The following is a 275,951-nucleotide window of genomic DNA, read 5'->3' as shown; positions in this document are numbered from 1 at the left end:
GTATGTAAAAAGAACACAAAGTAAAGACAAATGTAAGCTCCTTACAGTGTAGACAGGAGAATTGATCATTGAAAACAAAGAAGTAGCAGAGCAATAAAACACTTAGTTTTGTTCTGACTTCACAGAAGAAGATACAAAAATCTTTCCAGAAGTGAACTAGTTAGATAAAAATAATATACAAGGGTATGGGGAAGAGGAGATTGGCACTAAGTAGCGATGCTCACTTAACAAGCTGGTGCAGGCAAGAGGGGCTGAATGGCCTGCTTCTGCGGCGTAATACTGTCATTCTATGAAGTGCTAGGGAAGCAAGGGTCCTTTGGGAAGGAAATATTGAAGGAAAGTAGCAAAACAAAAGGACTGGTAAAATAACTGGGACTGCAAACTGATAATCCACATCCCACTGTACTAAAGGAAGTGGCATTGGAAATAATAGATGCATTGTTTGCCATTTTCCGAAATTCTGTAGATGTTGTAACATTCTGGGAGACTGAAGTGTCACAAATGTAACCCCATTGTTTAAAAGAGCAGCAAGAGAGAATACTGGGAATCACAGACTAGTTAGCCTAATATCAGGAGTAGAGAAATTGCTGGAGTCTATTATAAACAGGATACCTGTAATTACAAAAAACAATAAGATTACAAGTAAATAAGAATTTATGAATGGTAAATCATGTTTGACAAACCTGCTGGAGTTTTTGAGGACGTAACTGGTAGAATAAATGTCGAAGAACCAGTGGAGGTGGTGCGTTTGGATTCTCAGAAAGCTTTTGATTAACTCCCACATAAAAAGTCATTGTGTAAGATCGAAGGACATGGATTGGTGGTAATTCATTGGCACAGATTGAGAATCAATTAACCACAGTTGAGCCACTTTTCCTGTTGTGCTCTTTCACCTAAAAGGAATATGTAAGTGCTACAATGCATGCATTTATTCCTTAAATATTGAACATTGCCTGTCCATTGTCATAGCTTTTGATGAAGTAACCCAGTCTGTCACAGCTATTTCACCTCTTATACTATCGTAATTTCCTTTGTTCTGATTTAGCTTCTTAATTTTGTACTGGACTATTTTCACTTTCAATCCCAATGAAGAACCCTATCATCCTATGGTTACTTTTTCCTAAAGGACCTCTCAAAATAAGATTATTAATTAACAAAACTAACTCTAAGATAACTTTCTGCCAAGTTGGTTCCTCAATGTATTGGTCTAAATTCTACCTTATATGCATTCCAGGAATTCATTTGCTACAGTATTAATGCAAGTATGGTTTACCCAGTCTATATATAGATTAAAAATACCCATGATTACTGTAGATTCCTTGTTGTGTACATCTCTAATTTCCTGTTTAATGCTATCATCTACCTCACTATTACAGTTTGGAGACATTTAGACAACTCCCACTAATGTTTTCTGACCATTGTTGCTTCTTGGCCCCACTCAGACTGATTTGACATCTAAATTTCCTGCACCGGTGTCCTTTTTCACTATTGCACTGATTTTCTCTTTTACAAACTAATATCACTCCACCTCCTTTCCCATTTTGTTTGTCCTTACTAAAGATTGAATATCTGGAGATCCAAGATGGTGGTGATCCAGTAGGTCTGCCCAAAAACCCAGACAAAGTGGTGTATTCGCCCTCCCTTTCTACCCACTGTGGTGCAATTCGCTGGTTCTAGACTTCTAGAATTGCTATTTATTAATTTTAGTGTTTTTTTTCAGAGGAAAGGAAAAAAGAATGACTAAGGGAAAAGGACCACGAGGATCGCAACAAGTAGGGCACTCCCTTACAGCACTGGACATGACCACGGCTGTGGCATTGGCCTCCGCGAACGCTCTCGGGGAATTACCTGTGGAGCAGAGCCTGGTCTCGCAACTTGTAAAACTCTGAGAGAAGATCGATTCAGCAATGGAGGCAATCCGGAACAGGCTGGAACTGATCTCGGCCATGTTGCAGAAGCATAACCAGGAGATCCAGCGACTCAGGCGGTGCATCATGGAGGTGGAGCAATGGGCCACGGCTTCTGAAACCACAGTGGAATCTTCAGAGGGCCGGGTCCAGGCCCTGGAAAGGCAGGTACAGGCCTTAGTCGAGCAGGTCGACAACCTCAAAAAGGTAAAAACAATGACTGCAGATGCTGGAAAGCAAATACTGGATTAGTGGTGCTGGAAGAGGAAGGCCAGCTGGTCAGCTTCTTGGAGCAATGGCTCCCGCAGTCTTTGAGCTGGAAGTCGTGGCGGACCAGGTGCAGGTCAAGTGTGCCCACCAGTCACAGTGCACAGGTCTGGGTTGGACCAGTGGCCCTGCCCAGTCCTAGTGCGACTCCAGCACTATAGAGACAAGCAAATGGTGCTGGAAGCTTCTAGAGCACTGAGGAAGGATCCACAAGCTCTGATATATAAAGAATCAGGAATTATGTTCTTTCAAGACTTTTTTGCGGCCATGAACCATACGAGAAAGGCCTTTGATGAGGTAAAAAGGAGGCTGAGGGATTTGAATATTCAGTAATCTCTAAGATATCTGGCAATATTACATTTCAGCCACAGAGGGTCTGTGCTTAATTTTGATTAATCAGAAAAGACAAAAGACTTCCTGGACATCTTAAAATAGACTGGCTGGCTCAAATGATATGGACAATCATGTTTGCTTTGGTTTTTTTTCTGTAGTTTTCCTGGTTTACCTGGTTTTGTCTTTCTAATATGTGGGGAGACTCCTCTTTTCTTTTCCTTCTGTCTCTGTCTCTCTCCTCTCCCTTCCTTTTCCCCTCCCATTAGCCTTTGTTATTCTATCATTCCCTTTTCATTTCTCTTTCTTAGTAAGGGGAGGGGGGAGCAGGGGGTGGTCGTCTTCCTTTTTTTTTCACCAGGATTGTCTAGGGTCAAACAATGGCTGTGATGGGTTGACTGGCCACTTTTAACTTTCTTGTTGTAAGAACCGTGTAACTTTTTTGTACTTTGTTTTGTCTGCGTTTGGTGTGTGGCTCCAGCTACAAGGAGCCATGGAGGGGTTTGTGGGTCGTATGAGTGTCCCCTGTGAGCAAGGGGGAAAGTTTCCTCTGAGTTGTGTTGTATGTTGGCTCATTGTAGAAGTAGTTGTTAGAAGTTTTTGATTTGGCAGTTTATGTAGTTGTATTTTCAAGTTTATACGAACTATTTACTGTTTTCACTTGGGGTGCTATAAATGGGTTCTCCTCCTTGGGAGTCATGGCTTTGGATGGCTACGGCTACCCGGTCATTTAAATGGTGCACCTGGATTGTTAAGGGGAGTCATTCACAGATTAAGAGAAAAAAGATACATCCAAGCCTTGGAAAGGAAAGGGTTGATGTGGCCTTGCTGCAAGAAACACATTTAACTGACAAGGAGCACTTAGCGATGCAGCAGGACGGTCTGGCCAGGTGTTTTTTTTCATTCTTTAATTCAAAAAATAGAGGAGTAGCTATACTTTCCCAGAAGGATCTTCCATTTCAGTTGTTAGACTAAATTAAGGATGAATGTGGACAGTTTCTGATCCTTAAAGCTTTAATAGATGGAGAGGAATATGGGATCTTAAATGTATATTGCACCCTGGCACACCCCCTCAAATTTTTAACGGATGCACTCTCTAGGTTGATGGCCCTTGGGGCACATCATATAATTATACAGGGAATCTTTAACTGATTTATTGACCCTGAGGTGGATAGGATGCCAAGGGGTCTCACGGGTATATCCCCACAATTCAGGCAGCTGGTGGACCTGAACAGGGAGCTGGGGTTGGTGGATGTGTGGAGATGTCTTCACCCTGACAGTAGGGACTTCACCTTCTTCTCTAATCCACACAAGTGCGATATTAGGATTGGCATGCTTTTTTGCCAATCGGCATTTTTGGATTCGGTGCTGTCCTGCAGAATTGGGAACATAGCCATTTCTGATCATGCAGCAGTGTACCTGGAGATTAAGGTCGATGGTGATGGGACAGGCTGGCGGCAATGGTGAATTGATCCTTCCCTCCTGAAAGATAGCAAGTTTATTGAGTATTTTTCATGGGAATTTAAAATTTTTTGGGTCATTAATTCAGGTACGGCCAGTAATCCATCAGTGCTCTGGGACACTGCCAATGCCTATGCAAGGGATTTGATTATTTCTTACTTGGAAACTTGGAAGCAGCAGATGGGAGAGCAGCAGCGTATGCTTGAGGCTCAGCTGAAGGCAGCTGAGACAGCATATTTTGACAAACTATCTATAACTAAGTTGCAGAGGATTACAGCCCTCAGGGCTGCTTTGAATGCTGTGCTCACCCGGACAACAAAGAGGGAGATTTCCTTTGCGAAACAGAGGTTATTTGAGTATGGTGGTAAACCGGGTAGGTATCTGGTGTACTTGGCCAGAGAGTGCCCCCAATCTATCACATCCATTAGAGAGTGTGCTGGTACTATCACCTGCAATCCCAAAAAGATTAACGCAACATTCAGGAAGTTCTACACTGAGTTGTACCGGCCGGAGGACTGTGAGGACAGATTGGTGAAGATGCAGTCCTTTTTAAAGACCTTGGACCTTTCGGGTGTAACTTCGGAGCAGGCATCTCTTTTGAATGCTGCTCTGACAATCCAAGAGATACAAGAGGCGGTGAGGCTGCTCCAGAGTGGTAAAGCGCCCAGCCCAGATGAATTTCAGGGTGAGTTTTATAAGGAATTTATAGACATGCTGGCCGGGCCAATGTTTGATATGTACAATTACCCATACATTCAGGACTGCCTCCCATCTTCTCTGACAGAAGCAAATATTTCTCTTATTCTCAAGAGAAGGAAAGCCCAGAGGATTGCACTTCATAAAGGCCCATAGCATTATTAAACGTGGACTTTAAAATTTTGTCGAAAATGCTGGTGTTGAGGCTTGAGAAGGTTTTGTCCTCTATGGTAAAGAAAGGCCAAACTGGTTTTATTAGGGTTGCAGGTCCTTTAATAATATTAGGAGAGAGCTAAATATGGTCCAGATATGCCAGCAAAGGTCAATTCCGGGCTTGGTAGTTTTCCTGGATGCAGAGAAAGCATTTGACTGGGTGGAGTGGCCGTACCTCTTTTATGTCCTGGTACGGTTTGGCCTTGGAGGGGTTTTTGCCTGCTGGGTGGTAGTGTTAAATAGTGACCCGAAAGAAGCGGTTCTCACTAATGGTATAAGGTCAGACAATTTTAGTATTGGCAGAGGCAGCTGACAAGGGTGCCCCTTCTCACCGTTGCTATTTACATTGGGGATTGAGCCGTTGGCGGAGGCCATCCGGAGGGACCCAAATATAACTGCCCAGGAGGTGGGGTCAGGTAGGCATAAAATCACCCTTTACACAGATGATGGCCTTCTCTTTCTAACTAACCTGATGATATCTGTGCCCCATTTAATACAGTTGATTAATTTATTTGGCTCCTTCTCAGGGTACAAAATCAATTTTACAAAATCAGAGACCATGGCGGTCAGAGGTCTTACAGGAGTACCTGATCTTGGGAGTAGAATCCGAGGCCCTTTCAGATGGTCACAGGGAAGTTTCTTGTATTTTATCACCCTGGCCTTCGATCAATTATATAAAGCTAACTTTTTGCAGTTGCTAGAGAAGGTCAGACAGGAACTTTGGCGCTGGGAGGATCTTCTGATATCCTGGTTGAGTAGTATAGCTTTGGTTAAAATGAATGTTCTTCCTTGTTTATTATATCCCATGTGAATGCTCCCTTTGATGTTGCCCAGGCAGGCACTACGGAGGCTTAAAGTTGGCTCGGTTCTTTAATCTGGCATCACAGGCGGCCTCTTATTAAGCTTGCTAAAGTGCAGCTTTCGCAGGGGGTGGAGATTGTATATTTTCCAGACTTTAAGAAAGACCAGCTCAATTCCCTACTATCCTATGTGGCTGATTGGGCTTGCCAGGATTCAGGGACAATTTGGTTGGATATCAAGGCCGCCCAGGCAAAATGTCCCCTCATTAATCTGTTGTTCATGGACAAGTTGAGGACCATTGTTATGGACCATTGCAGAAATCCGATTGTCCTTAACACAGTTAAAGCATAGAGAACGGTGTGACAAAGTGAGGGCAATTTACAAAAAACTTCACCTTTTACTCCCATAGTCGGAATGCCAGGATTCCGGCCGGGGTGAATAGATTCCGGCTTTAGGCTCTGGGAGTCCAGAGGAATTTCCTGTTTGGGAAACTTATTTGAAGGGGAGGTCATGATGTCTTTCGAGCAGCTGAATCAGAAATATGAGTTATCTAGGAGGAACCTCTTTCATTACTTTCAGGTTAGCAGAGCCAGTTGGGAAGGTAAGTAATTGTTATTTAAGAGCTTACCTCGACGCCAATGGTCTTTTTGCAGCAGAGAACGGTGGGAGCTGGGTGGAAGTGAAGTCGGAGCGCAGAGCCAGTTGGGAAGGTAAGTGATTGTTATTTGAGTGGGTGTGTTCTAGACCCCAGGTCCTACAAAGGAGGGCCTCCTCTAGCCTAACTTTAAAGTCCACAGACTTGCCCCAAAAAGAGAGTCCAGGGAAGTTCCTGTTGAACGAAGAGAGAGTCTTTAGCTCAGGAGTCTTCGACAAGGAGGTTGAGTGAAGTGATTATGCCACAGTTGAAGAGGGTGAAGACATGACTGCCCAGCTGATTCAGTGTGCTACGTGCATGATGTGGGAGGTCAAAGACTCTGGTGTATCTGGCTCGTATATCTGTGGAAAGTGTGTTCACGTTCAGCTACTGACAGAGCATATCGCAGCACTAAAGAAAGAACTCGAGGATCTTAGGCTCGTCCGAAAGAACGAGATCTTTCTGGACAGGACCTTCAGCGAGGTTATTACACCAACCGTAGCAGAAGAGAGCAGAAGAGAGAAGACAATGAGGAAGGCAGAGAGGAGACAGATGCAAGAGACCACGGGGGAAGTATCTGTCAGGAACAAGTTGAATCTTTTGGAAACAGTAGAGACAGACGACACTACCAGTCCGCGAGGTGGCCAGGTCTGTCAATCAAAAGGTGGTGTGGAGGCAGAGCCGAGGAGTCAGACATCGCACAGAGCCGTGGTGATAGGGGACTCCATAGTGAGAGGAACTGAATGGGGTTTCTGTGGCAACAGGCAGGATTTAAGGATGGTGTGTTGTCTTCCTGGTGCCAGGATTAAGGACATCGCAGACAGAATGCAGGAAATCCTCAAGGACGAAGGTGAAGAGCCAGAGGTGGTTGTACATGTCGGCACAAATGATGTCGGGAAGAAGAGGAGGAACATTCTACAGCGGGACTTCGGAGAACTAGGAAGAAGGCTGAAAAGCAGGACGTCCAAGGTGGTTATCTCCGGTTTGCTTCCAGTTCCTCGGGCTGGAGAGGGCAGGAACAGGGAGATAATGGACTTGAATGTGTGGCTGGGGAACTGGTGCAGGAAGCAAGGATTTAAGTTCTTGGATCACTAGGGTATGTTTTGTGGTAAGCATAAATTATACAAAAGAGACGGTTTGCACCTTAATAGATTGGGGACCAGCATTCTGGCAGGCAGGTTTGCTTCTGCAACACAGCTGCGTTTAAAGTAAATAGCGGGGGAGGGGACAAACTGGAAGTTTAAGAAGGAAATTGAAGGGAAAGTTAGAACAAGGGAAGTCAAGAAAGACAACGGCATCAATGAAGCAGAAAACTCAAAAAGGGATCATGCTGTAAGGTTGAGTGAAATAGGAGTTGATGGGAAGGGTGAGGGCAGTAACAAATTAAAAATACTATATATGAATGCACCAAGTATTAGAAATAAGATGGTTGAGCTTGAGGCTTTTTTGGAAATTGGCAGCTACGATATTTTGGGGATAACTGAGACGTGGCTTCAAGTGGACAGGGCCTGGGAAATGAATATTCAAGGCTACACGTGCTATCATAAGGACAGACTGACTGGTAGAGGGGGTGGGGTGGCCCTGTTGGTAAGGGATGATATTCAGTCCCTTGCGTGGGGCAACCTAGAATCAGGGGATGTAGAGTCAGTGTGGATAGAGCTGAGAAATTCCAAGGGTAGAAAGACCCTATTGGGAGTTATCTACAGGCCCCCAAACAGTAGTATGGATGTAGGGTGTAAGTTGAATAAGGAGCTGAAATTGGCCTGTCGCAAAGACGTTACTACAGTTGTTATGGGGGATTTCAACATGCAGGTAGACTGGGAGAATCAGGATGGTATTGGACCTCAAGAAAGAGACTTTGTGGAGTGCCTCCGGGATGGATTCTTAGAACAGCTGGTGCTGAAGTCTACCAGGGAGAAGGCAATTCTAGATCTGGTATTGTGCAACGAACCAGAATTGATCAGGGTCCTTGAAGTGAACGAGCCATTAGGAGGTAGTGACCACAATACAATAAGCTTCAATCTTCAATTTGAAAGGGAGAGGGTACAATCGGTAGTGACAATATTTCAGTTGAATAAAGGGAACTATGGAGCTATGAGGGAGGAGCTGGCCAAAGTTCAATGGTGCAATACCTTAGCAGGGATGACAGTGGAGGAACAATGGCAGATATTTCTGGGTATAATGCAGAAGATGCAGGATCAGTTCATTCCAAAAAGGAAGAAAGATCCTATGAGGTAGGGGTGGCCGTGGCTGATGAGGGAAGTTAAGAAACATATAAAGTCAAAAGAGAAAAAGTATAACATAGCAAAGATGAGTGGGAAAACGGAGGACTGGGAAGCTTTTAAAGAACAACAGAGGATTACTAAGAAGGAAATACGCAGAGAAAAAATGAGGTACGAAGGTAAACTGGCCAAAAATATAAAGGAGGATAGTAAAAGCTTTTTTAGGTATGTGAAAGGCAAAAAAAATGCTTAAGACTGAAATTGGGCCCTTGAAGACAGAAACAGGGGAATATATTACGGGGAACAAAGAAACGGCAGAAGAGTTGAATTGGTACTTCAGATCTGTGTTCACTGGGGAAGACACAAGCAATCTCCCTGAGGTAACAGTGGCTGAAGGACCTGAACTGAAGGGAATTTATATTTGCCAGGAATTGGTGTTGGAGTGACTGTTAGGTCTGAAGGCTGATAAATCCCCGGGTTCTGATGGTCTACATCCCAGGGTACTGAAGGAGGTGGCTCTAGAAATCGTGGATGCGTTGGTGATTGTTTTCCAGAGTTCAATAGATTCAGGATCAGTTCCTGCAGATTGGAGGGTAGGCTAATGTTGCACCACTTTTTAAGAAAGGAGCGAGAGAGAAAGCAGGAAATTATAGACCAGTTAGTCTGACCTCAGTGGCGGGAAAGATGCTGGAGTCAATTATAAAGGATGAAATTACGACACATCTGGATAGCAGTAACAGGATAGGTCGGAGTCAGCATGGATTTATGAAGGGGAAATCATGCTTGACTAATCTTCTGGAATTTTTTCAGGATGTAACTCTGAAGATGGACAAGGGAGATCCAGTGGATGTAGTATCCCTGGACTTTCAGAAAGCCTTTGATAAAGTCCCACATAGGAGGTTAGTGAGCAAAATTAGGGCACATGGTATTGGGGCAAAGTATTGACTTGGATTGAAAATTGGTTGGCTGACAGGAAACAAAGAGTAGTGATAAACGGCTCCCTTTCGGAATGGCAAGCGGTGACCAGTGGGGTACCGCAGGGATCAGTGCTGGGACCGCAGCTTTTTACAATATATATTAATGGTATAGAAGATGGTATTAATAGTAACATTAGCAAATTCACTGATGATACAAAGCTGGGTGGCAGGATGAAATGTGAGGAGGATGTTAGGAGAATACAGGGCGACCTGGACAGGCTAGGTGAGTGGACGGATGCATGGCAGATGCAGTTTAATGTGGATAAATGTGTGGTTATCCACTTTGGTGGCAAGAACAGGAAGGCAGATTACTACCTAAATGAAGTCAAGTTAGGTAAAGGGGCAGTACATAGAGATCTAGGTGTTCTTGTACATCAGTCAATGAAGGCAAGCATGCAGGTACAGCAGGTAGTGAAGGAAGCTAATAGCAGCTGGCCTTCATAACAAGAGGAATTGAGTATAGAAGCAAAGAGGTTCTTCTGCAGCTGTACAGGGCCCTGGTGAGACCGGACGCAGAATATTGTGTGCAGTTCTGGTCTCCAAATTTGAGGAAAAGACATTCTGGCTATTGAGGGAGTGCAGCGTAGGTTCACAAGGTCAATTCCTGGAATGGCGGGGTTAGATAGGGTTGACAGTGAGAACCTTTTTCCGCGTATGGAGTCAGCTATTACAAGGGGGCATAGCTTTAAATTAAGGGGGGGTAGATATAGGACTGATGTTAGGGGTAGGTTCTTCACTCAGCGAGTCGTAAGATCATGGAATGCCCTGCCAGTAGCAGTAGTGGACTCTCCCTCTTTATGGGTATTTAAGCGGGCATTGGATAGGTATATGGAGGATAGTGGGTTAGTGTAGGTTAGGTGGGCTTTGATCGGCGCAACATCGAGGGCCGAAGGGCCTGTACTGCGCTGTATTGTTCTATGTTCTATGTTCTATGTTCTATGTTCTATCTTATGTTGAAAGATTGGAGCGACTGGACTTGTATACCCTTGAGCTTAGAAGACTGAGAGGGGATCTGATTGAGACGTATAAGATTATTAAAGGGTTGGACAGTCTGGAGGCAAGAAACATATTTCTGCTGATGGGTGAGTCCCGAACCAGAAGACACAGCTTAAAAATAAGGGGTAGGCCATTTAGGACAGAGATGAGGAGAAACTTCTTCACCCAGAGAGTGGTGGCTGTGTGGAATGCTCTGCCTCAGAGGGCAGTGGAGGCCCAGTCTCTGGATTCATTTAAGAAAGAGTTGGATAGAGCTCTCAAGGGTAGTGGAATCAAGGGTCATGGGGATAAGGCAGGAACAGGATACTGATTGAGGATGATCAGCTATGATCATAATGAATGGTGGTGCAGGCTTGAAGGGCAGAATGGCCTACTCCTGCACCTATTGTCTATTGTCTATTAGGGATTTTCTACAGAAAAAGACTACATTAATGATTATCTCTATATGCTGGATATGGTGAGGAGAGTGCTTTGGTCCATGGGCACTCTGTCAGTCAGCACCTCTGTCATTTATTGGGAGATAATGTCTCGAAGGACATTGAGCGGTTGTGTGGAATCTGGGCTCAGGATTTAGAGGTAGAGATCTCCTCAGGAGTGGGAGGATATTTGGGAGAACATAAGGAAAACTTTGACCTGCAATAGACAGGCTATGCGATTGAAGTACTCCACATGGTTTATTTGGCACCGCAACGGCTTGCAAAACCTAAGATGGGAGTGTCCCCAATGTGCCCCAAATGTAAAATAGATGTTGGTACTCTTACTCATTGTTTGTGGTCACACCACAAGCTTCGTAGGTATTGGGGTGCTATAGCGAGTGTGTTAGAAGGGGTCTTGGGAACCAAGGTCAAGGTAGATCCAATGTCCCTCCTCCTGGGTTTGCCGAATCTCCCCTCTTTAGATGCGCATGGAAAGAAATTGTTTAGTATTCTTTCATTTTGTGTGAGGGAGAACATTCTGATGAGCTGGGTGTTGGAAAATCCCTTAGGGTTCTCAGGATGGTGTAGGTTAGTTATGGAGTACATCCCCCTGGACTTCCTTACAACTATGGTGCACCAGAGAACGGAACTCTTTTATAGGGCGTGGCAGCCCTTTTGGAACCATATAGATGCGGACTTATTGGCTATATTAGTTAGGGCCTTTGTGCAGCTGTGAGAGTTGTGTCTGGTGGCCTGGGAGCCCCTGGGAGGAAGAATCCTGAACAAGTACGGGTATGCCAACTGATGCTCCCAGTGATGGGGAGCTTTGGTGGGATTGCACTGAGTGTTGTAACTTAACATAATTTAATTTAATTTGCCTTGGTTCAACTCGGTTTAATTTAATTTCATTTTGTTTTGATTTATTGAATTGTAGCTTGTGTAGAGTTTTGTTTTCTCCTAAATTCTCTGTGGAGCAGAATAGTAGTTTGTTTACTGTTATTGTTGTTATATTGCAAGATTGTTCTTTTATTTTGGAGTAATTTTATATTTTTTTGTAAAAAATTCAAAATCTTCTTCTCAATAAATATATTTATATTAAAAAAAATTGAATACCTTTGGACATTCAGTTCCCAGACATGTTCACCCCACAACTATGTCTCTATTATTTCAATTATATTGTACTCACATACAACTATGTGCTGTTCATTTGCCTGCCTTATGACAATTATTTTTAATTGTTCATGAGACATAAGTATTGCTTGCTAGGCCAGCATTTATTGCACATCTCTAATTGCCCAGAGGGCAGTAAAGAGTTGACTACTTTACAGTGGGTCTGGAGTCACACATAGGCCAGACCAAGTAAGGACTGTCATTTCCTTCCCTAAAGGATATTAGTGATCCAGCTGGGTTTTGCCAACAGACAACAATGGTTTTATTCTTAATTCCAGAACTTCTATTGAATTCAAATTCCACCATCTGCTGTGGCAGGTTTTAAACCTAGGGCCCAAAACATAATCTCCCCGATTAAAAGTCTTAAGATAATACCACTGGGCTATTGCCTCCTCTGTGGGAAATTGAATTGAATAATTGAATTGAATTTATTGTCACGTGTACGGAGGCACAGTGAAAAGCTTTGTCTTGTGAGCAATGCAGGCAGATCACAGAGTTAAGTAGCATAGATAAGAAAATAATAGGGTAAACAGTGGCAAATACAAAAACACAGGTACAGTTGAATGTTAAGAATTTGTGAGTCCATTCAGCATTCTAACAACAGTAGGATAGAAACGGTTTCAAAACAGGCTGGTGCATGTGTTCAGGCTTCTGTACCTTCTCCCTGATGGTAGAGGTTGTAGAAAAACATTGCCAGTGTGGGATGGATCTTTGAAAATGCTGACGGCCTTTCCTTGACAGTGGGCCTGGTAGATGGATTCTATAGATGAGAAGTTGGACTTTGTGATTGTCAGGGCCGAGTTTACCACTCTCTGTAACCATCTCCGATCTTGAATGGTACAGTTGTCATACTAGGTAGTGATACATCCAGACAGACTGCTCTCGATGGCGTACCTGTGAAAGTTGGCAAGGGTATTTGCCTTTATGCCAAATTTCCTCAGCTGCCTGAGGAAGAAGAGACATTGTTGGGCCCTTGTAACCAGTGCATCCACATGAAGAGTCCAAGAAAGCTTGTTGTGGATGACCACTTCCAGGAGCTTAATACTCTCCACTCGTTCCACCTCTGTGCTGTTAATGTGTAGGGGGGCAAGAGTAACATCCTGCTGTAAGTCAATAATGAGTTCCTTGGTTTTGCCAGCATTGACAGCTAGGGTGTTCTCAGTGCACCATTTTTCTCAGTCCACCTCCTAACTGTAGTCTGTTTTATCGCCATCTGAAATTCGACCGATTATTATGGTGGTGTCATCAGCGAACTTGTAAATAGCATTAGTTTGGTATTTAGCGATGCAGTTATGGGTATACAATGAGTACAGTAGGGGGCTGAGAATGCACCTCTGGGGGTTCCAGTGTTGAGTGTTAGTGAGGATGAAATATGTTTCCCAATCTTCACTGATTGTGGCCAGTGGGTCAGGAAACTGAGGATCCAGTTTGCAGAGAGTCGGGCTGAGCCCGAGATCACGACGTTTAGTAATCAGTCTTGAGGAGATAATAGCGTTGAAGGCTGAACTGTAGTCAATGAGTAGGATCCTTACCTAGCTGTTCTTAGTGTCAAGATAACTTTAGACATGTCTTTTTGATTTTTTTTAACTTTATTTGTACTACAGTTGTATTTGCTGCTTGCTCTTGTTTCCTCTGCCTTCCATTTGTGCAAAGTTCAAAATCACACAACACCAGGTTATAGTCCAACAGGTTTAATTGGAAGCACTAGCTTTCGGAGCGCTGCTCCTTCATCAGGTGGTTATCTTTTTGTACTTTCTACTTTTCTATCTTTTATTTCCGTCTTTGTTTCACTCACTTTTTTCTCCCCACTTGGGTTCCCATTCCATTGCCCTATCACTCTAGTTTAAACTCTCCCCTGCTGTACTCACAAACTGTGGAGGATGACTATGAGGCTATTGATTGCAGTGCTGCTGGGATGCAACCAGTCCAGCTTGTAAATGTCTCGTCTTTCTCAGAACAACACCCAATTCCTCAAGAATCCTAATTCCTCCCTCTTACATCATTCCTCCAGCCACATATTAATTCAGTCCATTCTCCTATTCTTGATTTCATTAGTAGAACACAGTAGCTTTTATTTGTATTTTCTAACATATATAGTAAAAATGAGACAGAGTTCCTCCAGTACTGAGGGTGCTACATTGACAGCGCAAACTATACAATAATACACGGCATAAAGTGCATAAGAAATGCAAAACATGCAAGTTACAGTGTTAGAGAAGAATGCAGCTGAAAATGTGTTGCTGGAAAAGCGAAGCACATCAGGCAGCATCCAAGGAGCAGGAGAATCAACGATCTTCAGGAATCCTGAAGAAGGGCTCATGCCCGAAACATCGATTCTCCTGCTCCTTGGATGCTGCCTGATGTGCTTCGCTTTTCCAGCAACACATTTTGAGCTCTGATCGCCAGCATCTGCAGTCCTCACTTTCTCCTAGAGAAGAATGCAAGCAGCAATACAAAAGAATTTCAGATGGGAAAGAGTTCAACTGTACTGTGTTAAAGAGCCTCGTGGCTTGGGAGAAGAAACTGTTGTGAAGACAGGCTGTGAGAGACTGTAAGCTCCCGTATCTTCTGCCAGATGACAGGTGGGAGAAGAGTTTGAGTGAGGGATGTGTGGGGTCTTCCACAATGCTGTTAGTCCTTTTGGTGCAGCGTGTGGTGTAAATGTCTGTAATGGAGGGAAGAGAGACCCCAGTGATCTTCTCACTGTCCTCACTATCCGTTGTAGGCTCTTACAATCTGAGATGGTGCAACTCCCCGACCAGGCAGTGACGCAGCAGCTCGGGGTGGTCTCAATGAATCCTCTGTAGAATGTGGTGAGGATGGGGGGATGGGAGGTGGGCTTTCCTCAGCCTGCACAGAAAGTAGAGATGCTGCTGGACTTTCTTGGCAATGGAGCTAGCGTTGAAGCTCCAGGTGAGATTCTCCACCAGGTGGATGCCAAGAAATTTGATGCTCTTCACAATCTCCAAGGGGGAGCTGTCGATGTCCAACAGCGAGTGGTTGCTCCGTGCCCTCCTGAAGTCAACAATCATCTCTTTAATCTTGTCCATGTTCAGAGACAGGTTGTTGGCTCTGCACCACTCTGTTAGCTGCTGCACCTCCTCTCTGTATGCTGACTCATCCTTCCTGATGATGAGACCCACTACAGTCATATCGTCAGCAAATTTGATGTGATTCAACCTATGCATTGCTGCACAGTTGTGTGTCAGCAGGGTGAACAGCAGTGGACTGAGCACACAGCCCTGGGAGCACCCATGCTCAGTGTGGTGGTGTTGGAGATGCTATTCCCAATCTGGACTGAGTGAGATCTCCCAGTCAGGAAGTCTAGGTAGTCAAGAATAGGTGAATGGAGGTGGAGATGAGGGTGATAGGTCAGAGAGGAGGGTGGACCGGGTAGGTGGTAAGGAAGATTGACAGTTAGGACAGGTCATGAGGATGGTGCTGAGCTGGAAGGTTGGAATTGGGGTAAGGTGGGGGAAGGGGAAATGAAGAAACTGGTGAAGTCTTCTCCAGGTGGGTGCAGGCTAGATGGAGGGTGGTGGAAATGGCAGCATCTGTTGAGTGGTTGTGTCACTACACAAACTACAGGGTGTCCAGTGAGAGGGGCAGCAGGGACTTAATATGCCTCATCAAGAGCCTCCCGAAGCACTTCATGATGATGGGTGTAAGCGCAACAGGGCGGTAGTTGTTGAGGCATGATGCTGAAGACTTCTTCGGCGCAGGGACAATGGGAGCGGCCTTGAAGCTTATTGGAACTATCGCGCTGCTCAGAGAGATGCTAAAGATGTCCGTTAGAATATCCGCCAGTATGTCAGAGCATCCTCTGAGCACTCTGCTAGGGGTGTTGTCTGGTTCAACAGGCCTTACGTGAGTTGGCTCTGCATAGGTTTTCCTCACGTCGGCTGTGGTAGGACACAGCACCTGGTCATTGGGAGGGGGCGTGAACTTTCTCGCTGCCACGTCATTTCGTGCCTCAAACCGTGCATAAAAGTTGTTCAACTCATCCAGGAAGGAGGCATCACCAGCACAAGCAAGCAATGCTGTTCTGTGGTTGGTAATGGCCTAGATGCCCTTCCACATGCTCCATGTAACTCCACTGTCCCAAAATTGGCTGTGTATTCTCTGTACATATACACACTTTGCCTGTTTGATGGTTCGGGTCAGGTTGGCCCTCCTGTTAAGGCCACCTTGTCATCTGTTTTGAAGGTGGAATCATGGGTCCTCAGCAGTGCTCACACATAGGCATATATCAATAGGAGTAATCCTGAGATTACTGCCATTAAGGTCCTGCTTTGTAATTTATTTCCCAGTTCCTTAAATTCTGCTTGCAAGACTTCATTCCCCTTTTCACTTTGTCATTGATACTGTCATGAACCACAACCTCTGGCTGTTCTCTCACTCCCCCTTCAGAATGCCTTACAGCTGTTCAATTACATCCTTAACCCTGGAGAGGTCAACAAAGGAGGAAGCACACCATCCTGGTGTCACCTCTGTAGCTGCAGAAACATCTGTCCATTCCCATTTTTGATGAAATCCTCTTACACTCTTTTATTCAACCCACACCTGGTGCAGGTGGGCCACTCCTGGCACCACAGACTTGACTCTTACTGCATTCCCCTCAGCAATATCCAAGGCAGAAAATCAGTTAGAGAGTCAGCCACAGTGGGCATTTTGCCTAATGGTAACCTATTCACTTTCTGCCTGTACACTCTTTACCTGCAGTGTCATCATTTTACTTACGTGCTTTCCATGAGGATGTCAGCCTTGCCAATACTCCACAGTGCGCCAGATCTTAAATGCAGATTTTCCATAATTGCGTCTGGAAGTACTTTGTGCAGATATGGTCATCCTGGACACTGACTTACCATGTTGCACAGGAGGAGAACTCCACCGAGCTGAACTGCCCTGCCATGTCTTAGCCATAAATTACTCTCCTTATGTTTACTTTCTCTAGTTAAAATAATATTAAATTTGCACCAGTGACGCAGAAGTTGCCACCTTCCTGGCAATGCAAAAAACCTTGTACAGAAACATGAGACGCTTTGCTGTCCTTGAGTGAAAAATGACTGAGAAGAAGCATGCAGGTCCTGGCTCCCTCTCAGTCTCACAGTAGATGGTTATAACCCTGAGTTTATCTAAGAGCAGGCATGAAAATGTTGAGAGGGTGGTGTCTGCAATGCCAGGTTGTGTGAAGGAGGATTATGGCCATGGACCATAAAGGGATCTTGTGGAGAAGAACCAGTTCCATACAAGGAGAAACTAGGTGGTTGGCTCAGCCATTTTGTGAGCTGCAATGGACACTGTCGAGATAAATTGCCAGGTACCTTCTCTATGTTACCTTTCAAGATTTTGCAGATTCTAGTTTCTCAATAGTGGAGAGGAGAATTGGAAGTGTGACATGAATAGGGTAAGTTGGCATATTAATGAAAAGTGTGGAAAAGCGTTTATCCCAGGTCATGATTCTAAATTTGCCACCTAAGCCTTGAGGACTAACTCGTGCGAGCTTCTCTCAATGTTAAGAATCTGATTTTTTTTAATCCTCAGCTGATTAAAGCATCTCACTCATTATTCTTGACTCATCAGGGAGGGGAGAATCCTCCTCTCACAGATGCTGTCTGACTTGCTGATTAATTTTAGCTACTTTCACCTTCAATTCCAATTTCCAGTAACTGCAGTATTTCCCTTTGAAGATGTAATATCATAGTCACACTCAATCTATTCCCCATCCATTCTCCAGCAACTTTGAGGAATCTCCCCCACTTAAAATTTCATCCCTGGATATTGCTGCAACCAATCCAGGACAATACCTTGGGAGTATTTTAAAAATAATGTACTCACTGACAATTTTATTGCAATGCTTTCATTTATTAATTACAGCAAGTCTAGAGACAGGGAGAAAAGACTGTTCCATTGGATGCAGATCAGGAATCAAATGACGAATCTTCCAAGTGTACATCCAAGCAAGTCACCAATTCTGGGCTCACTCAGTGTACAAGTATTTGTTTGGTTAATTGGGAAGAACAAGTTATATTTGTGTAGCACCTTTAACATAGCTAAACAGTCCAAAGTCATTGCTGCAGCACTCCCATGAGGTCCCATGAAGGTGGGACAGTGTTGGAGAGTTTTTTTGCGCTGGAACCTCCAATCACCCTGATAATGTGTTACTATGCAAGAAAGGCTCGTGGGGACTCCAGGCCATGAGTTTTTATGTTTTTGGCCTGAACACTGCTGTCCTGGAGGAAAGAGGCAGAACAGCCTTGTTTGCAATGGAGGTGATACCAGCAATGGGTCCAAGCCCTGCCATTTGTACTCAGGAGTGTACATCAATTATAGAGTCATAGAGTCATAAGAGATGTACAGCATGGAAACAGACCCTTCGGTGCAACTCAACTGTACCAGCCAAGTTTCCCAAACTAGTCCCATTTGCCTGCATTTGGTCCATATCCCATTAACCCTTTCCTGTATGTTCCTGTACAAATGTCTTTTAAATGAAGAAACTGTACTTGCATCTATCATTTCCACATGCGAACCACACTCTGTGTGAAAAAGTTGCCCCTCAGGTCCCTTTTAAGTCTTTCGTCTGTCACCTTAAAAATATGCCATCTAATTTTGAACTCGCCTACCCCGGGAAAAGACATTTATTATTCACCTCATGATTTTATAAACATCTATAAGGTTACCCCGCAACCTCCTACACTCCAGTGAGTAAAGTCTCAACCTTTCCAGCCTATCCTTATAACTCAAACCATCCATTCCCGGTAACATCTTTGTAAATCTTTCCTGAACCCTCTCCTATTTGATAATATCCTCCCTATAGAATGAAGAAGGGTCCTGCACGAAACATCGAATTTCTTGATCCTCGGATTGTACCTGACTTACTGTGTCATTTCCAGCGCCATGCCTCATCAACTCTGATTTCTCCAGCATCTGCAGTCCTCATTGTCTCCTAATATCCTTCCTATAACAGGACAACCAGAACTGTGCTCAGTACTCTTACCCTGTACAAATGACAGCCCAACTCCAATACTCAATGGTCTGAGCAATGAAGGCAAGCATTCTAAACACTTCCTAGCCACCTTGTGTACTCAAAGAACCATGTACCTGACCCCTAGGTCTCTCTTTTCGACAGTACTATCCAGGATCGAAAAGTGTGGTGCTGGAGGTCAGGCAGCATCCGAGAAGCAGGAGAATTGACATTTCAGGCATAATCATTCTTGGATGCTGCCAGACCTGCTGCGCTTTTCCAGTGCCACACTTTTCAACTCTGATCTCCAGTATCTGCAGTCCTCACTTTCTCATAACGACAGGCCAGGGTCCTACTATTAACTGCATAAGTCCTGCCTTTGCTCATTTTACCAGAATACAATACCCGGCAATTATCCAAATTAAACTTCATCTGCTACTCCTCAGCCTATTGGCCCGATTGATCAAGATCTCTCTGTAATCTGAAATAATCTTCTTCACTGTTGACTATACCAACAGTTTTGGGGTCATCTGCAAACTTACTAATCATGCCTCCTAAATTCGCATCCAAATCATTTATATAAATGACTAACAATAGTGGACCCAGAACTGCTCCCTACTGAACACTGCTGGTCACAGGCCTCTAGTTTGAAAAACAACCCTCTGTTTCCTACTGTCAAGCCATTTTTATATCCAGTTAGCAAGCTCTCCCTGAATCCCATGTGATCTAATTTAATTAATCAGTCTATCAAGTGGAGCCTTGTAAAAGGCTTTACTAAAGTCCATGTAGACAACATTCACTGTTTTGCCCTCATCTATCTTTTTGGTCACATCAAAAAAACTCAAACAAGTTTGTGAGACACGATTTCCCATGCATGAAGCCATGCTGATTATTCCTAATCAGACCTTACCTCTCCAAATGCATGAAAATCTTATCTTTCAGAATCCCCTGCAACAATGTACACCTCATTGATGTCAGACTCACTGGTCTATAATTCCCAGGCTTCTCCTTACAGTCTTTCTTAAATAAAGACACTACATTGGCCATCCTCCAGCCATCCAGCACCTCACCTGTGGCTATAGATGATACAAATATCTCTGTCAGGGGCCCCACAATTTCTTCCCTAACTTTCCACAATGCCCTGGGATACACTTGATCAGGTCCTGGAGATTTATCCACCTTTTTGTTTTCTAAGACTTCCATCACCTCCTCTTCTGTAATGTGAACTGTTTTCAAGACATCAATATTTATTTCCCTGAGTTCCCTAACCTCCTTGTCTTTCTCCATGGTAAATACTGATGGAAAATATTCATTTGGTATCTCTCTCATTTCCTGTGGTTCCACACATACATGTTGATTTTTACAGGGCCCTATTCTCTCTCCCTAGTGGCTATTTTGCTCTCAATATACTTGTAGAATCGCTTTAGATTATTCTTAACCTTATCTGCCAAAGCTATCTCATATCCACTTTATGCCCTCCTGATTTCCATCCCAAACATATGCCTCCTTCTTATTTTTGACCAGAGTCTCAATATCTTTATGCATTCAGTGTTCCCTACAAATACCAGCCTTACCCTCCACTCTAACAAGAACATAATGCCTCTGAACTCGTGTTATCTCACTTTTGAAAGCCTTCCACTTTCCAGTCATCCCTTTACCTCTGAACAGTCTTCCCCTATTAGCTTTTAAAAGTTCCTGTTTCATAACGTCAAAATTGACCTTACTCTAATTAAACCTATCCCTTTCTGTAACTATTATTGCGGCAGTGCAAGTTCAGAACAAAACATCATAACTTAAAATCAGCAAAGTGTGTGTCAGTAATGTCCAAGAACCATCAAAGATGGCCGAAACTGTCTGTGCAAGCACAAATAGTGTCAGTGATATCACACAGCTGCAACAAAGCCTTCACTGCTGGAATAAAACACTTTGGTCTATTTGCATATAGTTCACCCAGTCTTTAGGTACAGTGCAACCCAGGATTCACCTAGTCTGTGGGTACACTGTGGCCCAGAGTTGACTCAGTCTGTGAATACACTGCAGTGTGGAGTTCACCCAGCCTGGGCCTGAGGTTCACCCAGCTTATGGGTACACTGTGGCCCAGGGTTTACTCAGTCTGTGAATACACTGCAGTGTGGGGTTCACCCTGTGAGTACACAGAAGCCCTGGGTTTACCCAGTCTGTGGTGCACCAACCGATACTGTAGGTTTTAACTGAGTCCTGCAGCATGATGATATCGGATGTGTATCTTTTTTCTTCCTGAAGCTATCATTCTGTTGCTGTACAGTAGTACTGTGGTGCAAACCTGTGTTCTTACACATGAGCAGCTGCAGAACCACCAGCAGTGAAGTATAACAGTCTAAAATTTAAGTGAGGCCTCTGTGGGGTTATGTCAGGAGTCATGTACTTCTTCAGTTAAATATGGAATTTTTCTTCAAAATAGCTATTGCTACTGGGTGTAGGATCAAAGGAAATAAGAGTATGAGTGTTATGACTCATAGCTTTTAACACCCACTTTGAGTTAATTTTGATCAGGAATATATCCCTGATAACTTCTATCCAATGAATTCAAGCCAGTCCATCACATTAAAATGCCTGGTCTTGGGCCTGTAGGATTGACATAGCTGTCCCACATTGGAAGAAACTGACCCAGAATGTTTTACCTTCCCCAAATAACCTGCTTCATTTTAATAAACATTAGCTATCCTATAAACATCCCAAATATTTGAAGAATCTTGGATTTCTCTGTCCAGAATATGTATTTCCCAACTTAAGGAGTATATTTATGAGTGTTCACTTCAGTTGTAAGAGTAAAACTTATATGAGGTGATTGATTAATTTTGCTATTTTACTAATAAAACACGTCCAAGGACTCCTTAATAATTATCCTTAATAATGGACTCTACAATATTACCAAAAACTGAATTCAGGTTAACTGGCCTGTCTTCTGCCTCCCTCCCTTCTTAAACCGGGATGTTATATTAGCCATTTTCCAGTCCTGTGTGACCCTTCCTGAATGCACTAATTCCTGAAAAATCACCACCAATGTCCCTACAAACTCCTCAGCTATCTCTTTCAGAACCCTAATGTGTAGTCCATCTGGTCCAGGTGATTCATTCTCCTTCAGACCTTTCTGATTCCCCAGCACCTTTATCTTAATCAACCTCTGCTCCCCGACTCTTTTGAAGTTCTGGTATGTTGCTGGTGTTTTCCACTGTAAAAACTGATACAAAGTACCTATTCAGTTCCTCTGCGATTTTTTTTTTAGATTACTTACAGTGTGGAAACAGGCCCTTCAGCCCAACAAGTCCACACCGACCCACTGAAGCGCAACCCACCCATTACCCAACATTTACCCCTTTACCTAACACTATGGGCAATTTAGCATGACCAACTCACCTAACCTGCACATCTTTGGACTGTGGGAGGAAACCGGAGCACCCGGAGGAAACCCACGCAGACACAGGGAGAATGTGCAAACTCCACACAGTCAGTCGCCTGAGTCGGGAATTGAACCCAGGTCTCTGGCGCTGTGAGGCAGCAGTGCTAACCACTGTGCCACCGATCTGATTACTACTTCTGCAGCCTCATTTTCCAGAGGTCCAACGTCGACTCTTGCCTCTCTTTTATCTTTTATATATCCAAAATAACTCTTGTAAGAGTTGGGGAAGGCAATTGTCTAGTGGTATTATCACTCCACTGTTAATCCAGAGACCTAGGTGATGTTCTGGGGACCGAGGTTTGAATCCCACCACTGCAGATGGTGGAATTTGAATTAAAAATCTAATGAGAACCATGAATTGATTGTCAAAAAACCCATCTGATTCATAAATATCATTTAGGGAAGGATACTGCCACTATTACCTGGTCTGACCTACATGTGAATCCAGATCCACAGCAATGTGGTTGACTCTTAACTGTCCATTGGGGATGTGCAATAAATGCTGGCCCAGCCAGCAATACCCTCATCCCAGAAGGAATAAAAATAATCTTATTTTTTATTACTAGATATCATACTGTCATATTTAATCTTTCCCACACTTATCCTCTGCTGGTTTTTAAAGGCTTCCTTATCCTCTGGTTTCCCACTAATCTTCACTACATTTATATGCTTTTTCTTTTGCTTTTATGCTGTCTCTGACTTCCCTTTTTCGCCAGGAATGCCTCATCTCCCCTTTGCCTGTTTCTTCATCCGTGGGACAAATTTCTGCTGTACTTCCTGAATTATCCTGAAAAATCCCTGCCATGGCTGCTCCAGCATCTTTACTGTTTGGCTCCCCTTCCATTTAAGGATTAGTGGTGCTGGAAGAGCACAGCAGTTCAGGCAGCATCCAAGGAGCTTCGAAATCGACATTTCGGGCAAATGCCCTTCATCAGGAATAAAGGCAGTGAGCCTGAAGCCTGGAGAGATAAGCTAGAGGAGGGTGGGAGTGGGGAGAAAGTAGCATAGAGTACAATGGGTGAGTGGGGGAGGGGATGAAGGTGATAGGTCAGGGAGGAGAAGGTTGAGTGGATAGGTGGAAAAGGAGATAGGCAGGTAGGACAAGTCCGGACAAGTCATGGGGACAGTTACTGAGCTGGAAGTTTAGAACTAGGGTGAAGTGGGGGAAGGGGAAATGAGGAGCGAGTTTGTTTTACGACATGGTTGAAGAGCTTCAGGGCAGAGGAAATGACCTGGGAGTTGCAGTGGGAGAGGGACTCCCTGAGATTCTTGTAGAGAGAGGAGGAAAACTTCTTCAAGGCAGGCATCCTTGCAAGAGGATTCGCAGTAGGGGTAAAATCAACGAGGTAAAAACAATGACTGATTTCGAAGCTCCTTGGATGCTGCCTGAATTGCTGTGCTCTTCCAGCACCACTAATCCAGAATCTGGTTTCCAGCATCTGCAGTCATTGTTTTTACCTCCCCTTCCATTCAAGTCTGGCCATCTCCTCCCTCATGTCTTTGTAGTTACCTTTAATCAATTGTACTACCATTAAATCTGATTTCAGTTTCTCCCTCTCAAACTATAGGGTGAATTTTATTATATTATGGCTACTAGTCCCTAACAGTTACTTCACCTTCTGCTCCCTAATCAAGTCTGCCTCATTGCACATCAATAAATCCAGAATTGCCTGCTTCCTAGTGGGCTCAAACTGCTGCTAGAAACTATCTCACAGACATTCTACAAATGCCTTTTCTTGAGACCCACTCTCAGCTAATTTTCCCAGTCTATTTGTATATTGAATTCCCCCATGATTATTGTAATAGTGCCTTTTCTATCTCCTGATTTATTTTCTTCTCTACGTCCTGACTACCGCTAGAAGGTCTGTACACAGCTTCCATCAGGGCCTTTTTCCCTTTGCCGCTCCTTATCTTTACCCACACAGATTCTATGCCTTCCAACTCTATATCACTACTTACTATTGATTTAATTTCATTTCTTACTAACAAGGGAACCCCGCCCCTTCATCCACCTGACCGTCCTTTTGATAGAACATTATAACCTTAGATATTTAGTTCCCAACCCCTTTGATACCCGCAACACTGTACTTGTCAATTTCAATATGTGCTACAAGCTCATTTACCTTGTTTATACTGCGTGCATTTAAGTACAATACTCACAGTCTTGTGCTGACTACCTCCCTTATCACAGTTGTCCCCATATGTACTGTGCCTGAAGTTTAATTCCTTACCCTTTCCATACTCTTTATCCTATTACTTGTTCTGGAAACTTTAACCTCTGCTGAGACCTCCCTGCCTTTTAACATTTTCCATAATTTTCTATTCATCTGAACTCACCACACTCTTTAATTTAAAGCCCCAGTCTAGTTATACAATTTGCAAGGACTCTAGTCTCAGCATGATTCAGGTAGGGCCCATCGGAACAATCCCCTCATTCCCCAGTACTGATGCGAATGTCGACAAGACTGAATAGTTTATGATTATTTAATGATAGGATATTTTAATTTAAAAAATTTTCTTCCCTCCAACAAAACTGATAAGGAATAATTTCCTATAAGTTATTACCATCAACCCATGCTATAAATGTCTTACAGCAATCTGAAGGTAATAAAATCAATAAATACCTGTCTTCTCAGTTCTTCTGGGAGGCATTTTGAAATTTTCTGAGGCTGTAAAAATATGTTTATCATATTATAGATGAGTGTATAGCTGCTAAAATTTCAATACTGCTCATTTTCATCAGAGCTATTTAACGGAAAGTGTCTTTTGGAGCTAAACAGTAGAAATCTGAAGCATTAATAAATAGAGCAGTGGCTCCATACTGGACTAATAATCTGAGGTTATGAGTTGCAGTTCTACCATAGCACCTTTTAAGAATTTTGAATTCAGTTTAAAAATCTAGATATAAAATACTGGTGTTGGTAAAAGTGAGTGCGAAACTGTTGGATTGTTACAAACCCTCACCGACTCACAAATATCCCTTCACAGAAGGAAACAGGCTATCTACCAAGTCTGAGCCTGTGTATGACTATAGTCCTGCATCAATTTTCTACATTGAAATACTGACTACACTCTAAAATTGGCTGTAAAACAATTTGGAGATTTATGGAGTCTTGAAAGGTGCTATATAAATGTAAACTTCTTCCAAGTGGTCATGTTTTGCAAACAAGGAATGACCAGTAAATGCCAATCTTGGCAGCAGTGCATCTATCTCATGACTGACATTTTTGATCAGGTCTTCATGTATTCAACTTTCAACATCACACCTTCCAGTTTAATTATATCACCTGAAGTAGTTAAAACAGCTGAAAAAGAGTAAGTGAAATTGATACTCAATGAGGAAGCTGAATATTTTAGGGGGAAGAGAATAAAGGGAATTGCTCGCGGCACGGTGGCACAGTGGTTAGCACTGCTGCCTCACAGCGCCAGAGACCTGGGTTCAATTCCCACCTCAGGTGACTGACTGTATGGAGTTTGCACATTCTCCCTGTGTACCTGCGTGGGTTTCCTCCGGGTGCTCCGGTTTCCTCCCACAGTCCAAAAATGTGCAGGTCAGGTGAATTGGCCATGCTAAATTGCCCCTAGTGTTAGGTAAGGGGTAAATATAGGGGTATGGGTGGGTTGCGCTTCGGCGGGTCGGTGTGGACTTGTTGGGCCGAAGGGCCTGTTTCCACACTGTAAGTAATCTAAAAAAATAGATACAGACTGTGCACAGTAACAAATGAGTTTGATTCAAGTTTTCAAGAAATGAGGTCAATTTAAAAACGTTTGACAAACAAAGGCTTAAACTCATACTTATGAGCACCAAAATCACTGACCTCCCTTCCTGCCAGTTGCAGAACAGTTGCTCCCAGACACTGTCTCTGTCTTATACTTGCTCCTTTGTACTTTGTCACTAAAAAGTAGGAAAGCTGACAAATCGGAACAGGAGTAGGCCATTCATCCCTCTGGTGGCTTGCTGGATTTATCTACCATCAGTGGAGCACTGACACATTTTTCTAAAATTCATTGCTCATTATCTTAACTAATGTTGCCTCTTAACTGTGCAGCTCAAAGGTTCCTATACAGTGTGGTCAGGCCATCTGATTTAAGATATTACATAGTCACGGTCACAGAAACAAATGTAAAGAGCTTACACAATTACAAACAAATTGGCTTCACGCTTTGAAAAGGAAATTAGAGAAAATATTGATCCTAACTTGCATCAAATCTTGTTCACCCTTCATCCTTGTGCTTGCCAACCCACATTGGTTCCCAATTCTGGAGTGCGTTCAATTTAAAAGTCTCAACCTTGTGTTCAAATCCCTTCATACACTCAATGGTCAGTGAAATTTTCTCCAACCAAACAATTCTCCGAGATCTCTGCGTTCCCCAAATTTAACCTTGTGACCCTGCTATGAGGAGCCAGACTTACAGCTGGCCAGCACACGGAGATTTCCTCCTTAAACATACCCATCTTGTTACCCTCTCTCCTCCTTTATAATCCTTATTAAAATCTAGCTAATTACACCTAACTTTTGATCATCTGACCCAATGTCTCCACATGGATGGGGGGGGTTGGCAGGCAGACGAGTGACCACCAGGCAGTCCAGGAGATCCAGGAAACATCGAGAATCAGAACAGGAGTAGGCCATTCAGCCCTTTGAGCCTGTCCTGCCTTTCAATATGATCATGGCTGATCATTCAACTCAGCAACCTGTCCCTGCCTTCTCCCCATGCCTTTTGATCCCTTTAGCACTTAAAACTATAGATAGAAAGGTTGTTCAGGAGACCCTGAGGTCCCTTTCACTAGTCAGTTTTTCACACTGGGTATTAATGGAGGTAATAGTTCTCAGAGGAATGCAGCAAAAGCTGAGCCCATGGTATCACAGCTATAGAGGAAGGAAGGAAGGCGAGTGGATGGTCAGTAGTAATGTGGATTCATTATTTAGGATAATTAATTTAGACAATTCTGCAGCTGTAGATGTGATTCCCAGATGCTATATTGCCTTCCAGTACCAAGGGCAAAGATGTCACAGAGTGGCTACAGGAAATTCTGCAGGGGGAGGGTTAACAGCCAGAGGTCATGGTCTCCATTGGTACCAACAAGAAAGACTGGAAAAAGGACATGGTGAACTTTATGCCAGGAAGGGTATTATTGTTGGTCTTGAATGTTTTCTGTAATTTGTTTCATTTAGTGATGACAAAGGTGTCATCCACGTAGTGAACGCAAAGTTTGGGTGGGGTGGTTGGCAGAGCTGTTTGTTCAAGTCTCTGATTACTGCCTCTGCTAAGAACCCTGATATCGGAGATCCCATGGGTGTTCCATTGGTTTGTCTGTAGGTTTTGTTGTTGAAGGTAGTGTGCGGTAAGGCATAGGTCCACTAGCTTGATGATACTGTCCTGGTTGATGAAGTTAGTGGTGTTTGGTGTATATGTCTTCAGTGAAACATTCACTGAAGAGGATGAAAACAACAATAAATTGCCATTCCTAGATGTCACAGTAGAGCGAAAAGCCAATGGGGATCTTCAAACCGGCCTCTACAGCAAAACAACACATATAGACCAAATATTGAACTATAGAAGCAATCACCACAACACTCACAAACGAAGCTGCATCAGAACATTATTTCAATGAGCCAACACACACTGCAGCACAGAGGAACTATGCGGAGCAGAGGAAAATCACCTATACCGTGTATTCAAAAAGAATGGGTACCCAATGAACACAGTCCGCCAATTTCTCAGCAACAAACCCAAACAAGCAGACAAAACACGTCCAGAAACCCTAGCCACTCTCCCCTACATCAAAGACATCTTGGAAATGACTGCCAGACTACTCAGACCCCTTGGCATCATGGTAGCTCACAAACCCACCAACACACTAAAACAGCAGCTAATGAACTTGAAAGACAACAAGCAAAACTTTAGTAATTTACAAAATACCATGCAAGGACTGTAACAAACATTACATTGGACAAACAGGCAGAAAACTAGCCACCAGGATACATGAACAACAACTAGCCACAAAAAGACATGACCCTCTCTCATTAGTATCCTCACATACAGATGAGGAAGGACACCACTTCGACTAGGATAACACATCCATCCTAGGACAAGCCAAACAAAGATACGCATGAGAATTCCTAGAAACATGGCATTCCAACCGGAACTCTATCAACAAACACATCGAGTTAGACCCCATCTACCACCCCGTGAGAAAAGGAACAGGAAGTGACTTCACCACAGGAAATAACATCACCAACTCAAAGAAACCCAAACATATAAATAGAAAGCAGGAATTTTCAGCATTGTTGTGCCTGAGGCCCACTGAAAATGTTACCTAGTAGGGTAATGAAACATTTGGAAATGAACCTTCCAGCTCAGCAAGCAAACCTACATCCAAAACCTCAACCTGAGCTACAAATCTTCTCAAAATTCGCTATTATTGGCTCTCACCACCGAATTCATTGGTGCACTTGGCCTCAGAAACAGATTCTATCTTGACAACTGTTAGTTGTCTTTCAGCAGAGACATTAAACCAAAGCTTATTTTATCCTCTTGGTTAAATCTTAGACATTCCACAGTACCAATTTGAAGACTTAATCAATTTAAACCAGTCTTGACCTTGAACACCTCTGTCAAACATCATCTCAATCGTCACTGCTCCAAGTACAACAGCAGCTTTATCAATCTCTCCACATAACCAAAGTCATTCATTTCTGGTACTATTCCAGTAAATATTTACTGCATTCTGTCCAAGGATTTCTTTAAGCGTGATGAACAAAATTGAACTCAATACACCAGGTGAGGCTTAACTAGAGGTTTATAAAGGTTTGGCATAACCCTCTTATTTTTGTACTGTAGGCCATTATTCATGAAGTCAAAGTTCTGATACGGTTTTATTAACAACATTTTCTTACCATCTTGTAAGTATTGTTTATGGAACCCCTCAGGTCTCTCTGTTCCTGCATCTCTTTTAAACTACATAACTTATCGCATGTTGTCTCTCCTCACTTTCATCCCAAAATAAATTACTTTGTACCCAACTATGTTCAATTTCATCTGCAATATTCCTGCCCATTTCACTGGTCTATTTATCTATATACCTAAGTCTAAGTTATCAATATAAATCAAAGTGAATATTAGTGGCAATATTGGCTGATAGGGAATTCCATTCTAACTTCCCTCTTGTTTGTAAAGGAACTCTAGCTCTCTGCTTCCTATCCCTTATCCAATCTGATATCAACACTATCACTGTCACTGTAACCCCATGGGCTATAAATTTGTTAACAAATCAATCATATCAATTGGTTTGAATGTCCATGCACACAACATCAATGCAATTATGTTCACCAACCCTTTAAATGTCTCATCAAAGAACTCAAGCCAGTAATCCAATTCAATTTGCCAGTATAATAGTACTTCCTGCTGTATGTTGCTGAAGTTTTGCAAGTGTCAGTTTAAAGTGGATTCCCCTTCAAGGACATGTCACACTGCACAGGATTTGTGACTCATTCCACAAAACAGTGTCAGAATAATCCAGACCCAACCAGTTTCAAAACTCAATTTCAAGACTGTAATGCTGAAATCCAACCCTGTTTTTGATGTTTCTGGGATTCAAATTGCAAATGGCTGGCTACTCCTTTGTTATCTCATGGGACTAACGTAAGTTCACTTTTCGCAATAGCTTGCTCTGGAGAGAAAGGTACCATGATTTCATTTCTCTTGGCATGTATTTGGAAAGTCTGGTAGAGCTCACTACATTGTAACTTATGATAAAAAGGAAGAAATTTCTCAAGTTGGCTGAATATCTACTCATGCCCCTCCTCCAACGATTCAATCTTGTAAAACCGAAAGCATGAGCCTGGATATCCCTTTAATTTTGAGCATGCCGTTTGATTCACTTAATAAGAACAATAAATAAGAATTGCAGGGAGGCAATGGCCTAGCGGTATATTACTATACAATCAATCCATAGCTCCCAGTAACAATCTGGGAGATCCTGGTTTGAACCTCATCATGTTGGGTGGTGGAATTTGAATTCAATTAAAAAATCTGGAATTAAGAATCTATTGATGACCATGAAACTTCTGCTCTTTAGAGAAGGAAAAGAATTACCAGGTCTGGCCTACATGTGATTCCAGACCCACAGCAATGTGATTGACTCTCAACTGTCCTCTGAGTAATTAGGGATTGCCAATAAATGCTGTCCTAGCCAGCAACACCTACATCTCATAAATGAATAAAAAACACACACAGATATCACAAGTGATTTTAGCCATAATGGCCGAGTGGCAATGGCCAGTAAAGTCGTGCTCCAATCTTCTGGGCCTGCCTCGTGTAATCCAATCTGTGACTCTGCAGTGAAGTGTCAACAGCAGGAGTTAGAGCAGCAGAACACTCTTGCTAGGATTTCTAATGAAGTTGAAAAGTCAGCTTTGCTGAAATTTAGCAATGGAGGCAGTTCCATCCTGTCCCCTTGCCCTTTTCTAGCAATAAGTGAAGACCTGTGCCATGAAGGTGCCCATCGTCCAATTTAAATTCAACAACCACCTGATGAAGGAGCAGTGCTCTGAAAGCTAGTGCTTCCAAATAAACCTGTTGGACTATAACCTGGTGTTGTGTGATTTTTAACTTTTTACACCCCAGTTTAACACCGGCATCTCCAAATCATAGCATAATTCTCAACCTTTTGACTAAGCCTGATGGTAGTTTCTGTTTGGGATGAAATGCAAGTTAGTCTTTTTATTGTTTTTGGGTGGATCTCAATGCTGGCTTCAGCCTGACGCTCACAACATTGCAAGCTTTGCAATGATTGATGGAACTTTATGCTGCCTCAGGCCTGGTGACAATATGGTGAAGATCCAATAATATTCAACTGCTTGATGCCTATGCTCAAAACTGTGCAAGAAATACTTGATGAGGAAGATCTTATTTGACCTTTGTGGTTTTCAAGCCCATGAACATCTTCCAATATGATTTCCTCAGCATATGAAGCACTGCTGCTGAGTCTAACTGTGGAACCGTTGCTTACACTGCTATCACAAAGGAGCCATATTGAGACATTCACATACATAATCCTCATATTCCTGTCTTGGATGTTTTTATGCTGCTCTCCAGATTTGGGTGGCTAGCAACAACACTGAGATCAATGATCTGGTTGGGATTTGGAGCAGCATATGGCAAGAAAAGTGACTTTGTCAATGGATGCCAGTAGAGTCATCCTACCCTGTCCCCTCAGCTTTGCTATTGTGTGAAGTCAGGGCCATTTGGGATCAGCCCAGAATATGTCGCACCTTTGAAAGATCTGGATACATGGCAGCCAAATACAAACCAATCTCCAGCAAGAATTGCAAGGAGGAAGGCCACCAAATGAAGTACTGCTGGAGGAGGCCATTTGTATTGCCTTCCCAAAATGCAGCATTACCTATCAGCAGGCAGCAAGACCAAGATGTCGCGTGACAAATGGTTCACAAAAGATGGAGAAAGTGAGGACTGCAGATGTTGGAGATTAGCGTTAAGATTGTGGTGCTGAAAAAGTACAGCAGGTTAGGCAGCATCTGAGGAGCAGAGGAATTGACGTTTCGGGCATAAGCCCTTCATCAGGAATGAGGCTTGTGGGCTGGGGGGGCGGGGCTAAGAGATAAATGAGAGGGGGTGGGGTTGGGGGAAGGTAGCTGAGAAGGTGATAGGTATGAGAGGAGGGTGGAGCAGATAGATGGGAAAGTTGATGGACAGGTCAAGAGGGTGGCGCTGAGTTGGAGGCTTGGGACTAGGATAATATAGGGGAGGGAAAACGAGGAAACTGGTGAAATCCACATTGATCCGGTGTGGTTGCAGGGTCTTAAGGTGAAGTCTGACGTGTTCTTCCTCCAGGCATCGGGTGGTAAGGGTTTGGTGATGGAGGAGGCCCAGGATATGCATGTCCTTTACAGAGTGGGAGAGGGAGTTGAAGTGTGTCAGCTGCAAGGTGGTGGGGTTGGTTGGTGCGGGTATCCCAGGGGATACCACATCGGGGCAACGGATACAGTAGATGACATTGATGGATGTATAAGTAAATTTCTGTCAAATGTGGAAGGATCCTTTGGGGCCTTGGACAGAAGTGAGGTGGGAGGTATAGGCACAGCTTTTGCACTTCCTGCGGTGCTGGGAATGGGCTGTGGGCTTGGGGGGGGGGAGTGTGGATCTGACAAGGGAGTCGCGGAGGGAATGATCTCTCTGTAATGCTGACAGGGGTGGGGAGGGAAATATATCCCTGGTGGTGAGGTCCATGTTAGGTGACGGAAGTGGCGGAAGATGATGCGATGTATACGGAGGTTGGTGGGGTGGAAGGTAAGGACCACACCCTGGCCCACAAACCTCATTCCATAGAAAGGCTTATGCCCGAAACATCAATTCTCCTGCTCCTTGGATGCTGCCTGACCTGCTGTGCTTTTCCAGGTTTATAAAAGATACCATCTTCAAGAGGTCCAGCCAAGTGATTGGTTGGTAGGTAGGAGGACAACCATAAGAAGAAGGTCCAGGAAAATGACACAAACTCCCATTAAACAAATAGCAAGAAGCACTGTATGTCATAAATGGATAACAGCCGATAAGGAAGGGTCAGAAAAGTACGCTAACAAAAAAAGGCAACAAAACACTAAAGAGATAAAGGAGAAGAGCCTCCAACTCCAAGACTTGAATTAGCAAAGGGCCTACTGCACTGATCTCCTGGAAGCAGGGAGCAACAATGTCCTAGAAAAATAGAGAGGAGAGTCAGCATCAAAATAGTTGAGCCAAACTTTTCTGGTTATATAACCTCTACCCAGTGAAACAAAAGCCTTCCAATGAAACCTGGAGTCAAGCAAAGCTTTCTCCTCTAGTTTATTAGTGTGCTGTATTGAACATTTTGCCAAGTCCATCAGGAGGGTTGTGGGCATAAGCCTAGACAGGAGGAACCTTGGATGAACTGGGAAATCCATTTCTTACTGAAGACCAGGCATGTGGCATTCAAGTTGAATGACTCAGACCTTTACAGGAAATCCAGATATGACCTCTATCAGGCCATTAGAGATGCCAAGAGGCAGCACCGCACTAAGTTAGAGACACAAACTAACCATACAGACACCCGCCACCGGTGGCAAGGCCTACTCGGCATAACGAATTACAAAATGAAGCAGAATAGAACAGTGGACAAAAACACTTCTCTCCCTGATGTGCGCAATGCTCTTTATGCTTGGTTTGAGAAGAATGCCAGTGGCGCGGTGTCACCTGCCCTGACAGCCTCTGATGTATCCATTCCCACAGCCACTGCTGCAGACGTCAGATCAGCTTTCCAGAGAGTGAACCCCAGGAAGGCGATTGGCCCAGATGGAGTCCATGGCTGTGCACTTAGATCCTGCATGGACCAGTGGGCAGGAGCACTCACTGATATCTTTATCCTCTTCTTGCTACAATCTGAAGTCCTCACTTGCCTCCATCATCATTGAAGTATCAAAGAAAACACATGCAAAAAGCCCCAATGACTACCGCCTGGTGGCTTTGACTTCCATAACTATGAAGTGCCTCGAAAGGTTAATCATGGCTCACCGTCAACTCTAGCCTGCCAATGTCATTTGATCCCTTGCACGTTGCCAACTGGCAAGACAGATCCACAGCAGATACCATTTCCCTAGCCCTACACTCATCCTCAGAACATTTGGATAATAAGGATACCTACGTCAGGTATCTAATTATCAACTACAGCTCTGCCTTCAACCAATCCCAAACAAACCAAACTCCAAGCTCCAAGACCTAGGTCTTTGCTCCGTCCTCTGCAACTGGATCCTCAGCTTCCTGACCCACAGACCGCAATCAGTGAAGATAGACAACAGCACCTCCTCCACATTGGTGCCCCACAAGGATGTGTACCCAGCCCCATACTGTATTCCCTGTACAATCATGACTGTGTGGTCATATTTTGTCTGAACGCCATCCACAAGTTTGCTGCCAACGTCACCGTTGTCAGCCAGATATCAAACAATGATGAGTCAGAGTACAGGAAGGAAACAGAATGCTTGGTGTTGTGGGGCAACGATAACAATCTCTCTCAATGTCAGCAAAACTGAAGAACTGATCATCAACCTCAGGAAGAAAGGAGGAGGACTCACTTCTATCTACCTCCATGAAGCTGGGGTGGAGAGGGTTGAGGGTGTCAAGTTCCTAGGAGTGATGATAACCAAACAATCTGTCCTGGACCACCCATGTAGATGCAATGATCAGGCCTCTTTTTCCTCAAAAAGCTAAGGAAATTTGGCATGTCTAGAAGGATCCTTACCAACTTTTACAGATGGACCATACAAAGCATTCGATCTAGGTGCATCATAGCTTGGTATGACAACTGCTCTGCCCACAACTATAAGAAACTACAGAAAGTTGTGAACACAGCCCAGAGCGTCAGGCAAACCAACCTTCGATCCATTGACTCCATCTACACTTCTTGTTGCTGTGGAAAGGCAGCCAACATCATCAAAGACCCCTCCCATCCCAGTTATAATCTCTTCCAACATCTTCCATCAGGCAGAAGATAGAAAAGCTTAAATACACGTACCAAATGGTTAAAGAGCAGCTCCTTCCCACTATTATTAGATTGCTGAATGGACCTCCCAAATTTCAAATCTAATGTTGATCTCGCTTTTGTGCACCTCCTGTGCAGCCATAATCTTGTATGCCTCACTCTGTTCAAACACCCTATGATCTGTATGTCCTTGGATGTTATGATCTGCCTGTACTGCATGCAAAACAAAACTTTTCACTGTACTTAAGTACATGTGACAAAAAAATCAAATTAAATCAAAGGAAGACACTCAGGTTAAAGCTTCATTGTAAGTGGATAATGTCACCATTCCCTGCTCAGACTAATGAACATCTGTGATTCAAATCAATTCAAACTGGCCTTGGGACTCAAAGCAAACAGAGGAGAGGGGCAATTTTCCCTCTTTTTTGGTGTGTGGACCTCTAAGATCCATCATACTGCCTTTGAAAACCACAAGTCAACGGGTTGTCACACCACAGAACTTCAGCGAGGCATCTTATGTTGGAAAAAGGTGATTTCTTTAGAAACTGGGCTGACCAGTTTTTTTGTCCTTTTCACTGTCAGGTCAGATTACCTGAAGGTCTTAGAAAAAATATTCAGGGGGGTTAGGGAATGCACCAAGAACAGGGAGAAGTGTATAACTAAGATAAAACAGAAACTGGGCAAGTGGGAGTGATACTCTCATCCCCCCAATCCCCCAAACCCCCCAACATATATACACACACACACACATACCCCATCACCACCCCCATGACACAGATCTGGTCCACACCCAGTTCCCAGACCAGAGCAGTCACGATGAACTGTTGCCATTTCAGGAGATCAAAAATGGATTGTGTTTGCAATGATGGCAGATCCCCAGATTAAGAGGATGAAACATACCAAATATCATCCACATCTTATAAGAATAATGTACTGGATGCTGGAAATCTGAAATGCTATAAAAGCCTGTCAGATTGAGCAGCATCTAAGAAGAGAAAAACAGAGTTAATGTTTCAGGTCTGTGTTCTTTCATTAGAACTAAGGAAAGCTCATAAGGTTTTGAGAGACTGTAAGTGAGAAAGGGGGAGGAAGAGCACAAGGGAAGAATGGTCATAGGATGGAGGGCAGAGATAATTAATGACAAAAGGATTAATGGCTCAAAAGCCAAATATGATCATAAAGGCAAGAAACAAAAGATGTGTCAAGCTCAGTTGCTAAATATTTTGAGAATAATGTCTGAATTCATATTAAAGGAATAAGAGCAGGTTCCAAGGTATTCAGAATCATGAGGTGCCTGGAGAAGATAACTTGTATTGAGCTTTGCATATTATGACAAGCGAAAAGGTCAGCATGGGACATGGTACAAGAACAGAGTGTCAAGCATCAGGAAGGTTGGGATCGTGATTTTGGCCAAAATAGAGGTGTTCAGCAAAGTGGTCTCCAGTTTATATTTGGTTTCCCCAACTTAGCAGATGCCATCATGAACCATGTGTTCAATATCTTACATTGAAAGGTAAGTTATTGTTTTACTTGGAAAGAGTGTGTAGGGCCTTGGAAATTGAGATGGAAGGAAAGGTAGATGTTGCATCTCCCTGGCTTGCAGAGGAAGGTACAGTAGAAAGGAGAGGAGATGTTGGGGATGACTGAGAAGATGAGAATATAATGGATGAAGTGGAATTATAATGATACTATGATGTTAAGAGGTGTGATTTGTCCTGTTTTTTTTCAAAGAGAGGTTTTGAGCCATAGTTGCTGAACTGTCTACTCAAAAGCAATAAAGTAAACAGCTTGAGAGGCCTTGGGATTTTTTTTAAGTTGGGACAATAGAAACAGCCTGAACAAGGGTTTTAGTTTACCTTTCAGTAGTTGCTATACATCTCTCCCTGTTTCAGCCAAACGCTTGAGTTCCCTCTCTCTGCCATCCTGGAAACATTCCATGTGAGATAATCTATTTTATTGAATTTGCCTTTGCCATGGGTATGTTAATGGGCTGTTACTATATTGGAACAGTTGCTGTTTAGTAGCTAAATAATCTATTATTCTGTTAAGTTTTCCAATAGAGTTGAAGTTATATTAAGTCTTCTTTCTTTTGCTTAACTGTAGAGTATGAATAAAGTGCGTTTTGCTTAAAGCCAAGTAGTGTAACCAGTCAAACTATATTTGGACCACAGCACCTTATACTTTCCTTTAAATAAGATACAGTTAGGGTCTAGGCTTTCTCCTTGATATATTTCAGGAGTTTAACTGGTCCACAACAGACTCTACAGAATGTTGAAAGGGGCAGGTGGGGAAGATACATTTTGAGGTAGCATTACGCTGGTGAAAATAATGGAGGAATTTCACCAACATTTTCGTAGACAGTTTTGAGAATGTGAACAAGGTGTAGTTCTAAAATGCAAATTTCCTCTAGAGGGCAGTTTCCTGTGGCTGAGCCCTGGCCTGTAGTTTCATACAAATCCAGTAGAGGTTCTCAGCGCGACTCGGGAAGATGTGTGCCATTCCACAGAAATCCAGTCAATGGATATGTACAAATATGGATATTGTATTGTGTATAAGGTCATAAAAGTAACAACATAACTTTTCAAGTAATTTATTCACCAGACTGATAAATGGGCCCTTTGGTGTTATTCAAAACGCTGAAAGTGTTGTGATCAAACTTGCTATCCTTAGTAGCCACACACACAGATGACAAGCAACATGAATTCGGCTGGGACAACACTACCATTATAGGGCAAGCCAAACAGAGAACAGCCAGGGAATTCCTAGAGGCATGGCACTCATCCACAGACTCTATCAACAAACACATCGACCTGGACCCAATATACCGGCCACTACAGCGGACAGCTGGAACTGACAACCGGAAGCAGCAGAGACAGACCACTATAAATGCCGGAGGAAACAGCACAGAACCGCTTCACAGGAGGCTCCCACGCACTGAGGACAGGGGACGAAACGTTTGCAAGACAAATTCCCAGCTCGGCGAACAGAACCACAACAACGAGCACCCGAGCTACAAATCTTCTCCCAAACTTTGCTATAAGAGAATCACAAAGGAAGAGAAATTCCAAAACTGAGGATTGAAATTAACCCACAGCTGTTGTTTCCAATGCATATAGTAAATGCATTTAACAAGCACTGAGTGGCTGTGCCCTGAGCTTGAATGCTACATGCAGCCCTGCCTTAATTTTGGCTGGAGTAGGTAATTCTAAAAATTAGTTTATTGTGGGAAAAACACCAATATTACAAAGAACACCACCAGGACTCTCCAGTGCTGCACATAGGCCTTGATGTGGAGAGGAGGAGATTTGTGATCTATCCAATTCACATATGGTTCACTTTATACTTTTGCAGGTTAAAATTCAACTGCCTTATATTTGCTTATTTCATCTATCTATGTTCTGTTGAATTTGCTACTAACCTCCTCGCTGTTTATACAGAATTTCTAAGTTTTGTGTCACCAACAAACAAAAAGACTTGAATTTATTTAGCATCTTTCATGACCTCAGGAAGTCCCAAAATACTTTACAGCCAGTGAAACAACCTTGTGGTGTCACCTTTGCAGTGTCAGAATTATGTGACCCAATTTATACCCTGCATTATGCCATAAACAGCAACATGACAAAAGACCCAGAATATCTATTTTAGTCATGTAGAATGAGGAATAAGCATTGATCAGGGCACCAAGGATGATCTTATACACTTCTTTTAAATAATGCAATGGGATTGTTCATGTCTACCTGTTTAACATTTCATATTAACCTCTCATTTGAAAGACAGCCCCTCCACGTGCAGCAACACATACAAACATTCAGATTAGGAGCAGGAGGGGGCCATTTGGTTCCCATTTGGTTCCTCACGTCTGCTCCATTGTTCAATTAAATCATGATTGACTTAGTAGTGGCCTCAATCCACTTTTCTACATATCCCCTATATTCTTGACTCCCTTGGTTAGCCAGGTATCTATCTACCTCTGCCTTAAAAATATGCAATGACTTTGCCTCTACCCCATTCTGGAGAGGAGAGCTTCAAAGGCTCACAATCATCTGAGAGGAACAATTTCTCCTTCTCTCTATCAGAAATGGGAGATCCCCTATTTTTAAACTGGGGTCCCTCATTCTAGACTTTACAACAAAGGAAAACATCCTTTTAGCATTCACCCTGTCAAGTTCCCCAGGTGATATGTCTCAATAAGATCACCACTTATCCTTTTAAACTCCAATGGATAAAGGCCCAACTTATGAAACGTTTCCTCATAAGATAAGTGCCTCATTCGAGGAATTAGTTGTGAAATTTCTCTGAACTGCTCCTTGTGCAAATATGTCCTTTCTTAAATAAGGAGACCACATCTGTATGGCCTCACCAATGCCCTGTACAACAGTAGCAAAATATCCTTGTTTTTATTTTCCATCTTTCTTGAAATAAATGAGAAGATTTGAATGGTCTTCCTAACCACTTTGAGTACCCCTGTGTACTAACCTTTTGTGATTAATGTACCAGGACAGACAGATCCCTCTATCTTATTTGCAATCTCTCTCCAGTTAAATAATATGCTGTTTTTAAATTCTTTCTTCCAAAGTGGGTAAATTCACATTTTTCTATATTATTAACCATCTGTCAATAGTTTTCCCAGTCATAAAACCTAACTATAGCCCTTTGCAGACTCCTTCACAACTTACTTCTTTCTATAATAAAACAAAGAATTGCGGATGCTGTAAATCTGAAACAAAAACAGAAATTGCTGGAGAAACTCAACAGGTCTGGCAGAACTGTTCTGAAGAAGGGTCACTAGACTTGAAATATTAACTCTGTTTTCTCTCCACAGATGCTACCAGACCTGCTGAGTTTCTCCAGCAACTTTTGTTTTTGTTTACTCCTTTCTACCTTTGTATCCTGATGTCAGGATATGTCAAAATGCTTTACAACTAATAAAATATTTTGAATCATAATTGGTATTGTAAGAAAATAACATCCAGTTGAAACTCTCACAACTCCCACAAACTACAATGTGATAATGACCATACCGTCTGTTTTTAGTGATGTTGGTTAAAGGACAAATATTGGTCAAGATACTGGGAAAAATCACATTGCTTTTCTTCAAATAATATAAAGGGTCTTTTAACTCAATTTTAATGAATAGATGGGGCCTAATCCACTTAATGCGCACCATACATACTGAACTAGTCCTTGTCTAAATACAGCAAGATCTGGACAATATCCAGATTTGGGCTGACAAGTGGCAAGGAACACATGTGCTAAGCAATAAGCATCTCCCACAAGAGAGAATCTCACCATCACCCCTTGATATTCAATAGCATTACTATCACTGTATCATCCACTATCAACATCCAGGGGGTTATCATTGACCAGAAATTGAACTGAACAAACCATAAAAAGACAATTGCTACAAGAGTGGGTCAGAGTCTAGAAATCCCGCAGAAAGTAACTCATCTCCTAACTCCCTAAAGCCTATCCATCATTTACAAGGCACAAGTCAGGAGTGTGATGGAATACTCCCCACTTGCCTGGATGAGTGCAGCTCCAACAACACTTCAGAAGCATGACATCATCCAAGACAAAGCAGCCTGTTGATTGGCATCACGTCCACAAAACAAACCACTCTGTCCACCATCAATATTCAGCAGTAATAATGTGTACCATCTACAAGATGCACTGCAGAAATTCACTAAGGCTGCTTCAGCAACAATTTCTAAAACCATGACCACTTCCAACAAGAAAGACAAGAGCAGCGGATACATGAAACACCGCCAACTGTAAGTTCCCCTCTAAGCCACTCATCATCCTGACTTGGAAATATATCACTGTTCCTTCACTGTTGCTCGGTCAAAATCCTGGAACTCCCTCCCTAATGGCATTATGAGTCTACCTACTGCAAATGGACTGCAGCCGCTCTGGAATGTGGCACCTTCTCAAGGACAACAAAGGATTTGCAATAAATGCTGGTCAGCCAATGATGCCCACATCCCATGAAGAAATTTTAAAAAGTCTAACAAACTGTGTTGGGCTAACAGAGGTTTTCCGGGATTGTTTGTGGGCTGCTTAAAACTATTCCATGTAAAGCCGTAAGTAGTGCTGAACACTAATTGATTCTGATTAATATGTATTCAACAGTGTGAGAATCTATTGACTACTCTACCCCAAGATTGAGACCCAGGCTATGCGGAACAATGGCTTAGAGTCATAGATGTGTACAGCACGGAAACAGACCTTTCTGTCCAACTCATCCATGCCAACCAGATTTCCTAATCTAATCTAGTCCCATTTGCCGATGGTACAGACTGTAGCTACGGCGCATTGCTAAAGAAGGGGGGTAATATTTGTAGTAACACTATTATATTTGGAATTTCTTTCAGCCTCAAACAATATGGCCAGCCACCTGTACTGAGATTTGATCTGTTTCATTCAAATCCCAGGACAGGATAGACAGGTCTCCATCATTAATGCATGATTATACCTATTGTTATAATGAACTAATTCTACTGTGTTTTATGCTGTCTAATATCCTTGGCATACAGTCGCAGAGTCATAGAGATGTACAGCACGGAATTAGACCCTTCGGTCCAACCCATCCATGCTGACCAGATATCACAACCTAATCTAGTCCCACTTGCCAGCACCTGTCCCATACCCCTCCAAACCCTTCCTATTCATATACACATCCAGATGCCTTCTAAATGTTGTAATTGTACCAGCCTCCATCACTTCCTCTGGCAGCTTATTTCATACACACACCACCCTTTGCCTGAAAAAGTTGCTTCTTAGGTCCCTTTTACATCTTTCTCCAATCACCTTAAACCTATGCTTTCTAGTTCTGGACTCCCCCACCCCAGAGAAAAGACTTTGTCAATTTAGCATATCCATGCCTCTCATGATTTTATAAACCTCTATAAGGTCACCCCTCAGCCTCCAATGCTCCAGGGAAGACAGCTCTAGCCTATTCAACCTCTCCCCATACCTCAAATCCTCCAACCCTAGCAACGTCCTTGTAAATCTTTTCTGAACCCTTTCAAATTTCACAACATCCTTCCGATAGGAATGAGACCAGAATAGCATGCAATATTCCAAACGTGGCCTGACCAACATCCCGTACAGCTGCAACATGACCTCTCAACTCCTGTACTCAATGCTCTGACCAATAAAGGAGAGCATACCAAATGCCTTCTTCTCATATCTACCTGCGACTCTATTTTCAAGGAGCTATGAACCTGCACTCCAAGGTCTCTTTATTCAGCAACACTCCCTAGTACCTCACCATTAAATGGTTAAGACCTGCTAAGATTTGTTTTCCCAAAATGCAACACCTTACATTTATCTAAATTAAACTCCATCTGCCACTCCTCAGCCCATTGGCCCATCTGAGCAAGATCCTGTTGTAAGCTGAGGTAACCTTCTTCACTGTCCACTACATCTCCAATTTTGGTGTCATCTGCAAACTTACTAACTATACTTCCTATGTTCACATCCAAATCATTGGCACTGTTGCTATTTTATGAGCAAGCATTTAGATTGAACTTTGTTACAATTTGTTATCTGGAATATTTTATCAAATCTTCTGCTGTAGTTTCTACTTTCACTGTATATAACAGCCAATGTTTAGTCTGTGTTCGTATATCTAAGGCATTCAAATGAATCAACCCTACCTTCATTTGAAATATTATAATTTGCATTAAACTGGATGAATTCTGAGATGTAACAGGCTGTGAGTGATATGTCTGTGTAATTTATGTTGAATTTGGAGTACAGTGCTGGATGAATATTTTTCCTGATTATATATTAATATATTTTACTAATTATGCTTGGGCTGAGTATGAAACTGATCAAGTACAATTTATTATATAATACAACCAAAAATCATCATTATGAGATTAGACCAATTACACCAGAGATATCAGAAAAACAATATGAATTCATTGAAAGTAAAAAGAAATGCAGAATTTGTGTTAAGAACTATAACAAGAGTCCAAAAAGTTTTATACCTATACTTTCTGGATGACACAAAATCATTTGACAGAGTGAGACATAAATATGTTTTTGAATTGATACATAGAAGGGAAAAATTGAAGACTGCTTCAAAATTTAAACTGAGGCTGATAGAAATTTTAGTAAATAGATCGCTATAAAAAAGGAGTGCAAAGAGATTGTGTTTTATCTCTGGATTTTTTGCCATCCTTTCAGTGAAATGATCATTAGATATTTTAGAAGGTGGTTAGAATATAAATATTGTGAGCTATCAAGATGTGACAGTGAATGGACACTAAGAATCTTGGACATAATGGTAACAAATAGTTAAACCCCCTTGGAATTAAGAACATATTTACAGAAAGCAGAATAAGATTATTAAATGCTATATCTGATCAATGTTAGTATATTGATGCATTAGTTGAAATAAAAGCAATACAATGGAAGATAAATTAAAAGCACCAGCAATGTGGTCTCAGATGTATGAAGAGGGTTAGTTAGTTCATATGCACAACTAATGAGGAAATCTTATCGAAAATTGGTACAGAGAAAAACCTTTGCAAATGTTCACCAAGAGCCAATTACAATTCTTTACATACATACTTAGAGAGAGAAAACTAAGCATTTGGCAGCAACTGGTAAAATTGACAGTAGCAGAGAAAGAAGAAAAGAAATGAAATATATTTAATTTAAGAAGTGGAACAGGTACACGATTTCAGAACAACACCAGGATGTTGTCTGCTATCAAGGACCATGTTTTCATGAGACCTCTTTGCTCTCCGAATTTTTTTAAGCTACCCCCTGCCCTTTCTATACTCCTTCAGGGTATCCACTGTACTGAGACATTGGTATTGATCATAAGCTTCCTTTCCGTTCCTCATCTAACCATGTTCATCCTTTGATGTTCAGGTTTCTTTTAACTTATTGATTCCCCATACTTCTTTACAGAAACATATTGGTCTCACAATTATCCTTGTGAATGTTTCCCCTTACTTTCCTGTAAGTTGCTGCTTCCAGTCCACTTTGGCCAGATCCTGTCTTATCATTAAAACATCAGTCTTACCCCAAGTCAGAACCTTTATTTCTGGTCCATCTTTATCATTATCTATAATTACCTTTAACTGTACCAAATTATGGTTACTATCACCAATGCACCTGATTGGTTTTGTTCCCTGAAATTAGACCTGTTGCTTGTGTGTATGTGTGGGCTTTAAAAACTCTCCTGGACACATTTTAAGAAATCTGCCTCCTTTTAGTGTATTGTATTTTGTCTATCTCAGTTAATATTTGGGAAGTTAAAAACTGCAGTACAGTGGCTCAGTGGTTAGCACTACTACCTCATAGCGCCAGGGACCTGAGTTCAATTCCACCCTCGCGTGAGTGTCTGTGTGGAATTTGCACATTCTCCCTGTGTCTGTGTGGGTTTCTGCTGGGTGCTCCAGTTTCCTCCCACAGTCCAAAGATGTTCAAGTTAGGTGGATTGGCCATTCTACATGGCCCATAGTGTTCAGCAATGTGTAGGTTAGGTGTATTGGCCATGGGAAATGTCAGGTTATCGAGTAGGAGGTGGGGATGGGTCTGGGTGGGATGCTCTTCAGAGGATTGGACTTGTTGAGCTGAATGGCCTGTTTCCACATTCTGGGGATTCTATGATAATTACCCCATTATACTTTCTATCCCTCCTTGACTTTTGGGGTACACCCCCAGTAGAATAGTTGCCCTTTTTGTTTTCAGGTTTGACCAACACAGCCTCATTTGAGGAACATTCTGAAATAACATTCCTCTTTACTGGAGTGGTTGACTCCTTGATCAACATTACAACATCACCCCACCTGCTTTTACAAACCTCCTACCTCACTTAGAGATTCTGTACCATGGAATATTGAGTAGTCCTATTCCTCCTTCAACCATTATAGCAATGATATCACAGCTGATGCATAAATCAACACCCTCAACTCATCTGTTACTCTTAAGACTCTTTGTATTAAAATAAATGCCATCCAGCCATCCCATTGTCCCTGTGGCTTAACCTAATTATATTTGCTTTGCCTTATCGACAGACTCAGTTCTTCTATACTTGTACATCACCCCGTACTATATCTCCACTTTATAAGCCATCCTTCTGCCAATTCGTTGAAATCCTTACCAACCAAAAGTATATTGTTCCTGTTGCAGTTTAGGTGCAACCCATCAGATTTGCACAGGTCCCACCTTCCCCACAAATACACCCAGTGACCCTGGAAGCTAAAATCCTCTCTCTGCTCCAACTCTCCAGCTGCGCCTTCACCCACTCTATCTGCCTTTTCCTATATTCACTAGTGCATGGCACAGAAGTAATTCAGAGATTAAAACCTTTGAGGTCCTGTTTTTTAATCTGAAATTCTTGAAACAAGACCTTATCCGTTTTTCTGCCAAATCTTTGGTACCAATGTGAACAACTGTTCACCTTCGTCTCCAACATGCCCTGCAGCTGTTCAATGATATCTTTGACCCAACTCCAGGGAGGCAACATGCCAAACTGGAGTGACGCCTGCATCACAGCAACATCTGTCTGTCCCCCTCACTACTGAATTTCTCACTGCTATTGTTCACTATGTCTTTCTGCTACCTCCTTTGTGCAACTAGGCTCTGGTTATACTTCCCAAAGGAAGCAAAAATCGCACTGTTTACCAACACAAAAAAAATCAGTTCTTGAGTGAGGTGCAATCTGGGATTTTCTGGCTGACTGCCTGCCACCTTTATGACTGGTGGTTACTCATGCTGTCTCTGACTGAATTTCATTAAGCTGTGGGATGACTACATCTCAAAACACACTTATCATTACTGTGCCAAGCTTCAAATCATTGCACTCAAGCTGATTGATCAATGGAACTTCCTGCAGATGTGGTTATCCACATTGCCAGAAACGTCTAAGATTTCCCACATACTGCAGGCCATGCAATGCACAAGACTTAACTCCCCTACCATATCTTTCATACCATACCTAGAAGCATGGCATTCCAACCGGAACTCTATCAACAAACATACTGAGTTAGACCCCCATCTACCACCCCATGAGAAAAGGAACAGGAAGTGGCTTCTCCAGAAAAAATAACATCACCACAGGAAATGACATCATCAACCCAAAGGAACCCAAACATATAAATAGAAAGCAGGAATTTTCAGCATTGCTTTGCGTGAGGTCCACTGAAGATGTTACCTAGTAAGGTAATGAAATGCTTGGAAATGAACCTTTCAGCTCAGTGAGCAAACCTACATCCAAAACCTCAACCTGAGCTACAAATCTTCTCAAAACTTGCTAATACCTTTCATAAATATACTTCCATTATGTCAGCTTTACTCTCTTTACCTTCAATTGGCTTACTTATTTTATTATTTTAGTCCAGATTCCCACTCATTTCTGATGCTTAATGATACACTTTGCTAATTTATGGAAGTCATAGAGATTTTACAGCACAGAAAGAGGCTCTTCAGCCCATTATGTATGTGCCGGTCACCAAACATCCATAACAATTTGCACATTGTTTCTAACAGCTGTTTCTTAATAACTAATGAAGTTATAGAATTTCTGTGATGTCACTTTTATTGTTGCTTCAATAAGAACCAACTGCAGGATACTCTCTCCAGTCTGCTTCACCACCATGCTGACTGCAGGATACTCTCTCCAGTCTACTTCACCACCATGCTGACTGCAGGATACTCTCCCCGGTCTGCATCACCACGATGCTGACTGCAGGATACTCTCCCCGGTCTGCATCACCATGATGCTGACTGCAGGATACTCTCTCCAGTCTGCTTCACCACCATGCTGACTGCAGGATACTCTCCCCAGCCTGCAGCACCACAATGCTGACTGCAGGATACCCTCACCAGCCTACTTTTTTTTAATTTCAAAAATATACTACATTCATAAAATTATTTGGATCTCTATACAATTGGTCATGCCATTCTTGTGCACACATTACATTGCTTTTCATACAGACATCGAAATTTATTTTTCATATATACAAGTCTGTACATTTACTATGCAGCTCTTCTGCTGAGGCGTCAGCAGAGCCCAAATGACTGGGTGGCCCCCCTGTTCTTCTTAGGCAGGCTGATGTTACACGGTGGTCTTTCCCCACCGCGCCTTGGCTGCAGCTGCCCCAAACTTCAGCGTGTCCCTCAACACATAGTCCTGGACCTTCGATTGTGCCAGTCTGCAACACTCAGTCAGGGTCAACTCCTTCAGCTGGAAGATCAATAGGTTTTGGACTGCCCAAAGAGTGTCTTTCACTGAGTTGATGATCCTCCAGGCACAAGTTGATGTTCGTCTCAGTGTGCGTCCCAGGGAACAGACTGTAGAGCACGGAGTCCCGCGTCACAGACGAACCTCGACAAACACCATGGCATTCCTCTCCATACTTCTTCAACATAGGCACATTCCAGAAGGATGTGTGTGACAGTCTCGTTTCCCCCCCCCGCAGCCGCTTCGAGGGCAGCGTGTGGTGCGGCAGAGAGTCCAGGCGTGCGTAAGGGATCGCAAAGGCAGACCCCTTCTCACCACCAGCCAAGCCATGTCTTGGTGCTTGTTGGAAAGTTCTGGCAATGAGGCATTCTGCCAAATGACTTTGACAGTCTGCTCAGGGAACTGCTCGATAGGATCCACCCTCTCCTTTTCCCGAAGGGTCTCAAGGACACTACGTGCTGACCACTTCCTGATGGACTTATGGTCAAAGGTGTTTTTCTTCATAAACTTCTCCACGAAGGACAGGTGGTACGGAACGGTCCAACTACTTGGAGCGTTCCGCGGCAGCAAGGCCAGGCCCATCCTTCGCAACACCGGGGACAGGTAGAAACTCAGTACATAGTGACACTTGGTGTTTGCATACCAGGGATCCATGCACAGCTTGATGCAGCCACACACAAAGGTGGCCATCAGGGTGAGGGTGGCATTGGGTGTGTTTTTTTTCCCGTTGCCCAGATCTTTATACATCGAGCCCCTTCGGACCCAGTCCATCTTTGATCTCCATATAAAATGGAAGATGGCCCAGATGACTGTAATGGCACAGGTTCTGGGAATAGGCCAGACCTGTGCCACGTATAACAGCAATGATAGTGCCTCACACCTGGTAACCCGGTTTTTTCCCGCGATGGAGAGCGACCGTAGCTTCCATCTGCCCAGTTTCTGCCTCACTTTGCTGATACACTCCTCCCAAGACTTGGTGCACGCCCCAGCCCCCCTGAACCAAATACCCAGCACCTTCAGGTGGTCGGTCCTGACGGTGAAGGGGATCGAGGATCGGTCGGCCCAGTTCCCGAAGAGCATGGCCTCGCTCTTGCCTCGGTTTACCTTGGCCCCCGAGGCCCATTCGAACTGGTCACATATGCACATGAATCTGTGCATGGACAGCGGATCTGAGCAGAAAACGGCAACGTCATCCATGTACAGGGAGGCCTGAACTTGTGGGCCCCCACTGCCAGGAATAGTCACCCCTCTCAGGCTCACATCCTTCCTGATGGACTCGGCAAATGGCTCTATGCAGCACACAAACAAGGCAGGAGAGAGAGGGCATGAGAACCATGAAGCCCCAGCAGACTGGTGGGAAACAGTAAAAGGGAACATCAAGAGGGTCTTCATCCTCAAAGGTGTTCAGGAGGTGAGAGAGAGGCGGGGAAACTGTCCCAACTCCAGGAAAGTATGCAGAGACTGCAATGACAATGTTGGTGTAGAGCAGTCTGATCCAATTGCAGATTCCCTCCCCAAAACCCATTTTGGAGAGAACATCTCTCATGTACGTGTGTGATATCCTGTCAAAGGCTTTCTCCTGGTCCAGGCTGATGAGGCAGGTGTCCAACCCTCAATCCTGCACGTAGGCGATCATATCCCTGAGGAGCGCGAGACTCTCAGCGATCTTCCTGCCCGGTACAGCACAGGTTTGGTCAGGGTGAATCACCGACACCAAAGCAGACCTGACCCGGTTGGCGACAACCTTTGACAAAATGTTGTCACATTCAATAGGGAGATTGGTTTCCAATTTCTGATTGCCTCCCTCTCCCCCTTCCGCTTGTAGATGAGGGTGATGATGCCTTTCCTCATGGATTCGCTCATGGTACCTGCCAGAAGCATACTGACTTACACCTCCAGCAGGTCCTGGCCGATCAAGTCCCATAGAGCAGAATAGAGCTCGATCGGTAAGCTGTCGCTTCCAGGAGTTTTATTCTTTTCAAAGGACTGGAGAGCCTTGGTCAGTGCGTCCAGAGATAGCGGCTGGTCCAGCCTCTCCCGTGTTCTATTGTCCAAGACCTCCGTGATAGAGGACAAGAACGACTGGGAGGCCGCACTGTCGGTTGGCTTTAAGTCATACAGACTGGCATAGAAGGATTTACTGATCCTCATGATGTCAGCCTGAGATGACGTTATCCAGCCATCTTCTTCCTTCAGGCTGCTGAGCACGGAGCTCTCTTTGTGCACCTTCTGGAAGAAGAAATGTGAGCAAGTCTCGTCCTGCTCCACGGAGCGGACCCTGAACTTGAAGATTATCTTGGAGGACTCCGGGGCAAAGAGCGAGACTTGCTGGCCCTTCACCTCCTTGATGTCCTCCGTGACATCAACCCCCATCGTCTGCAGCAGGAGCAGGTTCTGCATACTTTCCTGGAGTTGGGACAGTTTCCCCGCCTCTCTCTCACCTCCTGAACACCTTTGAGGATGAAGACCCTCTTGATGTTCCCTTTTACTGTTTCCCACCAGTCTGCTGGGGCTTCATGGTTCTCCAATCTACGTAGTCCCTGTTGAGCTCCTCAATGTTTCCCAGGGTCAACAGCTTTGTGTTCATCTTCCACGTTCCCTTACCAGCCTGCTGCTCAACCTGTAGGTGACAGTCGGCCAGCAGAAGGCAGTGGTCAGAGAAGAACACCGGCTTGATGTTGGTGAATCTGACCGAGAACATTCGGGAAACAAATAGGTAATCTATCCTTGAGCGTATAGACCCGTCTGCCAGTGACCAGGTGTATCTACGCTGCACTCTGTCTGCAGGGGTGCCGATGATGTCATGCAGCTTGGCATTTTTACCGTTTCCATCAGGACTCTGGACGTGGCGTCCAGTTTACTGTCCCCCCCGCCGGATCGTCAATCTGCATTAATGACACAGTTGAGGTCTCCGGTCAGAATGACCGGCCTGGACGTAGTCAGCAACAGTGGAAGCTGCTGCAGGACGGCCAACCGTTCACTCTTACCCACTGGGGTGTACACGTTAATCAGTCTCAGGGGAGCATTCCTGTACATGACGTCGGTGACAAGGAGGCGCCCGCCCACCACCTCCTTCACCTTGGAGATGGTGAAGTTGCCGCCTTGCAACAGGATACCCAGGCCGGAGGTGCGGCTGTCGTTGCCCACTGACCAAACACGGCCCATGGGCCCTCATGCTTGACCATCTCCTGTAGTTGCTGAGGTTCAGTATCCCACACTAATGCAGAAACAGGACATCGACTTTAACATTGGCCAGGAAGGCCATCATAGAAACACATCGTGTAGCAGATTTGATGCTACGCACATTGATACTGGCAATTTTTATCACCATTTTAACAGTTTACGAGGTTACCAGTGTCCATTACTGCTGGTCTTGCCTCTCTGGGGTAGCTGTGTGCATCCCCGTGGTGACGGCAAACTGCTGGACCCTCCCAGGGCTGAGGTAGCTGTCCGGCTCCACACTGGGGCCATTTCCCCGCTCTAGTGTCTTCAGGTTGGGTCCAGGGTCCACACCATCCAGTTCTCTGTCTGACAGTGGGGCTGTCACAGGACCGCTGTTCCCAGTTACCTGGAGCTGTGGGCCGGTGGGTAACTCTTGGTTCTCACCGGGTGGGGGGTGGTCTTGACCCATCCCCTCAGAGGGATCGTCTTTTCCTGTTTGGGTGGTCCTGCCCTCCTTTCTCCCCCGCGGCGCTCTGTCTCTTCCTCTGATGACGACCCTCCTTGCGCCCGTCCTCACCATCCGAAGAGCTGCCTATATCCTTGTCATGTAGGTGTCGTTTCCCCCTTTGCTGGGTGGCTTTGGGGGCCTGGTGAGGTTTCCTCTTCCTGCTTTTGACAGTAATCCAATCCTCTGCCTTCCTTGTTCCCTTCTCTTCCATTTCCTTCCCCTGTCTTGAAGGAGCTTGGATTGGCTGCTGCACCTCCCTGCTGTCTGCCGTCTGCTCCGCTACAGCCTGCCCTTCCTTCTGGGTGCCACCAGACACCATTCCCCTGCTGGTTTGTGATATCTTGCTGGTTTTATGCGGTTCATGGCTCGCATTGCCACCTCCGGCCATCTGTGCATGTGTGGTGGCCCCTCGTCTTGGGCAGGCCTTGTACATGTGGCCCGCTTCTCCACACAGATTACAGTTCTTGACCTCTTTACATTCCTTGGTCAAGTGGCCTTCCTGCTTGTAGTTTTGACAGACGGTCACCTTACAATCCACCACCATGTGGCCTGACCTCCCGTAGGTTCGGCACACTTTCGGCTGCCCTGCATACGTCAGGTAACCTCTGCTTCCTCTGATTGCAAAGCTGGAGGATGGGTGGAGGATGTTCCTACTGGCATCGACCCTCAGGGTTACCCTGACCTGCCGCTTGCTGGTGCAGATCCCGAAAGGATGGACCACATCTGTGCTTTCTTCCTTGACCTGGACATATCTTCTCAGGAAGGTCAGGACATCAGCTGCTGGGATGTGGGGGTAACAACCCGACTCCTCTGCGCAGGAAGCGCACACAACTGGACGGCTGACAAGATGGAGAACAGAGGTTCCCCTTCCTTCTACTTGAAGACCTTCAGGAGCTGCTCGCAATTCTTCATGCTCCTGAAGGTCACATTGAAATAGCCTGCCCCAGGGAAATCCTGCTGGCAGTGCACGTCCACTGCATCGAACCCGCAGCACTCCAGCAGAGGATACTCTCTCCAGTCTGCATCACCACGATGCTGACTGCAGGATACTCTCCCCAGCCTGCATCACCACGATGCTGACTGCAGGATACTCTCCCCAGCCTGCATCACCACGATGCTGACTGCAGGATACTCTCCCCAGCCTGCATCACCACGATGCTGACTGCAGGATACTCTCCCCAGCCTGCATCACCACGATGCTGACTGCAGGATACTCTCCCCAGCCTGCATCACCACGATGCTGACTGCAGGATACTCTCCCCAGCCTGCATCACCACGATGCTGACTGCAGGATACTCTCCCCAACCTGCATCACCACGATGCTGACTGCAGGATACTCTCCCCAATCTGCATCACCACGATGCTGACTGCAGGATACTCTCCCCAGCCTGCATCACCACGATGCTGACTGCAGGATACTCTCCCCAGCCTGCATCACCACGATGCTGACTGCAGGATACTCTCCCCAGCCTGCATCACCACGATGCTGACTGCAGGATACTCTCCCCAACCTGCATCACCACGATGCTGACTGCAGGATACTCTCCCCAGCCTGCATCACCACGATGCTGACTGCAGGATACTCTCCCCAATCTGCTTACCATGATACTGATTGCAGGATAGTCACCACAGTCTGCTTCACTGCAATGCTGACTGCAGGATGTTCTGGCATTTTTTAAATTGCAAAATTTAAATTTATTCATTAAAGATTATCTGTAAGTACACACAAAAGGTCCTATTCTAATTCAATTATGTCTTTGCAGAGAGAGAAAAAAAATACTTTTGAATTTGACATTTTTGAAAGCTTCTTTGCAGCTGCAAAACAAATACATTTTCTACTCATGCAGACAACTATTTACATTTATTTTGAGACAATGTGGTGGATCTAAGAACTGAATGGACCTTTGTTATATTTCAGCAGAAAGACCTTACAATAATGGTCTTTCCCCACTGCGTCTTAGTTGCAGTTGCCACAATCCTTAGTGTTATAGAGTCATACAGCATGGAAAATGACCCTTTGGTCCATCTAGTCCATGCTGACCATGGTCCCAAACTGAGCAAGTCTCACTTGCATGCATTTGGTCTGTATCCCTCCAAATCTTTCTTATTCATGAACATATCCAAATGTCTTTTAATCTTTTTTAATTGTACCTGTATCCACCGCGTACTCTCCCAGTTCAATCTGCAAACAAACCACACTGTATAAAAAAGCTGCCCTTCACATCTTTTTAAAATTGTTTTCCTCTCACCTTAAACATAGTTTTAAACTCCCCCATCCTAGGGAAAAGACCCTTGCTATTCACCTTATCTCCGCCCCTCATGATTTTGTAAACTTCTATAAGGTCACCCCTCAACTACCTAAGCTTCAGTGAAAAAAGTCCCTATCGAGCCTATCTCTATAACTCAAACCCTCCAGTCCCAGTTACATCCTGTAAATTTTTTTCTAAACACTCAGCATGTAGTATGCCAGTCCTTTCAAATGTGCCACTCTGCAACACTTAGTTGAGGTCAACTGTTTATAGCAGAAGACTGACAAGTTTCACCAGGCTTTGTGCGTGGGAAATCATGTGTCACAAACTTGATTGAGTTTTTTGAAGAAGTAACAAAGAAGATTGATGAGGGCAGAATGGTAGCTGTGATCTATATGGACTTCAGTAAGGCATTCGACAAGGTTCCCCATGGGAGACTGATTAGCAAGGTTAGATCTCATGGAATACAGGGAGAACTAGCCATTTGGATACAGAACTGGCTCAAGGGTAGAAGACAGAGGGTGGTGATGGAGGGTTGTTTTTCAGACTGGAGGCCTGTGACCAGTGGAGTGCCACAAGGATCGGTGCTGGGTCCTCTACTTTTTGTCATTTACATAAATGATTTGGATGCGAGCATAAGAGGTACAGTTAGTAAGTTTGCAGATGACACCAAAATTGGAGGTGTAGTGGACAGCAAAGAGGATTACCTCAGATTATAACAGGATCTGGACCAGATGGGCCAATGGGCTGAGAAGTGGGAGATGGAGTTTAATTCAGATAAATGCGAGGTGCTGCATTTTAGGAAAGCAAATCTTAGCAAGACTTATACACTTAATGGTAAGGTCCTAGGGAGTGTTGCTGAACAAAGAGATCTTGGAGTGCAGGTTCATAGCTCCTTGAAAGTGGAGTCACAGGTAGATAAGATAGTGAAGAATGCATTTGGTATGCTTTCCTTTATTGGTCAGAGTATTGAGTACAGGAGTTGGGAGGACATGTTGCGGCTGTACAGGATATTGGTTAGGCCACTGTTGGAATATTGCGTGCAATTCTGGTCTCCTTCCTATCGGAAAGATGTTGTGAAACTTGAAAGGGTTCAGAAAAGATTTACAAGGATGTTGCCAGGGTTGGAGGATCTGAGCTACAGGGAGAGGCCGAACAGGCTGGGGCTGTTTTCCCTGGAGCGTCGGAGGCTGAGGGGTGACCTTATAGAGGTTTACAAAATTATGAGGGGCATGGATAGGATAAATAGACAAGTCTTTTCCCTTGGGTCGGGGAGTCCAGAACTAGAGGGCATAGGTTTAGGATGAGAGGGGAAAGATATAAAAGAGACCTAAGGGGCAATTTATTCACACATAGGGTGGTACGTGTTTGGAATGAGCTGCCAGGGGATGTGGTGGAAACTGGTACAATTGCAACATTTAAGAGGCATTTGGATGGGTTCTGAATAGGAAGGGTTTGGAGGGATATGGGCCAGGTGCTGGCAGGTGGGACTAGATTGGGTTGGAATATCTGGTCAGCATGGATGGGTTGGACTGAAGGGTCTGTTTCCATGCTGTACATCTCTATGACTCTATGACTCTATAACAGTCAATATTTTTCTCAGTTTGTGTCCCAGAGAACAGCCCATAGAGCATAGACTCCTGTGTCACAGAGCTGCTCGGGACAAACCTCGGCAAAAACCATTACATTGCTCTCCAGACCTTCCTTACAAAGGCGCTTTCCAGAAGAAGGTGAGTGACAGACTCCTCATTAGTGCAGTGCTTTGAAGATATTGTGCGATGGCACACAAAGACTGGGCATACAATGAAGGATCTGATGGGCAGTGCTCTTCTCACCAGCAGCTAAGCTATGTCTCGATGCTTGTTGGTATGGTCTGGTGATGAGGCAATCTCCCCAATGACTTTGACAGGATCAATCCTCTTCTTTTCCCACAGAGTCTCGAGGATGCTCCATACTGATCACTTCCTGATTGTCTTGTGGTCAAAGGTGCTTTTCTTTGTAAATTTTTCCATGAACAACAGGTGTTACAGATTGGTCTACCTACTGGAAGCACTCCACAGCAACACATCCAGACCCCTCCTTTGCAACACTTAGGGTAGTAAAACCTCAGTACATAGTGACTCTTGGTGCTTGTGTACTGATGGTCCATTCACAAAGGTGGTCATGAGGATGAGGGCAGCATTGGCACCTTCTTTCCCAATTATCTCGAACATTTTCTATGCTGTCCCTGTGGACACAGTCCATCTTTGATCGCCAGATGAAGTGGAAGGTGGGTCAGATGATTGGGGTGGTGCAGGCTTGGGGAATAGGTTAGATCTAAGGCATCTACAACTACACCGACAGTACCTCACACCTGATGACAAGGTTTTTCACCCACAATGGAGAGGGAGTGGTACTCTGGTCTGCCCAGTTTCTGCCTCACATTGATGATAAACTCCTCCCACGTTTGGTGCATGCCTTGGCCTCTCCTGACCATCAGATCATCTGCCCTGATGGTGAAGGGTATAAGATCAGTCAGTCAAAGTTCTAAAGAACATGGCCTTGTTCTTGCTTCAACTTACCTTGGCTCCCGAGACTAGTTTGAAATGGTTGCATATGTTTATGTGTCTGTGCACTGACAGCAGATCCAAGCAGAAAACAACCATGCATCTATATAGAGGATGACCTGCATGTCTCCCTGCCTGGAATAGTCACCCCTTCCTGATTGACTCAGTAAAAGGTTCAATGCAACACGCAAACAAGGCATCAGGAAATGGTCAGCCTTGCCAGATTTCAGATCTGATTGGGAAGATTTCTCATTGTCCATCATTGATTGAGACTGCAATAACAATGTTTGTGTGTGATTTACATCCTGTATGTGGATCACATTGCCATTTTCTGCTCAATTTCACTGTCAGCATGAGCATCTGCAACCAGTTTAAACTGGCCTCAGGAGCCAAGAAGGCAAGAGCAAAGCTATGTTCTTTGGGACTGGGCCAATCGATCCTTTGTACCCTTCACCATCAGGACAGATTATCTGAAGATGCTGGGAATATAGTTTGGACAGGCTGGGTGTGTGCAAAAATTTCGAAGGAGTGTGCCACCATGGTGAGGCAGAAACGTGGCTAATGGGAGCACTGCTCCCTCTACATTTTGGGTAAAAACCCTGGTCATCAGGTGTGAGATACTCTTGGTGTTATTGTATGGGGCGCAGGTCTGACTCATTCCTTGAACCTGTGCTTTTGCAGTCACCCAAGCCATCTTCCACTTCATCTAGAGGTCAAAGATGGACCGTGTTGGCAGGGACACCACATACAAAGCGCTCGATAAGGGGAATAAAGACATACCCAACATACTCCAGGTAATAGTTTCATGTCAGTTGAAACACATTAGCTACGTTACTGCCAATATACAAAGCTGAGTACCTTATAACTGCTGACTTTCCCTGGATTGGTTCACTGTGGTGGTGACTGCAGGACAATCGCCCTGCTTGAGAGAAAATAGTTAAAACCTAATCTAGTTGTTGTATGCTTCAACTGAATATTAGTTTATCTTTAAAACGGGAGGGCAGTGTCGAAGCGACATAAGATTATATTTGTGGACTTCTTAAGTTCTAATACTTTTATAAATCAGGTTAATACTATCGGAAGGATGTTGTGAAACTTGGAAGGGTTCAGAAAAGATTTACAATGATATTGCCAGGGTTGGAGGATTTGAGCTGTAGGTAGAGGCTGAACAGGCTGGGGCTGTTTTCCATGGAGCATCTGAGGCTGAAGGGTGACTTTACAGAGGTTTATTAAATCATGGGAGGCATGAATAGGATAAACACCCTGGGGTGGGGTAGTCCAGAACTAGAGGGCATAGATTTAGATTGAGAGGGGAAAGATATAAAAGGGACCTAAAGGGCAACTTTTTCACACAGAGGGTGGTGTATGTATGGAATGAGCTGCCAGAGGAAGTGGTGGAGGCTGGTGCAATTGCAACATTTAAAAGGCATCTGGATGGGTATATGAATAGGAACAGTTTAGAGGGATATGGGCCAAGTGTTGGCAAATGGGAGTAGATTAGCGTAGGATATCTGGCCGGCATGGACGAGTTGGACTGAAGGGTCTGTTTCCGTCCTGTACATCTCTATGACTCTAATATAATAAATGCACGTGTGTCTGACTGTTTTGAATGAATACGATGGCGTGCACCATAGAGTAAATGTGAGGTTGTATGTCCATGAAGCGGGAGTTTGAGAGTGACTGACCGTGTGGTCTTCAATGAGCCATAGGCGGTTCCGGAGAGGTTGAGGTTGTAACGGGCTGGGTTGAGCTGTCTTTCAGGCTGAGCTGGGCGGAGTGAGTGTTGGTGATTGGGCGCTGCAGTGTTTACTGGGGCTGGTCTGGCGCTGATTGCTGTGGGGAGTGGGCGCGGACAGTCACTTGGGCACAGTGAGTTGTGGAGCGGTCTGGATTGTGGGCATGACGCCGATGGGGAGAGTGTGGCTCCTGGCTGTCCTGCTACGGGCGGCTGTTGTGAGCGGTCTCTCCTCAGGAGAACTTTACCCTCATGGGGAGGACGCTGGGGACAAGTTGCTAGCTCCCGGGGACGATGTCACCTCGGAGCCGGTCAATTTGGGCCAAACGCTGCGTCTATTCGACAGGACTGTTAGAAACCTTTATGTAAGTACCTGGTAATTCCTCATCCGGAAAAAAAAGTTAACAAAAAAGTCTTCCCAAGTTTGCTGCTGGGGTGAAATCTTGTGATTTTTTTCTGGGTGGGCGGGGAGGGAGGATTTCATTCCTGTGAGAAACCATTGATCAAATATTTTATTATTTATTTTGTCGATGGTTCCAAGGCGAGGGGCAAAAAAACCTCTACTTGTGCCCACTATCTAATTATTAATAAATATGTTCGTTTAAATTGGAATTTCAACCGTTTAGACCAGCCTTTCAAAGACTTTTCAGTTAACGTCAACCGTAAACTGCATTGGTTCAGTTTTCGTGATAACATCAGATTAAACCGTTGCGTGAAGGCAGATATATATGTTACATATATCCGTGCAGTTGTGCACATGTTGAAATATCCACCTAGAAAATTAAGTGAAGGTGGAATGACCTACATCAGAAATTAGTCCATCCCTCATTTAAGGTGGTCGGGGTAGGAATTTGTTTATTTTCAACAATCTCTCTGTTTTTTCGATCATCAGCCTCCTGTGTGTTCTCTTTTTCAATTCAGTTTTTTGGACCTGGTTTAACTGCCCGTTGATCGAGTTTGTGTGGAAAGTTAGTTCTCGAGTCTAAAGGCAGGCAATTTGATTCCCGCGAGAAGCTGTTTCTGTTTTTTTTAGGGTGGTACAGCGCAAGAAGAATTATTTTCTGTTTTTTATATATATATATATAATTTTGAAAATCATACCTGTGATCTGTTGTGTGACTAAAGGTAAACACAAATGGAATCATTACCATCAGCAAACCTTCTGCAGAAGTAAATTATGTCGACACTTTTCCACCAAGATTTGGTGCGATTGCAGCATTTCTGGCTGATCTGGACACTTCTGATGAAGTGGGGAAGATCTACTACAGGCAGGAGTCCTCACCACAAATCCTCCATCGTGCTGCATTGATGATAAGCAAAGGCTTCCCTGACCTAAACTTCAATCCAGACAACATTTTCATTGCCACTTGGGCCAATGTGACCGCTCATGAGGAGCTCAGACGAGGAGACCAACCACAGAATAAGGTAATGAGGGTGGTACAATCCTAGAGTGAAATAAATGGGAAATCGGAAGGAGAAGTTATTTACTGGGTTTCATCTTGGAAGTAAATCCTGTCCTCTGCCGAGTTAGCTAATGATCCAGGAAAAGGGTCACATTTGCAATAAATGCCCTAGGCTAGGGAGGGGATGTTAAAACATTACGGCGCATTCCAAATGGATGTTCACTGGCTCCTGGTATAGGTACGTGCTGATATTTAGATGAGATCATGATATGTGCCTTAACAAAATCCCTTCTATTACTATATGAAATGCTTAATGTTCAGGATTTAGATTATGGTAAAACCAGAGATTGCTTGGAATACAGAACCAGTGCTTGAGTGACTATTAGTAAAATTGACTTCTTCAAATGAGTGGGAGTAAATTTTTAGTGCACAATCCTGAGACTTGCCTCAGACAGCTGTTCTCATCGGATCCTAAGATTCCCACACTGTGCATATGGTGACACCTGGCACTATTTTGACCTCCCGCTCCAACAACACTACATAGTGCTGACTCAGAGCTACTCTGCTTCCCCAGTTCCCCTTTATCCTCCAGCTCATTTGCTGTTCTGACAAGAAACTTTTTTTCTTTTGCAGCAACTTAGGGATTCCCATGCCCCTCCAAAACCTACCTTACTGCCTCTTCCCTTTGCTTTCATCCCCTCTCTCCCAACTCCACCTCTTGTCAAGTATTTATTATGATCTTCTATTCTCCGATGCTGAGTGTTATATACTTTGCAAAAGACTTGGTTTTGGGCACAACATGAACTCTTCTGTTGCCTTTGCCTCCATACCCATTTCTTTGGATAAGAGTCTTCTCCCTATGCCATAGACCCCTTTTCCCACTTCCAACACTTTTCCCCATTTGGATCCCACCCTCTGGCTGTTCATCTGCACATGACCCATTCATTGAGAACTATCTAGTGATATTGGTCACCTCAATTTCTTTGCCCCTGACCCCTTACCCATTTGACCCATATCTCCTTCTGAACTGACTGCAGTCTGTCCTTTCAGATACAACTCTGACTTTGTAATCAAGCCTGTCAATAAGGATGGTGCTGTTATTGTTTTGCGGACTGACCTCTACATTGCAGAGACTAAGCGCCAGCTCTCAAACAGCTCGTCCTTTCTCCCCCTGGACCATGACCCCACCATGGAACATTCTGACACTTCTCACAATCAGGTCGTGACAATTTTCAAGCTTTGAAATTGGGCCACTGTGGTGGGGGGGGGCGGGGGAGAAAAAAGTTGGGAAGCAGTGCTATAAACTGTCCCAACATAGTCATCCATAGAGTTTGTTCAAGAAGTGTGCTTGGAATGATCAATGACTCCTTCATCAATTGTCTTTCTCCAATTGTCTTCCTGGCTTGTAAAATTCAGTCTCCGATTGTGCAGATGTCACAGGCTAGGATAATGTTTATTTCCCATCCTCAATTGCCCTTGAGAAGGTGGAGCTGAGCACTGTTTTTGATTTGCTGCAGCCCATGTGATGTTGGTAATACCCACAGTGTTTCTGGAAATGAGTTCAAAGACTTTGACTCAGTGATAGTGAGGGAACAATGGTACAGTTCCTAGTCAACATGATGTGTGTGTTGGAGGGGAACTTGCAGCTGATGTCCCAGGTATCTGCTGCCCTTGTCCTTCTTGATGGTAGGGATATCAGGTTTGGAAGGTGCTATCCAAGGGGTCTTGGTGAGCTGTTGCAGTGCATCCTGCACATACTGCTGCCATTGTGCATTGGTCATGTAGGGAACGGCTGTAAAACAGTTTGGAAGCCCTTTGTGGAAGTTCCTGCAAAAAATCATGTTATAATGACTGGATCACTGATTTCAGTCTTCATTGTGGGAGTAATAACTCCCAGGTGTCTGAAATACTGCAGTGGGATCTGTTCTGTCCCTTTGATTTAATGTCTCACCCAAAGCTCAGCACATTCAGCAGTGCAATGGAATCTGGAGTTATCAGCCTAGAGTAAATATATCAAGTTGCTGGGGGGGGGGGTGTGGTGGGGGGGGGGGGGGGGTGTGAGGGTGTGGGGTGGGGGTGTGTGTGGGGTGGGGGTGTGTGGGGTGGGGGTGTGTGGGGGGTGTGGTGGGGGAGGGGTGTGGTGGGGGTGTGTGGGAGGGGGGGTGGGGGGGGTGGGGGGTGTGTGTTGGGGGGGGTGTGGTGGGGGGGTGGCTTTTGAACTCACAACTAAGTGATTCAGAGGTCAGAATATTCACACTGAGCCATAGCAGATTGATTTGTTATAACTTCCAACATTCTCATGGAATACAGGGAGAACTAGCCATTTGGATACAGAACTGGCTCAAAGGTAGAAGACAGAGGATGGTGGTGGAGGGTTGTTTTTCAGACTGGAGGCCTGTGACCAGTGGAGTGCCACAAGGATTGGTGCTGGGCCCTCTACCTTTTGTCATTTACATAAATGATTTGGATGCGAGCATAAGAGATACAGTTAGTAAGTTTGCAGATGACACCAAAATTGGAGGTATAGTGGACAGCAAAGAGGGTTACCTCAGATTACAACAGGATCTGGACCAGATGGGCCAATGGGCTGAGAAGTGGGAGATGGAGTTTAATTCAGATAAATGCGAGGTGCTGCATTTTAGGAAAGCAAATCTTAGCAGGACTTATATACTTAATGGTAAGGTCCTAGGGATGTTGCTGAACAAAGAGACCTTGGAGTGCAGGTTCATAGCTCCTTGAAAGTGGAGTCGCAGGTAGAATGTGAAGAAGGCGTTTGGTATGCTCTCCTTTATTGGTCAGAGTATTGAGTACAGGAGTTGGGTGATCATGTTGCGGCTGTACAGGACTTTGGTTAGGCCACTGTTGGAATATTGCATGCACATCTGGTCTCCTGGTCTCCTTCCTATCGGAAAGATGTTGTGAAACTTGAAAGGGTTCAGAAAAGATTTACAAGGATGTTGCCAGGGTTGGAGGAGCTGAGCTACAGGGAGAGGCTGAACAGGCTGGGGCTGTTTTCCCTGGAGCGTCGGAGGCTGAGGGGTGACCTTATAGAGGTTTACAAAATTATGAGGGGCATGGATAGGATAAATAGACACGTCTTTTCCCTGGGTTCGGGGAGTCCAGAACTAGAGGGCATAGGTTTAGGGTGAGAGGGGAAAGATATAAAAGAGACCTAAAGGGCAACATTTTCACGCAGAGGGTAGTACGTGTATGGAATGAGCTGCCAGAGGAAGTGGTGGAGGCTGGTACAATTGCAACATTTAAGAGGCATTTGGATGGGTATATGAATAGGAAGGGTTTGGAGGGATATGGGCTGGATGCTGGCAGGTGGGACTAGATTAGGTTGGGATATCTGGTCGGCCTAGACGGGTTGGACCGAAGGGTCTGTTTCAATGCTGTACATCTTTATGACTCTACGTGAAATGATATCTTGATGGCTTTTTGTGTTACCAGAGAAATACCTTCCAGGTGATATTGGCTTCTGATGAATCCAGCTCCTATGCTATTCTGCTGTACCCTGAAGATGGCTTGCAGTTTTATGGAACACGTTCCAAATCAGCAAATAACATTGACTTACCAGCTCGAGTGGGCTTCAGCAGAGGGGAAAGCAGTTTTGTGCTATTTACCCTCGAGGGACCGTCATATGCAGTTACATCTGGCAGCGAACAATCTGTTAAAAACCTTTACCAGTAAGCAAATTTAACATTTCTTCATCTGGAATGTCTCTTAATCTTTATTCCTTCTGTCAGACAGGAATTGGACAAATATTTGTCAAAGAGAAACTTACAGGGCTTTGGAGAAGGAATATTGGTGTGAATTAAATAGCTCAGTTGATAAAACACAATGATCTGAACGTCCTCTTTTGGTGCTGTAGAATTCTGTGATTCTATCCTGTTGTGATTTCCACCCTGAGTGAAAAAGGTTATTGCTGTTCTTTGTTGCCATGTAAAGTTTTTTGACATTTTTTTGAATATATAATGATCTCAAGAGAAAATGTGTCCTCATGTCCTTATGTTTATGGTGGTCAGGAAAGCTTATTGACTTTGGTTTTCTTTGTTTGACAGCTTCCGTTTTAAGACCATGTTGCATTGTTCCCTCCTGTTTATAAGATTAAGTGATTTAACTGAGACATTTTAAGATGTCTAAGAATTGGAATGGAAATATACAGATTATTTTCCCTGGCGGGGGGGGGCGAAAGCCTGGAACATGGGGATCAGAAAACTTCGCAATTGGGACTGGCATTTTCAACCCCTCAAAGGGTTATGATAGTCTGAACCTGTGTCTCCTAAAAAGCTGCTAAGGCTTTGGGTTTGGTTAAGAATTTCAAGGCTGTAATTTTGGATATATTTTAGTTAGGCAAGGGTGCTGAGGATTTTGCTACCAAGACTGGTAGTTAGAGTTGAGAAGTCATGATTTAATTGATTGGCAGAATAGGCATGAAAAGCTAAATGACTAAACTGTTCTTCAGAGTACCACTTACATTTGATGCCTAGTGGGAATGGAATCTTGTATATAAGCTTATTTTGTTAGTGACCTTTCATGTCTTGGCCAAGCTTGTATGTTGTGGTAAGTATACAGTATAGCATAAAATGGATGGTTTATGCAGCTGTGATGCATAGAAAGGACCATGCTGATCTTCACTTGCTTCAGTCCTTATTCAAGCAGGAACAGTATATAGTGTCAAAGATGAGGTTACCAGACAATCCTTTCATTTGATGATAAGACTCCTGCTGACAACCAGAAAGTTGTCAGGAACTGTTGTGTGTATTCAGCCTACAATGCAATCACTGGTATGCACACATCTGTTTCTGGTGTCATTCCTGTTGATGGGTGGCAAGTGGTGCAGTGATTTTTAAAATACCTAAGAGCTGCCACTTGTAGACCTTATGTAACCACAGCTACTTCATTAAAAGTTGCATTTCTTTGAACAAGAGAGCAATTTGGATAAAAGTGAAGTTTCCTACACAGCCTCACTTGGTGGTAATGGAACTCTTTTAATTCCAAGGTCAAGGTTTTGAGTTCCACATTGGTTCTTAATTTTTGTCCTAATTATTTTATGAATTTAAAAAAATTTTTTTTTGACAGGTATCACTTCTCAGGCTTTTTGAATTCACTACTGGAGTAACTGTTGAAAAAACAGCATTGCTTCATTAATTGCAAGCCTTCATCTTAAAACTTTCCATCATATAGCTCCAAAAATATGTTGAAATGGAAACTGTTACAGAGCACCAAGTGCAACAGGGAGCATTGTTTGGTTATAGAAAGCAGAGCTGCATTTAAAGCATCTCTCACTTTAAACAGTTACAGACTGACACTATCTGTGCATGCACAGGATGTGCATTCCATTGTTTGCTTCCAGTACCATTGCATTGAATTTAAAGATTAATATACTAATTAGGGTGGTAGCTGCACTTTTACATTTGTAGAAAACCAACCTAAAGATTTTCTGTTAATGTGTTAAGACTTTCGGTCCTCCTTCTTCTTCTCATGGATAAATGTGTTTGTTACTAAAATGCTATCTTTGTAACCTTCAATGTAACAATGTTACACGTAATTCAAGGCATTTCTCTGCCATGGCAGCATGTTTTCTTCAAGTTTGTTATCAAAACCATTTTCCTCCATTCTGACAATGATTGAAAATTCTTCTACTACGTTGAAAAAAACAGTAGGCTATCTTCAAGTTTGTAATTGTATGCCTTTTTTTTAGATCCCCAGAGATTTTCGATTAGCTGTAGTTTGTAATCTGACTATGTCTCATTTAGTAATCCAGGTCTTCAGCTACATATTATCATGCAGTTTTTATTCTACACTATCAGCACCCAATGAGATGTTGAAGAACAAAGAGTATGAATGAATTGCAACTTAGGGCATACACTGACTACATAAACATTAAAAGCGAGAGTGAAAAATGATAACTAACAAAGGCAGAAATGCCTAGAGGAAGTATTTATGATCATCACCTTTTCCCAGCTGCTGAAGTTCTGAAGAAGAGACAGTGGGGCCTGGAACTTGAACTGTATTTTCTATCCATAGATGCTGCCAGAGTAGCTGAGTTTCTTCAGCTATTTCTGCCTTTATTTCAGATCTCCAAAATCTGCAGTTTAGATTAGATTAGATTCCCTACAGTGTGGAAACAGGCCCTTCGGCCCAACCAGTCCACACCGACCCTCCAAAGAGTAACCCACCCAGACCCATTCTCTCTGACTAATGCGCCTAGCACTATGGGCAATTTAGGAGAAAATGAGGACTGCAGATGTTCTTGATCAGAGCTGAAAAATGTGTTGCTGGAAAAGCGCAGCAAAAGAAGGGCTTATGCCCGAAACGTCGATTCTCCTGCTCCTTGGATGCTGCCAGACCTCTGCGCTTTTCCAGCAACACATTTTTCAGCTATGGGCAATTCACCTGACCTGCACATCTTTGGACTGTGGAAGGAAACCGGAGCACCCGGAGAAAACCCACGCAGACACTGGGAGAATGTGCAAACTCCACACAGTCAGTCACCAGAGGCTGGAATCGAACCTGGGACCCTGGTGCTGTAAGGCAGCAGTGCTAACACTGAGTCACCGTGCCGACCTTAAAAGCCTACTGCACCTGGTATTCCCAGGCGGTCTCCCATCCAAGTACTAACCAGGTCTAAGTCTGCTTAGCTTCCGAGATCAGGTGTTTTCAGACTAGTATGGCCGCCAGTTCTTTTTCATTTTCCATTAATAAAATAATATCGGTAAAGGATGACATATTACAAATAATTTTATTTTTAAAAAATGGGAAGCAAGATGAAACAACAGTGTTTTATAATCTAACAATGTAAAGTCTTCAACAGATGCATAAATATCAAAAGAAAAATCAAGGTAAGATAGTGCTACTAATGAATGCGCACGTTAAACTCATACATGTGGTAAAATGTTGCATTGTTAATTAGTCTCAGTGTTTATAGTTGTCATTGTCTACAGGTTTAGTACAAGAGGACAGGAGGATTACAAATGTTGTGCCCTTGTTCAAGAAAGGAAGTAAAGATGACCCAGGTAGTTATAGATCAGTGAGCCTTGCGTCTGTTGTAGGAAAAGTCTTGAGATAGGATTTATAATCCTCTAGTAAGTAACAATTTGGTTAAATAGTCAACATGGATTCGCCATGGGCAGGTCGTGTCTCACAAACCTTTTTGAGATTTTTGAGAAGGTGACCAAGCATGTGGATGAGGGTGGGGCAGTTGATGTGGTGTACATGGACTTCAGTAAAGCCTTTGATAAGGTTCCACATGGTAGGCTATTGAACAAAATGTGGAGGCATGGGATTGGAGGTGATTTAGCAGTTTGGATTAGACACTGGCTTTCTGTCAGAAGGCAACAAGTGGTGGTTGATGGAACATGGTCAGCCTGGAGTCCGGTCACTAGTGGTGTGCCACAAGGAACCATTTGTTTTGGAACCATTACTGTTTGTCATTTTTATAAATGACTTGAATGCAGGCATAGGTGGATACTAAAGTCATGGAGTGGCGGATAGTGTGGAAGAATGTTGCAGGTTGTAGGGAGACTTGGGATTAACTGCAGAATTGGGCTGAAAGTTGGCAAATGAAGTTCAATGCAGATAAATGTGAGGTGATTCACTTTGGGAAGAATAACAGGAAGGCAGAATACTGGGTCAATGGAAAGATTCTTGGTAGTGTAGATGTGCAGAGGCATCTTGATGTCCATGTACATAGATCCCTGAAAGTTGCCACCCAGGTTGAGAGTGCTGTTGAGAAGGCATATGGTGTGTTCGGTTTTATTGATAGAGGGATTGAGTTCCAGAGTCGTGATGTCTTGTTGCAACTGTACAAAATGCTAGTGCTGCCACACTTGGAATATTGTGTGCAGTTCTGGTCGCCCCATAACAGGAAGGATGTGGAAGTATTGGAAAAGGTGCAGAGGAGATTTACCAGGATGTTGTTTGGTCTGGAATGAAAGTCTTATAAGGTAAGGCTGAGGGACTTGGGTCTGTTTTCATTGGAGAGAAGAAGGCTAAGAGGGGATTTAATAGAGACATAGAAGATGATCAGAGGATTAGATAGGGTGGACAGTGAGAGTCTTTTTCCAAGGATGATGACATCTGCTTGTATGAGGGGGCCTAGCTGCAAATTGAACAGGTGATAGATTTAAGATAGATGTCAAAGGTAGGTTCTTTACTCAAGAGAGTGGTAAGGGCATGGAATGCCTTGCCTGCCAATGTAGTTAACTCAGCCAAATAGGAACATTTAAACAGTCCTTGGATAAGCATATGGATGATGATGGGATAGGGTAGGGTGATGGGCTGAAATTAGTTCACAGGTCAGCGCATCATCAAGGGCCTGTTCTGCACTGTATTGTTCTATGTTCTATGTTTCCCAGAATTAAAAAGCAGACAAGTAATGCTAAACTTGTCTTGAACTTCGATTTGAAACTCTTGCATGGAACTGGAACCTTGTGATTCAGAGGCGTGTGCTACCAACAGAAGCATGGCTGACACACACAGCATGTAGAGGCAATGGAAAAAGTGCAAGATTAATAAGTATGATATCAGAACTAATTGATTATAAAGATTTATTATTAGGAAAAGGATGGCCAAAAGGAGGTTTTTAAAAGTGATAATCAGATTAGCTTAAAGATGTTTCCACTTTGTAGGAGATTTAAAAATAAGGTTGACCCTAATAAGTGGGAATTTAGTGGGGGAAAAAATGCATGCTTGAAGGAAAGTTTTATAACATGGCAATTTCAATGCATTCTGTAAAGGAAAAATAAAACTATTATTTTCACAGAGACAGTAATGCTGGAGAACAAGGAGTTTGGATCTTCCACCTGGGCAGTTCTTCTAACCAGACCATTTCTTCTGCCATTGTAAGCATGTTCCATACTGATTACGTGCAGAGTACTTTTAGTACTGTTCCAACCATTGACCACCAGAGGAGCTCCTATGTGGACATAACCGAGAATGGGTCAGACCCAGAATATAATCTTCCTGAAGAAGAAAAAGTTGGCATACCAGAGGATGCTGTAGTGTACAAGGTAGCTTCACAGCAGAATGTGGAAAACTCGGCTCCAGAAGAACCCCGCTATGTGGAGGAGTTTCCAGTTCGCACACACATCAAAGTAAAGCCAGTCCAGTTCCAGCATCCACAGTTTCCCCAGCGCAGAGTTGAACTGTTGGATACAGAGTTGGATGTGACTGGGAATGGTATGATGATTTGTTGATTATGTATACTTGTTACAAACTATCTATATATAAAATCCATAAATTGGGTGAGTGCATAAAATGATCTAGTAATTTGTGATGAACAAATTATATGCAGTTGTGAATGATCACAAATTGCTAAGTGTTTTCCATCATTCCTCTTTAACAAAACTGAGGAAAAATTCTGTCATGAACTTCCCAACTATGGTCTTGAAATTGCTGTATTTGTCCTGTTAGTGAGATACACTTTGTTCATGATGTGGTTTATGGGTCTGACATGAAAGTTAAGAAGCTTGGTCTGGAAAGGTAACAATAAAACTGTTGACTCACTCCTCCAGGCAGTAAATTAGTCCTAGAGAAATCTTAATCCAAAATTTTATCAAATAAGATCTTAATATTGCTTTGTCTCCTTCCAGTCCACCCTAACCCTGTATTTATTTTTCTGTATGCAGTTGACATTAATTTGTGCTCTTGCCTACTCTGTTATTTCTCTGTCCTTTAAATTTAGGTGGTTAATAAATATGTTGTTGGTCCTGGCATTCATGAGGTCTCAGTTGCCCTGCTTTCCTTGCCATAACATTATTATTTTGCACTTCAGCACAAGATAAAGCACAAGAATATTACAACATAAAGGGTGAGGAAAGGAAATGCAACTTGTGGCACAATGCACCCCTCCAACCAACTCTCTTTTCTTGAAATACTTGTGAATTTGCTCAATGAATGAGTTTGATCTAAGGGTAGTAATGTGTGCAGATATTGTGTTTCATGATTTTAGCCAAATTCAGTCCTGAAATTGAAAAAGCCACTGTATGATTTTAAAATCCTGAATGTATCCTGTATTTTCTTGAATTCCACTTTCTCCTTTCTTGATGTCTTGATTTTTATAGACAATAGGTGCAGGTGTAGGCTATTCTGCCCTTCGAGCCAGAACCATCATTCATTATGATCATGGCTGATCATCCTCAATCAGTATCCTGTTCCTGCCTTATCCCCATGACCCTTGATTCCACTATCCTTAAGAGCTCTATCCAACTCTTTCTTGAAAGTATCCAGAGACTTGGCCTCCACAGCCTTCTGGGGCAGAGCATTCCATACACCCACCACTCTCTGAGTGAAGTAGTTTCTCCTCAACTCTGTTCTCCGTGGCCTACCCCTTATTCTTAAACTGCGTCCTCTGGTTTGGGACTCACCCATCAGCGGAAACATGCTTCCTGCATCCAGAGTGTCCAATCCTTTAATAATGTTGTATGTCTCAATCAGATCCCCTCTCAGCCTTCTAAACTCAAGCATATACAAGCCCAGTCGCTCCAATCTTTCAGCGTAAGATAGTCCCGCCATTCCGGGAATTGACCTCGTGAACCTACGCTGCACTCCCTCAATAGCCAGAATGTCTTTCCCCAAATTTGGAGACCAAAACTGCGCACAATATTCCAGGTGCAGTCTCACCAGGGCCCTATACAGCTGCAGAAGGACCTCTTTGCTTCTATACTCAATTCCTCTTGTTATGGAGGCCAGCATGCTATTAGCTTTCTTCACTGCCTGCTGTACCTGCATGCTTGCTTTCATTGACTGATGTACAAGAACACCTAGATCTCATTGTACTGCCCCTTTACCTAACTTAACTCCATTTAGGTAGTAATCTGCCTTCATTTTCTTGCCACCAAAGTGGATAACCACACATTTATCCACATTAAACTGCATCTGCTATGCATCCGTCCACTCACCTAGCCTGTCCAGGTCACCCTGTATTCTCCTAAAATCCTCCTCACATTTCACCCTGCCACCCAGCTTTGTGTCTTTTTCTTTCTGAAATGTGGGTTCTCCATCCTAAATTGGTTTTCCATTTATTCCCCATTCCTGGAAAATCCCTTGGTGGGATGTAGTTTCAGCATGGGAGTGCGCTAGTAGAATTGCATCTATTGTGACTATTCAAAATGAATTTGAAATGCTCTCAAAGTCTAGGCATTGCTGGCAAGACTAACATTTATTCCTAATTACCTCTGAGAAGATGGCAGCAAGATAATTTGAACTTCTGCAGCCTAAGTGCTATAGATACTCTGACAATGTGGTTAAGGAAGGAATTCCAGGACTTTTCCCAGTAGTAGTGAAGAAATAGTAATGCAGTTGTTGTTGTTATTCCAAACCACTGCAGATATTCTACATGTTAGAATTTGCATGGAGAAGCAGTCAACGAAATCTTGACTAGTCTTAGTATTACATTTGTTGGATGGGACAAATTGCAGCCCACTAGAGGATCAAACTCCCAATGTGTAACTTGGTGGAGAGGCTGTGTGCAGTCATGATATGAGTCAATCAGTGAACCTCAGAATACCCAGTCTATGAGCCTCTCTCCAGTTGTCCAAAGATTTATGTAGCTTGTCCAGTTGAATCTCTGGTCACCTTGGGTGACTCCCCACCATCCTAGTCCTTCCACACCCCAACCCTGCAGAAGATTGAGAGTGATTTGGCAATGGAAATGCTATTGAATGTCATCAGGTTTTCTGCTTTCAATATCATCAATGATAACCATTGCCTGGAACTTGCGTGAAGATTACTTTTTATAGGTTGTGTTTGTGTTAGGCTCAGTCTGTTCTCAACCAGCCTTTTTTGCTGGGTAGTGATTAGGGACAGCAATCCAGGCCAGTTCTTTTCCCCACCCCAGCTGGGTACATGAAGAATAATATTTAGTACCCTTAACACTGCTGTAGTCGATTAGCTGACTCATGGATGCCAGTGATAGAAGACTTTGATACTTTCAATCTGACTCAGCTGCTCACTGCTTTAGAGTCGAGAGTGTGGCGCAGGAAAAACACAGCAGGTCAGGCAGCATCCAAGGAGCAGGAAAATCAATGTTTCAGAAAAAAGCCCTTCATCAGGAATTCCTGATGAAGGGCTTTTTTCTGAAACATTGATTTTCCTGCTCCTTGGATGCTGCCTGACCTGCTGTGCTTTTCCTGCACCACACTTTCGACTCTAATCTCCACCACCTGCAGTCCTCACTTTTGCCTTGCTCAATGATTTAATCAACTGAAAACAGAAATATTGTGCTAAGGAATTTGCCTTTCTCATGAATAAATGACATCAATAATGTTTTACAAGATAAACTGTTCTTAAGTTTTCGTACTGGCATTTCCTACAGTGCTGTTGGATTTGTAATTTTATCTTCTGACTTAAAATATGCTCAAACCGCTTTCTTTCTGGTCTGGTTAAAATCCTATTCTGCAGGAGAACTTGCCTGTCTGACAGTGGTTGGCTGAGTGCCCCTTTAAGTATATGGTTTTAATTTTGAATCGGAACCTTTTCCATCCTGTATCAGTATAACTGCTGATACCTTGACTTTAACATTCATATCCACATGTTCGAATCTCTCCATGGCTTCTCGAATCTATCGCTAAGCTCTATCATTCCTCCAAAGTTTCTGTGCTCCTCTGTTCTGGTCTTATGCATCCCAATTTTCTTCACTCAGCAAATGGCAACCATATCTTCAGCTGCCTAGACTTTAAGATCTGAAATTTCATCACCTTTCAACTGTTCTCTGTTGTTTTGAAATATTTCTTAGAATCAACCCCTTTAATTAATATTTTGATTACCTGTTCCCATGTATCTCCTTATGTATCTAAACTTCAAATTCTGACCAGTTATGATGCTGTGAAAGGCTTTGGGAAGTTCTAATACAGTAGATATGAAAATAATTTTCCTGTGACAGTCCTGTACTCTGCACTCCTCTGGAAATCGTAGCCCAGGTAATACTTTGGCAAAAACTTCATAACATGTTTCCTATTTGGTAAAACAGTTGGTGTTGCTTTTCCATGATGTGGAATGTGCCAGTGATATAGGTCTGTGTGGCCCTCTGGACCTGCTTGTCATGGGAATCCACTTGGCATGATATTTGCTGTAACAAACAGCTCCACACGTGTCTCTTCCCCCTGAAGTACACCTAGAATTTGGAGCAGGAGAAGACCATTTGGCCCTTTTGATGCTGCTCTGCTCTATGCAGTTTGTGGACTCACCTCTACTTTCCTGCATCCCCTCCCCACCCCACATCATAATTCCTGACTCATAATTCCCAACTCAACCTGATAATCAAAAATCAATCAGATTTAACCTTGAATAAATCCAATTACTGGGACTCCACTGCTTTCTGGGAAGAGAATTCCACAAACATAACTGTTCTCTGAGATAAAATTTATTTTATCTTCCCTGTCTTAAATTAGGCATTTCTCATTTATAAATTCTACCAAGACACACAACATTTATTTCTCCTTCCCCCACACCCTGCCTCCCTGCTGACATTCACTTTGTCAGGTCCCTTTACGATTGTTTTAAGTTTCAATAAGACCACCTCTCATTCTTCTAAATTCCAATTGGTGTAGCCCTAGCTTGCTCAACCTTTCATCATAACCTTGCTGTTTCATCACAGAACTCGGTTGAATGAACTCCGTCTGAATGCAATTGTATCTTTTCTTAAGGAGAACAACGCTGTGCTTAGCACTCTAGCTGTAGTCTAACTAAGGTCCTTTACAGCTGCAGGAACCCTTCACTACTTTGATACTCAATTTCCCTTGCAATAAACATCAATTTGCCTTCCTAATTGTCTGGTATACCCTGTGTGAAAACTTGATACATGATTCAGGTCCTTCTGTACCATTTGAGTTCTACAGTCTCACTCGATTTAAATAGTATACTGTTTTTCTATACTTTCCTGCTAAAGTGAACAAGTCCATGTGTACTCACAATATGTTCCATGTGACAAATTTGTTCTGCCTCACTTAACCTGTCTAAATTCCTTTTATCGAGTCTTCATGTCCTCTTAACACTTTCTGCCTATCTTTGTGCTATTAGCAATTTTAGCTATCACAGATTTGGTCCCATCATCCAAGTAATTGATATAGATTGTAATAGAGTAATAGAGTTTTACATCATGAAAAGAGGGCCTTTGGTCTATTATACCCTCACCGATCATCAAGTATCTATCTATTCTAATCCCATTTTCCAGCACTTAGCCTGTAGTCTTATAAGCCATACCATTTCAAGTGTTCATTGGTATAGTACTCTTGATATTAGGCCTTTATTAGATGCATCTACTTCTACTGTATCTGTCTTTTTCTTAACAGTTGAAAATGTAAATAAATGAGAGACCCATTTTATCTGCCCATCCCTACCTAACCTCTGTTAGTGCCACCCAAATGTAACCTAATTTAGTTAAGGTTGAAAATTTTTTTTTCTCTGTAAGTTTGTTCATGGTATTTTTTTTCCTCTTTCTCAGTTTTCTCATACAATACAGAAAGACAGCTCACCTGTGCCAACAGCCGTCATGTGTGTTCGATTCATGGCCAGTGCAGAGACTATGTGGCAGGTTTCTGCTGTCACTGTAATCCTGGTTATTATGGAAATGGCAAGCAGTGTGTTGCGGAAGGTAAGTCTGGTCTGCTTCCCATTCTTCGTTCCAAGATCAAAAAGCTTAGTTTAGTGAAAGAGAAAAAAATGTAGAAATGGAATGCAGTATTTGAATGCGTAATCTTTAGAAAGAGCAGTCTTTTGGGTCCTTTTTAGAGTGGTAGCTTCGCAAATGGGCACCTGGCAGAACACAAACACAGTCACAAGAATAAAGAGTGATGGAAATGTTCTTTATCGAGTAAGTTCATTTATTGACTGATCTTTAATTTAGAAAAGCTGCAAATCTGATTATTTCCCCCATTAAAAGCCCATCATGCCTGTTTCATGTTGCCCTGCACTGTTTGCACATCACATAAGGATTAGGGACTATGACAGTGTGAATGGGAGGGAGTTTGACCCATTGAGATTATTCTATGGGTGACCCGCAACACTTATCTGAGTGAGTCTTTTTTGTATAAGTCAAAAACAGTGAGCATCACAGTTCATGTAACCATAATGGAGCATTCAAAAAGAGTTGGTCACTCATTCCCTTAAAATCTATTTTGAGTTAATCGCAGCTGATCCATGGAAGGTTCACCGGATCCAAAATGTTAACTTTGATTTCTCTTTACAGATGCTGCCAGACCTGCTCAGCTTTTCCGTTTTAGTTTGTTTAGATTAGATTACCTACAGTGTGGAAACAGGCCCTTCGGCTTAACAAGTCCACACCGACCCTCCAAAGAGCAACCCAACCAGATACATTCCCCTAACTAATGCACCTAACACTACAGGCCAATTCACCTAACCTGCACATCTTTGGACTGTGGGAGGAAACTGGAGCACCCGGAGGAAACCTGCACAGACACAGGGAGAATGTGCAAACTCCACACAGACAATCGAACCTGGGACCTTGGTGCTGTGAGGCAGCAGTGCTAACCACTGAGCCACTGTGCCGCATGTACCTAATCTGTACCAAAGCTGCATTTATCCAATTATTCTCTTACCTCAAATACTACCTATTGATGCCATTACCTAATCAATAATAGTGAGTCATCAATCTTGAAGCTCTAATTGATCTCAGCATCCACAGCCTCTTGAATCGTAGAATTGTTTCAGCACCAATGTAGGATGATTGCTCTGTCATTTCTGAAACATCTCCCTCTAGGAACAACTTGTGTCACTTCCCTGCCCCTTTCTCCATAGCCTTGAAATATTTTTCTCTTCAGATGTTTATCTCATTTCATTTTGTAAGCTATGATTGCATTTGTCCCTATGATACTATCAGGCAGTGCAATCCATATCCTAACCACTCCTGCACAAATTTGACTTTTCTGTTATTACTTTTTCTTTTGGTACGTGATCCTTGTGTGGAATTTCTACCAGTGGGAAAAATTTCTTCCTATCTACTTTTGTCTACGTGAACTTCAAGATCTTTGTCAAGTCTCCTCTTGACTTCCCGTTCATAAAGGAAGACAGCCCTAGTTTCTCCAATCTATTCGTGTAACTGATATCCCTTGTCCCTGGAGCTATTCTTGTAAATCATTGCTACATCCTCTCTTCAAAAAAAATTCGCAACCTCCCTAAAGTGCATTACTGGATTTGGACACAATATTTCAGTTAAGGCAGAACCAATGCTTTATACATGTTTATCACAACATGGGCAGTGTGGTTGCTCAGTGGTTAGCACTGCAGCCTCACAGCACCAGGTGGGTTTGATTCCCACCTCAGGCGATTGTCTGTGTAGAGTTTGCACATTCTCCCTGAGTCTGTGTGGGTTTCCTCTGGGTGCTCCAGTATCCTCCCACAATCCCAAGATGTGCAGGTCGGGTGAATTGGCTATGCTCAATTGTCCATAATGGTACGTGCATTAATCAGAGGGAGATACAAGTTAGGGAAATGGGTCTGGGTGGGTTACTCTTTGGAGGGTTGGCGTGGAGTTGTTGGGCTGAAGGGCTATTTCCACACTGTAGGGAATTTAATCTAATCTAATGATAACTTTCTTGCTTTTGTAATTCAGTGCTCGACTGACGAACAGACTCTCTGGACTTCTGTATGCCTTTATTTTCAAACCACTCTCTCATCTTCCTCTACTTCAATCAACAATTTGAGCACGTCTACTGATCGATGTCTCCTTTCCTACATTACTCCTTTAGAATTCTACCTGTTTATTTTATATTGCTGTCCTTGTTCTTCTAGCCAAAATATATCACTTTAAATTCTGCTGCAATAAATTTTATTGCCACTTGTCTGTGCATTCCATCAGCCATCTATATCCTGTTGATATCTATTACCGTCCTTTTCAGTTTGCCATCTTCATATCTCTGCTGCCACTCTGCCTTTTACAAGCTGCAGTTCTATTACGTGGCAAGTTATCAAGCACCTTTTGGAAGCCTAGGTACACCATATAAACCACCTTTCTCTAATCAGCCTGCTGTTATTTCATCACAAAACACAGGTTAAACATGACTTGCCTGTGACCATCCACGTTGTTTTTCCTTTATTAATCTGATTTATTCAAATGACTGCTAATTTTGTCCCGGGTTATCATTTATAAATGGCGTTTCACCACGAATGCTACACTGGCTGGGTTGTAGTTGCTGGGTTTATCCTACCACCAGTTATTGTTCAATGCAGTAATATTTGCAGTTCTCTCTAATTTTGTGACATCACTCCCATATCTAAGGAGAATTGGAGGATTATGGTCAGTATATACACAATTTACTCTTGCTTTCCTTAGTATCCTCAGATGGATGCCATCAGTCTTAGTGACTTCATACCTTCAGGTATAGCCAGCCTTTCTAATATTTCTATAACAATTTTTAGCTTATTCAGTATCTAAACTACTGCTTCACTCACTTTGACTTTGCCAGTATCATTTTTATTTGTTAAAGAACGATGCAAAGTATTTATTTCGTACCTCAGTCTCTATTTTTAGATTTTATTTTTGATCCATCATTGACCTTCCCCTCCACTTGTACCCGTTACTATCCTTATGGCTGTAGAAGATTTCTTCGACACTCTTGTACTGTTAGTGGACAGTCTGTTCTCATACCTATGACAAGAAAATAAATATCATGTTTGCATCTTTATTCTTATTCATTTCACACTGACCTGAAAATCACTGGATAGCAATAGACGTAGAAAGCGCTAGCTGATCAATTATTCTGTTAAACAGATTAAATCCTGAAATAAAAATACACAGTATTAGAAAAAAAACTCAGCAAATCTGACAGCATCTGCAGAGAGGGAAGCAGAGTAATATTTTGAGTCCAATACAATCCTACTTCGGAGCTGCTGAGTTCATTCATTTAGTGACAAGATCCCAAATCATGAGGTGGGCCATTTTGAGGTTGGGATGAGGAAGGATTTCTTAATTCAGAAAGTGGTGAATCCTAGGAATTCTCTATGCCAGAGGTTTATGATACTTGAACATGTTCAAGACACAAATTGGTAGATTCTGAAGACTGTAATTATGGGGAGATAATCCATCTCAATACCACTTTACTGCATTATTAACTATGATCTAATTGAATAGGGGTAGCAGGCTGAATGGCCTACTCCTGTTTCTATGAGTTCCGAAAAAGTTATATTGGACTCAAAATATCAACTGTTTTTCTCTGCACAGGCGGTGCTAACTCTGCTGAGTTTCTCCAACATTTTGTTCTTTCACTGAGGCTTCAAACGTCTGCAATAACTTGCTTTTAAATTCCATCCAGAAGTGAGTTTAAAAATCTTCTGACATCTTTTTTAAACAGGATCTCCCCAGCGTGTCAATGGAAAGGTAAATGCAAAGATTTTTGTAGGAACCAATCCAGTACCTATTCAGTTTGAAAACATCGACCTGCATTCATATGTGGTGGTAAACGATGGGCGATCATATACAGCTATAAGCCGAATCCCTACAACCCTAGGCTGGTCTCTTCTGCCACTGTCATCTGTTGGAAGTATCATTGGTTGGATGTTTGCTCTGGAGCAACCTGGCTATGAAAATGGATTCAGTATTGTTGGTAAGTAGTCTCCACTCCAAAATACTGGGTTATGTACATACGAGATGGATTGCGACTGACTTTGATTGTTACTGACTTTGATTGTTACACCATTGGCAGCCATGCCTTCAGCTACTTCAGTTTGAAGCTCTGTTAAAGTCCCTTCTCAAAACACCTCTACTGCTTCAATGGCAAAAGTATGTTTGAAATTTTCCTTGCCTTGTTGAGTGGAAAGCAGTGAGGAAAAGAAAGCATTGTAAGAGGTGGTCATGAGGTGATCAAATTCACCTTTGTAGGTGGTCGACATGATGCAGTCACCCAGTTTAATACCTTGAAATTTGTATAGGAAACGATGGGAAGATAAAGGACTACAAAGGGTCTGGTGAAGACAAGAGTCTCTAAAGCAGAAATGAAACAACTGGTTAACATTTGACTAAGTTGATAGGTGGAGAGGGGAGAGAACTTTGATTAAATGCTGCAGAGCAAGCTGGGGTAATGTGTTTTCTGGGAACGATAAATTTGGAAGGTTTGGGTATTGACACGAAATATGAAGAATCAGGGAGATTGATCCAAATGTCAGTAATGGTGAGGTTTTTATCAATGACAATTTGAGAGAATAGTTTAAAAACCTTTTTGTAAAATTTAATAGAGACACATTTTGCTACAATCACTAATCATTGTTTTCTGGAGCCTGTGTTACAGTATTTCCCAGAAATATGACCAAATTCTGTTGTCGACAACAAACCACTGAATCTTTCTGTTTACAATGGTGTAACCAGGAGTACTGAAACAGTGCCAGATCTGTCATCCCACTAGAGAAAAGCAGCTCCTTGAGTAAGAGAAAAGTTGAACAGACAGATGGAAATGTTAATCTTTCAGTGACAGTCTGCAAATACATCTTTTACCATAAATTATTAGCTCCATTAAACTTGTGGAATGGAAGTGAAGGGCTGAAGAAAATCTAACTGCTGTAATGTTCTCTTTTCTCGAGCTAACCTTTCTCAGCATTTGTTTCCATGGACAAAGTTTTGTGTTGTCCATGATATGATCCCAGACCAGACTATCAAATATAAATTATGATCTGGTCAGAGACCAGTAATTTGTTTTCTTAAAGTTGACAATTGAACTTGAAACCTCCTGCTGCTCCATCATGGACTGTCTTAACTGCTCATGTTCTGCCTGATCATTCTCCTTCCCTGGGACGACATTCCCCGCGATTCTGGAAATTGCGCTCCAGGCACCACCTCAGCTTTTCACGGGCAGCTATGTTCACCAATCTGTTTTGAGTGTTCATACTGTTCATGTTTTGAGTGAAAATGTCCTTCTGCTTTCACTGCTGAGTGGCCTAGCTCAAATTTTAATATTAGGCCCATTGTTCTGAACTCCCTGCCAGCGAAAGTATGTCTACTTCAGTCATCTTAAACATCAGATGTCTCCTCCAGTTCCATCTGTGTGCTGTGAGCTAAACCTAATTCCTGTATTTCACATCTCTTACATAGAACTACATATAATTTACAGCACAGTAACTGGTCATTTTGGGTGGTGAGTTCTGCATTCTATTCACTCTGAGTTAAGATAGTCACTAATAAATCTAACAATCAGAAGAAACTATCTTGTATTTATGATCCTGAGTTTTGGGAGGCTCTTTGGCTGGAATTTGAACTTTATCATCTTCTTCAGTGTCAAAAAGATTAGTTGGGGTAACTGCTCCTTTTCAAGAATATCAACACTGTTTAGGTCATCAAGCCACATGAACAATTTGGCTTGGAGGAGCTATGAAGATAATTGCAGCAATCCATTTCAGGGTTTTGCAGATTGTTCTAACTTTTTGCATGTTTATAGAACTGTCATCTTTTTCATTGTAAGTTACCTAGAAAATTCTGTTGATAAACACTTTGAGAATAATTTGAGAACTAGGCCTAATGTTCGAGGAGAAAGTGAGGACTGCAGATGCTGGAGATCAGAGCTTAAAAATGTGTTGCTGGAAAAGCGCAGCAGGGTCAGGCAGCATCAAAAGGAGCAGGAGAATCGATGTTTCGGGCATAAGCCCTTCTTCAGGAATCTTCTAGGAACATGGATTTGAATCTCCCCATGCTAGATGGTATAATTTGAATTCAGTAAAATCTGCAATTTTAAATAAAACTAGTCTCATGGTAACCATGTAACCACTATCAATTGTCACTAAAAATAAATTGTCATCTTTCAGAGAAGGAAATCTGTCATCCTTGCCTGGTCTGGCTTACATGTGACTCCACAGCAATTTGAAATGGCTGAACAAACCTCTCAGCTCAAGGACAAATAGGAATGGGCAATAAATGATGTCCTTGCCAGTGGCACCCACGTCCCATATAGCAATAAAAAAGGCACTGTGTTTTCATGTTACATACACTGAGTTTGAACAAACTCTGTCTGAACACAGGAAATGCCCTTTTGTTACAATAGGGGCTCCAATATACAAAGTTTGGCCTTGTGATTAAATTTAAGAAATCCTTGTGGAAATCCTGTTGCCAGGGCCAAAGTGGAACATTTGCAAAATTGCAGATCATTGTATGTTCTACAATCATTTGGGAACTTATAACATCTGTCTTCATCCATATGGTTACCATATTAATTGAATCCAAACCTCTTGAGGGAACTTGCGGAATAGTGATATTCTGTCACTGCAAGACTGTATTGCACGTGTTGTGTTTCTGTGTCCATCTCCTGTTCTAATCATCAGTTCCCACTGCCTTGCCTGTAATATTTAGTACTGGTGTTCAAATTGCTTCAGTACTTCATCTCCCCCTTAAATAACAGAGGCCAGTATCCCGTCACCAAGTTTATTTACATATGAACAGTTTTGACTATAGTACTACCTCATATAGAGTCAGGCACCAGAGCCTTGGGTATGGGAAGATCAGACTTGGTGTGAAGTCTTCTACTGCTATCTGCTGCTGTGCTGCTGCTATCCTTGCAGTTGCATATCGGATGGACCTATAATCAAGCAAGAACTTGGTGTTTACCGAGGCAAAGTTTGGACCACTCTTTCTGCCAGGCCATTGGATGATGGTTGGTATGGAGCTACCCTTCTATGACAAATTCCATTCGACTTGTTAAGAAATAACCAGATTCCCTGTTAGTAAACAACAACCCGTTATCTGTAACCAACACCTGCAGGACTCTGTGTGTTGAAAAATGTTTTGCTGGAAAAGTGCAGCAGGTCAGGCAGCATCCAAGGAGCAGGAGAATCGACGTTTCGGTCATAAGCCGTTCTACATTGATTCTCCTGCTCCTTGGATGCTGCCTGACCTGCTGCGCTTTTCTAGTAACACATTTTTCAGCTCTGATCTCCAGCATCTGCAGTCCTCACTTTCTCCTAGTGGACTCCGTGTGTTGCAAAAGATATACGCAATTTTTCTATCACTGTCCCAGTATTTGACAAATGGACCCTATGCACATACGACCAGGAGTTGGCCATCTCCAATGACCAAGAACATTGATACCATGAAAGGTCCTGCATAATTGACATGTAATGGAGTCCAAGGTTTACCCAGCCATTGCTGTAGATCTGGGGGAGCTGCTGGTAGTAATTTTTGTCCTTGTTGATACACTGTGCCCTGCCCCACTAACACAGCTATTTCTGCATCCAATCCTGTGGCACCAGACAGAACATCTTGTCAACATCTTCATTTTGTAGACCCCTGGATGACCCTTGTGGAGTTCAGCCAGAGTTCAGGAGTTTGCTCAGGACAATCACTCTGACTCATCGTAACCATATCCAATCCTCAACTGTGAGCTGGTCTGTCCAGGTCCAAAAAGATTTTAATTCTAGTTTGCCAGTCCTATGGATTCCCCCCATTTAATATCAGGCCTTTCAGTTTGGATAGGACTGAATCTTTTTGTGTGCAAAATCTGATGATGTTAGCTATGACTGGGGGGGGAGGAGGAAGTGTGTCCAGAAAATGTATCATCATTACAGGCTCTTACATGGTGGCTACCGCCAATGCTATATCTATTAACGGGAGACAGCTCAATGCATCTGCATCCACTACTCTGCCTCCCAGACAGAGTTCCAACTTGTAATTATTGGCACTTAGTATTAGAGCCCAACACTGAATGCAGCCCAAATCTATGGGCAGCACTGCCTAGTCGTCTTTAGGCACACTGAGTAGGGGTTTGTGATTAACATGAATTTTTGTTCATAATGGTATTGATAGAACTTCCTGACTCCAAATATGACCAGCAATCCTCCTTTTTCTCTCTGGGCATATTTACGCACTACATTAGCCAAAGTCTTAGATGCATAAACTATTGGGCATTCCTCTCCATTAGGCCACCTATGAGCTAATACCACCCTGATGCCACATGGGGAGGCATTACATGTCGATACCAGATCCTTCCTGGAATCACAGTGTGCCAACACCTTAGAGGATGATAGCCGTTTCCTTTCCTTTATTGAAAACTAGGGTTTGTCTATGTGACCATTTTCAAGGCTGACCCTTTATTTAAGGAGTTGATGCCAGGTTATATATGAACTTTCCATCATATTTACCAGACCAAAACATATCCTAAGCTCCTGGACAGACATTTGATCACCCTCACATTATTGTCCAGTGGGTGTAACCTGCACTTATCAACTCTGTAACCCAAGTAGGTCACTTGTGGGCCCTGGAACACACATCTTTCCCTATTTAGGCATATACCTCTCTTAGAAATATGGTTTGGGACAACATCCAAGTTCTCGAATTGTTACTTTATTAGTTTTCAGAACATCACTAGGTAAATGGCAATCTGAGGTAGACCTTTCAAAATGTCCCCCATCATCCGCTGAAAAATTGAACAGGCTGATGATACCCCACATAGACAAGGAGGAGGCTGGAAGAACACAGCAAGTCAGGCAGCGTCAGGAGGTGGAGAAGTCAACGTTTCAGGTGTAACCTCGCTTCAGGACTGAAAGAAGGGTTACATGTGAAATGCTAACTTCTCCTTCTCCTGATGCTGCTTGGCTTGTTGTCTTCTTCCAGCCTCCTGCTTGTCTACCTTGGATTCCAGCATCTGCAGTTTTTTTGTCTCTAAGACGATACCCCAAATGGCAGTCTCATATATCGGTACAAGCCCTTACAGTTATTAATTATATCATACTTTTGGGAATCTTGGTCTAAGTGGAAATGCACATAATCAGTTTATGACCAGCTTCATGAAGGACAGCACCCTCCCCCGTCCCCCATCAGCTTTGTGTATAAATCCTCCATCTGAGGGATTGGATATTTATCCAGCTGTAAAAAAATGGTTTACTGTTTGTTTAAAATTCCCATCTATCGGGCTTCAAAATTGGTACGCCTGGTGCTGCCTGTTACCCAAATTAGACTGGTTTGATGAACCTTCATTTTCCAGCCTTCTGATTTCTCCTTCTACTTTTACCCGTAAGGCAAATGGCACTGAGTGGGCCTTGTGGAATCATGCAATTGTGACCTGGTCAACGTGCAAAGTTGCCTTGGCTCCTCTGATCATCCCTCACCCTTCCTGTATACTTCCAGGTATTTAGTTAGGACTTCATTCAGGCAGCCATTTTCTAATTGAAAAACTTTGAACCAATCTAGGTGAATCTGTTGCAAACAATTTCACCCCATCATACTTAGGCCTGAGCCTTTTATTACAATCACTGCTAACTGACCCAGTTGCTTCGCTGAAGTTTTACCCATAATCTGTAATGTTTCCCCGGTGTAAGAGCTCAGCCTAGCTTTGGGTCTTGTGCAAAGTTAAGGGTTGGTATTCAGAGCGAACTTTAGTTAAAAAACTGGTTCTGTGATCACTGATATGGCCCCACCAGTATCGACCTCCATTAGAACCGGATGCCTGTTTAACTAGACATTTATCTTGATTGCTTCTGATTTGGATGTTGCTAAGCAATTTAAACTGTTCCATACTAGATGCAGGGGGATTTTACAGGGTATGAACTCTCCAGGATACACTCCTGAATAAAGAACATCCTCAGTTATCCGAACATCAATTATCTGAATTTTGGATTATTTGAACATAATCTCAAGATCCTGTAAACACGTTACGTCAAAGAGGTGTTACCGACACTGACTCGACGATCGCGTCTTTTGTTTACAATTATTAAAAGTGAATTCGGATTACAGAAACGCTGCCGAGAACAGTCCTGGATTCTTGCTCTCTCTTTCTAAACGAAGACAGACAGAATGACACTATGGGCAAATTCAGAGCGCTGCATAGTGTGTTTCTCAATTGTGATTTCTAACCCTAGCTCAGTGGGGGTGGGGGAAGCTGTGTTAAAACTGTTTTCAGAGCATACGCACACACACACACACAGCAGCTTTGCAGCAATCCCCTAACTTTGCAACTGACAGATGTGAAAATTGTCAATTTTCTCTGAGGAAATAGGAAAATGGGTTTGACACAAATCTCCATCTGATTCACACCACCCCAATACCTGCCTCTGAGCAGCAAACAAATGGAAAATAAAAGATCAAAGACTGGAAATCCCTTACTTGGTTTGTACTTTTCACATTCTCGACAGCACGTTTGAAGTCTCCAAATCTGAAAGGAGGTGAGTTTTCAAACATGCTTTGTTTTAAAGATAACATAGTGGCTGTGTCTAACCAGGAGGTTGCAGTCCATTACTTCATTTTGTTCCGGAGTCTCATTGGGGAGAAGAGATAAGAGGCATTTGGCCAATTTAGTCCATCCGCTGGCTGGAAACGCGGAGAGTTGAAAGCATACTACATGGGGGGGAGGGGGTGGTGTTTACTGACCCACTGCACTGCTGCCTGGTCTCCTGAATGGGGAGCAGACTCAAAGTGCTCACTCTGTCAATCCCGTTGAAGTGAAGCAGATGATGAAGGAGCGATGCTCCGAAAGCTGGTGCTTCCAAATAAACCTGGTGTTGTGTGATTTTTAACTTTATACACCCCAGTCCAACACTGGCTCCTCCAAATCCTGAGACAGAGGGAGCGAGGCAGGCAGAGAGGGGGAAAAAGGAAACTTCAGAAAACTGTGTCAGAGGAGAGGCATTGGACTAGTTATCCAAACAATCAATTATCCGAACGAAATACTGCCCGCCCATCTCATTCATATAAGCGAGGTTGTTCTGTACTGGTCTGTCTTACAATCTTACTAAATTTAGGTCGAGCAGGACAGTTTGCTATCTTGAGTCCATATACCAGCAACAGCTATATGACTTGCCAGCCAGAATCCTAAGAAAATGTTAACCCTTTCAGCAAAGCTTGACTTTGTTTTAGAGGGTTTGCTGTGGCAGACCCAGAGTCACTCTGATCAGAATATTTCCTGAGTGAGGCTATGCAATTTTCTGCACTCAAATGGTGTTCCCAAGCTCAGTCAGAGTGGTGAGGGTGTCCACTTCCATCAAGATGAGAGTGATGCTGGAAAGGCACAGCACCACTCTAATCTTGGTGGAAGTGGACGCCCTCACCCTCATTCCTGATGAAGGGCTCCTGCCGGAAACGTTGATTTTCCTGCTCCTCGGATGCTGCCTGACCTGCTGTGCTTTTCCAGCACCACTCTAATCTTGACTCTGATCTTCAGTGTCTGCAGTCCTCAGTTTCCCCTGTCCACTTCTTATCAGAATACCTTGCAACTCGTGCTCCACTTACTGCATTTTCCAATGACAAAACTAGTTGTAATCCTGTTTGAAGTCAAGTTGAGCTTCAGCTAGCAGGTGTTACATCATTCATAGTTACATCATTCATTTTGCATACCAGATGGTCTCTAAGCAACTCGTTCAGGGTTAAACTCTATTCACAGGCTTCTGCCAGTCGTTTTAACCTAGTCAAAAACTCTGATATGGATATCCCACATTCTCGAATTGCCAAGTAAAAGTGATAGCATCTCAGAATTAAAGGAGGTTTGGGATCGTAATGTTCCTTAACTATGTCAGTCAAGTCTTGAAAGATTTTAGTATCTGGTACCTCAGGGAAAGTTAGACTCTTAATAGCAGAAAAAGCTGCAGCTCCACAAATCAATCTGGGGAATTACTTGTTTCTCGTCTGCCACAATGTCGGTTGCCTGAAAAAAAAGTACCCTTTCCACATACTGGGCCCAGTCATTGACAGCAAGAATGAATGAATCAAGCTATCCAAACAAAAGGCATGATCTACGAAATGCTTACCCCAATCTTAAGAGGACTGTTGCAAGTGAATTTCTTAAGGAGCAGGCTTTCCTCTTGTTGGCACTGAAATAACTTGACAGAGACTGGTATCCTGTCACCAAATCACTCTTTTATATGCACATGAACAGTCCTTAGCTACAGTACTGCCCCATCCAACATCAGGCACTGGATTCTTGGGTTTGGCATTGGAGTTCTTGATGTCATTTCATCCCCATTCCTGTAACCTCTTGTAACCCCTACAACCTTTCCTTTCTCTGTAACCTCCCTGAACCTCTCCCACCCTCCCTCACTCTATAACCTGCTCCAGTCCCACAATCCTCCTGGTCTCTATAACCACCTCCACTGCATACAACCTGCTGAGAGAGCACTGCATTCCTCTAATTCCTCTTGTGAATCGCTGATTTGCTTGAGGCTACTATCAGGTGCTGTATCTTCATTTGCCTGGGCCCTAAGCTCTTGAATTGCCTTTATAAACCTCTGGTGCCTTTTCACCCCCTCTTTTAGGACACACCTCCCCAAAAAACACACCTCTTTGACCAAACTTGACCTATTATTGTTTTATGTAGCTGAGTATCAGATGTGTGACTGCTTCCAGTTCTTTGCAGTGACTCCAGACATGAGGGATGCTATATAAGTTCGAATTGTTATATTACCATATGTTATTCCATGTTGTGATACTGGTTGTAACTGGCTGGTCTTGGTGTTTTATTTCCCACCAGGTGGTGAGTTCAGCCGTCGAGCGGAGGTGACTTTTACACCTGGTAATGAGAAGCTTACCATCAATCAACATTTCAGTGGTATTGATGAGCATAACCATCTCACCATCACAACCTCCCTGGAAGGACGAGTCCCTGAAATTCCACAGGAGTCAACTGTGCATATAGAACCATACAATGAATTGTACCACTATTCAAGCTCTGGTAAGCAAACAGAGGAAAGTTCTTTCTCATTTATAGTCAAACAATATTGATAAACATTGACCAAATCACTGACAAATTCAGGTCCATTGGAAATGAACTAAAAGATGGACGGGCGAAGAAAACTCAACATGTTGGGTAGAAACCTTTTATCACATCTTCTATTTAGCTCTACAGAAGAGTCACCTTTGGAGAAGAACTTATCTTTTTCCCTCCACTAGTTCTGTGTCAGCTGTCGGCTGCTGGAGAAATGGTGTGGAATTTTTTTTCTGTTTTATGTTCTGGTGGTTTGATGAATGCAGGAACACTGCCAGATACCACAGAGGATCCCCAGCTCAATCTGTCAGTTTTATTCTGTTAGCCTACCTCCTAGGACTCACTGGCAAGGCCCTAACCAAATGATTGACAGATATTGATAGTTTGCTTCCATTATTATAACCAGGCCTGATAACGACTTTGTTTAACATGCCAGTGCATGTCATGTAAGAATTTAATATTAGTTTCCAAGACACTGCTGCAAGCAAAATCCAATTGATAAATTTATAGTGGCAGTTCACTGAAAGAAATGCTTTGTGTGATTTTCTTTAAAAAATAATTTCCTTGGATATTTCCGTTGTAGACAGGATTTTAAAAATCTGTGTGTTGAGGATTATACAAACAAGCAATTACAATCCTGTTTGATTTCCACTGGGTGTGGGAAAGTGGCGTGTTGCAGACATGGGCATTATAATAGTAACATACATTGCATTGGTGCGAACTTGAAAAGGAGAAACGTCCAGGGCTTTGGGGAAAATGCAGGAAGTGGGATTAATTCAATGGCTCTTTCAGAAAAAAATCAGCAGTCAACAGACTGCTTCCTTCTGCCATATCAGGATTACAAACATTGATTGTTGCTTTTTAAACAGTGGTTGTAGTTCAGAAAATGCATGTCCTTTAACACTTCTGAGCATTTAACAATTTTTTTTTGTTCTGAAGTGTCATATCGGAATCAGAAGGTTAACTGTGTTTTTCTCTCCACAGATGTTGCCAGACCTGCTGAGTTTCTCCAGCATTCATTATTTTTATAGCAAATTTCTCAGTTTACTTTGCTTCATTGTATCTTCAAATGTTGTGTTCTTACATCTCCAAAGTGTTTTCTGACATTACTCTCTGAATTGCCAGTTCCAGTTTTATGATTATGCTCCTTTTGTTCTGAGGTCCTTCCACCACAGGAAATATTTTCCCTCTGATGTACTCTGTCAACTCCTTTTAATCATATTAAATGTAGACTTTTTATAACTGTAGATAATGTGGTGCACTATGTTTTGTGCTTCTGATGAGATTCATGGTGAAAGTCACAATGTTAGATCAGCTATCAGCTTGGAGGGATGGAATTCCTTGAAGTTTCTTTTCTTCTTCCAAATCCATTCTGGCATTTCATGACCACTCAGTGCGTTATTTCTGCCCAGTTAAGGGACGGTTAGCTTAGTTGCTTGTATTGCAGAGTGGTGTCAACAATCCAGGATCAATTCGTGCGTCAGCTGAGGTGACCGTGACTTCATCCCCCCAGTTAAACCCAGCCCCAGTTGTGCCTTTTTTTGTTTACTGAGTCTTTGAATCTGAATATTTTTATGACAGGTGTGGCTCAATCTTTACTGAGTGAGGAGATGAAAAGTTGTTGGTGCAGATATAGTGTACTCAGATCAGCCATGATGTTAATAAATGATGGCGCAGGCTTGAGATATCACAATGAGGTTGAGAAAGCCATGGTATGAAATCAAGTTATTTAAAAAAATATTTGTTTAACAGTGTAACTGATTCCTGAAATCTGAGAATGATTATCTTTATTTTCTTCTCCCTACAGCGATCACTTCCTCTTCAAACATACAGTACACAATAGAATTTCCTGGTGGAACGTCACGGAGTTATTCCTTCCAGTTGAAACAGACTATCACCTTCCAGGGGTGTATCTATGATGATGATGATGCACGACTTGTACCTGCCACTCAGCAGCTATCTGTTGACCGCACGTTTGTCCTATATGATAAAAATGAGCAGATACTCCGATATGCAATGAGCAACAAGATTGGGCCAGTTCAAGGTACTTGTCTGTACTATTTACCAAGTGAAGTACAATTTCAAAATACGTTGCAGAAGAGAGATGCACAATGAATGGTTGTTAGCTAATTACCAGTTTTACAGTACAACATTTTGCTTTTGAGTATAGAATGAAGAGAGGTTATTTTACATGCTCATGACAATGGGGTTGACTTGTTTCAATTCAGACTCTTTAAAAATGATCTTGATTGTCAGCCCTGTTGGAGATATTATGAAATATCTAATTAAGAAAAATGGTTGTTCATCCTGTTGCATAGAATTTACAGCATGAAGGCATACCATTCAAACCCACTTATAATGAAATGCAGTGGTCATAACTGCAGTTTTACAATGCAAAAGGAGGCCCTTTGGCCCATTGTGCTTGCACCTCTCCTGGTGACCTACCAGCATATTAAATAATTGGTTGAGCTTGGGGTGGATAAATCCATTTAGTAATTCTGATTTCCCGTGTTCATGAATCAATACAATACCTTTGGTACAGTTCCATTTAGAGACCAGTCAGTGTATTTAAGGCTTCACTGGTTTAATGGGAACAGGATCAAAGGAGCAGCACAAGGGTCTTGTGGGAAAGAAGACCTCTGGGAAGGATTGAGCAGAGATAGGTGAGACTAATGTAGGGCTCAAGTTCAGGCCTAGAGCAGGATTGACCATTAAAATATCAAAAACGGGGAATGTACATTGATTGATGTAGGAAAAGAGATTAGATCAGTTAGAGCTAAATTCACAGGAGTTTACAAGAATGAGGGGAGAATCTAATAGAAACCATAAAATTGTAATAGGAATTGGTGGTAAATTCAGAAAGGATCTCCCAAATGATCACTGAGTCCAGAATGATGGGTCACAGTCTAAGAATACAGAGTAGGCACTTTAAGGCTCAGATGAGGGCAAGTTTCTTAACCCAGAGAGTGGAGAGCCTGTGGAATTCTCTAGAATAGAAAATGGTTGAGTCTAAACATTGACTGTTTACAGGAAATATTTGTATATAGTTCTTGGGGCTAAAGGGATGAAAAGGTATGGGGAAAAAGCAGGAACAGGGCCATGAGTTGGATGATCGGCTGTGACCATCTTGGCTGGCAGACCAAGCTCAAAGGGCTGAATGGCCTACTCCTGTTCCTATTTTCTATGTTCCTTAACGTGGCAGAGACAGCCAATGAGATTATTTCAATCTTAATTTTAAACAGTCCATAAACTCTTTCCACTTGTTGGAGTTGAGGCTGTAGAGGACAGTGAACGGGGTTTAAGAACATGGTTTAAAGAAAAGAAAATGTGGGTTCTAGAATGATCCTGAAGCAGTGAGCTGTATTAAAGCACAAGGGCAGAACCTGAGACTATTTGATGTCATCTAACCAAATCTAACGGTGGATGAATTCTGATTTATCCTTTCAAGCTTGTGCCTCTTAGACCAAAAGGAGCATAGGTGACTGCCATAACAAGGCTTTATGGGCATGGCAAGAGAGCATGTAATAGTTTTGGTAGGGATTAGGACATCAAAAGTGGAGGTGAGAATGTATTTGAGCAGATCAGTAAATGCAGCAATGTGGGTAAGACCATAAGACATAGGAGTGGAAGTAAGGCCATTCGGCCCATCGAGTCCACTCCGCCATTCAATCATGGCTGATGCACATTTCAGCTCCACTTACCAGCGTTCTCCCCATAGCCCTTAATTCCTCTAGACAACAAGAATCTATCAATCTCGGCCTTGAAGACATTTAGCGTCCCGGCTTCCACTGCACTCCGTGGCAATGAATTCCACAGGCCCACCACTCTCTGGCTGAAGAAATGTCTCCGCATTTCTGTTCTGAAATGACCCCCTCTAATTCTAAGGCTGTGTCCACGGGTCCTAGTCTCCACGTCTAACGGAAACAATTTCCGTTAGACGTAGAGGCTATTCATTTGAGATTTTAAAGTGTAGTTGTAATTGAACTGTTTCCCCCCCCCTCCACAGGGCCTCCTACAGTCGAAGATAGGATGATAGGATTTGGGCTTGAAAGGTGAATGAGTAATTTGAAGATGTGTTTAGAGTTGGCCTTTATCTATAATTAATTCAGTGGGAATCACTGTGAATTGGCAAAGTTTCCAGTGTAGCCTAAATATAGGTTGGGACTTTATATTCCAAAAACTTCTTTTGCCCTTTAAGCTAAGATTTTTGATGATTTCTCCAAAAAACATTGAAGTACTTTATTGTGTCTTACAAAGAGCAGCCTAATGACTAATCGTCAAATCATGGAAATTGAGAAAATGAGAGTATTAACTTAGTTTGAGAAATTCCACAAGCATTCCATCATACTCTGAAGCTACTCAATGTGGTTTTTACATTATATGGTATAGAACATTGTGTGCACATCTAGTTTTTCCTTTCATTCTTCTTGAGTTCTTTTAAAAGCATTATTTTCCATTATCCTTGTCCATCACCAGCTAAGAGAGGAGGTTGTTATTCTCAAATCTTTGTCAGTGCAGATTTGAAGCCTGCTGTTCATGAGGCGTGATAATGATTTGACCTTTGCTTCCGTGAGATTAACTTGCTGCCTCTAATTGGTTACTTTGGGTCAGAAGAGCTGTAACATGCTTTTTGTTATACAGCATTTTCATTATCACAAAATAGGAGCACAGTCAGTCAGGCAAAAGTTTACACTGTGGTACATAGAGAGATATCAAGACACCAGCGGAAATTTGATTTAAGGGGCATCTTGAGGAGGAGAGAAAAACTGCAAGATTTAAGGAACTTCAAAGCATAGGCCCTTGGCAGTTTTTTGCATGGCTGAAGAAAAGCAAATTGAAGTGCACAAGAGGCCAGAATTGAATGAGCACAGAGTTCTTGGTGGTTGGCAGTGCAGGAGAAGATTGCAGAGCTGAGACATTTGGTAGGCCTTAGAGGGATTTGAAAATAAGGATGGTGACTTTAAATTGGGTTTAATGTCTGACGATGTTGCAAGGTAGACTAGCTAGTCTCTATGTGATGGCTGAATTAGTTAGGATACAGACTATAGAACTGTGGATGAGTTGAATCATTGGAAAGAGGTGGGATAAATAGACAGAGTAGATGGGGAGAAACTGTTTCCATTTAGGAACTGATTCAAGAAGAAAACTTTTATGTCCAGAGACAAAATAGCTCCACTTCACAGAACAAAAAACAGCCATAGACAGCTAAAGAGATAAGGAGCAGCGTAAAACTAAAGGCCTTATAAAAACCCAAGATCCTGCTGAATAGAAAAGGTGCATAGATCAGCAAAAGGCAACAGAGCAGCTGATTCCTGTTGAAGAGCTTATGCTTGAAGTGTTGACTCTACTGCTCCTTGGATGTACTTTTCCAGCACTACACTTTTTGATTTTGCTCTCCAGCATCAACAGCAATCTCACTTTCTCTACAGAGCAGCTTATAAGAGCTGTGATAAACGTCACGAAAGGAAACTTGCCAGGGACTTCAAAATCAATAGGAAGAAATGTTATTATTACATAAAGGGAAAGCAGCTGGTTAGTAAAGATGTTGGACAACTAAAGACTAAAAGTGGGGCTATTGACAATGGCCATGGGAAAAGGGCAGATGTTGAATAATTAGGAACAATAACAGAAATTGCTGAAGAAACTTGGCAGATCTAGCAGCATCTGTGGAGAGAAAGGAGAGTTAATGTTTTGAGTCAAGTGACTCTTCTTCAGATCTAGTTCTGACATTAACTCTGCTTTCTCTCCATAGTTGCTGCCAGACCTGCTGAGCTTTTACAACTATTTTTGTTTTTGTTTCTGATTTACAGCATCCATAGTTTTTAGTCTTTTATGTTGAATAATTACTTTGCCTCAATACTTAGAGTAGAAAAGAAGTATAGCTTGCTGGAAGTCCCAGGAAAGTTAACAGTGGATTGATGACAGGTACGGAATAAAATTAACCTAAGTAAGACTTCGGTAGGGTGGAAATTAATGGAATTAAAGATATCAAATTCCCTGGGATTCGAGGGTGTTAAAGAAAGTAGGGGAGCACATTATAGGCATCCTAACGATAATCTTACAGAATTCTCCAGATATAGGCGTTATATTTCTGGAGTGGAAAATTCCACATTTCACTCCACTTCTAAGAAAGGTGAAAGAGGAAAACCAGGAATTGCAGACCAGTTAGCTTAACATAATTCACAAATGACTTCTATAAAGGTATAGAAGTATTATATCAGGATTTACTGATGAAATAAAGTTAGGCAGCATTATAGACAGTGTAGATGATAGCATAAACTTAGGGCTATTGATAGATTAAGTGAATGGACATAACTATGGCAGGTGGAGTTTAGTATAATCCAGTGCGAGGTCATCCATTTTTAACCAAATAAGGATAGATCAGGGTACTTTCTAGATTGAATGAAGTTGAATACATTCAATGTTCAAAGAAACTTGGGAGTTAGGTGCATAGATCTTTAAAGTTTCACAAACAGGTGCAGAAAATAATCAAGAAAGGTAATGAAATGGCTGGTATTTCTGTCTAGGGGGCTGGAGTGCAAGGATGCAAACGTTAAGCGGCAGTTATACAAACTCCTGGTTAGTCCCCACTTGGAGTAGTGAGAGTACCACACCATAACAAGGTCATATTAGCCTTGGAGGGAGCACAGTGTAGGTTTACAAGAACGATATGTGGGCTTCAGGTGTTATTATGGAAGATTATATAAATTAGGCCTGTTTTCTGTACAATTCAGAAGTGTTGATCTGATTGCAGTCTTCATGGCTTTAGCAGGAAAAGACAGAGTATATAAGATCAACTGCTTCCACTGGTTGGAGATTCGAAACTAGAGGACAAAGTCTGAGAATTAGGGCCAGGCCATTCAGGAGAAATATTATGAAGCACCTCTACATACAGAGGATGGTAGAGGCTTGGAACTGTTTTTCAGAAATAGCAGTGAATGCACAATCAGCTGTAAATTTTAAATCTGAGAGAGAATTTTTATTAATCCAATTAAAGGATATAGACAAAGGCAGATATATGGAGTGAGGCCACAGATCAGCCATGATCTCATTGAATGGTGAGACAGGCCTGAATTGCTAAATGGCTTACTCCTGTTCATGTGTTCCTAGTTTTTAAAGTATTTTGTAAAGAAGTGAGATGAGGAAAAAGCTTTTTCAGAGTGAATAGTTTGGGTGTGGAATTCATTGCCTGTAGCTGTGATAGAGGCAGGTTCAGCTGTGACATTCAAGATGGCATTGGATGATTGCTTCTATTTAATTAATGTGCAAGGGTATGAGTGGGGTGGAAAAGCAGGAGATTGGCATTAAGTTGAAATACTCAAGAGCACCAATACAGTTATGATGGACTGAATGGCTTCCAACACAATTCTGCGACAAAGGCATGGATGAGGGTTTCAACAGTAACTATATGGAGGATTGATATACTGTATCACTCCTAAAATGATGTGTTTGGACCAGCGGTGAGGTTTTCAGAATCATTGCTTTTGAATGTGTACATCCAGGGTAAGTGTTTTTGATATATTCAGCTTCTCATAAAATTGGAATATGTTGTCATAGGCATTTAACTGGATTTTTAAATATTAAAGGCATCAAGAGGAGTGAGAATAAAGTAGGAATATGGCATTGAGATAGAAGATCAGCCATGATCATTTTGAAGAGCCAAATGGTCTACTCCTGCTCCTAGTTTCTATGATGCTTTCAAGCATTGGAAAAATCTTAAAACCTCAAAATAGAAAAAACAAATTGATGAGAGTGAATGTATAAATCTGATTAGAAATTGTTTCCCCAAAACACTTGCATCTGCCAACACAGATTTTAATGCAAATACAGGTAACCCCTGCTATCTGAAAGTAGAGCATTCCCAGGAAATCTTTCGTAAGCTGAAAATGGCATAAAGTGAAGGTGCATGATTTATATGGGGAAAAGTATCACCATTTCTCATAAAAATGAAAATCCTCTTTGGATTCATGAAAACAGATACTAAAGTAGGTCTTTTGTAAAAGCAAAATTGGGTAAAGCAAACGTTCGAAAAGCAGGGAGTACCTGTACTTTGTTGTTGAAAAGATGCATTCTAGCAACGATTTTCTTTAGCCCTCAAAAGCAGGTTAATATTTTGTGGTCACTATTGATCAGTGTGGTAAGGCTTTAAATCTTTTTATATTTCAGCTTCTATTTCCAATTTTATTATTTATCCCTTCCACTCCTGGAGAAATAGCAATGCTGAAGGAAGTGTTTAAAAAAACAAATTTGCAATGATGACATGAGAATCAAGAAGTTAAAAATATCAGGAAAGACTGAACAAACTGCAACTTTTCTATAAAATCAGAATGTCCTAACAGAAGTATATACAAATATGAAAAGGTTTGGTAGGATAGATATAGAGATGATGTTTCCCCTTGTGAGAGTGGTCAATACTAGGTCCACAAACTTAATGTAGTCCTTATAATACCAATAAGAAGTTCAGGAGATGCCTCTTGACGAGACAGTGATTAAAAGGAGTAACTTACTACCATGGATTTGGTTGATGTGAATAGCATAGCTGCACTCAAAGGGAAGTCGGTTAAGTACGTGAAGCAGAAGGGAATTGGAAAGTATGTTGCAAGGATGAGATGAAGTAAGGCAGAAAGCGTCTTATGGACTACTTGAGCTGAACAGACTGATTTGGCAGCAGAAAAACAATGCAGTTATGTGTACTCCAACTGAAAATGTAAATTTGACCTTTTGTTCTCCCATTCAGTGTCACAGTGTACAGGAAAAAAATGTAATCTCTGCTTGTTTGGAAAATATAGGCTTTTAGTAAAAAAAATACAAATGTCAGTTGGATCAGTTTTGAAGCTTGTTGCAGATGGCTAATTAGATAACTGATGCTTGAAAAGGGAACATACCACAGCCAACCTCTCTCTGACCCCAAACTGACGCACCGTTAAGTTATGGAACTCAAGAGCAGTTTGCATTCCTAGCAATATACAAGTGAAAAGCGTTCAGCCTGTAGGCTTACAGTAGTCCATACTGTGTAAATAAAGGCTGTGTTAGTGCTTGATTTTGCTATCTAATTAACATTTTTATAATCAAGACAAAAGTGCTTAGTCCAACCCAAAACAGTTCCTAGCATAAGTACATTTCAAGTGCTTCATTGGTTGCTGATTCCCCTAGTTCCAAAGAGTGGGGAGGTTTCCAGAGCTACAATTGTAAAGGAGAGTCCTCATATCTGATTAAAGTCTTGAATTGATCTAAATAGTAGCAGGTTAGAATTCAATTTAAAATTTCAGTTTTATGAAGATTGCCATTCCTGATTACCTTGAGCAACTTCAGCTAAAATTAATAATAGATATAGGAGTGAGGCTTCTTCCCAGCTTGGTTGTGCTATTCTGAAGAAAGGTGCTTTAATATGCGGCACAATTTTTATTTTTATTAAAAAGGACATGTCGCACTACCTGCAGAGATCTCAAAGCATTTTGAGAGCCAGGAAAGTAGCTTTAAAGCACAGTAATTGTTAGGAGAGGAATCAGGCAGACCGTTCTGTATACAGCAATGTCAAAAAGTCCACATCAAAAGTTCTTCATTTGTGAGAGTGTTATGAGATTCTTCCTTTGAGAAAATTGGTTGCCACACCTTCTAATTTACAATGTGACCATAATTCATAGGTATTTATTGACTGTAAATAATTCTGGAATGCTCTGATTATGTGAAAGATGCAAAAAATGTAAGTTAAGTTGACAATATTACTGATGTGCAACTGCGCAGGAAGCTTGGTCACAAATTGTTTCTTCTACTTATTAACTTTAAAACATTTCCTCTTATTTTTCTCTTTGAACCTGCAATGTATCATTTACATATATCAAAATTGTAGCGAATGGTGTAGGAGCTGTATGTTTCATTGGTAGACTTTGTTCAAGCCCTACCATAGGACCTGAATGGTAAAGGAAGGGGCGATCATAATGTGGCTAAACAGGTTGAGTATCAACTTCTACATCTATCCAATATGCCTGAAGAGACGCAGTAAGAGCAGGAGCGTTTCTTGGTCAGCTGTCCACTAGCAGGCATGACAAACCACTTAGAGTCCCTTGCCAAATATAATCATGGACCAACATAAACCCAGAGAAAATCCATGGTAATCAGTGGCCTCTTAGGTGTGATATCTGAAGAGAGAGCAAGATCAGCCGTGCTACACGTTTGGGCCTTTATAATTAACTCAAAACTATTTTAAAAATGCTTCTTCTTTTGCATGTATTAATTCACTTGGCTTTTATTCATGACAAAAGATAGCACAAATTCTGAGTATTCAAATGTTACAAGTTCCTTTTAGAACTGTTAACTATTTGTTGGGGTGGTTCCATCTCTTATGTTCATGCTATAGCATTTCTGGTTCAACAGACAAGAGTTTATCAAGTTCTCAGTTCGGTGGAGAAAATGTAAAAGCACAATCCTCCCAGCAGTGTGAAGAAGGCAAAAAGCTCTCTGTTACCCTCTCAGAGCTTGTGGGTTCAAGTCCCACACCTGACACATGACTGCAAAATGCAGAATAATTCTCTCAATATAGTGATTGAGGGAGGGCTGCACTCTTAGAGTTGTTGCATATACAACTAATGTTAAAATCTAAGCTCTGTCTATACTGTTGGATGGTGAATTGGATCCCATGGTGATATTTTGAAGAGGAGTGGGGCAGCCCTCTATGCTGTCCCATATTTATCCTTCAATCAATATCACTTAAATAGATTGTGTGGTCATTATTGCAATCCTTTTGTGGGAGCTTGTGTGTAGAAGGTGGCTGCCACATTTCCTGCATTACAGCAGTATCCACAATTCAAAAGGTACTTGGCTGTAAAATGCTTTTGGATGTCCTCAACTTGTGAAATAGCAGCCATAGATGCATCTTATTTTTAAAGGTTAAAGTATCTGATTGTGCAGCAAAATTTGCATTCAAAGTTAACACTTTAATTACTCCTTCATTGCCATTTAATCAACTAGTGCAAAATGCTCTCTCTCTTCTGTTCCATTAATTGTTATGAGCTTTTGCAGAAGACAAGCTGACTTTGCATTTTTTGAGGCAGCCTTTTCTTATTCCACAGCATGTTTCCATCAGGCATATAAATTTTGCAAGAGGTATTTGTTGGTTTGAGTCATTAAGGGGCCCAGAGTGGGATTTCCTGCAAAGTTGCCCTGAGGGGAGATGTTTTTTCTGGTCATAGTAATTAAGGAAGAGGAAGTTGCTTATTTTTAAAGAAAGCCACTAAACATTGTTGAGAACAATTAGATCTGAATCTTGGTTACTCGAAATTACCACTTTACAGCAAAATACAGGAGTTGAGACCAAATGTAGCAAGACAGCCCAGTTACTTATGGAGAACCCACAAATATTTCTTCAGTTGCTGTTTTATTCACTTCATGGAAGGAGAACCGTTTGGCTGCAGTTCAATAAATTGATGTGCTCCAAAAGCAGCCAGTAAAGATAGTGTTGAAATAGCTTGTATTTCAGTCGTTAACTTTCTGTAGTTTACCCTAGGACTGAACATCAGGTTTGAAATTTCTAGGCTTGATCAAGATTGTACTGAGCGGAATTACAGTGCATGTGGCTCGAAGGTTTTATTGGTCTGTTATCAATATTTGAGCTTCCTGCATGCTGAATGATAGAAGTATTCTTGGAATAGTGATAAGAGGCAGGATTGATCATTTTTCCCCAGCTAAATTCTCTGCTTAAATTCATGCTTTATCAACACAGTCCTTCTTGGACTGTCTGTTTAGTGTTTACAATGTTGTTTGTGTGCATAGATCACTAAATAAGATCAATAACTAAAGAACCTGTAGAACTTAATTTTTTTACTCCCGTTGATCTTGTAATTATTTGCTCTGTAGCCATGGGAGTGAAGAGTGGGTAAATTGCACCAAATCTGTATAAAATGAAGGTTGGACACCTGCTAAAGTATAACGGCCAATTCTGAGCACCTCTCTAGGGAGGATGTTCAAGCCTTTGATTTTCTAGAATAACAGCAGGGATGAGGGACTTCAGATATGTGGACAGTTGGGAAAGTTGGGCTTGTTGTCCATTACCAGTGAAGTCAAGGGAAGATTTGATAAAATTGTTCAAAATGATCAATGATTTTGATAGAGTTAAGTAAGGAAACACTGTTTTGTATTGGAAGGAGTGGGTAACAAATAGGATGTAAGATAATTCGCATAAGAATCGGAGGGAAGAGTGAAGGGGTAATCGGGAAGTGATTATCTGGAATGCCGTGCTCGCAAGGTGATGGAAGGAAATATAGTGGTAACTTTCAAAATGGAAATGAAAAGGAAAGAAAAATGTGGGGGGAGAAAAAGGAGTAATTAGATTTTTTTTCAGAGGCAAAACTGTCATAGTGCACCAAATGGCCTCCTCCTCTGCTCCTTGACTCTATGAAATATCCAGTTTCTCCCTTCTGATAGAATTGTAGTAGTTTAAAGTTGACCCAGTGCAGTGTAAAGAAATAAGTCATTGCAAAACCTGAACTGATCTCATAGCAGAGGCATAGTGGCCTACAATCTATATTGACAATTGATATGTCAAAAATCTTGTTGCCTAACGAGCAGCAAATGTGGCTTAACTCTGCTGATCACTGTGGTTCCATATCTGTACAAAATCTGATCTGCTTTGCTTGACTGTAAGCATGCTGCTAGAGAATGAATGAAAGAAACCTAGAAAGTATGTTAGAGTACCAGAAGTTACTTAAGAGTTAAACCAACAAGATATATGAAATCCTATTTACTCAGAGTTTTTTATTGCTGACCTCTGTATCAGCTCAACTTAATTGGTAGTGCTGTTGCCTGGAATCAGAAATCTGAGGTTTGTAGCTACATTCAAGACTCTAGCTCAGAATCTTGTCTCATCATTCAGTACACTACCTAGGAACTGTTGCTGCAGTGATACTGACCATTGAGTTTGAAGCTCTTTGCGGTTAAAGGTACTGAAATCCTTATTAAAGTGGAAGTTGTGGATTGTCTGGATAGCAAAAAAATCAAAAGGTTGTCAATATGGTCTCATGACAAAATGGTCGTGTCAGTCTTTTGTTAGTCTCAGCTGGTTTTCTTTGAGGGAATGGCAATGCAGTTCTATAGAGAGAAAGCTTTGGAGACTGTGCACTTGGGTTTTGGTGAATTCTTTGGCATTGTTCCTTTGAAGCTAGTACTGACTGTGAAAATCGGAGACAGTAGAAATGTTTTGCCTCAGAGATATAATTGGTCAGTTGAAAGAGCTTTGAGGGTGGGAGAGGGTTTGTCATCAAGTGGCAGTTTAATTCCTTATTATAATACCTATAAGAATATACTGATGCATTCTGATTATGGGTGAATGAGTTTCCTTTTTTCAGCCTCCTTGGTTGATGTCAACAAAGATTTAAGTTGTTTTTGGCACAAAGCTGTATCTTTCTCTAGTCAGTTAAAACGAAGTTCAGTAACTTTTCTTTATAAACAATAAGTAACCAATCACGAGGTTTTCTTGAGTTAAAGCAACAAGTTTAATACTTGCTAACTGAAGAGAAATAATAAAGAGGCAACATCAAGCATAATAGCCTCCCTGTTGTCACTTGGACCTTTTTCATATGTATGAAAGCACATATGTATGAAAGCACCCATGTACAAAGTTAGAAGGGGATAGTGTCCAGTATTAAGGAAATTTTTTAAAAACTTCTTAACATCCTATGGGTGTTCCCAAGGCATGTTATTGAAACTTGAGACAGCAGTTGGTAAGTTGGAGTCTTGAGTGCAATCAGCAGTAGTTAATATTAGTTATTTATTTGAAGTCCTCAGTTTGCTCTTCATCTTTTCTAGTTAATGCTGTCAAACGGAGCACTGTTCTTCTTAAGACTGTGTTCAAGTCTGCATTCTTAATTCCATCTATTTTGGTCTAGCTAAGAAAAATCCAAGAAAAAGAAGCTGTTGTATAGTCCAAGACTGTGGAGGTAATTGTTTCCAGGTTTGATAACTGCAGTAGATGTTTCATCTCTAACATGTGAGGATTCTCATGGTTGTGTAAATCAAATTGGTGGTGAAAATCTTTTCACGCATCCCCTCAGGATCTGATCAACTGATTTTATTGGCCTTGAAGAAAGTGTGAATTTTAGCTGAAGCCTATCTTTGATCAAATCCATGTCAGTTTTATGTGCATTGTGACTTTTATCCAGCTTGTGTGGTTCAGATAAAGGGCGTTTGGTGCTGTTGGTGAATTATGACTGCTCCCACTGCACCCCCGCCCCCACCCCCAGAAGTTTAGAATGTGACTTTATCTTTATTTAAATTGGATTTAAAATGTGATCTTTTTAAAATCTGTCAAAATAGGTAACTGCCTGATTAACCTGTACAGTTGGCTGGCTCTGATCAGGTGATTCCTGAGGCCATTTTTAAGTCAATGTTTCTGTCCACGAAAATGTTAGATGTTAAATCAGTTGCTGAAATTCACAGATCAGTAGTAAGTACTTTGTTATGATGGGTGTAGACAAACTATAATACATCTATAATTAGAGTTTATAACTTATTCACCCAGGTTTTCCAGTAACATTAGCCATATTTAGTTTATAAGTCTCCAAAGCTGCTGGTACATTGTTAAGCTTTTACCTTGTATATATTTCTCCAGTGTTGGAGGTTAGAAGTGAGCCTAACCTGTTATCAGATATTCATTTAGTTGCAGTGAGGTTCAGGGTTGAACATAAACCTTGGAAATTGGTTTGCTAGATACAGTTTGCATCACCATATTGTTTCCTTGACTTCAGCAAATAGAATAATCAGTCATTTTTTTATCCCAGCTGCTAACAATTAGTAAGGCTCACGAAATAAGAGAAGCAAAAGAGAGATCAGAATAAAATAAATTAAATTGTGTCACAAGAATTTCCTGTCTTCCGCAATGGATCAATGATCAGGTTGTCTGTTGTAGTGATGTTGGTTGAGAGAGAGATATTTGTCAAGGCGCCCGGGAGGTCTTTAAACAGCATCTGGAATCTTTTACATACATCTGGCACCTCAGTTTAATGTATAATCTGAAAGAGAGCTTCTGTGACAGTGCAGCAATCCCATAGTCCTTCCTCGATTGTATGTTCAGTTTGATTCAGTAGACCTTTGAACCCATGGCCTTGTAACTTGAAGTGAGAGTTCGGCCACTTTTCATGTGTCTGTGTGTCTCTGCAAGGGGCTTTGTGGTGCCTGATATCAGTGGAAGGATCGAGTATATGATCCCAGGTCATCTGGCCCCTTTTACATTCATGTGCTCCCAAAATTGTTGTTCATTGAAATTAGTTATACTGCATTTCAGTCAGTATCTGCTTTTTTTTAATTCAAAATTTGAAAATCAAACATTCATTTAGAGTCAGAGGGATGTACAGCATGGAAACAGACCCTTCGGTCCAACTTGTCCATGCCGACCAGATATCCCAACCCAATCTAGTCCCACAGAACCGAGAGAATGTATTGATTTGCACCCTAACATTAGGAATAACAAAATGAATTGCATTCAACTGCAGAGGTTTTTCATGAAAATCTTTGAATGAAGAGCACATTCAATTCTCCTTCAATTCTCTGGTGTATCCCAGTTTCAATCTCTTACAACTTATTGGATGTACCTTCATCAGCCGAAGCCCAAAGCTCTGGAATTTCCTAGATCCTTCTGCCTCCTTCAATTCCCTTTCAGAGACCTATTGAAATCTTTGACCAAGCTTTTGTTCATTTGCCCAAGAGCTCCTTATGTGGATCAGTGTCCAATTATGTTTTATGATGTTTGATAATGTACCTTTCGTTATTTTCCTACTTTAAAGATGCGATTTAAAAACAGGTTTGTATTTGTTGGAAGAACACAGTTGAAGGATGGGTTATTCTACATAAGTTGCCATGGAAATTAAAATGTAACAATACATCAGAAGGGCTGCTTAAGCCATGCGTGTTGTTCAGCTTAAGGTGAAATAGGCAACATAATAATACCGCTTTAATTTTCCTGTGGTATCAGTCGAAGTTTGAGGAACAGTGCTATTTGTGGGGCTGAATTCTAATTCTTTTCCATTTTTACAGACGATTCGAGTTTGGTGAACCAGAACCCATGCTACACGGGAACCCATGGATGTGACACCAATGCCGCATGTCGCCCAGGACAGGGGAATCGGTTCACTTGTGAATGTTCTGCTGGTTTTTATGGAGATGGCCGGACTTGCTATGGTACAAAGGAAACTGGTGAAACAGGCTGCAACTTCTTTAAAATATGCTCTTTGGTCCTATCCACCTTCAGAGAAGAACAACATTAATGTCCTTCCCCCTCCATATGTGATCATGTTGGGAGCTTTCTCAATTGGTGCTGGTCATTTTGCATTGGATTTATACCACCCAGTGTCCATTTGACCCAGCTGGCCTGTGCCAGTGTTTCTATTGTACATGACCTCCTCGAAACAGATGTCACCTCCCCTATTACCATATACTTGTCTTCCTATTGCTGTAAATTAACAAAATAATGGAAAGAAAAGGTTTTTTTCATGCAGTGGGTGTCTTAAAATTATATGAATTGATGATGTTGGCATTGCTGGAAAGGCCAGAATTTGTTGTCCATCCCTAATTACACTTGAACAGAGTAGCTTGCTGGGTAAGGTCAAAGGGTATTTAAGAGCCAACCACATGACTGTATGTTTGGAGTCACAGGGGAACTAAAGCAGGTTAGTATCCCAGAGTTTCTTCTCTGAAGGACATTGGTGAGCCAAGTGTGTCTTCACAGCCGTTGGTGATAATTTCACAGGTCTCTATTACTGATGTTAGTTTTATGTTCCAGGTTTATAAAATTAATTTTAAATTCTGCATGCTTGCACAGAGGAATTTCAATCTGTGTCCCCAGTGCTTTAGCCTGGACGTCTGGATTACCAGTGCAGTGATATTGCTGCTAAAGCACTGCCCCCCCTCATCATTGATGTCTGGAACGTGTTGCCTGAGACTATAGTAGAAGATTCATTTGAAATATTCAGAAGGGATTAAACTCTTAACTGAAAAAGAAGACTATGCAGGGTTACCAGGAGAAGGCAGAAAAATGACACTAAAGGAATTGCTCGTTTGGAGAGCTGGCCTGAATGGCCTGAAAAGTCTCCATCAGCACTATAACAAATCTGTGTTTCTCTGAATTTTAGCCTGAAGGAGTTGTAGAATCTGAAGTTGTGGTGAGGTTTCTGTCTCTCCTGTTACTTGTAAAAATCTGCATGAGCTCAAACCAGAATAGTTGCAGATGTCTTTATTTAAATTTCATGGGGACTGTCTTCAGTTTTGGTGAATTTCTGGGAGAGGGGGACCTGTACAATTCAATTTATATTGCTAGAATGAGACTTGTCACTTAAGCATTTGGCTTTGTTCATTGGACAAATACAAGAATGACAAGAATGTCAAATGATGGTAAACTGTAGGTTTTCCAGATTCCAGGAATTCAAGAAAAGGTGGAAGTGTTGAAAAAATCTTGCATTTTCAAAGAACAAATTCTTGCAAATAAATGTATGTTACTAAATAAGTGAGACTGATTATCTTAAAATGGTTGTTAGTGTCACTCCGGATGAAGGGCTTATGCCCCAAAACGTTTCTCAGATGCTGCCTGACCTGCTGTATTTTTCCAGCACCACACTTTTCGACTCGGACCTCCAGCATCTGCACTCCTCACTTTCTCCTAGTCTCTATTAGTCCAGTCAGGATTGTTCAGCAATTCCTACCAAGTTGCAGAAACACATCTATCAGTAGACGTCTAAAACAACTGAGAGGGCCCGAGGTAATGTAAGAAAAATAACTGAAGATATGAGTTCAGGACTGGGGCAGAGTGATTCGGGACTTTGGGCGAGGGACAAAAGGGAAGTGCAGAAACCGCTGATCAAAGGGTACATACCTCAGAATAATACTGACATGGCTGTATTTTATTCAGTTTCTGTAATACATATCTTCTTTGCATACTGAATACATTGGAAATGTTCGCTGAAAGATGGGCAAATATGAGTTATATTCTGTAAAGCATATTGATTGTTGCTTAAAGAACTATAAATACCAGAGACTGGCTTTGACATGGAATGATTCCTGGTGTAGAGCAGCCTAAAGAAGTTCTTAAATTGAGAAGTCAAAATTATAATTATTTCCATTTGCTCTGAATATTCTTTCTTAAGTCTATCACCTCTTGCCTTTCTGTCACAATATTTCCTTCTGTGGTGCAGTATCAAATTTTGTCTAATACCAGAACCTGTGATGAGCCTTCTAAATATTTTACTAAGTTAAAAGGTGCTATAAAAATTTGAGTTGTTCCTCTTGAAGAAAAGTTCACAACCAAAGATTTTACATACCTTATATACTCGTGTAAGGTTGATCTCCTGTTCCCCTGTTTTTGGCCAAACAAATCTTGTATTTTCCATATATCCCATGTAAAAGTCAGCCCTACTATGTTGGATTACAAACCACGTGCAAAGGAAACTGCATGTTCTAAGGAAGGGTCACTGGACCCAAAACATTAACTCAAATTTCTCTTCACAGATGCTGCCAGACTTACTGAGCTTTTCCAGCAAATTATGTTTTTGTTTCTGATTTACAGCATTTGCAGTTTTTTTGGTTTTTATCTTAAACTTTGGGTAAGGCAAGAAATAAATTGCATTAAATGGCATAGAACTATGTGTGTGTCAAAACATTTCTATTTTTAAAATTATTACTAAGCTTAAAAAGCAATTATGCTCCTTGATCTCTGCCGGATAAAGTTCCATGTGCTGTTATTCCTTATCAGATGTTGATGAATGCAGAGATGATCCTTCCATTTGTGGAAATTATGCTGTCTGTAACAATCAGCCAGGAACTTTCCGATGTGAATGTTTCACAGGTTATCAGTTTGCAGAAGATGGCCGAACCTGTGTGGGTAAGTTGTACTTCTTGAATATGAAACGTTATTTATATTTGCAGTGTTTTTCACAGTGTACTTAGGAAGAACTTATGGAAGTCAAAACAATTATACAGTGGAAATGGAAGATTGTTTGTTTTAAAACAGTAAATGAGGCATCAGAAACCGAGGATTGTATGACTGATAAGATGCTTGTTCGGCCCATATCATGTATGTGCTGACCTTTTTTGAAAGAGCTATTTAATTATTTCCACTCTCTTAGTCATTTGCCACAACCTGCGTTTTTTTTTGTTTGTCTCCAGCATATTTATCCAATTCCTGTTTGAAAGAAATTGGGGCAGTGCATTCCGGGTCAAAACTAGCTGCGTGGCCAGATTTAAAAACAAAAAAATAAAAACTCCTTCATCTCCTTTCTGTTTCTTTTGCTGATTGCCTTAAATCTCTGTCTTCTGGTTACTGACCTTATTAACATTAAGAACTTTATCCATGTCTGTTTGAGCAAAACCATTGTTGGTTTTTTCATTCTGTCTTTACAAAATTCATGCCTTCTGTCCATTCATGGGATGAGGAGTCGACTTCTAAACTTATTTAGAGGCCAATAGACCCACTCTTTTCATTCGGTGTTTATGCTTGAATGCAATGTTTACCTCTGCTAAGGACCCATTAACACTTCATCCCTGTTCATCACTTTGGCTGCACTCTTAAGTTCTTTTTTTCTCTCCATTTAATGACTTACAATTCAGTCTCCTTATCCAATTACTTAATCCATTGCTGTGTTGATCTTTGGTGAACCATTGCATTTGTTCCCAGTTTAGGAGTTTTCATTACTCAGAGTTATGTATTACACTGAGAAAGGATTAAGGTGGAGTTGACCAGGCAGCCATTTTGACTATGTTTATTTACACCTCCCCAACAGAGGGTGGCAATATAAAATGCTCAAACTTTGTAGTATCAATTTCCTCCCCACTTAAAAAATAAATTAAATATAAAATGGTGCATGTTCCCAAGATACTTTATGACTAAACTAACATCAATAATATTTGTCATGGCATACTTGTTTAGCTTTAACCAAAACACAAATAACTGATTCTACCAGAGTAATTCTTTTTCCATCAATATATATTTAACGACTATGCCATCGTTTGACAAGAAATAATAAAAAGAAGAAGAACTTTTTATTTTCTTTTTCCTGCATAATTTCAGTGAATCTAATTGGCTTCTTTCTCTTTCTAGGAGAAAGTGAGGACTGCAGGTGCTGGAGACCAGAGTTGAAAAATATGATGCTGGAAAAACACAGCAGGCCAGGCAGCATCCGAGGAGTAGGAGAATCGACGTTTCGGACATAAGCCCTTCTTCAGGACATTCCTGAAGAAGGGCTTATGTCCGAAACGTCGATTCTGCTGCTCCTCGGATGCTGCCTGGCCTGCTGTGTTTTCCCAGCATCACATTTTTCAACTTCTTTCTCTTCCTCTCTAGGTTTTTTTCCTTCTATTTCTGTTAGCTTGACTCCATTTAATTGTTAGGATTGTGTGAGATCCACTGATATTTAGTCTCAATCAAAGGCCATGACATACTTTGGTCTCCTTGTGAATTCTGTAATATGAGAAGACACTCACTTTGACTTTCTTTCTGACATTCATTTGGGCTGTAAGGAAAAATGAGAATATAGGAGACATCTCCCACTTTCCTTTGTCAGATTTCCTGTTTCAAGGAAATCAATCTGCATGATACAGACAGTGGATTAGTGGTGCTGGAAGAGCACAGCAGTTCAGGCAGCATCCAACGAGCAGCGAAATCAACGTTTCGGGCAAAAGCCCTTCATCAAGGGCTTTTGCCCGAAACGTTGATTTCGCTGCTCGTTGGATGCTGCCTGAACTGCTGTGCTCTTCCAGCACCACTAATCCAGTATTTGATTTTCAGCATCTGCAGTCATTGTTTTTACCATGATACAGACAGTTTCTCTCCAGTCCTCACAGGATACGTGAATGCACTTTTTGCAACAATTCCAATCACATACTACTACTTATCTCAGTGGTCTTTCAGCATGACCTTCTGACTATTAAGTTTCATGCTAGTGTCTCGTGACTCATTTTTACTCTGTCTTACTTTCCTTTTATTGAGGTTGGTTTAATCAAATTGAACTTTGTCCCTGTGTTTAATTACTAACTCATAAGGTAAGGTGAGCAAATTTTTTTAAGAGACTACAGTTAATCTGTAAGAGATTTAGAGAATTGTCAATTCTGTGGCAAAGAGAAATGTGGATATTTCAGCCTAGCTTGTCACTTCACAAATAATTCCACAAAGGCTGTTTTACAATTTGTCCTGTAAGAAACAGTGCTGGGTGACAAAAGGATCAGTGCTGGGTCTACTGCTTTTCATCATTTGTATAAACGGTTTTGATTGTGAATATAGGAGGTATGATTAGTAAGTTTTCAGATGACACCAAAATAGTTGATTATTTGAGAAGATTATCTCTGAGTACAACATGATCAGACGTGCCAATGGGCCAAGGAGTGGCACATGGACTTTTAATTTAGATAAATGTGAAGTGTTGCATTTTGTTAAGGCAAATTAGGGGAGGACTTATACAGTTAATGGTAAGAATCGAGAGTGTGGTGCTGGAAAAGCACAGCTGGTCAGGCAGCATCTGAGGAGCAGGAGAATTGACAGAATGAACTTCTGCTCAAAATGTCAATTCTGCTGCTCTCCTGGGATGCTGCCTGACTGGCTTTTCCAGCAGCACAGTCTCGACTCTGATCTCCAGCATCTGCAGTCCTCACTTTCTCCTAGTTAATGGTCGGACCCTGGGGACTGTTGCTGAATAAAGAGGCCTAGTGATGCAAGTACGTAGTTCCTTGAAAGTGAAGTCACAGATAGACAAGGCTGGGGAAGATGGTGTTTGGCATACTTGCCTTTCAGAACATTGAGTATAAGAATTGGGATAGGTAAAAACAATGAGGTAAAAACAATGACTGCAGATGCTGGAAACCAGATTCTGGATTAGTGGTGCTGAAAGAGCACAGCAGTTCAAGCAGCATCCAAGGAGCTTCGAAATCGACGTTTGGGCAAAAGCCCTTCATCAGGAATAAAGACAGTGAGCCTGAAGCGTGGAGAGATAAGCTAGAGGAGGGTGGGGGTGGGGAAAAAGTAGCATAGAGTACAATGGGTGAGTGGGGAACGAATGAAGGTGATAGGTCAGGGAGGAGAGGGTGGAGTGGATAGTGGAAAAGGAGATAGGCAGGTAGGACAAGTCCGGACAAGTCATGAGGACAGTTACTGAGCTGGAAGTTTGGAATTAGGATGAAGTGGGGGAAGGGGAAATGAGGAAACTGTTGAAGTCCACATTGATGCCCTGGGGTTGAAGTGTTCCGAGGTGGAAGATGAGGCGTTCTTCCTCCAGGCGTCTGGTGGTGAGGGAGTGGCGGTGAAGGAGGCCCAGGACCTCCATGTCCTCGGCAGAGTGGGAAGGGGAGTTGAAATGTTGGGCCACGGGACGGTGTGGTTGATTGGTGTGGGTGTCCCAGAGATGTTCCCTAAAGCGCTCTGTTAGGAGGCGCCCAGTCTCCCCAATGTAGAGGAGACTGCATCGGGAGCAACGGATACAATAAATGATATTAGTGGATGTGCAAGTAAAACTGATGGATGTGGAAGGCTCCTTTAGGGCCTTGGATAGAGGTGAAGGAGGAGGTGTGGGTGTGGGTTTTACAGTTCCTGCGGTGGCAAGGGAAAGTGCCAGGATGGGAGGGTGGGTTGTAGGGGGGCGTGGACGACCTGACCAGGTAGTCACAGAGGGAACGGTCTTTGCGGAAGGTGGAAAGGGGTGGGGAGGGAAATATATTCCTGGTGGTGGGGTCTGTTTGGAGGTGGCGGAAATGTCGGCGGATGATTTGGTTTATGCGAAGGTTGGTAGGGTGGAAGGTGAGCACCAGGTTCTGTCCTTGTTACGGTTGGAGGGGTGGGGTCTGAGGGCAGAGGTGCGAGATGTGGATGAGATGCGTTGGAGGGCATCTTTAACCACGTGGGAAGGGAAATTGCGATCTCTAAAGAAGGACGCCATCTGGTGTGTTCTGTGGTGGAACTGGTCCTCCAGGGAGCAGATACGGTGGAAGTCATGTTCAGGTTGTACTGGACATTGGTGAGACCACCTTTGGAATACTGTATAATTCTGGTCACCCTTCTATAGGAAGAATGTTATTAAACTTGAGATGGTGCAGAAAGGATTTACAGAATGTTGCCAGCACTGGAGGGTTTGCTGAGAGGGAGAGGCTGAATAAGCTGGGACTTTCCTCCCTGGAGCATCAGAGACTGAGGGGTAACCTTTATAGAAGTTTATAAAATTATAAGAGGCATGGATAGAGTGACTAGCCGCGGTCTTTTTCCTAGGGTAGGGGAGTCCAAATAGAGGACGTAGGTTTAAGGTGAGAGGGGAAAGATTTAAAAAGGACCTGTTTGGTAACTTTTTCACACAGGGTGGTGCATCTATTAAATGAGCTGCCAGAAGAACTGTTGGAGGAAGCGGGCACAATGGCAAAATCTAAAAGGCATCTTGACGTATTTGAATAGGAAGGGTTAGAAGGATATGGTCCATCTGCTGGCAAATGGAACATGGTCAGATTGGGATGTCCGTTTGGTGCAATGAGTTGGACTGAAGGGTTTGTTTCCATGTTGCATAACACTTTGACTTTTATGTGGTGGTACTAGAGTGTTGTTGTCTGAGCTTTGGACACTTTGACTAGTCAATGTGTTAAAAATACATTGCCTCACGGCACTTGAGTAGGTGGACAAAGGGACACAGAATTTGGTTTGTGGTTCAACTATATTTTATTAACAAAATATTTCTTATTGAAAACACAATGTGAACATTTCACAAATTCCCACAATATTTACTCTCTAAAGGATATTACCTGCAATGATGCATGTATTTGAGTTGGGCCATTGGAATCTTTCTTTCCAACGTAAACCTGGCTCTCTTCTGCTAAAATGTGTCTCGCAGGTCAGGGTGGGTCTTCTTGATTTGCCACATGGCATTGAATCTTGTTATGAATTGTCTCTGCCAGTCATTGTTGAAGGGGTGGCTTCCAGGTATGTGTGTTTTAACCCACATTGCCCTGCGCCACAGAATGTTCTGTGGCCTTTGGCTGATGGGTTCATGAGCTGGGCGAAATCATCTAATGATATTGTGCCAAAACCCTTTGTTATTGCCATGCAAGGGAGGTGTAAAATGCACATACTCCGGTACTGGCTGGAAGTCAAGTAGTCTGAAAGTCTGATTGATACTTCTTCAGTACACAATCCTTGGGCTGGTTTAATTGGTTCCCCCGAACCTTTGTGCCTCTTTGACCTTCCACTGTTCTCTGTAGCTGCTGGGTGCTGTTTAATTTAGTTTGGCCAATTTTCTGTTGGGCCGGAATTCTCCGGCCAGTTTAGAATGTCCAATTTTGGGCCTGTAGTTGCTTGACCACTGTCTGTTCTGTTGATTCCTTGAAGCATCTAGTGAAAATGGGATCACAGACTCAGTCCACAGTCTCGTACAGACAAGTATCAAATCTCAGATGGATAGCCTAATTCTCTGATTATCTGGGTTCCCCGTTGTACATAGACCACAATATACTATCTTCTTTACGCATATCTATAAGCATAACTGTACCTATCCAATAACTTAGAACATTGAGAATTAAGCCCTGTTTACATACACTGGCTCACCCTTGAGCCTCTTGGGAAATTATAGAGTCATAGAGATGTACAGCATGGAAATAGATCCTTCGGTCCAACCTGTCCATGCTGACCAGATATCCCAACCCAATCTAGTCCCACCTGCCAGCTCCCGGCCCATATCCCTCCAAACCCTTCCTATTCATATACCCATCCAAATGCCTCTTAAATGTTGCAATTGTACGAGCCTCCACTACATTTTCTGGCAGCTCATTCCAGACATGTACCACCCTCTGCGTGAAAATGTTGCCCTTTAGGTCTCTTTTATATCTTTCCCCTCTCACCCTAAACCTATGCTCTCTAGGTCTGAACTCCCCGACCCCAGGGAAAAAACTTTGCCTATTTATCCTATCCATGCCCCTCAATTTTGTAAACCTCTATAAGGTCACCCCTCAGCCTCCGACGCTTCAGGGAAAACAGCCCCAGCCTGTTCAGCCTCTCCCTGTAGCTCAGATCCTCCAACCTGGCAACATCCTTGTAAATCTTTTTTGAACCCTTTCAAGTTTCACAACGTTTTTCCGATAGGAAGGAGACCAGAATTGCATGCAATATTCCAACTGTCTCCAATGCATTCGCATCCTCGTTAAGTAAGTGAACAGGACTGTGCGGAGCACTCTAAATGTGGTTTCATCTGTGCCCTGTTTTTATATTCCATTCCACCCATGATAAATGATAACCTTCTATTAGCTTTCCTAACTACTTACTGTACCTGCATATTAATCTTTTGCATTCTGTGTACAAGCACCTCAAGATCCTTTTGCATCTCTGAACTCTGCAATTTCTCACTATTTAGATAATAATACTATCTGCCACTGCCAAAAAAGGACTTACATTTTCACATGTAATCCATTTGGCACATTTTTGCCATTCCCATAACATGCTAATATATTCCTATAACCTCCTTGTGTCCTCTTCACATCTTACATTCTTTCCTATTTTTGTGTCATCAGCAAATTTGGTAACCATACCTTCCATTCCTTTATCTAAGTCATTTATATAAATAATGAGCAGTTGGGATCATAGCACTAATCCCAATGGCACACCACTTGCTAACCCAAAAGACTCACGGCAGCAAGATGGTTCAATGGTTAGCACTGCTGCTTCACAGTGCCAGGGACCTGGGTTCGATTCCCGCCTCGGGTGACTGTCTATGTGGAGTTTGTATGTTCTCTGGGTGGGTTTCTTCCGTGTGTGCTGGTTTCTTCCCACAATCCAAAAGATGTGGAGGTCAGGTGAATCGGCCATGCTAAATTACCCATAGTGTTAGTGATAGGGGGGTGGGTTATTCTTTGGAGGGTTGTTTTGGGCTGAAGGGCCTATTTCCATACTGTTGGGAACTTAATCTAATTTTGCAAAATTACGTTGATCCTGCCTAATTGCATTGAATTTATATTTGTTATAATTTCTTTATTAATGGACTCTAACATATTACCCATGATAAATGTTAAGCTGATTGGCCTGTAATCCCTACTTTGTCTCCCTGACTTTTTCAGTACAGGAGTTATTTGATATCCCTGAATCAAGGGAATTTTGAACCCAATGCATCAATCATCTTACTAAGCAGTTCCTTTAAGATCCTAGGATGAAGTCCATTAGGACCCAGACACTTGTCAGCCCACAGTTCAAACAATTTAATTAGTACCATTTCTCTAGTGATTGTGATTTTCCTGGGTTCTGCCCTTCCTCCCATTTCCTGTTTTATAGCTCCTTCTTGGATATTCTTTGTGTCCTCTAGACTGAAGGCAGATGCAAAATACTTGTTCAATTTATCAGCCAAATGTGTAAGCTTTTGTAATTATACTGACTCTTTTTGTAAGGGTTGAATTTCCCCCATTGTTCCAAAATGTATTTATCATGCTGACTGAGCACAGAAAGCAGTCTTTCAAGTAGCTGAAACCTATTCAAAATCAAATTTAGAAGTTCCAACAATATGTTATAATGTACTTCACTCAATAATTTCTCAAAAAATGTGTAAAGGAAAATTCCATCTCCACCTTGTTGCAATCTTTCTGTGTCTTGCACTGAGAAAAGGTTAACATGTGGACTCTCAACAGACAACCATATTGCTCTACTTTAACTTACAGCTGCCCAACAGAGGGAGGAGCAAAGAGGGTAATGTAATAAAGTGCTCAAACCTTATAATATTTTACAAGGTGTAGGATTAAGAGAGTAGCTAAAAACTGCAACAGATGGAAATTGTTATGTCTTTTGATTGTACATTTGTAAATATGTTAAATATAGTCATTTTCTTGAAGGTGGAGATGCAGGTAGATAGGATAGTGAAGAAGGCTTTTGGTATGCTTTGCTTTTTTGGTCAGAGCATTGAGTATGGGAGTTGGGAGATTATGTTGTCGTACGGAACATTGGTTAGGCCACTTTTGGAATATTGTGTACAATTCTGGTCTCCCTCTGTTAGAACAATGTTGTGAAACTTGAAAGGATTCAGAAAAGATATACAGGAATGTTACGAGGGTTGGAGGATTTGAGTTATGGGGAGAGGCTGGGGCTGTATTCCCTGGAGCATCAGAGGCTGAGGGGTAACCTATAGAGGTTTATAAAATCATGCAGGTGCATGGATAGGATAAATAGAGAAAGTCTTTTCCCTCTGGTTTGGGAGTCCAGAACTAGAGGGCATAGGGTTAGGGTGAGAGGGGAAAGATATAATAGAGGCCTTTCACGCAGAGGGTAGTACATGTATGGAATGAGCTGCCAGAGGAAGTGGTGGAAGCTGGTACAAATGCAGCATTTAAAAGGTATCTGGATAGGTATATGAATAGGAAGGGTTTGGAGGGTTATGGGCCAAGTGCTGGCAGGTGGGAATAGATTGGGTTGGGATATCTGGTCGGCATGGACAAGTTGGACCGAAGGGTCTGTTTCCGCGCTGTACATCTCTATGACTCTATTTATGCTAATATTGTAGGAAGTGATACACTGTCACATGATTTATTTCTTTTGCATGTACATGCTGGTATAAGGAAGCTAAAGCAACGTCTTTGCTAAACTCAGTGTTCAACCTCTGTGTCTGCCTCCATTTGGTTTGCATTTTTCTGAAACAAGGAAATACAACAAAAACAGCGCAAAATATTCTGTGAACTCTTGAATCTCAACTTTGTGCCAACATATCAAGATAGGGTGTGCAACCATTTAGGACTTGGATGAGGAGAAATTTGTTCACTCAGAAGATTGTAAGTCTTTGGAATTCTCTACATCCAGGAGCTGGGGATGCTTAAGCAATGAATGTAATCAAGGTGGGAGATAGATAGGATTTGTGAACACTGGGGGAATTGGGAGGTATGGCGATTGGTTGAGAAGGTGGAGTTGAGATTGACAATCATCCAGTAGAGACTGTTCTTTGAGTGTTTTAAAGATCCACAGTTTTCGCCAAAGTTAGTTCAAGGCTTGGAGTTTTGAGTGTGAGCTAAATGAAGGAGATGTGAATGGAGCTGTAATTTTACTATTTTAAATAGCAGCAGCTTGTAATTCATCCTGGTCACTCCTCATACAGTTTAACACACAGCAGCAAAATAGTTTATTCTACATTTTGGCTGCAGAAATCTGAATGAGTAGAGCTGAGATTTGGAGTATCATTCACCAGGATCATTTAGGCATGTCAAAATAATTCAGTATCTTTGGAAACAAAGAGTATAAAAACATTACATCCAAATAGATTAAAACAGGAAATAGATAACCAGTGGAAAAGAAAGGAAATAATTACGCAAGATTTGGCCGTGGGAATGAATGGATTTTTTTTCTGTCTTCCACTGCTTAACACCAGATATACTTGCGCACAAAACCTTGCAAACACACATGTGCGTGCACAAATACAAAGACATAAATGTGCATGCCCCAAAATCTCTCTCTTTGAACCCCCTGCTCCATGCCTTAACTTACTCTTTCCACACACCTTACCTGTTTTTTTCTGTTTTAAATGGGTGATCCCTTATTTTTCAACCATGATCCCTAGTTCTAGGTTCTCCCTCAAGAGAAAACATTCTTTCCACATACACCCTGGAAAATCCCTTCAGGATCTTATATATTTCAATTAGTTACTTCTGACTCTTCTAAACTCAAGAAAATACAGGCCTAGCCAATCCTTATGAGACAGTTTGCTCATTTCAGGTCTAGTGACTGTTCTAAGAACTGTTTTTAATGTATTACCATCCTTTTCTAAGTATGGTAACCAGTACTGTAAGTAATACTCCAGATGTGGTCTCACCAATGTCCTGTATGACAGAAGTGTAACTACCCTACTGTTGAATTTAATTCCTTTTGCATTAAAATATAACATTCTATTAGCTTTCCTGATTACTTGTTATCTTTTCCTCTCATGATACCAGGAGCCACCTCTCCAGATTGTTTCTTGCGTAATGGGAACTCTGGCTTTTTGATACCCATTCCTAACCCTTTGAGAGTACTTACATCTCACATGAGATTAGCTAACTATGCACAATCTGGTCATCAAAGGTACCTCTCAGGGGCTTTTCAGCAATCACTTAAACTAATAGTGCAGTGTAAAGACAGGGTTAACTGGCTGCTTGGTTGTTTAAATCGACATTGGTAGTTTTGGACTGAGACGTGTACAAGAAACTGAGCTAAAAGATTTGTCATTGAGGATTCTGTGTCGTAGGATTTGGCAGAAATGACAAAGATCACATGTTTGCATTTTCAACTATTAAAACTTGTTCTACTGCTTGTTTATATAAAGATGAATCCACCAAGTAGTTTGAGCCAAAGGTAAAAGTGCCAAATTCTGAAGTATTATGAAACTTACTCTGTAAAAATGCAACCCCTCCCCCGCCGAAAAAGACACCGACCCCCTGATCTGATCCCCCCCCCCCCCCACCGTATTCCTGTCTTAATTAGTGCAATGTCCAACGGTCAGATTGCAGCTGCCGAAGTCATATGTGAATGTGGGTGGAGAACCTCCAATACATTCTGAGTCTTGAGCATCTGATACTTGGTTTGTTTTCGGAGTCCGTAAAGTAAATTTCTCGACACTGCAAACCCCTTTCTTCCAATGTTCATTGTTCCTGCTTTGACTTAAATTGAAAATCATGTTTTATAACAAAACTTGCAGTGGAAGGAATGACAAAATGGCTGCAGTTTGGTTTACTCAATTATCAAGATGTTAAGAAGATCTTGTTTTTACAATATTCAGTCTAATGGAACAAAATGATATGCTATTTCAATTCTGATAAAATTTAAACCAGGATCAAGGAGATTTTATTTCCACACTGTCTGTGGTCTCACCCTTTCCTATCTATTTCACATCCTCCTGCTCTCCAATGCACTAAAATAGCAATACTCCCCCAGTTCTGACCTGTTGCACACCCCTGATTTCCATTCTGCTACCATTAGCTGCCAAGACTTTGTAATTTCTTTTTCTCTATTCCTCTCACTTCCTTTGAATTGTTCCTTCAAGCCTATCTCTTTGACTAAGCTTTTAGTCACCTCCTTATTGTCTCCTTATGTGTCTGGTGTCAACACATTTTTTAATATTATTCCTGTGAAGCACATTGGAATATTTCCCAGTGTTAAAGGCACAAAACAAATACAAGCTGTTGCTGCCTCCTTGCTCTTTACTAAAGGTTGTGAGCAGGAAGATGCCCTCTTCCTGATGAGGAATGAAGGGTAAATAATGTATAAGTTTTGATCGATTGTTTTTATTCTTGTAGCTGTTCAGCGGCCTAACAATCCCTGCCAAACTGAAAGCCACAACTGTGACTCACCTGACCGTGCTCGCTGTGTTTACACCGGCGGCTCAGATTTCATGTGTGTCTGCTTACCTGGTTTCTCGGGCGATGGAAAATCCTGTGTTGGTATGGAAAATCCTGCTTCAGTTGAAACACCTGTCAGTTTTCTTCCTGAACATGTGCATGAATCAGAGTTGCGGAGGGTGGGGAAGGATTAGATATTTTTAATAAACACAATGGAGAAACTCAATAGCTCTGGCGGCATCCATGGGAATAGAAACTGAGTGAACATTTCAAATGTGATATTCAGAGCAACTACTTTTCACTATGAAAAGTGTCATACTGGACTCAAAACATTAACTCCCTATTTCCCTCTCCATGGATGCTGTCTGATGTATTGAGTTTCTCCAGCATTCTCTCTTCAGATTTGCACCATCAGTATTTTGCCATCACTTCTGGGGTTTTTACACACTAATTCCAAAAATCGTATCAGTCAGAATGGTTTTGGGCATCCATTGCTACAGGCCCATTTGGGAGGGGCCAGGTCCACTTGTTGCACAACTTTTAGAGGCTACCAAAGGATTCTAAGGGTGGAAGTAATACTTTAAACTATTACGTTAATAAGAAGCACAAAGATTCAATGAGCAGTTGCATCAATTGAAATTAAATAGAACAAAAGCAAAATACTGGCAATAATGAAATTCCAAAGTAAGTATTGGAAATACTCAGCAGATTAAGTAGGAACTGTGAAGCAAGGAAGAGTTTAGGTCCGTGATCTATCATTAGAAGTTTATGTAACAGTTTATAACTAAGCACAGAGCTGCAGGAAAGGAGGATGAAGGTGGAGAGGAGAACAAGAGGAGTGTCCCTTGTGTTTGGAGGAAGGCAGGAGAATTAAATGACAAAAGGGATGATGGTGATGGTAATGGGCCAAATAAACAAATTGAAATTCAGTAAGACTGAATATTCTTTCCATACTAAAATGATGATGGATTTCAGTTGTACAAGTAGAATAAAAGGCCTGAGATTGTTCTCCTTGGAGGGAGAAACCAAGAGAAAATTGAGAGGTTTTGATAGACTAAATAAAGAGAAATGATTTCCATTGGCAGATGTGTCAGTAACCAGAAGATACAGATTTAAAGTGATCAGTGAAAGGCCCAGAAGGAAGATTAGGATATTTGTTTCCACAGCAAGTTGTTGTGATCTGGAATGTGCTGCTTGAAAACCTGGTGAAAGCAAGTTGAAAGAGAATTTGGAAAAGTACTTCAAAATGATGCATTTACAGAGCTATGGGGAATAACAGTGAAGTAACTTAATCAAAGAGCAAGCAAAGGCAGGGTGGACTGAATGCTCATTGTGTGCTGTGAAGAGCTCAGAACATGGCTGCACTGTGCTCAATGTTTCTGACTAACAGCAACCAGGACTTTTGTTGCTCTAACTGAATGAAATTAATGCCAAGGCTTTTTTTTAAAAGACAACATTATGTACAACGTCCTGCGTTTCACTGATTAGCGTTATGTTATGCATATGAAAAATCAATTACATAGATTTCAGAGAACTGGACCGTTTTTGGTTGAAATGACAATATTGATTATTGTTAATGGCTCAGTTAGAACATAGAACATAGAACATAGAACAATACAGCACAGAACAGGCCCTTCGGCCCACGATGTTGTGCCGAACTTCTATCCTAAAAGGTTAAACTTATGCAAGCCTACATTTAATTTGCTTTAGTTACACACCATGAGATGATTTAATTGAGTTGCTTATGGTGAATAAAGGGTAGAGAGAAACTATTTCTGTTAATGGTGTTGGAGTTGAGAGCAAGGGGACATATTTAACTTTAGAGAGAGGTCATGGGAGTGGGGCTGGTGGGTAGGAATGATGTTGAGAGACACATTTTTCCACAAAGGATTTCAATAATCTGAGTTACTTTCTCTCTATCCTGTTGAGGCTGGAGGTTTTTTGGGGAGTGGGATAGGTGTTCATCAATTGAAACTCTGTTTAGTAGAATTTGGTTAGAAGTTACAAAACCAAAAATAGTAGATGGAGTAAAGTAACAGATGAGCCATCGCCTCATTGAATATCAGAACAGGCTGAGGTGTTAAATGGCTACTTGTGTTGTCATGTCTTCAGTTACAAGAAACCGTTTTCCTCTTTCAAGATATTGATGAATGCCAGCCAAACCGATGCCATCGATATGCTCAGTGCTACAATACACCTGGATCCTTCACTTGCCGTTGTTCCCCTGGCTATCAAGGTGATGGCTTCCAGTGTACACCTATAGGTAAGGAAATTATTTCACTCACTTCAATCTTCACTCAGTCACATTCTCATAAATTTCTAAAAGTTAGCGATTGAAATCTGGGGACTGGTGAACAATGTACCATATGCAAGATTTCTGTTGTGTGTAAAATTTAGATTTTGTCCCCACACAGTAAGCTGTCTGGAATATTGATCCACTACATTACATTAACTCAATCTCCCCTGATATTTATTATGGCCCAGAAAATTATCCCCTTCACTTTTATCTAATTCCCATCACTATTGAAAAGCGGTTTAACTTTCGTCCCAACTGCTCAGCCAGGTAAATAAGTTTGACTCTTAGTCGTGGGTAGTTAATGCCCAATGCAGTCAGTTCATTAAATTGGAACGCTACCACTTGATGTTAATCATCTTATTCCACTAATTTTCAGCATAACACTTCTCGAGTGGGTGGGACTTGGGCCTCGGCCTCCTGGCTTGGGATGGATACACTGCTGCTGCACTATGGGAACTTGTCTACTCATTTATTATAATCTTACAAAAGAAAAGAGGGGAAAATATTCAATTTGATATGCCCTTAAGTTTTAGTGTGTACTTCACCTGATGGACTGAATCTTTTTTCTACAACGCCAAAGAAAGTAAGGGCTTGCATTTCTGTGGTGTCTTCCTCAACATCAGGATATGCCAAAACACTTTGCAGACATTTAGGTAGCTTTTGAAATGCATTTGCAATTATGATGCTGGAAATGCAGTATCAAATTTGCACACTGGCATCAATGTGAAAATGATGAGATCATGGTATATTTTCATCCATCTTACTGGGCAAAATGGAGCCTCAGTTTAACACTGCAGTCAAAAGAGAGAACCTCCAGCAGTACAGCACTCCTTCAAAGCTGCACTGGGAATGGCAACCTGCTTCATGTGCTCAAGTCTCTGGAAAGGACCTTAAAGCTTCAATTAACAAAAGACCCAAGTTTTTATAACAGACCAATAATATCAACAAAATAATTTTTCTGTATTACAAAACTTACAAAGGTGTTGCCAAGGTTGGAAGTTTTGAGCTGTAGGGAGAGACTGAATAGGCTGGAGCTGTTTTTTCCTTGGAGCATCAGAGGCTGAGGGGTGACCTAATGAGGTTTATAAAATCATGAGGGGCATGGATAGGGTATATAGAGAGGGTCTTTCCCCTGGGGTGGGGGAGTTCAGAACTAGAGGCATAGTTTTAGGGTGAGACGGGAAAGATTTATAAGGGACCTAAGGGGCAACATTTTCACACAGAGGGTGGTATGTGTATGGAATGTGCTGCCAGAGAAAGTGGTGGTGACTGGTACAGTTACAACACTTAAAAGGCATTGCGATGGGTATATGAATAGGAAGGGTTTAGAGGGATATGGACCAAGTGCTGGCAAATGGGATTAGATTAGGTTGGGACATCTGGCATTGATGAGTTGGACCAAAGGGTCTGTCTCAGTGTTGTATATCTCTATGACTCTATTGCTAATCTAAATACATGCCTGCTTGTGAGTTGTAAGAGAGTATACTGCTTTTAAACTACTTTTCACAAAAGCAGGTGACATAACAAACACTTGGATACTTGAAATTTCTTTTGGTGTTGTAATGTTAAGTACAAAAGCAGCACAGTTGATATGCTGACCCTAGATTAGGCAAACTACCAGAAAGTCCTTGTTAAAGTATGCATTTACCTTTCTGTCAAGTCTATTATTATTTAAATCGTTTTCTTTGTTGGGACAATAATCTGTATTATTTTCAGAGAGTCAGAAATGTACTTTTATAAAATGCAGCTGTCAGAGTGTCACATGAAAGGAATTACCGCAGAATTTAGCTATTCATGAGGTGAATAATTTTTCTAGAAGCACAGTTTGGAACATTGAAGGGATGTCAGCAGATTTTAAGCTCTTTGAATTGGAGAAGGACAAATTACTTCATGGTCTTTATTTTTGAATATAGTTTAGATCTTATATGTTAATAAAGGTGTGGCCAAATATGGAAGGATGTTTTACCTTCTATGTCCATCACTAACACTGTCTCTATACAAGGTTCTCAGACAGAAACATATTTTACTTCCTGAGTAATGGGGGCAGCAATAAAAGGTGGACCCTTTATTGACCCTTTCCTACATGAGAATTTCCTAATCCAATTTACAGCCAGTTAAGTGCTTTTGGTGTGTTTGTAATGTAGGATTTGTAGCAGCTGATTTTGCATTCACAGAGTTCCAGATAATGTTACTGGATGAGGAATAAGTGTTGGCCAGATCACTGGGGAGAACTCATCTCCTCTTGTGAAATCATGCCGTGGAATTTTTGGCTACCCAAGAGGGCAAGCAGGGTCTTGATTTAATGTCTCATCTGAAAGGCCGGCAATCTCTGACAATGTAGCACTCATTCATTATTGTACAGGCATGTCTGCTTGGAGAGTCTTTGGAGTAGACCTTGAACACAAGACCTTCCTTGACTCCGGTGAGAGTGCTGCCCAAGTGATACCATGACTGACATAATGAGAATGTGTTCTAGAGTTGCCACAAATGTTAGACCATTTCCAATTGTTGCATTGCAACACACACAGAATTACTGCCCTGTGATAGTGGACTTGTGAATGAATATCAACAGATGGTGAGCTTAATGTCACAGAATTTTCTGAAGTGGAACATCTTGCAGTGTGCCATTTTGTTGCTTCATCCTTTAGCCCTTGTGCTTTTTGCTGTTAACAGTGTGAAGTGATAAAGGTTTGGTTAGAACCATGAGGCTAGCAGTCTATTTCTTTAACTAATGAGATTAAAGGACTGAGGAATAATTAGGAACAACTATCCAATAAATTGCGCTCCTCTTCTTTACAAATTGTCCTGCAGGTTTTAGCCACATTAATCTGGTTCTGTATTGAAAGGTTTAACATGGATCTGCTGTCATAGTCCCAACAGCATATTTCCGTATCACAATTGCCTATCATAAAGACAGCCCTTTGTTCTTGATAAATGAAGCTCAAAACGTGGAAATTGGATACTTGTTCATGTTGGGCTGTTTCCCTTTTTGTGTGAAGATGTAAAAAGTTATGAGAGGCATAGATAAGACAAATAGAAATAAACTTTTCTCTTTAGTGGATAGATCAATGACTGGGGGCATAGATTTAAGGTAAGGGGCAGGAAGTTTAGAGGGGATGTGTGGAAAAGATTTTCCACCCAGAGGTTGGTGGGAGTGTAGAACTCATTGCCTGCAAGAGTGGTAGAGACAGAAACCACCATTTTAGAATGATCGGATGTGCATGTTTAATGCCAAGGCACACAAAGATATGGGCAAAGTGTTGCAAAATGGAATTAGAAGAGTTAGATGTTCGTTTTTGACTGGTGCAGAATACTGGGCCAAAGGGCTGTTTTCTGTGATGTAGGCATCTATGATTCCATAACAGCTAAGGAGGATGGAGTTAAATTGGGTACAGAAAGAGAAATCAAGAGAAGGAAAGATTGAATCAAGAAAGTTAGAAAAGAGAGAAAAGGGAAGAAATTTAACACATGATCAAATTTTGAAAAGTAATAACTGTAGAAATGAAACACCACAGTTCAAGCTGTTAACTTTTCTAACCAGCAAGTTAGCAGCATCAAGGAGCATAAATTGTCTCATTAAAAGGTTCTTTAAGTACCAGCCCTAAATATCTGTAGCGAATTTAGTAGGTAACTAATTTATGAGATGTTTTGTGAAACACGCAGTAGGCTTACAAGGCTAACAGTGGGCAATGCAAATCCTCCAACTGGTGGCAATTCACAATCGAGGAGTTATGTCCTCAGTAGAAATTGCTGGACAGCATCAATATTTGACTGCCATTAAACCAATGGATGTTTTGGGAACCCCATCTGAGCCAATGTCCCATAATCATCTTTTGGAACTCTGTCCTGGTTAATTTTTTATATGTTTTGGCAATATGTCATTGATTCTTATTTTACAAGCTGTGAAGAAACTTCGATAAGTGGAGAAAAATTAATCCCTGTTAAATGTTGTATTCAATTTTTAATTAGCTCCAGAACCTGACAGCATGTAAACATTAGGCATAACTATAGTCCAGACTGTGGTTGGAGATGAAAACTACCACATGTCTGGAAACTGTGGGGGATTTGCATGCAGAAAAGAATAACCCAACAGTGTGTCTAGGCAGGATATAAAATAAACGCGCTTCAGTCCCTGAGTGCTTTTGTTCCCACACACCAGATCCTGAAAGCAGACATAGAAGGATGAAAAAGGAAAATTTTATGATTTGGTCCGAATCATGAACATGTTGACTATCTTATCTTGACACTAGTTCTCATGAGTAGGGCTTGACTTTCTTGATTCTGGATTAGTGGTGCTGGAAGAGCACAGCAGTTCAGGCAGCATCCAACGAGCAGCGAAATCGATGTTTCATCAGGAATAAAGGCAGTGAGCCTGAAGCATGGAGAGATAAGCTAGAGGAGGGTGGGGGTAGGGAGGGAGTAGCATAGAGTACAATGGGTGAGTGGGGAGGAGTGAAGGTGATAGGTCAAGGAGGAGAGGGTGGAGTGGATAGGTGGAAAAGGAGATAGGCAGGTACGACAAGTCCGAACAAGTCAAGGAGACAGTGCTGAGCTGGAAGTTTGAAACTAGGATGAGGTGGGGGAAGGGGAAATGAGGAAGCTGTTGAAGTCCACATTGATGCCCTGGGGTTGAAGTGTTCCGAGGCGGAAGATGAGGCGTTCTTCCTCCAGGCGTCTGGTGGTGAGGGAGCGGCGGTGAAGGAAGCCCAGGACCTCCATGTCCTCGGCAGAGTGGGAGGGGGAGTTGAAATGTTGGGCCACGGGGCAGTTTGGTTGATTGGTGCGGGTGTCTCGGAGATGTTCCCTAAAGCGCTCTGCTAAGAGGCGCCCAGTCTCCCCAATGTAGAGGAGACCACATCGGGAGCAACGGATACAATAAATGATATTAGTGGATGTGCAGGTAAAACTTTGATGGATGTGGAAGGCTCCTTTAGGGCCTTGGATAGAGGTGAGGGAGGAGGTGTGGGCACAGGTTTTACAGTTCCTGCGGTGGCAGGGGAAAGTGCCAGAATGGGAGGGTGGGTCGCAGGGGGGTGTGGACCTGACCAGGTAGTCGCGGAGGGAACGGTCTTTGCGGAAGGCGGAAAGGGGTGGGGAGGGAAATATATCACTGGTGGTGGGGTCTGTTTGGAGGTGGCGGAAATGTCGGCGGATGATTTGGTTTATGCGAAGGTTTGTAGGGTGGAAGGTGAGCACCAGGGGCGTTCTGTCCTTGTTACGGTTGGAGGGGTGGGGTGTGAGGGCGGAGGTGCGGGATGTGGACGAGATGCGTTGGAGGGCATCTTTAAGCACGTGGGAAGGGAAATTGCGGTCTCTAAAGAAGGACGCCATCTGGTGTGTTCTGTGGTGGAACTGGTCCTCCTGGGAGCAGATAGGGCGGAGGCGGAGAAATTGGGAATACGGGATGGCATTTTTGCAAGAGGTAGGGTGGGAAGAGGTGTAATCCAGGTAGCTGTGGGAGTCGGTGGGTTTGTAAAAAATGTCAGTGTCAAGTCGGTCGTCACTAATGGAGATGGAGAGGTCCAGGAAGGGGAGCAAGGTGTCAGAGATGGTCCAGGTAAATTTAAGGTCAGGGTGGAATGTGTTGGTGAAGTTGATGAATTGCTCAACCTCCTCGCGGGAGCACTTTCTTGAGCCAGTTCTATACTTCCTTGCTGAAGTATCTATGTACTGACCCAATTCAAAGCTGGATGTCCAGTTCCCAAACTCTGTTTGGAAATTGTAAATATGGTTGATTTATTAAAATAATGCCTGGACTGGAGAGAGATTGCAAAAACCAAAATTGTATTCCCTAGAATTTAAAAAGGGTAAGGATTGATTTGGTCAAGTTCCAAAGAATAAAGGGAGGTAGCTGGACTACATGAAGAAGTCTATCTATGTGACTTTGTTACTGGCAGCCAGAGAAACTGGCTTTTATTTTCCAATGCTGACTGGTGGCAACAGTTACTGATCCAAAACTCAATTCTGGATAAGGTGTTCAGTTTGGAGTGACAGCTTGTGGGACTTCATGGAAATCTGTGGGTGGGTATGTTATGGGTGCCCTTCCAGATGCTTTTAGCCAAGGGGTCATACATAATTGCTGATTAGGTTGGGTTTATGAGTAGAAAGTTGTGCCCAGACTGGAGATACTCCTGTAATCTTTGGAGCAGACATCTTTGTGTAATGAGTTCATTTTAAGATTAATCTGACATTCATATGTCATTCATGAACATATGCTTCAATTATATTGATTAAGTGATACATATTGACCAGGCCACTAGACTTTACTTTCAGTCATGAAAGTGGGTCTGAATGGACAAGTGGATATAAGTGGAACCATTAGAATATAGTACTATGGGGAAGAGTTTGGGGTGAACTGTGTTGAAAATTGGTTGTTCTGTGCTTGTGGGTGTGTTTGGTCAGAAAGAAAGGAAAAGTTGCTGTGGTGGCACAAAGTATTGATGACTTCGACCATCCAACAGAGACTAGGTTACAAATCCCAACTGGAGGATGGGAAACAGACTTTGAAAGAATTTGCAGAATTAAATGGTTTGGACAAGCTAATTTTTTTTTCTTATGTTAACTTGTGGTTTGGCAGGTAGTCCCAACAGGTAATTTTGGATGGACAGCAGTAAGATTAAGGATTAGATGGGAAGTTGGATATTTAAGAGCAGGGTTGCAAGTCAGGGGAGCAGGTATTAGGCCTTAGCAGAATTTGGGTATACGGTTCTATCTGATGAGGTCCATTTAATGATGATTGAGGAATTGATCCTTCTTTCAATTTCCTCTGCCCTTTTGTATGGCAGGTGCTTTTTACCTACCAACTTCATTGACAAAGAGTGGTGTTAGTATGGCAAACAATTTAAGGATCAAGACAACAGTGAAATAGAGTCTGTTTGAAAACATTTAGTAAGATCTGGTTATTTTTTTTTCAAAGATATTATTATTGTGTCTGATATATCTGAATATCCAGCCTATGCCCAGTTAAGATAGTCAGCCATTCTGTGTGAACTCAGACCTTAAACTATTGTATTTTCTATTTGTTGCTGAACAGGCTCCGAGAAAACGCAATGTGAGCTTCACAGGGACAGTATTGTGAGTAGCTTGCAGCCAAGAGGACCCAGGCCTGCTGGCTTCTACGTCCCTGAGTGTGATGTCCATGGGAATTATGTGCCAGTCCAGTGCCTCATAAGCCAAGAGAGCTGCTGGTGTGTGGACACAAATGGTAATGAAATTGCAGGAACCAGGACTATCCATGGAGTGCGACCCCCATGTAAGTATTGGCGCTCTTGGATTAAGTTATTAAAAATGAGTGCAAATAATCCATGTAAAGTGGCCTGTTTGAAACCAGAGATATTAATCGTCGATGTTCTAAATATCTGTGATATAGGAAATATGCGGGGCTAGGTATTGTTTACAATATTTACTTGACCTCAAACTGTTTTTGTCTAGCGTCTTTTAAGTGTGGTGAATCATATGAAGATGCTTCACAGGATAGAGATATTGAGCGAAAGAAAGGAGCATAGGATTGGTGACAAAGCCTTGACCAAAGATTTGAGGAGGGTCATAAATGAGGGGTGAGAAGCAGAGTGATGCTTACCAAGGGAATTTTAGCATTTGCAGCCTAGATAATTGAAGGCATTGCTGCTAATGATAGCATGAAAAGAGTGGGACCTATGTAAGTTGTCAAAATTGAATGGAGTTGAAGGTATGTGCATCTAAAACTTTTCCATTTACTGCTGGATTCTTTGTAAGCCATTCATACAGCTGGTCACCCGTGGAACGGCTTCATCACATGCTCAAGTTAGCTTGAGTGTAGTTGTTTTCAAATACAGTCATTTTGATAGATCCTATGGGAAATAAAATTGCTTGAAACATTTTCTTCCAACTTCCCCCTGCTATCCACATTCCTTCCAGTGACATGGCTTGAGAAAATATTAATTCATTTGAGAGTTTGAAAGCATGGGGTCTCAGCTTGCTCCTGAAGCGAGTTTATCTTGTGTAGCATCAGTTAATACTGGTGGAGTGGCCAGTAATACAGTGCAGTTCTCTGCTCCCATTCTTTGTACAGTAAAAAGAGCTGAACTGCAGTAGATTTTTTTCCCCTTGCTATGTTTACAAAAGAGATGGTATTTCTGGAATTTGCTATTCATTGCAGTAAATACTTGCAAGTAGGGGGTTATTCATAGTACAGCTAATGAGAAGTGAACTTTAATACTTATAAGGCAACAAATACAAAAAACAAAATTATCACTTTGTGAACCTGTTTGACAGTAAATTGACTATTTTCGATCATGTGAAAATCATTTTTTAAAAATAGCAGTTATTATTCTGATCTGGCAAGTAGCTCTGGAAGAGACAAGTTCTTAAATATTCCAGTCGGTGTGTTTTTTTTTAAAACACTCTTGATGTAATAGTCTACTTTTCTAAAGAAGGGTTTCCACATTCAGAGGTCAGAATCACAGCTGCATGAAAAGTTTACTCTTTATAGCAGTTTATGCCACAAGTCTGCACTTCAACTGAAAATAGCACTTAGTTAACACATGTCTTTGGTTTGGGATAAGCTCTTGTCCTTTTAAGGTATATACACATTCCCAGTTGTGTAATGTACAGCCACATGGAGGACAGAGAACCTGATGGTCATGTGAAATATGTGAACAGCTAAATCTGACTGGGAAAGCTTGAAAACTGTAATTGAATCTATTGAAGCACTACTAAGATAAAGGTTAAAGGCCAAGAACGGTATAAAGATTTGTAACAAAGCATCAACTGAGTTATTATCTGTCATTTTGAACTGAATGCTTCAGCCATCTTTTAATAAATCCCATTGCCAGCAATATATGGAGAAGTCTCTTCAGCTCTCTAAATTGTAAGACATCCTAAAATCTGCTATCTTTACATTAACTCTTAATATTCTATTACCTATGATCATTTGTGCTTTCTAGCTCCCAGTTTCTAAATATCCCAGTTCTAAGATTCTTATCCTTGGTTAAAACCACCTCCATGATAGTGCTCTTTCTAATGCTGTAATCTCTGGATATGCCATTGCATGTAGGCCAGATCAGGTAAGGATAGCAGATTTCATTCTATATAAGGTATTAAAAACCAGGTGGTTTTTACAGCAATCAATAATAGTTATCATTACAGAGACTAGTTTTATATTCTAGATTTATTAATTGAATTTAAATTCTACTGACTGCTGTGATGGGATTTGACACTTTATGCCCACGGTGTTATCCTGGGTCTCTGGGTTACTAATCCAAAGATATTACCACCCTGCTACCAACAACCCATTTTCTACTTTCTTTTTTATAGTAATCACCTCTCAGCTCTGACATCATCCTTGTAAATCTTCTCTGCCATTTCTCCAGAATCTCAATATTCAGTAATGGAAAACAACATTATATTTGTTATTCTATGTATCCACAGTTCTCCAAGTATGATCTCGCCAAGGTCTATATAAATTCAACGTAACTTTCTTGCTTTTCAGTTCAATTTGGTTTGAAAAGAATCTCAACTTGCATTTTAGTGGCCTTGTTATTCTTAATGATTTTGTGTCTGTACCCCAAATCATTTTATTATTGTATCACATTTCTGAAGAAAAACGCTGGCTGAATTAATTCATGTACTGCCCTCAACGTGTGTTTGTTTAAAAAGTGTGATGGAGTGCTATCTAAACATGACCATCTGGTTTTCTTCTACTGTTCTGACAGGCCTTGAGACAGTCACTCCTCCTGTGATAGTTGGGCCCACACCTAGACCAGATGTCATTCCACTGCCCCCAGGCACACACCTCCTCTATGCACAAAGTGGAAAAATAGACTACATCCCAGTGGAAGGTTCCAGCCTGAAGAAAAATGAAGCAAAGACTTTACTTCACGTTCCTGTAAGCAGTGTGTCAAAACATCTTACTTTGTCAAAAGTCTATCAGATAAACGTAATGTAACTGTACAGGTTTCCGATAATCTGTGCAGATTTTTCGTGAATTTTGTTTTAAACATATAAATGATCCAGTATACACCAAGGTTGCCATCTTGTGACTATTTTGTTTTATCAAAATGTTCAAGTACCAAGTTTAGGTAATAGTTGTGTTTAGTTTAGTTGTGTTATTTTAAATTTGGTCAGAAGTCACACAACAACAGGATATAGTCCAACAGATTTATTTGAAATCACAAGCATTCAGAGCGCTGTCCCAGCGTCAGGTGAAGTATGTGTTGGACTATAGTCTGGTGTTGTGTGACTTCTGACTTTGTCCACCCCAGTCCAACACCGACACCTCCATAATATTCTAAAATTGAGCATGTATTCTCGGCACCTCTGCCTGTGCAGTCCTGAGGGAGAAATGCACTGCTGGAAATGCTAAACTTTGAAAAAGATATTAAACTGAGGTCCTGCCTGTCCTTGGGTGGGCTTACCAAATTCTATGGCATGATGGAAAAAACAACAGTGACATAATGAGTCATTCATTGCAGTTTGTGTTATTCATGTGATGTGCAAGTTGTCTGTCTGTGCTTCCTGCATTATGACAGTAACTATATTTCAAAAAATAATTAATTGACTAGAAGTGCTTTGGATCACCTTGCAGTCATAAAAAAGTAGTATTTTAAAGCAGGTTCATGCCTTTCTGTATAAACAGTCACTTGTTAGTACAGAGGTTGAATACAGACAAGTTGCTGAAGTTTTCCATGTTACAGTCAAGAGTGCCAAATTTCAGTTGATCAAATAACATTTTTAAGAAATTCATAGACAGGGACCTGCTCTGTCCAAACCCAAGGAATATGTTCTCCTCTTTGAATTAATCCGGAGCTTGAAAAGCCCATAGTTCCTCATTGCTGTCAGCATGGCAAGCTTCAGCCAATCGGCACATTTTCTCCTGTAGTACCAATTGTTGTCATAAGTTGAAATTTAGAAAGTTTACATTTGTCCTGATTCAAGGTGTAAAACTTCAGTAGCACATCTCTCTTCACAGCACTATTCTTTGTGTGTTGTTCTTGTTAAAATGATGCTAACCATATTCTCTCTTTCCCGTCCTTGCCCCTTTTGAGCAGAGGTTATTTACTCTGATTTGTGGATGTTTCTCCACTCCGGTTTGAACTCTTAATCAATTCTGCCTTTCGGAGAATGGCAGGAACTGGCAGAAGTTTTATTTGGTTATTTTTATTGGGACTGCTTGCTGTTACTGCAATAGCAAAATGTATATATGTGGAGCTTTAACTTTGTAAGTGTTTCAAGGTTGTTCACAGGAGCTTGATAAATCAAAAATTGATAGCTGTCCTCAAACAGCGATATTAGCAGTGCTAACCAGAAACTTGGTCAAAGAGATGGATTTTAACAATATCTCAAAGTAGGTGTGACTGGGAGATATGTAGGGAGGGAGGTTCAAGCTCAGGCCTTAGCGGCTGAAAGTAGAGCTATCAATGTTGGACCAATTAAAATTGGCAATGTGCAAGAATGAACTGCTGTAGATCTTGAACAAGTTGCACACTTGTTCAATGTCAACTGTAGCTAAAATAGTTAAATGGTTATCCTCCTAACCAGAAGGCTCTGACATTTATGGCCAACTGAATGCAAATAATTTGATCATTGCCTTTTTTTAATGCACATCTACCTTTCGGAGAATGGCAGGAACTGGCAGAAGTTTTATTTGGTTATTTTTATTGGGACTGCTTGCTGATACTGAAGTAGTAGTACTGACTACTGTCTGAGTAAAAGAATTCTGGTACTTCAAGCGATATAATTTTATTTGTATCCAGAGAATTCTGCAACATGTGCGCCTACCTGAACAGATTTTACTGCTTCCAATGACTAAGCAAGAATGTGAAGGCAGCTGGTCTGAGGCAGATTTGACTGCTCCAAGGCACTATTAAAGCTAGTACTGCCCAGCCCCCACTCCATTTCCAGCTCACACCACCACAAGCTCCCCCCTCCCCAGCTCCCTCATTAATTGAACATACTGAGGTCAGCAACTGTTTAATGTCACTCCTTCACTATCCCTCCTCTCTACCCCTCCCTCCCCCAACATTGCTATTGACCTGCCATAAAAATCCACAAAAGCCACAAGAGTATCTGAAAACGTGTATTTGTTTCTGCATATTCTATATCAACAGAAACAAATGAGAATAGTTGTTTTGTAATAGGTTTCTGTACTAGAAGGAAAAATCAGGAGAGGCAATGTAAATTAAATGGTACAACAATAAAGAGAGTGCAGTAGCAGAGTGACCTGAGGCTGTATGAACACAGATCCTTTTGAAGGTGGCAGTCAAGTTCATGAAGCAGTTTATATTTTTAAAAATACCGATCCGGGGTTTTATAGATAGAGGCATAGAGTACCAAAATGGGAAACCTACAGGAAAGCTTTGTAATTCATTAGTTAGGTTTCAGCTGAAGGATGGTGAAAAATTTTCAAGCACAGGGAGATGCAGGGATATTTTAGAATATTTTGCAGAATGCCATCTCTTTGTGAAGCAGAACAATGATATTGATTCTTGCATTGTCTCTGTAAGAGCTACACAACTAGTTCCACTCACCCTGCATTTCCCCTTAGCCCTGCAAAAAAAAATTCCCTTTGGTGAATTTTCCAATTCTTTTTTGAAAGCTGTCTCCAACTTGCATTCAAGAATGCGTTCTCTCTAAAAGCCTGTTGAACTCCCCCAGAGGGTGGTGGAGACAGGGTCATTGGATGGTTTTAAAAAAGAAGTAGGTAGATTCTTTACTAACAAGAGACTCAAAGGTTATCACAAGTAGTTACCACAAGAAAGTGGAGTCGAGGTCACGATCAGATTAGCCACGATTCTGCTGAATAATGACTGGGCTCAAGGGAATGAATGGCCTGCTTACCTTTCCATTTAGATCCTTACCACTTGCTGCATAAAGAAACGTTATCTCATGATGCCCCTCGTTCTTTTGTCGATCACCTTGAATCTGTATCTCCATGTCCTTAATTCTTCTGCTATTGGATGTGGTTTCTGATTACTTACTCTGACTTGACCGCTCAAGATTTTGAGTACTTCTATCAAATCTCCTGTCAACCATTTTAATGGTGAACAGCTCCAGTTTTTCAGTCTAACTACATGACAGAAGACTCTCATCTCTGAACTCTTGTTTTTTTTACACCTTCTGCAATGCCCTCACATCCTTGTGTGGTGCCCTGAATTGAACACAATACTCCAGTTGAAGCTGAACTAAACGTTCACCATAATTCCTTTGTTTTTGTGCTCTGTCTCTATTTGTAAAGCCCAGAATACATCTTTTTACATTTTCTGGATCAGTTTACTGCCTTCAATAATTTCAGTAATATATACCTAGGTCACCTTGTTCCTGCATTATTTTTATTATATTACTTCTCCTTGTGCTTCCTTTCAAAATGTATCATTTCTCACTTCTTTGCATCAAATGACATCTGCTCCTTGTCTGCCCATTCCACCAGCCTGTATCCCTTTTGAAGTCTACCACAATCCTCTTCACAGTTCACAATGCTTGCAAAATGTTTTGTCATCAGCAAATATTTCAGAATACTATAGAATTTGTGCTAATATAAAACATCAAGTTTACAGTGCCCATTATTCTTTCGGAAGAAAGACGAGTAAGTGAAGAATATTTATTCAGATAACATGTTGGCCATCCTCAAATTATTTCTCTGGGTACAACATTCAAAATAGTTTGCTCAATATAACTGCAACAAAAGAGAATAGCTGAAATGTTGTGTGACTACCCACACTATTGCATAAATGAAATGATGCTTCACTGTGTTGGGAATTGATATCATTGTGTATCAATTGACTGATGTAAGAAGGACAATCTAATATACATGCCACATTGTACAACATATATGCAAGCCCGTTTTTTAAAAAAGGTATTTTGAAGTGGTATTCAAATTCTTTACACCATTATTGGAAAGGGTTTCAGTAGTCATGTTTGTCTTTGAAAAAGAAATCAGCAAGTTAACTTATTTCAGATTAATTTCCAAGCCATAAAAACAACAAACACCTTCCATCCAAGTGACTACTTTTTTCCATTTTAGTTGATGAAATTATATGAGGATGGTTATGTTGAAATTTATTTTGTAAATGATTACTTGATTGTACAAAACGTATCCTCCAAACACGAGGCAGACCTCAATAAACTTGTCCAAAAGCCAAACTATGTAGCAAATTGTTAACATTTGGAATGCTATGTCTGTTCCAGTTCATGTGTATTCCAGTGTTAACTGGCAGCAATTTGCTAACTCCAATCAATGGTCCAGACTTTGACAATTTTGCTATTAATACTGCCACAATGTTTATAATCATTACTCTGAAATTGGCAACAACTTCTATAGATTTCACATGTGCAGATTTAAGTGGGAATCCAGAAGTTGCTGCCATTGATTTGACATTGTTGAAACTCCCTTGCATGGCAAGCAAATAGAGATCACTAAACAAGCACAAACCTTTATGCTATTTCTAGAGTCTCTAATTGCACCTTGTTCAATGAAATGTGACTGCATAAAATTCAGCTGAAGAGCCTTCATTTTCTGTGGAAAGCTAGTTTTATATTTGAAATGTCAAATTTCTCCAATTTGATTAGTTTAGAAAAATCTACCTGAATGCCATGTGCCTGAATCATTTAATTTGCTCTTTTTAAAGTTTTTGATAGAAAGGGAAAAGTAATTGTACTTTTGCTTCATTATTTGCTGTCTGTGCGAATGCTGGACTGTGGTTGACTGCTTATCCTAGTTGGTGGCGTTACTACACCATCAGGAAGATCCCCTTGGTTTGATACCAGATTCAAACTGGGGTTAGGAAAATGGAAGTTCATACCACAACAATTGCTAGATCTTTGTGGTCAGCTTTCTTTGAAGTCACTAGTCGTGTTGCTAATGCCTGTGAGGTCTGAAACGTTGTTACTTCTGCAGGCTTCGTTCAAAAGAAAGTATTTTAGATCTGTAGAAAGGTGCCAATGGGCCAAACATTGTGGTCCAACAGTAGAAGCACTTCCCTCTGCTAATTTTCAAAACACCGTTATCATTACAAAAATTAAGTTTGTAATCCTGGAGTTTTTATATGACATATTTGGCTTGTTTTTAAATTATTCATTGATCCTTCCCCTTTTCATTTCTGGAACTTGTTTCAGCCTTCCAACACACTGAGAACTCTGTACTATAGAATCATTGTCATAGAGATATACAGCACAGAAACAGACTCTTCAGTCCAATTCGTGCATGCTGAACAGACATTCTAAATTAATTTAGTCCTAGTTGTCAACATTTGACCCATATTCATCTGAATCCTTCTTATTCATATACCCATCTAGTTCTGGCCTTTTGAGTATTCCCGATTCTCATTCTATGCCCACAGCTGCCAATGCCCAATACTCTGGGATTTCCTCCCTAAAACTCTTCTTCATTCTATCTCCCTTTTCTTCCAAAATCCATCTTCTGGACCAAAACTTTGGTGACTTGTTCTAATATCATCTTATTTGGCTTGGTGTCAGTTTCATGTCTAAAGCGCTCTATGGGACATTTTATGTAATTATTGGTGCCATATATATTCAAATTGCTGATCCAGTGGTGCTACACTATTAGGTTGAAGGCTGTTCAGCAGTAACAGAAGCAGGAGTTGCAGTTTTCTTGATGATAAGGTATTCATGCATTGGCAGATGCTTTATTTTTATTTATGTATAATATTGGAGCAAAGGGGATTAAAAGCTTTCATTTATGTAGTCACTTTTGCAGTTTCAGCACTTTCCAAAGCACTTTACATCCAATTAAGTATTCCAAGATATGGTCACTTGGAATGTAGGAAACAGGCCTTCCAATATGCCCACAGCAAACTCAGGCAAACAGCAAACGTTATGACATATAATCTCTATTTGTGATTTTTACAGAGAAATAAATAATGACCATTGGTATCTCTCTGGGTTTTTTTTTCAAAATAGCGTTACTATAACTTTTAGATCTTCCTGTTAGGGCAGATGGGATCTTATTCTGACATCTCGACCATAAGGCAGTACCTGTGATAAAACAGCAACCTCCCTCAATGCTGCAGTACAGGAGTGTCAGCCTGGATTTTCCAAGTCCTGGTGTGGGAGTCCTGAACCAAAATATTCTATGGCAAGGATGTTCCAACTGGGCCATGTTTGACATAAAGTAGTGAAACTAGGTCGGTGTAGTAAATTAATGTGCCTAGCAGCAGCTCAGAGTTCCTGTGTCTGAGCCAGGTTTTATTTGGCATGGGAAAGTTCACAGCTGGGAGAGTATTTGGGAAAAAAAGATAACCTTGGACTGATTCTGACTGTGTGATGTAGAAATTTTGTCAGCATCTGGAGGAAACTATCACAGTCCATAAAGGCATCATTGGAATGCAGGAGTGCGTGTTTGGTGAAAACATTTGCATCCATATAGCCCACGTGCAACACTGGGTGCTGTCTTCAAAGGCTCAAGCATTAGTGTATTCTCATGTTCCTCATTGACAAATTTGCTTTGTTTGAAATGTATTGGGTTCTAATTTGGAGACTTGTTAAAATCAGCAACCAAATTAGATGTAAAATTTAACAGAACATGAAATGTGTTCATATTTCACTCCCAAAGCTCTTTGAAGGTGAAACACTTGGACATGATTTCTGTAATGGTTATCACTTCAATAATTCCTTGTGTCAAGCCACTAGATTATTCACAAGTCTTCTTTCAATGTCCTATAAATAGTCTGTTCTCTGTATAATTTGTTATTTCTTCTGATTATAGGATAAAGTGGTCATTGGTGTTGCATATGACTGTGTAGACAACATGGTGTACTGGACTGACATTGCTGGGCGCACCATCAACCGAGCCAGTCGACATGGAGGGGAGCCCTCTACTATCATTGGAATAGGTTAGTATGAAACCGAAGAACAGCAGGAAATGAAGTCTCCACTAGGCCCATGTCTTTTTTGAAACCAGTCCCAATTATGTCTGTAAATTTGATCCCAACTCTTAGTGGAGTTATTTGGTGCATGGTTAATTGGTATTACATGCCTTTTTGCATCATTTGTGGCTTAGTTGGTAATATACCTACTGAGTCAGGAGGTTGTGAGTTCATTTCCCACTATACTCCTGATACAATACCTAAACAAGTGCTACATTGTTGGCAATGCTGTCTTTTGGATGAGCCAGTGTTGCTGGGAAAGCACATTAGATCAGGCAGCATCCGAGGAGCAGGAGAATTGACATCTTGGGCATAAGCCCTTCATCGGGAATGAGGCTTTTGGGCCGAGGCTGAGAGATAAATGGAAGGGCTGTGGCGTGGGTAGCTGAGAAAGCGATAGGTGCATGAAGGTGAGGGAGAAGGTGATAGGTCAGAGGGGGTAGTTTTGGACGGGTGCAGAGGGTGATGCTGAGTTGGAGACTTGGGACTGGGATAATGTGGATGGAGGAGGAAAGGGAAATGAGGAAGCTGTTGAAATCCACATTTATCCCGTGTGGTGGATGAGGCAGTAAAGTTCAGGCCTTGCCTCCCTACTACATAGGAAATATTCCACACCAGTTATTTTGTTTAAAGACTGATTTCTATGAATGCTATCTCCGGGTTGTGCAAAGAGTGCATGTGTCATGGAGTCGACGGACATTCTTGGAAATGTCAGATGTGAATATCTGCATTGGTGAATGATGGGCACAGATTGAAGTGAAGGGAACAGGGGCAGCAGAAGCAGCTCAGGGCAGGTGACCATTGGAGATAACAGCTCCACCATGCTACCTCCCAGCTGGAGCACAGAACGCAGTGATGTAATTGGCATGGCCTGTCATAGCCAGATGAGGTCAGTAGCCACGCCTATGCAAGCGCAGCAGCCAAACTCTGTTATGGACAATCACTCTGTTGGTTACAAAAAAATCAAATTTAAGAATGTTGTCTGAAATTGAGGGCTACAGCAATTAGGTGAGAGTTGTGATTTTCTTGATCATTTGACCTTATCCAATTTAAGCACTTTGCAAATCTAATATTGTTTGTTGTATTTATGCTGGACCTTTGTTAGGGCAACCTCTTTGCATTCACTCTCTCTCTCTCTCTCTCTCTCTCTCTGTCCTTCAAATACTTATCCCATTTTCCTTCTCAAAACTACATTGATTCCAGCTCCTTCATGTAGCAAAAATCTGAATAAAGAAATGTTTCTCTATTTCTTTCAATTTAGCATGTATTTTAAATTGATTGTCCTCATTACTAATTCTGCAACTTTCTTTATTAATCTTGTAAATTTTTTTGTTTAATTAGTTCTGGTATATTGGGTTTCTGAAACTGTTGCATTCTTCTAGTCACCAAAAATTGACATGTTTCTTCACTCTTTGCTATTGTACTCCAAGCCCCTATTCGTAAGCAATGAGATCCTGGTGGTTTGTGTCTTTTGCCCACCTGCCTGATGTGTCTGTTTATTTGCGCTTTTCAAAGTATTTTCATTAGAAAATACCTCTCTTTCTTGAGTCTCTTACCTACTTTTCTTACCTTGACCCTTCTCTGCTTCAAATTGCATTTCCTATCTGTCTGCCTACTTTGTTAGGAATTCACTCCATGTTTACTTAAATTCTGTATGGACACCCCTTCACCATCATGATATCTGTGGTTGTGCAAACAGTAAGCCCACCATCAGCTATCAGGGCAATTAGAGGGTGGGAAATAAATGGCACTGCCAACAATGCCTACATCCCCAGAACAAAACGGTTTTACTTTGTGATCAAGTTCTGAATGCTGACTTTCCCACTCTCCTTTGGTCTCCCAGCTGCACGATCAGTTGAGACCTGATCCACGTAGCCCATAAGCCTATACTATATAACTTGTTGACCACAATTTGTTCTTTTTCTTGTTTTGTGTAATCTGTGATTTTGGTTTCCAGGATTAAATGTTTAATTCAGCAGTACTTCCTTGCTGTCCTGTGTAAAGACCAAGCATAATTAGCCAATCTGGAAAACAAATGTGTCATTGTCTGCAGCTTTGATCCCAGATCCAATCTGCCAAACCCCAACTATGTTTTAATATGCAATTTATTTATGCAATTATGACCTTCCCAGCCCTAAACTGCAACCACAAAGGAGCAGTATTCTATTGGAATGCTCTCGCCCACTCCAAAGAATATCCAGTTATCACATGTGGATACTGCTTCTCTGGTTATTTGTCCATACAATGACCATCTGTTGATATGAATAGATTCTACAGAAACGTTACAGAAATAAGCAAGAGTATAGGTTTCTTAGATATACACAGACATTGCTCAACATTGCTTATTCCTGACATTCTGACTCTCAACCTCCAGGTAGTTTTGTGGGTATAAATGTTGAATGCCTATCATTTAAATCCCTGTATTGCCTCATTCCCTCCCTATCTCTGTATTACTTCCAGCCCCTGAACCCCCATGAACTCTGCATTCTTCCAGTTCTAGTCTGTTGATCATTACCAGTTTCTGTTGTTCCACAGTAAGTGGCTGCACCTTCAGATGCCTAGATTGAAATCTCCTGAATTCCATCCTCAGTTTCTCCATCTCTTGACCTCTCCCTTTTCCTTTAAGGTGACTGATCAATTATTTGGTCACCCGTCCTATATATCTTCATTTTGATAGGAATCTATTTTTGCTTTTTCACATTTCTGTGATGTGCCTTGGAACAGTTAAAGATGCTGTATAAGTTAAACGCCACTGCAATATAACTATATTGACAGCAGTACATAACTATACAGGCCAGCTCAGCAAAATTATATTAGTCCGTGTACCTGGGTACAAAGTCCAGGCTAACATTTCAGTGCAGTGAAACTCCCATGCTAAGAAATGTCAAACTAATGAGTTTTGGAGATTTCTGAACTTGGCTTGCCTTTGATTTTCCAGATACACATTCACATGTCTCATTCTGGAGCTCCGTTAGTCTCCATCTATACAAATATCTGCTGTAACTGACAGGTACAGACCATGTGATATAAAGTCACACTGAAGGCAGCGGTAAAATTTTAAAACTTCTGATGTCATTTTGGGATGGGGAATCGGTGACTAAATTCTAAAGAGTTCCTATATTTTTCAAAATCTAGAAGTTTGAAATTTAGAGAACTAAACCTTTTCTATTTTATTTTGCTTTTAAATATAATGCTGTTCTCACCCAATGTCTCCCTCACTTGTTATTCTTACACTTCAAAACTCTTTCAAACTGAAACAGAGCAAAATGCCCACTGATCATTTATCTCTGTGCCATTTAACCCCACTTTGCCCATATCTGTTGATATCATTAGTATGCAGAAATCTATCAATTCTGTCTTGAACATGCTCATAGATTTGAGCTTCTGCTATGTCCGCTTCTGTCAGATGAGAAATACTGACACAGTCTGGGTCATTCAACTCGGAAGAGAGCTTCCAATTATTTAAATAAATGTTCTCCAGTTAAAGATTGCTAATGTATTAATAGTGGAAGATAGTTAATATACTAAGAGTGGGAAATGGCTTAGATTCCACGATTAACTTGTAATAATACAGTATTTTTAATATCAACATTTTAATTTGGTATCTGCCCTGTGTCATACCTTGCTATTTGTTTGGATCTTCACTTGCCATCTCTGCTAGGACTTTATTTGTCTCTGTTATTGTGTTAAAGATCTGGAGAGCCCTGAAGGCATAGCTGTCGATCATCTGGGCCGCAACATCTTCTGGACAGACTCTGGACTAGACAGAATTGAAGTGGCTAGAATAGACGGAGACCAGAGGCGGGTGCTCTTTACTGATGATCTTGTGAACCCAAGAGCAATTGTTGCAGATCCTGTCCACGGGTACGTACTAGAATGAAAACTCTCCCAAACTCCTTTAAGTCCTCAATGTGTCAGGAAGAAAGAAGTTGCATTTCCTTAGTGCTTTTCACTTCCTCAGAAGATCCCGAAGCATTTCATGGCCAATTAAGTGCAAGGAATTCCTTCCTTGTGCCTCTTTTTGAATTCTAAATACCTTGGATTCACATAATTTCACTGTCATTTTTTTAAGGAAATGTTTGAAACGTGGGTTATCTGGTTTATGGGATTACCATCAATATCAATGTCTCTCTATCGACACAAATCAGTATTTCTTTGCCTTTTTCATTGGTTCCCTAATGGTATAATCTTTTTAAAGCCCCTAAAGCTGGCTGTAACCCGTCCCATTTGAAACAGAAGTTGGATTCAGATGCTCTAGCTACTACATAGGAGATATTGAAAACAGAAGAAATAATTTTTTCTGTTTGGAAAAACGGCATACTTGGAAAAATCTATTCAAGTAGAGGAGGAAAGAAGAGTGAGACCAATGCTCTTATAGAGTGTCAGTACAGGTACAAATTGCCATCCCATCTTCTATATGATTCAAGGGAGCCAGTTAACTCCAACAATCTTATAGAAGGTTATAAACTCATGAGGGGCATGGATAGGGTAGATAGACAAGATCTTTTCCCTGAGGTGGGGGAGTCCAGAACTAGGCGGCATTGGTTTAGAGTGAGAGGGGAAAGATTTATAAGGGACCTAAGGGGCAACCTTTTCATGCAGAGTGTGGTGTGTGTATGAAATGAGCTGCCAGAGGAAGTGGTGAAGGTGAGTACAATTACAGAATTTAAAAGGTATCTGAATGGGTATATGAATAGGAAGGGTTTAGAGGGATATGGGCCAAGTGCAGTCAAATGGGACGAGATTAGATTAGGATATCTGGTGGCATTGATCAGTTGGACCGAAGGGTCTGTTTCCATGTTGTACATCTCTGCGACTCTATTACTCTCTGTCAGGTAACATTTCTACCAGTTGACATTAAGCTACCTTTAATGAATAGAAGGAAGGACATAATTCACAACTTTACATAGATTCAAGAGGTAAAAAATGTGATTACGCAGTGGTCATTGAAAGTGATTGTAAAGCTGTTGGATTGTTGTTTAAACCCAATTTGTTCATCAGTGTCCTTTTGTGAAGCAGTAACCTTTCATCTGTGACTAGTTTGGACCCCTATGTGACTTCATTTTAACGTCAGTGAACATTGAAGTGACCCAAGCAAGCAGCTCGGTCATACCAAACCACCCCCAGTGGATCAAGAAGGTGGCTTGCTATCACAACAGCATAACTAGGAATGAACAAAAGACCAACAAAACCCATGATCCAGTAATGAGTATAAAATACTACTTATCTGCAATAAACTTCATCAGTTATTGTTTATCCCACTCTCAGAACTTCAGTGGAACAGATTTTTCTGGACTCAAGGTTATCTTGTTTCCTGTTCCACTGGCTAATTGTGTTTCATTAAACATAAAACAGTAAGATGTAGTTCCTGTCGAGATCTGGTATGGCACATTTGTGACTCCAACTGCACCCCACTGTGTTTGAACTACACATGTGGTGCACTCCAAGCTTTCTGTTTTTGAAGTATTGAAAGACTCAAGCTGAGCACGGCTTTTTTTTAATATAACACAAGTCATATATTGCACAAGCAATTATGAGAGAAATCATTATCGAGACATAGGAGCTGTTGCAAGCTGACTAAGGAAATGAGGGAAATCTGATCAGTCAACAGCAATGTTCATGTTTCTGATTCATGTAGATTGCAGTTCACCTCAACACTGGTAAAATGTCAGAGCAGAGGATCTCGTGACAGCAGTGCTAATTCTGCTGTAGGAGCATTTTAGAGTGGGTAGCTAAGATATTGACACCAATCTTTCATCTTTTTACAAGTATATTAAAATTGTGTCATAACACAATGGTTTCTATTTTATGGTATAGAGTGGGCACAGTGGAGACCTTGTGAAATTGTACCAAGGGTGAGAGAATTCAGATTTGTAGCAAGATAAAAGAAGCTGGGAATATTCACCTTCAAGGACAAAGTTAAAAATCACACAACACCAGGTTATAGTACAACAGGTTTATTTGGAAGCACTAGCTTTCAAAATGCTGCTCCTTCATCAGGTAGCGGTTCTGAATTTTTTACTTTGTCCACCCCAGTCTAACGCTGGCTCTTCCACAACATGGCTACCTCCTTTAGGAGAGAAGATCAGTAAGGAGGATCATTCACCGGAGGATGCTGTTTTAAGATGTTTGACAAGCAGAATCAGGTTGCCATTTATTTTATGCAACAAGTTATGATCTGGAATACATTGCTTGATAGGCAGTGAGGACTGCAGATCCTGGAGATCAGAGCTGAAAATGTGTTGCTGGAAAAGCGCAGCAGGTCAGGCAGCATCCAAGGAGCAGGAGAATCGATGTTTCGGGCATAAGCCTGAAGAAGGCTGAATCCATTCCTGAAGAAGGGCTTATGCCCGAAACATCGATTCTCCTGTTGAAAGGCAGCGACTTAATAGTTAAGTCTCAAAAGTTTTTGAATAATGCAGGTAAAGTGGCAAGAGCAGGGGACTGGGATTAACTGGAATATTGAATGGCCAAATGGAAGAAAAAAAGTGAAAGCACAGAAGAGGGTCATTTGGCCCTTCCGGTCTGATTTTCTACTCAAGCTCGCTTTCCAAATTTATCTCAATATCCCTTAATTTCCTTAGCATTCAAAAAAATTCATTGATCATTTTTATCAAGGTAGAATTCGTCAATGAAGAGCTACATCTCACAACAGGAAATTTCTCCTTATCCCTGACCGAAATGGCTGCTACTTTATTTTAAAACTATGACCTGTAGTGCCAACAAGGAATGTACACACTCACCTTACAAAATTCTTAAAGGTCTTGATATCTCTCAATTAGATCAGCTTTCATTCTTCTAACTCCAGGAATATAGGCTTGTCTACTTGATCTCTCCATGTCGGGTAATCTTGTCATACCAGTGGTACGACCATGAAGGGAGCACTACACGGATAAACAAGTCCCAAGTATTTTCTTTTTCACAGAATTTCTTTTTGACAAAGTTGAATTGCTAGCAGCTTAGATCGATCATAAGTATTCACTTCTGATTTTAACCAACTTGGAATCCCATCTTTGAAAATTGGCCACACCCCACTACTTCAGCTTTTACTAAGTAGGCAGAAATGCTGATATTTGGAAACACCCAGGTTCCCAAGTACTTTGACTGAGAGCAAAATTTCAGCAAAGAGTTTTATAGCGTTATATTTCCTCCTCTTTGTAGAAAAGCAATCTATGTGAATGGAGAGTTGCTAGGCAAAAATTAGCAAAAGGGCCTCTAGGCCTCTCAAAGATGGTTTTTTTCTTCAGTAATTAAGGGATTAAACTCCTCTCTTATTTCTTTGAAAGCATTCCCTAGCTACCCCTCCAAATTCACTTGATTTCCATTAAAGATTTGATTGTGTACAGCACACAATAAACTGTTAACTTCAGTTTGCAACAAATTACATGATAAAACCATTCTCAAACAAAATAGTTCAAAGTCTTTAAAGTATTTTCCAGATCATCCTAAAATGCAAGTATGTATCCCCAACCCCAGGAATCAATCAAATAGGCATTATGCACCCTCTGAGGTGAATACATCTTTAAGTAAGAAGCCCAAAACTTGTCTGTTGTTTCCAACTCTCATTCCCATCCCCAAAATGCATGCCCACCTACTTACCCTAAAATCTATGCATATTTAATGAATTCATTGTGCTATTGTACCTAATTCTCAAACTTGTTCTTTTAGTAACCTGTATTGGACAGATTGGAATAGAGCTGCTCCCAAAATTGAGACCTCATACATGGATGGAACCAACAGACGGATCCTTGTGAAAAATGATCTTGGCCTGCCTAATGGATTGACCTATGACCCCTACAGTGCATTGTTGTGCTGGGCTGATGCAGGTATGTTGAACTTAGATAAAATTTCCACTTTTAAAGTGTGATTTGTAAAGTTTAATATTTGAATTTTATTTCTTGTACTCTTAGTTCTGAGATGATGAACTGGAGTCTGAGCTTCCAACAAAGTTGATGATCTAAAGCCACCAATGGATTTAAATGGGTATTATCTGAATGTCATTACAGAAAAATAGCTGCACGTGACCAGGACTGGGAATTCAGTATTTAAGGATATTCGATTTTTAGGAATGCAAAGGAGATGGAATTTGCACAGATACTGAGGGTTGGGATCAGTACATGGGTGGGGGAGAATCACAGATTGGAAGGTGTATGCAATCCATTTAGGTGAAGCTAAGAAACAGAAAGGGCGGCAAACATTGATTGGAATTATTTATAGGCCACAAATTAGTAGTAGTAGTGTGGGATGTGGTATTAATCAGGAAATGAGAGAAGCAGAGAGCATGAGTGAATTCAATCTGCATATAGACTGGATAAACAAAATGAGCATTAAATCTATGGAGGATGAGTCTCTGGCGAATGTTAGAGGTCGTGTCCTAGAACAGTTTGTTGAGCCAGCAAGAGTAAATATTATTTTAGATCCAACATTATGTAATGAAAAAGGGACTGAATAGCAGTCTTATTATAAAAGAACTTTGGGATCGTTGACCAGAATGTGGTAGAATTTGATATTATGTTGAAAGTGAGGTTGTTCATTCTGAACAAGGGTATTAAATTTGAATAAGGGAAGTTATGAAAGCATAAGGCACAAATTGGCTGATGGGTGGATTGGGAAAGATATTAAAGTCAATTAATAGGCAATGGATAGTCTTTAAAAATAAACTATTAGATGACTTAAAGCAACTATACATTCCTTCAAGATGCAGAAACTCAATCAATCAACTGGAGTTGTTTGGAATGTGTGAAATTGAAAGGATGGGGGTCATAATGCTGCCAGAGTTCATAGTGAATCAGAGGATTGGAATCTTTTTGAATGAAGTAAAGGAGGACCAAGAAACTAATAAAGAAAGGGAGAATAGAATACGAATTCAATCTAGTATGTTTTAAAAATCAGACTCTTAAAGTCTTCCATAGGTGCATAAAAAGGAAACATTTGAATCATAGAATCCCTACAGTGTGGTAGCAGGTCAATCGGCCCATTAAGTCCACATCACGTTTCTGAAGAGCATCCTACCCAGAGCCATCTTCCTACCCTATTCTGTCCCTATAAGCCTGCATTTCCCATGGCTAATCCACCTAGCCTACACGTCCCAGGATATTATGGGCATTTTAACATGTCCAATCTACCTGACCTGCACATTTTTGGATTGTGGGAGGAAACCAGAGCACCTGGAGTAAACCCACACAGACATTGGGAGAATGTGTGTACTCCACACAGACAGTTGTCCAAGGATGGAATTGAACCCGGGTCCTTGGCACTGAGGCAGCAGTGTTAACCACTGAGCCACCATGCTGTTAAGACGAATGTGGGTCCATTACAGTCAGAGTGAGGTGAATTTAAAAAGGGTGGTAGAGAAAAGGCGGAGAAGCTAATTGATTCATTCGTGCGTATTTTCACTGAGGAGGATACAAGGAATCTCCCAGAATTAGAGATTGATTTGACTAGGGAGAATTAGGAATAAAACTAATACTTTGCATGAGTAAGATGATTGTACTGTAAGTCTCTGGGACTTGATATTCTGTATCTGAATTCTGAAGAAGATGGCTATAGAGTTACTTGAAGCGTAGGTGTTCAGCTTCCAAAAATCTATAAATTCTGGAATGATTTCTGTAGATTGGCAGCTAGCAAGCAGCAACCCGTTATTGAAAAAATAAGTTAGTAGGAAAACAGGTAACTACAGAGTTGTTAGCCTTATGTCAGTAATATGGAAAATGCTAGACTTTTGATAAGATCCCCAGCAGGAGGTTGATTAGACAGAAAAGAGAGTAGGAGTAAATCCCTACAGCGTGGAAACAGGCCATTTGACTCTAAGTCCACACCGACCTCCAAAGAGTAACCCACCCCAGACCCATTTCCCTCTACATTTACTCCTGACTAATGCACCTAACCCACACATCACTGAACACTACGGGCAATTTAGCATGACAATTCCCCTAGCCTCCATGTCTTTGGATCATGGAAGGAAATCAGAGCACCCTGAGAAAGCCCACGCAGACATGGGGAGAATGTGCACACTCCACACAGACAGTCACCCAAGGCTGGAGTCAAACCCAGGGCCCTGGTGCTGCAAGGTAGCAGTGCTGCCCATAGGTAGAGTGTAACTAGTTGGGTACTGTAATGATTAGTACTTGTCCCCAACTGTTTGCAATATTTATGAATGATTTAGAAGTGGGGACCAAATGTATTGCTTCCAAATTTGTAGATGATGTAGTAAATGCCCTGTTAACCTGCATGAAAATTCTGGAACCAGATAATAGAGGGGGTTTACTGTACTTGATAGAGAGGGGATGTGTGTTGTATGGAAAATGTAAAATAGCTTCAGGAGCATTTAGACAGGCTTAGTGAGTGAACAAAAACATGGCAGATGGAATATAATATGTGAGGAATGAGAGTTTAGGGCAGCACAGTGGCACAGTGGTTAGCACTGCTGCCTCACATCTCCTGAGACCCGGGTTCAATTCCCGCCTCAGGCGACTGACTGTGTGGAGTTTGCACGTTCTCCCGTGTCTGCATGGGTTTCCTCCGGGTGCTGCAGTTTCCTCCTACAGTCCAGAGATGTGCAGGTTAGGTGAATTGGCCATGCTAAATTGCCCGTAGTGTTAGGTAAGGGGTAAATGTAGGGGTATGGGTGGGTTGCGCTTCAGCTGGGCGGTGTGGACTTGTTGGGCTGAAGGGCCTGTTTCCACACTGTAAGTAATCTTTACTCACTTTGGTAGGAGATATACACATGTGCAATATATTCCTTAAATGATAAGAGGTTGGAAAGTTTAGATGTACAAGGGGACCTAGATGTCCTTGTTGATAAATCACTGAAGGTTAACATGCAGGTGTAGCAGGCTATTAGGAAAGCTCATGAAATGTTAACCTTTATTCCAAGAGCATTTTAGTACAGGAATTAAATCTTGGGTTAATTGTATAAGAGCTTGTTAGACCACATCTGGAGGAGTGTGTGCTGTTTTGATCTCCCTTTCTCAGGATGTGTATAATTGCTATAGATTCATCACACTTATTTCTGGAATGGTGGGACGTCCTTTGAAAAGCATTTGAGCAAACTGGGCCTGAGTGGCAGGTGGAGTTTAATTTGGTCAAGTGTGAGATATTGCATTTCATTAATACAAACAAGGACATGATTTCTACAGTTAATGGTATGGCACTGGTAAGTGTTGTAAAACTGATAGACTTAGGGTTTCAGTTGCGTAGTTCTTTGCATTTTGTATCACAGGTAGTCAGGGTGATTAAGAAGTTATTTAGCAAGCTTGCCTTCATTGCTCAGATTTTTGAGTGTAGGTGTTGGGATGTCCTTGTGAAATCTGTGAGGCCTTTTCTGGAGTACTGAATGCTGTTCTGGTTGCCCTGTATAGGGAAGATGATATTAAATTGGAGAGAGTTCAGAAATGTTTTACCAGGATGTTGCCTGGAATGGAGGGTGTCAGATATAAAAATAGACTGGAAAGGATGGAACTTTTTTTCCCTGGAGCATAGGAAGTTGAGGGGTGACCATATAGAGGTTTATAAAATCATGAGAGGCAGCGAGAAGGTGAATGACAAAGGTCTTTTCCTAGGTGGGGGAGTTCAAAACTAGAGGGCATATTTTTAAGGTGAGAGGAGAAAGATTGAAAAAGGACGTGAGGGGCAACATTTTTACACAGTGGTTTGTGTGTGGAATGAACTGCCAGAGAAAGTGGTGGATGCAGATACAGTTACAACATTTAGAACATACTTGAATAAGTTCATGAATAAGAAACATTTGGCGGGATATGGGCCAGGTGCAAGCAGGTGGAATTAGTTCAGTTTGGGAACATGGTCAGTGTGGGCTGAAGGGTCTGTTTCTATGTTGTATGACTCTATGACTCAATGAATGAGAGGTGACGTTATTGAAAAATAGTCATACTGATAGAAAGAGTAGATGCTGATCAGTTGTTTCCCCCATTTAGGTGTTTCAAACCGAGGATATAACTTTAAAAAAAGGAGATGCCACTTGGACTGACTTTGGAGTAATTGTTTTATTTGGCGAGTTGTGAATTTTTGGAATTCTCTTCCATAGTGGGTTGTGAAAGTTCAGTCTTTGAGTATGTTTAAAGTAGAGATTGATCGATTTGTCATTACCAGTGACATATGCAGGGTTATGGTAATAGTGTGGGTAAAAGCTGTGGAGCGTTTGGTCAGCTCAGACTGTATAGAATTGCAGAGTAGACTTGATGTGCTGAATGGCCCGCTGCTTCTCCTGTGTTGAAGTATAATTTATGGTCAAATACAGGAGGGTGTGACTATAAGAGAGGCTGATATGAAGATCCAAAGATAGCAGTGGAGGCGCCTCAGCCATTGCAGTTGTCCAGCAGGTTTGATATTCTTGCAATCTGTATGGATGACACCATGAGAAAATGGACTGTGTCATTGTGGTGCAGGAAACCATCTGTTTGTGGGAATGAAATGGGTTGTAGTCGTAATTCGGCATAGTATAAATAGAAGGGATGGATATCATTCTTTGCAGCTGAGGGTAAGAGTCCAAAAGGCTATGTCACCTGCTCTGGTGCAAGAGCTAAGGCTTCACCTTAGCTCTGGTGAGGAATCTTGAAGTGCCAGCAGATTGATCCAGTTGTGACCCATGTGGAAACCAATGACATAAGTAAGGCAAGAAAGAGATTCTACTGAAGGTAATAATCAGCAAAGAAGTAAAAAGCAGTACCTAAAAGGTGGTAATATCTAGGTTACTATTGGACCTGCAAACAAATTGGCACAAAGTAAATAAGATCAGAGAGCTGAATACGTGGTTCAGGGATTGGTGTGGGAGGAATGGGCTTTGATTCCTGTTGCACAGACACTGTTATTGGGTACAGAAGAAGCTATACTATTGAGATGTCCTTCACCTGATAAATGCTGGGACCAATGTACTGTTGAATATAACAAGGAATATAGACATTTTTTTTAACTAAATAGTGTGTGGTGGGAAATAGGAAATAGGACCTTGGTTGGAATGGGTTTATAGGCTTACTGATAGCAGTTATATTGTAGAATGGCATGTAAATTACAGAAACAAGCTATTTTAGACCTGGTGTGATGTAATAAGAGAGAATTAATTATGTCATGGTAAAGAATGATCTAAGTAAGAGCGATCATAATGTAGAATTTCAAATTCAGTTTGAGGGTGAGAAACGTAGTTCTGAAAATTGTGCCTTAAAACTTAAAGGCAATTACAAAACTATAAAGACAAAGTTGGCTGAGGTGGAATGAGGAAATAGGTTAAAAGGCAAAAGCATAGAGCATCTGTGGCAGATATTTTAAGGCTGTCAATAATGATATATGCCACTAAGAAAGAAAAGCTCTAAGAAAGATGTGCACTATCCATAAGTAAATTCAGGATAGTATAAACCTGAAATGCAGCAAAGGTTAGTGGTAAACTACAAGATTGGGAAATTTTTAGAAACCACCAAGCCATAACAAAAAAAGTTAAAGGGAGAAATTGAAGTTTAAGAGAAAATTTGCACAAAATATTAAAACAGACTTGTAAAATCTTCTACAAGTATACAAAAAGAGTGGCAAAAATAAGCATTGACCCCTTAAAGGATGAAACTGGGAAATTTAATAATGGGAAGCCAGGAAAAGGCAATTGTTTGAGCAAAGTAATGGGACTAAATGCTGATGACTACATCTCTGGATCTGCAAGAAAATGGAACAGGTAATGGAAGCAATGGTTATAATCATCCAATACTGCAATGGTGGGATCGCTAATCAAGATGTGGAGGTGCCGGTATTGGACTTGGGTGGACAAATGCAAAAACCACATGACACCGGGTTATAGAGCAATAGGTTTATTTGAAAACACAACCTTTCAGAGCTCCACTCCTCCTTATCTCTAATCAAGAAAGCAAAGAGACAAAGCAGGAAACTACACACCATTTAACTGAATATCTGTCATGGGAAAATGCTAGAAAATATTATTAAACTAGTAGCAGGGCATTTGGAAGATCATAGCAAAAATCCATGTTGATTGTTTGATTATGGAAGGAAAATCATGTTGAGAAATTTGATTGTGTTCTTTGAGGATGTAACAAGCAGGATGGACGACTCGGAACTGGCATTCAGTAAATTGCCGTATAAAAGTTTATGTGGAAGATGAAAGCTGATGGTGTGGATGTGGTATGTCAGCATTGATAGAGGATCTCATCAATGTCTGGGACTAGACCTTTGGCAACCATGGTGTCCTATTTCTCTTAAGCTCTGTTTCTGACCTCATAGCTTCTCCATCACCAAAACAGCCTAACTAACTCTACCTGACATAGCTGATCTTTGTTCCTCTCTCAGTTCATCCATGCTTTTATTAATCTTAGGCTTGCCCATTCCAGTGTTCTTATATCTTCCTCCTTTCACACAGCTGCAGTATGAGATGCATATGGCTTTAGGCCAACCTTTTACAAATATTTTTGAAATTCAAGGTGAACTTGTTTTTTATCCCTCAGAGAAACACTTTGACCTATACTCCACTGCTGTCATTGAACCTCTATTAGGCTAGATTGAGTGCTTCAATATCACAGCCACACAGGGCACTTATAATCAAGAGCCATTTATCTTTCACCATTGGTACAATGTAAGCTCATTCGAAACTCTGCCGCACTTATTCTAACTTGTGCCCCTCCCGGTTCCCCATCACCATCCCTAATTTTCATGGCTCTGATGTGCCAAGCCCCTAAGCTCTCAAAACCCGTGAGCCTCTATCTATCTGTCTTCCTTTTGAGATGCTCTTTATCACCTGTCTCCTTAACCAATTGTTCGGTTGTCTAATATTGCCTTATATGATTTAAATATTTAATTATGTCTTAAACATCCTGGCGTGTTTTATTGCATTGAAAGTATTGTGTAAGTTGTTGTCATTTAGTCTTTTGGTCCATGTGATAGACAATACCACAACTGGGCGAAAACAAGGACCGCAGATGCTGGAGATTGGAGTCAAGATTAGAGTGGTGCTGGAAATGCACAGCAGGTCAGGCAGCATCCAAGGAGCAGGAAAATCGCGTTTCAGGCAGGAGCCCTTCATCAGGAATGAGGCTGGAAGCTACATGATGGAGAGATAAATGGGAGGGGGTGTGGGACTGGGGAGAAGGTAGCGAAGAGTGCAATAGGTGGATGGAAGAAGGGATAAAAGTGATAGGTCAGAGAGGAGGGTAGAGCGGATAGGTGGGAAGGAAGATTGACAGGTGGGACAGGTCATGAGGACGGTGTTCAGCTGGAAGGTTGGAATTGGGGTAAGGTGGGGGGAGGGGAAATGAGGAAACTGGTGAAGTCTACATTGATGGCCTGGGGTTGAAGTGTCCTGAGGCAGAAGATGAGGCGTTCTTCCTCCAGGCGTCGGGTGGTGAGGGAGTGGTGGTGGAGGAGGCCCAGCACCTACATGTCCTTGGTAGAGTGGGAGGGGGAGGGGGAGTTGAAATGTTGGGCCACAGGGCGGTGGTGTTCATTGGTGTGGGTGTCCTGGAGATGTTCCCTAAAGTGTTCTATGAGAAGGCGTCCAGTCTCCCTAATGTAAAGGAGACCACATCGGGAGCAACAGATGCAATAAATGATGTGTGGAAGTGCATGTGAAACTTTGATGGATGTGGAAGGCTCCTTTGGGGCCTTGGATGGAGGTGAGGTGGGGGGGGGGAGGGGAGGAGGTGTGGGCACAGGATTTGCAATTCCTGTGATGGCAGGGGAAGGTGCCAGGAGGGGAGGGTGTGTTGTTTGGAGGGCTGTGGACCTGACGCGGTAGTCACGGAGGGAACGGTTTTTGCGGAAAGCGGATAGGGGTGGGGAAGGAAATATATCCCTGGTGGTGGGGTCTGTTTGTAGGTGGGAGAAATGTCAGCGGATGATATGGTTTATACGGAGATTGGTGGGGTAGAAGGTGAGGACCAGGGGGGTTCTGTCCTTGTTGCAGTTGGAGGGGTGCAGTTTGAGGGTGGAGGTGCGGGACGTGGATGAGATGTGTTGGAGGGCATCTTCAACCACGTGGTAGGGGAAATTACAGGCCATCTGGTGTGTTCTGTGGAGGAATTGGGAATACGAGTAAGCATTTTTGCAGGAGGTAGGGTGGGAGGAGGTATAATCCAGGTAGCTGTGGGATTGGGTTTGTAAAAATAAAAGTCGGTGTTGAGTCAGTCGTTGTTGATGGAAATGGAGAGGTCCAGGAAGGGGAGGGAGGTGTCAGAGATGATCCAGGTGAATTTAAGGTCGGGGTGGAATGCGTTGGTGAAATTGATGAACTGCTCAACCTCCACATGGGAGCACAAGGTAGCACCGATACGGTCATCAATGTAGCTGAGGAAAAGTTGGGGAGTGGTGCCGGTGTAACTGCGGAAGATGGACTGTCCTGTGCAGCCAACAAAGAAACAGATGTAGCTGGGGCCCATGCAGGTGCCCATGGCTACCCATTTCTCTCTGACCTATCACCTTTACCCCTTCCTCCATCCACCTATTGCACTCCCCAGCCCCACCCCCTCCTATTTAGCTCTCCACCCCTGAGGCTTCCAGCCTCATTCCTGACGAAGGGCTCCTGCCCGAAATGTTGATTTTTCCTGTTCCTCAGATGCTGCCTGACCTGCTGTGCATTTCCAGCACCACTCTAATCAATACCATAACTGGATCATTTTCTCTGTATGGGAACATTCAGCTGCACCTGATGTATCGCTTGCTGAGCAAGCAGTTTTAGAGCATGCCATAGTTATGAAAGTTCTATTGGCCATTTATGATCATGGAGGTTTTAACCACACAGGATGAGAAATTCAAATTGGTGCCCAATTCAGCAACACCTCCAAATTCAGACAGCAAACGCAGGGATGATGAGTGACATAGATGTAATGCTTGACAGCAAATAATCAGGCTATGATCTTGATTATAAGTGCCCTGTGTGTCTGTGATATTGAAGCACTATATCTAGTCTAACAGAAGTTCAGTGCTGGCAGTGGAGTACAACATCGGAATGTTTCTCCAAGGGATAAAAACCAGGTTCGCCTCTAATTTCAAAAATACTTGTAAAAGCTTGGCCTAAAGCTGGATGCATCTCCTACTGCAGCTGTGTGATAATGTTGCTGAATGCACGTTACAGGACCAGATTACCATTCCTGATGACATTTTCTTGATGTGGAAAACTGCTTTAATGTGATAGATTTTTGAAATCTCCTCTAGAGGTTTCTCAGGATTTGACTTGGATAAATTGTTACAGTACAGCTTGTGTATTTAATGGTTACTAATTTAATTTTATTTCAGTGAATGAACTGCCAAAACAAAGCTGCCTGTCGACCATTTTTCTGATCTGTAAGGGGTAGCAGCTTCCCATTAAACTGCTGACAAGACCTGTTTGTTCTCTTGCACTCATTCACATTCTCTCTCGCCTGAGCTGTACTCTTCCATGTGGGGTTTGTAACTGTGTTATTCTCTGCAGGAACCCAAAGGTTGGAATGCATGAACCCGAATCGAACTGGACGCAAACGAGTACTTGACGGCATCCATTATCCCTTTGGGATTACAAGTTATGGAAGGAATTTGTACTATACAGACTGGAAAAGGTACAATATCCATTCTGTTTAGGTTTTCTGAGATTATGCTAGATTGTGCCTTGAATGTCGTCTTATTTAGAGCATATTGATTGGCCATTGGTCCAACAGTTCCATGTTGGATGTATGTGCTTCACACAAAGCTCCTTGCACGTCTCTTCAAAAACCCCTTTCAGAATATCCTTCTATTCCTTTTTCCCTCGTGCATTGAAATAACTTACCCTTATCTCAGCTACTCCTTACAGCGGTGAGTTTGTGTATTAACCATTCTCACTAAAGAGGTTTCTCCTGAATTCTCTTTTCGATTTGTTAGTGACTGTCTTTTGTTTATGGACCTGAGTTCTGGATTCCACACACACTGAAATTGTTTCCTTCTGTCTATTTTATGTAAGCTTTTTATAGTTTTGAAGATGTCTACGGAGTCATTTGTCAGCATTTCTTTCCCAGTCAAAGGGAGTCCCAGCCTTTTTCAGTCTTGCCTGAATATACAAACTGCAGCAGAGGTCAAATCGAATTGTGATACCATCAGTGTATACAATCCCACCCTAATCAAAACCATGTGATTTCCAGGGAGAATCAAAAGCCTGGGCCAATTTAGGCAAAGCTTAATCTAGAAATTCCTTTTTGATCCTTCCCAGCTAACCCACCAGAGATAAGTCCAGTTTTTCTGATTCACCAAAATTGTGCCTCTTGCATTAGACAGGAGCCTTTTTGATTGTTTTCTGGGAAAATGCAACTGTTGACATCTGACCTAGATCTGGCCTTGTGACCATAATCAATTTTATTGAAGGAAACTGCATTTGGCATGTCTTATCCTGTCCACCAAATTTATTGTATGTTTTAAATTAGACTAGATGACAGTTTAGAAAGTGTTCTGTGCAGACCCTGGACCTATTTATGTAAACGAAGATGCTGACAAATCTATTTGGTATTTCCAGAATTTAATGTTTTTGTTTCAGATTTTGAACATTTGAGCCCAAAATAACTGATCTGAAATTGTGCCATGTTAGAGGAATCCCTTCATGTTAAGCTGCAAATTATTTTTTATTTTACCTATTATGTTCCATTACCTAACATGCAAGTATTTTTAGTTGAGTTTCTCCTTCATAGATATAGTTTCAATAGCTTTTTTGCTTTTAATTTGCAAATTGAATGTTTCTTCACCTTTTGCATCCAAATAAAATTGTAAAACATGCTAATGTGCAGGAAAGGTTTTGAGAAGTGAAAGCTAATTTCTTTAAGAGGTAATTTTGCTGGGCTTGGCGATGGTGCTGTCTGCTAACTGTTCCAGTGTTGTTGCTAAGGTTATGGTTTATGAAGGAAAGAACAGTATTGCTATGATGTGTCAGCACAGCATCTACTGTGACTTTATGCAGTTAGTGGAATAAAGTTTCGTCTTTGCAGATGAATTACCATAGGCGGGTGGGGGCTAAAATGAGCTAAATGACTATCACGTGCATTCTGTTATTTGAAGAGTGCAGTGCATTGGCATCAGCGTAATGTGAAATACACAGCAGGCCAAGCAGCATCTGTGGAGATAAATGGGACAGTTGACACTTCAGGGTGTTGAGAAATCACTGAAACATTAAATCTTTCATTCTTCATAAGTGTTGCTTGACCTTTTGAGCTTCATCCAGCTCTTTTTGTTCTTGTTTCCAACATCTGTAATATTTCACTTCGAACTTGTATATTGTCTCTCAACATGTATTGATGATAATATGCTGAAGAAATGTAACACCTTGAGCTGGTCTCTTGACTGGAAAGTCTTTCATTGTATCTTAATTGTCTTATTCATGCAGGGAATCTGTCATAGCTGTAGATCGTATCTTTGGACGAGAGACTGATGAGCAACAGCCATCCAAACAATCTCGTCTCTATGGAATAACCACAGCTTATTCCCAGTGTCCGCCAGGTAACACTCACTGTTCTGTGCACTGCTTCAGCTTCTATATCTTTTGAATGTATGTATCAACTGGATAATGGAGTAGGTTATTTTGGATATTTACATCACAACTTTGATTGTATATCCTTTGAAGTGTTTTCAATCAGAACATCTGCCTGTGCTACAGGCCAATACTGGGTACCATTGTGATCTAACCTCACAGAGACTAGTTTTCTGAGTGGAATTGATGCCTAGATCCAGTTAACACATCAGTCCACTGACCCCTGTGCTCACTGACCTCCATTAACTTTAAATTTAAATTTCACATCCTCATGTTCAAATCCTTCCATGGCCTTGCTTCCTGCTTATCTACATATCATTCTCTACCCATTCAAACTTGTGTTCCTCCTGTCTCTTGCCTATTTCCTGAGTTTTGTTTTCTAGCTTTTCACAATTAGTGGCCATGTTTTCATATGGTTAGAATCTGCACTTTGGATTCCCTCCCTAAATCTCCTGTCTCTCTTATTCCCTCAGAAGACATTTAGCATGTCACATTTTTGATCAGTGACAGATTGAGTGGGCATAAACTTTGCCGATATACTGTAATGTTGGAAAAAATTGAGGTGATGCAGTTTGACAGGAAGAATAGAAGAGCTGAATATTGAATGGAGAAAGACTGTGGAAAGCTGCAGTACAGAAGGATTTGGTGGTCTTTGTCCATGAATCACAAAAGCTGGCTTCCAACTTCAGGAGGTAATAGGGAAACCTAATGGAATGTTGGTTTTTAATTCCTATGGAATGGGATATAAAAATAGGGAGGTTATATTGAAACGATTTAAGGCACTAGTTAGACCCCAGCTAGAATACTGTGAATAGTTTTGATCCCCTTATTTAAGGAAAGATGTACAGCCACTGAAGGCAGTCCAGGGAAGTTTCACTAAATTGATCCTTGGTATGGAGGGATTTTCTTTTGAGGAGAACTTGAGTATGTTAGGCCTATGCTCTTTGAGGTTTACGAGAATGATTTTATTGAAACATACCAAAATTCTTTGGGACTTGACAGGGTAGATGTGGAAAAGCTGTTTCTCCTCGTGACAGAGCCCAGGACCAGAGGGCAAACTTTCTTCAAGACATTTGAGACTGGTAGCAAAACTCAACAGGTCTGACAGCATCTGTAAGAAGAAAGCAGAGTTGACAATTTAAGTCCAGTGATTCTTCTTCAGAACTGATAGGAAAAAGTGGAAATTAATGTTGAAGATGAGGTTGGGAGAAATTTTGGGGGGGGGGCCAGCGAGTGGATTGGTGGAGGTGGCGCCTAGACAGAGCGAGAGAGTTGAGAGGGGTAGGCAGACAAGGGGATTAATGCAAGTAGGCCAGATCAGAGAAGCTGAATAAGTGACAGTGAGAACAGAGGGTAGAAGACAATGAGTAGGCTGTGCTAAAATCAACCCATGTCGTAACAGGACTGGTTATGGAGGTGAGTAAAAAAAAAAGGAAGGACAGACTCCGGCAATAAATGTTGAGTCATTGAGGCTGCAGGATCCCAAAGGGAAGATTAGATTCTGTTCTTCAAGTTGCACTGAGGTTCACTGGAAGGTTGCAGCAGGTTTCCGACAGAAATGTTGGCCATGGGTCACAAGTGTTGAAGTGGCAGGCAACTGGAAGCTCAGGGTCATTTTTACAGATAGATGAGGAAGAATATTTGAGGGCATTGAATCTGTGGAATCCTTCACTGCATAGTGCAATAGAGGCTGGGTTATTAAATATATTCAAGGCTGAGATAGACAGGTTTTTAGTCAGTAAGGGAATCAACAGTTATGAAGAAAAGGCCATTAAGGATTATCAAATCAGCCACAATCTCATTGAATGGCAGAACAAACTCAAAGGGCCAAATATCTGACTTATTGTGGTATATGTTTTAGGTAAAAACAATTACTGCAGATGCTGGAAACCAGAGTCTAGATTAGAGTGGTGCTGGAAAAGCACAGCAGTTCAGGCAGCATCCGCGGAGCAGTAAAATCAATGTTTTGGGCAAAAGCCCTTCATCAGGAATGTGTATTCCTGATGAAGGGCTTTTGCCCGAAACGTCGACTTTACTGCTCCTCGGATGCTGCCTGAACTGGTGTATGTTTTACTATGCTAAAGGTGTGAAAAGGAAGATTTCCATTTCTATAGCACCTTTTATGTGTAACACAGTGCTTTGCAAACAATGAAGTGCTTTTTGAAGTGTATTCACTGTTGGAATGTAGGAAATATGCTCGTCCATTTACACACAGCGTGCTCCTACAAATAGCAACATGATCATGACCAGATAACCTATTCTCTGGTATTGATTCAGGGATTTTTAAAAAATAGACCAGGAGACCAGAGAACTCCTCCACTTCTGTTCCCATCAATATTGTGACACAGAATATTGTATATACATCTTAAAGAACAGATGGATCTTCTCTTTAAAATAGCCTCTGAAATGTGAAATCTCTGGCAGTGCAGTACTCCCTCAGTGCTGCACAGGTGAGTCAACATTGATGGTTACACTGAAAGTCCTGGAGTGTGGTTTCAGTCCACAACCTTTAGACACTAATGCAGAAATTAATATCTAAATGCCAGTTGTTATTTTGTGAGAAAACTTGTAAAACAATTTCAATATTGTCTGTTTGTCTTTATTTTGACAGGACAGAACCACTGTGCTGTTAATAATGGTGGCTGCACCCATCTATGTTTGGCAACGCCATCGAGTCGGTCCTGCCGCTGTCCTGATGCTTCAGTGGGGGTCAGCTGCGTGGAAAGAAACTAATAACCAAACATTTCAGGGAGTTCCCATTACTATTTCGAGTCCAGTCTCTTCCTCATAAGTCAAAATTCTGACTTGAAAATGCTTTTAATTTTTAAAATACCATTTTTTAAACATTTTTCATTACATTTTTAAAAATTATTTGGATTTTTATTCACGTTTTTATAAAAGAATTACAACTGTAAATATGTTTTCTTATGAGTCACTAAATTGTTACTGCGAATGATGTTTAATTCTGACACGATGGTGCCTTATTGTATTGTTACTTCACCATGAATGAAGCCATCACATCAGGTATTACGATATGCTCTGTACAGCTTTTCATCATATATCAAATAAAATAGAACTTTTTTGTACATGTTTATGTTTTCCATTGCAGCATTCCCCTGAGTGTGCTACAGGAGGTGGTTCAAGTCAGGGATGCAACACCATTGTCAGTGGGTTTATTCTTTAATAGCTTTCCCCAGTTGGATAGAGTTTTCTTGCTTTATGTTGGGCTGCAGCCATTGCTGGCCGGGCTGGTTTTTAATCTCTGATCCCTTATCCCTTAATCTCTGATCTCTTAAGAAGCTGGTGGTGGAACCACCAACTTGAACCTTATACCAATTGATGGGAACTTTCAGGATTTGCCTGAGAAACGACGGACTGTCAGTTTGTGTTGTAGTTAAAACATTGTGAAAATTCTAAGTGATGGTCTGCCCAGAATATCTTTGTATCAGAAAAGGGGCTCAGAGATAAATAGGAGGATGGGGGTGTGGGAAGGTAGCTGGGAATGTGATAAATGGATGCTTGTGGACAGTAATTGTGATTGGTTGATGGGGAGCGTGGAGCGGATAGGTGGGAAGCTAAGATGGACAGGTCAAGAGGGTGATGCCGGGTTGGATCTGGGATGAGGAGGGTTAGGGGAGATTTGGAAACTAGTGAAGTTGATGTTAATGCCGTGTGGTTGAAGGGTCCCAAGGCAGAACATGAGGCGTTCTTCCTCCAGTTGTCGGGTGGTTTGGATTCGGTGGTGGAGGAGGCCCAGCACTGCATTTCCTTGGGGAAGTGGGAGAGGGAGTTGAAGTAGTCGGCCACAGGGCAGTGGGGTTGATTGGTCAGTGTGTCCCAGAGTTGTTCCCTGAAGCACTCTGCGTTTTGGCGTCCTGTCTCCCCAGTGTAGAGGAGACCACATCAAGAGCAACGGTTACAGTAGATGAGGTGGGTGGATGTGGAGGAAAATCTCTGCTGGACCCTCTGTAAATCCAGTAAGGATAGGCAATGCCATCGACTTGTGCAATCCTTTGGTCCTGAGGTGACTAAATCGTCTGATACTGGATCTACACACCATACCACAGACTGGGCAGATGACATTTGCTGAGATGGGTGGATGGGGTATTTAGGGCCTGTCAGCGATGCTTGAAATAGTTAGCTGTTTTGCAGATGCTGCTTCTCCTAATTTGACAGTCTTGGGCTCGGAGTCCCACAATTCTGATGCAGAACTGATTAATAAAAGAGGAGACCAATGCTGTAGAAATCATGGTTCCTGTTCATAGGACCTCATAGGTTGATTTGTAAGATACTGACTGAATATGTCTTTCTTTGCAAATCTGCGGGTATGTCCACATTGAATTTCCTATGGTAATGCTACTGCTGCTGTGGTGTTTAGGACAAGCTGAGGAGATAATGGATTGGATTGGGCAATAATCCAGAAGTTGTCAGCTCCTAATATCGCATGGGTGATGTGAAATTCCTTGCTCAGACAATGATATAGTTGAGTATTTGCCAGTGTCTGAAGAGAGGGTGTTGTCATGCATTCTCATATTTATGTTTCTCTGACAAAATATTCTTCACTATTCCATATGAACATAGCTGATTGAATACTTTAGTTCCTTTTAACACACTATCTCTATAATTCTTTACTATGTTGATAACCAAATATTTATCAAACTCTACATTAAACATGAGCTACTGCATCCCTCTGGAGAATTCCAAAGATTCACAACCCTCTGAGTAAAAACAAATTCTCCTTATCTTGGTCCTAAGTGGCCTCCCCATTTATTTTTAAATTGTGCCCCTGTTCTGGATTCCCCAATCAGGCAAAACATCTTTCCTGTATCTACCTACCTATCCCTTTAATCATTTTGTAGGTTTCAGTGACATTATCTCTTATTCTTCATTGCTCATAAAGTCTTTTATATATAAATATTTTTCTTAAAAACTTTTTCAAATCTTTTACAAAACAACTATATTAAAAAAATACTGAAATACAAAAAGATAGAAGTAGTACAATAATATCATATCAGAATACTATTAATGATAAACTATCTATTATTCTACCAGAACAAATTTATCTACTTAAACTAAACTACAATCAAATAAAAATTAAAAATAAGCTGAATTCAAATTAGCTTAAATTATATCACATTATTCTATTTCACTCGCCACACCTCCACTAAAGCTTCCACCCCTGGGGACACCAGCCATTGTACCCGTATCTTTTTACCCCTAGCCTCCCCCTCCCAGGGCCTCACGGGCCCCAAACTGATTCCCACGGCTATATCATGGCCCTAATTAATATTGCCGATAAGTCTGTGTCAATATAATTGAGAAAGGGCTGCCACATCTGATAAAACTGCTCCGTTTTGTGGTGCACCACATTTGTGAGGTCGTCTTGGGGGAGATGCTCCATCACCAGCCTGCGCCGCGCCAGAAGACCTGGGGTGTTTTCCAATGTACGATTCATTAAAAAGTTCTCCTCACACAGTGGCTAAGAATGTTACACAGTCTCTTCCCATGTTCCCCCCAGAGAGGGCAGATTTGGTAACCCCAAAAGAAGAAATACCAGGTCCACTTTGACTTAAATTCCCAGGATTCCCTTCAGTTCCCTTACTATGGCACTCCAGTATCTCTGGATCCTGCAACATGACCAGTATCAGTGTGTAAGAGTGCCTGTACTAATTTTACATTTGGGACACCCTGGAGACGCTCATCTCTTAAACTTAGCTAGCCTCTCTGGCGCCATATGAGCCCTGTATAAAATCTTCAACTGCGTGGCCTGCACTTTGTTACATATTGAGATTTTCTTTACATTTTCCCATTTATCTTCCCATATTTCCAATGAAATATCCTCTCCTGGTTCCCAATTCCAAGTCCTACAGAGTCTCTCCACATCTCCTAAGGCATGTCCTTTCTGTAAACGATACAAAGTACTAACTGAAAGAGCGCCTGTGCACCGAAGCACTCGTTTCCACGTCTGACTTGTAAGGCTGGGCCAGCAGCGTGGTCTTCCTCTGTATATAATCCCTTTTCTGAAAGTACCAGAAAAGGTCCCTATTAGACAATCCATATTTCTGACTTAGTTGGCTAAATGACATCAAGACCTCCCCCTCAAATAGATCTCCCAAACAAGAGATTCCCTTACTTTCCCATAACAGAAAGCCGGAGTCCATTGCCCCAGGTTTAAATCCTTGGGCTCTCGCTAATGGGGTAAACAGCGAGGTCTTAAGCCAATTGCCGTTGTCTTACCTCATTATTCGGCAAGCTTTCACTGTATTTAAAATGATTGGGTTCTTATACTGCTTGATCACGGATTTCATCCTATCCATGAATAATAATTAACTAGGGGGCATCTCAACTGCAAGGCTTCAACATCAAGCCAAATTGACTCCGAATCCCCCTCCACTCATCCACCCACATACGCTAATTTGATATCTCTTCACGTCTGGAAGGTCCACAGATGAAAAGCAACATGAATTCGACTGGGACAACACTACCACTATAGGACAAGCCAAACAGAGAACAGTCAGAGAATTCCTAGAGGCATGGCACTCATCCACAGATTCAGTCAATAAGCACATCAATCTGGACCCAATATACCGACCACTGCAACGGACAGCTGGAACTGACAACCGGAAGTGGCAGATTCAAACCACTACGAATGCGCTTCACAGAAGGCTCCCAAGCACTGAGGATGTCACCTAGACAGGGGACAAACATCTGCAACACAAATTCCCAGCTTGGCGAATAGAACCACAACAATGAGAGCTATTTGGCCCAACCACAAAATTGGAAGAGCCTCCCATCTCTGGAGATCCTGCCTAATATTGTCAAGCAGGTGAGCAAAATTAGTCTGAAATAACCGATCAAACATGGGGATAATAAAGATACCTAGGTATTGGAACCCTGCCTATGACCACTTAAAGAGGAATCTAGGGACACCTTCAACCTCTGGCACTTCCTTGAGGTTCCCTAAAGGCATAGCCTCCAACTTTGCAAAGCTGATCTTATATCCTGAAATAGCCCCAAATAAATTAATACATTCTATCAGATGTGGTACAGAGGTCATCAGGTCTGATAAAAACAGGACATCATCTGCATACAGTGTAATTTTGTGTACCCTTGATCCCTCTTCTGGAGCGGTTATGTGGATGATCTGACGAATGGCCTCTGCCAGCGGCTCGATCACTAACGTAAACAACAACAGTGAGAGGGGGCAGCCTTGCCGACTACCCCTACAATCCTAAAATTCCCAGACTTTACCCCATTGGTGATGACCACGGCCAGAGGGTGGTAATATAAAACCTCCATCCACATAGCAAAGACCCCACCCAACCCAAACCAAACCGCACTAACACATAAAAGAGATATGGCCATTCCACCCAGTCAAATGCTTTCTCTGCATCTAAGGAAATCACCAATCCCTGAATCGATCGTTGCTGACATGCTTGGATCACATTCAGCAACCTTCTAATATTATTAGAAGACCTCTGACCTCTTATAAAGCCTGTCTGGTCCTCTTCTCCAATCTCAGCATCAAATTCTTAGACAGAATCTTAAAATCTGAATTTAATAGAGAGATGGGCCTGTGTGAGGCACAATCCTCAGGAACCTTCCCCTTCTTAAGAATTAAGGAAATATTAGCTTCTGTCAAAGATGGTGGTAGGCGTTCATGCAGATAGAAGTGATTGTACATTTCCAGCATCAACCCTGACAGAATCCCAATAAATTCCTTATAAAACTCACCCGGGAGACCATCAGGGCCAGGCACTTTCCCATTCTGAAGTTGCCGAGCTGCCTCCCGTATTTCCTGAACTGTCAAGGGGGCATTAAGGAGAGAGGCCTGTTCCAGGGTTACCCCTGGGAGGCCCAGGCTCTTGACAAAGGCTTCCATCCTTGGATGGAAGTATATTCTTGGGGAAAAAAGAAATGTTCCGTTCACTTTCCTTTCTCTTGCTGCTTCTCAGTCCCCCTCCAGTGTTTTGCTAGCACTGTGCAAGTGTTTAACAGTTTCGGTTCTGCCAAAACCACACCATTTCTGACCAAATTGCAGCCTTGGTTCAACCACAAATGAATGAGCTGAATTTCAGAGGTGAGGGAGTGATTTCCCTTGACAAGGCAGCATTGACCAAGCACACCGCTCCAGTGAAACTGTAGCCTATGGGAACCAGAGGTGAAAATTCTCTGCTGTTTGGTGTCACATGGTTGTTGTTATTGGAGGTTAGTCATGTCAGCTCCAGGTTATCTCTGCAAGAGTTCCTCAGGGTAGTGTCCTAGGCCCAAACATCTTGAGTTGCTTCGTCAATGATCTTCCCTCCATCATAAGGTTAGATATGAAACTGTTTGCTGATGACTCTACAATGTTCAGCACCTGGACAATGTCTAGGTTTAGGCTGACAAATGGCGAGTGGCATTTGCACCACACAAGTGCCAGGCAATGTCCATTTCCAACAAGAGAGAATCTAACAAAAACCCTTGACATTCATTTACCATCGCCGAGTCCTTCTGTATAGACATGGATCCATTGATCAGAAACTAAAATGGACCAGCCACATTAATACCACAATAAGAGCAGGTCGGACACTTGGAATCCTGAGTCACCTGACTCCCCAAAGCCTGTCCATCATCTACAAGTACAAATCAGGAGTACAATGGATTCCTTCCCACTTGCCTGGATGAGTGCAGCTCCAACAGTATTTAAGAAGCTCTACCATCCAAGTTGAAGAAACCTACCTGATTAGCACCTCATTTACTGCCTTCAACATTCACTCCCTTCACGGCTGCCAGTGACAGTAGTGTATATTATTGTGTATATTAGTGTATATTGCAATTCTAATTTCTAACAATTGCCATTCCATCACTGTTACTGAGTCAAAATCTTGGAACTTCCTTCCAGGAAGCACTGTGGGTGTACCTGCATTAGAAAGGACTGTAGCAGTTCAAGAAGGCAAGTCAGTACCACCTTCTTGAACAACTAGTGATGTGCAATAAATTGTAGCCCATTCAGCAAAACACACATCTCAAATGAACAGTTTTTAAACCAGTGAAGTTGCCTATGAACTCCAGATGTTCAATGAGTGATGTAGCAAAGATTCACTCTCGATTTATTTAAGAGATGAATGGTTTATTTATTTGACCCATGGTTATGAAAGAATTTGTATGTTTCGTTATATCGAACTGCAATGGCATGCAGTCTTTGGGCTGAATTTTCACAATCCCTGAACAATATGGAATATGGTGAAAAAATTGTGGTTCATTGGTTGGGAGCTGAATGGAAACCAATCAGGGGTCTGGTCAGTCATCAGTCAGCTTATGCCCGAAATATCGATTCTCCTTCTCCTTTGATGCTGCCTGATCTGCTGCACTTTTCCAGCAACACATTTTTAAGCTTTTTCATCAGTCAGCTCTCTCAACTCAAGTCACCAGAAGGTGGGCCAAAGCAGAATCAGAGGATTCCTGAGTATCAGTGGAATGAAAGTCAAGACTGGGGGGATGGGGGAGGTTTCAGAGGCCTCTACTGTGGTTTGAAAGTTTTGGAGATTGGAGACGGCAACCTGGGATGCAGAGGGGCAAGGAAGGTAAAAGGGGGAAATTCAGCATAAAAGGGGATGGGGGAAATGGTAGTGCATGGGAACACATGGAATATTGTGGGTGTTGGGTAAGTTATTAGCAGTCACCACCACTGTGTCATCAAGGGGGAGTGTGCATCACAATTGTGGGCAGCAGTAAACTGTGTAGGGATGGGACTTAAGGTAAGGATGACAGTTTCAGTTGTAATTCCAGGTGATGAGTGTGAACATGTGAGGGTTCAGTAGTGAGGGGCCAAGAAGAAAGGAACATGGAGGTTAGGGGAGGTGAACACCTTGATTGTTGTTGGGTAACCATAGTCTTACCAAACCTTAGGGGCTGCTCTCTTTGAGAGAAGTGACTGGTGGTGATTTAACTTGAGGGCCACCAGACCTCAGGTGAGGGAAGAGGATGAGTTCTTCATGGTAACTTCTAACTGGTGACAGGAATTGAACCCACGCTGTTGGCATCACACTGCTCTGTTATCCAATGATCCAGCCAACTGAGTTAAACCAATTCCCACCATCTTGATTACCAGCCTGCAATCTACAGTACCAAGTGTGACCTGCTTGCCTTCCACGTACTCAGCTCTCCGAAATGTCAACTTCAACATTTTCAGTGCAGCCATTTTGCTTTACAGGTGAAGTTATTTAGATGTAGTTTAGAGATTTTTAAAAATCTCTCTATGGATATTTGCATCACATTATTTTTGCTCATAAAAGCCTGACCAGACTGCACCATGTTGGAATGCCAATGAGTGTAAACGAGATACAGATTTTTGTGAATCATTAAGTACATCTGAACTATCTTAAGTTTATGAAACAGTCATTTTTCCACACTGTTACAAAACATCATCCCTACATTTGTTTAGGTTCAATTCAAAACTATTAATGTATAAATATTACAGACCACTCAGTTTAGTCTCTTTGCTTGTAACACCCTTTTGTAATCATTTGTATATGGTGCTGGACATCAACTATTCATGTCCTAGTCATAACAACGCTGCATTCTGATGTGTTTTACACAATGATGTCTCCTTTCTCTTGAAGAAGTTGATGATAATTCCATGCTTCACTCATTCCTCTATGGTTCACTTCCATTATCAAGTATGACTTTTTTTTTCCCTTTTGTGGAATTACTGCTGCTGGAATGAACTCCAGCTGTGGATGCAAAACAAAAAACACAACCTTTTTAATCACTCACCCGCATGTTTCCATCCATTACCAGGATGTCGCACTCCAGACAGGAGCTGCAGTAAGCTTCTTCCTGTCAAATCCATTCTACTCCATATGCTCCTACTTCCTCTTGAGTTGCTTTTAACAATAGCAGCTCTTCATGTTACATAAAACATACAATATAGAAAAAGATCACCTTACCTATGTCAGTATTAATGCTCCTTGAATCTCCTCCATCCTACTTAGTGCTGTCAGCACATTTTTCTGTTATTTTCTCCCACATCTACTTATCCAGGTTCCCTTTAAATACTCTGACACTTTTCATCTCAACCACTCTTTGTGATCATGATTTCCATGTTGTCGTCATATTTAGCAAAAGAGTTTTTAAAGAATTTCCTTGGATTAATTATTGACTGCTTTGTACCAGACAAGTCATTTCCCAGACAGAAACCCAATTTGATAGATTGCTTTAATGGTTTAGATTTTAACAAAGTGTCTGTCAGTGAACCGCAAGTACATAATGCTGCTGATTTTGCTTTAAAAACAAAGTAGAAGTTAGTACAAAAGATATGACAAAATAGAATAATTTAAATGATCCACATATAATACAAAAATAAGTTTTAAACACACTGTAAAGGTTTAATCCCATTAATCCCAAAACACTCCTTAACAGATTGAAAATAAGCAAAACAGCTTTTGTATAGAGCTGAAAATGTGTTGCTGGAAAAGCGCAGCAGGTCAGGGAGCATCCAAGGAGCAGGAGAATCGCTGTTTCGGACATCAGCCCTTCTTCAGCAAGGGTGATAGGGGAAAGATATAAGAGACCTAAGGGGCAACTTTTTCATGCAGAGGGTGGTATGAGTATGGAATGAGCTGCCAGAGGATGTGGTGGAGGCTGGTACAATTGCAACATTTAAGAGGCAGCTGGATGGGTACATGAATAAGAAGGTTTTGGAGGGATGTGGGCCACGTGCTGGCAGGTGGGGCTAAATTGGGTTGGGATATCTGGTCGGCATGGACAAGTTTGGACCGAAGGGTCTGTTTATGTGCTGTACATCTCTATGACTCTATGATTCTAAATGACTGTTAGTGCACAAACTCATTCACTCCTCAGCCAGGCTTCAAAAAGTGTTTTTAAAATAAATCACCATGGTTACAGAAATACTTACATGTTAACTATTAGATTCTAAGGAAAATCCACTGGTTACTAACTCAAAAACCAGACCCAAGAATTATGTATGTAAATCTCACAGTTTACATCACAGTTTCCCTATATGTTTTGCCTTTTTAATAAGTATAAAAATTCTTATGTACCCCCAACAAATCCTCTTATAATCATAAAGGCCTCGATCAGGAGGTATTGTTATGGTGGAAATGACACTGATCTAGTATTCCAAAGCCCCAAACTAATGGTAATGGTGACTTGAGTTTGAATTCCACTGCAGAAACTGGTGGATTCATATTCAATTAATAAAACCTGAAATTACAAAACTAGTCCCAGTAATAGTGACAATAAAACTATCATTAATTGAAAAATTATTTCTTTCTATATTTCTCTATTTTTAATTGTTGACTGAAATGGGAAAAATGCTGTTTTAGAAGCCAAGGATGACTGAATGATTCCTGTACTTTTGAAAAGTAAGGACTGTTTACACAATTGCTTGTTTAAGTAATGCAGGAGGCCTAGTTACAGACAATCTGGAGCCACGGATGAGTATAAATGGAGCTTTGTAGCTCAAATAGCTGTTTGGGTCTGTGGACTGGTGACTAGTTGTTAATGACAAAGACCTTTTGCCTGTCAACAACTAAGTGATTGGTTTCCAGGTTGTTGAACAATGTCTGAGTGTGAATCTTGAAGAAGAAGCCATTTGATCTTCAATGTCCCTTCTCTCTCCAGTAAAAACCACCTCAAGCCTGAAGAAAACCAGTTTATTTTCCTCATCATCAGTTGCTATGAGCTGTGAATCTTAACCAACAAATCGGAGACATTAAAATTGTGCATCAACTACCTCTTGCAAGTGAGTGAAAGTATCTGGGGACAGAGGGTCAAGGAGCAGCAAGTCCTGATAGGCCAAAAGGGCGGCACGGTGGCACAGTGGTTAGCACTGCTGCCTCACAGCGCCAGAGATCTGGGTTCAATTCCCGCCTCAGGCGACTCTCTGTGTGGAGTTTGCACGTTCTCCCCGTGTCTGCGTGGGTTTCCTCCGGGTACTCCGGTTTCCTCCCACACTCCAAAGATGTGCAGGTCAGGTGAATTGGCCATGCTAAATTGCCTGTAGTGTTAGGTAAGGGGTAGATGTAGGGGTCTGGGTGGGTTGCGCTTCGGCGGGTGCGGTGTGGACTTGTTAACAGGCCGAAGGGCCTGTTTCCACACTGTAAGTAATCTAATCTAAAAAAAAAGGACCATCTTAGCGGACCAATGGACAAGGGCCATTGAACAGACTTCCTAGAACTTTCCTCCATCCATAACATCCTTTTCTTTCCTGTCTGTGTCTATGTGTGTGTATGATTTGGAGATGCCGGTGTTGGACTGGGTGTACAAAGTTAAAAATCACACAACACCAGGTTATAGTCCAACAGGTTTAATTGGAAGCACACTGGCTTTCAGAGCGACACTCCTTCATCAGGTGGTTGTGATAAAGGGGCAGCGCTCCGAAAGCTAGTGCTTCCAATTAAACCTGTTGGACTGTAACCTGGTGTTGTGTGATTTTTAACTGTGTGAGTGTAAGCAGAGTTTATGAGTGGGTTACAGTTCTAGCTAGCAGGGTAATATGTCAGCAGTTCATAATTGTTTATCTGTACAATCTACTTATTTGTAACAAGTAATAGTTGTTGTTAAATACAAAAATCAGGTCTGTGCTTTCTGTTATCCTGAGTTTAAAAGACCAGGATTTTGGGGAATTTTGTGTACATTTATACAATAATTTTGATGACTTTGGAAATAGTAGGCATCGATTTTCAGCACATTACACCAGTGAGGTTTAACATCGATTAATGTAAAAAACCATCTGGTTTATGAATATCCTTTCAGGAAGGAAACCTGGCCAACATATATACTATGCCAACAGCAATGTAGTTTTCTGGTAACTACTCTCTGCCATGGCCAAACAAGCCACTTGAGGGCAATTGGGGATGGGCAAAAAATGCTGCCTTGCTGGCAATGTACACATTCCATTAAAGAATAAGCTTTTGAAAAAACACGTTCCTGAACCATGGCATGATTGGGATAATTCGGGAAAAGTGGAGTTAGAGCAGACAACCAACCATAACTGTCATGAATAGCCAAGCATGCTCAAAGAGGGATATGATCTACTGCTCCTATCTCCTGGTTCTTATGGCATCTGAGTCAACAATCATAGCTTTTTACTCAGTTGCCTCTCTAAAATGCGTTATGGTTTGAGGGAATTAGTAGTGCTTTTCTATACTCCTTCCAATACTGCTCACCAGCTGGAATCAGTTTGTCAATCTATCTTGCAAAGCACCAGTTGATTTGTGGGACAGGCCTACATCAGTGGCTGTAACCCACCAACATTAATAGTAACAGATGTAGTACCTATAAAGGAGTCAAAAATCCCAAGGCATTTCACAGGTATATTATCTAACACAATTTGACACCGAGTTACATTATGTGCCATAGCGATAGCTGACCACAAGCCCAGTTAAGAGGTGATTTTTAATTCAGACTTTTCGAGTATCCTTGATTTTCACTGTTCTGTCATTAACAGTTGAGCCTTCAGCTGTAGGTCTAGGCTGTAATCTCTGGAAACTCTTCCTGAAACCTCTTGTGCCTCCACTTCTTATTCTCATTCAGGAGCTGTCCTTAAAATAAACTGTATGATCAAAAACAGAAATTGCTGGAAAAGCTTAACAGGCCTGGGAGCATCTGTGTAGAGAAATCAGAGTTAATGTTTTGGGTCCAGTGACCCTTTCATTATTGTCCTGATCTCTCTTTGTGTGGCTTCGGCTTCATCGTTCTGGAGGACACATTGGAATGTTTCCTACATTAAAGATGCTACATAATGCAAGTTGTCAATGTGGGAAAATACTTGTGGTTCAGCCACTTCCTACCAGAGAGATTAAGCTTCTCTGGTTATATGAAGGTAAATTGTCTGCAGCATGAGCTGAGATGTTTAGAAAACCACTTCACTGATGGATATCTTGCAAGCAGGATCTGATCGTAAACACAAATACTGTACATGTGATCAGTTGGCATAGGTTTTCGTAATTTGTTATACTGCGAGGCTAACATTCATGTAAAGTCCTCTTTTCCAGCTGTAGGTCATGCCTAAACTACAAGGGTGGTCTCAGTGTGAAGCATGTTTTTTGTTTAATCCAAAACTAGATCCAAAATATCAGTAAAGAGAAGTGAAATCTACTCTTTCAGGGAATCTCACTTCAACTCAATATCAGGTGACCTGGGTTAATCCTGCAGTTACAATATAACAATGGCTTTGTATCAATGTCACATTTGTAGAGTAACTGCTCATAGAATCATACAGCATGGAAACAAACCCTTTGGTTCAACCAGTCCATGCAGAACATAATCCCTAACTAAACCAGTCCCACCTGCCTGCTCCTGGCCCATTTCCTTCCAAACCTTTCCTATTCATGTCTTTATCCAAATGTTTTTTAAATGTTGTAACTGTGCCCACAGTCACCACTTCCTCTGGAAGATCATTCCATATGTGAACCAACTTCTGTGTAAAACATTTGCCCCTCATGTCTTTTTCAAATATCTCTCCTCACCTTAAAAATGTGTTTCCTAGTCTTGAAATCTCCCATCCTAGGGAAAAGATACCTACCATTAACCCTATCTATACCACCCATGATTTTATAAACATCAATAAAGTCACTCCTCAAACTCCTACATTCCAGTGAAAGAAGTCCCAGCCCATCCAGCCTTTCTTTATAACTTAAATCTTTTATACCCAGCAAACTCCTGATAAATGTCTTCTGAAACCTCTCTAGCTTAATAATATCCTTCCTATAACAGGGTGGACACGGTACTCCAGAAGAGGTCTCACCAATGTCCTGTACAATCTCAACATGACTTCCCAGATCCTACACTAAGACTGCAATGAAGGCAAACATGCTAAACACCTTATAAAAGCAAATTACTGTGGATGCTGGAATCGGAAACCAAAAGAGAAAATGCTGGAAAATCTCAGCAGATCTGGCAGCATCTGTAAGGAGAGAAAAGAGCTAACGTTTCAAGTCTAACTGACCCTCAGCTTTGACAAAGGGTCAGTTAGACTCGAAACGTCAGCTCTTTTCTCTCCTTACAGATGCTGCCAGACCTGCTGAGATTTTCCAGCATTTTCTCTTTTGGATGCTAAACACCTTTTTAACCAATCTGTCTATATGTGACACAAACTTCAAAGAATTATGCACTTTAACCCCTAGGTCCCTCTGTTCTCAAGGCACTACCATTAATTGTACAAGTCCTGCTTCTGTTTATTCTACCTAAATGCAATACCTTGCATTTATCCAAATTGAACTCGATCTGCCATTTTTCAGCCCATTGACCCATTTGATCAAGATCCCTTTGAGGTCTTAGAAAACCTTCTATCATGCCACCAACTTTGGTGTCACCTACAAACATACTATTCATGCCTTCTATATTCTCAGGCAAATCATTTATGTAAATGACAACCAAAAGAGAACCCAGATCCAAACCCTGTGGAACATCGCTCATGACTGGCCTCCAGTCCAAAAAGCAACACACCACCACCACTGCCGTTAAACCAATTATGTATCCAATTGGCTAGCTCACCCTGAATCCCACGTGTTCTAACTTTACTAATTAGTCTACCATGCGGAACCTTGTCATCTTCAATTAAATTGCATAATATCCTACATAGCTATGTGAGCAAATTAATTGGAAACCTCAGAATATCGCAAATGTAAGTTTTGATCCATCCCACTATATTGATGGAACGAATGTGTATTTACATTGTCCCACCGATGTAATATAACATTTTACATGTTATAAGATATGTCAAAAATGTATCTTAAGATAACTTGAAAAAAATTCAATACCAGGCTCTATAAGGAAATATTAGGATAGATGATCAAAACCTGAAATGGAGGTGTGTTTTATGAAGAATCTCAAAGAAGGAAAACAAGACAGATATTTTTAGGAAGGAAGTTTCAGAAAATTGGGTGTACTATATAAATCAGATTTGGAGGAAGACCAAGGTCTGTGACAATGAGAGCACTGTTGGAGGTTACAGAGCTGTTGCAGGACAAGAACATGCAAAGATTTGAACACAGAAAGGAGAACTTTAATATTTAGGAAAAATATGGGAAGGTAAGATCAAGTCAATAATTTTATGGATTTAACTTTTGATAGTTCTTTATTTAGTTAGTTCTTTATCGTGTTAGTTCTTTATTTAATTATCAGATTTTTGCCCCTTAAGGTTGTGCTATTACTGTTATATATTCCCGTGAACACCAACTGCCCTCTAGTGGTTCACTTGAGTGACCAATCTTCACGCATGAGCCCAGAAACTGGTTTATTCAATAGGATTATGTTTCATAGTAATAAGAGTTATAGAGTTATGCAACATGAGAACAGACATGCCCAGCCAACTCGTCAGTGCCCACCAGATATCCTAAATTAATCTAGTCCCATTTGCCAGCATTTGATTCTGAATCCTATCCATTCATACACCCATCCAGATTCCTTTTAAATGTAATTTGTACCCATCTCTACCAGCTTTGTCTGGCAGTTCATTCCATACAGGCACCACCCTCAGGTTCTTTATTTAAATTGATATTTTTCTTGAAAAAAAGGTTTTTGTTCTGAAAATACAGAAAAAATTACAATACCAACAAACCAAGAGAAAAAAATACTCTAGATGTATATAACAACAAAATAGAAAGAAAAGCAACACAAACAACAACTATGTTCATGTGTAAAAGAGGCAGATCAATAAAGTAATTAATAAATCAATAAATAAAACTGCTCAGCATAACAAAACAAATTAGTTTCTGACCTCCGAGAGCCCTAGGTATTACACAAAAAATTATTTGAAATACTTCCTTCAAGGACATCAGGTACACAAAAACCCGAGTTAAAATGGCAGATAAACCTACATTTAAATAGTCCAGAAAGTGCTGCCATATCTTATAAAAATTTTCAGTTTTCTGGTGTACCAAATTTGTAAAAATGTCCAGAGGAATATGTTCTATGGTAAGCCTATACCAACCCAACAGACCCTGGGGTTCAGAGAGCCAACACATTAGAATATTTTTCCTTGCACAGAAAGTAAGAAGTTTTTTTTCCCATGAGCGTCCAGAGCAGATATATTGGGTAGGCCCAAGAGAAGAGAGATAGGGCCATCTCAACATCAGCCCCAAGACCCTCTCTATAACTCCTGCCACAGCACTCCAGTATGAACAGAGCCTGCAGCAAGACCATAAACAATGAGTGAGAATGGCAATGCTTGGTTTACATTTAGGACATAATGAAGATACTCCCACCTTAAGTTTTGAGAGACGGTCTGGGGCCAGATGGACCCCATACAGAATCTTTAGCTGCATGGTATGGGTCCTGTTACAGATTGAAAGCTTCTTCATGTTCTTGCGAATGTCCCCCCATGTCTCTGTAGAGATCTTGACCCCTAATTCTCTCTTCCAGACCCCACAAAGCCGCTCAATTTCTTCTGAAAGATCACCCCCTAACATATGATAGGGAGTACTAATAGAGAGAGTACTTTTAGCATGAAACACCCTCTTCTCCATAACAGATCAGCAGGGGTCGGTCAAAAGCTTGGTCCACTTTTGAGTAAAATCCCTGACCTGAAAAAAGCGAAAAAGATCTCTACTAGCTAAACCGTACTTACAGATTATTTGGTCAAAGGACATCACTATTTCACCTTCAAATAAATTGCCCTAACAGGAGATTCTCCTGGCTGCCCAGAGTTTAAACCCGGGGTCCATTATCCCTGGCTGAAAACCCAGCATACCAGCTATAGGGGTAAGAAAGGATTTTTTTTGGGTGCATTACCCTCCTTCTGCCATATTGCCCTCTATGCTTTGAGACTATTAATAATTATTGGATTATGGCAATATTCCATAATCGTCTTCAATTTATCTAAAAACAGCAGGCTAATGCAGGGTCATTGTGCCTGGGAGGCCTCAACATCCAGCCATATTGATGCTGGGTCTTTACAAGCCCAGTCACTAGCAAAGGATAAAAGGGAACTTAATTAGTATCTTTTAATATCGGGGGAAATCCATTCCTCCCCACCCAAGGCAACTGCAATTTAGCCAGATTGATAAGAGGTCACCAATGACACCAAATAAAGGAGCTAAACCATCCATTAATTCTCTGGAATGTTTGCCTAGGAAAACTTAAGGGGAGCATTCATATGGGAAACACCAAATGGGGGAGAACATTCATTTTGATAAAAGCTATTCGGCCTAGCCAGGATATCGGAAGTGCCTCCCATTGGTGGAGATCTTGCTTAATCCTGTTGAGCAAATGGGCAAAATTGGCCTTGAACAACTGATCAAAGACAGGAGTAATAAAGATGCCTAAATAAAGAAAACCCTCCTGTGACCATTTAAAGGAGAACCATGATTCACCCTCCATATCAAGTATTCACCTAAGACCCTCCATAGGCATAGCCTCCAAATTTGAGAAATTAATCTTATAACCTGAATAGGAGCCAAATTAATTGATACTTTGTATTAGATGGGATACAAAGACCACTGGGTTCGACATAACAACAAAAATTATCATCCGCGTATAACATGATCTTATGTGATTTAGATCTTACTTTCGGGACGGCTATATTAAGACCCCTACGGATCACCTCTGCCAGCAGCTCAATCACCAATGTGAAAAGTAATAGTGAGATATTAAAATTGCTCAACCTCACATCACCTAATAAAAACCTTCCCCAATCCAAATCACTCAAGGGTATAAAAAAGATACGGCCACTCAACCCAATCGAATACCTTTTCTGCATCCAAGGAGACCACTAACACCTGAACTGACTACTGCTGACAAGTTTAAATCATATTCAGTTACCTCCCGGCATTATTAGAGGATCTATGGCCTTTTATAAAACCAGTCTGGTCATCCTTCACAATAGAAGGCAGCACAGTTTCAAATCTTAACGCAGGAACCTTAGACAAAATTTTAAAATCAGAGTTCAAAAGTAAGATAGACCGATACGAGGCATATTTTTCTGCCGTCTTCCCTTTCTGGAGAATGAGAGAAATATTAGCCTCTCTCAGGGATGGCGGAAGGTGATCGTGGCTGTACGAGTAATTATACATGTCTAACATTGGTCCTGACTCACTAGGGAGATTGTCAGGGCCAGGCGCCTTCCCACTCTGCATCTGTCTCACAGCCTTCTGTACTTCTTGCACTGTTAAAGGGGCATTAAGGACAGATGCCTGTTTGAAGGCAATGCCTGGAAGATCCATGTTCTTAAAGAAAGACTCCATCTTAGCCCATCCACCCTTACAATGTTCAGACTGGTACAATTTAGAATAGAATTTCCGAAAAGCAGGGAATACTGGATACCAAGGTCTCTCAATCTTCTCTTAACTTCATCCAAGATCTTCCTTTTATGAAATACAGCTGCAGCAAAGTCCTGGAAGAACTCAATCTTGAAATCTTGGTAAGTTTATCTTGGAGGCCTCCATAACCTTAACTTTGTCCTGGTAGCTGTGGAGTCGCACTAGGACCATCTGAGGGTGCTAGGGTGCTGGTCCAAGCCGGGCCTGCGCATCGCAATTTGTTAGACCCTTTCAACTTTCACCTGGTCCAATTCGGTCTCCAGGCCCAGAAATGGCGGCAGCCAACTTTCAAAGAAGGTTGCTGGCTGTTTGCTTTCTACTCCCTCTGCAGCCCCACAATGTGATCGTTCTTCCACCTACCTCTGTTTCCAAGATTGTCGACTTGCTTCTGTAAGGTAAGTACCTGCTTCTCCAGTACGCCGATTCTTCAAAAGAGCAAATACATCTCGGTTTCCGAAGCCGCGGTCCTCCTCTTGACTTCCTCTGTTCTGTGCCCTAAGCTTTCCAGCTGCTCTTCATGCTTGTGGAGCATGGCCTTGACAAGATCCAGTCTGGTGTGGAACTTATCTTCAATCGACGACTCGATCGTCTCTTGGAGTTTCGCAAACCCCATAGCCAGGGCCTCCTGAGTGAACAACTCCGTGGGGCTAGTGTAGGAAGCTGCAGCTGTGTCTGTGGAAGTGTCTGACTTCTCAGATGAGTGTATGTCTGTTGGGACTTGCTGGAGCCTTTACCTTTTGTCATGTTTCTTTAATCAAGCAGACTTTACAACAGGATTTGTTTAAATTTGATAAGTTCAAAAGCTCTTTAAATACTGAATTTTCATAGAAGTAATTTATTTGGGAGGTGAGGGTGCTACTTTGCCTGAACTGAGATGCAGAGCTTGGCAAAGAAGATCTCTCAGTTAAAGTTTTAAAGTTTTCTCCCCTCACCTGAAACCTATGCCCCTCTAGTTTTGGACTCCCCCAGCCTACGAGAAAAGCTTGGCTATGCACCCTATCCATGCCCCTTCATGATTTTGTAATCCTTTACAAGGTTGCCCCCTCAGCCTCCAATGCTCCAGTGAAAAAAGCCTCGGCCTATTCAGCCTCTCCCTATAGCTCAAACCATCCAATCATGGCAGTATCTTTGTAAAACTTTTCTGCATATTTTCAAGTTTAACAACATCTTTCCAAAGCAGGGGACCAGTTTTGAACACAATATTTAAAAAGTGGCCTGACCAATGTCCTGTACAGCCACAATATGATATCCCCATTCCTATACTCAATGCACTGATCAATTAAGGCAAGCATGCCAAACGCCTTCTTTACCCCCTGTCTACTTGCAACTCCACTTTCAAGGAACTACGCACCTACATCCCTCGGTCATTTTGTTTTCAAAACTCCCCAGGGCCCCACCATTAATTGCCCTGGCTTGCTTTACCTAAATGCAACACCTCACATTTTTCCAAATGAAACTCAATCTGCCACTCCTTGGCTTATTGGCCCATCTGATCAGGGTCCTGTTATACTCTGAGATAGCTTCCTTCATTATCCACTATGCCACCAATTTTAGTGCTATCTGCAAATTTATTAATCGTACCTTCTATACTTATATTCAAATTATTTATATATTTGACAAAAAGCAGAGGGCTCAGTACCAACCTTTGTGGCACACTGCTGGTCACAGGCCTCCAGTCCAAAAAACAACCCTCTACCATCACTCTGTCTCCTACCTTCAAGCCAACTTTTTATCCAATTGGCAAGCCCCTCCTGGATTCTATTACACATGCATGTAGGTGCAGAAACTCCACCTGAAATGCTACTTCATTGCCAAGGGGCAGACACGCTATCTTCCCAAAACAGTGCCGAGAATCTGTTAATTGAAGTATGCTGTTTCTGACAGTTTGCTCCAGTTTAACTCAATTATTCCACATTCCTGCAACCACACCCTACCATTAACCTTTCATTCCTTACTTAGCAAGAATCCATCTATTTCTACCTCAAAAATATTCAAAGACTCTGCTTCCACAACCTTTTAAATAAGAGTTCCAAAGACTCATGATGCTCTTTGAGAAAAAAAATTCTCATCATGTTTCTGTTAATCCTGAAAAGTGCCCACTCTACCTCAGATTACCCTGGAAGACAAGGAACCTCAAAGGTTTGAGCAACAGCTGAAGCTAGCTGTTTCACACTACAAGCGGTGTCCACTATGAATAGGATGCTGTCATTAAGCCAAAAGGACAATTTCCCTAACTCACATATGTGGAAATGAATTTCAGTCCCTGTGTGATGCCAGGTAGGTGGGCCATATATCCCGAAGACCAGCAAACAGCATATCTCTTCAGCTGTTTGCAACAAACACGATGTTGACCATACTCAACCAGCCTGGGCTTGCAACATTGCAACTCATTGTCCAACATTGCATGTTATTCAGCAATTCAACAGCATTTTGCTGGGAATCCTGGATGAGTAAGGAATCATACTGACAACCAATTTAACTTCATCAGTCAGGCACATTATATGGCACACTGGAAGTAATTTACACTAAGACACAGGACCCAGTTCTTTGCAAACAAAAAGAACATGTACACACACTGCCCCAGTTCCAACTCAACAAAATGGGTGACAGCCTTTGCCTGTTCATTTCTCAGGGCAGTGGCTTGATCAATCAGAGTCAGCCTGCCTGATTTAAAATTTAATAAAGCCAGGATGTTAACTGACAAATTGGCATTACTGAGTACATTCTCCATAACAGCGTCTGTATTAACCAGAGTCCACTTACCAACTGATTTGTACTCCTCTCTCATGCAGCACAAATGTTTGTTTTTCCCTCAATTCTTGTGAAACAATCCGATGAATGTAAGATGAAAGGCTTGTTGAAAACTGTCTTTTTTCAGCAGTTGTCCGATCTTGCTATACATTATCAGGTTGTGATGACGCTGCTCCTTTAACAAGGTTAGGTTGTCCTTGGGACTTTTTTTCAGTGGGGTGATAAAGACAGAGGTTCCATTTTGTCTGCGTTTATCTACTTGAAGAAGCCTTAAGTTTTAAAAAAATGTATACAATGAATGGGGAGTGGCTAGTTCTCCCAGCTCAGCTTTTCTATGGTTTGGTTTGATTTTTTTCGCAGTCTGGCTGGTCAGAGCTGCTAGTCAGATTTTTTTTGAGGCTGCTGGTCAAAGAGCCAGCTACATGGAAGAAGGTGTTCCATGCTGAATCTCTCTGCCATCTCTCCCTCCTGAAAGACTCGGTGTTTGACTTCACCTTTTGTGCCAAGGGGTGTTTATTGGTATTGTTGCACATATTTGAAACAGCACCCATTAAGTTGAGAAAATCTGTTGGGTTTTCAAATAGATGAAGTTATTCTGTTCTCTTTTGTTTGTTTCATTCAGTACTCTGAAAAATAAATTCTGTTTTGTTTAAATCCAAGGGGTTTTGACCAGTTGCATCATTCCTGGAAATTGCACACTACACTGCTCAAAACAACTAAAAAAGTTAGAGTCTGGGCTACCTTCTTGAAATATTTTGAAGGGGTCTGGCTTGGTCCATAACAAGGTCTAATAATAGCCTGTTCTCTGGTTGTATCCAAAATTTGCTGTTTTAAAAAAGTATCTCAAAAACATTCCATAAACTCTTCTTCCAACTTACTTTAGCCAATCAGATTTTTCTAACTAATATATAGATTAAAGCCCTCCATGGATTATTGTCAATTCTTGTTGACAGACATATTATTTATTCCTGCTATTTTCTGCCGTACAGTGTGGTCACAATTAGGGTACCTGTACATCAAAGAAATAAATGATTTCTTGCTTTTCTCATGTCTCATCTCTACCCAAATACATGCACATCCTAGTGTCCTGAACTTGTAATATCCCCTCTTGATAAGACCATAATGTACTGGGAGATCAAATGTTAAGGAAAAATATACAGTTACCTGCAGGACCCTGAACAGCACTGATGTACAGAGGGGTCTTGGGGTTCAAGTCCATAGCTCCTGAAAGTGGCCACACAAGTAGATAGGGTAGTAAAGAAGGCATATGGTATACTTATCATTATCGGTCAGGGAATTGAATACAAGAGTCAGGATGTCATTTTGCAGCTATATAAGACTTTGGTTAGGCCACACTTAGAGTATTGCATTCAATTCTGGTCACATTATAGGAAGGATGAGGAGAGGATGCAGTATAGGTTTACCAGGATGCTGCCTGGAATGAAGGGTTTGAGCTATAAGGAGACGCTAGAAAAACTGGGGTTGTTTTCTCTGGAGTGGTGGAGGCTGAGTGGAGACTAGACAGAAATCTATAAAATTATTATATGCAAAAATAGAGTTGCTGGTCAGAATCTTTCTTTCCAAGTTGACATGTCTAATACTGGGGGGCATAAGTTTAAGGTGAAAGGAGGGAAGTTCAAAGGAGATGTGAGGGGAATTTTTACACACAAGGTGATAGAGTCTGGAACGCGCTGCCGGGGTGGTGCTGGAAGCAGACACAAAAGGGGCGTTTAAAGGACTTTTAGATAAGCACATGAATATGCAAGATTTGGAGGGATATGGACCAAGGGCAGGCAGAAGGGATTAGTTTAATGTAATGTCATGTTTGGCATAACATCATGAGGGGAGGGGAGGGGGTGGAGGAAAGGGTCCATCCCTGTCCTGTACTATTCTATATAAAAGCAGCTTAGGCCATTCAGCCAATTGAGTCTGCTCTATCATTCAATCATAATGGATACATTTCTGATTGCGCTAATACCATAATTAATTAACGGAGCCACCCCTCGAACTTTTCATTGCTGTTGCCTTTACCAAATGTTATGTCTCTTTCAGTATTCAGGTCTGATTGTGTTTTATCCTGCAGCTAAATTTCTCAGAGTTATAAAATCATATTTAATCATTTTGATTCACAATATTCATCAGTTTTATTTTGAATGCGACATGCATTCAGTTATTGAGTCTGTAGTTTTGACCAATTATTATTTTTGTAACCTCTCGACTTATTAGATGGTTTACTCTCATTTGTACTCCTATCACAGTCTTATTTATTATTTCTCATGTTAATACCTTTCTTTCTTGTCTCACCTGTAACCTTTGATTTACCACATCTTCCCAAATTTGATCTCTTGCTCCATTATTTTTTTCCTAGTATTCCCTATTTATTTCCCTGTATATAGCACACAGAACACTGATGCCAGTGGGCTTAGATGTAGTTCATCCCACTGGTACAGCCCCCACTTTTCCAAATATTGGTGCCACTGCCCCACAAACTGGAAACAACTTTTCCATATCAGTATTTGAGCCACACATTCCTTTCTCTAGTCTTCTTTACCCTTGCTAATTTATGCACGACAGAGGTAATAATCCAGAGATTAACACTGTTGAGGATAACTTAGTGCCCAACGTTATGATCCCATCTGATGTTATTACAGGACAAGCCAGATCCCAGATTGAAACCTGGCTTGATAAATCATACTTGTTTTAAAGTTAACAACGTGGTCTTTCACTGAAACACAAGCATGCAATTCTGCAATTTTGTTTGAACAGAAACAAGTTAATGCAAAAGAAATGAAGGTAACATGGAATAAACTAAACTATTTTCAGGTAATGTAATTTTTAAAGTTTCGAAACACTTGGTAAAATACAATCTCCCTGGTTTTCATGTACCACCCACCAGCCTCCACATCCAAAGGATTATAAACCACCATTTTCGTCATCTCCACTGATTTCACTCCCCTCCCAAACAATGATGAGCCAGTATACAACAAAGGGATAGAGTGCTTAGTGACGTGCTGCAAAGATGACAATTTCTCTCTCAATGTCAGAAAAACTAAACAGCTGATTATTGATTTTGGGAAGCAAAGAGTAGGACATGCTCCTATCTATATCAATGGAGCTGAGTTGGAGATGATCGAGGGCATCAGATTCCTAAGAGTGATGATCACCAACAATCTGTCCGGGGCCACCCACTCTGGTGCGACAGTCAAGAAGGCACAGCAGCACCCCTTCTTCCTCAGGAGGCTAAGGAAATTTAGCGTGGCCAAAAGGACCCATACCAACTTTTACAGTTGTACCACAGAAAACATTCTATCTGGAGGTTTCACGGCTTGGTACAACTGCTCTACGTAGTACCATAAGAAACTACAGAAAGTTGTGGACACAGCCCAGACCATCATGCTAGCCAACCTCCTATTCATTGACTCCATCTACACTTCTCATTGCCATGGAAAGACAGCCAGCATCACCAAAGACTCTCCCACCCAGTTATAATCTCTTCCAACCTCTTCTGTCAGGTAGAAGACACAAAAGCTTAAACACATGAACCAACAGATTCAAGAACAGCTTCTTGCTTACTGTTATTAGACTTCTGAACAGACCTCTCAAATTTCAAATCTAACGTTGACCTTGCTTTTTGTATACCTTCTCTGTAGCTGTAACTTTATATTCCTTGCTCTGTTCAATTACCCTATGATTTTTATGCCTTGGTATGTTATGATCTGCCTATTATCCACAAAAACAAAACTTTCACTGTACTTAGGTACATGTGACAATAATAAATCAAATCAATCAAATTAACCTTATCGGTATTCCATGGGGACCATTCCCTCTGGGACACTCTGGTCCACTCCTTGTCTACTTCCAACATCTCCTCACACCCTATGGCACATTCCCATGCAATTATAGTTGTAAAACATCTGCCTGTTTATCTCCTCCCTCCTCACTATCCAAGGCCCCAGACCATACTTTCCAAGTGAAGCAGTGATTTGCCGACACTTCATTCAATTTAGTATACTGTACTTGCCACTTACAATGTGGTCTACTCTACATTAGTGACCACTTCAGCAAATACCTATAATCTGTCTGTAAAAATAACCCCAAGCTTCCAGGTGCCTGCCACTTCAATACATCACCATGTTCCGTGGTTAATATCTCTGCCACAGGCCTGCAGCAGTGTTCCAGTGAACCTCAGTTTGAAGAACATTTCATTTTCTGCTTGGGGACCCTACAGCCTCCAGGACTCAACAGAACTGATGGTAGCTAGGAAAATGTGGCTTTTTAATGGAGAAAATAAGGTGGGGGAGGGAGTAAGGAGTAAATGATAGGTGGGGATAAAACCCAAAGAGAGAGAAAAACAGTTGGACAGACAAAGGAGTGGGTAATGAGAAGGTTAGGAGGGTTAATAGCTGTTAAGGAAAATGTTAGGCAGTTAACTTTGATTTCTCTGCATAGATGCTGAGCTTTTTCAGCATTCTCTGTCAATAACTTTATAGCTTGATTCCATCCTTCCATATTCTTTATCTACTTCACATCTGGTCCTGTTATGACTTGGGTTGCTATTAGCACAGTCACCCATTCTCACCTTCTCATAGGCCTATTATCACATTAAAAGGGTTTCTGTCAATATAGCTCATTCATTCTCTCCTCCTCTTAGCTCTTATTATCACTTTTTTTCTGTCCTGGCCTACTCTCCATAATCTCCTTGTTTATCTACCCCTTTATGGCTCCATCTCCACCTGTCCACTCACCAAAGGATTCTGGGTAATCCAAGATGGAGGACGGTAAAAATTTCTGGCTGTAACAGCTGCTCCTTTTTTGAGGTATTTTAGGTGCCGGAGGTGATTTCCTAAAATTCTAGGAGCAGCAATTACTGTTTCATATGTTGTTGCATTGTTTTAGAACTTTGGAAAAATAAAGTCAAAACAACAGCAGTTTTAAAAGGGAGAACAGACAAAGGAAGCACATGGTGAAGTCATTGCAGGAGAGAGAGAGAACGAGAACATCAGAGTGCATCTAGGAAAATTAACAAACAGTGAAATTCACAACTGATCTTGGAGGAACTGTTGGGCGAAGTTCACAGCACAGAATCAGATAAGTTCATCGTTGTTTTAAGTGTGGCCTCCAGAGAATCTGCAGTAGTGAGTAGAGTGAGTTCTTTCTTGTTTTTGGAGATATGTCTCCAGATTAAATTTAAAATATAAGCCATAACTACTAATTTAACCTGGGGCAGTGTTTGTAGAAAAATAAGACGGTGTTAATTTCTGGGTCTGTAGATTGTGAAGGAGCAAAAATGGCCTTTAATAGAGTGATAAGTACTTCTTGTCAGATGTGGGAGTTCAAAGAGAGTTTAAAGGTTACTGCGGATTATATCTGTCATAAATGTTGTTGGCTACAAATCTTATCAGATCGAATGGAGAGACAGTTAGAAGCAATGACGAATTTATAACAGCAACAGTATGTGATGGATGGCAGTTACAGGAAGGGGGGAATGTTGCAGATACAATCACATAGATGGGTTAACATCTGGAAAGGTAAGAGATATAGGCAGCTAGTGCAGGAGTCTTTTGTGGATATACCTATTTCAAACAGGTATGCTGTTTTGGAAAATGTAGTGGGTGATGGATTCTCAGGGGAACGTAACACAAACAGCCAAGTTTCTAATATTGAGACTGGCTCTAATGCAACGAGGGCCACGTAGAGTTCCAAGAGATCAATTGTGTGAGGGGATTCTGTAGTCTGAGGTACAGACAGATGTTTCTGTGGCCAGCAGCGAAAAAGCAGAATGGTGTGTGGCTTCCCTGGTGCCAGGATCAAGGATGTCTCAGAGAGGATGCAATGTTCTCAGGGGGGAGAGGGACCCGCAGGAGGTCATTGTCCACATTGGAACCAACGACATAGGAAGGGAAAAGGTTGAGATTCTGAAGGGAGATTACAGGGAGTTAGGCAGAAATTTTAAAAGGAGGTCCTCAAGAGTAGTAATATCTGGATTACTCCCAGTGCTACAGGCTAGTGAGGGCAGGAATAGGAGGATAGAGCAGATGAATGCATGGCTGAGGAGCTGGTGTATGGGAGAAAGATTTACATTTTTGGATCATTGGCATCTCTTTTGGGGTATAGGTGACCTATACAAGAAGGACGGATTGCACCTAAATTGGAAGGGGACTAATATACTGGCAGGGAAATTTGCTAGAACTGCTTGGGAGGTGAGGGGGGGGAACCCAGGGAGATAATGAGGAAAGAGATCAATCTGAGATGGGTACAGCTGAGAACAGAAGCGAGTCAAACCGTCAGGGCAGGCAGGGACAAGGTAGGACTAATAAATTAAACTGCATTTATTTCATTGCAAGGGGCCTAACAGGGAAGGCAGATGAACTCAGGGCATGGTTAGGAACATGGGACTGGGATATCACAGCAATTACGGAACATGGCTCAGGGATGGACAGGACTGGCAGCTTAATGTTCCAGGAAACAAATGCTACAGGAAGAATAGAAAGGGAGGCAAGAGAGGAAGGGGAGTGGCATTTTTGATAAGGGATAGCATTACAGCTGTGCTGAGGGAGGATATTCCCAGAAGTACATCCAGGGAAGTTATTTGGGTGGAACTGAGAAATAAGAAAGGGATTATCACCTTATTGGGATTGTATTATAGACCCCCCCCCCAATAGTCAGAGGGAAATTGAGAAACAAACTTGTAAGGAGATCTCAGCTATCTGTAAGAATAATAGGGTGGTTATGGTAGGGGATTTTAACTTTCCAAACATAAACTGGGACTGCCACAACATTAAGGATTTAGATGGAGAGGAATTTGTTAAGTGCGTACAAGACATTTTTCTGGTTCAGTATGTGGATGTACCTACTAGAGAAAGTGCAAAACTTGACCTACTCTTGGGAAATGAGGGAGGGCAGGTGACTGAGGTGTCAGTGGGGGAGCATTTTGGGGCCAGCGACCATAATTCTATTAGATTTAAAATTGTGATGGAAAAGGATAGATCAGATCTAAAAGTTGAAGTTCTAAATTGAAGAAAGGCCAATTTTGACAGTATTAGGCAAGAATTTTCGAAAGCTGATTGGAGGCAGGTGTTCACAGGTAAAGGGACGGATGGAAAATGGGAAGCCTTCAGAAATGAGGTAATGAGAATCCAGAGAATATATTCCTGTCAGGGTGAAAGGGAAGGCTGGTAGGTTTAGGGAATGCTGGATGACTAAAGAAATTGAAGGTTTGGTTAAGAAGAAGAAGGAAGCATATGTCAGGTATAGACAGGATAGATCAAGTGAATCCTAAGAAGAGTATGAAGGCAGTAGGAGTATACTTAAAGGGGAAATCAGGAGGGCAAAAAGGGGACATGAGATAGCTTTGGCAAATAGAAATAAGGAGAATCCAAAGAGTTTTTACAAATACATTAAGGACAAAAGGGTAAATAAGGAGAGAATAGGGCCCCTCAAAGATCTGCAAGGCGGCCTTTGTGTGGAGCCACAGAAAAATGGAGGAAATACTAAATGAGTATTTTGCATCAGTATTTACTGTGGAAAAGGATATGGAAGATATAGACTGTAGGGAAATAGATGGTGACATCTTGCAAAATGTCCAGATTACAGAGGAGGAAGTGCTGGATGTCTTGAAACGGGTAAAGGTGGATAAATCCCTAGGACCTGATCAGGTGTACCCAAGAACTCTGTGGGAAGCTAGAGAAGTGATTGCTGGGCCTCTTGCTGAGATATTTGTATCATCGATAGTCACAAGTGAGGTGCCGGAAGACTGGAGGTTGGCTAATGTGATGCCACTGTTTAAGAAGGGTGGTAAAGACAAGCCAGGGAACTATAGACCAGTCAGCCTGACCTCAGTGGTGGGCAAATTGTTGGAGGGAATCCTGAGGGACAGGATGTACATGTATTTGGAAAGGCAAGGACTAATTAGGGATAGTCAACATAGCTTTGTGCGTGGGAAACCATGTCTCACAAACTTGAATTGAGTTTTTTGAGGAAGTAACAAAGAGGATTGATGAGGGCAGAGTGGTAGATGTGAGCTATATGGACTTCAGTAAGACGTTCGACAAGGTTCCCCATGGGAGACTGGTTAGCAAGGTTAGATCTCACAGAATACAGGGAGAACTAGCCATTTGGAGACAGAACTGGGTCAAAGGTAGAAGGCAGAGGATGGTGGTGGAGGATTGTTCTTCAGACTGGAGGCCTGTGACCAGTGGAGTGCCACAAGGATCAGTACTGGGTCCTCTACTTTTTGTCATTTACATAAATGATTTGGATGCGAGCATAAAAGGTACAGTTAGTAAATTTGCAGATGACACCAAAGTTGGAGGTGTAGTGGACAGTGAAGAGGGTTACCTCCAATCACAACAGGATCTTGACCAGGTGGGCCAATGGGCTGAGAAGTAGCAGATGGAGTTTAATTCAGATAAATGCGAGGTGCTGCATTTTGGGAAAGCAAATCTTAGCAGGACTTATACACTTAATGGTACGGTCCTAGGGAGTGTTGCTGAACAAAGAGACCTTGGAGTGCAGGTTCATAGCTCCTTGAAAGTGGAGATGCAGGTAGATAGGATGGTAGGCACTCTGCCTCTGCTCCTGATTAAGGGCTTTTGCCCGAAATGTCGATTTTCCTGCTCCTCAGATGCTGCCTGAACTGCTGTGCTTTTCTAGCATCACTCTAATCCAGAATCTGGTTTCCAGCATCTGCAGTCATTGTTTTTACCTAGACAGGATAGTGAAGAAGGTGCTTGGTATGCTTTCCTTTATTGGTCAGAGTATTGAGTACAGGAGTTGGGAGGTCATGTTGCAACTGTACAGGACATTGGTTAGGCCACTGTTGGAATATTGCATGCAATTCTGGTCCCCTTCCTATCGGAAAGATGTTGTGAAACTTGAAAGGGTTCAGAAAAGATTTACAAGGATGTTGCCAGAGTTGGAGGATTTGAGCTACTGGGAGAGGCTGAACAGGCTGGGGCTGTTTTTCCTGGAGCGTCAGAGGCTGAGGGATGACCTTATAGAGGTTTACAAAATTATGAGGGACATGGATAGAATAAATAGGCAAAGTCTCTTCCCTGAGTCCAGAACTAGAGGGCATAGGTTTAGGGTGAGAGGGGAAAGATACAAAAGAGACCTACGGGCAACTTTTTCACACAGAGGGTGGTACCTGTATGGAATGAGCTGCCAGAGGAAGTGGTGGAGGCAGGTACAATTGCAACATTTAAGAGGCATTTGGATGGGTATATGAATAGGAAGGGTTTGGAGGGATATGGGCCGGGTGCTGGCAGGTGGGACTAGATTGGGTTGGGATATCTGGTCGGCATGGACGGGTTGGACCGAAGGGTCTGTTTCCGTGCTGTACATTTCTATGACTCTATGACTCTTTCATTCTCACCACATCCCCCAAATTTGTCTTCTGCATAAATACCCTGTACCTCTTTTTCCTACCTGGTATCTGTTCTGATGAAGAATCATGGGATTCAAAATGTTAACTCTGCTTTCTTCTCACAGATGCTGCCAGACCTGCTGATTTTCTCCCGCAATTTCGGTTGATACTAATTAAGTTGTACAGATCAGCTGGACAAAACATCAACCTGAATGCAATATGCAATTATAGGGCAGCAAAGAAAAATAGGCATGCAAAGCTGTCAACAAAGGAGTGACTAAATTACTACTGTCATTGTTTGGTCACACAGTATATGTGATGTATGTGGTGCTACCGCTAAACAAGTTTCTAGACTTCTGAGTTGAGTGTGTGGTGCTGGAAAGACACAGCAGGTCAGGCAACATCCAAGGAGCAGGACAATTGATGTTTTGGGCATAAGCCCTTCATCAGGAATTCCTGATGAAGGACTTATGCCCGAAACGTCGATTCTCCTGCTCCCCGGATGCTGCCTGACCTGCTATGTCTTTCCAGCACCACAATTTCGACTCTGATCACCAGCATCTGCAGTTCTTACTTTCTCCTTCTCAACTTCTGAGCTGAGCAAACAATTTTGTTTATTTTAATAGGTAGAACATCAATAATCATAAAGTAACATAAGTGCACACTTTTATTAGTTATCACTGTGAAAAAAACACTGCTGAGTGCAGGTAGAATGCCTGTAAATCTCTCGAGATATGAATGCACACTTTGAATAGTTAATAACAAACTGCAAAAGACAACCACATAATGACTTCCACTCAGTAGATGAAATATGTCACTCAAATAACAAGCCCCAGAAAAATTAGAGGGATCACAATTTGTGATGCATATTCCACATTGTTTATGATGTATATTTCAAAATGATGTATAACCCAATACAAGACACAATGCCACCTTCTCAATTATTGAACACTTTTGTTATCATGGAGTCAGTTCCAATCCCCATCTCATCGTTTTGCAATAAAACAGCCCCCATGCAGATACTGCTGAGAGGCTAAAACTAGTGTGGTTGTCAGAACAGTTTTCAAGTTTTCAAAGGCACTCTGGTACCCTTGCATACATTCAAATTTTCTTTCTTTCTTCAACAAATTTGTTAAAGGTGCAAAGCCCATGTTGATGTTCAGAACAAGCTTACAATATGGCAACATATTGCAAAATTTTACATCATGTCCTAGACACAGGAAAACCAAATTAGCTCTTACTTTCACTTCTCTGAATGCTACTTTGCTTTGTTCCACTTAATTGTGATTCAAATAAGTCACTATTGCTTTGGTAAATTCAGTTTTAGTCATATTTATTCCCAAATTGTTTTTTTACAGCAGATCAAAACAGTTCAGTCAAATAAGATAATTGTATTTTCCCCAGTTTGACTAAAATAACCAAATTGTCCATGTAAACTACACAGTTATATAGAACTTCAATGAATATATTGGTTAATTGCTGGTACGTTACTGGTGCATTTTCACTCTAAACAGTATGAATTTGCATTTATAAAATCCATCCAATGTTACAAAAAACATTTTTTTGGCTCTATTCTTCAACAGAATTTGCCAATACCCTTTTGGCAAGTCAATTTTAGTGATGAATCATGCAAGTTGAATTCAATCAGTCCAATCCACCGATCTTGGAATAGGAATCTGCTTTTATTATCACAGTGACACTGTGATAATCAATATAGAATCCTTGTGCCCCATCTAGTTTTTGAACCATCGTGATAGTTAAGTTCCAGCTACTCTAACTCTATTCAATAATGTAATTGTCCATCCCAAGCCTAACCTCTCCCTTTACTTGAGCTATTGTCTCTGCATTTCGTCTGTAAGGGTGTTGTTTTATACGTAACATGTCACCCATATTAACATCATGAACTGCCAAAACCATTTTATCCTCATTCACCTATTCCCATAAATTGATGTTTCAATAGTCTTTGTATGTCATCAATAGCTTTCTGGAGATAAACATTAGATTCATAAGTTCATAAGATAGAGGAGCAGAATTAAGCAGTTCAGACCATCAAGTCTGCTCTGTCATTCAATCATGGCTGAAATGATCCTAACCCCCAATTTCCTGCTTTCTCTCCATAACCCTTCAACCCATCACCACTTTAAAATCTGTCTAACTCCTCCTAAAATTTACTCACTGTCCCAGCATCCACCGCACGTTAGGGTAGTCACGCTAATTCATGTTTAAGCACCTCAGTTGCTGGAGGGGCAAGGTTTGAATTTTCAATTTCTGAATCATTCTCCAACTATTCTGACATTTTAATTTCACTCCCCATCTCTCTCACAACCATAAGTATATTTTCTTTCTGACTATTGTCCTCATCACAATAACCTCTAACATATTAACATGACATGCTTGCTGATTCTTTCCCCTGCCAGGAAACTCACGATGTAATTTAGATCACTGAGCTTATTTTTGATTTGACAAGGTTTTATTCGTTCCTCAAAGAGAGGTAACAACACTAACACCTTGAGCTGAATCTTCCTTTTTGTTGGCTAATTGTTAATTTCATTGGGTTTCTTTGACGATTTTTCTCCAAGAGAGCCAGCGAGTTATCTTGTTGCATCTTATCAAACTTGCCTGCTTATTACGGGCGGCCCGGTGGCACAGTGGTTAGCACTGCTGCCTCACAGCACCAGAGACCTGGGTTCAATTCTCGTCTCAGGCGACTGACTATGTGGAGTTTGCACATTCTCCCGGTGTCTGTGTGGGTTTCCTCCAGGTGCTCCAGTTTCCTCCCATACTCCAAAAATGTGCAGGTCAGGTGAATTGGCCATGCTAAATTGTCTGTAGTGTTAGGTGAAGGGGTAAATACAGGGGAATGGGTCTGTGTGGACTTGTTGGGCCGAAGGGCCTGATTCCACACTGTAAGTAATCTAAATTTTAACTATATCATCAATTACTAATTTTGCCCCTATAGCACCCCTCTCACTTGAGTTTCATGTCATTCCTCCACTTGGCATGTCTGGAACAACTTGCCATTGCCATGTTATGCCAGAATGGGCCAGCATACTTGGCACAGCTTTTAAAAAGTTAAGTCTTTAAAAGGCTACACAAGCCCCGATTACGACTACATTGTTTTTCACTGAATGGCTTGCTGTATCACAGTAGCATGTCCAGTTAGCTCATCCACCTTGCAATTCCCACTCTCATTCAAACAGGCTGACAGAACCTCAAACTGATTGGACATTTGCAAAGCTGAAGCACTTGCAAACCTTTGGTGTTCCCATACTTGAATCAGCCACAGCCATGCTTCCTTGCCCCTAATCAGATCAGAATATCCTATCCTAACAGATGTGAATACAGTCATAGAGTTGTAAAGTATGGAAATAGACCCTTCAGTCCAACTTATCCAGGCCGACCAGATATCCGAAACTGATTTTGTCCAATTTGCAGCATTTGGTCCAAATCCCTCTAAACCCTTCTTTTCATAAACCCATCCAGATACCTTTTAAATGTAATTGTACCAGCCTCCACTACTTCTTCTGGCAGCTCATTCCAACAAGCACTACTCTTGGCATGAAAAAGTTGCTACTTAGGTCCCTTTATACCTCTCTTCTCTCACCTTAAACCTATTCCTTGTAGTTTTGGACTCCTCTATCCTGGGGAAAAAAGTCCTTGGCTATTCACCCTATCCATGCCCCTTCATGATAACGTTTCAGGGAAAATAGCCCCTTTTTTATTCAGCTTCATCCTGTAGCTGAAACCGTCCAACTTCAGGAACATCCTTGTAAATCCTTTCTGAGCCCTCTCTAATTTAATAGTATCCTTCCTTTAGCAGGGTGACCAGATCTGTACACAGTACTCCAGAGGAAGCCTCACCAGCACCCTGTACAGATATCTGCCTGAGAGCTCAAACATACAAACAAATTCCATGCTTGCCCATGCAGCCTGTCCCACTCACTCCATCAGAAAGTCACATTACCTTGTGGTGAACATGAGAAGTGCAGATAAAATCTGTGCCACTTAAACAAAATTGGACATTTCTGACTGGTAAATTCCTCAGAGATCCCCTTATGTCATTAATACCATGCAATATACTTTGTTTGAGGTGATCATTACCATAGTCAGACATTTCGAACTCGCAGGTTGTGTATGGATGTCAGCTGAGGTCTGAAGAAGGGCTTATGCCCGAAACGTTGATTCTCCTGCTCCTTGGATGCTGCCTGACCTTCTGCGCTTTTCCAGCAACACATTTTTCAGCTCTGAGGTCTGAATTAGGCTAGTGTGCGAAACCCACCTGATAAATCAACCATGTCTTAGTTCATTAGCAAAGAATGGACTTTTAGACTTAGTATGACTGAAAACTGGTGCTGAGAAACCATAGCAAGTTAGCAAGAAGAGACTCATTAAAGGGAGCAAGTCAAAGACACAATTATATCAAATGACAAAAACAAAAATTGCTGGAAAAGCTCGGCACTTCTGGCAGCATCTGTGAAGAAAAATCAAAGTTAACATTTTGGGTCTGATGACCCTTCCTCAGTTCTGAAGAAATGTTAACTGTGATTTCTCTTCACAGATGTCGCCAGACCTGCTGAGCTTTTCCAGGAACTTTTGGTTTTGTTTCTGATTTACTGCAATCACAGTTTATTTGGTTTTTATCTAGAACATAGAACAGTACAGACCATTCGGCAGCACAGTGGTTAGCACTGCTGCCTCACAGCACCAGGGTCCCAGGTTCAATTCCAGCCTTGGGCAACTGTCTGTATGGAGTTTGCACATTCTCCCTGTGTCTGTGTGGATTTCTTCCCAAGTCCAAAGATGTGCAGGCCAGGTGAATTGGCCATGCTAAATTGCCTAGAGAGTTCGGTGCATCATTCAGAGGGAAAATGGGTCTGTGTGTGTTACTCTTCGGAGGGTTGGTGTGCACTGGTTGGGCCGAAGGGCCTGTTTCCACGCTGTAGGGAATCAAAATCAAATCAAATGTTGTGCTGAGCATTTATCTTAATCTAAGATTAACCTAATTTACACACCCCTCAATTTACTGCCATCCAATGTGCTTGTCCAGCAGTCACTTAAATGTCCCCAATGTCTCTGACTCTACTATCACCGCTGGCATCGCATGCCACGTGCCCACCACTCTCTGCATAATGAACCTACCTCTGACATGTCCCCTATACCTTCCTCCAACCACCTTAACATTATGACCCTTCATGACAGCCACTTCTGCCCTGGGAAAAATCTCTGGCTATCTCCTCTATCTATGCCTTTTATTACTTTGTACACCCCTATCAAGTCATCTCTCTTCCAGTGTGAAAAGCCAGAGCTCACTCACTTCTCTTCATAAGACAAGCCCTCCAATCCAGGCAGCATCCTGGTAAATCTCCTCTGCACCCTCTAAAGCATCTACATCCTTCCAATAATGAGGTGACCAGAACTGGATACAATATTCCAAGTGCGGTTTAACCAGGCTTTTATAGAGCTGCAGCAAAACCTCGTGGCTCTTAAACTCAATCTCTCTGTTAATAAAGGCCAAAACACCATGTGCATACTTAACAACCCCATCAACCTGGGTGGCAACTTTGAGGGATCTATGTACGTGGACCCCAAGATCCTGCAGTTCCTCCACACTTCCAAGAATCCTGTCTTTAACCATGTATTCATCATTCAAATTCGACCATCCAAAATGAATTCCTTCGCATTTATCCAGGTTGAACTCCATCTGCCACTTATCAGCCCAGCTCTGCATCCTGTCAATATCTTATTGTAGCCTGCAACAGCCCTCAGCACTATCTACAACACCACTAACCTTTATGACATTGGTAAACTTAATAACCTACCCTTCCACTTCTTCTTCCATGTCATTTATAAAAACTATGAAGAGCAGACTCCAAAGAACAGATCCCTGCAGGAAACCACTGGTCACTGACCTTCAGGTGGAGTACTTTCCATCCATTATCATTCACTGTCTTCTTTCGGCCAGCCAATTCTATATCCAAACAGTCAAATTTCCTTGTATCCCATACCTCCTAACTTTCTGAATGAGCCTACCATGGGGAACTGTATCAAATGCCTTACTGAAATCCATATGCACCACATCCACTGCTTGACCTTCATCAACTTGTCTCGTCACATCCTTGAAGAAGTCTATCAGGTTGTGAGGCTTGACCTGCCCCTCACAAAGCCATGCTGACTATCTTATATCATACTATGCCTTTCCAAAGTTAAAAATCACACAGGTTATAGTCCATTTTATTTTGGAGACACTAGCTTTCGGAACACTGCTCCTTCAACAGGTGGTTGTGAAGTATAAGATCATAAGACACAGAATTGAAAGCGGCTATAAATTCTGTGTCTTATGGTCTTATACTGCACAACTTCAGACCTTTTCAGACTCCAGGACTTCAGGCACAAGTTCCCTCCACTACCCCGATCGGTCCTACCCTCTCTCTGATCATACTCTTATTCCTCACATATGTGGAGAATGCCTTTGAGTTTTCCATAATCCTTCCTGCCAAAGCTTTTTCGTGTCCCCTCCTAGCTCTCTGAGTACTTTCCTAGCTACCCTGTAATCCTCTGAAGCTGTGCCAGATCCTTGCTTCCTCAACCTTAAGTAAGCTTCCTTCTTCCTTTTGACGAGAAGCTCCTCTGCTCTTGTCATCCAAGGCTCCTTCACCTTACCATTCCTTGCTTATCTCTGTAAGACAAAGGTATCCAACACTCACAGCAAGTGCTCCTTAAACAGCCTCCACATTTCTGTTGTACCTTTCCTGTAGAACAATTGTTCCGAATTTATACTTCACAGCTCCTGTCTAACAGCAGTATATTTCCCCTCCCCAATTAAATACCTTCCCATACTGTCTGTCCCTATCTCCCTCCATGGCTATAGTAAAGGTGAGGCAGTTGTGGTCACCGTCTCTGAAATGCTCTTCCACCAAGAAATCTGACACCTGGCCTGGCTTATTGCCTGGCACCAAATCCAACATGGCCTCTCCTCTAGTTGACCTATCTACATATTGAGTCTGGAATGCCTCCTGGACCCACCTGACAAAATCGGCTCCATCCAGACCATCTGCACTAAGGAGGTTCCAATCAATATTGGGGAAGTTGAAGTCACCCATTTCAACAACTCTATTATATCCAATAACTCCATCTCTTTTCATTTCAATAAGTTGTCAAAGTAGGGAGACTCAGAATAAAATGTTAATGAGAAAATAAAATTGTCCAGCCATTTCTTGGACTGATACCCTGAAGAGGATGTGTCTAATGTTGTTTTCTGCAAAAGATATTAAAATTCTTTCCAGAATGTAAACCCAGCCGGTTTGAGCTTTGAGTAGAGTTGCCAATTTTATTTGGAATCGTTCTTAAATATTTGGTTAACTGACATCTGACTATGATGTCTGAGCACCTAACATCTGCAAATGTTGATTGCATTTACCTTTGACAGCCCAGGATCCCTACAGTTGAAATTTTTTAAACTCATGATTTCACAGTGTTATTACAGCTGTTCTGTGAGAACATTCAAGAAGGTCAAAAATGTGTGAAGAGGAGGCATCGTTTCTAGAGAATAAAGGTGGGGGGAGGGGGAGAAGGAGAAAAAACAACTGTGGGTAAAGGGTGTAAATGGGTGAGTGAGGAGGAAGATGGAAATGAGGGAATGGGAGGGAGAAACTGAACCTGGAGAGCTGAGGAGGAACATTAATTCTATCAAAAACTAACCATAATTCACCATAACACTTTGAATAATTAACATTAAGTACACCAAGAGAGAAAGGAATAGAAGGATATACTGATAAGGTTAGATAAAGCAGGCTACAAGATAGTTCACGTAGGACATACATACCATCATGGATCAATGGAACCAAATTATCTGTTACTGTACCTTCTGAGACGTGATGGAACTGGTACTATCTCAGAAAACAAAACTCATTAATTTGGTGGTACGACAATGCATTCTTTGTTTTTCATGTTTCCACAGGGCACCCATGTTCCTTTCTATCCTCCTCAAAATTTACAGATGTTTTACCTTCATGTGAACTATCGAAGTTCCAAGATAGGGAGATCCAAAATTGTCTTTAGGTGGGAAGGAGTATGCCTGTAGTTGGCAGTGAACAGTACATAGGAACACAAAGAGGTCCTTCAGCCTCTCAGAGCTGTTCCTCCATTCATTAGATAATGGCTGATTAATAGCTCAATTCCAGTTACCAGCCTATGTTCCATGTTCCAGGAAGCTGCAATCATTCGGGGATGAGAGTTTCAGATTTTCACTATTTAGTATGTGAAGACATGCTTCCTAATTTCACTCCTGATTAGCCTGGATTTAATTTTCAAGATATCTCTTCACGGTATAAAAATAATAAAGAAATTCAATACTGTAGAAAATATTGGTTGAGAAAATCCAGAACCATGGGCATTTCAAGCACATTATGATTCTTCTTTAGTCTTTCCTATACTTTCCAGTGTTGTTTTGAAATCCCATACTGTAATTTGTAATTTATTTTAGTGTTCTGAAAAAGAGCTTGTACAGACTGATACCTTTCAGCCTCAATGAGCTCCTGTCTCAAATATTTCCTTTGATTGTTTCAAGGGACTAAGAAGTTAAGGTTTCCTCATTTCCAACCTTCTATCCTGTTATCAGCACATAGGAAACGGGGTGAAGCTAAACTTTATTAGATTTGTTTGTTTTCCTTTGGCAATAACTTCAGAAATGATTCTGAAATATGAGACTGTCAGGAGTCTCATGTGGAAGAGAAACACGGTACAGACAGCAGAGTCAATTAGTTCTGTCTTAACTCTGCACATTTCGCATAATTCTTCACGTCAGAGAATTTGCTGGTGTTCCAGGATGGCTCAAAATAACCAGCTTCTCAAACATGACAAAAGAATTGGTATAGACAATTGTATTAGTTACATTTCTGAATCTTAATGCAATGTTTATCTAGAATTTGTATTGAAGGTGGTAAGAACATGTGAATGCTAAGGTAGTATCACAGGTTCATGCAGGCAGTATCTATTATAATTTAGAAAGAAATTAGAAATAAGAATTTTTTTGGTTATATTGTTAGGACAGACCCACTTCTGTACATTCTGCGATTACTTTCCTGTGCACTAACTGTATGTTGTTAAGTATACAGTAACGGCTTTGAAGGGGTTAATGTTCATGTTCTACTGGTTCCACCCATCCTATTGATGTCACAAACTTTGCGCAGAGACAAAGAGTTCTATTCTAGCTTTCAGAGGGAGCAACTCCCCAAGGTCCTCGTAATTATGTCTGACCAAATGAAATTTTACTTATTGCTATCGTTAAATAAATCTCTTTTTAATCAAAGAAAGGTGTCTGTTATATACACACTCTTTGATTGTCCTTAAGACCATAAGACATAGGAGTGGAAGAAAGGCTATTCGGCCCATTGAGTCCACTCTGCCATTTATTCATGGCTGATGGGTATTTCAAATTCACTTAACCACACTCTCCCTGTAGCCCTTAATTCCTTATGAGATCAAGAATTTATCAATCTCTGCCTTGAAGACATTTAACGTTCAGGCCTCCACTGCACTCCATGGCAATTAATTCCACAGGCCCACCACTCTCTGGCTGAAGAAATGTCTCCTCATTTCCATTCTAAAGTTACCCCCTCTATTCTAAGTCTGTGCCCACGGGTCCTAGTCTCCCCGTCTAACAGAAACAACTTCCCAGCATCCACCCTTTCTAAGCCATGCATTATTTTGTAAGTTTCTATTAGATCTCCCCATAACCTTCTAATCTCTGATGAATACAATCTCAAGATCCTCAGGTGTTCATCTAATGTTAGGCCAGGGATCCGTGTGAATCTCCGTTGGACACACTCCAGTGTCAGTATGTCCTTCCTGAGGTATGGGGCCTAAAGTTGGACACAAAATTCTAAATGGAGCCTCACTAGAGCTTCATAAAGTCTCAGAAGGACATCACTGTTTTTATATTCCAACCCTCTTGAGATAACTGACAACATTACATTCGCTTTCTTAATCACAGACTCAATCTGCAGGCTAACTTTTAGAGAATCCTGGACTAGCACTCCCAGATCCCTTTGCACTTTGGCTTTATGATCTTTCTCACCGTTTAGAAAATAGTCCATACCTGTATTCTTTTTCCGAAGTGCAAGACCTCGCATTTGCTGCCAATTCTCTATCATTAATCACTGGATCGGCCTGCTGCAGCAATCAGGCAAAAGTGAGGACTGCAGGAATTCCTGATAAAGGGCTTTTGCCTGAAACGTCGATTTTCCTGCTCCTCGGATGCTGCCTGACCTGCTGTACTTTTCCAGCATCACTCTAATCTAGACTGCTGCTGCAATCGACAGCAATTTTAGCTTTTGATTCACCTTAAACAACTGTTTTCTAGTACCAGATACAGGTAGAGATGTTAAATACTATAAGCTTCCAAAAAAAGGTCATCTGGGAAAATACCACAGGCTAGAATGCTCATTGAGCCTGCTCTATCTTTCAATTAGATCATAGCTGAACCTCTACCTTGTTTATTCCTACATCATCTCCAAACCGTTGATGTCATTTGTCTTCATAAATCTATCGATTTATGACTTGAACATGTGTCCACAATTCTCTCAGGTCGAGGAATCCAGAGAGCCCTTTTCCTGAGATCATGACATCTGTTTATGGACTCACCAAGCAGAGGGTACTTCTTCATAACCATGCCCTGTGAGAATGTTGTAAGTTTCAATGAGATCACTGCTCACTTTTCAAAGCTCTAGAGAATACAGACCCAGTTTCCTCAATATCCCAGTTTCCCAAGGATGAGTCTGCTGAACATCTGTTGCACTCCCACTTTGGTAAATATAATCTTTCTTAGATTAGGAGACCAAAACTCTACAAAGTACTTCAGGGACGGTCTCACCAAGGCTTCACACCAATTCATCAACAAATCTTCCACACTCAAGTCCTCTTGTGTTAGAAGCCAACATACAATTTGCCTTTCTAATCGCTTACTGCACCAGCATGCTAATTTTTAGTGACCAATGAACAAAGACATTGAAGTACCTTTGGACACCACATGACCCAACCTCTCAGCATTTAAAAATAATCACTTCCTTTTATTTAACCAAAGTGAATAATTGCACATTTATTTCCATTACATACTATTTGTTTATGACACTTTCTTATAACATGGGAAGTGTATGTTATTCACTTTTGGTTGAAAAGTAGTATACTGTAGAATATATTTCTAAAACTATATACTTATTGTGATTGAATGGACCAAATAGTTTTATATGAATTAAACTTTTGAGGAGTCATTTCACAGCCTAAGTGTTTGCAAGCAGAGAGGTAAGCACCTGACTGATGAGAAGGTTAGGAAAGATAGGGCAGGAGTTCCCTGAGACCATCTTACCCTCTGATTGGTGTTCAGTTTGAATATTGGTCAGGCTGATGGGTGCTCTGGGGAATGCAAGCAGGGCCAGCATTACCACACAATCAGTGACTCAGCTGTATGGCAGGATTTGTGGTTATAAGACATATGAAGTTAGGAAGGCAATCAGAAAAGTAATAGTGATAGAGCGTTCAATAATTAAGGGATGGATAGAAGCCACAGAACTGATTCCAGATGGTATGTTGCATTGCTAGTGCCAGGATCAAGGATTTCACTGAGTGGTGACAGAGCAATCTAAAGCTGGGGGTTGGGAGAAGGAGTACACAATCAAAGGTCATGGTCAAAGGTACCAGTGACATGGGTGGAAAGAGGTACTGCAGGATAGGTTCGATTTAGCCCAGGATTTTACATTCCAGCATCATTAAGTTGGTTCTAGGGGAACTGTACAAGTTGGTGAAAGTTGAAGCTAGCTTGACACAGGGATGGGAAGTTGAACTTAGATTCAGCAAAAAAAACCAGAAACAAGACTGGAAATGGAAGGCAGAAAATTAGCAAGTACAATGGAAGGCCTGAAAATATGGTAACAGTGCAGTTATTCTCTGATCAATGGTACATTTTTAATTACCAGAAATCTGGTGAATAAAGCAGATTAGATGAATGATCATATGGGCTCTTGGATTTGTGGTATCACACCTATTACTGAAATGTGGTTAGAAGATCCGTTTTGATAGTTTGATATTCTTGATTACAGGCTTTTCAAATGAGAAAAAAAATTATAACGAGGAGTCACAATATGTTAAAGAAACAATTACAGCTGAGCAGAGATGATAATCTACAAGGACATCAAATTAGGCAGCTGAGCTGAACTAAGGAACAAAAAATTGAGGTAATCAAACATCTGATTGATTAGCAGTCAACAAATAACAATAAATTACAGAGAAATATAGAAACAATAGACTCATGATGGAAAGGGATTTTCAGAAACCAGTTTTTCAAGCACTTCATAGTCATTCTGAGTTTATAATTTTAAAGACAAAGTGCCTTTTACAATAAAAGCAGGTAGTTCCAAAGAAAAAGCTGTACTTGTCACAACGGGTGCCGGCAGTTCCGTAGAGAGCAGGCAAAACAACCGAAAGCAGGAACATTTAATGGATCCAAAGTGGTCAGATTCTCAATGGCACAATAAAAACGATAATTATTTGTTTATTTATTTTTATATTATTCACTCCAGATATGTCACAGTTCCAGTAAGTAATATTACAGCGCCTCCACGACGAGAAAGTCGTAACTACATTATGAGAAGTTTATTTCAGCAGTTTCCATTAAGGTGGAACTGACGGTAACAGTTCGATTAGAATGTGTATATAAATTGGATTTTTAATGTTGTGTATAGGCAAACTGCCCATTTAATGACATTAATAAACTCTCAATAAATTCGACAGTAATGCACTCCAAAAATATTGCATAAGGTCTCTGGCAGAATGAACGGTCATAGCTTCAGTGTAAACAGTCATGTTTATAATAATCAGCAGAACTATAAGAACTGGCAGTACCAAAGGGTGCAGCAGCCAGACCTCACGAGGTATTAGGTCAAAGATAGTACAGGATTCAGAAGTTCGGTCGTATCTGTGCGCACTTCTAACACATGCCACTAGAGGGCGAGACCGAGCTACAAATAATAAAGTAGCACCCACTTTAAATTTGCTCTTTCGTTTCAATAGCGTGCAGGTTTTCCACAGCTAACACTATAGTTCTGATTAAAAATTTATACCATTACAGAGACAAACCAGTTCCATCTCATTTGCACAGACCAGCCACTCTGGTAGTATCCAATACGAACATATCTCGTTTCCGATGACGGGATAACCCAAAATGACCTCCTTAAACTCCAATTTATTCAATGTTTAGTTGCCCATGTCCTGTCCAAAACCAATTACAATCCATCCATTCGCTCAATCCTTGATAATCTACTTTGACTCACAATCAGAATTTGCTCCACCTTTGAATTCGTTATTGGCCTTGTCTCAACCTTAATCTCCACCTTTATATTCCCTTTACTACATTCTAACGTCCTTTTGCACACCCTCCCTCATCTAGTCCCGGCACAGTGGGAGCATTCCCACCCCTTAGAGGATTTTACCTCGAAATCCCACTCCAGAAATTGGATCAAATAATCCAGATTAACAGTCCTGGTGCAGTACTGAGTCAGTGCTGCTTTGTCAGACTTGTCACATCAATTGTTGCTCTGAGGCTCTACTTGACCTATCTATGTAAAAGGTCCTATTGAAAAAGAGCAAGGGAATTCTCAGCCCCCAAGTTTTATCTCTTTGTCAACTCTGAAAAAAAACAACCTGGAGAGAAAGGTGAGAATGACTGGTATGGATATATGAGTCATTGGGCCAAGTGTGGTTCTGTTGGGAAAAACTGAAATCAGTGCAAATCTGGAAAACCTTTCCACTAGTTGGAATTGTATGTACACAAAGGAAGATGCTTATAGTTAGAAGTCAGTCATTTCAGCTCGGACATCACTGCAGAAGTTTCTCAGGGTAGTGTCTCAGGCCAAAATGTCTTCAGTTGCTTCATCAATTACCTTCACTCAATCATAAACTCAGAATTGGAGATGTTTGCTGATGATTGCACAATGGTCAGCAATATTTGTGACGCCTCTGGTACTTAAGCAATCAGTGCTCATGTGGAGCCAGAGCTGATAAGTCACAAGTAAGATTTGTAGCATACAAGTGCAAGGCAATGATCATTCCAGCAAGAGAAAATTTATCCATCACCCCTTAACATTCAATGACATTACCATCACTGAATCTCCCACTATTGACATCCTAGGAGTTACCACTAACCAGAAAGTGAACTGGACTGGCCATATAAATACAGTGGTTTCCCTATGCCTGGACATTGTGGAGAAGCCTGAAGTTAGCGTTGAGCTGGAGCCAGGCCTGGAGGTTAATGCCCACTCCAGTTACACAGTGTTTATTGGCTCCTCAGCTGAGGATGTGGCCTGTGCTCAAGTGTTTTGAAGCTTCCTTACCCTGCAGCCACTGTTCAAGTCCCACCTGGTGGCTGGGGACATCAAACAGTCACTCAAGATGACCCAGGCAGTTCAATGCTGTCATTGTCAATCCACACAGGGGAAGATACCAAATCTAAACTATCCTAACTGAAGCTCACATATAGTGGAAAGCAGATAGAAAGGCAGGGTTATTGGATAAGGCAAAGAAACAAGAAGAAATATTGGAGTTAATCAATACACAGAGGGAGGAAAAAGAGGGAAGTAAATGGCATATATAGACAGCTGGGATCGAGTGAATCACTCAAGCAGTATAAGGGCAGTAGGAGTATACTCAAGAGAGAAATCAGGAGGGCAAAAGTGGGACATGTGATAACTTTGGTCAATAGAGTTAATGAGAATCCAAAGAGAGTCCACAAATACACTAAGGGCAAAAGAGTAACGATGGAGAGATTAGGGTCCCTTGAAGATCAGGAATGCTGTCTATGTGTCGAACTGTAGGAGATGGCTGAGATATGAGGCGAATATTTCATGTCAGTGTTTACTGTGGAGAAGGATATGGAAGCTAGGTAACTTGGAGAAATAAACAGTGATATCTTGAAAAGTATCCATTTTACAGAGGAGGTATTTGACATTTAAAATACATAGCTGTGGATAAATCCCTGGGACCTGATCAGGTGTATCCCACAACTTTGTGCAAAGCTACGGACATGATTGCTGAGTCCCTTATATTATTGATAGTCACGGGTGAGGTGCTGAAGACTGAAGGGTGGCTAAAATGGTGCCACTATTTAGGAAAGGTGGGGAGGAAAAGCTGGAAATTATAGACCAGTACGCCTGATATCAGAGGTGGGTAAGTTGTTGGAGGGGATTCTGAGGGATAGGATTTACATGTATTTATAAAGGGAAGGACTGATTATCTTTGTGCTGTGGGAAATTATGTCTCACCAATTTGATTAAGTTTTTTGAAGAAGTGACAAAGAAGATTGGTGAAGGCAGAGCAATGGATATTGTCTATGTGGACTTCAAAAGGCATTCAACAAGGTTCTGTGTAGTAGAAGGTTTACAAGGTGAGATCACATTGAATCCAGGGAGAGTTAGCCATTTGGATACAAAATTGGCTTGAAGGTAGGAAACAGAGGGTGGTGGTGGAGGGTTGCCTTTCAGACTGGAGGCCTATGACCGTGGTGTGTCACAAGGTCGGTGCTGGATCCACTCATTTTTGCCATTTATATAAATGATTTGGATATGATTATAGGGGGAATAGTTAATAAGTTGCAGGTGGTGCCAAAATTTGTGTTGTAGTGGACAGCGAAAAAGGTTACAATGGGACCTTGATCAGATGGATCAAGGAGTGACAGATAGAGTTGAATTGTGATAATGTGAGGTGTTCCATTTTGGGAAGGCAAATTAAGGCAGGATTTATACATTTAATGATAACGTCCTGGAGAGTGTTGCCAAACAAAGAGACCTTGGGTTGCAGGTTCATTCTTCCTTGAAGATGGAGTCATAGATAGACAGGGTAGTGAAGAAGGCAATTGTACATTTGCTTTTATTGGTCAATGCATTGAGTATAGGAGTTGAGATACATTGGTTAGACCACTTTTGGAATACTGCCTTGTTAAGCTTGAAAGGGTCTCTCTAGGAAAGACGTTGCTAAGTTTGAAAGGGTGTAGAAAAGATATACAAGAATATTGCTCGGGTTGGAGGGTTTGAGCTACAGGGAGAGGCTGAATAGGATGGGGTCATTTTGCCTGCAGCTTTGGAGACTGAGGGTGGGCTTATAGAGTTTTATGAAACCATGATAGGAATGGATAGGATGAATAGCCAAGGTCTTTTTCTCACGGTAGGGGAGTCCAAAACTAGAGGCATAGGTTTAGGCTGACAAGGGAAAGGGATATAAGGGGCAACTTTTTCATGCAGAGGGTGGTGCGTGTGTGGAATGAGCTGTCAAAGGAAGTGGAGGAGGCTGGTTCAATTACAATATTTAAAAGGCACTTGGGTGGGCACATGAATAGGAAGGGTTTAGATGAATATGGGCCAAATGTTGGTAAATGGGACTATATTAATTTAGGATATCTGATCAGCATGGATGAATTGGGCTGAGGAGTCTGTTGCACAACTCTATGACTCTTATATGGAAAACACTCTATGACTCTTATATGGAAAACACTGTTGGTTCTTCCATACAAAACAAACGAAATAACATAATCTCCACTAATGCCTGCATGCCCAGAGATCAGCAATGAGGATCAGGAGAGTTATTAGGCCCTAAGACAGTTTGACTGAATGTTCAGCAAATCTTTCAGAAACAAAGAGATGTCTAAGAGAGGACAATTACATACTTGGTTTCAGTAATACTGCATTTTCTTTCAGATGTAAAAATAAATACTGTTTGAAAGCAGCAGATCAGAAACTGGGAACTTCACAGTGAATAACTCACTTCATGACTCCTTTATTTACATTATCTACAAGGCAAAAAATCTGAAATTTGCAGAGAAGTATCTACTTTCTTCAATATGTGCAATTCAGCAATAAGGGGCGATATGGTGGTAATTTCACTGGACTGATAATCTAGAGGCTGAGACTAATAGTTTGGGGATGTGAGATTGAATCTCGTCACAATGGTGGTGGAATTTAAATTCAATGAATTGAAAGCTAGTCTCAGTAATAATGCTAAAAAACATTATGTGATGCATTAATGCCACTCTTACCATATCTGACCTACATGTGACTTTAGTCTCACAGCACTGTGGTTGATTGTAACTGCCTTCTGATGTGGTCTCACAAGCCACTCAGTTCAAAGGCAATTAAGTTTTGGCAACAAATGCTGGTCCTGCCAACACTGCCTAATTGCCAAAAGAGAATAAAAAAGAACAATCAAGAAGCTTAACATCATATTAGATAAAACCGTCCATTTTAATAAGCCCCCCTATTCACATTTAACATTGCACACTCATTCCTTTCAACATAAATGGTAAATGGTAGGATGTGTACTAGTTACAAGATAAAGCACAGGAACTTGCCAAGGCTTCTTTGATATCATCTTTCAAACCCGTACTTCTCTGGCTTAGGGCAGTAAGGGTAGTAGATCCATCAGGTGGAAGGTCCTCTCTAAGCTGTACATTAACATTGCTGGGAATCATATTGCTGACTTTTCATGGTCATTAGATAAATCTCCTGAAACTACCTTTCTAAAATTGGAAAAGCCATACTAGCTGCTCACTACCTTCTCAAGGTCAATAAGGGTTGGCAACAAATGTTCACCCAGACAGTAAACATTTCCTGTGAGAGGAAAGAAGAAGCTGCATTGCAATTTCTGTGAACTGGTTGTGTGCAAATTGGCTGCTGTGTTTCCTAAATTATAACTGTGACTAAAATACAGTGCTTGATTGGTAGTAAGGCCAGTGTGATATCCTGAAGTTGTAATGGGTGCTATTTAGTAAAAATCTTTCTGGTTTCTTAATTACTGTTCCTTTGTAAACAGTTTTGTTAAAGGGTGAAGTAGATTCCATCAAATCAGCATAATGTCTGAGAACAACACAAAAATAGGGTCTGATTTGTGTCAGTGTTAATACTCCATACAGGACTCTTCTCTTTTATTCCTCTCTCTAATACATACTTTAGGATATTTTTCCATCTTAAAGGTTTTGCAATAGTGCAAGTAGTTGTTGCTAAAGGAAAGCAACTAACTGAATCAAATTTATTCAGCTTTATTCCTCAAACATTGTATTTGCTGCATAGCAAGAAAGGGGATGAGAGATGAGGCAGTCTAATCTTTTTGGCTTCTTAAAACGAAGAAAGGACATAATTGAGACAGAACATCATTGAGACTAAAAGGTCAAGCTTCTGACTAAATTTCTGATTTAAAAATAAATCGCAAAATTTCCAAGCCGTGGTTGAGGGGCTAGATATTACATGCTCCCGCCAGGGGTGTTTACAGCAATGAGGAGGGTATCATGTACTATTAAGTGGGTGTCCAGTCCATGACCTTCCAATTTACATATGAACTCACCCCCACAATATGGAGGATGGACAGCCCACACACCTTATGTAAATGAATCATGAATGATGAATAATATTTACGAATAAATAATTCTGAAAAGCTCAACTTACTTTAATCTTACCCTTATCCTGCCCTCACTATAATATGGTTAGCATGGGCAGGTGGGTAGGAGTGAGCAGACTCTTGCTTGACAAGATTTTAAAGAGCGAGAAGCAAGTGATTGTGTACCATGATCGGGAGTGGCCATTGTACATCAGGAGCACCACCTCCCCCGAAGATAATACACCCTCATGTCTTCCTCCTTGTATGGACATTAAATACAATCCTCCCCATCCCACTCCCCTCCCCACACTACCTCTAAAGTCACCAAACCTTCCCAATGTACCTTACATGTCTGAGTCTGGAGATCCATTGGGCCCTTCATCCTTATACAGCAGCATTCACTACCAAGCTCTGGTGCAGCCAAAATTGGGGGACTTGACTGACAGTTTTGGTGATTTAGACTCCCTGTCTCTAAGCCACCATGTACTACTGTTGCGGGAAAGACTTATTCAGAGTCTTTTGGCTGGTTAAGCCATTTCTTCTGGGCTAAGAGAGTAAATTCCTTCCCCTACACTGGTAAATTTTGACCTGGGCTTTCTTTTTTTGTAAATATTTTTATTGAAAACAAAAAGACTTTTGAATATTTTTTTTCAAAATTACAAAATTTGTACAAAATAGTGTATCCACTTTACAGTATAATAACAGCATCAATTTAAAATTAAGATGAACTACTAATCTACTCTACAAACTACCGATATACAAAATAAGATATAAGAAAGAAAACTCTATATATAAATAAGACCACATTGTCGTATATTATTGACAACAACAAAAAAATGAAAAGAAAAGGTAAATAAATACACATTCAAAATGAAATTATATCAAGTCACAACAAAACCTGTACTTATATGGGATTCTTCCTCCCAGGGGCCCCCGAACCAACAAACATCATCCTCATGGCTAAACAAAGGCCCTAAACAGTATGGCCGATACATCTGCATCGGTGTCGTTCAAAAAGGGCCGCCATGTTCTGTAAAATAATTCTGTTTTTTGGTGCACCATATTCGTAAGGAAGCCCAGGGGAATATATTCCATAATTATCCTATGCCAATTTGAAAGTCCCGGGGGGGGGCATTCCGATATCCAACTTACTAAAATATTTTTCCTCGCACAAAAGGAAAGGATAGTAAATAGTTTCTTCCTGTATGCACCTAGAGAAGGAAAATTTGGAAAGCCCAAAAGGAGAGACACTGGGTCCAACCCAATCTCCTTTCCCAAAATCTTTGCCAAAGCATTTGCTACACTGTCCCAATATCTATGAATCTTATGGATGTCCACAGACAATGAGTGAAAGTACAAACATCTATTTTACATTTAGGGCACATTGGGGATGCTCCTGCCTTGAACTTTGCAAGCTGCTCTGGTGCCATGTGAGAGCCCTATGAAGTATCTTCAATTGAATAGCTTGAGTTCTATTACAGATAGAGATCTTCCTGGCATTTTCCCAGATATCCTCCCACATCTCTAGGGAGATTTCCATTGCTAATTCTTGATTCCAGTTTGTATGTAACCATTCTAAGTCCTTTGATACCTTAATACCAAGCGAGTGGTAGAGAGTACTGACCGAGAGTGCACCCAGGGGCCAAAGCACTCTCCTTTCCATATCTGATTTGTACGGATTAGTCATCAATATGGTCTTTTTTTGTATGAAATCTCATTCTTGAAAATATTGAGAAAGGTCCTTGTTAGGCAACTCAAAGTTCTGATGCAAATGTTTGAAGGACATCATGACCTCCCCATCGAACAGATCTCCCAAACAGGAGACACCTCTGGACTCCAAAATTTTAAATCCAGCATCAGTCAAGCCTGACTGAAATCCCAACGTTCCCACTATAGGAATAGAAGGGGAGGTTTGTTTGTGAATTACCCTCATCCTGTTGCATTATCCTCCAAGCTTTGATTGTATTTAATACAGTTGGGTTTTTACAATGATCTGTAATAACTCTCATCTTATCCGTAAATAATAGATTGATGTAGGGACATTTTGCTTGGGAAGCCTCAATATCCAACCAAATTGATTGTGGGTCACAAAAGACACAATCAGCCACATATGATAACAGAGAACTCAGTTGGTACCTCCTGAAATCCAGAAAATCTAGACCAGCCCTTACTTGTGGGAGCTGCAACTTATCTAATTTAATAAGGGACCGTCTATGATTCCAAATAAAGGAATCCAGCTTACACAGCACCTGTCTCGGCAACATCAAAGGAAGCATTCTCATGGGGTACAATAGGCGAGGTAGAATAATCATCTTGACCAAAGCTATTTTTCCTAGCCAGGATATCGGGACATCTTCCCAATGTTGGAGGTCCTGCCTTATTTTCTCTAATAAATGCATACAATTAGCTTTGTATAGCTGACCAAATACAGGGATAATAAAAATACCTAAATAGAGAAAACCTCCCAGTGACCACTGAAAGGGGAAACGGGATCCATCCAGAAAATTGGATATGCTGGCAAGACCCCTTAGTGGCATCGTCTCTGATTTTGTAAAGTTAATTTTGTAATCTGAGAACATACTAAATAAGTCAACCACTTGAATTAAGAGGGGCACAGATATTGATGGGTTGTTTAAGAAAAGAAGGACATCATCCGCATAAAGAGTGATTTTATACTTACCCGCTCCTACCTCCGGGGCCATTATATTAGGGTCGGTTCGGATAGCTTCCACCTGAGGCTCAATCATTAGTGTAAATAGTAATGGTGAGACAGGGCATCCTTGACGACAACCCCTGCCAACACTAAAGCTATCCAGTCTTGTACTGTTGGTAATCACCACTGCTTTTGGGTTGTTATATAAAACTGTGACCCACTTGATAAAGACCTCTCCAATACCAAATAGTATGAAAATGATATGGCCGTTCTACCCTATCGAATGCCTTCTCTGCATCGAGGGAGATGACTAATCCCAGTATCACTCCCTGCCGGCAGACTTGAACCATATTTAACTTCTAATATTAGTAGATCTGCGACCCTTGATAAACCCCGTCTGATCCTCTTTTATAATAAATGGTAAAATGCTCTCCAGTCTTAATGTCAATATTTTTGAGAGAATTTTAAAGTCCACATTCAATAAAGTATGAAGTACAGTCATCTGGGGCTTTTCTTTTCTTAAGAATGAGAGAGATATTTGCTTCTCTCAGGGAGGGTGGGAGGCTACCCTGACTAAATGAATAGTTATACATAACTATAAGTGGTCCGGCCAATTCGTCTATAAATTCTTTATAGAACTCAGCCTGAAGTCTGGCTGGTCCGGGCGCTTTACTGTTCTGGAGCTACCTCAGTGCCCCCTGGACTTCCTGGGTTGTCAGGGGGGCATTCAAAAGCGACATCTGCTCCGAGGTTAAGCCTGAGAGGGCCAGATTTTAAAAAAAGACTCCATCTTCCTCGCTCTATCTTCACAGCCTTCCGACTTATACAGCTCGAAGTAGAACTTTCTAAATGCTGCATTGATCTTTTTAGGATCACAAGTCAGGGTACCAGTATCCCCTCTAACAGAAGTAATGGATTGGGGAGCTTTTTTCTTTCTGGCAAGTTATGCTAGATACCTGCCTGGCTTATTGCCATGCTCAAATAATCTCTGCTTCACAAACAGTATCTCCCTCTTTGCTGTTTGAGTAAGTGCGGTATTCAAAGTTGCCCTGAGGGCTGTAATCCACTGTAATTTAGTAATGGATGGCCTATCAACATACGCTGTCTCAGCTGCCTTCAGGTGAGCCTCAAACAGACACTGTTTATCTGCCTTTTGTTCTTTCCGGGTCGCAGAATATGAGATAACCAAGCTGCACACACATGCCTTACAAGTCTCCCACATCACCGATGGGTTGCTGGCCGTACCTGAATTCATACACCAGAAAATTTTAAATTCCTGTGAGAAATATTCTATGAACTTACTATCCTTCAATAGGAAAGAGTCCATATGCCAGTGTCGGGAACCCATCTTGTCATCACTAGTCTTGACCTCCATATACACTGTTGGAAATAGTTATACTCCCTATTTTACAAGACAGTATTGAATTCAGGAAGGTCAAGGTGACAAAAAACATATTGATTCTGGTTTGACACTTGTGTGGGTTAGAGTAAAAAGTAAAATCTCTAACCTCAGGGTGAAGACATCTCCACACATCTACCAGTCCCACCTCCCTATTCAGATCAGCCAACTGCCTAGATCTCTGAGATATACCCGCAGAGTTCCTAGGTATCCTGTCCACCTCGGGATCGATAATACAATTAAAATCTCCCTCATCAACTTGGAGAGCATGTCTGTTACAAATGTAAAACGATGTGCTGGGCCGCAATATACCTTCAAAATCCTGTACTCCTCTCCATATATTAGGGCTTTAAGTAATATATACCGTCCGGACTCATCCTTTATCTGGCTTAGCATTTGGAAGGGAAGATTCTCCAGATAAGAATGACCACTCCCTTATTTTTTGAGCTAAACGATAAAAAGAACACCTAACTAAATCCTCCCTGCTGCAGCTTTGAATGCTCCTTATCAAGTAGATGTGTCTTCTGTAAAAGGGCTACAACACCCCTCTCTTTTTAAGACCTTTTAATATCTTTTTCCTTTTAATTGGCGAGAGGCTCCTCTTGACATTCTAGGTGCACCATTTAAGCGAATGACTAGCCATGATCGTTCAAGAAAATCCGAGACCCCCCAGGAGGAAGAACCCCACTCAAAAAGCATTGAGTAGAGACCATAAACAAATCACATAAATTTAAAAATACAACCTTTAAAACAACTAAATCAAAGCAACTAAGAACTACTCCTAAAAAAAAACATGAGACATAATTTAAAGGAGACTTTCTCCCTTGTCCACAGGGAGCACTCCTATCTTTCAGTAATCCCACTATAACACCTCCCAGCTAGAGCCATGCCCTTGGCCCAGACATTACAAAGTAAAATAAACAAATGTCAATGTCTTATAATACAAGAGTTGGAAGTGAGCAACCAACCCGTTCCTCCATATTATAATCTAGGCCGTTTTAACAAGGCAGCAACATAGAATGTATAAAATTACAATCCCAGAAATATTAAGGCAAAAAAAAGACCCAGAAACATCCCCCAACAACTGGATAAACCAAGCGAATTAAGATAAGAGTTAAAAGAAAGAGTGAACCCTCTGAAGGAAGGATGGAAAGAGAAAACAGGAGGAAGGAGGAGAAAAACAAAAGGCGGGTAAAATAAAGTAATTGTTTATATAGTTCAAATCCATTAGTCTGTTTGAGAGCATCCAAAAATTCTTTTACTTTTTCCGGCGATCCGAAGTTATGCACAGACCATTCATGAATGAAGTGCAGCATTGCCAGGTATTGCATGGAATACTGAATATCCCTCAGACGCTTCTTTACTTCGTCAAACGCCTTCCTCTTGTGTACCAAAACTGGAGGAAAGTCCTGGAACAGCATTATTTTGGATCCCTTGTATACCATGGCTTGGGGATCCTTCCCCAAAACTCTGGAGGCCTCCAGCAACATTTGCTTTTCCCTGTAGTGCTGGAGTCACACTAGGACTTGGCGGGGGGGCTGGTCCGACCCAGGCCTGTGAACAGCAACCCGGTGGGCCCGCTCAACCTGCACTCGGCCTAACTCAGACTCCCAATTGTTGGAGCCATTGCTCCAAAAAGTCAACAAGCTGGCATTCCTCCTCCCGTTCGGGAAGGCCCAGCAACTGAATATTTTTCCGACGATCTCGATTTTACCTCGACGACCTCATGCCCGGACTCGACATTCCAGAGCCCGGACCTGACCCATGGAAGATTCAGCAATGGTTTTGGAGGCTGCGGCTTGTTGCTCCGCCCCTCCAACACACTGCTTGAGTTTCTCGATGTCTCGGTCATGCTTCTGCCGTGGACGCATCTGTTGCTGCCTGTTGCGAACTCTGTGGTCCTTTACCTTTAGTCATTTTAAAATGTATCAAACGGCAAATGTTTGATGCAGAACGACTGTAGCTGGTAGGATAAAGCTATTTTTAGTAGCTTAGAAAGTGAGGGGAGGGTAGGTACCCCCACTTTGCCTGGGTCTTGGGCAGAGCTCAGCAGACTCAGACCGACTGGGTTGCCGCCATCTTGAATCCCCCCCCCACCTCGGCTTTCCAAAGTCATGTTCGATACAATCTCACCTTTTATCAAAAATTATATTAATTGCCATAGTTGTACAGAGCCTTTGTCAGGAGATATCTGAGGTCTACATTTACTTCTGGGCTCAGACCTTCAAGAAAAATACATTGACTTGGTTGAAATGCAGCACTGATTCACCAGAATGATACTGCACATCATGAACCTGATTGGAACAAATGATCTGAGTTAAAAACATAAAATCACATTAAAGTTAAGATATCCAATTAAGGAAATCTTACAAAAGTAAGAATGAGAATATGAACAGGATATTACAGGTCACAATGTGTTAACTATTAAAACTTTTATTGGACTATCATCGAAGTTAACAACTTGAATTTTTGTAATGCTTTTAGCATGGTAAAATGTCCCAAGATGCTTCACACATTGATTGTTGGTGTCAAGGACTGATATCAGATAAAATCGACTCAGACACCACATTAAGAGATATAGGTCAGGTGATCAAAAGCTTTATCAGAGTGTTTGATATTGAGGATAGTATTAAAGGAGAGCCTGTTCAATTAAATCATGGTTAATCTGTAGCTCAATTCCATTTGTCTGCTTTTTGCTCCATATCCCTTAATACCCTATCCCAACAAAAGCAAATCTGCTTTGTACTTAAAAGCTTTCATAGCTATTTTTTGGCCAGAATAAATAAGACATGTTTAGATTTTCATTCCCTTTTATATGAAAAATTGCTTCCTAATTGCACTCCTGAGGGGCCTAATTCTGATTTTAATATAATGCTTCATCATCTATGGCACCTTCTCAAAGAAGCATTTTTAGCTGAATCACCTGATTGAACACCTTTATTTTAATTGGGCATAGCATTATCATGCAAAGTTTACCAGACTTGTTCTTGGGATGGAGGGGCTGTCTAATAAAGAGAGATTCAGCAAACTAGGCCTATGTTCTCGAGAATTTTGAAGAATGAAAGGTGAACTCATTGAAACTGACAAAATCATTAAAGGGAATAGATATGGTAGATTCAGGTAAGATGTCTGGTGGAGTCTAGAACCAGGGCACACAATTTAAAACTAAGGGGGATGAGGAGAAAAGTCTCTCTTCAGATGGTTGTGAACCTTGGGAATTCCCAACACCAGATGGCTGTGGAAGCTCAATCTATGAGTATGTTTAACATGGAAGTTGCTAGATTTCTGATTACCAATGCATATAGGATTATGGAGATGGGGAGGATAAAAAACACTGAAGTATTCACTTAGCCATGACCACATTCATTCCAGGTGAAGGGCTTTTGCCCGAAACGTCGATTCTCCTGCTCCTTGGATGTTGCCTGACCTGCTGTGCTTTTCCAGCACCACACTCTTGACTCTAATCTCCAGCACCTGCAGTCCTCACTTTTGCCATATAAAATTGTAGGTAGTCTTGATAGGTTGAATGGCCTGCAATGTTCCTACATTCCTAACACATGGCCGAGATGCAGGAGGGCACATGCTCAGAATGTGATTGTGTAATGCAAAGAAAACCCAAATCTGAGAGTCTATCAAGATATTTCTGAGAAAAAGGGCGAAATATTTATTGTTGCTGTTTATGAAATGTTTTAAAATTACCTCAGGTTTGTTTTTTTTCTTTTGTTAAATAAACTTACACACTTTTATTAAAAGCATATTGGCAGCTTTTTCTGAATGTGTTCAGTGACTGACTACCACAGTAAAAAAATTAAAATGAAACTTATGATCCATGAAGGAGGAGAAAGTGAGGACTGCAGATGCTGGAGATCAGAGCTTAAAAGTGCGTTGCTGGAAAAGCGCAGCAGGTCAGGCTGCCTTTGATGCTGCCTGACCTGCTGTGCTTTTCCAGCAACACATTTTTAAGTTATGATCCATTAAGATGGGTTACTGGGCTAATGGTCGGGTACTTGGTAGTGTGGAAGAGCAGAGGGATCTTGGTGTCCATGTACACAGATCTCTGAAAGTTGCCACCCAGGTAAATAGTGCAGTGAAGAAGGCATATGGCGCACTGGCTTTTATTGGTAGAGGAATTGAGTTCCGGAGTCCTGAGGTCATGCTGCAGTTGTATAAGACTCTGGTGCGACCTCATCTGGAATATTGTGTGCAGTTTTGGTCGCCATACTATAGGAAGGATGTGGAGGCACTGGAACGAGTGCAGAGGAAGTTTACCAGGATGTTGCCTGGTATGGTAGGAAGATCCTATGAGGAAAGGCTGACGCACTTGGGGTTGTTTTCATTGGAGAAAAGAAGGTTTAGGGGTGACTTGATAGAGGTGTACAAGATGATTAGGGGGTTAGATAGGGTTGACAGTGAGAACCTTTTTCCACGTATGGAGTCAGCTATTACAAGGGGGCATAGCTTTAAATTAAGGGGGGGTAGATATAGGACTGATGTTAGGGGCAGGTTCTTCACTCAGCGAGTCGTAAGTTCATGGAATGCCCTGCCAGTAGCAGTGGTGGACTCTCCCTCTTTATGGGTATTTAAGCGGGCATTGGATAGGTATATGGAGGATAGTGGGTTAGTGTAGGTTAGGTGGGCTTTGATCGGCGCAACATCGAGGGCCGAAGGGCCTGTACTGCGCTGTATTCTTCTATGTTCTATGTTCTATGTTTCACTCTGGAATCTGACTTGTTGAGTATTACCATTAGACGTGGTCTTAACAGCTGTTGCACATGTTTCTAAGTTGGATGAAAGGTAATCACACTAAAGTGCTTTATTTCCCCCTCCAAGTCCATTTTGATTCAGCCCATTTCTACTCTCCTTATCCCTCCCTCACTTTGATGGTTTACATTGTACCCTGCATGTAAATATACAATTGACTACACAAGTGATTTATTAATGAAGTCACTTGGTGATGGGGGAAAGAAAACCATTCAGTTGTGTGTTTGAGCATGTCTGGATATAAGAAAAAATGAAAAGTCATCACACAGGGCCTCTTGTGCCTAACTTTGAGTCAGGCAGTCTAGGTTCAAGTCAGACCTGGTCTAGAGGTATGTAATAGCATCTCTGAACAGGTTGATTAGAAAATATCTACATCAAGCAGCTAGGGCTCTTGTGCTTCAATGTCTGTACCAGGAGACCTATGTTCAAATCCCACCAACTCCAGAGGTATATAATGTCTACACTTGATCAGAAAATATCAATAATAACATATGACAAAAGGTTAAAGCCACTTGTCGACAGTAATCTACCTATAGATGTCAAGCCAAGAAACCCTTTATATATAGATCAGCACAGTGGGAGAAAAAAGGACCACTGTTAATGGGAATAAGAAACATCTGGTTATAATAAAAAGTCATCACATAAGGATTCTTGTGATGCAGTGGAAGTGTCCAAACTCTGAAACAAGGAAGTCCAGATTCAAGTCCCACCTACTCCAGACACTACAGAAACCTCTGTTTCTGTACAGACGCTGCCTGACCTCAACATTTTCTACTTTTATTTTTATTCTATGCCTTGTACGAGTAAATGTTGTCAGATTAAGATTATTAATTTATTGGACAGTAGATAGGATTCATATCACAATCTACCATTTCTCATCTCTGCATATGGGCTAAAGTTCCCTTCAGTTCTCTGCCCAAAGCCAGGTTCGACACATAGCCCCATGACCATCCTTGTGGATAGGACAAAAAGCAGGTCTGAATCCATTCTAGTAGAAAAAGGAGTGAACCATTTCTTTTGGCACCAATCTAATCCACACACCAGCATCAAGCAGACTGATGCAAATGACCCTCCCAATTACTCTGTGGCAACATGCACTTTTATATGTTTGTTCAGAGCTATGGATAGTGATGGTAGACACTTGGCTGACCAGAAATTTCTCCCAGTCTTATGCCTGCCATTGGCATATATTGGAAGTATTTACAGGTTGATGCTCAACCAGTTTGACTGCACTTTGAGCACGTCTTCCTTGAACATCGTGTTTCAAATAGGACCTGAACCCAGAGCTTTTGACTCATAGGCAGGGAAACTACCCACTGATCCAAATGAGCAGTAAATATTTTGGAATGCTAAGAGGTAATGAAGGATGCTAGAACAAAACCATCCTTTAGTTACATTCCAGACCAACATTCTGATTTCCACCTTGTTGTCACTCTGCCTGCTTTATCAATGCAACAACTTGGTCTATCTTTGTTTCAACACACACTTGGATTAATTATCTGACCTAAAAATTCATCTGGTGAAAAGCCAGTCATCTGCCTGGTATTCTCTTTGAGATTTTAAACTCTGCATTTCCTCTCATCAATATCATTAAGTATTCAATGTTGTGAATCATGTCAAACAATTATATAGGAGGTTTTAATGCACATACCGGCACACTATTTTGTGGTTACCTTCTGTAATGCACAACAGTGGCCCTCCCTATTTCTGGGAACTCCTCCAGTTCTTCAAATTTCCAAGTTCTCTAAGTGACTCCTTCAACAATCCTGTTTTTCAGCACCAATCATCAGGGTATTTCTTTGATTGGCACTGGATTTCCGTTAATCTCTTTTAATTCACTCCCTGAAACTTGCCTTGAACAAACTTGTTGTCACCCCATATATATTTTCTTTTAAACATATGAATTCAGAGCAGAAATAGGCTACTTAGAACCTCCAGCTAGTTCCACCATTCAATTAGGTAATGGTTGATTCCGCATTCTCACCCACCCGTCTTTAAAATATTAATTGACCTCACCTCCATTGTTCTCTAATGAACAGAATTCTTAAGGGTGATGATCCTCTGAGATAATTATAGTAATGCTCCTGTGAGATGCTTTAGGATTTTAAAACTACATTTAAATTTATGCTATAAATGCAAATGGCTGTTCCTTTGAGTTACTTGGAGATGGTGAGGACTGCAGATGCTGGAAAGTCAAAGTCGATAAACAGTAGAGTTAGAAAGAGCACAGCAGTTCAAGCAGCATTAGAGGAACAGGGGAGGCGTTGTTACAGGTCAGAACCTTTCTCCAGGACTGTCTGAAAGGTTCCAACCTGAAACATCGACCCCCCTACTACTCTGAAACTGCTTGACTTGTGTTTTTCCCAGCTCCACACTTTATCAGCTGCTCCTTTGAGTTTCACAACAACATCTGTCATTGGGGAGATGTTCAAAGCTAATATAAACATCTTAAGGGTGCTTAAAACATTTCAAGGTAATCAGGCAGAATCAATATGGTTTTGCTGTGTTTTGAAGTAAAAAGACTGTCGATTGAAGTACAGGTCAATTTTGAGGAGGTATTGTGATAACTTCACAAAACATTCATCACATGTTACAGACCTACAGTTCTCCACTTTGTCTGCGTGGTTAATTCAGTGTCTGTGACAGCTAGCACATTTCAGAAAGGTTAATGTGCAGGCACAGCAAGTAATTAAGGAAGTTAATAGAATATTACAATTTGTTGCAAGGGGATTGAATATAAATGTAGGGATGTTATGCTTCAGTTATAAAAGGTGCTGTGACATTGCATCTAGTGTACTGTGGACAGTATTGGTCTCTTTATCTAAGGGAAGATATAAATGCAATGGAAGCAGTTCAAAGAAGGTTTGCTAGACAATTCATGGAATGAATGTGTTGTCTTATGAGGAGTTTGGACAGGCGAGAATTGTATATCCCTGGAGTTTAGAAGAGGGGAAGCAAAGGGAAGCAAAGTATAGTGTTTTGTCATTGGACTAGTAATCCATAAGACCATAAGACATAGGAGTGGAAGTAAGGCCATTCAGCCCATTGAGGCCCCTCTACCAATCATGGCTGATGGGCATTTTAACGCCACTGACCCACACTCTTCCTGTATCCCTTAATTCCTTGCGAGATTAAGAATTTATGAATCTCTGCCTTGAAACATTTAGCGTCCCGGCCTCCACTGCGCTCCGTGGCAATGAATTCCACAGGCCCACCACTCTCTGGCTGCAGAAATGCCTCCTCATTTCTGTTTTAAATTGACTCCCTTTAATTCTAAGGCTGTGCTCACCCCACCTGACGGAAACAAATTCCCAGTGTACACCCTTGCTAAACCATGGATTATGCTGTAAATTTCTATTAATCTCCCCACAACCTTCTAAACTCTAGTGAATACAATCCCGGGATCCTCAGCTGTTCATAGTATGTTAGGCCTACCATTCCAGGGATTATCTGTGTGAATCTCCGCTGGACATGCTCCAGTGGTAGTATGTCCTTCCTGAGGTGTGGGGCCCAAAGCTGGACACAGTATTCTAAAGGGGGTCTAACCAGAGGTTTATAAAGTCTCAGTAGCACATTGCTGCTTTTACATTTCAACCTTCTTGAGATAAATGACAACATTACATTTGCTTTCTTAACCATGGACTCAACCTGCAAGTCAACCTTTAGAGAATCTTGGACTAGCACTCTCAGATCCCTTTGCATTTTGGCTTTAGGAATTTTCTCACCGTTTAGAAAATAGTCTGTCCCTGTATTCTTTTTACAGAAGTGCAGGACCTCGCGTTTGCTCACATTGAATTTCATCAGCCACTTCTTGGAACACTCTCCTAAACTGTCTAAATCTTTCTGCAACCTCCCCACCTCCTCAGAACTACCTGCTTATCCACCTAACTTTGTATCATCAGTGAACTTCACCAGAAAGCCCCCAGTCCCTTCATCCAGATCATTAATATATAAAGTGAACAGTTGCGGCCCCAACACTGAACCCTGCGGGACACCACTTGTCACCAGCGGCCATTCCAAAAAAGAGCCTTTTATCCCAACTCTCAGCCTTCTGTCAGACAGCCAATCGTCAATCCATACGAGTAGCTCACCTCGAACACCATGGGCTCTCACCTTATTCAGAAGCCTCCTGTGAGGCACCTTATCAAAGGCCTTTTGGAAGTCTTGGTAGATAACATCCAACAGGCTTCCCTGGTCTAACCTACTTGTTACCTCTTCAAAGGTTCGTCAGGCATGACCTCACCTTATGAAATCCATTCTGACTTGTTCTAATCCAACCCTGCACTTCCAAGAATTTAGAAATCTCATCCTCAATGATGGATTCTAGAATTTTACCTACAACTGAGGTTAGACTAATCGGCCTGTAATTTTCCATCTTGATCCTTTCTTGAACAAGGGGGTTACAATAGCAAATTTTCCAATCATCTGGGACTTTCCCTAACTCTAGTGATTTTTGAAAGATTATTACCAATGCCTCTGCTATTTCTTCAGCCACCTCTAAAATTTCAGAACTCTCAAATGTGGCACAGCTGGGCCAGGAGATTTATCAATTTTTAAACCTTTTAGTTTTTCTAGCACTTTCTCTTTTGTAATGGTTACCATACCCAACTCTGCCCCTTGACTCTCCTTAATTGTTGGGATATTACTCATGTCTTGTACTGTGAAGACTGACACAAAGTATTTATTAAGTTCAGCAGCTATTTCCTTATCTCCCATCACCAACATTCCTGCATTAATTTGGAGCGGCCCAATTTCTACTTTTGCCTCTCGTTTGTTTCTTATGTATTGAAAGAAACTTTTACTATCATTTCTAATATTACTGGCTAACCTATCTTCATTTTTGATCCTCTCCTTCCTTATTTCTCTCTTTGTTACCCTCTGTTTTTGTAGTCTTCCCAATCTTCTGATTTCCCAGTGCTCTGAGCCACTTTATAGACTCTGTCTTTTTCTATGATACATTTCCTGACTTCCTTTGTCAGTTATGGCTGTCTAATCTTCCCCCCCAACACCCCCGCCCCCACCCTGGATAATCTTTCTTTTCTTTGGGATGAACGTCTGTACTGTGTCCTCAATTACACCCAGACACTCCTGCCATTATTGCTCTACTGTCTTCCCCAGTAGGCTCTGCTTCCAATCGATTTTTGCTAGTTCCTATCTCATGCCCTTGTAATTACCTTTATTTAACTGTAACATCATTCCATCTGATTTTGCCTTCTCTCTTTCAAACTGCAGTCTGAACTCTATCATATTATGACCGCTGCCTCCTAAGTCTTCCTTGACTTTAAGATCTTTTATAAAATCTGGCTCATTACATAGCACTAAGTCCAGAATAGCCTGCTCCCTTGTGGGCTCCATCATAAACTGTTCCAAAAAGCCGACCTGTAAGCATTCCATGAATTCCCTTTCTTTGGATCCACTGTCAACATTATTTACCTAATCAATTTGCATATTGAAGTCCCCCGTGGTCACCGTGATCATGCCTTTCTGACATGCTGTATCTATTTCCTGGTTTATCTTGCACCCCTGGTCCTGACCACTGCTGGAAGGTCTGTACATAACTCCCATTATCACTTTTTTGCCTTTGTGGTTCTTCAACTCCACCCACACAGACTCCACATCATCTGACCTTATGTATTTCAGTGCCATAGATTTAATTTCATTCTTAGCTAACAAGGCAACCCTTCCCCCTCTGCCCACCTTCCTGTCTTTTTGATAAGTTGTAAATCCTTGAATGTTTACCTGCCAGTCCTGAACCCCCTGCGACCATGTCTCTGTGATGCCTATCACATCATAATCATTCACAATGATTTGTGCTGTTAATTCATCTACTTTGTTACGAATACTATGAGCATTCAGGTAAAGCACCTTATGCTAATTTTCTTTTCCTCATGATTTTCATCACCCCTAGTAGTACATCCTAAGTTATCCTTTTTGCTTCAATCCTAGTCTGCCTTGAACTTAAAACCTGCACACATACAATCCAGAGACCCAAGAAATGTTCTGGGGACCTTGGTTTGTACCAATGACAGATGGTAGAATTTCATTCAATAAATATCTGGAATTAGATGTCTAATGATAACCATGAAATTACTAATTAAAAAACAATCTGGTTCAATATGTCCTTTAGGGAAGGAAAGCCAGATTCTAGATCCATAGCAATGTGCTTCATCATGACTGAAATAGCACAGTAAGTCACTCAGTTGATACAGAAAAGGAACAAGACCAGAAGGACCACTTGGCACCGACCAAGACTCCAGAAGCAACAATGACCAATGGCAAACAAAGCCTTTTTTTGTTTATTCATGGACTGTGGATGTCGCTGGCAGAACCAGCAGTTAGTGCCCATCCTTAGTTGAACAAGAGGTGTGTGAACTACCTTCTTGGACTGCTGCAATCCATGTGCTGTGGGTCGATTCACAATGCTGTTGGGGTGCGGGGCAGGAATTCCAGGAACTTGAGCCAGCAAAGTCCTCCTTTTTAATATCTAGGTGACAGTGCTGCATCACAGACTAGTCAAGAAACAGCCTGATGCAGTCATACTTGCAGAGTCATATCTTGGAGACAGTATCCCACACACCATTGCCACCATCCCCGGATATGTCCTCTCCAACCAGCAGTAGAGACACAGCAGAAGTGGGCATGTAGTCAAAAGCAATGGCATATAGTTGGGAGGGAGTTGCTGTGCGAAACCTCAACATTGATGTTGGATACCATGAAATATCATGGCATGACATCAGGTGAAACATCGGCGAGGAATTCTCCTGCTGATGATCACATTTTGCACACACACACACACATACTCCCCCCCCCCAAATTTCCCCATGGCTGTTGAATCAGTGCTCCTCCATTTTGGAAGCAGGACTGAGTGGCAAGGGCATGGCATGTATTCTGGCTGGGGTCTTTCATGTCAGTCACCAAAAGTGACATACTTTCACAAGTGGTTAAATTGGTCAATTCACAAAGGATGTTGCTTGCTGTTGGACTGGGTCTGGGGCAGATGTTGATGGAACTAACAAGAGAGAAAAACATACCTCATCCTCATCAATCTGCCTCCTGCAGATGCATCTGTATACTATGACAGTATTGGTAGGAATGATGACTATGTAAGTCTTCACACTGAGAACACCCTATGTTGTGTTGCACTATCACAGCGCTGAATGGACTTCAAACAGGGTTAGCAACTCAACACCAATATCATTAGGCCAGATATCAGCCTTAGTTCAATGAAGAATGCAGGAAGACATATCAGGAACACCACCAGACATACCTGAAAAATGAGGTCAATCTGCTGAAGCTACAAAACGGGTCTATTTGTGTGCCAAACACCAAATGATAGAGCTAAGCAATTCTACTATCAATGGATAGGGTCTAATTCCTGCTACAACTGGTTGTGAATGGTGGTGGGCAATTAAATAGCTTACCGAAGAAGGTAAAAACAATGACTGCAGATGCTGGAAACGAGATTCTGGATTAGTGGTGCTGGAAGAGCACAGCAGTTCAGGCAGCATCCAAGTAGCTTCGAAATCGACATTTCGGGCAAAAGCCTTTACCGAAGAAGGCTAATCCACAAACATCCATATTTTCAACAATGAAAGGGCCCAGCACTTCAGCACTAAAAATGAGGCTTAAGTATTCCAAATGCACTACCACTTAAAAGGCCAATGGCAGCAGATACATGGGAACACCAGCAGCAGCAGGCTCCCCACCAAGCCATCACCATCCCGACTTGGAAATATATCAATATGCTGGGTCAAAATCTTGGAATTCACTCCTCAACAATACTGTGGGATTTATGGACTACAGTAATTCAAGAAGGAAGTTCAACACTACCATCTCAAGAGCAACTTAACGATGGACAATAACTGCTGGCCCAGCCAGCAATGCCCATATACATGTAACGAAATCTGGAGCAAGATATCTTCAGCGTCCAGATCACCGGTGCAAAATTAACACATTTTCTAACAACATGAGATTGGATCGGAAGGTGTAATGTCACGGATGCATAGGCGCAGTTGATACGCGTTGACCTGAAACCCACAGATGGCAAATGAATGAGCAAAACTGACTCAATCGACAGAAAGTGTAAAAAAAAACAGAAGGTTTAAATTTGATTTTAAGCAGTTGTGCAACGCATTCTTTTGCAATACAGCCGTGTGGTTTGAGAAAGTTAGCGCAGGTTATCCGGTGGAAAGTTAAGCTAAAATAAGTGGTTATCCAATGCAACGTACAGTGTACCGTGAGTGCAAATGAGCGCGTGCGAGGAACGCAGCCGGCTCGGCTGATTTGATTGACACCCGCACAGTTCCGGGGGGGGGGGTCATTGACACTGGGCGGCATCGAGCCGCGAGAAACCGCACGCTCAGGACGTAATGCGTCATTCGGAAGGAGTCCGAACCGAGGTGCAGCCGTGAGGCGGGAGCGCGCGCGTAACCAAGGGCGTGCACGCGAGTGGTGGGACAGGGCCCCCGAGCAGGAGCCGAAGGAAGGCCACGAGCCTTGGGGATTCTAACGGCTGGATCTCGAGCCCAGGACTGAGTGACGTGGAGGAGGCGGCGGCGGTGGCGGTGGTGGTGGTAGTGGCGGCCGCCAGCCCAGTCCTGGGGATCGGACCGGCCCGACGTTTGGGTGTGTGCACTGACGAGCAGCTACCATTCCCGGGGCACCGAGCCTGTGACACCTACCGGCAGTGCGGGCTGCCCGGTCCACCGAAAGTCAGCGCATTCCAAAACTTTCGCCGGCGGCAGGGAGTGGAGGGCTCCCCCGAGCCATGCCCAAGTCTCCGGGCGCCAACGTGAACTTCAGCCTTACTCACGCGTGGGAGAGGTACCGGCAGTCGGAGCAGGATGAGCAGGTGAGCTGGAGGAGGAGGAGAGCCTGGCACCGGCTGAGTGAGGTGATGATCTTGGCCGAAGGCACTCGGTGATAGACCCAAACTCTGGAGTGACCCTCGGATAGTAGGGGGAGGTTAATGGGCACGGGGTGTGGGGCCCCAGGCACAGGGAAGATAATGCCCCTGGGTACAGGAAGCATATTACTCTTTGTCATTGGAAAGATAGGAGAATGTCGCATTTTGTCTTGTGGGATGGTGAGCGTGCTTCTTTTGTACTGAGACATGGTGAGAGTCAAGAGAGGCTCCTGAGACAGCTGCTCCCAGCTGAGCCTGACTTTCATCCCAGTCCAGAGACTTGAACTTGTACAAATTGCCTAGGATACAGTATTAAGATGTGAATTATTAGCAATCTTATCTGCCAGATGAGCTATATCAAGGCTCTACCTCTTTCAGATGCAGGTTAAAATGATCTCATGTTATTTATGTTGTGTTCCCCTACATCATGATATCAATGAAGGATTATAAAGTATTACCAACAGTGTGGGTCCAATTCCTGTACTGGCCGTGGTCATTGTGATGTTCCAACATCTTAACCTCAATCCATGTCTGAAGCATGGTTGTCCTTTGTTTAAAGTAAACACCAATTCTGTTTCTGTAGTGACTTTATTATCATTTTAAAAAAGTGCTAACTTTGTAGGTGTCCTGAATATGAGAACAGACTGGCAATGAACAAAATGGGGAATCCAAAAGCCTCATATTCTTATGAGTAGAAAATGGGTGATAAACCCAAAAGAATGATTGGAGACCAAAAGGAGATTTAGGCATGAAGGCAGGGCTGAGAAACTAAATTGATACTTTACATCTGTCTTTACCAAGGATGCTGCCTAAGTCATGATGAAAAATGAGAGAGTTCAGACACTTTAGGGTTTAATACTAATGAAGAGGTGTTAGAAAGTCTGGTTGTGCTCAGTTTTTTAAAGGATACGTTGCATCCGAGATAAAGTAAAACTTGTGGGGGTACTACTCATAATTTTCTAATCTTCCTTTAGAACGGGATGGTGTCAGAGGACTGGGAAATTGCAGATCGCATCCTTGTTCAAAAATGGTTGAGAAGAGTCAATTGTTTCCATTAGTTTCCTCATTGTGGTTCAAAGATTGTGACAAAATTAATAGCCACTTGAATGTGAATTAATTATCAAAGGCCACCTTGGATTTGTTGAGGACAAATGGAGTTTAACAAGCTTAGGGCTTTTGTTGAGATAAAGAGATAAGAGCAGTGCCATCGATATGGTCAAAAGGTAAAAGTCTGTAGTCTTACCAGACCAGAAGGCTGCTCTCCCATTAGAGTTAGACTGGTAGTTTAACCTGAGGGTCACCATACCTTAGGAGAGATTTAGAGGGCAGACCCTTCATGGTAACCTCAGCTGGTGCAGGAATTGAACCCATCCTGTTAGTACCACTGCATTATAAACCAGCCAATTGAGCTATAAACTACCCAACCCCTCGCCCCCTCAACAGTGAATTCAAAAAAATATTTTGACAAAGTGCTGACTTGGGAGCAAAGTTAGGCCTCTGGAAATAAAAGGGACAGTTGCAACAAGGAGGTAAAAACAATGACTGCAGATGCTGGAAACCAGATTTTGGATTAGTGATGCTGGAAGAGCACAGCAGTTCAGGCAGCATCCAAGGAGCAGCAAAATCGACATTTCGGGCAAAAGCCCTTCGTCAGGAATAAAGGCAGAGAGCCTGAAGCGTGGAGAGATAAGCTAGAGGAGGGTGGGGGTGGGGAGAAAGTAGCATGGAGTACAATAGGTGAGTGGGGGAGGAGATGAAGGTGATAGGTCAGGGAGGAGGGTGGAGTGGATAGGTGGAAAAGAAGATAGGCAGGTAGGACAAGTCATGGGGACAGTGCTGAGCTGGAAGTTTGGAACTAGGGTGAGGTGGAGGAAGGGGAAATGAGGAAACTGTTGAAGTCCACATTGATGCCCTGGGGTTGATGTGTTCCGAGGCAGAAGATGAGGCGTTCTTCCTCCAGGCGTCTGGTGGTGAGGGAGCGGCGGTGAAGGAGGCCCAGGACCTCCATGTCCTCGGCAGAGTGGGAGGGGGAGTTGAAATGTTGGGCCACAGGGCAGTGTGGTTGATTGGTGCGGGTGTCCCGGAGATGTTCCCTAAAGCGCTCTGCTAGGAGGCATCCAGTCTCCCCAATGTAGAGGAGACTGCATCGGGAGCAACGAATGCAATAAATGATATTAGTGGATTTGCAGGTAAAACTTTGATGGATGTGGAAGGCTCCTTTAGGGCCTTGGATGGAGGTGAGGGAAGAGGTGTGGGCGCAGGTTTTACAGTTCCTGCGGTGGCAGGGGAAGGTTCCAGGATGGGAGGGTGGGTTGTAGGGGGGCGTGGACCTGACCAGGTAGTCACGGAGGGAATGGTCTTTGCGGAAGGCGGAAAGGGGTGGGGAGGGAAATATATCCCTGGTGGTGGGGTCTTTTTGATACAATGAGTACAGCGTGCAAAGCAAGGAAATAAAATAAACCTTTATGAAACTTAAGTTTGGCCTCAGTTGTACCATTCAATTTAGGAAGAACATGACAGCATTAGTGAGGGGGCAGGAAAGATTCATAAAATTAGTTGCCAAGATGAGGAACTTAGTTACACAATTTAGAAAAGTTGGGACATTGTTCCTTGGAAATTTGGTAGAGGCATTCAAAATCATGAGGGGTCTGTACAGAGTAGATGGAGGGGAAAGGATAAAAAACCAGAGGGCACACATCGGAATTGGCAATGTCAAATTGAGGAAAACCTCTGCTTGAGAGAGTGGTGGAGGCAGATTCATTTGGACATTCAAAAGCAAGTTGGATGTGTAAAGGAAAGATTTGAAGAGCTGCGAGCAAGCAGATGGAAGTGTCATTAGGTGAACTAACAACCGCTAGTAAATTATCCATATTCTCCGATTGATTAATTTACAAAGCTTTTTGAGAGCCATGCAGACCATCAAAGTCCGAAGTCACACAACACCAGGTTATAGTCCAATAGGTTCATTTGAAATCAGAAATTTTGGAGCACTGCTTCTTTGACCGGTGAGGTCCAGCACTCTGAAAGCTTGTGATTTCAAATGAACCTGTTGGACTCTAACCTGGTGTTGTGTATCTTCTGACTTTGTCCAACCCAGTCCAACACCAGCACCTCCACATTATGACAGACCATCAAAGGTGAAGGAGGGGTCTAAATCAAAATGGAACTGGACTGAAATTATTTATTTTTTTAACCCAGATTTTTTTTGTCTCATAAAACCAATCATATGTGGTACTTATTTTCGTCTGTAGCCACCATTAGTAAATCGTCTTTTTTTCCCCTATTGATTAATCTATGTGGAAAGCTCGTTGAGGGCAATGCAAGTCATCAAAGGTGAGGATGGACGAGGGGGGAGGGGAGGGTGCTAAATCAAAGTGGAGTTGGAAGGGGTGAAATTATAAATAAAGCAGGTTTGTAAGTGTTGACAGCTGCCAGAAAAATAACTAAGTACAAATAATTTCCCTTGCTGCTAGCAAACCAAAAGGCTTAAAATTTTTAGTACCAGGATTGAAGTATCTTACTCCTGATTTGCGAGCCAGAAAACTGAGTTGCACTGTATGTCATTACCAGCTTGGTCTGTGGATAGGTTTGATGGCTATAGTGTTTTACAATATGGACATGATGTTTACTGTTCCCACCAATAGCATTAGGCACTTGACTACCAACATCTGAGTGAATATACACCTGGCATTTTGAGCTGAAGCCTTGGCCTTGTGCCTCAGCTAGCTGGGTACCTGTCTGCTCTGATCTACTGCAGCTGGTCATACAGTTTGGGATGCCTTGTATTTGAATGTCAGATGTGTGTCTGTTTCTGGAACCTGTTGACATGTTCTTTCAGAGCGCTTATCATGTTTTCTATTTATTAATTTAAAATAACTTCTATCATTGTCCTTGCATTCCCTATCTCCTAAAAACTTTTGCCTTTTTCTTTACCTCTTTATCTCCTTTTTCTTTTACATCTTCTACTTTTCCTCCTTCACAATAATTGAATTTTCTCTCTGGCTTTTTTTTCCCAGACATTGCTGCCAACTCCATCAACCATTTCAAAGAACTTCTGAATTATTAGTAACCTTTCTAAAAATCAAATGGCTTTGCGCAGGATACATCTTACAAGTTTGAAAGGAAGCCTGAAAATTATAAAACTAATTACTCTTTGATGTAAATCTGGAATTAAAAAAATGAAGATACTTCAGGCTGGAAAATCAAGGCAGCATTTTTCAGATGGTGGGCTTTCCTGCTATGTCCCACAGAATTATTTGGGAAGCATCTCTGCTAATAGCAGTAGCTAGGAGAAAGTGAGGACTGCAGATGTTGGAGATCAGAGTCGAATAATGTGGTGCTGGAAAAGCACAGCAGGAGAATTGACGTTTTGGCCATAAGCTCTTCTTTTGAAACCCCACACTTGGAGGAGCATTCATTGGTTGGATGTGAGACCTCAGTGTCTTAATCAAACCTATTTGTGGGGAGCCATAAAATTCTGCCAGTAGTCCCCAAATTATGCAGATGAAGTAGCTAGAGAATGCAGAGAGAGAGAACGTTTTTGAGAACAGGGAGTTGTCGGAATAATGCCGCCATCCTAATATAGAAGTTGAATTCGCCTTTCACGAAAGAGGGAACAAAGTATAAGTTTGGCGAGCTTTTGATCACTTGTATTTAGACATAATCAGGGAGTATGTCTTCATTTTTTAGTATAAATTTAGGCTGAAAAGAAATTGCTGTAAAATCTGCAATTGAGGTAAATATGGTTAATGTATCAGGATGAGTTTCAAAAGAATCGCTTCTTATTCCATCTGCTGTTGGTTTGAAAGTATTTTCAACTCGGTTGGTGATAGCAAAGGGCATATTCGATGTTTTTACTTTGAATTGTCAGTATATATGCATTTAGTCTGTATACAGTGAGTATACATTGTCTCCTCCTCTTCTCCCGTTCTGAGAAATTATAGAGCAGAGAATATACGTCTGAGAATACATATAGGTGATGGTGTTTAAATAGAGACAGAAAAATAGGAACAGGAGTAGGCCATTCAGCCCCTTGAATCTGCACTGTCATTCAATAAGATCATGGCTGATCTGAGGTCTAATTCCATATGCTTGCCTTAGGCCCATACCCTTGTTTAATAAAGCTTTGTCCTCTGATATAAATTTAATAATTGAATTAGCATTAACTGTTGAAAAAAAATTCTAAACCCCCAAATGGCCTGGTCCTCATTCTTAGACATTGCCCCTTGCTTCTAGAATCTTTAATCAACGGCAATACTTTCTTTATTTAACATGTCTTTCCCTGTACATACCCCAGTGAAAAGGAAGGACTGAGGAAAAAGGATAATCAGCCATGAATAATTAAGGAAATAAAGGAGGATATCAAATTCAAAGTTAATGCATGCAAAATGCCAAAGGTTAGTGAGAAAGTAGAGGTTTGGGAAATCTTTAAAGCGCAAGGAAAGCTACAAGAAAGCTATAAAAGAAAAGTAAGGTAGATTGAGAGTAAACTAGCTCAGAACATTAAAAACAGCAAAAGTTTCTAAAAATATATAAAATAAGAGTGGCTAAGGTCCTTTAGAGGATGAGAGGGGGATTTAATGATGGGAAATGAGGAAATGGCCAAAGTATTGTGCAGGTATTTTGTCGATCTTCACAGTGGAAAACACAAGTAACATGCCAAAAATTGATGACAAGGAGGCTATGGCAGGTGAGGACCGAGAAATGATCATTATCACTAAAGAGGTGATGTTGAGTAAGCTACTAGGGCTAAAGGTAGACCAGTCTCCTGGCTGATTGAATGCATCCTAGAGATCCCAGGGGAAAGAGCAAATGTGCTCGTAATTTACTAAAATTCCCTGGACTCTGGGGTGGTTCCAGCAGATTGAAAAACTGCAAATGTGATGCTGCTGTTTAAAAAAGGAGGTAGACAAAAGATGGGTAACTATAGAACTTGTTAGCTTAACTTCTGTAGTGGGGAATCTATAATCAAGAAAACTGGATAGAAATTGTCCCATCGGGCAGATGCAACATGGGTTCATGAAAGACAGGTCATGATTAACTAATTTACTGGAATTCTTTGAGGACATTACAAGTGCAGTGGATCTGTTGGGACTGCAATTGTTTACGGGTTACATAGATAATTGAGAGTGGGGGACCAAGTGTAGTGTGAAAGTTTGCAAGTGATACTAAGATGGGTGGTAGAACAAAGTGTGCAGTGGTTACAGACGTTTTGTAGAAGGACATAGACTAAGTGAGTGGGAAATAGTCTGGCAGATGTAATGCAGTATTGGTAAGTGTGAGGTCATAAATTGTGATAGGAATAACATCAAAATGAACTATTAATTAAATGGTGAAAAATTATAGCATGCTGGTATGCAGATAGAACCTGGGTCCTTATGCATGAATCACAAAACATTGGTTTGCAGGTGCAGCAGGTAATTAAGAAGGCAAATTGAACATTGTCCTTCCATCTAGAGGGGTGGAGTTTAAAAACAGGGAGATTGTGTGGCATGCCTGGAGTATGATATACAGTTTTGGTCTCCTTATTTGAAAAAGGACTACTGGCAAGGGTGGAGGTGCAGAGGAGGTTCACTCGGTTGATTATGGAGTTGGGAAGGTTGACTTATGAAGAGAGATTGAGTAGACTGGGACTACTGTTTGGAATTTAGTAGAATGACTGGGGATCTTTGAGAAACACATACAATTATGAAGGCAATAGATAAGAAAGAAGCAGGGAGGTTGTTTCCACTGGTGGGCGAAATTAGAGCTCGGAGGCATAACCTCAAGTAAGGGGGAGCAGATTTAGGACTGACTTGAGAAGGAAGTTCTTCGCCAAAGGGTTGTGAATCTGTGGAATTCCCTGTCCAGTGGAGCAGTTGAGGCTACCTCATTGAATGTTTTTAAGGCAATGATAGATTTTTGACCAATGAAGGAATTAAGGGTTATGGTGAGCAGATGGATAAGTGCAATTGAGTCCACAAAAAGATCATCCATCATCTTATTGAATGGCGAAGCAGGCTTGACAGACCAGATGCCCTACTCCTCCTATTTCTTAAAATACTGAATACCTTGATTTGATCAGCCTTTAACCTTCCTAATTCTAGACAGTAAAGGCCGAATTATTCTAATCTTTCCTCCAACTTAACCCCTAAAGTCCAGTTATCATCTTCGTAAGTCTGCATTTAACTCGTTCCAAGACCAAAACATACTTCCTAAAGTGCGGTGCCCAGATCTACTCTCAGTTCTCTAAATGGAGTCTAAGTTTGGTCTTGTCTAACTGCAGCATAATGTCTGCATTCTTAGACTTCGGCCCTTTAATTATGAAGGCCAGCATTTCATTAGCAGCCTTGACTATTTTCTGTGGCATTTTAAAGAGCTGCACCTGACCCTCAAATCTCGTTGGGCATCCACACTATATTTAACTTTGTGCCTTTTGAAGAAAGTATGCTGATCTATCCTTTTTTGGTCTAAAATGGATAATGTCACACTTGCTTAAATTAAAATTCATCCGCTAAAGTTTTGCCCATTCATCTAATCTATCAATATCCTGTAATTTTATGCTGTTATCAATGCTGTCTGCATTGATGCTCAATTTTGTCAGCAGTAAACATGACTTTTTATGTCATTATATAAGTTACTGAATGTTGTGAATAATTGTAGCCCCAACACCGGTCCCTGCAGGACAGCACTCATCATGTCCTGCTAATTTGAATATTGGCCATTGTTCCAATTTTTTGTTTCTTGCTACTCAACTAATTTTGTATCCATATCAGTAATTTGCTCAGTTCTGTGGGCTTCCACCATAGTTAACAGTCTCTTGTGTGGGCTTTCATCAAACGACTCTGGATTGTTAAACAATATAAACAATATTAGTTGATTTACCTCTGTTCACCTCTTCCAAAAATTCTCTGGCTTCAAAAACTCTGACCTATCCTTCATGAATCCATGCTGCCTCTCCCTGATTAGCTGTAAATTTTCAAGCTGATTAGTTACACTGTTCTTGATTGCAGGTGGCCATTCCCCTCAACATAGAACTTAGGCTAACTGATGATTAATTCTCTGTTTTCCCTCTGTATTCCTTCCTAAAGACGGAGTGATATAAGCAAATTTTGAATCCAGAGGTACAACACCTGAATTCAAAGAACTCTGAAAGATTATGGTTGGGACATCGACATTAGGTTCCTACTTCCTTCAACACTGGTGAATGGAAACCATCAGGTCCTGGGCTTTATCACTGTATAGTTCCATTAATTTCCCCATTATTGACAATTTACTTAAGCTAATTTTATTTAGACCCTGCCTCAATGCTCTGTTAATTTCTTTGGGACTTTCCACAAACTGTCCTGTTTTTCTGCTGTGAATGCTGAAACATTCAGCGTGTCTGCCATTTCCCCATGGTCATTGACAATATCTGTGCACTCAGCCTCCAATGGGCTGATTGTTTTTACCTAAATGTACTATGACTGCAGATGCTGGAAATCAGATTCTGGATTAGTGGTGCTGGAAGAGCACAGCAGTTCAGGCAGCATCCAAGTAGCTTCGAAATCGACGTTTCGGGCAAAAGCCCTTCATCAGGAATTCCTGATAGTACATTTAACCAACTGCTTTCCCTTTATAACAATAAAAATCTCATTGTCTTCTGTGTCCCTTGCAAGCTTCCTTTCAGAATCATTTTTGGCCACCCTTTTAAGCCACTTTGTGGCTTTTTAGCCTTTGTATTTGTCCCATTCTGTGGAATCTGTACTGTTTTGAGTTTTTAATCAGTTTATTTATTGAATTTTATGCTCTTCAGATGTTCGTGGTTGTTTTTCTTTGTGTGATAGAGTCCTTCATTCTCATGAGTACTACTTTTGAAAAGCATAAAATGTTTTTAAACACCTTCCATTGTTCCTTGGTTATTTTATCTATTAGTAGACCTTCCCAGTATACTGTGGATAGTCTCTGTCTCAAGACATTGAGGACAGCTTTACTTAAATCCAAAATTCTAGTGTCCGATCTTTTGCAAATACTTTATGAAACTCAACCATGTTATGATCGCTGTTTGATATATGCTCATGAACAGCATTAATTAAATTAGACCCATTGTTCATTAGATCCAATGTTGCTTGTCCCCTTATTGTATTCTGGATATATTACCACAGAAGGGTATTCTAGGCACACTAGAAATTCGCAATCTTTCTCACAGATGCTTACCTATCTCTCCCAGTCTGTTAAAATTAAAATCCCCCCCATTGATACTACTCTGCTTTTATTGCTAAGTTGCCTAATTTCATAATTTTTACAATCTAGCACTTTTGAACTAATGTGAGCCCTCCAGCAATAGCTGGAAGAATGGGATTAACTGTATTAATAAAATAGTGTCTCACAGGAAGTAAACATGTCATTTTATTTAACTACGCATTGTGTTTTTAAACCGCTTACCTGAGACTTAGCTATAAACTAATAGCACAAAAGTGCTTAAAAGTGACCTCTCTCAACTGTGCGAATAGTTACCGATATTGGGTCGGAAATCTCTATTCATGAAATCTACTTTCTTTTGATGCAGTAAACAACAAAAGTTTATTAAAGCCTGTACAAGCTAGGTGACCCCTGTTGACACTCTTTGCAGGCGTGCAAAATCAAGTCAAAAGAGCTCCCCCCCGCCCCCCCCCCCCCCCACCCCCACCAACCACATTACCCCAGTACAGCGGTAGGATGAGGTCATCCTCAGGGATAATGTAAATGCCCTAGTCCTGGGGAAGCATTATGCAAATGATTTCCTGACTCCGTGATTTCCCAAGACAACGTAGGTGTGATATGTCCTAGCTTTGGGGCGGCTCTACAAACAAGTTCTGCCTCTGCTTCTTCCCCAGATAATGTAGGTGTGATATGCTTCAGTATGAGGGGATGATCGTGCAAATGAATTTGATTGGCTGGGGGATGGCTGTGAAAGCATTTCTGAATGGAAGGGACTGAATCAGAGTTTAATTTGATAACAGCAGTAGAGTAGTAGTCAATGGCTGCCCAAATGAAGTGAGAGTCATCCACATTTCTGCATAAATGTTCCACCCACCCATTTCTAGGATATATCCCACCTACGTTGTCTTGGGGAATTAGAGTCAGGAAATCATTTGCACAATGATTCCCCAGAATTAGGGCATTTACATCTACATTATCTCCAAGGATGACCTTATCCTACCATTGTACCTGGGGTAACGTGGTTATCGGGGAGGAATGACCGGAGTACCTGTAAGCATTATCAACTGACCTGTACAAAGGGGATATGTTTTCTTTGTTCGGGGTCTCTTTGATTTAACTTTGCACTCTGCAAAGAGTGTCAAAGGGGTCATCTAGCTTGTACAACTTTAATAAACTGTTTGCAGAAGTTAGTGTGTGCGAATTTCATTTTGTGTGTGAAACCTCGGCGGGGTGGGGGGGAACCGAACATCATCAAATGGTGATAGATATATTTAAGAAATAAACATTTCAATAATCAGGATTCGACCTGAAAACGAAAGAGATATGTGCATTCCTGTTCAGTCATTTGCTGATAAACCTTTTTCATTTAAGTTAGATGGCAGAACAGTATTTCACTACTGTTGATTTTGAAATAGAGCTTATTGCATGCATTTAAAGAAATTACACAAAACAGTTTGATTATTCCTATTAAGACTTGAATCTGTGTGGATATATACTTCATCCTATCGTAACATATAAACATTATGAATGACTTTTCTATTCCCATCCCCCTTTATTTTCATGAGACCATCTATAATGTTTAGAAGAATACATTTTAGGTCTGTAACAACAGTCCATAATCAAGCAGCAGGTGACACACTTTAATTTTGTCATTTAATAATGCCTGTGTTTTCTTGAAAGGCATCATCTGTCACTATGGTTCCAGCACTAGCTTATTATAGAATTGACAGCATTCCCTCCCTTGTCCTTCCCCAACCAAACAAAAATAAGCAATTTTTAAAAATTGTTGGACGTAAAATTCAAACTTACAATGTTAAGACTAAGCGACTTTGTAATGTTTGATACAGGGTCTCAGTCCATGCAGGAGTCTCAGGACTGCCTAAGGCTGTCTTTTCCCAGTCCTACTTCACTTATCTATTGGAAAGGCCACTAGCCATGCTATTGTTACTTGCACCCTTGCCTATTTCATTGTACTTTCAAATAGGCTCTTATCTTCTACTCTCCTTTTTAAATTGAAGTCATCTAAATTATGCTTTCAAGAAGTTAGATGTAGTTCTTAGGGATAAAGGGATCAAAGGATTAAGGGAGAAAACAGAAACAGAGCCCTGAGTTGTGGGATCAACAATGACCAGTAAGCTCAAAGGCTGAGGGCCAATGTTTTCACACAAAGGGTGGTGACTGTATGGAATGAGTTGCCAGAGGGAGTGGTAGAGATGGGCACAGTTGCAACATTTAAAAGACATTTGGGCAAGTACATGAGTAGGAAAGGATATGGGCAAAACGCAAGCAAATGGGATGAGATTAATTTGGGGTATCTGGCATGGATGAGTTGGACTGAGGGATCTATTTCCATGCTGTATGATTCTGACTCTATTCCCCTTCCTTTGTTCTAGGTTTCTATGTGTTTATTACGACACGAAGGTGATGCCCTGTTAATTAAACCAAACACTCAAAAAAGCTCACCTCACCTCGTAATCTATTAAAATGAGTGACCAAGAACTTCCAAATTCTATCTTTTGAAGAAAATAACATCACTAAATTTTTCGAGAAGTGATCATTAAGCAACAATTATTCACAACTCTAAGTCCCCTTCTCTCAACTGCTTACTATCTGTCTCCAACTCTATAATAACATACTGTTCTAATAAGACACTTATTAAAATTACACCAACTTAAATTCAAACCACAAGGCCACAATTGTCTTGTGACTTTCTTCTTCTTGCTGAGGATCTCTGATTGCCTCCTTTCTTTTTACTTACAGTATGTTTTATATGAAAAGGTACTTTTTTGATAGTGTTTCCTAATTTCTTGGAGAGCAAGATGTTGGTTCTCCATGCGTTTCTGTCTTGGTGGCAGTTGCTCTTTGAGTAATTTTCAAAAATGCCTGCATTTTATGCCCCCCCCGCCCCCATCAGATTGTATTATTGGGTTCAATGTTGGCAAAAACGATAAATTCAAACTTGATTAGGTTTTAGTATCCTGGGGCATAATTTAAACTGATTAAATTTGAGTTGTTGTCAAAACAGCAATCAAAATTCGGTTATTCATTTCACAGCCAAATGTTACATATTTTCAATTTTTCAGTACACTTTGGGACAGCCACCTAGTCATATATATAGGTGCTTGCAATCTCTTAGTTCAGAACAGCATTCTCTCTCTTAAAGATACAGTACATGCCTTCAACTTCATAGCAATACTCATCCTGACTTGCTTTAGATCCTATTCACCCACTGCCACTATGCGCAGTAAGCGACATTCATTAACTTGAAGCCAATGTCTTGACACTCATCCTTGTTTTCAATTCTTTGTGTCCTTGCCCCTCCCAATTTCTGAAATATGTTCTAACTCCATAACCTTTTGAGATTTCTGCTTCGCTGTTTTGGCCTTCAAAGTGTTTGTAATTTTAATTGCCCATAATTGGTGGCTTTAAAGTCTGGAATTTCTTCCTGGAATCTCCATGCTTCTCATTTCTTTCTTGTCCTTCTCTTTAAATTTAATTCTTACCACATGTTTGATGTTGTACCCTCATATCTTTATGTGACGTAGTCTCAGTTATTTTGTTTTGTCATTCCTGTGATTCTTCCTTGGATATATTACTTCATTGCAAGTTGTTTTTATAGATATTCAGGGGGAAGTGAGGACTGCAGATGCTGAGATCAGAGCTGAAAGTGTGTTGCTGGAAAAGCGCAGCAGGTCAGGCAGCATCCAATGAGCAGGAGAATCGATGTTTTGGACATGAGCCCTTCAGGAATGTGGAAAGTGTCCAGCAGGCTAAGATAAAAGGTAGGGAGGAGGGACTTGGGGGAGGGGCGTTGGAAATGCGATAGGTGGAAGGAGGTCAAGGTGAAGGTGATAGGCCGGAGTGGGGGTGGGGGCGGAGAGGTCAGGAAGAAGATTGCGGGTTAGGAAGGCGGTGCTGAGTTCAAGGGATTTGACTGAGACCAAGGTGGGGGGAGGGGAAATGAGGAAACTGGAGAAATCAGAGTTCGTCCCTTGTGGTTGGAGGGTTCCTCGGCGGAAGATGAGGTGTTCTTCCTCCAACCTGCATGTCCTTGGTGGAGTGGGAGGGGGGAGTTGAAGTGTTGAGCCGTGGGGTGGTTGGGTTGGTTGGTCCGGGTATCCCAGAGGTGTTCTCTGAAACGTTCTGCAAGTAGGCAGCCTGTCTCCCCAATATAGAGGAGGCCACATCAGGTGCAGCGGATGCAGTAAATGATGTGTGTGGAGGTGCAGGTGAATTTGTGGCGGATATGGAAGGATCCCTTGGGGCCTTGGAGGGAAGTAAGGGGGGAGGTGTGGGCGCAAGTTTTGCATTTCGAAAAGACCACTCCCTCCGTGACTCCCTCGTCAGGTCCACACCCCCCCACCAACCCAACCTCCACTCCCGGCACCTTCCCCTGCAACCGCAAGAAATGCAAAACTTGCGCCCACACCCCCCCCCCCCCCCCCCCCCCCCCCTTTACTTCCCTCCAAGGCCCCAAGGGATCCTTCCATATCCGCCACAATTTCACCTGCACCTCCACACACATCATTTACTGCATCCGCTGCACCTGATGTGGCCTCCTCTATATTGGGGAGACAGGCTGCCTACTTGCAGAACGTTTCAGAGAACACCTCTGGGATACCCGGACCAACCAACCCAACCACCCCACGGCTCAACACTTCAACTCCCCCTCCCACTCCACCAAGGACATGCAGGTCCTTGGACTCCTCCATCGCCAGACCATAGCAACACGACGGTTGGAGGAAGAACACCTCATCTTCCGCCTAGGAACCCTCCAACCACAAGGGACGTACTCAGATTTCTCCAGTTTTCTCATTTCCCCTCCCCCCACTTTGTCTCAGTCAAATCCTTTGAACTCAGCACTGCCTTCCTAACCTGCAGTCGTCTTCCTGACCCCTCCCCCAAATCTCTCCTCCCTACCTTTTATCTTAGCCTGCTGGACACACTTTCCTCATTCCTGAAAAAGGGCTCATGCCCGAAACATTGATTCTCCTGTTCCTTGGATGCTGCCTGACCTGCTGCGCTTTTCTAGCAACACATTTTCAGTTTTGTAGATATTCACCCTATATAATACAGCAAATTAATAACAAACTTCTTTAAAATGATCAGGGAAACCTGTGATGCAACATTTGAAGAAAACAAAGAACATTTAAATTGTAAGATTGCGCACTAGAACCCAGTTTTTGCTACTGATTGCAGTCACTAGGAATGAATCATGTAATGGCTGGCAAGTTGCATTTGCATACTGTAAGTAACTTAAGCTTAGGAAGAAACACCCTGCAAATTTATAAGTAATTAATATCTTAGCCCAATCAAACTTGGTTATGCCTGGTGAGAACATTCTGAGCTTGCTCACAGGATGATGTACTGATGATTTAAAAATATTGATTATTTCCTGATAATCTGACAGTGTTTCTTGCAGATAAAAATTGTAGTGACTGACTCACCTTTTTGTAAGATTTTTTTGGTCCTATTGTTTTGACATTTTCCTTGTGTTGGTTCTTTGAAGTAATCTAATTTTGGTTACAAACATCTAGACTCATTTCCAGGATTGTTGAGGACAATGATTTTGTGGTCCTGGAGCATACACATGTAAAAGAAATAATATAGTGGGAAGTGAAAAGATTGGGCTTTAAATGGAGCAGGGGATGCGGAGAGGGGAAGAGGAAGTGGGAGACCATGCAGAATGTGGCAGTTGAGTTTGGGACCTTGATCAGGAAGCAGAGCAAGATGCAATCTGTAAGAACTTGGCTGGAGGACTGGGACCTGGTAGCACAAGGGATAGTGTAGTTGGCAAAGCATAGACTTATTACAGAGAATGCTGTAATACAGAGAATGCTGTACAATCAAGGTATAACGTGTATGTGAGGGAGTATGGAAAATAGTAATGCCTGAGACCCTAAAAGAATGATTACGTGCTGTGTTCTGGGACTGCTGTAGTGCATCTGAGGATATGTTGAAGTTTGGGAACTCTGCAGGTCAGTGACGACTAGAGAGTATTATGATAAAGACCGGGTGCCCCTAGTAGCACCATAGAATGTCTTTGAATGGTCTGCCAGCTAGGGATTGAGGGCATGGTTATGTACTGATTGGAACTAGGATATAATGGCACAATTCCTTAAACTAGACAGGGGTATGAATGATTCCACTGTCAGTAGGATTGATAACTAGAGATTTATGATAATTGGCAAAGAGCAATGGAAAAAATACTTGGTGCGTATAATCTAAAAGGGCAGTTGAAGTACGTTCAGTCACTTTCAGTACACAGCTGAATACGTTCTTCAAGAAAAATTTCCAAGGTTGTGGGAAAAGAACACAACATTGGGACTGATTGGATCACTCTTGTAAAGAATTAACAAAGGGGCTGGATGAGCTCCTGTATAATTCCATGATTTTATATGCAGTTAGCACAGGAGAGTGACATGGTCATTTTAGTTGCAGCAGTAAGCTTGGGGAAACTTGGTGCTTGGCAAGGGTAACGATTGAAACTGGAGCATTAAAGTCGAAGTGTGGGAGAAACAGGTACACATGAAGTGGCATTAAGACTATAAGACTAAGTATTGCAATTAACTTCGCCAGACAAATGCTACTGGGAATGGATGATAATAGATAAATGTTTCTTGTTGGCTGAATGGAGGTTGAGAAGGAATCTGAAGATATTGAAAAATGATGGCAGTAAATGAAGTCCTTCATATTATCTCCATTTTTTGGACATCTGCAGCTCAATAATTTGGAATGGTATTAATATCTTAGAAATCATTTTCATATTTTACAGTGGGGTTGGTTTGAAGAAGTGAAAACACAATTAAGTTTTTGTTTTATCATTTCCTGTTGATATTCTTTTTAAAACGTTGCTTCCTCTCTTTCCACTATCTTAACTAGCTGTTTTTCTCAAGTTGTTTCTCCTTCAATTATTAAGAAATCTGTTGGAAGCTCATGACAGGGTTAGGTTACTTTGCTTGTGTTAGGTCAGCCGTGCTCGATGGAGTATATTCCCTTGTAATTAATGAGTTTCTGCATCTTTCCCTCATGCCTTTAGTTGAATAGTGGTCCAAAGCTTGATCAATATTAGTCAAATAAATGTTTTTGTTTTCTTTGGCATTACTTATACTGGAGAGTAAAACTTGATAACTAACAAGTGGTTCGGGTACATGCAATAATTCCCACCCGAAGTTTTCACAATAAAAGCACACATTATGTAATCGCTAAATGATGAGCTAAAAGATAGCTTCAATATTTAACTAACACACTTTTATTGTCACACATTTTTAGTTTTGGGAACCTTATGAAGATATACATTCACTCCTACATGGAAGTACTTAACAGCACAAATGTTTGTTTGGAAAATTCTTTTTGCTTGTAGAGAATGAATAATACACATACACACGCGCATGCATGCACACATTGTAGCTTTTAGCAAGTGTAAGTGAACCACCTCCAGATCTCAGCTGTTAAGCTTTGGTTGTTAGTGTAATTCTTTTTCTAATTTAGCCTACTTTTCTAATCAGTCTGTCAGAGATGTTATGACATGTCTCTGGAGCAGATAGGATTTGAATCCAGGCCTCTAGGTCTGGAGTTACGGACAATATCACTGCCACAAAAGCACACTTGGGATTATTCAGTAAGTGTTATCTAGTTATGGAATCATCTCTAACATTAAATGTATGATCTAGATTTTGCAAAAATACCTGGGTTAACTGACAGTATCCTGCCCATTGTACTTGCTTGGGGTTTGTTTGATGCAAACCATTATTTGGGATGTGACACCAATACGCTGGGCATTGTACTTGCACAAAAATTCATGGAACGCATCACTCATATGCACAATAGACTGAAAGTCCTTTTGCCTTAATGTTAGCATCTATATTGGAAAATATCACCTCTGCCCCCACTACTATATAATAGTAGGGGGAAATGGCTCGGTTCACCTGTTGCTCAATAATCCCAAGTGTGCTATGAATGACACAACCAATTTAAGCTTATCAGTCGGGATCACAATGTTACTTAACTGATGCTTGCTGGCAACTAGACGTAGTTATATCCAGGCATTTGTGCTCTGCAGGAAAAGTGAATTTGTTCAGGTATTGTTTAATTCAAAGAAACGTGTGTGGTATAATGGCGCCCTGGCACATTTTCCATAGCCAAACTTGGAACATAATGTTTAACATTAGAAACTATTGCTTATTAAATAACACTTGCTGAATAATCCAAGTGTACCAGAAGTTGCACTAACAGCCAATAAGTTCTGCCTTGCCAACCAATTGATGATCTTTTCTCCCTGCAGTATAAATTGTTGCGTCTTTTGAAATTTGGCATTTTTGCAATTATTATGATGAGTGAAAGTAGAAAAACTCAACATTCTTTTTGTTTAAAGCAGCACTGAAGTTCTTTGCTACCAAATGGACACTGATCACGGTTTCAGATAATTTTTGTCTAAGTGATATCGCAACAATTTCCTTAATGTTGAAGTTTCCTGTAGAATAACTTAGCAATCAACCAGAATGGGCTGGATTTTCCATTCATCCAATATTGTTCGCAACTACTGGTCATTGTGGAAGGTGGTGATAAAGTGGTAATGTGCCTGCATCAGTAACTAGTAAACCAGTGACCCAGGTGCATGTTCTGGGACATGGGTGTGAATCCCAATATGGTGCATGGTGAAATTTGAATTCAATTAATAAATCTTGAATTTAATGCTAAATGTTGGTCATGAAACCATTCTTGATTACTGTAAAGCCTAGTTGATTCACTATCCTTCAGGGAAGGAAAATCTGCTAGACTCGCCTGGCCAGGTCCCCAAGGATTCCAGACCCACAGCAATGTGATTTGATTCTGAAGTGGTTCAAAAAGCCACTCAATTGTATCCATAAGATATAGGAGTGGAAGTAAGGTCATTTGGCCCATCGAGTACACTCCGCCATTCAATCATGGCTGATGAGCATTTCAACAGCACTTACCTGCACTCTCCCCGTATTCCTTCATTCCTTATGAAATTAAGAATTTATCAATCTCTGCCTTGAAGATATTTAATGCTCCGTTGCAATGAATTCCACAGGCCCACTATTTTCTGGCTGAAGAAATGTCTCCTCATTTCTGTTTTAAATTGAACCCCTCTAATTCAAAGGCTGTGCCCACTGGTCCTAGTATCCCTGCCTGACGGAAACAACTTCCCAGCATCCACCCTTTCTAAGCCATGCATTATCTTCTAAATTTCTATTAGATCTCCCCACAACTTTCTAAACTCTAATAATACAATCCCAGGATCCTCAGCCATTCATCGTATGTTAGGCCTACTATTCCAGGGATCATCCATGTGAATCTCTGCTGGACATGCTCCAGTGCCAGTATGTCCTTCCTGAAGTGTGGGGCCCTAAACTGGACACCGTATTCTAAATGGGGCTTAACCAGAGCTTTATAAAGTCTCAGCACATTGCTGCTTTTACATTCCAACCCTCTTGAGATAAATAAGTATCCAAATGTTCAGTTCAAAAAGTGTTGTCTGGGAATCTTCAACATTGACTATAGTCACCAAGAAAATCTCATGATATCAGGACAAATACAGGCAAGGAAAGCTCCTGTCAATTACCATCTGTTGTTCCCACCTGAGCTGATGAATCTATTCAGTCATGTCAAATGTCATTTGGAACATACCAAAGGTGATGAAGGCACAGCATGTACTTTGGGTGGGGGAGAGCAATGCTAATAATCTACATTGGTTTGGTAGCACAATTGTTGACTGAGCTGTCTGAAATCTAAAGGATATGGCTGCTAAGCTAAGTCTGCAGCAGGTGTTGAGGGAACCGAAAAGAGCCTATTTGAATTTTCTTCACCAAATCTACCTGTAGCTTATGCCTCTGAAATGATGGTATAAGTAGGAATGACCACAACACTGTCCTTTTGAAGACAAGCCCCACCTTCACATTGAGGATGCCCTTTCACTGAGCTGAATGGGATAGAATCTGAAACTGTGTAGCTTTGCACGTTTCCCCACTTTACCATTACCACCAAGTCAGCAGACCCGTGCTGGCTCAATGAAGAGTGTAGGAGTCATGCCAGGAGCAGCACTAGGCATACCTCAAAATGGGGTGTTGATCTCACGTGCCAATATTACAATATAGGACTAGTGTGCTAAACAGCAGAAGTAATTTGCAATAGGCAAGGCGAAGCAATGGCCTACTCTTGAGGTCCCCAGCATTATATATGCCAATCTTCAGTCAACTTGATCTACTCCACATGATATTAAGAAATGGCTTCAGAAATTGAATGTTGCAAAGACTGTGGGCCCTGGTGAAGTTCCTGAAAACTTGTGCTTCAGAGCTAACTAGGCCCCTAGCCAAGCTGTTCCAGTACAGTTACAACATGACCTGTGGAGAATTGCCCAGATGTCCTATTCACAAAAGGCAGGCAAATCCAGTGTTTCAAATTACTGTATAATCTATATACTGTTAATTGTCAGAGTAGTTTATTTTTTGTCACTCAGTCAAAATCTTGGAATGCTCTGTAATAATAGCACTGTGCATATACCACACCACATGAGCTGCAGCAGTTCTAGAAGGGCAACTTGCCATTACCTTTAGAGGACAATTAGATGTGGACAATAAATGACTAACAATTAAGACCTAAACAGCAATTTCCATATTGCAAATGAATTTAAAGAAAATATCATTGAAGGAAGTGAACAAAATTCATTATTTCTGGAAAGAATTGTGCTCAATCCTGTGTGGAAAAGTTTGTTGGTTACATGGTACGCTCCGTCCATACCAAGCCATTCTACCAAATCAGTTTAGTTCAACTGATGGTTAAGAATTGGACTATTACATATCAGCCCAGATTTTGCAGTTAGTGATGGACGAATGGTGCTCACCATCTGTTAAGCCTACAGTTTTCCAAATGCTTTTCATAGGCTTTTCTTATGAGTAACAAAGTATTCATGGTGTGATTAGCATGGTTAGCAATGGCTTGAGCTATTGCATGTTACGCTAGTTGGTCACTGTGTGCCTGAAACATCTGTCTTCTATAAGGAATCTGTAATGTGAACAGGGGAAACAACTTTTCTCCTTAACAAATCATATTGAAGAATCCTGACTGAGACAGAGTCCAAACCAGGAAGTGTAAATGTAGAATATTTAATTCACTGTCTCATCATGTAAATAAAATGAAGAGAAAGAAAGGAAGTTGAGATTGAGAAGCAAGCTACCAAAGATAATGGAAAAAAAATTCTTAATTTTTGTTGTAGGATTTCAAAACATAAAATCAGAAGGATAAGAATCTACATGGTAGTTATGTTTCAGTCAGTGAAGGTAGTTTTGTTTTATTAAGTAATGTATGTTGGTAGCTAGAGAGGAGAATACTCAAAATAATAAACGCCAACAAAATTCTGAAACCTGTGGAAATATTATTGAATAAGCCATAATTTGAAAATGAATGATTAGCAATGTCCAGGTTAGCAATGGCTTGAACTATTGCGTGTTACACTGGTTGTCATCTTGTCAGACTCTAAACGAACTGGGGGAAATTTTCCACTGTTATTGACCTGGGAGTCTGAGAAAACACTTGGAGAAACAGCTTTTTCACTATTTCTAACTACAAATTTGTGTACATTAAAGATTAAAGAAGTAGTGTTTAGTTTTGTGCTGACTTGTGGATGTGTGCGATGTCCAAAAATCTGACTCTAATAGGTAATTACGATGTATGTCTGTTTTCTTGTCTGTGATCATAGTGATAATTATGGAACATTTGGAAGGGTGCCTGCCCTTATGATAGAATAAGGATCTGTGGTGCAAAAATGATCTACAAAAAGAAAGAATATGAAGGTCAACGCACAATCTTGACTAGTTTGGCTTCCTTCAGTCTATAGTTCAAAGAAGCAATTTATGCACCATTTAAGTTTTAAAAATCAATATTTCTTTGATTAAGGTTTGGAGTAGATGCAGTATACTCTGGTGTATTAGAGCTACCGCTGCATGGCATATGATACTGATTATTTTCTGCTATTGATTGAGTGAATTATTCAGAATGTATTATTTACATAGCAATTCCACTGTATCAGCTGTAAACTTATATGTTACACATTTAACCATGTGTTCAGGATATAAAAACACATTTGTTATTTAACTGTTCTGCATATCACAATTAAATTCTTATTTTTGAGCTAGTTTGGACTCTCATTGGCTTCTTGCTTGCATGAGTGAGCAGTTTTAGCTTTTTTTTGAGGATCATCTGTTGTTCAAGTTTGAGCTCAAACTTAATACCAAGTCATTGGCAGTCACTTTAATTTAGTTGCATTTACAGAACAGTCTGTTAAGTTGATGTAATTTTCTATCAAGAATTGAAGTTACCATTTAAAATGAACAGGGTGGAGATGCTGAAATGGAATAGTTGAGGTTCTGCAGAGTAAAGTTTTGATAAAGATTTTATTTCAAATCACTTGATTTATACAGTAAGCATTTTCTTGTTTTGGTTTGAAATCAGCTTCTGTTACGATCAAGGTTCAAATTGAAGTAAGGTTTACAACCAATCGATATTCCAAAAATAGAGGAAATGACAGTGGATTAAAATAAGGTATTCATCATTAGATTGGGGTCTTTATCAGTATTCAAAGTTTTTAATAGTCAGTTGTAAAGGTCATGTCATTCATCTATAGAAATTGCTGGAGAAGCTGAGTAAGTCTGACAGTGTCTGTAAAGAGACCTAAGAGTCACCAGACCTAAAAAGTTAACTCTGCTTTCTCTCCATAGATGCTGCCAGATCTGCTGAGTTTCAAATTATTTAATTATCAGCATCCCCAGTTCTTTGTTTTATTTCGTACAGTCAATCTTGTTGTCACCTACAAAGAAGAATATGAAACCTCTGAGCAGTTTGTGTTTTCTCATTTGTTTCTTTCTCAAGCAGGGTAATGCCCAATTTTTATCGTGTAGACCTGGTGCTGTAATTTGACTATGATGCGTAAAAACCCAATTTTTCATGGTGTGCCACGGCTGAGAACCAATGAGCTGATGTCTTGGATAACATGTGGGACAATACCTGCTTATTTTAGGCACAGCACTAACTGTCACATTGTTTAATATAGTTTATAGCACACCAAATGGAGAAAAAAACTAAAAGCATGTGGTCTGATAATTACTGTGTTGCTAAAGTCTTGATATTAAATTTAATTTAGCCAAATGCTTCTATTTACATCAAACTGATTTGTCTTGACGGTTTGATTGATGCTTTATACGTTATCCTTTTTACATGTATTTGACAAGGTCTGCACTTGATTAGTGAATTCTTGATCTGCAGTGGCCAGCGTCTGGAATGTTGAATCCCTTCTATGAGCACCATTGCATATATGAAAAATGAAGCACACTGTTGTTTGCTTCAGGCCCAACATCTGTCCCCTTGAATAAATCTTGAAACTAAGATGTGGTAAAGGTCTCATGCTTAGATAGTGAAGTGAGACCAGACCTTGCAGAACCCTCCATTTCTTCCCTGTCAGGACATAACCCTTGACGCTTAAGCCTCAGTCTTAGGTCAGGTGCTGATCTCTCAGGGAGCTGCTTCCCCTTTTAATGTTCCTCACCATCCCTCAGAGTCTGTAAAACGTTCCTCAGCTGTAATGACAGGCTCGCCCACTTGATGACAACCTGCCACATATAGAATGAACATTACAGGAAATTTGGTGGAGTAGGGGCATGCTGCGGGAAGTAGTGGTATAGTGGTGATGACACTGGACTAATAATTCAGAACCCCAGGTTAAGCCTCTTGGGACATGGCTTCAAATTCCATCATGGCAGATTTGAATTTAATAAAATTCTGGAATCAAAATGTTAACCTAATGGCAACCACGTTGATGGCATAAGGAGGAACAATTTCTTCATCTTATATAGTGCGTATATGGCTGCCAGAGAAAATGGTTGAGATAGGTACCATAGCAACACTTAAAAAAGATGTGGATAGGTACATGGATGGGAAGGGTTGAGAGAGATATGGACCAATTGTGGGCAATTGTAACTTGCTGAATGGGCATCACGGTCAGCATGGATTAGCTGAAGGGCCTGTTTTCATGCTGTGACAAATGAAACTAAGACGTAACAAATAATTTCCGAGGCTTTTGGAAGAACTACTTGATTCAGGTCATTGCTACTAACTAAAATTAGATAATTTTGATTTAAAACCACTCAACTTTTAAATGTTGTAACTTTTAAAAATATTAGCTCATAAACTAGTAAAAGTATTTTAATCTTATGTAACAATGTTATGAACCATTCAATTTGCTTTAGAAAACAGCAATCCCTTTTGATTCAAAACCCAAATTGTATTTCTAATCTGTTTAAAGCAACGCATGACACAGGATTTTCTTAGGCATTTAATTACAGGAAAATTAGTAGTCTTGTCGACAGCTGATGAGCATAATTCCTTAGAAGTGAGTGAAATGTTTCTCGCCAGTGATTTTGCAACTTAATTAGGAATGACTCACGCTCATGTGAAGTAAGTGGATGTTAGAGCAGATGATTTATTTATTCTAAATATATGCTTCTATAAAGTATTGTTATAAGTAACTGGTGTTCACTCTTACAGGATCTAAAACATTAGGAGAAAATTAAAATATCAACTGCTTATTATATTACTTTCTTAAAGATGCAAAGATTACTAAGTATGCTTGTCTTAGAATCATCTGGTCATACAACATGCTAACAAACCTTTCAGTCCAACTCATCCCTGACCTAGTCCCATTTGCCAGCATTTGACAATAATCATCTAATTGCTTCCTATTCATATACTCATCTGGATGCATTTTAAATGTTGTAATTGTACCTGCCTCCACCAATTCCTCAGGCAGCTCATGCCATACGCTCACCACCCTCTGCATGAAAACATTGCCCCTCAGGTCCATTTTAAACCTTTTACCCCCATTACCTTAAACCTGTGCCCTCTAGTTTAGAACTCATCCACCCTAGGAAAAAGACCTATTTTTCATCTTATCCATGCCCCTCCTGATTTTATAAACCTCTCTAAGGTCACCCCTTAGCCTCCAATGCTCCAGGGGAGAAAGTTCTTGCCTATTCATTTTCTCCCTTTAACTCAAACCCACCGGTCCCTGCAACATCCTTACATATCTTTTCTGTGATCTCTCAAGTTTAACAACATCCTTCCTATAGAATTATATGTAGTATTTGGGTTTGGTAGGGAATTGAGCAATACCTTAATCTGAACAGTGAATTCCATTGGTACAAATGAACTTAATTTAGTGAGAGTCTGAATGTTTTACTGTATGCCTTGTTCCTTGGTCATATGATGAAAGGGCAAGCAATATGTATTGATCTGTGTTAACAGTTCTCTTTCTGCTAGTTTTTTGGAGCAACAGACAATTTGTCTGTTCTTTTGTAGGCTTTGCACCTTTTCCTGAGAGTGTCACATTTTAGAATTTGTCTGAATTATAAATTTAAGGAACCTCTTGAATATCTCAATGTTCCAATTTACATTTTAACCAAACTTCGCTTTTACTATTAGCTTGTTCATTTACTGGTAAATTGTTCACTGGAATTAATGTAGGAACTATGACATATTTTAAATCTCATGTAAGGCTTGTTTTGCTTGACTAGCTTTGTATAGATTAAAATACTTATCCAAGTATATGCGAGTTAATAATGACAGGATAGAGGAGCAAATAGTGGAACATTTTGTTTGAGGTTAAACAGTGTTTTAAGTATGGACAAAACTCCAAACAGATCTGACCAATGATGTACAATCTTTTCATTTTAAAGATAAATTTTAAATTCAGTCATGATCAAAGCAGTGAACTGTTCTGCCATTAGACACCCAATCTTGCCATTTTCCAAGATCATATCCACAAATATTATGAATATGGTATCACTGAACCATGTAATATTTAAGCAAATTATCTAGAATCTTTGTTGGTTTGATGTTTCAGTGGTTTAAGACTCTGATTAATTAAATTAGCCATTCAGAATAAATTCAAGGGCAAACTCAAATTTACACATATGGATAGAAACTAAAGATCTCAGATGGCTGGTCAACCAAGTTATCCATGTGACTGTTTCAACTAACATCTAAGATCTGTTTTAAATTTTAAATTCCGAAGATATGGACCATTTAAGTATTCCACTATGTTGTAATCTGGCATAGTAGTACTGCAATAATCCAGGCTAATGTTCTGGGGACATGAGTTTGAATGTCACCATGGTAGCTGATGATAATTGGAATTTAATTGAAAGAATTCTGGATTTTTTATTTTGAAAAGCGAGTCTAATGGTAACCATGTAACCATTATTGATTGAATTTGAAATAAATCCCTAACTCAGTGTGTGACTGGACTCTAACCAACATTTTATCTTCTGGTATTTAACACTGGCAGCAGAGAATAATATGCTATTTTTAGATCAAAGATTGAACAACTGTGTAGTGCACTAATCAAAGAGAATGAAAAAATTTGAAGAAAACTTCAAAAAGATGATTTAAATTCTAAATGTAAAGTGCTGCCATATGATTGCCCATCCCTGTTTCCTGGATGCGAACTTATGGCCCTTAGAAGGTTACCATATCGATGCTGGTTACATCTTTAGCAAACAAGAAAAAGGAATGGCCTTGGCACTTCTGCCACCAAACAAAATCAAGATATTAAAAATTGTTTTTTTTTTCAGAATTGGAGCCTGATGATTAGATGTGGATGAAGGTTTTAACTTTTAACCATGAAAATTAATAATCGGTTATCAGAAATCGTTTAATTGCTGATGAGTTGGGATCATATTTTTGCAAGTTCAATGAATGAAGGTGGTTCTGTAGATGAATGCATAATGGAATTTAGTAGATTGCATAGAATGGAGAAATTTAATTTGGAAATTTTCCACACTCTGGTCTTTTATTAAACAGGGCTAAAATATCAAATTTAGATTGTTTTCTAGTTTAAAAGGGAATTAAATTTACTGAAAGATGCACATTGAACAAATATTGGAAAACTGTAGACAGTTCCTTGGCATCATTCTTTTTGTGGCCTTTTTGGTGCAGTTAGGGAAATTAGCCAGACAACAGTAAATAGATTTCTCAATGCTAATAGGCTGACAAGACCTCTAGATACAGGTTGTAAGTGACATTACACAAGAATTTTTACTAAAACAAATGAGAACTAATGCAATTGACCATTTTGAGAAGCATAGAGAATTTGGAAATTGCAATAAAATAATAAATCCCAGAAGTCCCTGGGATGTGGTCATTCAAAGATTCAGATGTGATTGAAGACACTGTTAAGCATGAATTATCCCAAATGGTTTAGTAGAGATTACACATGGAATAGAAGATTTGGATGAAGAAGATGGAGATATGGATCAAAGAGAGGGTGTTGTAAAAGTCACAAGAATTTCTGGCCGGTGCTGACTGTGTTCCGGTCAGAATCTTTCTGTTGTGTAGTACTGACTGGTGGATGCTTCCTAGTCTGAGTAATAAGGATTAGAACAAAATTAAAGAATTTTAGAGTTCCACCAATTTCAGATTGGAGATGATGACACAACTTTTTAAAAATAAAAACAAGCCATTCCTTGTAAAATAGATGGAATCAATTGATTTACACAGATTTAGTGTAAATGTTATTAAACAATCAGTCAATAAACAAAATATCTCTGAGACTGGATATTGAAAATGACAAGGCTATTGTATCTGGGAAATCTGTGAAGCTTTAATTTACACAGGACACTTGCATATCCTGCAGGTATTGCAGTATTGCTTGGTATACTGTATTATGTTGCAACTATTGCTTTCATGGAACATAACATCTCCATTAATTAAATTTTAAAGTATTGACTTTAAGAAACAAACTTAGAAGACAAAAATTTTGTTAAACCTACAGAATTTGCCCATCTTTTCCTCAAAGGTTAAACATTTTAGGAAACAATGCAGCAATAAGGGGGTGAAGCATTCAACAAGTTTATCGAGCAGAGGAGTGATAGATGTGAGATTTATGTGAAAAGTTGAGGGACAGATCAAAATAAGTCTGCCGTTAATGAGGGATTTCAACAAGTTAGTGGCTGTATGTTTTAAGGTATAGAATAAAGAAGAGGAAAAGCACTTGGCAGCTAGATTTAGTGAGTTGACAATAATATTAAGTAAAGATAAAATATTAATGGAAGAGGTAATGGAAAGGGGATAGGGAGTAGACTTGGATCACCAGTAAAACTCCTTCGTCGATAATGGAGGGGAATTTGCTAATCCTGAACTTGGATAGGTGTTTGCAAACATTGAGCATAATTCTTACGAATATGGCAGAATAAAGCCCTCTCAGTAATGTGAAAGGAGCCATGCAGTAATAGTCAAATGGTCCATAATGTTTTGGCAAATCAGGCAAACTGTGAACTGTCTGCTGGGCTAGCATGGGCTGACTATGCTAAGAATTTGCTGCAGATCATAGGATATAGTCCATATCAGTTGTTTTGGTAGGTATCTTAAAGTTCTGTCAGTAATAAATGATTAGCCTCACAGTGGAAAGGGACTACAATTAGGTCTATACTGCTGGAGCATTTGAATGCCTTGCATGCAGGCAAAAAAACCCTCAAAATCTTAAATAATTTGGCAAGACTTAATATGAAGTCAGTTTCAATCAGGAGGACATGGGTTAATATAAAGGAGAGGAGTGTAGAGTGAATAGGTCTGAAGTAGGTTATTGTAAAGACAGAAATATAATAACTGTATAGCATAGGAGTGAGATAGTTTGGGTATACCCTTCAAAGTTGCTGGATGTGGTTTTTGAATTTCAGATTCTGAAAGGGCTATAGAAGGTAGTGAAGAACCAGAAACCTCTGACCTACTGCAGTTTTCAGTTTGTTGAATGAGGGCAGAAGTTCTAATGATCAAAATGCCATTGGTCCCAAAGGACTATTACCAACAATGGACACTAAAGACAAAATATTCAACAGAAGAGGCTAATCAATGGAGATTGAAGTAAAGTAGGGGAGTCATTGGAAAGTATATCTGGTTGGTTGTTCAGAATGAAGAGCAGGAAGTGAGGCCTATGAATTGGGAACATGAATTACAAAGATAGAAGGCAAGAAAGTGCAGGCAAAGACGGTGACCTTAGAAAGGAATCACAAACCATTGAGAGGAATCCTTTTAATAGTTGGAGGCATTGCTCAAACAGCTACCTGATGAAACAGCAATGTTGCAAAAGCTATTGCTTCCAAATAAACCTGTTGGACCATAACTTGGCGTTGTGATTTTTAACTTTGTCCAGCACTGGCACCTCCACATCATAGCATCAATTCAGGAAGAGATAGAAGGCAAGATAAAGACCGTAGCTCCATCTAGTCAAAAGATATAGTGCAGGTCAAGAATGTCACCAGGATCAGAGGTCCTTGAGGTTTGGAAATCTGGCTATGAACAAATTAAAGGCAAATTAATAAAAACTATTTTTCAGCAAGAATTGCAAAGCAGGAAAGAACTTGGATAATTTCGCATGTTCTCACATTTCATTCTATTTTTCAGATCTTTGTCCATTCACTTCTATATCCCTTCATAGGTGCCAAACCTCCTCTCTACTCCGTTTCATACTTACCTTTTGTGTTATCAGCAAATTTAGCTATTAACGTTATCCAATTTGATTGCCTTCATGTACCAGAAGTGACCTCCTTTTATTATTCCTCATCTTTACCTATACTGCTTTATATCCTAGTTTCTTGAATTTAGGTCATCCCTCACTATTGTGCTAATGTCATCTTTAATTATTAGAGCCACTCCTCCACCCTTTCCTAAATGTCAAATAATCTTTAATATTCAGGTCCCAATCTAGATCACATCTCTAAAGGCCACTAGATTGTAGTTATTTATTCCGCTTTGCATTACTTGTTCATCTGCATTGTTTCACATGCCACATTCATTCAAATACAGTGCCATATGTTTTATTCTTTTTATTTTTGTAACCTCTAATCTTATTTAATTTGCTCTTCGATCTGTATTCCCATCCCTTCCTGTCATTTATCTGTTTATAATTTCCCACATTAATTCCTGTCTTTGCCTTTTTCCCCACTCTTTTACTCAGCATAACTTTCTAAATCTGAACCCTTGCCCCTATTATTGTTATGCATCAATGCATCTGAAACTGTGGATCAATAAATGTGTTCAGTGACAAAACTAAGCCTGCAAAGATCTGCAAGTATCGTAGTAAACAATAATAAAAGCTTTATTATAAATGATAAACAATGATAAAACTTTACAATAACCTGTTGGTGTTTCCTTCCTGTAAACATTTCATTCTCTAGATTGTCACCCAGTGTTAATTTCACCACCTCAGCTTGAACTACTTAAATTTCATTTTTCGCACCACTCGGCTACGCATACGCTGTGAAGATGCAAGAAAAGGGAGTTCACGTACAGCATCTATCTTCCTACTGGAATGTTGCATCTTTCAGAAATATTTAATTACAGCACAAGGAGAATTGAATGTAAGAGGAGGGTTTGCTTTAGTTATACAGGATATTGGTGAGACTACATCTAGAGTACTGTGTATAGTATAGGTCAATGTACTTACGGAGTTGGAAGAAATTCGGAGAAAGTTTACGCGGCCAACATCTGGAATGACTAAATTGCCTTATGAGGAAAAGCTTGTTCTGTATCCTCTGATGACTTAAGATCCTGAGGAGACTTGCCTGTGTAGATGTGGAAAGAATGTTTCCTCTTGTGAGACTATCTAGAACTGGGGGTCATAGTTTAAAAATAAGGAATCACCCATTTAAGACAGAAATTAGGAAAATCGGTTTCTTTTGACGCATATGTATTTTTGGAATTCCCTCTCTCAAAAGGCAGCGGATACAGAATCGTCAAATGTTTCTAAGGCAGCGATGGATCATTGATTATTAAGGGGATGAAAAGTTACTGGGATAGGCAAGAACATAGAGATGACTAAAATCAAATCAGCCATGATGTTAATGGTAAAGCAGGCTCAAAGTGCCACGTGGCCTATTCGTGGTCCTTGTTCGTTCATATTTGTAGACTAAACAATGAATTTAATTCAGAGCTGTGTAAAATGTAACTAATACTACAGGAAATTTTAATGAAGGGTATTTTGAGAGATAGTTACTTACAGATGTACCTCCCTTTTGGCCCATGTAACTTAAATTTTTGTTAAGTAAAGGTGTTATTTATCTTGGGTTTAAAAATAACAACTGATTGAGCACTAACTCTACCACCTTTTGTCAATGCAAGCTTGGAAGGTGCTTTCAAAGGCTGCATGGCAAGTTGCAGACATTCATCTTGTGTGTCGTCCACATTGCTGCCACTGTGCTCTAGTACTGAAAGGAATGGATATTTAAAGTGGTAATTGGAGTGCTGATCAAGTGGGATGCTTTGTCCTGAATGATGATCATCTTGAATTTGAGCTACATTCATCCAGGCTATAGATGTATTCCATCATGCTGCTGACACGTAGTTTGTGGTTGGTGGACAAACAGTGGGAGACATGAAGTGAGTCAGTCTGACCTGCCCATTATAGTAATATGTTATTTAAGAAAGTCCATTTAGCCAATTGAGTTTGCTCTACCGTTCAATATGATCATGACTGATTTGATTGTGGCCCTCATTTCTACTTTCTTGTCTATTAAGAATCTATTTGACTCAGCCTCTAGTACTTTTTAAGGAAAATAATTCCACAGACTAAAGAACCTAAGAAAAGCATTTCTGTGAATCTCCTTCACTCTCTTCTCCTTCCCCGGATCTTACATTTTTCAATAATAGAACCGTGCATTCTCTTAAACTGTCTCGATATTAGCCCAAATCTGTTTTTATAATCTGAGTCCTTCATTCCAAGAATGAGTAGTAATCACAGAAGTTACAGGATTGGTCTAAGATAACTCCCGAATAATAGTACAGGGATTTCAATGATAGTAATGCCATTGAATGGAAAGGGGTGATGGTTGGATTTTGTTATGTTGGAAATAGCTATTGCTGGCACTTGAGGAACAGATCCCATCTAATACTAACCTGCCCAAGCCTGAATGATGTTCATGCCTTGGTATTGTTGCAGACTTGCAGAGCTGATATAAAGACAAACCAAATAAGCCTAAGTTTAATTAAACAGTGCTTATCTTACAAGGTCGGATTTGATAGTTTAAAAGAAAATTCAGTCATCATTAAGCCATTTTTGTACCTCTTAGTGGAACCAGGGAACCTAAAGAGAGGGCAGTAATATCATTAAACTATAAATCATTAATTGGATTGCGTTGTTAACAAAACAATCTGTGTATTTGAGACTACTAAACAGTATTCCACATTATCATGGAGTTGGATTATGAGAGTAGAGAGCTACCTTTTAAGTTAACTGGATGGTGCGAAGAAAGCACACCTCTGATGCACAGTTTGGGCTTTGACAGGGCCATTTAGTTCCTGATCTTGTTACGGCTTTGGTCCATACATGGACAAATAGCTAAACTCGAGTGTCACTGCCTTTGTTGTCGAGGCAGCGTTTGACTGTTGGCATCAAGACGTCCAAGCAAGATTGGAATCATGAGGATAGCTCTCCCATCATTAGCAAACCTCGCAGTTATGGATGTTGGAAAGTCAAGTCATCTCAGTCCTAAGACTATTGGTGTTCTTAGGGTAGTGTCCTACATCCAACCATCTTTTGGCTCCTTCATAAATTACTTCATTTCCACTTTAAGATCAGAAATGGTATTTTCCCTGGTGTTTACACAGTATAATTTACAGCTCTGTAACTCTAGAAAAAGTCTGTGTCCATACATGATAAAGTTGCCATAGTCTTACTGAGAAAGTGTATATGAGCAGGTAGGGAAAGAGTTAAGTTTAGTGTTGTTTAACAAAGGCTCAGCTAGCATGACTTTGACCAGATAAGAACTTGCAGTAAGCAATGAAGTGCTGGAGGCAAGGGTAGTGGTTTAACAAGGTGAAGACCATCTATTGTGTAATGCCAATTAACACGGTGAAGAACATCTGTTGTGTAATACCAGATGGCTTAATCTTTACTGTTGATGCTTGCTGATTGCAATGGTCACCCAATCAATATAGATATTGCCTAAATTGGATGCTGCTCCCTGTAAGTGACTATATAATTTCTTAAGAATCTGCTGTTCGAGAGAAGACTAAAAACTCATGTCTTTGTGTACATGGGCAATCGCGTTCTCTCTCCAGGGCTCCGAATAAAGCTGAAGAAGGTAGAGCCATTCTGTGTCTTTGAATGTTTGTTTTAACTGATACGGAAACGGGGTGACAATATTGGCGGAAGCGGTAGGAGTCCAAACAAATAGTTATGATTTGACCGTGTCAGTGATTGCCCAGAACACCGGTATCTTGTGACGGATGGCTCACAAGGTAAAATTTTAAACCTTGGTCCCTCTTGATATTCCTGTGTGTCGGAAAGCATCCCCTCATTCAATCACTTTCTATTCTACAGACTCCTTGAATAGTAATTAGTTCAGTTGAGAGACAGTTTTGTAAACATGCTGACAAATGGGTTTGAGACCCCTGGGCTGAATTTGGGTTTGAGTCTCCAGACACACAAAGTAAGAAAAGTGGTTTGGGTCCCCATGAGAAGTAAAGTGAGAAACTGGTTTGATTCCCCGAGGTAAGAGGGAGTTGAAGTCCTCTAGTGGTGAAATTTGAGGCTCTAGTGCATCATAAATTAGAAATCAGGAATTCAAAGAAAGGCATCTAAACAAAATTTTGTACTTCAAGTTATTGCCTTTCTCCCCCACACCTTCCCTTGAGAATGTGTATCGGATATAAGCAGGTAGGAAAAGAGTTAGTTTTGAGTTTTGTAAAGCAGGAGGTTCGGCTGAGCATGACCCAGATCAGATAAGAACTTGCAGTTAACAATGGCAAGGGTAATGGGTTCACAAGGGGAAAAGCATTCATTATGTAGAGCCATTTAACGATATTGGAAGCATTTAGTTTGTAAAGTCAGTTTAATAAGGTGAAAAGTATTAATCATGTGAAGCCAGTTAAGGTTAAGAACATTCAATGTGCAACACCAGATGGCTTAATCTTTGCTACTGACACTCGCTGATTGTAACGGTCATCCAATCAATATGTATGTTGCCTTACCTGGATGCTCTTTCCAGTAAAATGACTATATAATTCATCAAGAAACTGTTATTCGAGAGAAGACCGAGAACTCCTATCCCTGCACATGCGAGTAATCATTCTCTCCCCCTCGAGACCAGGAACAAAGATGTAGGAGGTAAAACTATACTGTGCATGAGCGTTTTGCTTCGACTGAGGGGGACTGCGATGACACCCTTCAAAATACTTTTAGGACAACCTGGTGTCACCAGGAAAAAGGGGAGAAAGTGGAGCTGGTCCGCTTGGATCCCGACAGTGAATTGCATTGACTGCCAGGGAAACTTTGTCTGGGTTTTTGTTGTGGGCGTTGCAGTTTCTGGACTGTGGACTCGACTTGGCAAGTCTTTTTTCTGGGGGAGGGTGTGGCATGGACTGCAGCACCATGTGGTCCACCGCGAGGGTTTTTTCTTTTTATACGTGTAATTTCATTGAGAGAATGCAAAAGAAAAGAGAAATGCTGAAATTAGCATTGTACTAATACTTGGGTCGAAAAAGGAAGTTACAACAAAAATTACACGATACTAGAAGTGCTTTATGTTTAAGTATTTTGCTTTGTTAAAATACTGGTTCAGAAAATATCAAAGTAACTGTTTTAGAACATAGAACATAGAATACAGCACAGAACAGGCCCTTCGGCCCATGTTTTGCCTTATTTGAATCAGGATCTCAATTCAGTGTATTTTGTGGGTTATGTAATAGGGCAGATTTTGTTTTCGCATTAATTTTATACAACACTACGTCCTTTTTAAAATTATCAAACATGTAACCTTAAAACAAATTGATTGAGGACCTTGAGCCCCTGATTTGGTTGAAATTCTACAATGCGTGTTTCAAAAAACAGTTTTCAGTGGTCATACTTTAGCCAGATGAGAGTATTGTATTATAATATCTTTGCTTTTTTTTTAAATGCAGAGTGTTCACAAAAAGAAGAGTGCATTTTAATTTTGATGTTTAAGATTTTAGAAAATATTAGTACTTGAGGCAGAGCTGTTTAAGTTCTGTCAATTATTGTTAGGACTTTATTGGCCCCCTTCACAATGCACATTCAAAGAATGTTGAACTCTACCAAAGTTGTATCATTACTGTTCTGTAACCACTAATTCTGACTGTGTGTTTTATTTTGAAAGTTTCATTTGGAGAACATTTTAATATGTTCTGCATTTGTTTCCCACGAATATTGGAGATTTTAATCTGAACTGAAACTGCGTCTTCAATGGCCAAAGCGCACGAAGCATTTTGTTGTTTCTTGCTGTTCCAGATTTTGGAAATACTTTTTTTTTAGATTAGATTATTTACAGTGTGGAAACAGGCCCTTCGGCCCAACAAGTCCACACCGCCCCGCCGAAGCGCAACCCACCATACCCCTACATTTACCCCTTACCTAACACTACGGGCAATTTAGCATGGCCAATTCACCTGACCTGCACATCTTTGGACTGTGGGAGGAAACCGGAGCACCCGGAGGAAACCCACGCAGACACGGGGAGAACGTGCAAACTCCACACAGTTAGTCGCCTGAGGCGGGAATTGAACCCGGATCTCTGGTGCTGTGAGGCAACAGTGCTAACCACTGTGCCACCGTGCCGCCCAAAATACCTGACAGCTTTCACATTAGCCAAGTATTAATGTGTCTAAGGAAAATAATTTTTGAATAACCTGAATGAGATCCTCCGAGGGTTTCATTTTAGGACTATTGATTGTTGTTTATAATTGAATTGTTTAAGCGTACAATTTAGAAGTTTATGGATTTATAAAACTTGATAATGTCATAAATAGTGAACAGAGTAACAGACTTCAAGGATTCAAAGAATGTTGAAATAGGCAAACACAATTTAGTGTAGTTAAATGTATGACTATCTTCATGCTGATGTTCACCTTGGCAAGGAAGAAATGAGAGAGAAAATGCAAAGATACTATTAACAGCTAACATCGTCTCTAGAGTTTCTCCATTCATTTGTAAACCATACCTTCAGACCACTACCGCCCCTCCACAACCTGATTTAACGGATTCAATCAGCCCCCAGTCATGAGCACAAAAAGTGAAGAAGCTAACAATGGTGAAGAGGTCGGTATGCCTTTTGACAATGGTCCAGTGAGGTGCTGGAGGCAAGGGTAGTGGTTTAATGAGGTGAAGAATGTCTATTGTGTAATGCCAGGTGGCTTAATGTTTGCTGTTGATGCTTGTTGATTGTAATGGTCACCCAGTCAATATACATGCTGCCTTATCTAGATGCTGCTTCTTGTAAGTGACTATATAATTCTTTAAGAATCTGTTCGAGAAAAGACAGAACTCCTCTCTTTTTGTAGACATGGGCAATTGTTCTGTCTAGGGCTCGGAGTAAAGATGAAGTGTCTCTGAGTGTTTGCTTTGACTGATACAAAAACGGGACGACAATATCGGACCACAGGGCTGCTTTCTCATTAGAGAGACTGGTGGTGGTGGTTAAACTTAAGGGTCACTATGCTTCAGGAGGATAAGAAAGATTCCTTTGTGGCAACCTCAGTCAGCGCATAAAGTGAACGCATGCATAGCTAACCTGCCCCCTTGTCCATTTAGTAACATGAAAAGTAGGAACAGGAAAGAGTGGGCCATTCAGTGTTTTGAGCCTGCTCTGTCATTTAATATGATCATGGCTGATCATTGAATTCCGTACCCTGTACCTGCTTTATCCCCATGTCCTTTGACCCTTTAGCCTTAAGAGCTATATCTAACTCATTCTTGAAAACCGTCAATGTTTTGGCATCAAAAACTTCTTTGTGGCAGAGAATTTCATAAGTTTTCCCCTCTGGGTGTTGAAGTTTATCTGAATCTTGTAATGGACCAGACCGAGCCCCCTTGTATTCAGGAGATATCTGTTTTAAAGGTAAATGCATTGCATTCTGGGTGCAATTCGATTGGTCAAACTACCAGATTTAAAGCAAAACACACTTTATACATACACTATAGTTTAAAATACATCAAAAGAAGTAAGAAATTGGAATACTTAATCTATTGGAAAACTTAATGGCATAATAGATTATTTTACTACTAAATAGTAACTTTCTCAATATAATAACATCCCATAAACACACCATAACACACCACAAAGGGAAGTTCAGAAAACAGTTTGTCTGACATTCTACTCCAGCAGAAGAAAAAAAAACTATGTAGAAGGGGTTGGCAGGATGTAATGAAAGGGTTACACCGGGATTAGTACTGGGGCCCCATTTATTTAATTTCATGACTGGCTTGAATGAGGGAACCATGTAGTCATGATAAGAAGAATTCTGAAAGCATACTGCCTGCAAATGGATATGTCCACTTGTTGTTAAGTGGATAAATTTGGCAGACAGGGTATAATGCAGGAGACAGTCAACTTGTTCATTTTGGCAGGAAGAATAGAAACACAATATTTAATTGGGGAGCAAATGCAGAATTGAGGTGACTCTGAATATCCTGGTATATTAATTACAAAGTAAGTATGCAGAAAAAAAGTAAGTGATTAGAAAGACAAATGGATGCTGTTGTTTCTTACTAGTGGAGTGGAATATAACAATAGGGATGTCTTGTTATAGTTGAAAATGCTCCTGAGCTAAATTGACACTGAATTAATTAATTCAGAGGTAAATAATTCTGTTAATATTTGTGGAATGGAATCCTTTTCTTAGATTCTTATAAAACTAGACTCTATAACAGAGTGCAGCAAAGTAAAGGATTCCTATCCTACCATACATCACATTCATTCATTTCATATTTGTTCCTTTATTGAATTCTATTACTTTATTAAAGTCCAGAATATATAACTTCATGGCTTTCAACAAGTATTGGATTCCAGTGTGTTACAGGGATTATGTGGAGACAAGCTGATCATGAGCTGATACAAAGTAAACAAATGAAGAGATAACTGAAGCATTGGGCTGAGATTTGAGCCATCATTGTAGAATCCCTACAGTGTGGAAACAGGCCCATCGGCCCAACAAGTCCACACCTCTGAAGAGTATCCCACCCAAACCCATTCCAAATTTCTCTACATTTACCCCTGACTAATGCACCTAGCCTACACATCCCTGAACACTATGGGCAATTTAGCATGGCCAGTTCACCTAACCTGCACATCTTTGAATTGTGGGAGGAAACCGGAGCACCCGGAGGAAACCCACACAGATACGGGGAGAATGTGCAAGCTCCACACAAAGTCATCTGAGGCAGGAATTGAATCCAGGTCCCTGACGCTATGAGACAATGTGCTAACCACCGAGCCAATGTGACGTCCCTTAAGTCTAAGCCCTGCTTGAACTTGAACCCTATGGCGGGGGGCAGTGTTTTAGCTGGGGATGCCCTCGTGAATGAAATTTTGGGGGTTTTATGTGGAATCAAGAAACATTGTGCAACTGTGAGGGTATGGCTGATTTGGGATTGAAATAGAGTTCACGAGTGGAGTGATAGATTCAGGGCTGGTTGCTCCGGCCTCTGGCCTTGTTTTGGATCATTTGGAATTTGGTTGTAGTGGAGGTCAGTTAGCATTGCCAGAAAGCACTCTTGGGTTTTGTTGAGGAGAGATGGGTATGGGTTTTCTTTATCTTGTAGGGTGTGTGAGGGAGCTGGGGACTTTGACTTGCAGGTCATTTGCCAAGGATAGTTGACGGTGCAGAACCAGTGAGAATTACATCACCATGATAAATCTGCTACAGAATAAACTATTCTGTGAAACTTGATGTTTTCATTGGTCACTTCAAATTGAATGTTTTTCCATCATCAGCCGAAAGATGCCTCTTGTTGATATGCACACGCTACCTCTGTGAAATTGCCTGTCTTAATTCCCACTTCAGTTTTCTTTTCAGACTGTTTTCAATTTATTAAGTGCAGGCACAGAACAAGGCTGTTAAACCTGTGAAAGAATGTTTATAATGTTCTGAGAGATAATGTTCTGAAAGCAGATCCTTTATTTGAACTCTACCTTCTGTTCATAATCCTGTGATGTTTAAGGTACCAGTTGGTCTGTAGTTATGAATGGAATAGAAGTATGACAGATGTTTAAAATTTGGAAGAAAAATAGATTTTGCTAGGAATAATCAATGAGTAAAGCAGCATCTTAGATGAAAGAAACAGAGTTAATGTTTCAAGTCATAGAGAAGCACAGCATGGAAACAGGCCCTTCAGTCTAACTTGTTCATGCCGACCAGATGACCTAACCTAATCTTGTCCCATTTGCCAGCACTTGGCCCGTATTCCTCTAAACCCTTTGTATGCATATACCCATCCAGATGCCTTTTAAGTACTGTAGTTGTACCAGCCTTTACCAGTTCCTTTGGTAGCTCATTCCATACATGCACCACTCTCTGCCTGAAAAAGTTGCCCCATAAGTTCCTTTTATATCTTTCTTCTCTCGCCCTAAACCTATTTTCTCTAGTTCTGGACTCCCCCACCGCATGGGAAAGATTTTGTCTATTTATCCTATCCATGTCCCTCATGATTTTATAAACCTCTATGAGGTCACCCCTCAGCCTCTGACCCTCCAGGGGAAACAGTCCCAGCCTATTCATCCTCTCCCTATAGCTCAAATTTGCCAACCCTGGCAACATCCTTGTAAATCTTTTCTGAGCCCTTTCATGTTTCACAATATCTTTCCGATAGGAGGGAGACCAGAATTGCACGCAGTATTTTGACAGTTTCTCGACAGTAGTTTTCTAACTTCCTCAGTATTCCTGGCGTTTTTTTTGTTCATATTGTTTTATGCTGTATGTTGTAGGTCTTATGGTAATTTAACAAGGATATGTCACTTTACAGCAGTTAAACATTACTTATATTTTATTGTTTCCATATGACAACTTCTGTTACACTCTTTACCAGCGACATTTAGTTGTCTTTGTTACACCCTTATGATTATGGTAAGTTATCTGTGGAAGAGTTAGTTAACAAAACTTTGTCCTTGAGGATCTGTATGATTCAACTAGTTTCACTAAATGCAATAAATTTCCATCGTCTTTTAAGTTACTATAGTGTTCAACTTGGGCCACTGCTTTCAGTGCTCCCACTGAGCAGTAATTAGCTGTTGGAATCTTGAGTATATTATCCTAAAGCAAACAATTAGAATTTTATTTTGGAGGATTGTGCTGTGTAGCATTGTGAATCAGCTAGTGAATCATAGTTAGCTTTCACAATCCTGTTATTTATATCTGTATGAGAACAGTTTTCAATTCTAGCTGAAATTGTTAGTGAGCTAGAATGACTAACTGCAGAAATATAGATTTTAAAAAGTCTGTGTTTACAAAAAAATGTTCTGAGTCTTGCAATTTGAAAGTCAAGTAGTCAACAGGTTTAATTAAAATACAATGATGAATAGTAAACATAATGCCGGTTCAAATGAATTACAATGTATTTGTAAGCAAAAAGGCAACTATTTTTGCCCATTGAACCCATGCCAGCTGTCTGTAAGAGCAATTCACATAGCATTGTTCACCCCACTACTTACTGTTTCAAATTTTGGGCATCATAATTAAATCTGCCTCTGTCACTCTTTCTGGCATTGTATTTCATTGTACTGTACTCATTTACTCAGTTTTAAAAGAAATGTATTTCCTAATGTTGCCTTTGGTTCTTTGTTAATCATTTTAAGCTTATGTGCTCTTATTCTGTCAGTGGGAACAGTTTCTATCTACTGTTCTGAGCACCTCCATAAAAATTCTATATAAAATCTCCCCTCAATTTTTCTTTTAAGGAGAATAATCTTCAAACCTTCGCTAATCTATTCATTTAATTGGCCTTTCTCATCTTGGGACCATCCTCAAATCCTCCTCCACCCTCCATTAATCCTTCAGGTCTTCTAAGTTAGGTTGCCCAGAATTGAATGCAGTGTGTTTATTTTGACTGAACCAGTGTTACTTTCACTTCATCATACCTTTCTTGCTTTTGTACTGTTTATGGACACAAAGTGCTGTAAATTCTCAGTACATTTGGTAGCATTTCTGAGGTGAGAAATATGGCTAATGTTTCAGATTGACCTTCCATCACAACTTGAAATCGCAAGAGTTGGAGCAGGTTTTAAATAAGTTCAGAGAAAAGGAATGTAGAAGTCAGAAACTGTGTACATTTTAATTGGGGGTTCTGGTTACCAAAAGGGAAGATCTGAGAGAGGTGGAATGCAGCAGAGGTTCAATGAGAAAAGGGATGACTGCAAGACAAAAGGAAACAATAGTTGGATAAGGAAAGTAGAGAAGACGTAAACATGAAAAAAGAAGAAACTGCGACTGTTGTCCGACAAATGGGGATTTAAATTATGACCTAAAATTAATCAACTCACTATTGAGATTTTTTAATTACTCATGGGAATGGGTGTTGCAAGCTGGGATAGCATTTATTGCCCATCCCTTGTTGCCCTTGAAAAGGCAATACTGAGCTGCCTCCTTAAACCACTGTAGTCCATGTGCTTTAGGTTAATCCACAATACTGTTAGGTAGGGAATTCTAGGAATTTGATTTGATGCATTGGAGGAATGGTGAAACACTTCCAGTTTAGGATGATGAGTGGCTTGGATAGGAATTTAAAGATGGTATTCCCGTGTATCTGCTAATCTTATCCTTCTAGATGGAAATAGTTGTGGGATTGGAAGATACTGTTTAAAGAGCTTTAGTGAATTTCTGTAATGCATTTCGTAGATTATACGTACTGCTTCTACAGAGTGGTGGTAGAGGATTTTTGTGGGTGTGACACTAAACAAGGAGACTGCTTTGTCCTGTATGATATCAGATTCTTGGGTATTGTTGGAGCTGCACTCACCCAAGCAAATGGGGAGTATTCCATCATGTTCCTGACTTATATCTCGTAGATGCTGGACAGGCTTTATTGGAATCAGGAGGTCAGTTATTCATGGTAGATTCTTAGCTCCTGACCTTGTCTTGTAGCCACTGTATTTATGTGCAAGTCCAGTTTGGTTTCTGACAACCCTACGATCGTGATAGTGGCTGATTTGGTGACAGTAATTAAATGACCAGGAGTGGTGGTTAAATTGTTTCTTATTGTAGATGGATGTTGCCTGGCATTTGCTTGGCATAAATATTACTTGAACACGTACACAATTAGTGGTAGGCCCCTGGGGAGTGTTATTGAATAGAGACTTAGAGGTGCAGGTACATAGTTCCATGAAAGTTGTCACTGGTGGACAGGGTGGTAAAGAAAGCGTTTGACGTGCTTTCCTTCATTGGTCAGAGCATTGACTAGAGGGATTGGGATGTCATCTTACAGCTGTACATTGGTAACGCCACGTTTGGAGTACAATGTACAATTCTGGTTATCCTACTATAAGAAGGATGCTATTAAACTGAAAATAATTTGAAAAGCTCGATCAGGATGTTACCGAGACAAGAAGGTTTAGGTTATAAGAGACTGGATAGACTGTGACTATTTTCCTCTGGACTGAGGAGATTGAGGGCTGAGCTTTATAAAAGATTATAAAATCATGAGGGGCATTGATAAAGTGAATACCCAAGGATCTTTTCCCCAGGATTGGTGAGTCCAAAACTAGAAGGCATAGGTTTTTAAGGGAGGAGAGGAAAAATTTAAAAGGGACCCGAGGGGCAACTTCATACAAAGTGTGGGGCATATATGGAATGAGTTGCCAGAGAAAGTGATGGAGTTGGGTACATTTACAACATTTTAAAAGACATTTGGACAGGTACATGGCTAGGAAAGGTTGAGAAGGATATGGGCCAAATGCAGGCAAATGGAACTAGTTGAGTTTAGGCAACTTGGTCGGCATGGACAGGTTTGGTTTTAGGACCTGTTTCTGTGTTCTATGACTTGTCACTTCTCAAATCAAACCGGCATTGCCCAGATCTTGCTGTGTTGGACATCCACTGCTTCAGTAGCTCAGGAGTTGTGAATTTCATTGAACAATATTCAATCATTCGTGAGCACCTCCACTTCTGACCTTGATTGAAGGAATGTTATTGAAATAGTAGGTGAAGATGTTTGGGCCTTGGACACTACCCTGAGAAACACTTGCGGAGATTTTCTGTAGCTGAGATGACTGACCTTAACAACCACTTCCCTCTTGTGTCAGGTATGAATTTGTCCAGTGAAGAGATTCTCCCTGATTCTCATTCACTTTCACAAGGATACCTTGATGCACACTTGGTCAAATGTGGCCTTGATATCAAGGCAGTCTCTCTAACCTCTCCTGTGGAACTCGTGTCTCTTTTGTCCATGTTTTTGCATCAAGGCTTTATTGAGGTCAGAAGCTAAGCGGCTCTGCTGGAACCTGTACTGGAACAGCTGGTTAGGTATGAAGAATTTTCTGGAGCACTTGTCTTCAGTACTGTTTAGAATGTTGACAGAGCCTATTACCTTCTACAGTATTCAGTGCCTCCAGCCTCCAATGAATCAAATTGGCTGAAGACGATATATGTCAGCGAGTTTTGGAAACTGTGGGGACATCAGGCTCACTGTTACCTAGTATGGTGACAAAATGTCTGAAAACGAAGCTTCCAGCTCAGTGAGCAAACTTACATCCAGAACTGGTACATGTGATGTGGGGCCCTCTGGTGGAGGCCAAGCTACAACACTGACATCTACCCGATAACTTGGAAAATTGCCCAGGTATGCCCTGTAGACAACAAGCAGGACAAATCCAATCTGGCCAGTCAGTTCCATTTCTGTTCCATCAGTCTACTGTCATCAGTACAGTCTTGGAAGGTATCATAAGTACTATCAAGCAGAACCTGCTTAGTAACAACTCAATGACACCCACTTTGGGTTAAGCAAAGCACTTCTCTCAGTCATAAAGTTAGAAGTGGGGATATTTGCCAATGATTGCGCAATGTTCAGCACCATTCACAACTCCTCAGATACTGAAGCCATACATGTTCAAATGCAAAAAGGCTTGGACAATTTCCAGACTTGGGCTGACTAGTGGCAAGGAACATTCATGCCATACAAATGTCGGGAAATGACTGTCTCCAATAAGAGTCAATCTAACCACTGCTCTTTGACATTCAATGGTGTTACTATCACTGAATCGCCTACTATCAACATCCTTGCAGTTACCAAGACCAGAAACTCAAATTGGCCTCACCCCGTAAACACAGTGGTTACAAGAGCAAGTCACAGTCTAGGGACACTGGCATGTAACTCACTTCCTATCTCCCCAAAGCCTGTCCTCCATCTACAAGGCACAAGTCAGGAACATGATGATGGAATACTCCTTGTCTGGATGGCTGCAGTTCCAACTACTTTCTAGCTTGACACCATCCATGACCAAGCAGCCCACTTGATTTGACAACACATCCACTCCCTCCAATGCTCAGAAGCAGCAGTGGTATTATCTACAAGATGCACTGCAGGAATACAACAAAGATCCTTAAATAGCATCTTCCAAACCCAAAACCACTTCTCCTAGAAGCATAAGAGCAGCAGATAAAGGGAATACCACCACTGCAAATTCTCCACCAAGCCACTCACCATCTTGACTTGGAAATATATCACTGTTCCTTCATTGTCGCTGTGTTAAAATTCTGCAGTTCCCTCTCTTAGGGGATTATGGGTTAACCTGCAGCACGTGGACTGCAGTGGTTCACAAAGGCAGCTCACCACCACCTTCAAGGGCAACAAAGGATGGACAATAATTGCAGGCCAGCCAGTGATGCCCACATCCCACGAGTAAATATTTTTAAAAAAATCCACTTGGCACTTCTGGCTGAAGATTGTTGTATTTACTTTGATTAATTGCTTCCAGGTTATAGTGCAAGAGGGGGTAGTTATGACTTTGGGCTAGCAACTTGCTAAAGTTGATAAAACATGTAAAGAAATATACAAACAAGGAACAAGAGTAGGTCACTCAGCCTTTTGACTTTGCTTCACCATTCAATAAGGTCATGTCTGGTCTGACTTTAACCTCTGCTCTCTCTTTCTGTGTATCCACAATCATCTTTCATGCTCTTGGTAATCAAGAATTTACCTACTTATGATTTAAAAAAACTGAAGATTCTGCATTTTTTGCCTTTTGAGAAACTGGATTCCAAAGGCACTCAACCCTCAGAGAAATTTGTTTTTCTAGTTACTGTCTTAAATAGGCAACTCTTATTATTAAGCTATGACCCCTCGATCTAGATTCTCCCATAGGAATAGACGTTCTATCCATACCTGTGGCCCCTTGTTTCAGTTAAATTACCTTTGAATCTTCTAAGCAGCACAGGGTCCCAGGCCTTGCCTGTGTAGCCTCTCCTCATAAGCATTCTGCTCCATTCTACTCTAGCCTCTCCCTGTAGCTCAAATCTTCCAACCCTGGCAATATCCTTGTAAATCCTTTCTGAACCCTTTCAAGTTTCACAACATCCTTCCAATAGAAAGGAGACCAGAAATGCATGCAGTATTCCAACAATGGCCTAACCAATGTCCTGTACAACGGCAGCATGAGCTCCCAACTCATATTCTATGCTCTGACCAATAAAGGAAAGCATACCAAACTCCTCCTTCACTATCCTATCTACCTGCAACTCCACTTTCAAGGAACTGTGAACCTGCCCTCCAAGGTGTCTTCATTCAGCAACACTCCCCATGGACCTTACCATTAAATATATATTCTTCAAAGCATTCCAAATAAATGAATTAATAATTGTTTCTCTTTGACTATACCATGTTGGGTCTGTCTGACAAATAATGAAGACCTGATGTGATACATCTGAGGCTACTGAGAAAAGTAAATGTGGAAATTGCAGAGGCATTGGCCATTATCTTAGTTCTCAGATGTGGAAAACTGGAAACTTGCAACTTGCTCAAACTGTTTGCGCCCTGGCTCAAGAAAAGATGGAAAGATATGTCCAGCATATGTAGCACTTTTAATATAACTTTGTTGAAAGAAAGCTTTTAGGGATGATAATTCATGACAAAATTATCATTTACTTTGTGTATGTATTATTTCAGCAAAGTCAGCATTGTTTTAGGGCGCATTGTGTTGTATTAACTTGAACGTTTTGAGGTAACAATGTTGATGTACATGGACTGACAAAAGGCAATTGATAAAATATTTCTTAACAGATTTGTCAGCAACGTATGAAACAAAATGGACAGTGGCAGCATGGAGGCAAACTTGGCTGGGTGACTGAAAACAACATTGAGCATCTTTATTGGACTGAAATAAGTTATCTTGTGGAGTTCCTAAGGCATCAGTGCTAAGACTTCTGATTTTCGTGATCTGTGTTAATGACCCAGACTCCGGTATACACAGCACAATTCCAAAGTTTGCAGATGAAACAACTTGGAAATATTGTGAACTGAAACAAGGATAATATGATTAATAAGGACATAGGCTGGTAGAAAAGACAGATAATAGCAGATGACAATTAGTACACAAAATCTTTTAAAGCATACAGTTCTGAAGGGAGTGTAGCTGCAAGGGGAACTGGGGTTGTATGTGCACAAGTAATTGAAGGTGGCAGGGTAGGTTGAGAAAGTGGTTAAATAAGCCTGTGATTCTGATTTTATAAATACAGGCATAGTACAAAGGCAAGGAAGGTTTGTGGAGTATGGTTCTGGACACCACATTTCATGAGGTGTGCAGGCATTAGCGAGAGTACAAAAAAGGTTAGAGATGAGGCATTTTAGTGGATATACCGTGTTAGGGAACTGGAGCTGGAGTTGGATGAACTTGGGATCATTCAGGAGGGGGGGGGGGGGGTTGGTGGTCATAGATCGGAGCTTTAGGGAAGTAGTAACTCCAAAGATTGCAGACAGATGGGTGACAGTGAGGGGGACTGGGAGGAAGCAGCCAGTGCAGGGACTCCCTGCGGCAGTTCCCCTCAAGAACAAGTATACCATTTTGGATGCTTGTGGGGGGGACGACTTACCAGGGGTAAGCAATGGGGTTCAGGCCTCTGGCACGGAGCCTGTCCCCGTTGCTCAGAAGGGAAGGGTGGAGAAGAGCAGAGCAATAGTTATTGGGACTCGATAGTTCGGGGCACAGATAGGTGGTTTTGTGGGGGCGAGAGAGACTCACGTTTGGTATGTTGCCTCCCAGGTGCAATGGTACGTGACGTCTCTGATCGTGTTTTCCGGGTCCTTAAGGGGGAGGGGGAGCAGCCCGAAGTCGTGGTCCACGTTGGCACCAACGACATAGGTAGGAAGAGGAATGAGGATGTTAGGCAAGCTTTCAGGGAGCTAGGTTGGAAGCTCAGAGTTAGAACAAAGAGTTGTTGTCTCTGGTTTGTTACCCGTGCCACGTGATAGAGAGTCGAGGAATAGGGAGAGAGAGCAGTTAAATGCGTGGCTACAGGGATGGTGCAGGAGGGAGGGATTCAGGTAACTGGATAACTGGCATTCTTTCTGGGGAAAGACCATCCTATAAACAGGATGGTCTACACCAGAACCTGAGGGGCACCAGTATCCTTGGGGGGAGATTTGCTAGTGCTGTTTGGTGGGGGGGGGTTTAAACTAACTCTGCAGGGGCATGGGAACCTAGACTGTAGCTTTAGGGTGCAGGACCTGGAGTGTAGGGAGGTTAGGAACATGGCATCAATCTCGAAAGAGGGTGCCTGTAAACAGGAAGGTGGCTTGAAGTGTGTATACTTCAATGCGAGAAGTGTATGAAATAAGGTAGGTGAACTGCAGCGTGGGTTGGTACCTGGGATTTCGATGTTGTGGCTAATACAGAGACATGGTTAGAACAGGGACAGGATTGGCTGTTGCAGGTTCCAGGGTTTAAATGTTTTAGTAGGGTCAGAGGTAGGGGTAAAAGAGGGGGAGGTGTGGCATTGCTTGTCAAAGATAGTATTACAGCGGTGGAAAGAACGATGGATGAAGACTCTCCATCTGAGGTAGTTTGGGCTGAGGTTAGAAATAGGAAAGGTGAGGTCACCCTGTTAGGAGTTTTCTACAGGCCTCCTAATAGTCCTAGAGATGTAGAAGAAAGGATTGCAAGGATGATTCAGGAGAAGAGTGAAAGTAATAGGGTGGTTGTTATGGGGGACTTTAACTTTCCATATATTGACTGGGAAAGCTATAGCTCGAGTACGTTAGATGGGTTGGTGTTTGTCCAATGTGTGCAGGAGGGCTTCCTGACACAATATGTAGACAGGCCAACAAGAGGTGAGGCCATACTGGATTTGGTTCTGGGTAACGAACCAGGACAAGTGTTAGAATTGGAGGTAGGTGAGCACTTTGGGGACAGTGACCACAATTCGGTGACTTTTACTCTAGTGATGGAGAGGGATAAGTGTGCATTGCAAGGCAAGAGTTATAGCTGGGGGCAGGGAAATTATGATGCGGTGAGGCATGACTTAGGATGCGTGGCTTGGAAAAGTAGGCTTCAAGGGAAGGGCGCAATCGATATGTGGAGTTTGTTCAAGGAGCAACTGTTGTGTCCTTGATAAGTATGTACCTGTCAGGCAGGGAGGAAAGGGTCGTGTGAGTGAGCCGTGGTTTAATAAGGAATTGGAATCCCTTGTTAAAGGGAAGAGGGCGGCCTATGTAAAGATGAGGCGTGAAGGTTCAATTGGAGCGATTGAGAGTTATAAGGTAGCCAGGAAGGATCTAAAGAGAGAGCTAAGAGCAGCAAGGAGGGGACGTGAAAAGTCCTTAGTTGGTAAGATTAGGGAAAACCCAAAGGCTTTCTATAGGTATGTCAGGGTAGGAATAGGTCCAGTCAAGGATAGTAGTGGGACGTTGCGTGTGGAGGCTGAAGAGATTGGGGTGACACTGAATGAATACTTTTCGTCAGTATTCACTCAGGAATAGGACCTTGTTGCCAATGTGAATATTGAGTCACAATTAATTAGAATGGATTGCTTTGAGGTATATAGGGAAGAGGTGTTGGAAATTCTGGAAAGGGTGAAAATAGATAAGTCCCCTGAGCCTGATGGCATTTATCCTAGGATTCTCTGGGAAGCAAGGGGGAGATTGCAGAGCCATTGGCCTTGATTTTTATGTCCTCGTTGTCTACAGGAATAGTGCCAGAAGACTGGAGGATAGCAAATGTGGTTCCCTTGTTCAAGAAGGGGAGTAGGGATAACCCTAGTAACTGTAGGCTGCTGAGTCTCACTTCTGTTGTGGGCAAAGTCTTGGAGAGAATTGTAAGGGATAGGATTTATGAACATCTGGATAGGAATAATGTGATTAAGGATAGTCAGCATGGTTTTGTGAAGGGCAGGTCGTGCCTCACAAACCTTATTGAATTCTTTGAGAAGGCGACTAAGGAGGTGGACGAGGGTAAAGCGGTAGATGTGGTGTATATGGATTTTAGTAAGGCATTTGAGAAGGTTCCCCATGGTAGGCTACTGCAAAAAATACGGAGGTATGGCATTGAGGGTGAGTTGGAGGTTTGGATTAGGAATTAGCTGGCTGGAAGAAGACAGAGGGTAGTAGTTGATGGTAAAGGTTCATCTTGGAGTGCCGTTACTAGCGGTGTTCCACAAGGATCTGTTTTGGGACCATTGCTGTTTGTCATTTTTATAAATGACCTGGAGGAGGGGCTAGAAGGTTGGGTGAGCAAGTTTGCGGATGACACGAAAGTCGGTGGAGTTGTTGACAGTGAGGAAGGATGTAGCAGGTTACAGTGGGATATAGATAAGTTACAGAGCTGGGCAGAAAGGTGGCAAATGGAGTTCAATGTAGCTAAGTGTGAAGTGATTCACTTTGGTAAGAGTAACAAGAAAATGGGGTACTGGGCTAATGGTCGGATACTTGGTAGTGTGGATGAGCAGAGGGATCTTGGTGTCCACGTACACAGATCTCTGAAAGTTGCCACCCAGATAAATAGTGCTGTGAAGAAGGCATGTGGCGTACTGGCTTTTATTGGTAGAAGAATTGAGTTCTGGAGTCCTGAGGTCATGTTGCAGTTGTATAAGACTCTGGTGCGGCCTCATCTGGGGTATTGTGTGCAGTTTTGGTCGCCATACTATAGGAAGGATGTGGAGGCACTGGAATGGGTGCAGAGGAGGTTTACCAGGATGTTGCCTGGTATGGGAGGAAGATCGTATGAGGAAAGGCTGAGGCACTTGGGGCTGTTTTCATTGGAGAAAAGAAGGTTTAGGGGTGACTTGCTAGAGGTGTAAAAGATGGTTAGGGGTTTAGATAGGGTTGACCATGAGAACTTTTTTCCACGTATGGAGTCAACTATTACGAGGGGGCATAGCTTTAAATTAAGGGGTGGTAGGTATAGGACAGATGTTAGGGGTAGATTCTTTACTCAGCAAGTCGAGAGTTCATGGAATGCTCTGCCAGTAGCAGTGGTGGATTCTCCCTCTTTATGGGCATTTAAATGGGCATTGGATAGGCATATGGAGGATAGTGGATTAGTGGTGCTGGAAGAGCACAGCAGTTCAGGCAGCATCCAAGGAGCTTCAAAATCGACTTTTCGGGCAAAAGCCCTTCATCAGGAATAAAGGCAGTGAGCCTGAAGCCTGGAGAGATAAGCTAGAGGAGGGTGGGGGTGGGGAGAAAGTAGCATAGAGTACAATGGGTGAGTGGGGGAGGGGATGAAGATGATAGGTCAGGGAGGAGAAGGTGGAGGGGATAGGTGGAAAAGAAGATAGGCAGGTAGGACAAGTCCAGACAAAGTCATGGGGACAGTTACTGAGCTGGAAGTTTGGAACTAGGATGAGGTGGGGGAAGGGGAAATGAGGAAGCTGTTGAAGTCCACATTGATGCCCTGGGGTTGAAGTGTTCCGAGGCGGAAGATGAGGCGTTTTCCTCCAGGCGTCTGGTGGTGAGGGAGCGGCGGTGAAGGAGGCCCAGGACCTCCATGTCCTCGGGAGATTGGGAGGGGGAGTTGAAGTGTTGGGCCACGGGGCGGTGTGGTTGATTGGTGCAGGTGTCCCGGAGATGTTCCCTAAAGCGCTCTGCTAGGAGGCGCCCAGTCTCCCCAATGTAGAGGAGACCGCATTGGGAGCAACGGATACAATAAATGATATTGGTGGATGTGCAAGTAAAACTTTGGATGTGGAAGGCTCCTTTAGGGCCTTGGATAGAGGTGAGGGAGGAGGTGTGGGCGCAGGTTTTACAGTTCCTGCAGTGGCAGGGGAAAGTGCCAGGATTGGAGGGTGGGTTGTTTGGGGGCGTGGACCTGACCAGGTAGTCGCGGAGGGAACGGTCTTTGTGGAAGGCGGAAAGGGGTGGAGAGGGAAATATATCCCTGGTAGTGGGGTCTGTTTGGAGGTGGCGGAAATGTCGGTGGATGATTTGGTTTATGCGAAGGTTTGTAGGGTGGAAGGTGAGCACCAGGGGCGTTCTGTCCTTGTTACGGTTGAAGGGGTGGGGTCTGAGGGCGGAGGTGCGGGATGTAGACGAGGTGCGTTGGAGGGCATCTTTAACCACGTGGGAAGGGAAATTGCGGTCTCTAAAGAAGGAGGCCATCTGGTGTGTTCTGTGATGGAACCGGTTCTCCTGGGAGCAGATCTGGCGGAGGCGGAGGAATTGGGAATATGGGATGGCATTTTTGCAAGAGGTAGGGTGGGAAGAGGTGTAATCCAGGTAGCTGTGGGAGTCGGTGGGTTTGTAAAAAATGTCAGTGTCAAGTCGGTCGTCATTAATGGAGGTGGAGAGGTCCAGGAATGGGAGGGAGGTTAGTGTAGGTTAGGTGGGCTTGGATCGGTGCAACATCGAGGGCCAAAGGGCCTGTACTGCGCTGTATTTTTCTATGTTCTATATTGGAACTGAAATTGGGCCTGTTTTCCTTGAAGAAAAGATTGAGGAGATTTGATAGACATCTGCAAAATTCAATGTTTTAGATGGAATAGGTGATGGCAAACTATTCTGTTGATGAAAGAAAAAGGTTCCAATTTAAGATTGTCATTTTTTTTTGCCAAATGGTTTTGAACAAGTTTCTGGACATGTGGTGGAGGCAGATTCAGACATGGCTTTCAAATGGGAATGTAAAAATTGCCTGAAGAATGAAAGTGCATGGTGGGATCTGTGTGCTGATCAAAGCTAAATAATTAAACTGTGAACTGAAACACTGAAGAGAAATTGGAATATATATTAATCACAGGAGTTGGTGCCATTCCTTGTTTCTTTTTCCTCTAAAGAACTCCAATAGCAACTGCAAAGGGCAGCCGCTTTTATTTTGTAATTATTCTGATTCTTTGATGTTGACCAACAAAAATTAAACAAAATTCACATCTATTAAACTTTTCACCTGTATCTAGCAGCAGTTGTGATGAGCTGCCACTTGTAATTTTAATGGCAGCTATCAAAGGAGCAGAAGTAGGCCATTCAGCCACTTGAGCCTCTTCTGCCATTCAGTGAGTTCATGGCTGATCATCCATGGCCTATTTCCATACACCTGCATAAATAAAAATAAAGGACTGTGGCTGTTGAAAATCTGAAATTATTGGAGAAACTCATTGTGTCTGTCAGCATATTTGGAGAGAAAGCAGAGTTAATGTTTTGAGTTCAGTGATTCAGCCTTTGACACATTCCTTAGTACCTTTTTGCATAACAAAAATGTATCCAATTCTGTTTTAATAGTATCAATTGCTATTTTGTGGAAGAGTTCCAAACCAGAAGTGCTTCCTAGTGTCTCTTCTGAATGATCTGGTCCTAATTCTCAGACTCTGCTCCCTAGTTTTAGAATCCCCAACCAGTGGAAACAGTTTATCTTTATCTACCCTGTCTTTTCTGGCAAATATCTTGAAGACTTCAATCAAATCACCCCCTAAATTTTATAAATTCTGGAAAAAATAGATCTATTTTGTATAATCTGTCCTCAAACTGGGAAAGTGGAGTTGAAAATGCTCAGATCAGCTATGATCTCATTGAATGGTGGAACAGACTCAATGGGCTGAATTGTCTACCTTCTCCTACAATCTTATTATCTAATAGCTTTCAGCACATGCAAGCGATACACATTACAAACCTGACTGATAATCTAAAGTTAGGCTCTAGTGTACTTCTTAGAGTCTGGATTATGGCCCTGCGTTCTGAGTTG

General features: G+C 41.4%; 2 protein-coding genes and 1 pseudogene across 3 annotated transcripts in view; 2 read left to right on the top strand and 1 right to left on the bottom strand.

The window, feature by feature from the left end:
* Positions 1–57,519: 57,519 nt before the first annotated feature.
* Positions 57,520–158,423, top strand: nid1a (nidogen 1a). Its single transcript, XM_072559552.1, has 20 exons — positions 57,520–57,780; positions 58,541–58,840; positions 62,272–62,507; positions 67,589–68,004; positions 73,268–73,417; positions 77,133–77,384; positions 86,211–86,411; positions 88,252–88,488; positions 102,468–102,611; positions 105,175–105,303; positions 116,673–116,816; positions 118,855–118,977; positions 126,044–126,262; positions 128,703–128,875; positions 135,710–135,836; positions 139,562–139,733; positions 143,538–143,695; positions 153,283–153,406; positions 155,194–155,306; positions 157,949–158,423. Exons 1-20 carry the CDS (start codon positions 57,580–57,582, stop codon positions 158,068–158,070), a joined length of 3,741 nt encoding a protein of 1,246 aa, XP_072415653.1. The 5' UTR covers positions 57,520–57,579; the 3' UTR covers positions 158,071–158,423.
* LOC140472697 (5S ribosomal RNA) lies at positions 65,398–65,506 on the bottom strand (annotated as a pseudogene).
* Positions 158,424–223,369: 64,946 nt separating the features above from the next.
* The window catches only part of lyst (lysosomal trafficking regulator), a 369,211-nt gene continuing 316,629 nt past the window's right edge, over positions 223,370–275,951 (top strand). For both annotated transcript variants that reach the window (XM_072559529.1, XM_072559520.1), the window contains exon 1: positions 223,370–223,791. In XM_072559529.1, coding sequence (XP_072415630.1) covers positions 223,708–223,791 — 84 coding nt within the window. In that variant the 5' untranslated portion in view covers positions 223,370–223,707. The remainder of the gene's footprint in view (positions 223,792–275,951) is intronic.

This window comes from Chiloscyllium punctatum, chromosome 3 (assembly GCF_047496795.1).
Source record: "Chiloscyllium punctatum isolate Juve2018m chromosome 3, sChiPun1.3, whole genome shotgun sequence".
Taxonomy (NCBI): Eukaryota; Metazoa; Chordata; class Chondrichthyes; order Orectolobiformes; family Hemiscylliidae; genus Chiloscyllium; species Chiloscyllium punctatum.
Note: the sequence above shows the minus strand (reverse complement) of the source record. Positions and strands in the feature narration are given on the sequence as shown.

What these genes read in the sequence shown, in the direction of transcription:
- nid1a (XM_072559552.1), top strand. Translation starts at nt 57,580, where the DNA reads ATGACGCCGATGGGGAGAGTGTGGCTCCTGGCTGTCCTGCTACGGGCG. An exon ending in GAGACCAACCACAGAATAAG is followed by an intron (nt 58,841 to 62,271) that starts GTAATGAGGGTG and finishes TTGTGTTACCAG; the next exon opens with AGAAATACCTTCCAGGTGAT. An exon ending in CCATGGAGTGCGACCCCCAT is followed by an intron (nt 126,263 to 128,702) that starts GTAAGTATTGGC and finishes CTGTTCTGACAG; the next exon opens with GCCTTGAGACAGTCACTCCT.